At 40.8% G+C, this 288,358-nt stretch overlaps 1 protein-coding gene and 1 long non-coding RNA gene across 2 annotated transcripts; one reads left to right on the top strand and one right to left on the bottom strand.

Annotated features, from left to right (window-relative positions):
- Window positions 1-59,566: 59,566 nt before the first annotated feature.
- Window positions 59,567-169,648, bottom strand: ATP10A (ATPase phospholipid transporting 10A (putative)). Its single transcript, XM_059839447.1, has 21 exons — window positions 168,894-169,648; window positions 126,886-127,090; window positions 109,363-109,448; window positions 102,885-102,991; window positions 102,652-102,783; window positions 100,193-100,326; window positions 98,357-98,609; window positions 87,135-87,352; window positions 85,481-85,675; window positions 83,508-84,069; window positions 78,111-78,214; window positions 77,788-77,914; window positions 75,527-75,711; window positions 73,852-74,173; window positions 71,475-71,551; window positions 68,039-68,164; window positions 64,583-64,783; window positions 62,291-62,371; window positions 62,096-62,200; window positions 61,554-61,741; window positions 59,567-60,867 (listed from the first exon to the last, which is right to left on the bottom strand). Exons 1-21 carry the CDS (start codon window positions 169,334-169,336, stop codon window positions 60,162-60,164), a joined length of 4,557 nt encoding a protein of 1,518 aa, XP_059695430.1. The 5' UTR covers window positions 169,337-169,648; the 3' UTR covers window positions 59,567-60,161.
- On the top strand, window positions 169,062-210,717 carry LOC132323794 (uncharacterized). Its single transcript, XR_009485433.1, has 2 exons — window positions 169,062-169,203; window positions 210,001-210,717. It is a non-coding gene; the product is annotated as an uncharacterized LOC132323794 (long non-coding RNA).
- The last annotated feature ends 77,641 nt before the right edge of the window (window positions 210,718-288,358 follow it).

Raw genomic sequence — 288,358 nt, 5'->3', positions numbered from 1 at the left:
TTTACTAGTTTAAAGTGCCACCTTCTGTGACTTATGTCTTGCAGTGTTCACCAGCAGCCTTTAAATATATCATAGCAATGATTTATCAACAATTTTCAACAATTCCCTATTGGAAGTGAGGTTTTGTGTGAAAAATTAGGAATTACAGCACGCTCTCTCACATCAGGCAATAGCTTTTGACTAATAAATTTTGCACCCAGACATTTACCACTTCTTTAGTTTGCAAATGATGATCATGATTCTTAATGGTGCAGTGTTAATAATAATTAGAAAAAAAAGAAAAGGAGATGGCTTTCCAGAATATGACTGAATAGGGCTGAGTGCTTTGTTCCAGTATCCAGGACTTTGTCAGCTATTACCAGGCAGTGAATGAATATTTATTCAGCTTTGAGAGGACCACAAAAGATACATGATTAGGATGAATTTTAATTATTAACTTCCAGTGTGTGAATATTGTACCAATGGATTGTGCCCTCGGTGCAGTGCCCTCAATTTGAGAGACTGCTTTGCCTCTGCCCATCCACGTGTAATTTCTTTGCTCCACACAGAGCCCAGTGTTAGCCAAGTTCAAAGGAGACTAGCCATAATTTATGACTCTTATGCTATCACTTGTTAGTCATCAAGATGAAATTAGGTCCGAGAGAAAAAATGCTCAGAGGATTGGCTCCAGCTCTGCATGCCATAAAATTAGAGTGCCAGAGTGAGACAGACTCCATGGGTAGCTCTGCTGCCCTGCTGGACCATTTCCATCACCGATGGAGAGTGACAGGCAAACCCAAAGGGAAATCAGCCAATGAGATGTTTGAATGGCTTTCAGAAGTGCCTCTCTGGTGGGACCTGGGCATGCTGTGTGCTCAGCATGATGGTGCTAAGTGAGGTCAAACCATGCCTTGCTCACCCTGTTCATCTCTTTTTTTTGTTTGTTGTTGGTACTCCACCTGGCTTCAGCTAGACATTGCTATTTAGAAACTAGAGCCAGTCTTTGCTAAGTTTATACTAAGACCAAGCTCCCCCATGCTCAATATATCTAAAAGGAGATTTTCTTTTTCCCTCTTTCCATGGGAAGGTGCTGGATTTTGTCCCACCTACATCTTCCTAGTTCAAAATCACATCTGAGCATGCAGAGCAGAGTTAGTGCTCCTGAGGTTTCATTGAGAGCCAATGCCCAGCATCCGATGGCCTTTAAAGCTCATCCAGCTCTGCAGGGACTCATGATTTCAGAGTGGAAAAGGAATCAGAGACAGTCTGTAGGGTTCAAAGCTTTTCATATCCTTTCTCCAACTGAACATCCTTTGCAAAATGAAAGAATCATCATCTCATAATTCTTGTGGCATAAGGAAATTACATGAAAACAATCCACCTGTTTTTTGAATGTATTACCTGAGCCTAGAAGAACCATCATCCCAGAGACAAATAAAATATCTTTTTGAACTTCCATACATGCATGACAGAGGATGTCTAAATCCAAGTTATGGAGCTTGTTCTTCTTTGCTACAAGTGAACTACTTGGTGCTGGAAGTGTAGCCACCTATGAAGTTGTAGAACTATAGTTGTCTGTAGTAGGCTTGTCTATAGAAGAAGCAGGATTTGGTTTGTTTTATTGGGTTGGTTTTTTTTTTTTTTTCCTTTTTCTTTCATAATATAGGCATTTAGATTCTTTCAGGGTCTGACTGGGATGCAGTTAGCCTTCTTCATACCAGCCTGTGTGGTGCTGGGCTTTGCATTTGTGGCTAAAACAGTACTGAGGAGACATCAGTGCTCTGGCTGCTGCTGAGCAGTGACTGCACAGCATCAAGGCTGTCTTGCCAATCCCCTCACCCCAAAAAAGACCATTCTGGAAGTGGGCAGGAGGCTGGGAGAGAGAAGTGGCCAAAGGAATATCCCACACTACAGGATGTTGTACTCAGTAATAAAGGCAGAAATAAAGGGAAGAATGAGGAGACATCATGGTTGTGATGTTTGTACTCCCAAGCAATTGCTATATGTACTGAGGCTCTACTTCCTAGGAAGTGCCTGCTGATGGGAAATAGGTAATAAATTTCTCTTTTCATTTTGCTTCTCTGCACAGTTTTTGGTTTTCTTACTCAATCCATGAGTTTTTCCATCTCATTTTCTCCCCCCATTCTGCTGAGGAGAGAGAGTGAAAGTGTCTGGGTGGGTGTCTGGCAGCCAGCCAAGGTGAACCCACCACATCCTGCCAGCACAGCATTCTGCCAACAACTTCATAAGCATTCAGCCTTTGTGTGACTTCACAGTTGAGTGTTTGAGATTTTAATTTCTGTATTGCCAGTGACAAATTGAAAGGTTGAGTTTAACCGTGAACTGTGCTGAGCCTCAGAGGGGACCATTGTGACAGTTAAAGTAGGATAGGCCTTAAAATGGTATAAGGCAGGGAAAGCAAAAACAAAGGCATATGCTGTTTGTGATTAAAAAAAAAACAGGGAACCAATTCAGAATAACTTTTTCTCCTTTTAACCAGTGTTAGTTATTCTGCATACCTGTGCCAGACCCCCAGCTGAAGCTGCACAGCTCAAGGGCTCTTGGCTTGCCCAGCTGCCCATGCCAGAATTTGGTCAGCTGGTGGGTGCCACTGTGTCAGCACTATCCTCGACCAAAATGTATACTCCTTACACAAAAACCAGAAATCTGAGGAGATCCTCCAGGAGGGGGCTGAGGAACAGAGCCTCAAGCTGGGGTTTTAATGACCGTCTATGAATAGCCTGAGAAACAAGATCATTAAACCTATTCTAGCAGGGATTTGCTGTAACATTTTTTCCCCCCTTTCTTAGTTTTCACAGAATCTCAGTGACTCACCTGAAAATTTTCCTCCTCCAACATCACTTGTATCTGACATCAGAAACCTGATTCTCCTTGTCCCTTTCCAGGACAAGACCAGAGGTAGCTGGAATTGGGTGGGTGAACCTGCATTTGTCAGGTTTTCCTGTTGGGCATTTCAGATGTTAGGACAAAGAACACTCAGTAATGCTTAGCATGGTAACAGACACCATTCTTTTATATTCCTTGAACAGACAGCAAGCCACCCTTACTCATTGATCTGACTAATAACATTGTTTAGGCATCTCAAGATACCCCCAGGTGCCTTTTGGGATTTATTAAAGTTCCTGAACAGGACAAGAATCGTAGGTACCCTACATCCAGACCACTGCTTCAATGGGCTGCACTCCAGGAGCGGATCCTACAGGATCCCAGGGAGCCAGAGGAGCTGACAGCCGTCACTGCTTAGGTGGGAGCAGCACCTGGCTGGGAGGTGAGGCTGTTCAGCACTGCAGGCAGAAGCCCCACATCCAGGCAGCTGACTGAGAGCACTGTGGGTTGGAGGCCCTGCCCTTAGCATGGGGACCTGTGTTTTCCCGTGTCCTTCTTTCAGTGCTGTAGGTTTGGGGGTCCTGCCTGCCTCAGACACCCACCATAAACCCAGTCAGGCTCAACAGCTTAGGGCAAGGGATTCAGTGCAATGCAAGGCAAGGCACTTCTGCTCACTGTATTTTAATGAACTTTATGCATTTTAAGCTTTTAAACAATGAGTGTCTAAAAACACACATACAGGTCTGCAGCAGTGTCACGTAGGTAGAAGGTATGGTTTACAGTAACTCAGTCACTCCCATAGTCATAATGATCATAGAACAATAGACCTGTAGAATGGTTTGTTTGGAAGGAACCTTAAAGATCATATTGTTGCAAACCCCTGCCATGGGCAGGGACACCTTCCACTAGACCAGGCTGCTCAGCCCATCATCCAGCCTGCATTTAACACTTCCACGGATGAGACAACCACAAGTTCTCTGGGCAATCTGTTCCAGTGCCTCACCACCCTTGCAGTGAAGGATTTCTTTCTAATATCTAATCTAAATCTGCCTCTTTCAGTCTGATTATGCACTGTCAGACTTAGTGGTAAGCCAGGCTTCTACAGCCTCTAAAGCCTAAGTGCTCAGGTGCTTATCTGGATTGCTTAAGTTGGCAAAAAAGAATTCCTATGTTAACTGCAGTATCTTATTTCAACTGAGATTGTCATAATTTCTTTTGGACTCTGCAGTTTTATCCATCATTGTATCTGATAAATCTGACTCTGCTAAACCGCAGAGGTTATAAGCCTGTAAAACAGTGTGGCCTCAGCAAAAGCACAGTAGTGAAGTCTGGGAGAACTGGATGTTTCAGAAACAAAATGGAATTTTACCGTGTATGCTAAAAATAATGTAAGTGCATTGGCTGGGACAAAGACTCCCAGATAAGCTGAAGCAGCAAAGCAGAAATCCTTCATTTGGTGATCAGAGACACAGAAGGGTTTGCAGGGAAACTTCTGGTGAGGGCAGTTGCTGGTAGCGATTTCTCCGGCCCCAAAGCTCCCTGAACTTTTCCGAAGTTTCACAGCCTATAACTGAACTTCCCATAGGCAGAGGATCCCACAGGATGGCCTAAAGCCTTCACCTCTCTGCTTCTCAGCATCCTTCTCATCATAAACTCTTTCATTTTGTCCCCTTGGGTTCCCCAGCTTTCAAGTGAGAGACCTGGGGATCAATTTTCCAGCGGTGCAGAACCAACGTGTGCCAGCCAGCCCAGCTCAGTGCTGATCCCCTCTGTGAGAGCAGGCTCCTTCTGCTCTCATTATGTAGGACTCGGCCTTGGGTTTTCCTTGAGTCACTTGGGGTACTCCTGTGGCTGTGGCTGTGCTTATGTGGGGTTATGAGAGTGTCCATCTTGCTTTGCAGTTTCCAGGGAAGCAGAAGCCATGCTAAAGGCCACCAGGGTGATGCTTTGGGAGTGTGAAATTGGTGTCTGTGCTGAAGGCTCTGGGGAACAGCACAGGAGCTTGCAGACACAAAAGCAGTTTGGGTAGTACAAGGGTTGTGTGTGCTGGAGAGAAACAGACCTGGGATTGCTTTGTGCTTTATATCTTTTTTCAGCAAAATGTGATGTGCAGTATTCCTATGAAGCTCCTGTAGTGAGGATGTATGTGGTATTACCTGGCAGGCTTTTACAGATTCACTCTCTGTGGCTCAGGGGTTTTCCTCAGTAAGAAGCTGCAGACAGACCATCATGTTAATAGCCTTTGGTGGTGTTTCATGAACTGTTCTAATACCCTTTTGAAATGATTACCATTTCTTCACTTTCCATTATCCTGTGCCACTGAGTTCAGTGATACAGTTCTGTGCCGGGTGAAAAAGTTCTTCTTAATCTTTGTTTTAAACCTGCTACCAGACCATGCTGCTTTTCCCAGAAAAGCAGCAAGTAGGGAACAACTTTCCCTATTTGTTTTAGCAACAGTGTGTTGACTTTGGAGCCCTGTGCTATGAGCCCTTTCAATCAGACAATTTCCAAAGTGAACTCCTAGTCTCTTTAATCATTGTTTCATTTGGAAGTCAATCCATCCTGCTGTCCACCAGCACTGCTTCCAACTCTATTGTATTCCTTCTGAAATGGCATGACCAGAGTGATACTCAGTATTCCATGAGTATATACTCTGGGGATTTTTACAATGGCATGACAGTATTGTCTGTTTTTTTCTCTATTCTTTTGCTAGTAATTCCTTCAGTGCCTTTTTAACCATTGATGCACATGGAGTTACTCCCATAGAATTAACACATGACTTCAAGATTTCTTTCCTGATTGATTAAACCTTCTTCATACTCCATTAGATATAGTTTAAGGTTTTGGGTTTTTTCCCCATGTGCATTTTTTTGCAGTTACAGATACCGAAATTTGCCTGCCATTATTTCCATGTTGTGTAATCCCTCTGCAGCTCTGCAGCATCAGCTTGTCTCCAGCTTTTCCTCAGTTGGTCCTGGCTGCTCTGAATCACTCTGCAACCCCTGTGAACTTGTCACTTCACTTATCCCCCTTTTCCTTTCCAGGTCATACACAGATATGCTGTTTAATACAGGTCTCAAATCCTCACCAGATCCTGCTGTGAAATTTGCTTCACTGTAAGCTTGGACCATATCTGTGTCCATTGTACTACATCTTCTCACTAGTCACTGATTCAGAAGAGTGTGTTCTCACATGTATCATGACAACTCAGGTGCTTAACAGTCTTTGGTGAGGAGCTTGTTCAAAGCCTTTTGAAAATCAAACTGTGTACACCTCCAAGACACCAACCATTTGCTTGCATACTAATGTCTCATTTCTTTGGTTTGAAGTCAGTATTTCTCATTTTATGTGAACACTAAAATGATATTCTTGCATGTCTGCATAGGGTTTGAGGACTGTTACTCGTGTATAAATGCCAGAGAAGATCGTTGGCAAAGAGTTGCTGCAGCTACATGTCTGTTTACTGAATAAGTTTAAGTTAACCCACATCAGCTGGCTTTGAATTTAGTTGGTTATATCGTTGCAGTTTATTTGACTGAGAGGAGAGAGACATTTCTTCATTCTTTGATAATATGTGTTTGATGAAGAGATCAGGCCAAGGATATTTCCAGTCCATTCTGGACATATTACCACTGAACAATTCACTTAGTGACAAAGACTGCACCCAGAGAAGTGGTACCTGGACCTTGGACTCTCCATCTGTCAAAACAGAAAAATAATCACATCCAGTTCATGCCAAAGATGCCATTATCAGCAGACAAGACACAGTCCTTTCTTTTTATAAAAGGGCAGATTGCAGGCTTTGGCAAACCTTGTAACAAAAGGCAATTGTATAAATATTTCAGTTTTGTCTTTGTCATGCATGCGTAATTTAGAGTCCATATTAAGGACTATATTTTCATCTCCATGCCTTAGAATGATTTTTGCTTTGGAAAAACGTCTGTGCCTTACCTATAAAACACAAATAACCTTTGGTCTGCCAAGACCCAACCATGAAGGCAATTGTGGATGACTGCTATTATAAAACCTTACATAATAAAGCTGGTTATGAAAAGAGGAAGAAGACAAAATGTTAATGCTTATCACAATAACACTTGTAAGTTTTATCATTGTTTCCTTGAGATATTGTAACAGACACACAGCCTGAAGCAAAAACCACGAGATTCAACTTTGGCTGTTGAAAAGTTTGTAAAGACATCTGTAGAAGAAAAGGAAAAAAAGAGACTTTTTCATCTCTTTACTGGACATGGAGCACCAAATGGTGTCTAGTGCCAGACATAGGCAACAAAAAGGGAGGTTTCACAGGGAAGATGCAAGCAAGCTTTGAACATCTTGGCTGGGGTTGGCATGAAGGAACGATCTCTCTGTTTCCAGAGACACGGCACGCAGATGATTGAGGAAAAGGTGCAAGAAGAATCAGAAATAATCTCACAAGAAAAAAGAACATGATTATTGTTTGACCTAGATTAAAAAAAAGGTAGACACCAGCTGCTATGGAGGTGGATCTCTATTGTTAAACATGCCCTTGTTCAGGAAACTTATTTTATCTTTAAGAATGTCATTCTATGACTGCCTATCATTTTAAGGTAAACATTTTATTCTCAAACCCTGATTAGTGCTAAACCTGATCCTGAGTGACTTGGCTGGCAGCAGATCACTCCTCTGGAGGTCTAATGAAGGCAAACCCAGGGACCAGGAGCCCTAAATAAGCATCCAGATCTTTCTACATTTCTCCAAAACAAGGGTTGTTCCTACTGCTCTTCAAATAGAATGGGTCTGGGTAAAAAGATGAAATCAGTGAGATGGAAAAGAAGGAATGTGTCTTACAAGGGCAAACTAAGAAGTTCCGTGCTAAAGAGGAAGATGCTTCAACCCTACAGGGTGTTAGTAATATACTAGCAGAATTTAATGGACTTCCAAGATTATGATCTGGTCAAAAGCCCTTTGCATGCTAATTTCCAGAACATTTAAAAACAGAATACCCATGCCAGACCTTTGAGTCTCAGGAACAAGAAGAAAAAACTTTCTATGTCTGCAGTAAGAATATAAAAAATAATGTAAAATACCAGCAAACCTCTCCTTCTCTTGAGAATTTTAATAATGGAGAAACTTGTTTTATATATTAGTTCACTATTACATGTATTTTGGGCCAACAGGCATCGCCTATATTAAGTAATTAATTTCTACCTGAATCTTTAAAGTTTTAGTCTGGGGCAGTGCAGTGGGTTGACCCTTGGCTGAATTCCAGGCACTCACCAAAGCTGCTCTCTCACTCTTTCCAGGACTGGACAGAGAAGAGAAAATATAACAAAAGGATCAGGAGTTGGGATAAAGACCATGAGAAATCACTCACCAGATACTGTCATGGTCATAACAACCTCAGCTTGGGGATATTTATTGAATTTATTACTAAAAAAATCAGAGTAGGATAATAAGAAGTAAAACAAATCTTAAAAACATCTTCCACCCATCCCTCCTTCCTGGGCTCTACCTCCTCCCCCACAGCAGTGCAGGGAGATGGGAAATGGGGGTTACAGACAGTTCATCACATGTTGTTGCTTCCACTGCTCAGGGAGAGGAGTCTCTCCTGCTCCACTGTGGGTTCCCTCCCACAGGAGACAGCTCTTCATGAACTTCTCCAATGTGAATCCATGCCACAGACAGCAGTTCTCCCCAAACTGCTCTGGTGTGGGTCTGTTCCATACAGTGCAGTCCTTCAAGCACAGCCTTCTCCAGTGTGGGTCCCCTGCAGGGCTGGTCACGAGTCCTACTAGGAAACATCCAGCCTGGGCTCCTCGCTTCACAGGTTTACAGGTCTCTGCCAGGACTCTGCTCCAGCATGGGTTTCCTATGGGTTCACAGCCTTCTTTCAGGCATCCGCCTGCTCCAGGGTGGGTCCCCTCCATGGGCTGCAGGTGGATCTCTGCATCCCCTGTGGATTCCCATGGTCTGCACCACAGGCTGCAGAGGAATCTCAGCTCTGGCACCTGGAGCACCTTCTCCCCTCCTTCTCCACCAACCTTGTGTCTGCAGAGTTGTTCCTCTCACATCTTCTCACTGTGCTCTATTCTGGTCCCAATTTCCTTTGCACAATATTTTTTTCCTTTTTAAATGCATTATCAAATAGGCATTACTATCATTCCTTATGGGCTCAGCCTTGGCTGGTGGTGGGTCCATCCTGGAGCTGGGTGGCATTGGCTGTGCTGGACATGGGGTAAGCTTTCAGCAGCTTCTGACAGAAGTCACCCCTGATGACCCTCACACCAAAACCTGGCCTTGCCAACCCAATACAGTTCATGGTGGAATTTTGTACTTGCCAGCTGCAAAATATACCACTCCTTTTGGCAGAGTCAACTTCCACCTGTACCTGTTCCTGTGATTCTTGCTGCTCTTCATGTTTAAATATGATTTTTATCTTTAGGATATGTTTATTTCAAAGCATTTGAAGAGGTTGGTTTTATGGAGATTAGCATCATTATTAGAATGGTGCTTATTTTACTAATCTCTATTATGCAACTGGTCATTCTTGATTATTAATAAGCATTTCCTTTTGATAGAAACACTTCCACAGCAACCAATTATAGTGCTTTGTGCAAACACAGGATTATGAATTCCAGTGGGGAATAAACAACAAGTGCAGTGGAATTTTAAAAACAAAGAGCTTGTTTTCATGCAAATGCCTCAGTGCTAAAAAATGGGGAAAATTACATGCTGGAGAAGCAGAAGTTCCCTCCAATTAGAATGTTTTTCAACAATTTCCACAAAATGTCTAAATTAAGAACTTAGCACTTGCTGGAGCAGTACATCTCATCTGGTATTCTCTCTCCAGCAGAAGCCAATGTCAGAAATGTGTAATCACAACTCCTCCCAGATCCATTTTCCCTGAAAAGACTCACTGGATATCATAGCTGGTCCAGTCTGCCTAATTAGGCAGGACTACAGCCATTTCCAAGCAGAGCTTTTTACTGAGCAGATCCAGCTGAAAGAGGATGCCCTGACTTTGTGATTTGTTTCCTGGCTCTAATACCACCTATCTTGGGCAGTGCAGCTGGAGGAAATGGTGTCTCTGTTCTGCAAATACTTTTGTGTATGATTAATGCTGTACCCTTGATGAGAGTTTTTGTATCTAATGATAAGCAGAGGACAAGGAATTTGCAGAACCTGGTACACATTTGCTCTTTGCTCTGCAAAGGGTGGTCTGTCTGTGAGAGGTGAGCTTTGCAGTTTCTTTTAAACAGTCGATAATACTTAGGCTTAAATCAGAATACCATATATTACACATGTCCAAGTATTAAGACTAGAATAAGATACATGCCAAAAATATTTCAAAACTGCTTATTTAATTTTGGTTTTATCAATCAGGAGATTTCCTCTGTATTCATTGCTTCAATTTACTGTTTATAGCTCCACAGTGTTATTTTTTTCTCCTAACAAATACAGCCGTATACCCCTTACCTACAATAACGATTGCTTCAAATAAAATTTACTTTCTGCCTGTGAAAACAATTCCAAGGGTAAATAGCAATTTGCTAGTGTGTGCTTTAAATAAGCTTTATTTTGTTGATGTCGTATGTGATTATTTAGAAAAGAGATTTTATTCCCTAAGAATTGTCTTGTGCTGTGAGAGAACTTGATCACTTGACAAAAGCAGACATACAGTTCCCTCACTGTAGGAAGAAAAAGAGTATAAATGTCCCATGGGCCGGTTTCAAAGACACAGACAGCAAAATCAGAGAGCCTCTATCCTACAAAGGTCAGCTGTGCTCCTGATGCCTGGAGAGTGAACAGACACTTCTCTCCTGAGATGAATTTCCCTCAATTTCAAAAAAACCCAGGATGGTGAGACAAAGCGAGGATGGCACAGCATATAATGAGTTCTTCTTTGAGCTGGAGATGTGCATTTCTGGTGTGGTGCAAGGCAAATGACTCAAAAAACCAGACTGACCAGAAGCCTGCTATGACAGGAGTTGTGTGTTATGGGCTGTATGGGGTGCACGTACAAGGTACCAGGAAGGATATGCCATAAATCTCTCTGCCAGTCCCACAAGGGCTATGTTACAGGAAGAGATGGCCCTAAGGTGTGGTGGAGGTTGGCAGGGATGTGCCTGGGACCTGGGCAGTGCTGCTGGAGCCCTTTGCCAGGATATGACACAGCCCAGCGTACCCCTGGATGAGCCTGGAAAGACAAGCCTGAGGCAGTGCCCAGATGCTGCTGGTCCTCAAAGCACTGGTGCAGGATTGAAAGCAGTGCAGAAGTGTGTTCACGTGGAGAAGGTACCAAGCCTAAGAGACCCTGAGCTTTTAATGGTTTTGCAGTTGTGACTGGAGCAAAATTCTCATGGGTCCCATTTAGCCCAAGTGCAACATGGCTGAAATCAGCATGAGTGACCTCTTGGTTTGGTGCCCCACAAATAGCAATGTCAGAGCTACCTTAACTGCTGGGATTTTATTAACCCTGTCAGTTTTTCTCAGCCATCCAAAGGAATTCAGGGAGCTTAAAAACCAGAACAACCACTCTGGCTATAAAGTACCTGGGTCTCAACCTGCCAGCCCTGTCCTTACAGGGGAAGAGTTGGAATTTCACAGCCACCCATGTCTCATTAAAGGATTCCAGTGGCAATAACAGAAATATAGGGGTTTTCCCCCAAAAAAAATCCCCCTGAAAAATTCCTTTACAAATTCTGTAATTATTCTATTTGATATGGTCTGATTTTCTCTGTCAGAATGCCTCTGGTTTTGTCCTGAGAGAGAACCTGATCCTGCTGATCCTGCTGTAGCTGAAGTCAAGGGCATCCTCATTTCCATTTGTTGCAATGGAGCAGAGGCAGAGTTGCAGAAAATTCTGTTTGTGGTGCTTTTGCCTTGGTGGAGTTGCTTTAGAGACACAAGTGGCCCCTTGTATTTCTTTTAGAGCAGCAGTGTCAGTAAGGGCAGCTCTTGTTGTTCTGGGACATTGGGTGAGAAAACGCTGACTTAGGAGCAGGACTGGTTCCCAGGCACAGATGCTTTAGTGTGATTTGCAAGCCTGGCACACATCTGCAGGTTGCGCCTTAGCAGCAAGCAGACAGTGTGGCACAAGTATAAAGCCAAGGGTTTTATTTTAATTTTTTTTTCTGTTTCTTTTGTTTCCTTCTTCTTTCCAGGAGTCTTTAAAGTCTTTAAAACTGGCAACTGTTTTTAAGCACAAAATGGTTTGTGCTTCTTCACAGGAAGGCATTAGACTGTGAATGTCTGTAACTAGTGGGCTGACCAAAGCCTTTTTCCACCTCTGCTTAGTGTTCTGCAGTGGCTCTAGCAGTCCTGTGTCAGGCTCTTCATGAAGTTCTTTTGCTTATCCTCAAAGCTGCAGTTTTAAACTTTTGTCTTTTATTCACTCACTGGGATAAACCTTGACTGCCCTAAAGCTCTGCTACCTCTTGCTGTTTCTGGAGGTTCCTGGCACCTTGGTTGTGGTTCTTGGTTCTGGCTTGAAGAGTGTGCTCACAGGATTAAAAGCCACCATATTTTCTTCTTCACACCAGTGTTCTGTGGGAGCAGGGAAATATCTCATGTGCCACATAAGAACCAGGCTCTCAGAAAACCCATAACAGAATGAGAAGAGGATTCTATGAGTACAGTTTGACCATCTTCAGCTACACACACAGAGTCTAGTGGTCACTGTTGTCTAGTGATGAGTAAATTTGCCACCATCAGCCACAAAGACACTAAATATGTGTCTTTACTCAGGGTTGTGGAACGGGGGAATATTGTACCACAAATTGTTTTTTGTTTTTTATTAAGAAGCAGTTTGTACTGGTTTTTAACACTTTCAAAAAAAATTAATAATTATGCTGCACTCTGAGTGATGATAATTTGAACTTAAAGTTTTAACAGCATGAAAGGGATCTCACATTGGAGTTGGACAGAAAAGCTGAAAATACAAACAAAGAGCTTGATCTTTTCCCACTGTAGCCTTTTTTCCCTGATTTTGCATAGTTCCTGCCCTTCCGCCCTCGCCAGGGATAAACCTACTGACCTCATCAGCAGTTGTATTTTTAGATGTATTGTTTCTAGCTAGAAGGTTGCAACAGAGAGGGCTGTTAACATGTGTTACTTTGAGTTTGTGCTTTTTGTGTTTCAGAATACAAATAACTGCAGCCTTCAGCACCTTTGAAGGGGATGGCCTTGCTGCTCTTTCCTTGCTCTTTTATGGACTCACTTGGCAGATGAAAGTTCTCTCTGTCAATGGAATAGTCTTGGGTTTGGCCACTTTTGATTTGGAATGTATTTGAGATTGTTTATAACACTGCTAAATAAACAGAACGATTGCCCTGGATTTGACTGCCTCTAAAACAGTCAAGTACTAATTACTAAACATGTGTAACATGGAAATAAGTGTTTAGTAATTAGTACTTAATTTGCAGCATCACAGAGACACTCATTGTCAGAGGACACACCAACACTGCTCACCTGCTTCATAGTTTACCTGTACATTTTCTTACTTGAGTGATAATGTTACAATACAAGATGTGCCTGGAAAGCTGTGACTCCAACTCCTTCATGGATCTCATTCTTCAAATCAAAATTTATTTTGAGTTACATTTGTACAGGAAAAATAAAGTGGAAAGAACTGAGAAGCTTTTATAGAGGGCCTGTTTCATTAATATTCTTCTGCAACCTGGTGGGACAGAGCTCTGATTGTCATCTGTATACAACTCCCTCCCCTGTTCTGCTGGGTTTGTTGAGCATAAAAGTGTGCTCCAAATTTCCTAATTTCAATAGTAAAATAGAGAATTTTTTGTGGAATAGGGACCAATTCAAAATAATGAGGGACAGCCGTCAAATATTTAAATTGAATGACAAATGAAAAAATACGCTAACTGATGGTTATGTTGACACATGTGTCCCAACACCTCCCTCTCTTCCTCTGCAGGGCATAGTCCCCCTGTGCTGGGTGACCCCATCATGTTCTAGATGAGTAAAGCAATGAAAATAGACGTGCTTTTGGGCTGTGCAGTTGGACATGCCTTTCCCAAGGTGTGCAAGGTTTAACGGCAAGGGGATGGTGGATGTCTCAGCAGATGCAGGGCTGCCTCCTGCCTCCAGCCCCAAGCCCTGGGTGCATCCCAGCACCATCTCTGTGGGAAACAACCTGCTCCTGGGGCACAGTGTGGGTGAAATTGTGTCTAGATCAAGAAGGGAGGCTTGTGCTACGCATCTGGCCCAAGTACCAGAGCCAAGTACTTAAAAGGGAGGGAGGAAGCTCTCTGGGCCACCTCTGCCATGACAAAGATGACCAGACAGATGGTCTGGCCAGTGAGGACAATCATGGGGACACTGGAAAAAGCAGCATAATTTTCCATGAAACTTCATTTCCTTCTCATTGCCTCTATGGAAAGAATTCTGTTGGCTGCTTTGTAGATGGTGTTACATATAGCCCAAACACTTACTGCCTCTACCTATATGGATACCTATTGTGTAGCAAAGAAAAACAGTGGAAGATAATTAATCCTGGAGGCCCACTCCTCTCACAAAAAATCAATAAAGAGTTTTCCTTGCTATGTTTCCAGGTAGGAGAAGAGAAGACAATTTTTATTACAATTGACAGTTCCCTTCCCTGGAGCAGAAAGGTTTTCCCTTACATCTAGCAGAGAGAATAGTGTTTTGCACCTGCCAGATGCTGTTGCCATGGCAATTGAACTTCACACTTACATTGGAGAAGCAAAGCCCCAGGAGTAGGTATAGAGCAAACACAGCAGAGAGGGTGCTCTGCTGGGGGCTGCCAGGTGGCCCAGGACTTTGCCTCCCTGTTTTCCCCATTCAATAGATGGGTAATTTAACTTTTCAAACAATTTTGGAAGGAGTTTCAATTAAGCAAATGATGCTGGCTGGGAATTTTCTTGCCAGCAGATTGTGTTTGGGCTGCTTGTCTGTGGCTCTGGATGCATCAGTCTGCAGGAGCAGAGCCTGCCTTCAGGGCTCTGCCAGCCCAGGCTGCCCTGACACCTTGTGCCCTACTGGGGCTGTCCCCTCCTGTGCCCAAACATACATGTTGTGGTTAGACAGCTGTAGGCTTTTTAAAGCACTCATAATTTCCCTGAATTACTTCACTGGTGCCTAAATATTCACAAGGTACCCTTGCAGGTGGCTCAAACCCAGTCCAAAGTGCACAGGGGCCACGAGACTGTCACCAGGCAATTTATTCTCAACACCTCATTTCCCAAATGTCCCGAGCACATGCACATTTTGGCTGAGGACTTGCACACCAAACTTCATTCCTGAAGGATTTTCCACTGTTCAAACACAATTAAAAATCAAGTTAGGGAGTGTGTGGTGCAATGAGCACCCAGAGCTCTTTCTTGGCTCAGCTGCTGCTTTGTATTGAAAGCACCACACACGAGGATATGACACATTGACCTTAATCATGGGTTGGTGCCCCATCCTGCCAGGCATTGCATACATCCAGAGAGACCTGGCCTCAAGAGAAATCCCTGTTTATCACTGCACTTCTGGCAACAAGACAGGGTTATGATGTGGTGAGAGGTGCAGCTGACAACTGCAGAGTGCTGCGCACTCACTGGAGGAAAGGAACTTCAGTTGCACTGCGCTATTTTTTTAAAAGAGAATTTTCTATGGAAAATAAACCCCAAAGCTCAGAGAAATGTTACAGGTGAGACATTTCATTAGGACAAATGACTGGTAGAATTAAATACTAATCAAGCAAGCTCTGAAGAAACATGTTACAATTGTTACCCTCTAGGACCTTCAAGAATTGGCTTTCTTACAATTTCTACTTTTAAAAAAGGCCAAAATGCATGATGGAAAAAGACTTCTGCTTTAAACAACATACTCCTAACTCTGTTAACCTCTAGTTACCTTGGCTGAGAGTCATGCCAGTCTCTACATCTCACTTAACATGTTCATTTAAGCTACTACATGCTCATATTCAGGTTCCTTCTGTAGTTAGTGAAGGAACAGAGTCATTGCTCTCAGGCAGATATCCAACCCCAATCTGATGGGGGTTGCTCCCCTCTCTGTTTCCCAGATGGAGCTGGGGCCACAAATGGGGATGGGCACCATCTGCACTTGGCATTTCTAAGCTTAGGTGACAGGTCTCACTGTCCAGGTCAGCAGAGAAGCAGCACTGTAGACAGGCAGGAAAGAACAAAGTCCAGCTACACTCACTGTGTTTCCTTGGAGGAAGTTGTGCTTGAATCTTTGTGGTAGTAAAGCATGAGATAAACAAAAGGAGTAAGTGAGGACAGAGGGTGCTGAGCTCTGACAACCCCAGTGAGCTATCCCAGCTCCCCCTTAACACAGGAGAAAATGTTTCTTAGTTCTTTTTCTGCTTGTTGGGCCTGTCTAATAACAGAGTACTTCATAGAACACTGTCTGTTTCTCTGGGTCTCCACAACAAGAATTCCTCTAGTCTTTCATGGAGACTGTCACAGAGCAAATAATAAACTGATCTGTCTGGGTAATTACAACAAAATCCATCACCTGAATGGCAGGAAGAAGGTAATGTGCAGTGGCTAAAGGAAGGGTCTTCCCTTCTCATCTTTAGCTCTGTTTCAACCAGTCAGCCACTCAGCTTTGAATTATCTTCCAGAAAATGCCGAGGAGCAGGGCTGAAGCAGAGGTTAGTCTTAAAAAAAGGATGAGTGAAGAGTTTGGGTGGGGCTCAGTGTGGCTGCTACTTGTGACCATTTGGTTCCCTGGTATCAGCACATGCAGCAGGTGAGGATGGACAGCTGGACTTTTCACCAGGGCATACTGAAGGGGTCAGACAGGCCAGTGAGGGATGTGCAAGGGCATTGATAGAGGGACATGGCTTTTTGAAAAACTTTTGCCCCCCAAGTACCACTCCGTGCCACCCCGAGGTAAGAGTGGCTTATGCTTCATTTCCCATCCATACACCAGTTTCCCTGGAAAATGAACATATTGTACTCTGCAGAGGCGGACAATTTGCTGAATTTCATTTCACTCCTTCAATCTGCTTAATGAATAACAATAGGCTTGAAGGTTTCACTGGATTCCAGCACTGAGCTGAAATTTTCATTAACAACTGGTTTTCAGACCCCACTTGAATTTGGTTCTGCCTGGATCACCTGCCTCTTGCCTGTCCTTGCACGGCTAAATTTTATGTTGCCAAACTAAATCAGTCACTTTGTGTTCACCTAAAAGGCAGAAAGAAATTGTCTAATAGGAAATTCTTGAAAGAGATTTGTAATGCCAAAAGTTCCTGCATGGACAGATTTCACTCTTCTGGTAGTTAATATGACTCATTTTGAAATTGGATAATTGCTATATGATGGTGAGTTCATCACTTCAAAACAAAATGAGGTGTGGGCGTGTTTATGTGTGTGTGCAGGGCATTAGCATTTACCAGCCATTAAAGAAAGTATATCTTCAGTCTACTAGTTCAACTGTTTCCCAAATTGTAGTAGAAACCCTGTGTTAAATAAATAGTTAAAGCCCAGTCAAATGTTGGTGGTCTTCTGGATTCTGATCACCATTCATCCTGGGCATGTGAGCTCTGTCAGCTCTGTCCAGGAAAGGGTCAAGGTCCTTGCAGGAAGGACCCAAATACACATGGCTGGATGCATGACTAAAGTGAAGACATAGGACTTGCAGTGGTACAGCCCAGACTCTGGTAAGACTTGATGTGGTCATCTGGGCTGAACCTGCAGTGAAGAGAGATGACCAGGTTAGAGGTAGAAAAGGATTCTAAAATAATCCTTTTGCCCTCATAAGCAATTAATATGATTTATGGTTATATTTTAATTTAAATATGCTTAGATTATGCAAGAAGTAAAAATACAGGTAATTATATACTTTTTTCTCCTAGAGATTCTAGCAAATATATCCTTAGAACCCAATTCTTGAGCCATTCTTTTCAATGACATGGACTGGCTACAAGAGCAAATTAACTACTCTTAAAGTGGAGACAGAATGGAAGAATTCCGTCCCATGTATTATTCCATTGTGTGAGGACATGCAAATGTCTGAAGATTATGGGGATGTTGTTGCTCTGTCTTCACTGAAGACCCAGCTTCTCCTAATATTTAATCTAATTCCTACAAATCACGAACGAATGCCCTGAACTTGAGTCCTTCAGAGATAAAATCCCATTTCTTAAGTCTTTCTCATATTCCAGAGAGACAGCAGAAGTGGAAATTTTCAAAAGTGATCTGGGAAAGACCTTGAACAATGTTTTAAAGTTAACCTTATTTGGAGCATAAATTTGGACTAGATGACCTGCACAAGTCCCCTTCGAGCTCAATTTCCCAGTTAATCTATCTTTCTCTGCAGGGGAATTCTCCCCAGACAGTTTCCATCCTTCTTGAAACACAGTATACACACACAGATATTGAACTACATCTTGGATTTGAACAAAAGTTATTTTGGATGCTTTATAATCCTGTTCATACACCTCAGTATGATCTTCACATAACTGTTCTCACTTGTGTTAAGCCTACGATGGATGCATCACAACCCCAACATCCTTTCCTGCATAACTCTCATTGAGTTTTTCCCAATCCAGTTGGTCTCTAGTTTAATATTTTTGTATACCTGAATATACTTGCACTTATCTTACTGAGTGTTTTAGGTTTTTTTTCAGCCTACATCTCCTGCTTGTTGAGATAATTTTGAATTCCAACCCTATCTTTTGATGTACTTTCACATCAAAGTCCCCTCAAAGCTTGGTATTTACAGATTAAATAACCAGGAGGTTATTAAACACTTCCTGATCTCTCCCTCTGTTCCACCTACTTCTTACAAGTGAGCCACAGAGGAAACATGAAAGACCAAAGGAAGATATTATTTTGCTATTGGATACTACTTTTGAGCTACATTTTCACTGAGAAAAATGAAATCCTCTGTTATGGCCACCCCTAAATAAAGGCAGTGCCATGCCCCAGAGCACGAAACAGTAGAAGTCCTACCAGGATGAAGGGTCATATCCTGAACTAAGCCAGCTAACACACTTGGACACACATTCCCCTCCTAAAGGGCAAGGTGCAGAAGGAGCAGTGGGGGAATAAGCCAGGCCCTTGCAGCACAGTGCTGAGAAGTGTGCATTAATATCTTCTGTCGAGCTGCTGCCTTCCTTCAGAGAGCTGTGCTGTTACCTCCTCCCACTGCAGGGTGTCTCAGCAGTCTCTGTGTCTCAGGCCCATGGCTTGTGAGCCAAATGCTTTTATTTCACCCATGCAGAAGAGCATCTACACAGCTGTTTCATATTAACCATGTGGCTCACAGTTGTAGGAGCCATCTGTGCTGAGTACCATTTTGACTGCTGTCCTGATGCTTCTAAGAGTAGCCTTGCTCTCCATCTTTCTCAAATGTTATAGAGCCCCCAAGACTACACAGCACATTTATTAAGAGAACAGAATTTGTTCCACACTGATAGCACTCTCTGGGAACATAGCTCTGAAGCTAAATGCTTTTGCCATGCACAGATGTCAAGCCCCATAAGGCGACCAAGAGCCAGACATGGAAATGTCAGCAGTCTGTTAAACAGGGGGTGGAGGGAAGCTTTTATGATTATCTCCAATTAGCTGAAAATGTGAGAAAAAAAAATCTTGCTAAAGAACTTTCAGACTTTTAATCACCACTTGTTGATGGCTACAGCTCTTCCCATCTAAATGTAACAAGGGTACAAAGTCCCGAAAGCAGATCTGTAACCTTGACTTTGCAAGGAGCCAAAGGCTGGACTGTCTCTGCACAAAGCACTCCTTTGGAGCATGCAAACAAACCTGCCACAGACTTGCTTCACATTGGTGCTGTAAACAGCTTTATTTTGTCCATGAAGTCAGCTCATCGCCATCAGGAATGATGGGCCAGGAAGTAGCAGTATACATCCAGGATGCTACTGCTGGCCCTCAGCTGTTTCTCTCAGTGCTGGTCAGGGGGTTCTGCACCAAGCTCCCAGATTTGGGATACATCCTTGTTGGACAGGTGCAGCATAAAAATAAGAATATATTGCCAGACATGGGAGTGACTGTTGAGGGCAGCAGAATGGGTATTCCTTGGTGTTGTTACCCCGTAAGTGAGATAAGCTACCTGGGATTAGGGAAACCTAGCTGTGCAAATAATGTTTTGTAGTTAATAAAATTAGAGAGAAAATTTTACAGTATTTTGGTGCCTATTCTCCTGCCACTTCTCCCTGCAGGCTATGGAAGCAGTTTCTTCCAAAACACCCTATCTGCAGAGGTCAGAAAGGGCAGCTCACATCAGAGGAGGTCCTGGTACAGATACAGACACAACTTTTTCTCTGCAGTGATGGCTCTGCTGCTTGCCCCAGTGTCTTGCCTTCCCTCTGATCCTCTGCCAGGTTCTAGCTTTTCCAGCTCCACTCTTCCACTAAGCACATTCCACTAGAGAATACCAGTTGGATCATTCCTGTTCTCACAAACTCTGTTGTATTACCAGTAACAGACCACATTTCGAATATGTTTGTAACAGAAAGAGCTAGCACTCCTACTTCTGCATTAGCTCAGTTCAGTGTAGAAATCCAGTTTGTGTATCCAAGTTCAGACACAGATGTCCAAAAAGGAGACCCCACAAAGCCTTAAGGAGAAACCGTGATCCATAATCCTACATGACTAATGTCAGGAGCATTTTTTTACTCAAAAATCACGTTTCCTCTCAGAGATGAAAGCCCATCCAATAATTGCTAAGGTAGGTTTAAGACTCAGCATTTAAATGCTGTCTATCACAGCCTGTGTCCATGCTTGTACCCTTATTGAGAACCATTTTGGGGAGATTCAGCTCATCTAACATATTCATAATTGTAGGTGTCTTCATCTGAACTAATCACTCTGGACTCCCTTTTATAATCAATAGAGAGAAATAAGCAATTTTATGCTGTGACTCATCTGACATATCTTAACATCTGTTTTAGGATAAAGTGAATCATGCTCTAGAGCTGCTCCTTTTCTTTCTTATTTTTTTTCCTCAAGGCAGCTAGGTTTACTAAATTGAGCAGCAATATCTACACACCTCTCTCCCTTTCTGCCCTAGAATCCATCCAGATCACAACATCTCCTCTTAGGCTCTGAATATATCATTTTTGCTTCACCTTTTTCACATATGGAGTTTGTGTTCTGGTCAGTGCTGTGCCATGGCTTACAATATGTTTACTGGTGAAGTCCTTTGGGAGATACCCCTCAACACTTTCTTCCTACATCTCCTCTTCATTCTGCAGCTGTTTCCACATGTACTGCCAGGGAATGAGCAGGACATCATAACGTCTCTGTGCCTTGTGAAAGTCTGCAGGCTGAGTAAAACATTTGTATTTTCCTAGGGCTGGCTGACTTATACTCCTCCTTTGCTTCTGCATCCAGGTTTTCATGCTGTCCAGCTGAAGCCCAGCTAGGGGGTAGTTGAACACCCTCCCATCCTCAAGTTAAAGAGGAAGAATACAACAAATCTAAGTTTAGTGAGAAGGAGCTATATTTCAAAATCACATTCTGCATGAGAGCAGTCTCAAGTGAGCTCTGCAGAATGCAATAGGAGCATTCTTGTGGAGAGCTCTACTGGCACCTGCAAGAGAGCATGAGAGAGATCTGTGTGTGCCATTAGTGTTCTCAGCACAAGCTGAGAATCCCATTTTCTTGAACCTTGCTAGAATATCAAATATACCTGTATTGCTGATTATCCATAGATGTATTAGTTCCATAGCAGCATTGCCAAATTCTAGCATGGCCTCAAATTGTACCTTGCATCACTACACCATTTACCTAGGTACCAGAGGCAAGCTGTGTGCTCCAGGCAGCACTAATCTCTTGGTTTTGCATTGATACAGTATTGGGGTGAGAGCTGCCTGTGGCAAGCTTATGATAGAGATCCATAGGAATTCACTCACCCCTGCAGAAATTCCAGAGCCAGACCCAGACTCCGTTGGGGTGTGTGAGTTTACTTGCTGCTGAAGAGCTGCTTTGCAGGTGGGGTAAAAAGGCAATCACAATATGCATCATGCTGTGCAAAGATGTGATCATCTCTACTCCTGGAGATCCGTGGGGATCCCTGCAAGTCCCAAAATGTTTCTTTTCCCTTCAGCAGCAACTGGGAAGCTGGGTTGTTTCACCCTGTTATGAGACGTCTGAGGGGTGCAGAAGGCTGTCAAACCATCATTCTAATGTGAGGGAACAATTTCCATCTTTCAGAGGCGCAGAGAGGAGAAGGCAGAATGCATTGCTGCTGTGCAAACTGAGCAAAGAGATCATTGCTCATGCCTAGAAAGGCTCTGCTTAAATATCCACTGTGGTAGCTTGTTGGGCTGCACAGAGAGCCCACAAACTGAGCAATAAATTAACTCACTCTGGATGGAAAGGGACAGTCACATAGACTGATCCAGAGACGTCCTGTGCTGACACCCTCTCTTCCTCAATTGTCAAAATTAGAAGCCCAGGAAAGCATGGGGTGGGATGCCCCTTCCAAGGGTATTTCATATCACAAGGCTCATTTACCTTACAGGGCTTTTTTCACTATAATATCATGTATGAGCTTTTGACATATGACCTAGTTTTCTAATCCTCCAGTCACTTCCCATATTTCTTAGTACTTGTTGTTGCTTTGTATTGGGCTCTCTCTCTCTCTCTTTTTTTTTTTTAATAGAAATTATAGAAGACACTGTGATCTAAAAAACTTTTGGACAAAAGGGAAAAAAAAACAATAAGCAGAGGGATAGATTGCAACCTATTTCTAGTTTCAGAAAAAACTTGAGCAATGCTATTACAGAAAAGGAATCTGTAGTGCAATATTAAAAGATAAATTTCTTTAAGAATGAAATTACTCTAAGAAGGATGAATATTCTATTGCATATGTAAGGCTGGTGTTCATCCAGGAGAAAAAAGGACCTTTTATAAGGTCATATGAAGCATTTGCAGCAGTAGAAAATGTTACTCATTTACATTCCACAGTTTTTCCTTCTTTTAAATATTTTCTGGCAAAGAAAATGGTTTCAAGCTAAGAGAACCCATTCACCAGATTTACTTTTCTCTTTGGTTGGCCCACTATGTATAGGCAAAAGTGTAGTTTTGCTATCTGCTAAATCTGAGCCGTATTTGACAACAAGAGCAGCCCAGCTGAAACAAATAGTCTCCTTTGTGGAGGAAGAGATAACTCAATGAAAAAGTGGCAGAACTCCAACAAAAGGCTCAGCCCTGAGAGATACTTAGTAGTCTGGCACTGATCCATCATGGGCCCCAGTTTGAAAACTGCAAATCTACCTGTGTCTGCATTGTCAAGCATTTCCTTAGGCACAATGCAAGAGCAAAACACCCCAAATCCTGCAGGACACAAGCACAAATGAGAAGAGAAGAAATAACCTGAGCACATCTTCTGGGTATAATAGAGGTCTATGAAATGCTAGGACAGCTGATGAGGTTAAACAGGTTGATCCAAAGAAGCACCTGATTCATGTACAACTGTTGTGTGAGCCAGTTTTTTAATAGATAATGACTGGTGAGGTAGCTCTGTTACTACCAGCTGGTATCCTGTTCTTCATCTTTGGATATAGGCTGGAAGCAATTAATATTAATCCTATTATACATGCTACATGGAAGATTTGAAAGCCAAAGTGATTTCTTGGCATTTGCTTTAATTATTTTTTTTGGGGGGGGGAGGGCAGGAAGGGCATGTGGAGAGAGTTGGTATATTTCTTATCTTCTTTTAAACATTAGCTCCTCAAAGTTTTCATATTCTTACAGAATCTGGTGGGTTTTTTTGTTCTAAATTGGTGTATTAGACACTATGTCTCAAATTCCCTACCAGATTTGAAAATTATGGTGTTTGAAAACCAATAGTTTAGTTTTTCAAGGATACTTTTACATTCTATTTCTGAAGCTTTAAAGTTCTCCGATTTTTAAACATGTTTTCTTACCTCAATAAGACTGGCATGATAAATGCAAAAAAAATTGAAAGGCTATTCCATATTCACAGAGGTTTATCTGAATTTTTAAATTCTATTGTCCATTTAAGTAAGCCACTTTAGTGACCACTGACCACTTACTACTTTATAAACATTTAAAAAATGACTATTTTGTGTCAGACCATCATGGACTGCAATTATTCCCCAACAGTGGTTAATCCTGGATGACTTGAGAGGAGAACCAGGATATATTGGATATTTTATCTGATCTTTAGGCTTTCATAACTGTTTTCCTACAGAGATGCTTCCTAGCATTCCTTCTTGGTCACCAGCTTTCTGAGGAGGACATAGCTCAGGACTGCCCTAGGCTGAACAATCCTCTAAAAAATTCATACCTGAAGTCTTCTGGGGGACACTTCCATCTAATTTATCTTTGAAAGGTAGCATCCTTTCCAAAATGAATTCAAGAATCATTGCATGGTGTGGATCAGAACAGATGCATACTTCTTGATTTCTCAGGTGCAGTCGCACTGGAAAAAAATTGAGAGAATTAAATTGGGGGGCTGTTTCTTTCTACACATCTGCCTGTCAGCCACTGAGTCATGAGCTGGTCAAAAGCTGAGGGGATGTGGTGGCTGGAGATGTTTTTGAGATGCTCTTTTCCCATGCTCAGGATTGACAGAGGCAGCTAATGACTGTCCATGTGCTGAGCCATGTACAGGGTGTCCTGCACCCCTCTCCCCAGGAGCTGGGGCGACGGCTCCTGGTCTGCTCCACTCCTGGCTCTGCATGTGCAAGGGGATGTGTTGGCTGCTGAGGCATTGCTTTCCTCCTGAACATTGTCAGGCTCTTGGGGGAAGGCTGGGGCCACATGGAAATATCCCATGTCTGTGGGCTGCCAGCTGGACCACTATGAATAGAGGCTGATATTGCCCCATGAGCACAGACAGAAAGAGGCCATCCTTCCTTCTGTGGAAAACAGCAGAACGATAATTCTCTTGTTTCCTAATAAGGAGATTTCACAGAGAACTTTAGTTTAGCCAATTTTTGTCACACATTGCTGGTTAATTGTTTTTGTCTCTTAATTAAGTTCATCTGCCAGGATTTACCCAGAGAACTGTAGCTAAGAGCTCTTTTGCTGACTGCAAATGTCTGTGGAACATTTTTCCTAAATTATTTGGTTTGCTGTGTTTGAATTTGTTGATCAGAGTTATCAAAAGTTTAGGACAGCGCTTTTTGGTTCATTTAAGGAAGGCTTCAAAATATATAATTGGCAAAGTTTACGTTTTGATAATGATGTTAGAAGTTCCCACATATCCCTTCCCCTCTAAAACCTGAAGAGTACAACAACAACAGATCAGAGGTGGATATAGATTTGCTGAGCTTCATAATAGCTACCTTAGAGAACCTAAACTCCAATCCCATAACTTGAGATGATTCATCGTCTCGCAACAGAGTCATCCAAAACTTGGCATTGTGTGGCTGTAAGGGAAAATTCCACAGCTTTGACATATCTCTGATTTTGTTGTGCTTGCACAGTTAATTTTTAAAAGGCAAAACAGATGCCACTTTGAGAAATCTAGTAAAGAAATTAAAAGGAAAAAAAAGAGATAATTGCTGGTTGAACTGGAACAAAAGGAACAGAAACAATTTTTTTAAAACTTTATGCACTGCAAATATGTAACTGCTAATATTGTGCTTATCTGAGGAAATATAGAAATAGGAATGGTCCCTCATACCAGTAAATTTTTTCCCTTTTTCAGAATAATTTTGAGGTACCAAAATTTAAATTTACCAAATTTTGGTAAATTTACCAAATTTTGTGGTAAATTTACCACATTGGTAAATTTAATTTCAAATGATTGTTCTTTCCTAGATTTTGAAATGGAGAGTCTTCTGTGTAAATAAATACAAACCCAAGTTTGTCTCAAAATTTTAGTTAGTGTTTAAATATGTACTGTTGTGAGATACAGCACATGTCCTCTTGCCCTTGTGGTTTAGTATTCATACTGATCAACTCCCGTTTTCTTTATCATGGGTCAAGAAGAATTATCTGTACTTGTCTGGCTTCAGAAGAACTGCTGTCATTATTTATAGAATGCCTGCATCTTCCTTATATTTACCTCTACAAGTTATAGGTAATGGAAAGCAAATGTGATGGACAACAAGGCAATTGCTGCAATGCCATTTCTCAGCCTGTGTCTTTTAGGACCTCCCTATTCCTGGAACACTGAGTCCATATTTCCATTTAATGCTTCCAAGAAACTCATAAATGCTTCCAGACATATGGGGTAGTGAAACATCTCTAATCCTGAACAACTGGGACACAACCTCCCAGCAATCCTGAATAAACCTTCCCCAAATCACATGAAACAGTCCATCTCCCACTGCAGTCAGGACTTGAAGAACCTAACCAGGAAACTGAAGCTGAAGCTCTCCAAAGTTCACTTTGGCTGTGCAGCAAGAGGACAAGGGAGCAAGGGCCAGAAGATGCATCATGCATGCATTTTCAGGCCATGTTGTGCTGGAGAAGCTTCTTCACCCCTCTGTGCATCTTCTTTGCCTTATAAGTCCTATGGAAATAGTGCACATTAAGGACTTTCTATCTATTTGTAGAGTGCTTGGTGAAATGGGAAGTAATTTTTGATGTTAAATGCAGTGGGCAACAAAGTTGAGAGAAAATTTAAAAAAAGAAGCTGCCAGTAGGTGATGGGTAAGGAGGAGATTCATTCCCATCTGGACATTTCCAGCTAACCCATATAAAATTAAATGTTTTTTTTTAACATGTACAGAAATTCCTAGTCCATCAGTCAAGAAGTGCTCTCATAAAGACAAAGCATGAAGTGTAATCCTGCAGTAAGCAGGCATGTTGGCACCAGGAAAAGAAAAGGAGATAAATATATTTACACAGACTGAATTTGCTCTACAGAATAAAAGGGATTGCTACTTTGTGGCAAATGACACTGTCCTTGTACCTTAAGCAACCACAGTCTCAATAAGTCTCTGAAGAGAACTGCAGAAAATGAAAAAAGCAAGTGTCAGACATGGTCTTTTAAGAAGATTATTTTTTCCAATCGATCTTTTATGGAGAGGGAAACTGATTTTGTCCCATCTCAATCTTAGAGTTTGTTACAAGATTTGCCATTTTTCTAGTCTTCAGTGAACAGAATAATAGTTTGCTTTTTTCTTTCACCTTGGAGCAAAACACTGAAACCTAGAATTATTGCCACAAAACAGATGGGGATATTTCTCATGAAGATGAAAAAGCAAAGACCTAATAAATGAAGAACATTTGAAAAAAGAAGGTTAAAGCAGGCTCTGCTGCACTGTGTTTGGCATTACTATTTTAGCAATGTAGAGGGTTTTACAAACCAATGCTTTTTTATGTTTTAACTGCTGCAATGCGTCTGAAGGGAAGGGTGGATTGTGTTCAGTGTTCACTGCAAAGGTGGGTGCAGTCTGGTCACAAATCTGGCCATACTTCAGCACTTCAGATCTCTCACAGCTCTGTTCTGGCCAAAGGGGGGCAGTACTGCCAGGTTTTCTCTGTGGCTTCAGCATCCCCTTTCCCTGGGGTTTTTTTCCTGCTGGGACCAACCATTCTGACACCATGAGACAGGGACACAGCCAGGGCAGGGATCTGTTTTCTGGCTTGGCTTTCCCCCTTCTCTCTGTATGCTCATAGATGCTGGTGGATAATATCACCAGTGACCTTGTGGTTTTGGTCAAGGGCTGCAACTGATGCAACTGTGTGCAAATGAGGATAGGAGTTAGAGAGCTGGGGTCCCAAGACAGGCAGTGCAGTGTAGCTGCCCCCAGATACTCTGGATAATACCCCTGTGCCTGCCTAGCTCTCCCTATCAGCTTCCTTTCTTGAAGTATCTTCTCTTCCAGAAAGGAATAGTGTAACTCTCTGTGGTAGCACAGCCTTTGCTACATGAATAAGCCATTTTTTGTTCCTTATTTTTTGACTGAGCAGTGGTCTCAAGAGGGAAAACTGAATTGCTGTTTTGTGCGTATGGTGTTAGTTTTTTTTTTTTTTTTAATTTTTTTATTCCTTCAATTTCTAGTCAGCTGAAAGTTTTCTTTCAAAATTAATATATGGACAATGTTACCCCCTGAGACTAAACATGAAGAATTTGAGGCCCATCAGAGAGTTCATCATAAAGTTAGCAGCCTGTGAAAAGTAATGGTCCTAATAGAAATTTATACATTTTAAATCCAGAAAGGACATTGGGAATGCATCATATGACCTCTTGTATAACATAATTCATAGACTTTTACTTAAAATTTTCACCCACCTTAACTAAACCGAATAATATTGAAAAGATAGATGGCCTCATTTCAGCAATTCAAGATTAAAAAATATAGCACAGGATTTGTATGTGTTTTGTTTTGTTTTGTTTTGTGTGGGTAATTACTTTCACTGTCACAATATTTTGCCCACTTCTGTTATGAGTTTATCAAAACTGTAATACACATCTGTCTGCTCTGGAAAGAGACTTCTTACATGCAAGCTCTTCTCCCAAATGATCTGTTCATATGCAGAAACAAATAATTTCCTCCCCATATCCTGCCAACTAATCAGAAAGAACGCCTTCATGTTTGGTGAAAGAGCTAAAGTTTACATTCTTGTTGTTGTGCAGTGGGTTTTCTCTTGGGAGGGGTTGGTTTTTTTAGGGTTTTTTTTAGTATTTAGCTGGTATGTCAGGATCTTCACTTACAGAGCAAGTGTTCTTTGCTTTTAGTTCAAATGGTGGAAAAGCAAGTAGAGCATGTTTTGTGGGCCAATCTGTCCTTGAAATTACTGATGTTGGATAGCAGATCTGCTTCTTTACACCAAGGTCTTTTCTATTTTTGCCTGTACAGAAGTAAGTTCTTAAATCAGTGAAAATTTGAGGTGGGTAAATAATAAAGCAAAGATGTGCAGGGCCTCATGCAAGAAAGGGGCCTTTCCTTTATGGTCACCAGTGCTAGCAATAACCCCTATGTGTCACATGGATTTGTACTACAGTATTGAAAGCTTTATGGAAATCCAGAAAGATGACATCAGCTGGCTTCCCTGATCAACTGGATGTGTTACCTTGTCATAAAAAGTAATTAGGTTTGACGTGAACTCATGTTAGCTGTGATTGATGACTGAAGTGTCCTTCAGGTGTTTTTCAGTAACTGCCAGAATAATCTTCTCCATAATTTTACCAGGCACTGAAATAAGACTGAGAGGCCTGTAGTTTCCAGGGTCAGCTGTTTTGTCCTTCCTGAAAACTGGGACAATGTTAGCCGACTTCCAGTCAACTGGGACCTCTCCAGATTCCCAGGATCCCAATTCCCAAGACTGAAAAATCACTGAGAGAGGTCTCATGATAATATCAGCCTTCTACTTGCTCCTGGCAAAACAGTATTTAGAATGAATGAGGACCCTTTGATCTCCAGCATCTCACCCTTGGTAAAACAGCAATGCCACCAAAGATAGCAGGATGAGGGTTTGAACTTTTTTTGGAGTATTAAACAGGCCATTGTTTCCCATTTCCTACTTGGATCCTTAAAAAATTCCATTTGATCTAACTTCACTGCTAGTAGTCCAGAAATAAAGCAATTCCTTGGGGCATGAATGCTATTCAGACAAAATAATACCAAATTTTGTCTGCTTTCCCTTGCTGATATCCAGCATCTTTGCCAGCTCATTTTTCCTTAAAGAGGAAATAACCCACTTCTGGAATTTAGATTTTCCTGACTTCTTGGAAAAAGGGAATATCAAGTGTTCTGAATAATGTTCCCCTTTGAAACCTTCTCAAAATAGCCTCGAAAATATCTACTGCTTTGAAAGTTTGAAGCTCCCTGGGGGTGTAATTCTGCTGACATTGATGGCATCCGCCAGTAGAAACTCAGTTTCTGCAGTTTCTTCTGTGAGCTGCATTGCCTTTTGCTTGATAAGGAAAGCTGCATGAAGCAGGTCCAAGCCCAGCCATGAGTATCTTTTGCTGTGCTTCAGTCAGGCTATGCTCAGCCCTCAGGCAGATCTGATGCTGGTCTGACAGGGGCTGAACTACTCTGGCTAGTGGGGTCTCCCCTCACAGCTGAGGGAGAGGACACTTCTCCCTCAAAAATATTTGGTATGGAAATACACGAGTATTTGATCATTTTCCTAGGGAACAAATCCTCCCAAGATAATGAATATAAGTAAAAAAGCAAAGATGTCTCACATTAACCAGAACAGAAGAGTTTCATAATTCTTACTGAACAAATCACATGCAAGTGAGTCATTCATAATTGCTTTATAAAAATAGTGAATAAACGCTGTCTTATTCTATACTTGATTAAGCACCTGTATAACTTTAGTCAAAAGAACCTGTCTTGTGAACATAAAGTTGTGGGAATAAGGCTCAGTAAGAACAACACCTTGTGGAAAATATTAATCCCACAGCCCAAATGTCTTTGGGAGATGCAGTTCACTTTTAAAGCATTTTCTACTTAGGGAAGATTTGCTTCCGTGCATGGGAAGAGATTGTGCTTGTCTCTCCTTAGGTAAATGAAACTGTCTCCAAAGTTAGCATGGTAGAGGCAAGAATTTAATCTATCTAAAAATTAGTTCCTTCTTAAATTTATTGTCTATCTACCTAGATAATGGATAGGAAAGATAGTTCAATTGTTTTCTCTTTGCTTAGTTACATCTTTGATCACAGTACTTTTCTCTTCTTGGAGTGAAGGTATAGGTGAACTCTGGGTACAAAATAAAACCAAGCCAAACCCCTGGATTCAATACATCAGAAGGAGAAAAGCTATGCCATGCTGAAGTTAGGCAATCTCATTCTTTTAATGGAAATGCTATCAGTTTTCTGCCAGGGCTCTTCACCATCTCTAAAGCCAAATTCAATCCATGTAAAAGTCAACATGAATGTTTGATTTTGGCTTGAAAAATAGTTTGTTTGACAGGTATTGCCTCAGAGTGCCAAGCAGTCTTTAGTCCACCCACCTGCAGCTCTCCTACTGACAGGTGAGCAAATTCAGCACTCCCCCAATCAATGTTTTGAGAAGTTGCATGTGAAAAGAAGGCCCCAGAAAGCTCTTGCAAAGTGAAGCACAGGGCCTTAACATGGAAGTTTAACGAGTCTACAGGCACTGTCCAGATGAAGGCTGCCTTCCAGACTTGTGTTGGAAAAGCTGAGCAATTCTGTATCACGTATGTCTCATCCACTTGATGGGTTTGCCCCCTGGACCCCTGCAGTTGAAATGTCTGATGATTTATGCACTCCATCCCCATTGGCTGTTGGGGAAAGGTATTGAAGAGTACTGGTCCTAAAAGGGAGGATTCTGTGAGAGACACTATTGAAAGTTTTACTAAAATCCAAAAAGTTTATAGCAAGCGGCTTCCCTTGATCAATTAGGGAACCTTGTCATAAAAGGAAAATGAGTTTGTTATTCAGGACTTTTCCTTCATGAATGCCTGCTGGCTGTTTATGAGGGGAAAGTCCTGATTAACAAACAATTTTTGGCAAAAAGAGTTCTCCTCAAGGCAGTCTGAGGACTGTCCAGCACACCCTAAAAGAGATGCCTCCATCTGGTCAGTGCACCTGCTCTTCAAACCTATATGAACACCTCTAAATTTAGGTGTCTTTATCTGTGACGTAAGCAGCTGTGGTGGAAATGGGGTAGGGCGAGTTGCTGCCATCACTCCTGCTCACAGTTCACCTGGGACACCAGGACTGTTCCTTCACACAAGAACTGGTGCAGGTCCCTTTTTCCCCTGAAGGAAGAAAGTTTTTGAGCAGTCCATCCTCTATGCTGCTGGTGTCTCCCCACCTCAAAATGCCTCTGAGTACTTTTCCAGCATAATTATGGCAATACCCAAAGACATTTGAAGCAGAATGATGCAGCTGCCTTGTCATTGCTCTTAGGATGTGAAACAAAAGATAAGCAAATGCAATATTCAAAATACTAAGGGTACATACATTTAAGGGTATTAAATGCATTTTCCTGTAAATCCTTAGCTCAAAAAGTTTAGACCCAGAGTGACTTCACCAGGCCCTTGGTAATATCCCAAATGAGTGAGCCTAGTAGGCCAGATCTGTAAAACAAACTGCTCTTCCAGGCCTGGCAAGTGTTTTTAGGGCTATGACAGTTCCAGTCAGATAGACTATTAAGTTCCTGGCCAGTGCTGTCTTAACATGTTCTCCCTGGTATTCTATGTGTCCCTCGGCCATGTCCTAAAATGATCTGGGCAATCCCTGTCTGCTCCAAAGCTCAAAGACAACTCCAGCTGCTCTGACAGCTCCTCTTGGAGTGGAAGACTTGTGGGGACTAATTGGAGGAGTAATTAATGGTGTTTGCTGCCAAGGGAAGCATGCACAGCAGCTTCTGGAAGAGCTGTGCTGTGCTCATAGATGGGGATGGCACCCCTCTCCTGACTTGCTTCTGCTGACAGGATGAAGCCGAGATCTGGGCCCTCTCCTGACACTGGGCACAATGGCAGCTCTGATTAATGCTCTTGTCACTTCATGCATTGATCCTTCCAGCTCATCTCCTCCATTTCACCTGCTTGGCCTACTTCAGGAACCAGCTGCTCTGCAGTCGAGCCTCCATCTCTCTCACATGGAAAACGAGACCTGCCCAGCCACGGTCGGCCCCACAGAGCCACCGGCGCTAGCTGGAGTCTCATGGAGTGTTTTGCCACATGTGTCACCCCACAACTCTGGTTTAGTGCTCTGCTGGGCACCAGGGGGTGTCAGTGCTCACCTCCAGAAATGCTGCTGACTGCTTTCTGAAGATGGTTAATTGCTTAATTACCGTGGTCTGAGCAGGAGAGCCTCCATGCCCTTTGAGCACCGGGCCCAGGAGGGTACCCTGCCTTCCCAGTGCAGGACTGTACTGCTCTGACAAGGGGCACCAGAGAGCTGGAGGGTGTGAAAAGGCTGAGAGGAGGGGGGTCACCACACCTCCACCCCCGCCAGTGCCAGAAGCAGGGAAGGTCCCACTCTACCTTTTGTCATGGAGGTTACTACATGGGGATGCAATGGTATTGTAACTATTGGGATGTAATGGTATTATAACTATTAAACTGTAAGGTGGATTTGCATGCTGTTAAATGGCTCAAGACTGATTTCTGACATTGCCTGCTGTTGTAGCAAGGCTGTGAGTGTGGTCAGACAGATAATGGCCTAAGGCAGAGGTAGTGCAGGCCCAGCTTGTGTCCTCCTTCTTCCCTGTCTGGGGAGAAAACATTTCCATACCTGACACCTCTCTGTGCTGGGGCCTGTGGCTCACATGGTGACAGCACTATGACAGCCCAGGACCTGGCCTGCTCACACAAGGGCTGTAAAGGCATGGTACAGAAGTGTCCTGAGCTGTGCTGTGTAACAAGACACAACAAACCCAAGGTATCAACAAGGGTCTGCTTACATCCCCACCAGTGTTACCAGTGTGTGTGCACTGCCCTGTAAAATTGTTGTCTCAATCGTTTTGTTCTTCCAGGAAGGAAAGAAAAAGTTTTTACAGTTGCACAAACATGTTCATTTCATTAAAGGTAGAATATGTTTTTAGTAGAAACTGTGACCTTAAAAGAGCAATTTTTCACCACTGGATGGCAGAATCTTCCTCTGGTCTAACAATCTAATAGCAGAACAATTTGCTAAAATTAAAGAGAAATTGGATCTGTCATAATCAATCCAAAGTGGAAGGATCTACTGGAAATGTAATTCCAGAGGCAGAAATTATATATTTTAGAAACTCCTTTCTGACTGTAACACCTGACATTTCAATATCTGTCCTGTTCACACGAATAACTGGCCAGTTGCTCTTCTGAAGATTTGTCAGTGTCCCACAACATTAATCACTGCGTCAACATGGTGTTTGTATCTACACTGAATATTTTTTCTCTTCAACTCCATATTGTGCCACAATTAAATGCTTGAATTAGGGAAATCACTACATATTTGGGAGAAGTGTTTAGGAAGATGCTGCAGTTGTTAATATTATATCCTCTTTAAAACACAAACAATAAGTACAGGTGCTAAAGTTCAATTAATATAGTGACTGGACTACCAATGGAAATAATATAAAAGAAACAAATACATGTACGATATCTATAGGGAGGATGTGGTATTTTTAAATCTTACAGCTTTTCAGGAGTTACTTTTAAATAGGGAAAAAGAAATGTATTTATTCACCACTGCTTCTTTTACTTACAGTATACACTGAGCAGCTTCATTAGACCATGCCTGAGAAAAAGGAGAATATTGAAATGAATTAAGACTTCGCCCTTGCCAAGTGGGAAGACAAACTTCATCCTTAACCTCAGAGGGCTTGGAATTAGTTTCTATCAAGCAGAGACTATTAGTTTCTATTAGCAGAGACCATTAAGCAATTTTGAGCATTGTTAAGAATCTAAAATTTTGATTCTTTACTGAGCTTTTCTTCCATGGGCATATCCATGGGAAGGTTTTCACAGAGATTTGAATAACCTTCAAAATAAATCTCACAACACTTGGCAAACCTTCTTTTGAGAGAACTTTTTGAAATTTTTATATGACAAGATTTCCCCAAATGGTTAGGCTTTATAAATAAAACAAAAATATGTGGATAGATAATAAAGGAGAAAAACCAAGGTATGTCACAAACTTAGTTGTTTCAGTGTGTGAAGCATCCACTTCGTATCTTTGACTTCTGCAGCATTCTGTGGCAATGACTTCAATAGCATCATTATATACTTTGTACAGAGTATGTCTTTAGAAGTCTTTGTTCATGGCATTTTGCTCTTTTCTCTACTGGTCATTTATTAATTCTAAGCTTTTTGTTGAAGGGATTTTATCTTAAAAGAGACAAATTAATATTTAGACTGACAGGAACTGAAATATGCATTTGAGTCACTTTCTTAGCAACAAAATACATGTGATATCATAGAAAAAGTAAAAGAGAAAGTAAGCAGGGCATTATGAGTGCAAATCAAACAGAAGTCACCTGGACTTCTCTGGAGGGGTTGGGGATGCCACTGGCATTTCCGTGCACCACGAATCTCCCTGTGTATTGGCAGGTGCTGTGCTGGAGCTGCATTTTAGGAGACAGCAGTAGCTCACATGGCAAACCCCAGTGAGGGGCTGAGAAATTGCTTATTCTCCCCCTTCTGGTGACTACCTTTGGCTCAGGATTACAGTTTACCTTGATTAAAGTGACCCCCAGGCTGATCTAAGATCCACCCCACCCTTCCTCTGTGCAGAGCAGCTCTCTAGTGTGTTCTCCAAAGAGCATCTTAACCCTGAAAACTGCAGAACTGCATTTCCTCTGTGAAGCACTTGTCAAGTTGTGCCAGAAGGTAAGAGGGCCTTGAGAACATCCAGATTATAATTAAGCAGGAATTTCCAGTAACTAGACCTAAGTGGCTTGAACAACAAATTTACTGCTGATAAAGTGAGATGAATTTACCAGTGTAATCCTCTGTGTTTTCTTCTGTCCTGAATAAAATGTAACTTTGTAATTTATAGTGAGGGACCACTGAGAAAGGTTCATTTTCACTTGAGGGCTAATTGCAGGCCAAATAAAAGGCTTTATCAATGGCAATACCCAGCAGCATTACAGTTCACCAAAGTGCTAGGCTCATCAGAGAAATGTAGAATTTGAGCTGCCCAAAACAAGACTCAGGGCAAATAAATCATCACTCATGATGTTTGAAAATATCCTATTAAAGCTACAGTGAAAGTATAGCAAGAGTTTGCAGCATGGCCTGTAGTTTATTTTTCTAAGGACCTCCTCATTCAGCAGAGGCATGTCAGGATAAATTTCTGATAGTCAGAATCAACACGGCAAGTCACTGATATGCATAATGTAATATTCATAACATTGAAACATTGATGTTACACCTGAATTAAACACACCTGGGGCTGCTTTCTGGCATTGGGCCAGTAGGTCTAATCCAGCCTCAACATGTTTTCCAGTTTCTTCCTTTTGGAAGAGGGGACGAGAGGTGCAGCCAGACTGTGCACTCAGAGAGGCTGCCTGGAAGTAGCTTTCCCTGACCAGATGGACATGAAAGGGTCTTTGCTGCTCTCCCTGTGAGACCCTGCAAAGGGCAGGCCATGCCTCTTCTGTTGCCAGTTTTCTTACAAATACCACTGTCTACTTAGTCCTTGGCCTTTTATTTTTCTCTCAGCTACCATAGGGATGGTACAGAACATCATCTACACAGGTGGAAATTCCTTGAGGTTTCCTCCTACCATTCACATCTATAGTAATATTAATGCTGACACGCCACACTTGCCATATCTCTGCTGTGTTACAGTTGAATGTAATTTTTGATGAACAGTGGGCAAGTTTTTTCTCCCTTAATGCATGGGGAACTGCTAAAGAGGGGTTTCCCAATACACTGCTGAGAGAACATGAGGCTCTGAGTGGCTGATTTTTAGTGCTGCTCTAGTCTGACATCACACAGCCCTTAGCTGCTGTGTCCTCATCCCCTGCATGGCAGATTCTCTTTGGAAGGAGCCAATGGACCAATTCAGCACACCAAAGCTAATGTTGCGAAATCCTTGGGTATATCAACGTTTCCAAGCACAGTCATAAATGTCAGCAACTCCAGCGACAGAATGAATTACAGCGAAATTATGGCTTAACCTGTCACCAAGAGTAGGCTCTGAAATATTGGTAATCTTGCCTGTGTTTTGCAATGTATGTCTTTAACTGAGGTCACATTGAGAAGTAACTGATGGATGTTTAAGAGAATAAATGGTACACAGCCTGGCACTTCAAAACTCTTCCTTAATTTCTGCTTGTGCTTTGAACATTTATTTATTTTTCCCTTTTATTTTTTTTTTTGCAAGGCTATCCCTGCTGTAGGAATGTCTATAAAATGCTGCTGTCTTTCAGCATTAATATCACAGGTACAGGGTTTTGTCTCACTGGGACTGATCCTGTAGGTAAAACAACCCAGCTAACCTTGGAAGACGATGAAAAAGCTGTTGGTCCTCCCTTTATCAGTGTCACCCAATCCATTAAAGAGATGCTAATTGAAAGGTCTTCACTGATGGTCTAACTCTGCTCCGTAATGTCAGGATTAAATGTAAGTGCTTCCTTAACTGAACTCCCCAGGGTTCATTCCCTTCCTCTGGCAAAAGGACTTGTGAGATGGGATTCCAGCTTGATGTCTTTGATGTGAGGAAGAAGTCCCAGCACTTATTTGTGACAGCTTTTTCTTCCAACGCTTTGAGTCCTTCTTAAGGCCCTTCCGAAGGCTTAAGGGGCCCCTTTTTTCTTGTGCCAGCTCTGTGTGGATGCAAACCATCACCTCAGGACACTAAATTGTCTGATTTGCCAAGGTGGAAATCTGCTTCTGCTTCAGAAAATGGGGTCTGATTTGTGAGGGCATTTGGGAAAGAATGGGAGGTGCTATCTTTGTGACTCACTCTCTCAGGCAAAATGCAAAGTAGGGTAAAGACTGTATAGCAGCAACAGGGAATAAATAGGTTTCTGTTTTGCATAGCTGTTATCCAGGGATACAGGGCTAGAGCAAACATATTCAGTGATAAGGCTCCTTTTTTTGTCTCATCGCTGGGTGTAAAAATCACTGCTCTAGGAGTGAGCAGGAAGAATTTGATGTGAAGTGGCCAGAATAAATGAAGATACACGAACACCGACCAGGGTGGGTTTGTGCTGAGAGGAGAACCTGTAGTTCTTATGAAGAGAATGGCAGGGAAGTCTCTGCAAATCAAGGTACTTTATTTTTTATTGTAAGAAAATAGAAAACCTGTGTCACAGCAAAATGAAACTCCCCATGTCTCCCTAGAAATGGTGGTTCACACTCCTCCAGAGGTTCTTATTCCCTGGATGGTCTTTGAAGGGTAATGAGGTGATCAGTGGAGTACTCCTTCAGCTATTAGTCTTCCCTGGAATGAGTGATACTGCAGAGAATTAAAGCTCCCAGAAGACAACAGCCATTCCCACCATCCCAATACATTTTATTTCTGTAAGTGGAAGAAAGGCTGCAACAGAATCATTCACCCTTCCCCCACTGCCCATAACTTCCCTTATTGCTGCTGTGTAAATTAAAGCTTGCAAGGGTTTTTCTCCTAAGCAGACTCTTAGGGCAGGTGCAAAACTCATTAAATGAAAACAAAATGTTCAACCCTTCCCTGTTATTTCCCTCTCCATCTGGCCTGCTAAAAAAAAAAAATCCTACAACTGAAATAGAAAAAGGTAGGAGTTTCCTGTTTTGCTCCCTAAAGGGAAAGGCCAAGCTGAGCCCTTGTGCAAGCGGTGAGACCATCCACCCAGCCTTCAACTGGGACTGACCAAGAAAGGAGAAGCAGACTCAGAAGTGGGTGCAGGGATGCTGAGCCCTGTGAAGGTGCACAAGAGGAATGAGGCATGTATCTCCTCTTCAAAGCACAGCCCCAGGCCACTGCTGGGTGCAGACCTATGTGCAGGCAGTGTGTCCACCAGCAGCTTAAGCTGGCCATTTAGTGACAGCAGATGCACTGAGACTGGCACCAGCCACAGTGTGATGGAGCAATATGCCACAGAGATGTATTGACTTCATGGAAACATGCAGTAAGTTTCCCTCTGCAGTGATTAAATGGAGTTGTAAACAATGGAACTGCAGGGTGGCTTTGAAGGGGTAAAATGGCCATGCAATGCCTAACAGAGCCCTTTACCATTTCAAGTTGTGAAAACCCAGTACCAATGAAAAATACAGCAAAACCCACAATTGCCTAGAAACTTTAGGTGGACTATACTGGGGTCCATGGGTGCTGAAAACAACCATATTTCTGAATGGTAACTTGCCAGCAGTGTTGGTAGGGCTTTGGTAATAAGACCAGAGCCCACATGGCAGTTTTACTTTGCCCTGGTGTGAACTAATGTCTTCATAACTCTCTGTCAGTGAATTGTATTAGCTGCAGTTCAGAGCAATCAGTCTCTTGGGAAGTTACCATTTGACTTTCTCACTTGCCCTTACTAAGTAATACTATAAATCTTTGAATCATCTGGCTGCCTTTGATCTAGCTGCAAGTGTGTGGAATGCTTGGTGACTGGAGTGGAGGAAGGAGGGAGAGAAATGCCTCATTGCTGTGCTAAAGTCATTCAGAGTGCCAAAAAAAGAGAGATGGATATGGCTTATCTTCCTAATGAAATTATTTTAGTTTGCAATGTTGCAATTTGAGTTATCACACTTCAGAGCTGGGGAGGAATAATTATTTTTGTAAGCGTGTATTTTCTGGGGGAAAAAAAAAAGATGCTTAGTTGTATCTTAAAATAGCTTCAAAATAGGATCTTGTCAATAGCAGAACTCACAGGTTGTTTGTAAAAAGCACTTTGATACACAATTATACAAAATACTTAAACAAGGCAGATTTGAGGAGAGACATGCTGCTGGCAGGTGGAGCACCCATGGCAGAACATGGGGAACCAGATGATAGTGTAAGGTATGCTGCACTTGCTGCAAAAAACCACCAAGTCATGAGCCCGAGTGATTGCAGTACAGAAAAAGCACTGGATTTCCCAAGGGTGGGATTTATCTCATTAAGCTCAGATCTTGCACAGTCATCTAGAGTCCCTTCAGCAGATAACAAACAGACTCAGCTCATTGCATGTCTGCTGGAATGTGGAGCTGACCTTGCTTTTTGTTCCTAGTTATCTGGATGCTGCTGTTTGCCCTGCCCCTTCCCACAGGCCAAGGGGCATTTTCTCATCCCCTGAACATTTGTTACCTATGTGAAGTGGGAGAACAGACACAGGTCCTGGCTTGGCATGGGCTGTATTAGCATTTGTAACAGATATCATCTGGTGGGCAGCTCTCTTGGAGTGGATCAGTCATTACTAAGGAGAAGCACAGCAAGGTGTGCTGTGGGAGGTGCTTTACTGAGAGACAATGTGGTCTGTTGAGGCTACACTGGCCTTGCTACACCATGTCAATGTCACAGAGACCACATTGCCCTGAAACCTGTTCAGAAAAATGAGAGTGATAGCTGTGCCAAGCGATATATTAAAAAAAAAGGAAAAAAAGGGCATTGTACTCAATATTTGCAAGGCCATCAGCCACATCCATCAGCAATCGCATCTATTAACATGATTACTATTGATAACATACCCTTCACTTCTGAGCTTCCTTAATTTGAGCATTCATGGAACTCAGGTACCAGCTGAAATGCTTCTGATTTTTTTCCCCCTGAATATTACTAGATGAGATTATTATCAATGATGAATAATCTTTGAAAAATGGCTTCCTCTGAGAATTTAATTTTGGCATCCTTTTTTGGTAATATTTAATACTCTCTGACTGTCTGCAAACAAGAGCAGAAATGGGAGAGAAATGCATCCTTGAGCACACGTTCAGTGCTCAAATTCAGCTGCAGCACCAGATTTGAATGAGACAGCAAAGCAGGACAATCACCTTTTACTCCTGAATGCTCTTGAGGTCAAAAAGGAGAAAATGCATCATTCAGCTATAGAGACTTCCAGTTTCTGAGGCAATCACTTCTTTTTTGCTGTTATCAGCTACTTGTGTTACCGTCTGTTATAAAAAATTACTCCCACACCCTTTATATCCTTGTATTGTGCTTGTTTATGCAATTCTGCTGAGGCACTTATGAAACAGAGGAAGCTTGAAACTAATCTTCCTATAGTATTACACATAGACAACATTTGTATGTGTGAATATATCTATCTCTATCTATATCTATATATCTATATCTATATCTATATCTATATCTATATCTATATCTATATCTATATCTATATCTATCTGGAGGCTGGTATAGTCAGGCATCCCTAGATACATTTATTTATCTCCTAAGAGGAAAAGTGCATCTTACTATAAAAAAAAGTTTATCTATATCTATACCTGTACCTATGGCATGGAATCATAGAATGACCTTAGAGATCATCTTGTTCCAACCCGTGTTCCATGGGCAGGATCCCCTTCCACTAGACCAGGTTGATCAGAGCTCCATCCTACCTGGTCTTGAATACTTCCAGGGATGGGGCATCCCTGGAAGCTTCTCTGGGCAGCTGTTCCAGTGCCTCAGCACTCTCACAGTAAAGAATTTCTTCATAATATCTGATCTAATCCAACTCTCTTTCAGTTTGAAGCCTGGTGCAATCACTCTTGTAGAAAGTTCCTCTCTCTGTCTTTCTTGTAGGTTCCTTTCAGGTGCTAGAAGACTTCAATCTTCTCTTTCCCAGGCTGAACAATCCAAATCTCTCAGCCTTTCCTGTAGGAGGTGTGCCCCATCAACGTGAGAGGGATGTTCTAATCAACCTGGTAGCCCTTCTGGGCAACCCTAACAGACTGATGTCCTTTCTGTGCTGGGTCATATCCCAGATATTCCCAGAGCTGGATGATATCTATCTACTTCCACAAACACTGAAAAAATATAGAGAAAGAAATGTGTGAAATGGACATTCCCATGCAAAGCAGCAGTGGGATCCTTGCCTCAGACAGTCTTACATGGGCTCAAGCCTCCTGCAGCTCAAAAAGGCTCAGAGGGAAATTACGAGTCCAGTCTATCTCTGTTGTCACAGACATGTCCACAAATGTGAATTATGCAGTGTAGTTACCTGGTTACCTGTCCTAAAATGTATGTTGTACATAGGTCTGGGAATACCACAGAAGACAAAGGGAGGTATGCCTTGTGACAAGCTTTCCAGTCCTTATGGGAAATACTATTTTCTGCTTAAAATGTACCAGGGTTTTGTGGTCTTGAATTTCTTATGAAAAAGGAAGGCTTTTGATTTTCAGAAAGGAGGGTTGACTGGAAATCAAGTTTGATTTGCAATTTTTGAGGAAAAATATTGATATTTTATTACATGCCAGGACAAAACTATCCCCTTCCCATTTTTTGTGAGCAGTAGTGAAAGCATATTTTGTGAATCACACTTTAACTGCATTTATGCTTTGAGGCAGGTGAGACCCAGCACACTGAAAAAATGTGCTTGGTGAAAACAATAGGCAAGAAATCCAGGTGCCAGACTTGTGAGAATCGGGCAATGAAAGCACTTTTCTCTCCTGTAACAGAATCAGAGGTGTAAGGTGCAAAAACCACACTGCCTGCTTTCCTCCAATAAGTGGCACTCAGCTCTGGGACTGCTCATCTAGATGGAACACGGGACATTTGGAGAGGGGAAAGGTTGCTTTCCTTTGGGAACGCAGACAGCAGGTGCTGTGGTGCACTTTCTGCCCGCGTGCTTTGGTTAGTTCCTTCTGCCATTAGGAAGTGGTCCCCACTTCCCTCATTTGCAGCAGAGCTCTCCCACAGTGTAAAACAAGCCAGAGGATGCAACCTTCAGGCCAGCTAGCAGGATCAGCTCACCAGCCCAGTGCCAGTGTCTGAAGACAAAATGACAGGAGGAGGAGGTTGCATGAGAAATACTAATTGCCACTAATGGCTGGGAGCAGAGGCACGTGCAACAGTTTGATTGGATGCATTTTCTTTAGTGGCGAAGCAGGTCAGCTTGGATCTGCTCCAGACAGCTTATTCTTGTCTTGTAATAGAGTGAATAAATATCACTCCTTGCTTGTAAGGCCAGGTCCAAGCAGGTGACTTTCCCCTGGGGAAGATCCATCAACCCCTGTGCAGCTCTACCAAGTTCCTTTGATTAGGCTGAGTGCATTACATAGCAATAACCCTCTCCAGTACTTTGGAAAACCTGTATTAGAGCCAGCAAACAGGGCACCTGGCAGTCTGGAGGGATGGACAGCCTAGGTCTGACCACAGCAGCAACATCAAAAAGAGCAGCAGGATGTCATGCCTTGGCAAATGCAGTGGCAGGACAAGAGTAAGAGTGAGGGTCTTCAAGGAAGCTTAAATGTGTCCCCACAGATTGTTGCAGCTCAGGCCCTTACATGTGTAGGTACAGACCACATAACTGAGCAGTGGGAGGGATCAATGCCCAAGAGAGAGGCCACCCCCCTGCTTGCCTGGGGCAGCTGCTCCCTTGCAGCTGCCCTGGAGCTGCCTGTGCCTCGAAACCCCCTCCAGGGCATGGCAGCCACTACACTGGGGCACATGCAGCTATCTCAAAACACCAGGCATTTGTGAGCGTCCTTTTCCCAAGCTTACACAGAAGTTCAGCTGCCCCAGGATGGACATGCTGACCCCTTCAGTTCCCAAGCACAACCAGATTGCTCTGGTGGGCTGGCCTTCACATCACTAACTTTTTAAATGAAGAGAAAAATCCTCAGAAATACATTTTTTCCTTTAAGTTTCACTTCATCATTCTACAGGAACAGGGGAGATTTCCTCTACAATGACTAGAGAAGCAGGTATCTCTTTCCAGTACCTTCACTGACAACAGCAAACCACAGCTCTGCTGGAGCAGTTTTTCCAAAGCACTGGAGAGGGTTATTACTATATAATGCACTCAGCCTAATCAAAGGAACTTGGTAGAGCTGAAGACGGGTTGATAAATAGTTGCAAGGAGCAATTTGCACATCCAAGAGTAGGTGGGAGCCAAACCGCTGCTGCGGGGGTCTCTGGGGGTGCAGCATTTTCCTTGAATCCCTTCAAGCACTCTTGACACTCCTCTGAGGCAGATCCTGAAAGCACTTCACAACCAGCCCAAGGGATGTCCTCCAGCCTTGGCACAAAGCCTGTGACAATCTTGTTTCTCTAACAAGGAAACCCTTTCCAGGAAAGCCTCTGATCTGAGAGTGGGCCGTAATACTCATCATTTAGATCCTTTTAAAAAGGATGAAGAGCTTTGGGTCTGAGATGGGTGCACCTGAAATAAGAAACCTTGGTCCTATTGAGTGCTTACCTTGGGTGTGTTCTGGGTTGCTCATCTGGGAGGTCCAGCCAGCAGTGTCTTGGAGGCAGGACATTTCCAGCCCTTCAGGGAACTTAGGGCTGAGAACCACTGTGCTGACCAACAGCACTCATCCCCTTGACACTGGGCTTAAGGTGCCTTCTCCACCTTAAAGATAATGAAGTGGGTGAAAATCTATCTAATTGAGCTTGGTCTGCAAACAAGGCAGATTGGGGAAGTCTGGATGGTCCCCAGAGCACCAGATGATATTCAGGTCCAGTTTTCATTATTTTTAGAGCAAGTATCTTCAGTTTAACCATGTAAAAAGCCTCTGAATTGTGTCTACAAACCAAATAGGCACCAAAAGGAATTCCTGCTGCATTTTTACATGAAAGCTTTCTGCTGCAATCATTGCTAAAGACAATCATCTCTACATCTTTGCAGGACTTGTAGCCTCCAAGATCAAGAATCAAATCTCTTAGTCATATTTTTGTCCCAGAAATCCAGTACTCTGCTTTTTTACCTTTTACCAGTGAAAGTCTGTAGTTTCAGAATGCAGCTGGCAGCTCCTGTACCTCTCTAGGCTCAGCCCCTTTCTTCTCCTTCCTTTTGTGTCTTTCTTCCAGTTTACCAGCTCCACCAAGTAACTAGATGTTTTCTATGATTATGCTCCATGATGAGTAAAATGTTGCTAAAATTATTAAAGTATTGCTATAGAACAAAATGTCCCTCTGGGTGAAAATATAGCAGTTAAATGTGGAAAACCTGTGTCTCTCCATGCAGTCAAAATACAATTTAAAGCAGCAAGGTTTCAAAAGTGCTTTAGTTGGGCAAACATAGTGCATACTTTAGTTTTCAAAATATATATGGGTCACTATTGCCCTTTGAAATCACACAGGGTCTCTGCTGGAAGATGACTGGGATGAAAATTACTCTATCTGGGATTTCACACTGCACTTTGTTTTTGCTTCCAAACTGAGGGAGAGGTCAGGGAAATGCTGATGCTGAGGGTCCTGGGCTGCCTCTGAAAGTCCTTCAGCTTTTCTTTGGTGTTTTCTGGCTAAGGGATTTAAGGCAACGGAAGTCAGGCAAAGTATTTGCTTCAGGTCCTGATAAGTTTTAAAGATGTTATTGAGCCCTAAATTCAGGTTGTTTTCTGAAAATAACATTCATTAATCATGATTTTCTTCTCTCCTTGGGATACTTGTACTTGGATTTCTGTTACCATCAACTTCTCAAAAATTAAAAAAATTGAAGTGTTTAATGCTTTAACACTGTAAACTTTTAAGGCCCTAAATTTTTATTTTTAATTTTTTTTGGGGAAAGTTTCTTCTGAAAGATGTGCATGGTTTGCAAAAATCTAGTTGGAAGATGTGAATTTTGGAAAAACCCCACGTCATTTCCAACTGTTAATGTCCCATCTGCCTCCCTAAGACTCCAGGCCCTCTGCAGTTTCTTATCTCATCTCAGTCTTGATGCAGCTTTTTATATTATTGCCCCTGCAGGGATGAAAACAAGCCCCACTGACAAATAACTACATGCACCACAGACATGCAGCTTCTGGACCTAACTCCCCATCTGTACCTTGGGCCAAGGGCCAGGTCCTGAGAGCTGGGACCAAAAAAAAAAAAGGATAAAACCCTGATTTATTTCTTTTCTGTACACCTGCACGCAAGAGGGTGCAGAATATCCTTCCATGGTGATGCAAGTGCACAGGTTGCCAGATAATTTGAAGGCTGGATAATAACTGCCTAACAGCATTTTTTAAGGAAAGTGCATATGTTTCTCAATGCCTGCTAACAAGCTGTAGAGGAGTAGCATGGAAATCGGCATCCCCCTGCCCCCGCTGAGCCTAGAAAATGCTATTTAGAGCAGTTTGTTTTCATTTTAGTGGAGAGATTTGCTTTAAAAGCTTGTGCTCTCTATAGTATTATGCAACATATGCCCTGAAAGGCATGTTATTTAATCTGTTTTCTTGTTTGTGTTCTATTTAATGCTAAAGGGGGAAAAGGGAATACAGAGGTTTTCTGCTGTCCTCACCTCAGCAGCTTTTTGAGCAGGGTTGAGATGCAAAAGCAAGTTCTGCTCCAGGAAATATGGCATGGATGCATTTTGAACAAGCAGGAAAGAAACCTGAAGGTGTGGAGCCAATCTCTGCCCAGCCCTGCATGCAGGAGTGCAGATTGTGCTGCTGGTTAATGTAAACAACACAGGGGTTGTGTGGTTTGGCATTGCACAGGCACTGCAGCCATCTCAGGGCATGGCAGCCACCTCAGGGCAGCTGCTCTGTGGTACCACTGATAGCAGCAGCACAGGTTCAGCTCTGCCTCCTCACATCTCAGTGATGGCCTCAGTCCAAAACTTCAACCAGAAACTGGTGAAACTTGGAAAAAAAATCTGCTTTTTTAGCACAAGGAAAAGTGCAGGATTACTTCTGTTACTAACTTCAGAATTAATGGCCCTGTCTGTACTATTTCATGAAGAGAAACCCAGGACAATTCCTGCCATGAATTCCTGTACATTTTGGGGCAGTGAGGTGCTGCTCCAGAGAAAGCAGAGTTTTGTTTCTTGGTTAAGCTGCAGGATTTCTGCCTGGTGTTTGGTTTCTGGCCTCATCCTGCACTTCTCTCACGGACTGAACTGAAATAGTGACATTCTCAGAGGGCTCTGGGGAGCACCCTCAGCCCTGTGCTCAGACACAGCTGCTGAAACATCCCCAGGGTGGTGTTCTGGGGCTTAAAAACCTCTCAGTAAGGGCAGCTCCATTTCCCCACCTTTTGCTAGCAAGAAGAAAGTGATTCCTAGGAAAGAAAATACGTTAAAGCCCTGTTGGAGATATTTTCCCAAGGAGAGATTGGGAGGGCATGGGGTTGAGGGAAGGTGAAAAGGGAAAATACTGAATTCAGTTTCTGGACAAGTATTATACAGAAAAATTCTTATGCCACTATTGGTCTCCAAACCTTCAGGGCAGGAGCAGCATGGGTGAAGCCCAGAGATCCAGCAAGTTTCTCACCAGTGGCCATAACTTCCTGCAAGAGCAGTATTTCTTGCTGGTCACTGCAGGACTTCCCCTCAGGTGTGGAACAGACACCCTCCCAGGTTTCCTCATGCAGGTCATGCTTTTGCACTCCACAGCCTGGTGCATCCCCTGCCCTTACAGCAGCCCTGACACTCAGGGGGTGTAGATTTTTTTTTAAATTTTTTTTTTTTTTAGGTATTTCATGTTCAGGAGAAGGGCAGGAATTTTCAGCCTGGATGTGGGAGTCTTGGCACCCTGTATTTTGCATCTGCCCAGGGTGGGCTCAGACCCTGATCATTCCCCAGGAAGGAAATCTTTGCTGAGTTCTCTTTAACGCTGTGAAGCTCCTCTGATGTTATGGCCCATGGTGGCTTTGCAGCCTCACTCCCACAGTCCTGGTCCAAGCACATGTCACCCTCCTAGAAAGCAGAATTTTTTGCTGTACTGTCACAGCCATTCCTTAAAAAAAAAAAAAAAAGAAAAAAAAAGAAAGAAAAAAAGAAGCAGCAAAATGCAGGGTTTCCCACAGACTTCCTCAGTTGCATGATGCAGTTGTGATCTAAATACCCCAGGCAGCATTTTCAGAGCACACAGCTAATAAAGGGGTTTTTTTTGGCACAAAGGATCTTTTTCAGTCAGTAGCTGAAGGAAATAGGACAAACCTGGGCATAAGGAGGGGCAGTGCTTCAGCTCAAGCCCCCTAAATCCCTTATCTTTTGTCAGATGACCTGACTGCCAGAAGTGACCATACTTTGAAAAACCCTTCTTGTCAAAATTTCTGATAGCAAAATCCCTCTTTAACCTACCCTGAATCAGGCCCTGCTGGCCTTTTTTATGCTGCCAGGGTATCCCCAGCAGTGACACTGCCCAGGAGGATGACAGGCTCATAAGAGTAATGGCAGCTTTGGTGAGGGAATGCAAAAATGGTCCTAGATTTTGTTATATGCAGAGTGCTGCCCAGAAGGGCGGGGATTTTCTCATGGAGCAAGGCTCAGACTGTAGCTTCCTACAGTGAGAGGAGGGAATGAAACAGGGCTCTCATTTTTTAAGAGCATGAGGAAGGATCTCACTCCTCAGGCAGAAGTTTTCCTTCAATGACCAAATATGAATACAGGCCACCCAAAAAAAAAAAAATAGGAAAAACAAGGGAGTGGCCAGACTTAAAAGTAGGATTTGGGGTGGGATGCTTTGTAGCCATGCACTGCCGTGTTTTGGGTTCTGGATCTACCACAAGGGAGTGTTGTGGCCAGTAACTCTAGAGGTACCTCAGTCAGAAAAATCATAACTTAAAAAATACACAGAAATCAGCTGGCACCTTCCTAAATCAGTGCAGCTTACAGCAAAGGAAAGAAAAAGTACCCAATTTATTTTCTTTTGGATATTTTTAAAGGAAACAAGCATTTGAAAAAGCTGATGGTATTTTACTGAGTAGATGAATAAATGTGTGGTGGGCTGATCCTGACTGGATACCAGGTACCCACCAAAGCTGCTCTATCACTCCTCCTCTGCTGAACACAGGGGAGAAAAACATAAAAAACAGATTGTGGGTCAGACAGATTGTGGGTCAGGATAAGGGTAGGGAGAAATCACTCACCAGTTACCATCACAAGCAAAACAGACTCAGCTTGAGGAAATTAGTTTAGTTTATAATAATTTATTATCAGCCTAGTAAGAATAGGGTAATGAAGAACAAACCCAAATTTTAAAACAGCTTCCCCTCACCTCTTTCTTCTTCCCAGGCTCAACCTCAGTATTTCATGAGCTTCTCCAGCACAAGTCCCACTGTCACCAATGGGCTCAGCCTTGGACAGCAGCAGATCTTTACTGGAGCTGGATGGCACTGACCTCACTGGACACAAATGAAGTGCCTGGCACTTTCTCACAGAAGCCACCCCTGCAGTCCCCCACTGGCAAAACCTTACCATGCAAAACCCAATATAAAATTAAAAAGAAACCTGACATTTCTAGACAAGCCCAAATAAATCAATTAATTTGAGAGAAAGCAAATAAAATGCTGGTAGTTTAATAATAAAAAAAATCATACAAATTTTTATGTGTTGTGGAAAAAAATTCTAGTATGTCCCCAAGTCAAGGTATCTTGTGTAGTAACAGGAAAAAAAAGGATCAAGCTTTTCCCAGCTAACTATAGCTTCATTGTTCAATCAATGTGGCTTCTCAGGTTGGTGGGAAGAGATGGATGATTGTGAACAGGGGTGTAAAGAGAGGAGGGGTGTGTGTGTGTGTGTGTGTGTGTGTGTCCCCACAGATGCAGAGGCTGGATGCTGAGCATAAAAACACCACTTTTATGGTAGTCTCAGTCTGTGTGTCTAGTTTAGCCTTTATTGCCTTTTTTAGTTGTGCCACATCCCAAGTTGACAATCAATGGAAGGTGCTGCTTTGGTATCAAGCTTGTTACCTTCTTGGAGAAAGCACATGTGGAACAAACAAGAAGGGGTTGCTGTTGTTGCTGTTGGGTGCTTCCCAAAGGAGAATTTCTGTCTGCAAAGGTGGTTGGGACTTTTTGGCCATGAGATGGGAGATGGCATGAGACTCAGGAAGCTGCTCTGTGCCTGCTGGGTTTCATTTCATGGTTTGAGTGGGAATCATCAGTCAGTTTCCTCCTGGTCCAGTGGCTGAAGCCAGCAGGGAGCCTCCATCCTGGTGCTCTGACAGATGATCAGTTCAGTCTATAATTCTTACACAGGCCTTGAGGAAATTTGCTCTGGCCTGCAAATACAAGATGCAGCCTTGCTGGGTGCCAAAATGAGATGCCAAGTTGTGCTGCCCTTTCCACTGAGATGAGAAATATGCCTGGGACATGAATACATTCATCTTGGGCTGTCTGCACCCCTTCAGGGTTTTGTACAAGGGAGTGAGCCTGGCATCTGTGCTCAGAGGGGGCTCAAACAGGCCTGAGTGCCCAGCTCCTCTGCACCTGCACTGGGCTTTTATCCACACATCAGGAAGTTACACAGGAATGATGGCAGCTGCCTCTGCAGGGGTGGCATCCTGTCCCTGCCAGTAGCCTGGAGAGCCCATGGCAGCATCTGTGGCACAAACACATCTTGTCCTCCAGCAGGTTCTGCTGCGTCCTGTGGCACCCCACAGCATCCTGCAGCATCCTGCTGAATCCCATCATGTCTGTAGACAGCCTGCTGCCCTGTCACTGCAGCAGGATTCATTTCCTCTTTCTGGCTGTGCTGGTGCAGGGGAAAGGCGCTGCCTTCCCAACAGCCCTCCCTGGCTTGTGCAGAGATGGCAGCCAAAAGTGAGTGGAGTGGTTTATTGTTTATTCACTTGTGGCTTTTGACTGAATGTAGGTACTGGGGTAATTGAGTGCAGGGAGATGGCTCACTTGGGCAGTGTATAAATGTGCCTCCTCTTTGGTTACAAAGGACTGCAGAGAGGAATGCTGAGTGCCAAGATTTATGGTGCCACAGGTTTATCAAGGAGATGAAAAGAGAGAAAACACCTTACTAAAACTCAGCAGCATCATAGCATCTTTCTTCTTTTTTAATGATGGGGGGGGGAAATAAATCTCCCCACTATTTCTGTTTTTCTTCTGGCTTTTGTGTTATTTCTTTATTGGGTCTAAAGCCTGTCTGCTTGCCCTGCACTGCCAAGGATAAGCTCTAGAACATAGCAGCCCTGCATAGGAAACTCTGAGTGACTGGCGTGGGGCAGCAGACAAGCCTGCCTTTGTGTGCTGGTTTGTTTTGGAGGTTTGTCACAGCCTGACACAGACAGGCACTGGCTGTGCCCAGGCACCACCCAGCCCCTGGGTGTGCCCCGTGCACAGCCCAGGGACCCTCGGGACCCTCGGGCTGGGGACAGCTCTCCCAGAAAGCCGCACCCTTAAAATGGGGGTGGGGGGGGTACAAAAGTAACAATTAGGTACAGGATGAGTTTGCAGTGTGTGCTATTTTGGGAAGCTCAATTTTCAATGTAGTCTGGTCTTTTTCCAGGTTAACAGCGGTGTGAAAATATCCCGACCTTTTAAATAGCCTTCACAAACCTGGCTCAGACAGGTCTCTTAAGGATAAGTCTCCCTTAAATCTGAAGCAAACTCAATTAATATTACAGATTTTAGTTAACACTTTCTTTTTTGACTTTGTAAGTAGCAAAATGTGGTTTTCCTGCTTGGAGACCCTTGAAGCTGAGCTGTTGTCTCAAGACACCTAGTTACAGGTTTAAAATCTCCACATTGCTTTCAAATAAATATAGAGAATAAATACACAGGGTTTTTTTTTTGTTGTTGTTTTTTTGTGAACTTTTTTTCTCTCCCTCTATGCAGAAGCACTTTCTCTTTGAAGATAACAAGTGGCTGGAAATGAAAGGCAGGAGTGGGAATAGAAGGATACAAGGGCTTTTTGGACTTCAAGCAGGTGATTAAAAACAAAAGGCCACAGTGTGGTAATACAGTCACTTATATTTCTTGGGGTTTTTTTTTCCTGCTCCAAACAAACACCAGACAAAGAAAATGTAAATTGCTTCTCTCTTCAGACAACACTGAATTACCTCTAAGTAGTGTTCAAAAGTCTATTATTTAAACATGATGAAGCCTGCATGTTTCCTTCTGCTTTCTTTGAAAAATGAAAGTGTTCTCCTCTTCAAAACACAGCAGTGGGCTGTGGCAGCTCCTGAGCACAGTTACCCCTGGCCTGGCCCAGCCAGAGACAGTGACCTCCAGACTGTGCTGGAGGTGCCAGCTGTGGGCCCATCCTTGAGGATGGACGAGGATGATGAGCTGAAGAGCTGTCCCTGGCACAGAGCTGCCAGGCAGGAGAAATTCCACACTCAGAGCAGTGCTGGAGAAGAGAAGGGGATGGGATGAATCCTATTAAAATTTTAAGCAGGTTTTCTCTGCAGATTCCACAGAATGGAAAATACTGGTGGAGCACCTGTACCTGTAAAATTGTTCACTGGTAAAGCATCTCCTGGTGCACACAGATTTAAGACTTGTGTCCCAGAGCTGTCCCTTGTCAGCTGCCCTTCCCAAAAATAGGATATTTTGTATTTTATTTTTCTAAAGGGCCCCCAGGACAAAGAGCAAACCCTGGCAGGAGTACATGGGATGAAATGGTGGTAATGCTATGTGGAGAAGTAAAATTGGCAGGAGCAGGATCCCAGTGAATGTTTATATCAGACCAGGATGAGAACAGGGAGCTGTGGGAGGAGAATGGTCCATGGGTGCTTGTTTGGAAATGTATTTGGATATGGCTTTCCTCTGCTTCTGTTGCTGCCTCTAGAGAGGAATGTGTGGGGTGCTCCATGCAATGAAGAAGGCGCAGGTTTGCCAGGGGCTGGGAGAGGGCTGAGACAGTCCCCCACTCTTACTGTGACCTCTTCCTGAGGACAGATAGGGGCAGAGGTATCCACTGAGACCTCTCAGCATTTGCTGTGTCCCCAAAACCTCATGACAGGAGTCACTGCTCGACTTCAGTCCCGGATGAGCCGGAGCCATCTGGCAAGAGGGTGGTGGCTGGTGGGCTACAACAGCAGCCAACTGAACGCACTGAAACCACTTGGGGTATTTTTGGAAAAGCTGACATCTTTCTTTCTCTCTTTAGCACTGAATAATCCAAGAGCCTGGCGTCCTTGCGCTGTGGGCCTTGCTGAAAGCAGCACTCAATGGACAGGAAATGCTGCCACCTGTTTTTGGTGGTTGCAGAGACCACCAGTGCATTTGGATCTAATGAATTAATTCACTCTTGATCTTCAAAACTCAGAAAACTTCAGATGAACTGCAGGTCTTGGTACCTTATACTGACAGGTAATTTCCATGGGTCCCCAGGGGAGAGGAATCTTTGCCTGTAATGCCTCCCATGATGTCATCATTTGCCCTCAGTTTCCAGATGATGCCAACTCAAACTTTCTATTTCCATCACTTTACAAAGAGCTTTTAGCTGTAATGGTTTTGTTGAGTTCTTGAGTGTTAAGCAAAACAATCCAGCAATGAAGTTAATTGTGTCTGCAAAATGACAGGGATCTTACAAACTGCAAACACCCAGCCCACTCGGGATAAAAATGGTTCATGCAGCTCTAACAGTACACACGGTTGATTGAGAGTTTGTTGGTAATTTGAGTTTTTTGTAAATATAACCCCCACATTTTCATCAGCAATTTGATTTAAAAAAAAAAAAAAAAAAAAAGGAAGAGCTTTGCATTTTCAGGATTTTAAAGTGAAAAGCTCAATATCCCCCTTCTTGGTCTCAAGTTTTCCAGCATTTGCATGTAAAGAATAGGATAAGAAGCAGCATCAGGCCCTTCAGTGGGCAGTTGTGGGGGGTGTGAAGGACGTGTCAGCCAAAATGCCATCTAAACAAGAGGCATGTCTGCTGTTTTCATTAGCGAGTTTCTGCTTTGTTTCTAGGCGTGCTGAGGGTGAGCACTATCTCTGCTGTGGTTTGGGTTTCTGAAAGTCCAAGTAGATTTTTGTGGGCATTGTGTTTTGGGAAGGAAAGTGAGGAAGGGTGAAAAGGTAGGAATTGTATTCAAGCAAGTCTGGCTGCAGGGATAATTCAGTGCCTTCATGCATGTAAAATGGGTGGTCCAGGAATAAACTGGAGACTTAAAAATGTGCAGCTTTTGGGAAATGTGATGAACAAGCACCAGCAATATACCATGGGGAATTTTGTGCCAGGAAATGCTAACTTTAGCTACAGTAGTGCTGTGTTTAGGGGTTGTGGGGCCAGAGTGAGAGGCCCCTTGGTCCAGCTCTGAATCAACACTGCCTCTGGAAACCGGCACCCTGTCCTGGCTAGGGGAACTGCCCAGATAATGAAGAGGAATTTAGGTCCCAGCATGTCTCCCTACGGAGGGAATGGGCACTCCACCTGGTTTGAGCAGCTTTTATTGGCCTTGGCCAGCTCTTCACTGACACTTTTCCAAGTCTCTCAGAAGGCTCTTTCAAGCATTTTGTGTTCACTAACAGACTGTTTCCATGCGTTGTGTATTTCCATCCTGCAAAAGCCATGAGCAAGCTAAATGCTGATGCCTTTAACCTGCTTTTCGGAAGGTTCTTGTTTAGTTGTACCTTGCACAAGGCCACATCACAGACAGGCACTATGCAAGATGAGCTGATGAAGCAGGACTTTGAGAGCTGACCCAACTAAAGTCCTTCCAGCAGCAGAGCTGGCTGCAGGACCCGTCTGTCTTTGCCCACCCTGGCGAGGATATGCTAAATCTCATCTTGGAAGGATTTATGTAGCACTGCACTTCATGTATCAAGGGAGACATTACTGCACAGAGCAAATATCTGTACTTAAAGCCACATGGAAGCTGCTGTTCAAAATAGAGATAATTCCTTGTGCAGCTATATAGAAAAACCTTCCTTAAAAGTTAGTATTTTCTTTCAACTGCTCTTCTTCCATGTAGATAAAGCATGGTCCTCGTGGCACAGCTGCCATTTTCAACAGTGGCTTCTAATTCTAGATTTTGAGATTTAGAGGAGGTCAGGTTACCAGAAAACTGCAGGAAATTTTAAAGCACACAAAGCACCATGATCCCCTTGAGTGTGTGATACACTGCAGGGTTTCACAGCCCAGGACAGCTGGAAAACCCTTGTCTGGATATGGGTGCCCAGAGCCAGAGACATTTGTAAATCTTTACCTGTTGAATACCTCTTAAGCCAGGGCAAAACATTTTGCTGTTGCATCTTTCAGCTGAAGATACCACACAGAGCCTCCTTCCACAGAAAGGACCCTCAGTGAGAGGCACATGGGGTGAAGAATGGAGCTGTTCCTACTGGCAAAGGTGCCTCTCACCCCTGGGGCAGTGACCTCAGTGCAGGTGCTTCAGGGGCCCCTTCAGGAGGGGACTCCCCATAGCATCTCCCATTGCAGGAAGTGCAACCATCCCAGGGGTTTTCCCATGGCCAGGATTCATACTGGACAGTGTGGGAGAGAAACATGGAGGCTTCTCTGCAATGGCCCAGGAGATTCCTCATGGAGCAGGAAGTTTCTCTGCCATATTATCTGTTGCTTCCCTTCCTGGTGACTACCAGGACAATGCAGACAAAGCTGTGGTCTCAGCCTAATGAGCAGTGGAGGGCTGCTTGCCCTGGAAGGGCACCGGGATCCCTTTGCTGGGGCTCCTGCCCCAGTTTTCAACACAGGGAGGAACTGTGGGACCAGTAGTGGGACCTGCCCTGGTGCCTGGCCTGGGAGAGCTCCTGACCAGGGCACAGCCAGCACATTCCTGTTTGCAAAGCAAGTGCTGACCTCCCTGCATCTGAGTCAGCATTAGTTCAGTTCCAACCCCTTATCCATTCTCAGCTGCAAGTAACAAACCAAATTCGCTTGTGGTACAGCTCCAGTAAAATTTAAGCTTAATGGAGTCAAGTCCACCAGCCGGCTGAGAGGGCAATGTGCAGAATCTTTGCAAAGGCAAAAAAAGGCAGCTGGGAAGCTCTGAAGATCCCCTTATCTCCACCAGCCATGGGACTTGTGAATAGCATCCAGCAGTGCCTTTCCTTCCTCACTTTGCTACACCTGCATGCCCCTGCTTCTCATGGTTCCTGCAGTGCCTTTCATCACAGTGCATGGCTTTATCAGCAACATTTACAGAACTTCCATGTGTGCTCCCTTACAAAAGCACATGGCTGTATTTAATGCTGGACTGGAAAATGCCTAAGGCATAGAGCAGTCTGGATCAAGAACCAGCTGCTGCAAAAACATGAGACTTTAAAAAATACATTTATTTAGTTCAAGTTTTGATGCAGTTTTATGTTTATGTTTTATAAATTGTCACTCCCAGATGATTCAAGCACACACAGTTCTGACAGTTTATTTTAAGCTGAACATCTCCATTTACTGAAACCAGTGTTCATGCAGAACCCTTTTATGTGGCAACTTGAACGAGTGAACCTTCTCAAATCCTCCATATCTTGTGTGTGTGTGGACTGGGTAGTCAGTGATGTTTAGGAGGTATAAGCCTGAAGTGGAGCAAAAAGTGAGCATGACACTAGAAAGGTGGCTCAAAGCACAACAAAGCAGTGCTTGTTGATTAAGTGGGTAGAGCCTTCAGGAGATGTACTGGGAGCAAGCACAAACTACTGCCCTGAGCAGTGAATTGGGTGTGAATAAATGATAAGTCAAAGTTCAGTGCAAGGTCATTGAGGAAGTCATGTCATAGAAGCAAGAACAGTCTCTGAGTAATCTGAAAAGGTCTGAGGATATTTTATTCAGGGTGTATGGCTGTGATTTCGCAGCCAGAAAAGGAGGGTGGCAAGCAGATTCATGACTGAGCACACAGAACAGTGATATATAGCTGGAAAAGCCTGGAAAAAACACTGGAAGGTTGTTTTGTTCCTGTTTTGACATTTATATGCCCAGTTCCAGTGCCCTGGCTGTCACTGACATGTTCTATGAAAAATCCTTTCCTTAGGATTTTTCCCTCCTGAGAAGCTGAGAGGCCTCAGGAACAAACTGTAAACAATTCTTATCTGCTGCTGTGGAATGCAACAGGGGGAATCTGTGATTGGTCTCATCTGGTTGTTTCCAATTAATGGCCAATCACAGTCCACGTGTCCAGACTGTCTAGGTCAGAGACAAGCCTTTGTTATTAATTCCTTTTCTATTCTTAGCTTAGCCTTCTGATGAAATCCTTTCTTCTATTCTTTTAGTATAGTTTTAATATATTATCTATCATAAAATAATAAACCAAGCCTTCTGGAACATGGAGTCAACTTTCTTGTCTCTTCCCTCATCCTAAGATCCCTGTCAACAATGCCACATCCTGGCATTTGTGTGAGATATAATTTCTGAGATTAGAGAGCCATGCTGTTAGAACACTCCTGGCTGTTTCCAAAAGATCTTTATACATCCAGAAGGAATTTTGGAAATGGATAAATCACTGAGAAGTTGGTTTACATAAACAAGACTAAGAAGTATGGAACTCTGTGATGCTTAATTCACAACTCTCTTCTTCTTGGTCATTAATTTCATCTGGACTGCTTCAGCCAGCAACATCAAGCAGGCACAGAAGTGCTGGCAGAATTCAGTGCAAATATTTCAAACAGGGTACTGGGGGCTGCTGTTGGTAAAAGACCAAACTTGGGTACTGTTTTAATTGCTTTGTGGAATCTTTTCATAAATAGCTGCATGCTTTTTGTGGATTAACCTCACGCATTTAAAGCTTTGTTTTGCCTGATACAACAACTGCTCAACTGTACCAACAGGAATAACTTTACAAGTTTTTTCTATTTTATTAAAATCCATGTATACAGCTTCAAAAAGCAATTAGTGTTTATTTAGCTAAAATGTTTCAAATATTAATAGCAGCTTCAAAATGTTGACAAGTCCTAAAACCCAGCAAGTAACATGCTTTGATGTGTTTGTCTTCTGGCTGCTGAAGGGAGAACTGATTAAAAATGTAGATAATTAGTTTGCTTAATATTTTCTTTCCAAATGTGAAATGCTTAGGCTTTTTTCCCCTCCAAACTGTGGTTTAAATTACATTTTATTGATATTATTTATTGATGTTGTTTTATAATGTATCTCCCAAAAGAAAATGGAGACAACTTGCTTGCTAACATCCAGCTGACCTGGTTCTTGCCTTCAGGTAACTCTCTGTGCAGGTTTTGCACACGTTGGCCTCAGTGTGGCACATCCTCCTACCCATCTGTAGGCACACCAGCCACTCTGCTGAGGCCTCGGCTCCCTTCAGGTCAGCAGGATCATTTGGTTTATTTAAGATTAAATTAATGCATTTTTGAAGGATTGCTGCCACAATAAGCATATTTTTACTTTGTCTTTTAGTACGAAGGGATTAATTTACACCTTGGGTATTTCAAAATAAATCTCTAAAGATTTTTTAAAAATTTTTATTTTGCAACAAAATAGAGCAGTTCAGAGGCCTGATTCCCAGCTGGGGTAAGTCATCTTGCAGATACTGGAGATGCTATGATGTTACAGCAGCTGAGGATTGAGATCTACAGTTTCCCTAAATATATGATGCAGATGTACAACTCACACCCACAGTGGCAACTTAACACATCTATCTGGCAGTGCATGAGAACCTCTCAGTCCCAAAGGAATCCTTCCATGCCTTACATACAAAAATAATCTTTGAAACACTGAAGGCACAACAACAAAACCAAATCTTGTACTGCAAGGGCATGGCCAGAGAGGAAATTAGGTTCTTTCTGAAAAGAGTATAATGAAATACAGACTTGTGCCAAACCCCAGTGATGCTCCAGCCCTTTCTGCTGCCAGCAAATCCCATGAAGGCCTGTGGGACACCAGCCCTGCTGTGAAAAAGAAGGTGGCTCCTGATGCAGATGAGTCAATAAGCTCAGGAGATACTCACCTGGCTGTTAGGGCTGCTACAGTAACTGAGAGAGGCCACACACCTGCAGCATCCCTGGCAAGCTCCTGCTATGACCCTGTGATACTCTTAGACTGAATTTAACATCCTGCAAACCTATGAACCCTGCCCACCTGGTATCTGACACTGTGTCCTTCTGTGAGATCCTGTTTTACAAGCAGATGAAGGTTTCTAACCAGATGGCAACATTTACACATTTCAAAGTGTCATTTGACTTCTCCTCTGACATTAAAAGACACTGCACCTCCACACAGATGATTTATTTACAATGGCAATCTCTGCAGGATGTGTTGAATACAGCCAGCTAACCTTGCAAAAAGATTACTTGCAAAGTCATCCCAACAGTTTCTATCAAGACCGAGCAGGCTGGTAGATCAAGCAGAGATACCTGAACAGGGGCTGTCTCCCTCAGCTAGAGACCTTAGCAAAGGAGGTTTCTGCAGCTGAGCTGAGTCCTGCAGGCTCCTCACCAGTGAGTGGAGAGTGCTGTGACAGCACAGCATCTGCCCTGCTTCAGAGGGGTGTGCCAAGACCCACACTCCTGGCTCCTGTTGGCACTGACAGGGCAGATGCCTTTGTGGAAACTAAGTGGCCACTCAAACTGCCCCATTTCTATCACAGTTTAGGTAGCAGAAGAGTGCCAGCATGTTTTCAGCCAGTTATAAATGAGTCAATAGGTGTGCTTTCCTCCACTAAACCCATACATATAAACCAATGTTCCTCTTTATCTCAAGGGTAAAAGGAAGAAGTTCAGCTTCATTTTTTTCAAATCAATCATGCTCAAAGCAGTCCACAGGAGGCTGCAATAGCGAGTTCCTTAGTGCCTTTCCCCTGTCCCTAGTCAATTCTAATCCCAAAATGCAGTTTAGTTACATGAGGATGTGTCATGTTTCATGAGGGTAACATATTTACAGGCTGACTGCTCTTATTTACATTGCTTTCATCTCTTCCTTTCATTGGCACTTTACAGTATCATATTATCAATTCAGCCTTTGGGAAAGAGGCCAGTGTATATAAATCTTTGAAAAAAAAAAAGACCCTGAGTGAATTAGCAAGTGACAGATGGTAGGTACTGAGTCTTACCACGCTGAGGCAATCCACATGGCAGGCAGGTTGCCAGGCACAGAGCATGGCACGAACAAGTTGTGGCCTTAGAAAAACTGATGGCAAGCAATAAAAAGTTCATGAAAGCCTGCAATGAGGAAAAGAAGTGCAGCAGATAGTTCACATGTGGTCATGCTGACCAGGTATGAAAGAACCAAGCAGCATTCCAGGCTAAAGCCCCTGGGATCCATCAGCCTGGCACAGGGCAGCTGCACACCCATGTACCACTGGCAGTCTGGGGTTTACAACCACGTGAAGTGGGCTCAGAGATAACCTCAAAAAGCAGTGCAGCTTCCTGCTTTTGGGACTGGACATAGCCTGCTTTGCACCAGGCTCAAATTGCTCTGCTTAGCATGCACCCTCACAGCTGGTCATTCGGCTTCACCACCCCCAAGCACTCGATTTAAGCTGACTGAAACCACAGCACCGGTTTCTCACAAAATTCCACTCTGCCAATCCTTCACCCCACCTGCAATCAGAACAGACCTCTTCAGTAGCAGTGGCTGTGGTAGTGCTCCAGCACCCAAGGTCACAGGCTTCCCAGCACAAACTCTACAGCAGATATGAGGCACAAGTTCTCTGCCACCAAATCCTTCCTTACAAACAAGCAGCAAGCTTTTTGTACAGCAAGATATAAGGCCATGCCCAGCCAAACACCAGCAACTCCAAGGGAAGGGCTGAGTTACAATTAATGCCAGACTGGGAAGTCACTTTGCAATATGGATGGTCATTTATTTATTGTTTTATCATGACACATCAAATGCTATGGCTGCAATATCAGAACATGGTGTCATTTATAAAATATCAGTATTATTAATGTGGTGGTAAGATATTGTTAACATTTACAGAGAGGTGTATAATAATCCAAAGCTTTGCCTCAGTGACAAAATACACTGGCAAGCAGATGATGGATGGAATATAGTGACTCTTTATTACCATGGTTTTTGCTCCTTGATTACTGAATGGCCTATAATGATATCAATAATTGTTGCTGAATCTAATCCTTTGATATATGGTAGATAGATCCTTTGCTTTTACAGTATGTGTCAGAATAAAAGAGAAGCATCTGAAAAATAAAGAAAAGGCATTTCTTTACAAAATGAGATGAAAAAATAAAACAATATAAATGGAACTTTCAAGTGTTTCTTTTTATATTTAAAGCTCTTAATAAACTGTATTTAAACATTCTTAAATAATCATTCTGTACCTTTGATTTTCCGTTTCACCTTTGGAAACAAAATAGAGTAATCTCACTATAAATGTGTGCAAATAGAAAATATATAAATATATTTATGGCCCACGTCATAAAAAGGTGGTCTCAGAATTGTCATTTTTACAACAATCGGTTGGGGTTCCTTTCATTTTGTCCTGCAAGTTATTTGAGCTCTCTTCTTTTAAGCCTTTGAAGTCCACATGCGAAGAAGAGCCAAGCACACACATACTGTCCTGTGCTTCATTTTGTAAACTGCTTGATGACACCTGTAAAACAGTCCCAATGTGACTGAACAGTGGAGTTGATGTGATCCACTTCAACAAACTGAAGTCTGCTTGGTCGACTGCTGAGCTCCATGGGAACGTTGTTCCCAGAGGCAACGACTCCACCTCTGAAGTGCCACACTGAACTTCATGAAACACCACGGACCTTTCCAGACCACTTGCTGATGAGGGGAGCTTGTTTTCCTCATACAACACAGCACCCTGCGGAGAGGCAGCCACAGTCTGATCTGTTTTATGGTCTGCCTTTGTGTCCTGTTGGAAAAGTGACTCCCCTGTTTGAGGAGAGGTTGGCAAAGGAATGCTTTGGTTATCAGCCTTGTAACAATCACTAGCATTTGAGCCAAGGCTTGGGGAGAAGCTGTCTGCAAAGAGTCGTGTCTGACACACTGTCTCCTTCACATTCAACTCGGTGAGAAGCTGGGCACGCGCCTCTGGGGACAGTTTACTCAACTGGCGTCCAAGCTGAAGCTGGGTTGGGAACAGTGTTCCCTGAAGGGTTCTGTACAGGAACCTGCAAGATGACAACAGGTATGTGAGAAAAAAATGAAAGAAGGAAATACCCAATACGTTATTAAGGGAAAACATCCAAAACAAAAGTACAACACAGAAAAATAAGACAGTTCTATGGGCTGTTCCTATGCTCCACACAAGAAAGCTTGCAGATGGACAGCTCTGGATGCTGTGCTAATATTTTGATTAATAACTTAATTAGGCAGCATAATAAATCTGTATCTTTAGCCAGTGATCCACCTTGTGATTACACACAGTCTTTCATCTTTCCTGATGAGGAAAGGCAATAGGGATAAGTCTGCAGACCAAGCTTCCTACATCTACAAATAAGCAAGTATGTTCACAACATAGTAGCAGAATTTGAGTACTCTGCATTTTATGTGAGGATGGACTGGATCCAGAAGCACCACAGAAAATGTGATGGGTAGCAAACCTCTGCATGGCCAGGAGGTTTGACCAGCAATCTACAATTATCCCATTCCTGTGGTCCTTGGCCAGGAGCTGTGGTCTGTTCCTGTGGTCAGGAGCACAGAATAGGTTAGAGAACCTGATTTCAAATAATGAGCTGCTGAAAGAAACTCTGTTAGGCAAAACAAAAGATGGGGAGTGGAAAATGTTCTTGCTCTCCCAATCATATGCATGAAGTGCCTTCACATACAAAAAAAGACACAAGAGAAGATACAATACCTGGGCAGCAATGCAACAACTGGTGATATAACGCAAGTGAAATAGAACATAGGGTCTCCCATCAGCCTTTCCATGGTCCAGTAGGGATTGGATGGAGGATGGCAGACTGGGCAAGAAGCATTGTAAACCAGAGCCACACAGAAAAATAAAATTATACTGAAGATGCAAGATGACCAGTGGAGAAAAGTCTAGAACAAAAACAAAAACAAAAACAAATCAACAACATAAGTATATGATTCTTAGTATTCTGAGAAGTTTGCTGTGACTTAAATTAAAACTTCTTAATTTCTGGAATCAAATCCATGCACAGCAAAGAGTTTAGAGCCTTGTATATTTAAAAATTCTTATAAATACAACACTACAAAGCTGTTTGCAGATCATATTTTAAAACCCTTTCTATGCTTTTTAAAAATGCCTGCTAAAAACAGAATTTGCTGAGGGAAAGGAGCAACCATCTTATGTTTTTGAAAGGTGGCACTAAGAGAAGAATTATGTCTATGCCAGTGGCTGGCATACATCTATGTAGGCTGTGGGTACCTTACCCAAGTTTTGGTTTCAATAGCCAAATGCAGGATGATGGTGAAAAGAGCTATTGTGGTGATGGGAGTTCCCCAGGAGAAGATATCCACCTCTGAATCATAGTAAGTCTGTAGGAAAGAAGACAGAATTTAGTCCAAGCTGTGTTGCCAGTTCTCCTCCAAATGCTTGAAATAGAATGGCTTAAACCAAACACTTACAAAATAGGGGATGAAGAAGCAAACCAGGCTTTGATACATAGCGTCAATCATGTTCATCCAAAACATGTGTGGTTGGTACTCCTGTGTCATTAAAAAAAACATTAAGAAAATCAGATCATAATGAAGATCCTCTCTGCCAGGACAGGTATTTTGAGGGGGATATTTCAAGGGCAGTTTTAAGGGCTTGGGAAAATAGCTTCATAACTTTGCCAATCATCTAGCTACCCTGGGGATGAAGCATGAACAGTCTACCTGCAAGTCACTCTGTTCTGGGATGAAAGTTTTGAAAGTTTGGGTTTTTTTGTTGTTTTTGTTTGTTTGGTTTTTTTTTTTCCTGGCAGAAGATGCAATTTTAATCTGATGCTCAGTCCAGGAAACATTTCTGAAGGTGCCCTTTTTTATGCACAACAGTCAGACCACTAATGAACATGAATAAATGGGTTCTACATCTCATGAGCACAAGCACAAGCACAGGGTATTTATTGGCAGAAAACAGAAAATGCACATGTACTTAGAGAACATCTACAACAAAGGTCTTTAGTGGCAATTCATGCAGCAATCTATGCTACAAATATTTATATAAAACATTTATATACACATATCTCTAAGTACGTGCATAAAATTGCTTGCTAAAAACCAATATTAAACTAACATTTTGGTTTACAGAAATATACAGTTGCAGGGATATGGATGATCATATAAGGGACCTAGATATAAGGAAAAATAATTTATAAGTGGAAAAATGTTTATATAATTTTGGTATATATTCTACATCTCCAACAACTGTGTTGATCAGGTCTTCTTCGTTTTGTGGAAAATATCATTGCAGACTGAAAATGGGAATGGAAAGATGCTTAGAAAGAATTATGGTGTTACTTGGCCTCCTGAACCAACATGGTTAATTACTTCATCAGGCTGCCCAGAGGGATTGTGGAATCTCCAGTGCTGGAGACATTCAGAACTGGACAAGTAAAAACCTGAGAAACGTCATCCTGGTTTGAAGCTGTTTTGACCAGGGGTCTGGTTCAGATGGCCTCCAGAGCCATCTAAACTATTCTATAATATTATAGGCCCTTTTTGAAAGAGATTCCACCTCAAACAAGATTTTAAAGTTTTTAAAATCCCTTTTTAGGTAACTATAAAGGGAATACGATCAATGGATTAAAAAAACCCCAAAAAACAAACAAACAAAAAAAAACCCCAAAGAAACAAACAAACAAAAAATCTTAGAATGATTTCTGGGCTTCTCTATGAGAAACAACTGTTCTGTGAACCTGGGAGACTTCTCAGTTTGCCAGCTGAAGACAGGCAGACATAACCTCCCAACAAACCTTAAGGCATTACAAGATTTCTATCATCCTAAAAACGTGCAAGAGAGGAAAGTATTAATAATACAGATCTTTCAAGTGTGATGCACTGAAACAGAAGAAATGTAGAAAACAGAAAACAACAGATGAAAAGGACAGAGTTTGGACTAATGGACTAAAATAAGTTATACCGAAATTCTCCTTTCATCTTTCCAGGACAGCATCCAGCAATGCCACTACATGTGTGGGGTACCAAATACAGGTGTACACTTGGAGGCAAAAACCACTTACTGTGTCCTCTCAGAGGACAGCTTTGTAAGACATTCTTAAGAAGGCTTTTACCTTCAAAACAAAGTCCCCATATAGATAGTTTTGCCAAACAGCAAGATTTTCCCACGGTACACTGTACCTGTAATTACCAGGAATGGTTTGGCTCAAATTCCTCCTGCAATTCCTTTTGTTTCCATTGTTTTCAATTCAAGCAGATGGGGACAAGGTGTTTTCAACAGACATTTCAGCTGAATCTGTCATCTGTGACTACCTCCCTCAGAGACTAAGTTTATCGTTCTTACTACCAAGGCCATCTTTCTTTTTTTGTAAAGGGCTGGGAACTGAAGTTTTGAATAAGTACTGTGAGGTTGTTCTGTAAAAGCCTGCACTAGCTACAAAGTGCAATCTGTTTTATTTTTTTGGTTATTTGTGAGCCTGGACCATGAAGGAGGTGTTCAGTTTAGGTTGAATTAAATCATCCAGCCTTCTCTCCTGACAGATATTAAAAATATGTCTGGTTGGGGCTTTTTTGTTAGTGTGTCTTTTGTTTAGGTGTTATTTTGGCATTTTGACTCAGATAAGAAGTATCACAGAGTAATAACACTGACTTCTCAGACTGTATTTACCACTCATCTACCCTTTGGGAGCAGGGCTGGTTTTCAGTTGAAACCAAAGATGTTCAAGAAAGAAACTGCAGCAATCAAGAAGTTTTTACCTCCATATTCTGTCCGCTTTTATAAAGCTGAGGTACAGCAATTAACACTTCAGCTGGCACATCCTTGTCCAGCACACCAGTAACCAGTTGTGGAAGAGAAGAGAAGAATAAATTAAAGAAGATCAGATACCACTGATCAATCATTGATGAGCCAGAGAACCCGCAGTAGAACTGGTACCAGAAGAGAAGGGCCACAAACATCTGAAACAGAACAAGCAATGCTGTAAATATAACAAGATAAGGAGGATCATCATCCCACTGTGTTCTGAAACCATTCTGATTCCAGCTCTGCAAGGACTTATCTATGAATGAGCAATCCTTGTGAGGATACCTGTTCTTTAACTCACTCCCTGTTGCATAGACCACTTGGCTAAGCTGCAAACACCTGGCACACCTGCAAGTCTTTGTGCTGCTGCAACCTTAGATCTTGGGCATCACACAAAATTAACTTTCAGTTCAAGTGAAACATTGAGGTGCAATTTAACTAACCATAAAAAGCTCTCCCAACCACCACTGACCTCTAGGTAAATGAGTACTGATGTCACAGCACTTACACTACTCCTGTGAAAACAAGAATTGCCACAATAATATCCTCTGCTGGCTGGAGATGTTTTGGGAGACTTCTGCAGTCTACAACAGATAAACGCAGAGCTTTTTCTCAAGATCAACATGAGACCAGTAGCAGTAAGGAAGGTGAAACTAAGGTCTAGAAAAGTTGTCTTAACTCTTCAGTCTTTGTGCTTTGACACTCAGCAAATTAGCAGTGCTGTACAGATTCCTCAATCTCCCTTCTTCTTCAGCTCGAGGAAGAAATCAGCTGCATACACGGATGCAGAGGGACTGTTCATCTACTTGGGATGGAATTACCCAAAAAGAAACAAATCACACAACTCATTTTTTCTACAATGTCTTCAGCATGGAGAATCCAGAGGGTTCAATAAAGGTGCTGATTTCAGATACTGATGAAGGATTTGAGGCAAAAATAGGTAGTTTGATGAAAATACAGTCAGCTGAAAATCTTCCTACCAGCTCTGCTATGGGTCTTAATAGTGCTGTTGAAGAAAGCTTTACAAATAAATGAGGCTTAAATCAGATTTTTTTTTTTCTCCTGAAATTCATTTTGTATTAAACAAGTTTTTTATTTTATTTCAGATGTTCTCTCTTGCCTCTGTGTATTACCTCTCTGAAAAAGACAAAACAAATTTACATAAAGATTTTAAGTAAAAAAGGTTTCCCTTCCTTCCCTGCCAGATGAGATTGTTTTATGAATGTGGTCCCAGAGGGAATTTCTCAATGAATGAAGTATATGTTAGAAAATTTTCCGTGCTGCCTTGCAGAGACAATGTATAAACAGGAAGAAGATGTGCAGGTAAAATTTTCTTAATGTGAAATCCCTTTTCATCAAGCTCAGATATTGCCAGTCATGCTATGTTTTAGTTTATATTTTACTTGTATTTTAATCATCTCCATGAAGCTAAACATCTTCTTGGATAAGTCATCTAAGTTTCAAAATGGCTTTTGCAGCAATGTGAAGTTTAAATTTTAAATTAGCTAGGTTCTAGTGGAGAATGGAAAATTTCATAGTATGAACAAATGGGGAAAAGAAACCACTTGAGCAAACAGAAAACTTGCAGAACATCTGCAGTGTAGCTATCTTGACTCTCTGTGGAGAATCATCCAGAATAGTCTCCTTGCAGAAGGTTCAGGTGCTCCTATCTTTCCATTTTTAACAATCCTTTCTTAAGGGCAGGCACTGTGTCAGGCAAATTCATGTCTATATGCTGGATATCCAACTACAGTTTTGAGTCAGAAGCAACAAGTATTTCTCAGGAAGCTTTGAAGGGTGCCAAAACACAGCCAGCACAAAGACATCTCTTCAGTTATTTTCTAGCCTTGAGGCAGTAGCTTCTGAAAATGTCTTATTAAAAATGGCATGAGAAGTAATACTTGTAATCAAGGGCAGTTGTACCACAGAAAATGGAAGATTTTACCCAAGCTGAGCAAAAGCATTGATGTACAAGCAACATCTCTGGCTGCTGATTACTGGAGTGTCGTATGTGCATTACTTCTGGGTTTATTTTTTAAATTTTTAATATAAGATGGCTATGCATACAGCTCTTGGAAGTTCAGATTTGATAGTGTCAATGGGTACCCTGGAAACACCCAGCACTGGGGGTGGGAGTACAGATGTTCAGCATCATTCAGGAGTAAGCCTTAAAACTGATGCATCTTAACACCACCACGTTTCACTGCTGTACTTCAACAGGTGGCTCTCCACTCAGTGCAGCATTACTTAAATCTGCTCGCTATTTCTGACTCAAGCAGCAGCTCAGATTACAAAGTCCCTTTATTCTTTTGTGTCTGAAAGGGCACTTGCATGCAGTCCCTGCTTTGACCACAGAATGTATTTTAACATGCTTGTTTTAACAAAAAGACACTTCCTTAATCCTTTAGTGCCCTTAGGTATTCTGGTGATGCTCAAAATTTTGAGCAAATAATGGTTTTCTTCTGATAAAAATTGAGGATTAGATTAAAATTGGAAAGCAGCTTTTAGAAAACTGAAAGCCACTTTTCTTCTGATACTGAGGACAAAATCGTCTCCTGCACACAATTAATGCATTGCCCTTGGAAGCAAAGAGAGATATGAGAGCTCTATCTTTCCTCTTTTTCTTGCTTCTTCATATGCCTTGCTCCCAAAGTGATTTGTAGCTGTTGCAAGTGAGCAAATATATGCGCCTGCCAGTGACTCCCACCCAGCTGGTGGTATTCTTGGTTTCCTTGTTAGGCTGTTTTCAATCAATCATCCTTGTACTCCAAGATCAATGCAAGGGGCCTTTGTTGAGGCCAAGGAGTTGAGCTGCTTCTGGCTGGATGCCCAGTACTGGATTGAGTCCGGTTTCATACACCAGGGAGGAAATACAGACCCGTCGTCTACTCTTTACCACCGTGTGCTTCCTTTCTAATGAACTCTTTTGATTAGCTGGAAATAAAATAAATCAAGGAAAAAAACCTTCCCAGTCTCTGCATCTGAGACACAGAGAGGACTCAAATTATCTCAAGTCACAAGGAAATATGTACAGTGATTCATAAACAATGATGAGATACAGTCAGGAAGAGAAAACACAATCAACTGCTACTTGGGACCAATGCTGGATGACTTTGGCATTGAAGACTCCTGTATCCAGCCAGCTAAATTCTGCAAAACTGCTCAGTAAAGAAACTTTTCTTCAGCAGTGCTTGTTATTTGTGTTACCTAATTTGCACATTCAGCAGCACACTGTAGCTGTTATGGAGTGGGTCCCGTATTTCTGCAAATGGCAGCCAGCTGTCTTTCAGCTCTGCAAATTTCTTTGCAGCTTATTTATAAACCATTTGAAGGCTGACCTAATGCTCACTTAGCACAAAATAAACCCTGGAAACATGTGGTGCCATAAAGCTGCCAAGTCAAACACTTACTGCATTTTTGTAGAAGAAATACAGCACCATGTTGGCGAGTCGGGAATAACACCAGTGGCCATGAACAAGCAAAAGCTTCTCCAAATGCCTGAACCTCGGGATTGCAAAGTCGCTTGCCATCACCGCCTTTAATGAAACAAAGGTTGGAATCATTATTGTAAAGCACCACCTTCAACACTAACAATGAATCTAGTCATCTTCTCGACTCCTACAGGCAGTGGAAGCTGTACTCATGAAGAATGAAATTCGTGACAGTGCTTATGAAGTGCAGCTGTTGCTGCATGGATCTGAAATACCCATGAGCAAACGCGGCAGCTCGGCAGGACACGCAAGGCAACCCGGAGGAGATTGCAGCCTACATTACAGATGGTGATAAGCAACAACAAAAAGCAGGAGGTGGGAGAATGGCTGGCAATTGCAGTTGCATGAGCATGAAGGCCCGGGGTTCAGGTGTGAAGACCTTCGTGGCTCTATCTTTCTCTGTAAAAACTACAGCGTACTTACAGGGCAAAATGAATTTTCAGAGAATAAGATAAGAACAGCACAATTAAGTGGTTGCATCATAATGATTTAACTTCAAAAGAAAAAAAACAATAAAAATATTAATTTTAATTTAATTTGCAGACCTGGTTTATACAGTTTACTTGGCTGTCCTGAGACATCAGGATTTTGAGGGATTTTTAAAATCACACATTTTCTGTAACTGTGTATGAGAAAAAAATCACACTAGATGAGAGTCCTCTGGGACTGTGCAGACTGTCAGATGACACTGACAAAATGAATCACAGTTTCTCTCTAATTCTGACTAAATTTCAGGGTACTGTACATCTAGATGAGACCTACTTGTGTTATCATGGGTGTTTCATGATTTTCCTTATCCTTAAGATCACACTAAGATTTAATTTAGTATTATTTTATATTTCATGTTCTGTTTTGGTATCACCTTTCTTCTCGCAATTCAGTTCAGCAAAAACAGGTGAAAACCTCCAAAGGAGCAGTATCTTCCTTACACTCTGCTGGGTATATTTTGGCTGTATTTTAAAACAAGAGACATATTTCCTTTTAAGTTTCCCTAATTCTCTTTCTGGGTAAAACATCAACAGGGCTCAGTTTTCCCAAGTAGGTGCTTGTAGAAGCTAATAAAATACACTCTAAAACAGTATGCAAGAGAAGGTGCAAAAACACATTGCAATTTAAGCAGTAGATATATATGAGGACTGAGACACTTTTTAATATGTTGACACATCCTAGGATTTCTCAGCTACTGAGAAACACTTGTTATAACCTCCCTGCACTGAAGTCTGATTTGTCTTGCAGACATACAGCTATCTGGCAGTTTGAGGAGAAAACAGCTATGCTATGTCTGCTTCCTTGTCCTCCACCCCATCTCAGCCCATTCCATGTCAAAACAAAACCGTTAGCTTTGTGCTTCTAACACAGTACTTCTCAGCAGGCTGTGAGAAGTGTCACGATTTTTTTCTTTTTTTATTCCATTTTTATTATGGTGAGGAACATAGAGAGAAAGATATGTTATCCAATTACATTTGCATGTTTACTTAGGCTCAAAATACCCACTTGATTTTCACATTTATTTTTTTTTTTCTTCCAGCTCCACATGCTTCCACAGAATGTGGAATGAAAATAAATCAGACAGTGTTGCTGTCTTAGGCATCTAAATGCTCAACACCTTCTGAGTACCTGCATGTGTACAATTCTGACAGTTGTTTATAGCAAAGAGGTCTGTGTGGCTCCTTAGGACTTGCAGTAAGGGATCTATAAACATTTTCCACTCTGCTGAACTTTCATTTAGAAATAAAACCGGGTAGTTTAATGAGTTAATGAGAAAATAGCTTTCAGACCTGGATACACTGCAAAAGCCAGGGGATTTGAGGACCAGTTCTAGTTCAGCTCATAAGTGTATGAGCTGAACTAGAAGTGGCATTAAGGGGCAAGGAATCAAAAAAATGCTATGAACAGTTTATGTCTGAATTAGGAAAAAAAGTATCTGAATTAATACATAGGTGATGGAGCTTATTGGTAAGTTCATAAGAGGTGTTTAGACCCAAGAAAAATGTTTGCAGCATAGTTTTTTGAATTTATAGGTTTGGAGGGGAGCCCACAAAACCAGACTTCTCTGTGCTCTCTGGAGCTTGGACTGCCTGCGGAATCTGATGATGCATACACATTGAAAAGTGTATGATAAATAAGAAAAATATCCACTGACTTTTCTCCAGTGACCTATCCTAGCTTCTGCTGATCTGGAGTCAGAAAATGCATAAAGCTGATACCCAAGTTCATAGCTCACTTAAATTTTTGTTTTATAAGTTTGTGTGTTGACCCAAATAAATTACAGCGTTCATGAAATCCCATGAAATAAAACTCTACAGCCAACTTGTGCACTGTGTGAGGGAGGCCTCTCTTCCCTTCTGAGCAAAACATCCAGCCAATGTTGCAAAAAATGCAATTTGGGTCAGAGAACCACCCACTGGTAACTAAGTTAAGGAGCATGCTCATCTGCTCAGGTCCCCAGGATGGAAACACTTCCCACTTTCCTGGTAGAACTATTTGACATATACACAGCTACTCTGTTTTCTCTTGCAATCAGCCTGCCCAAATACAAGGCAGGTTCTGGAAATACAATATCCTCCTCATTCTGTGTCTTACTGCCACATCTGGTCCTAACACTGCAACTGAGCTGCACTAGCAGTAGAGGAGGCTGAGATAATACATACATCCTATACATATACATCCTCTCTTCTGGGGATGAGAGAAGTGCCTCTCATACATTGCTAAATGCAGTAATCATAGGTGGAACACATTCAGAAGACTACAAGGCAAGCACCCTCATCCTGTGATTGGAAATGTGGCCAAACCAAGACTTGCTATAAGGTGTAAGGAGCAGTGGTACTGCAAAGGGCCACAATTTCTACTTTATTTACTGTTTTGCTCTCTGAATAAGCTGAGTGAGTGAGATGTGTGGGTGGCTGGGCTAAGGGTCACCACCACACCATACAAATAGCTACATCAGTTGTACTGGCTTGTGCAGCCACTCCATAGAAGTATACCCAAGCAATACAGGAGACAGGGAAATAAGATGAACCTTTATTTCCTAAATAATGCATAGCTGAGCTTTTTTCTCCTTTAAACAATTATTTAGCTAATTATTCCTTTAATCATATTACTTAGAGAGATCTGATAAGTTCAATTTTCTGAGAAGGCAGAGTGTTTGTAAACAATCATGGATCTCAGAACAAGTGTGAGATTAAACTCAAGCTGAGAGAGCCCTTATAAGACAAAACTGGCACTCCTCAGCACAACTTGCTGCTTTTCCTTCATTTGTGCTGACTATGCAGAGGCAGTTTGAACAATCAGACCTATAGGAAGTGGCTGTTTCATGCCCTCATGGGAGTGCTTTCCACTGGATGAGCAACATTACCTGCATGCCTTCTTGACCAGAGATCCCCACACCAACATCTGCCACTTGGATCATGCTGACATCATTAGCACCATCACCTAAAGATGACAAAATGCAGTTTTGCTGTCACTAGCAGACCAACAACAGCTTGCAGCAACAAAACAAAGGAAATACAGTTGTTATTGAGTGTTGGTTGAGTATAGTTAAGAGAGACATTTACTAAGTGTTGGTTGGGTCTAATAAGGGAGATGTGCAGTAGGAGAAGATACATCTTTAGAAAATAAGATTCAAAGCTTGCAAAGTTTCCAAGACATTCTGATCTTTTTAGACCTTTTTATCACAGGAAAGTAACAACAAAACAAACCCATCTCTTTTTAATAATACCTAAAATTCAGGTATCAGGCTTGAACTGCACCAATAGTAAACAGTAGAAAAATGAGAATAAGCATCCCCAATACTTCTGCTTCCTGATTAAGAGTCTGCCTGCAATCAGGTATGACTAAGAATTAAATGTGCAAGAAGACCTAAAGAAAATGAAAATGTCTACACTGCAAAAAATACCAAAAAAAGTTAAAAAGTAGATGAATGAAAGAAAAAGTCAAGAGAGTAGGGTTGACCAGTCTGAGATCTTCAGTACACACAAGACTGGTAGATTTATTGGAATGGTTGCAGAGCCACCACCCCCTACTCTGCTTCCAATCATGATCCCACAAGCGAGAGGTGCCGTAGGCAGGACACCAAAATGAGATATGTATCCAGTTCTTAACCTCTTACATTTACAGCCAGTGTACTAATGGAAAATTATCCTGTGTTAGCTGATGAGAAGACTACTTGCTTTTAAACTTCAGTGGCTGAGGTGCACACCACATGTCACCAGTGCAAGAGTCGTATCCACTCACCAGACAAAGCTGATGTCATTGTGACTGCGTGATACAGAATCACAGAATCACAAGTTTGGAAGAGATATTCAAGATCATCAATTCCAACCCGTGCCCTAATACCTCAACTAAACCTTGGCAACAAGTGCCATATCCAATCCTTTTTTAAACATATCCAGGGGTGATGACTCCATCACCTCCCTGGGCAGGCCTTTCCAGTACTTTATTACTCTTTGTGTAAAAACTTTATCCTAACATCCAAACTATATTTCCTTTGGTGCAGCTTAAGACTGTGTCCTCTTGTTCTGTCAGCTGCTGCCTGGAGAGAGAGAGACCAACTCCCACTTGACCACAAGGAAGTAGTCCTTCCTTAGGAAATTGTAGAGAGTGAAAAGGTCACCCCTGAGTCTCCTTTTCTCCAGGCTACAACCCAAGTTAACTCATGTTGGCTAAAAGGGAGGATGCATACAGCTAGGCTTTAAGCCAGAGCATGAGCTTAAGCTCAACTTGTAGGCTCAAGATGCTCAGAAAGAACATACAAGCTGCCCAGTCTCCACTCGTGTTTTTAAGCATTCTGGATAATTCAAGTTAATGAGCCAGATGTTTTTTACAACATATGCAAATGATTATGTCCACAGTCAGTTAGCCAAAAATATAAATTCAGTAGGAGGGAAGCATATTTGAGCAAGATATAGTAAGCATGAAGATTGTGATAATCAGCACATATTTGGTGATGTTGATGTCACACAAGTCTGGCAATTATTGTATGTACTTAGGGTTTCTCATGGGCAGGTCCCACCCATATGTGTTCCAGATATAATTAACCAATACATGCAGAAAAAAACTAGTGTATTTGCGACAGTTTATGCTGAAATCATATCTTCAAATGAAACATGAACCTAAACTTGAGATAAGGAAAGAAGAGCTGATTGACTTGTGTAAAAATCACAGAAACATGGAAGATCCTGTCAAATTTAAGAGAGATGGACTGCCAAAGTCTCCCCTTTGCCAATTGAGTGATTAGGTGGGAAGTATTGTTATCATACCAGTTGTAAATCCACTCTCTATAATGACAAGGCCAAGTCATAGCCTGTGCTGTATGGCTGACTTGTGATGATAAACACAGAACCTTGAGTTTAAGCATGATTGGATGAAACAGCACTGAGTACAAGTTTTTTGGGTGTAATACAGTGATTGCAAAATGGTGTTTTGCACAGCATAAGATAACCCAGTTCTTCACAGCTGTGTTCAGATATGTCAAAAGCTCTTAGCATAACTGGGTCCTGATTACCTAACTTCTGAAGGAAGAAATCCCAAATACTACTCCCAAGTTCTATCCTGGTTTTGAGTAAGTATGTTAGAATATATATATTAGAATTGTTCAGCATGTTTTCAGACAAAACTGAAAGACTACTTCAGTTGTGAGGCAGCTGGGAGGGTCCTGTTCAACATAAAAGAAAATCAAAATTTTTAAGACACAGTGTACATCAAGGCAGACTAGTATAAACTGAGGTATTTACCTATTGCCAAGGTCATTGCTTTGAGTTTGTCTCTGACTAGTTTCACTACCATGCTCTTTTGGAGTGGGGTAGAGCGACAACACAGGACTGAACGGCATCGCTTGGCTAGTGCAAGAAATTTATCTTCTAGCGTGGGTTCCAGGGCATAAGCTAGAGTCCTTCCATCAATGACTAGGCCCAAGCTGGAAAGCACAGGGGGAGAGGGTGGATAGAGAGGGGTGAACCCAACAGTCACGTTTCCAGTAGCTCCGTCTATTGTGTTGTTTGAAAATTTAGACTCTACGCATTGCAGGCACTGTTCCAGCAAGACAGCACATGTCTCCTGAAAAGAAATTCAAAATAAAAATGCTTGAGTGAAAAGAACATGTATTCAAAGGCTTCTGTTTGCTGTTTGTTTAGGCATAACTAATATGGTGGATGTATAATTTGCTGTGCTGTTAAAGTTTTAATTTCTAATAATCTTCTACTTGTTCTGAACACATTTAACTCTTGCAGAAGGTATGACAACAGTAAAGAGTAGAAAGGCTGAAAATCTAATTCTTCTTTAATGTGCACTTTTGTATGCTAAATTTCTTTTATCTCCTTCTCAGAATAATAGTGCTGAGAAATGATATATAATTGGTACCAAGTTAAGTATGGTGATGTACACCATTAGGGTGATGAACACCATGTATACGCCCACAAGTCAGATCAAAGAGTTATGCATTGTTAAAGGCCAATTAAAGGTTATTTAAGCTGAAATCTCTCTCCTAGCCATACTCAACTAGAAGATGTTATTGAGAATATAAGAACATTTAAAAGAAACGCTACTGGTCTTACAGCAAAGTATGACTAAAAAGAAAAACCATGGACAATTAATTTACCAGTTCATTGGTACACCCAAGAATGGAAATTGCTGTTATCTTTTCTTCCTTTTTGAAAGAAATTGGAACTGAATACTGATGGCCTACCTCTCCTCTGCTGATCTGAAATCCAATTTTATCACCCCATAAAAGGACTACAGCACTATCAGTTTGGTTCCTTGTATGTTAGACCATATCAGTAAACTCTTTGTGACTGCTTGCAACAAGTTGAGCACAGGAAAGATCAGTAATAATTCAGAAGGCTTAGAGAAGGTCTGTTAGGAAGCAAGGTATTACTGTTGATATGGTTTTCTGGCTCTCACTGTTAGCATCAAAATTTAAATATTGCTTCTATCTCCCGAGAAAAAGCCACCTGAGAAAACATGAATGACTGAGTTATCTAAATACTACATTTCAGTGGCATAAAATAAAGCACAATTTCTCAACAGGCTATTAATTGCTTTCATTCTCAACATGTACTTAATAACACGTTGCTTTTAGACCCACTAGTGCCAATACACAGAAATAGGGATGTTTTGAGAAAGAAAGTGATTTGTGCTGCCATGGCATATTTTCATTCATGGTGGAGGTCACTGCACACAGTTACATGCTTTCAGTAAGGTAATGATACATGAGGCTATGGTTTAGAAGGATGATTCACTGAAAAGTATTCAAAGACATGTCCTACCTGAAAATTATAGCTGAAGCAGGAAAAGAAGCCAAAAAAAAAAAAAAAAAAGGAAAAGGAAAAAAGCCATCAAACTTTTAATTGCACAAGTTGAAAATAAAGCAAAACTAGTTAATTAGTCAACTTGTATATTGGATCTGCTTACTGGTGATTCAGCATTCAAAGTGATGATTTCCTCATCGTGATCTAGTAGCTTGCAGGCATATGCAATATTAACAGCTGTTTCTTGCTTGTCTCCAGTAAGAACCCAAATCTGCAACCCAGCTTTGCGCAAGCTTGCAATGGTTTCTGGAACACCATCCTGCAAACGGTCCTCTATGCCTGTTACACCTAAGCACATAAAAAAAGCAAAATATTCCATTTTAAATGAACATCAAGGGTTGCCCTTGAATTTTAAGCTTAGACTACAAACCACCCCCCCCCCCAAAAAAAAAAAAAAAAACCACCAAAACCCAAAACAACCAGACCATCAGCCACTTTTACTGGGAGACAGCTAAACTACCAATGGTTGCAAGATTTGGGCAGGTTTTTGGGGGTATTGAGGAGGAAGAAAGGAAAGTAGCTGCGTCAAACAGTTGTAAATAACAAATACAGAATTCCAAATGTCAAAAGCCACCAGATGCCACTCCTAGTTCCAGAGGTTCACAAGGCTTATTGTCTCTAAGTTCTATATCTATATTATTTGTGCTGAATGTTGCTAGAGAACATTGGTTCTTGGAGATCCTTTAAGTTCCTAATGGTCTTAACTGCCTTTTCTCAGCAAGAAGAGAGTGGGTCACCAGAAATTCCTCTTTTGAAGGGGACTAACAGCAGGACTTCAGCTTGGCAACAGCAGCTTAGACTGCAAACATAAACCTTTTAGTGCCTTGTTTCTGCTCTTGACTCTTGCAGAAAGACGCTGGTGACCAAATGAGATATAGCAGAGAATAAATCACAAATCTGCTAACCATGATGTGACAGCAAAATGTGTATTTTCATGCTTTCAATGCATCTTTCTACCTGTTACAAGACATTGGGTATCTCTTTTAAGCTTACATAAATCAATTGACCAAGACAAGATTTTCATATATATGAAAAGTGGCAAAAAGCCACTCAGGACCAAGCTCAATGTCACCACTGTCACCATCAGTGTTCCACCAAGAGTCAGAGAGACTTCAATGCGAGGAAATGCACGCCCTGCCACTAGCAAATGAGGAAGTGACAGTCATGCAAGTTACCTGGAACAACAGGAAAAACAAAACAAACTTTTCTCAGCTAATTATTTCTTCTATGGTTCTTTCTTGAAAAAAAAACAATTAACAGAAGTCCCCTTAAGTCTGAGCACCAGTCATTCACATGAAAACACACTCTTAGGGCAGTGTTGGGACAGCTATTGCTATCCAAATAAAGAAAATATATTCCAGCTGAATTTTTATTCCCACAACTGAATGATGACTGATTATTGCAAGCTACAAACCACAGTATGAGGTTCTTGGGGAATGACTGAACTGATAGTTTACTACTGGCCAGAGCTCACTTTTTTTTTCTTTTTTTTTTTCTTTTTTTTTTTTTTCAGCTCAGACTGCAGCCAGAGGCAACAGGTACACCCATGGTGGGATCTTGATTACTCTGGTCTGAATTAGGCAACTCATGCCCCCCTTTAAGCCAGGGAAGAGAACCAGACACTTTGAGGGCATGATTCATCTAATCCTAAAGCAGATATCTAAGTCAGACCAAATGAACTACACTTTTTTTGTCTCCCCATTGGTTATATGTTGAGTCTTAGAGATCTGTAGTAGACGCATTAAAAGTTGGGTGTGGTGAATCTGTCTTCCAGATCCATGCTGGCAATTAGTGAAGGTCTTTCAACATCTCAGCTCAAAAGAGTATGATTTAGCTCTTGCAATACTTTTTTACATACACTGCTTTTAACTGCAACCCCTTGCCACAGAATTCACAGGCTGAGTGCATGTGCTGAACCTGATGTATATCAAAGTTGATGCCTCTTACAGATGCAGTTTGTGAGCTTTGCTTTGTGTGTCCCTGGTGCCCCTGGAGTCAGGGAAGTCTCTGACACCTTGAAGCAGCACTGAACTAATGAAATTCTGTAGACAGCATGGACCAAGTCCTCCTCTTCTTTAGACCAGCAGTTCCCTTTTAGGATATTGTGTCAAATTCATCCCTGGTATTACTCCGCTTACTTCACTAGTGATAAAATGTTGGCAGGAGCAAGGAAAACAGGGTATGTCTTTTATGTTAATTATATCCTATTCCTTTGTGGTGCTGCACATGACAGCCATGATAAAGTCCCATGAAAGCCAATTTCTATACTGTCAGAAACAATTTAAGGGAAAGAACGGATTTCATAGCCAAGCTTTCAGAATTTTTATCACATTTTAACTTCATGTCCAGCTCTAATTTCATTACCTAGCAGATGCAGATTCTTCTCTAGCCGCAGTGCTGACTGAAACAGAAGTTCTTCGCGATTTTCAATAGAGGATTCTGCTTCTAAATGAGTTTTTAACCAACAGCCATACTCTTCCTTGCTGAGAACCTATTACAAAGAGTATGTGAGGGCACAGTCAATATGACACAAAGGCATTCATACTTTACTGAATAAAATGAAAAAGAAGTTATAAATCAAGAACAATAAAATAATAAATACCTTCAGTCAATAAAATAATAAATAGCTTCAGTAATCTTTGTAAAGACTCTCCTTAAAAGCAAAGTAAAAGCCTGCATTTACTTACTCTTTTTGCAATACAGAGAGTTCGCAGCCCATCTACAGCATAAAGATTAAGGTAATTCTGGGTTTTGCTTCGGATTTTTTTTTGATGCTTGCCCCGAGGGTCATCTAGATAAGAATAAAACCATAAATTACTTGTTGAAAAATAACAGCAGCTGAATTGCCTCAGAGAATAAAAACTTGTATACAGTGCTCACTGTACCAGCACTTTATAACTGATACTTTTAAAGATGTGTTGATATTTCCTGGGAAACTCAAGTTGTTTTCGGTTTTTTTAAAAATCTTTTTGTTCTCTTTTCTGTTTTTCTTCTTCAAAAAAGTCACTGTGAACGTATGTGAGAAAGACCTTTTTTTTTTACTCAAGCATTTCTTTCACCTGAGTATTTTTAGAAATCATGGTAATCTTCACAGCAAACAATACTGTCAGAAATAGAAGTATGATTTCAAATACGCTACTAGCAAATGTTTTTTCTGCTTCTCCACAGCTCATCATGTGCAGAAAAACAATACTTAAAAATAGCACTCAGTCTTCCACCAAGGCTAATATCTGGAAAGAAGTGGAAACAGTGCTCTGTTTTGAATATCTAAGTGCATGAAGGTCCTTTTGTCTGTTATGCTGTACTGATACTTCCTATCAGCCTGAATCAAGGCAAGAAGTCCTGGGTGTGACTGCGATTTCATTTCGAGCAGAATTTGCACTTGGAGACCTCACAACTAGCTTCTACCTCAGATGCATCAGCAAAACTTCCACTTAGCTTTATCCTTCACTTAAAGCCATGTGCAACTACTCAAAATGAGGACTGAGCATCTGTTTCTTTTCTCTCTTTAGCTGGGACTGGTGCACTGTGCTCACTCTGTGATCAACATAGGGTACTAAATATGATGGCAACACATTTTGTTCCATCTTATTACATGAAATGATGTCTCCAAAAATTAAAACCAAGTGACAATGCATCTTTTTTATCATCTAGGATTGAGACAAGTTCATGAAAAAGGTACTGTGGTAGTAATCTTTAAAAATATGAATTTCAAGGTTGGCACTTCAGTAAACATACAAGGGGGGGAATTTTTAGATTGGAGCCATTGAGTGAGAATGACTGGTATCTTCTGGCAGGTTTTCCTACTCCCTGATTTGATACACTTTTTTTTACTAAAGTCTGAATATTTTTGGGGGATGTAGAATCATTTCGGGGTATAATTCTATAACTGGAGCTGTTCCTAAGTTCACTATTTGAGTTGCTGGTACCTGCACAGTAACCAGTCACTGAATCAGGTGACCTTTCCTCACCCAAATTCTGAGCAGCTCAAGAGACCTACTACAGACAGCACTGAATGTTCTCACTCTCATACTGAGAACCTGTGGGCACTATGCCATTACACTAAGCACTTAATACAGGTATATAAATTAGATGGCATAAGTATCTTACTGTTTATACTTTTCAGTGCCCATTTACCCAGTGTGCACTCATACTGAATTTGATCTTGCTATATGTTGACTGCATACGTATATCTGTCCATAAAGTTACATAGCATTCAGCACTTTCATATTTATACAGCAGCAGAGTGCATAATTGGGCCTTCAGATGCTCCAGCACAAACTCAGACATGTATTGATTTTGTAGAAATAAGGGAACTGTGAGTTGGGAATCCAAATATTTGGTTTTTGTTCCATTTATCTCAACCATGTATCAGAACATTTAACTCACTGTACAGCTACTTTCTCACCTTTAAAGAGTTTTCTGTCCTCTCTAGGTCTGCAAAGCTGAGAGTACAAGTACATAGTTGTTCCTAAGGGACTCTGTGAAGATTGTGGTATTTCCTGCATATGTTCATTTCAGCTCCATCTGATTAAGGTCATGTGGTGAATACTGACTGGTAAGAATATTCTCATGGGCCTGTCCATCTACCTATTAATGCTACCTATGCTATCACCCTTGATTGTCTCAAAGGGACCATACAGATATATTATTCCAGAAGGACATCCCTACAAGTATCACTTGCAATTGGAAAGCCCTTTCTTACACTATATATGGAAATATGCATATAAGGAGCCAGCAGCCTAATGCAGTTTCATTTTGCTACTTTTCTATTAGTACATTGTAACCTTTTTGGCACATATGACTTTGCTATATAACATAAGAATTTTCTTTTCTGGGAGAAGTACTGCAGCAAACCTTCTTTGAGTCTTCTTGTATTAGTGAGGGGCTTTTTTAACTTTAGAACAATAAAGCAGGCAAGTATTCTTCCCAATTTATTGTGATACATTATCATTTTGGAGAAAAATTACATATTTTTTGCATATCCCACATAAAATTATCTTATGGGAGTGGCTGTTTCAGTGGCTCACTGGCTTCAAATGATGCAAACTTCAATAGGTGCCTAAACACATCAAAAGCTGTTTCTATCCCTTTAAGGTTATCCCTTAAGTGATCCTTTAAGATCTCAGAATACCTCAGGTGCTACTGCAGTGATCATAATGTTAAATGCTCATACCTCCTTCAATGAACAAAGACAACAACTCTCTACAAGTTGAGATGTGTATACTATTTTCTGTGCAAGTTCTCATTTCCAGCATACCAATGACAGCTAAAGCCCTTTACAGCTGTTCACATGCCTTATCAGTCCTACCCTGAGATTTATCTTGTGCTCAGAAGTTACAAGGAGGGAAGGAATCTCTTGCAGACAAACCCCAGTTGTGGAGATATTTTTTTAGCTGGGATGCAGTGTCTGCTCTGAGCAGTGTGACCACATGCCCCATGTCAGTGAAAAACAGCCAGGCAGTCCCCTCCAGAAGAATGATAGAAAGCTAGTAGCCTTCTGCTTCTGTATTTTCTTCCATAATCTCGAGCTGCAGCAAGGCAGTGCAGTCATTGTTTTCTCAATGATTAATGTTCACAGCTCCTGTGTGAGCTGGGTATTGACTCAAACAGTAACTTTCTTATTTATGAACACGGTGACTGTTGAGATAAAGTAAAAACAATAAACTCTTGGGAATCATTTCAAGGCTTTTGGAAATATCTGTTTGCTATCAGAATACACTAGGTTCCACAGTCTCACCTAGATATACAGGCAGAGCAAATGGAGTTGATTCATAATCTTTTTAAATTTTGAGGCTCATGAAAATTTATACTTTTCTGTAAGACACAAGGAAGCTAAAGCGTAATTCTGCTTCTGATTTCAGGCCGCTTCTCTCATCATATTCCAAAATACTTATTCTTCCAAACAGGAATCTTTGTTTCATGCCATGTGATGTTTGAGCTGGGAGATTACAGACATGGTGCTGCCTTGGTCCTTCAGTCTAAGGGCAGAAGTCTCAAGATACACTTGCTTGACTAGTGTACAGTTCACATGTCCCTGAAGCACTAAGAGAGCAAAGACCAAGTTGTGGGATTAGCTGTCGTGTCCATTCACTTTTTAGTCATTTCCTTAAAATGATAAATGACTGAATTCTTGTAGCGTAACATCTCCTCTCCCACACATGTTCCACCATCACCAGTGAACTAGATAAAACCAATGACAGATCCCACAATACAGTTAAAAGCCACAGCATAAATCTTTTTAGGCTCCCTCAACATCCATTGACACTAGGATACTTCAGGCAGAGACAGCAAATTCAGTTCCAGGCGTGAAAGATACTCAAGAGAAATGTCAAATGCTTTACAGACGGATCTGCTGAAACATACAGAATTACTGAAGCCAGCAGGGGCTTAAGAGGACTAGAAAAAACAAGGGGAACTGCTTATGGTGTTCTAGTAGCTGCACTTTAAATTGCTTGCAAAAGCAAAGCACACCAGAACACATAGTTCAATTTGGGCTAAAGAAACCCCAAACAACCAAAAAACCAAATCAAAACAAAAAACTTCCCGCACAATTTCAGAACCACTTTCAATTTACTTTCCTGTAATGATGGTGGAATCTGTATTTGCCCAGCTACCGATGCTGCTCATTCCCACAGTGACCTTCAGGAACTCTGCTTCTTCTCTGGCATCTATCACCTTTGATAATGTCACCATTTTTTAATTTTCGAACTGGCCTTACTGTTTTTACCTAGGTGGGTCCTAGACCTGCCTGAAATTTCCCTGAAAATTCCTTAATCCATTGAGTCTACTGCGAATGGACATTTCAGCTTTGTACACAGTCTGTTATATGGTGGCAAAAAATTTAAGACATGGCATAAAATATTTTTTATTTTCTAAATGTTCAGTTCTCACTCTGAAAAACTCATTTCCAATCATTATCTTCTTGGTATTAGAAATTTTCAGTGCTAAAAATTCTCTATTAGTAGTTTGGAAGGAAAGAAGTTTCCATAGATGCTCTACACGTGGCTTCTGTGATATCAGATCTTTGCTAGAAAATTATTCATGAATACTTTGTTGTTAGTTAAGGACAAGTTGTTCTTAATTTTTTTGGCTCAGCTTTGATTTAAATGGCTGAAACCAGAAAACTAATGCCAACATTTTTTCTGTGTTTCGTTAAACTAAAATTACACAGTGTAAGCCTTTCACAATTGTTTACTCCAGCTAATGTCAAAATAACCACAAAGTCAATGCTTTAGGGAAACATGGGAAGTACCTTTAGCACTTTGGGGCTCTGTCCATTCATATTGGGGTAATCTTTAAACACTGCATGAAATTCAGTGTTGAAAATACAGTAAATTAGATGCAAACTGATTAACGCAAACTGAAACCCATGAGTTTCCTGTCACTTCTGAAAACTTACAGGATTCTTCTTGAAACCAACTGATTTCAGTTAGCTATTTAAAGTTGTCTCTGCTTCCTTGGGTGCTGAAGAATTCTCCATGCTTTAGGGAAATTCCATGTTCACAGCTACATGTCTGTTGCTTGCTAGTCAATTATGTATTTGAAGCAAAGATTTCTTGTCTGAACAGCATCTCTATGTCTTTTGCTACAACCTTTCTGTCTTGATGGCTGATTGATTCACAGTGCCCTTTAGCATTATAGTTAAACATGAAGAAATGTGCTTCTTAATGCAACATATTTCAGCAAAAGGATGTAAGGACTTACAAATGAAACAAAGGGAAGCAGCAATAAAAAGTACTTCAGTTTCAAATAAAACATTCAACTGTCCAAGCACTGCCAGGCAGGTTTTTCCAAATGAAGGTAAATTGCTTTGGCTAAATTGTAAGAAATTCCTTTAAAATAAAGCTTGCAAGTAGAAGATCTTCTACAGAAATTATCTTCACTCATTCTTGTGAGGTAAGGAGTAATTTGTTACAGAAAATTTGCAATAATTACAAAGTATTATAAAAGAAGGGTAATGGCTGCCATTTTACAAAATTAAAAGCATGCAAATCTACTTGCTAGACAAGGCAGTAAGATATTATGAGATCTTCAGCAATTAACAGCCTCCCAACCCCCCCGAAGGTAAGTAAGAGGCGTACCTGAAGAGCAGGGGAGAAGAAGATCCATAACAACTGAATCTGCTCCTTTAGTGTAAACATTTATTTCATCTGTGAGAGGATGCCTGACCACTACTGACATCCTCTTCCTGACGGAATCAAAGCCCAGCGTATGTAATACTTCAAAGCTTAAGGTTCCCAGGTGAGGTAGCTCCACTGATACCTGGTCAGACAGCCTTCCAACCAGAGAACAGTTATATGCCCTTGCTGCATAGACGAGAGCAGCTTCATCTGGACTCTCTGCTTCATAACGGAGTTCTCCTTCCTCAAGTGCACCCCCCACAGCTGTCCTGCCCTGCTGGGAGCTGTAGCCATTGTTATTCATCTGTGCAGAGTATGCCAGCTTCTCTTCCAGTTTTAATAAAGTGCTATCCGTAGATGTAGATGAAAGCGTGCTTAGACCAAATCTGTGCATTGATTTGCTTGTAGCTAGACTAGAGGAACTGCTGCTGTTAGATCCAGAGGTCAAGCGACTTGGAGTGAATCTTCGTATGAAGTCTTCAATGGTTTTTACTGGAGATTTTAGTTCAAACCGGTCTCTAACCTTGAGATGAAGAAAACCCACCAATGAACAAACGCCAAAGAAAAGCTGTACAAGAATTCTGACGCTGATAGTCAGTCTAAGCATCTCCAACTAAAGATGAAAATTTCTTTGAGGGTAAAAAGTAATGGTATTTGTATTTTGAGAAAGGAAAGTAAATGGACATCACTGACTTAACAACAACCAAAAAACTCACTAGAACTTCAGAGTTGTACCTGTGTATGAAAGCACATATGTTTGTATTAAAACAGTTTTTTCTTCTTTCACCTCTTCAGATATGACTAAGGGATAGCCTATCAATGTTGCACCATCACCATCAGCAGTGCATACTAGAAGCCACCATTAGTATGAACTTGTCATCCTTCATGCATATTCAGTGAAGGTAGTGATAAAAAAGTTAATGTAGTATTTTTCTACTGAGAAGGGTGGTATCTCATAGAAGTTAAGTTTAATGAGAATATGACAATGTTGAAAATATTCTCAAAAGACACGTGTTGCGACAAGTAATTTCCTCTGTCGCTTTCAGCATTGAAGCATTTTGCTTCAGACTTACCATTCATCTCAGTTCACACAAACCTGTTCTAAAGATACGGTAGCATTACTAGTAATAGCATATTCATAGTAATATATATTATATTATTGTATAACAGTGTAGCATTCCTGAAACAGCTGAACTGAGCATTCTCCAAATGTTTCCTTGGCACAAAACCACATCATTTTGCAGACTAGTTCACTTTTTATTCCAATCTGGAACAGAAGCAAAGTGCAGAATTTTCTCCAGAATGGAAATTCCAGCTGCTGGCGAGCTTTAATATTACATTCCATTATAGTTTTGTCTTACAGATCATCTTGGGAATGCATTCTTGAAATTCTCATTCATCAATTACACTAGTTAAAGGCCAATTCAAGCACTAACGATCATTATTTCTCATAATAAGCTTAAGATGCATCTTTTACATAATTTGAAAGTTTTAAATGATGTTTTTCAAGTGTATTTCTCTTTTTAAACTTTTAAAAAATGTCTCACCCTTTTTCTTAATTCAGTCCACATATATGAAATATTTATTCACTGACAGCTTATATCCCTTTCTGGTAAGTTTTGCACATTTACAAATTAGCTTCCACACATGCTTACATATTTATGCTTATTAAATGAATAAATTACAAGAAATCCGGAGCGTTTCAGAGGTATCTTGAAATTGTCAATGAAAGAACATCTTGTCATGGAGGCAAGCGAAATAGCTGACACACTCCATTCAGCCAATGCATTATTAAACTCACTCAGTTCTACAATCCATCACAATTCTAGCTCTTTCTCACTAGAACAGGAGGTTTTCATTTCCCTAGCTTACCAGATAATTTACTATCAAAGCAAAAGAAACCTGAACTCTCTTTTCCTTTTTCTTTAACTTACCTTCTGTCGGGGCTGATTAGGTGCAGTAACCACGACTGTGTTACATATAGTCAAAGCTATGAAGAAGTCAAAAACGTCACATAGTTCTGGACTCAGATGGGATAACGGCTGCTCGTGGCTCCTCATGACCTCCAGATGCTTTGCACATTCATTCACCTTTTCTAACAACCTGGGGTCAGGTGTGATGTCCTTCTCCTAGTAACAAATACCAGCAATTAATAGCTGTGCTTCTACATATCCAAAGCAGGGTCAATATCAAGAGGTGTGGGGTGGTCTTACACCACAGAGTAGAGGTGTAGAGAACTGTAACACACCCATTCTAGACAATAAACAGTTAACAATGAGCCTACTGGTAGAAATGATGTGAAATATTTATAGCAGGAATATTTATCTACTTTGGAGGTAGTGGAAAGGAAGAGAGTTACATCCTAACTTTCCTCCCTCTTTCCTGTTTAATTCAAGACATTTATTATTTAATACTAAAGTATGGTACACTGCAGAGACCAGAGGTGTGGAAAAAATAGACAGCAATGACATTTAAAGTTTGGCTTTACATCAGCACAAGAAAATGAAACCATCTTCAATTGTTTCTTAGAGATCAACCATCCACTCATTTGAAGTTAATTTATGAGGGTTTTTTACACTGAAACATTAAGCCCTTTCAAGTCTATTTCATCAGTATTTTCCACTTATTTAATATAATTCTTTTCAGAGCAAACTCCAGTATTTTGTAACACAGAGGGAGGCAAGGATACAAAAGATTAAAAGATAAACTGATCTAAGCCTCTTTTCTCAGTAGAATTTTATCTCTTGATGCTCAGCAGCTGATGAATACGAACAACCAAAGAACTCCATGTATAAAATCTGCAGCTTGGAATTTTATCAAAAGACCTTACTCTTTCTTGAGTGAAATCAAGAAATTCCACCAGTGCAAACAGCATCTTTCTTTGTCTATATTTGTAATTTGCTTTAAGGGTGAATTTTTGTCAACACTGCAACAATGCAAAACCCCATAATAGACACAACTTGGCTCCTCTCTCCTCTTATTACCATTTAGCTGATGTAAAACTTACACAGAGTCACAACAGTATAATATAAACCAAATGAAGTTGTAAGGACATAAAGTCACCAGCATTTTGAAATGTAAAGATGTTTAGTTTTTAAAATACAACACATGCGGTCGACTGATAACTACTGAAACACACTAAAAACTATGCTATGGTGTATGTCAACAGTGTCTAAGAATTGTAATACATGGTGTCCCACCCCAGGACTTGATAGTTTTAAAATCCTGTGACAAAAGAGAAGAAAATTTGCATATGCAGAACAATTCAAGTCCTTGACCCAATGCTATTCTCAGCTTCTGTAGATAAAAGGAAGACATATTTTCTTTCCAAACTCAAATTATAACTCAAACCAACGTTTCAGATTGTCTTTACCCTCAGCTTGTCTGCACAGACAAGGCATTTAGATAAGATCTATGCCAACACTTCATTGTTGTGGTACAAACAGCTGTGACTACAGAAGTAAAAACACCAAGATGAAATCTACAAAGAGTCACACAATGTGCTATGGATTTCTTTACCTTTTCCTTTCCAAGACATGGCTCTACTACAAGATACAGGACACTGTGCATTTAGTTCTCATGACTTACCATTGGGCTACTGAATGCAGTGTGCTTCGAGAGTATGCTTGCTCTTTTTGCTTCAGCTCTGCTCCCCGTGCGCCGGTGGGTTTTGGTGCTCTGGCTCCTGTGCATCACTTTGATGCTCTGATGGCTGCAGATACTGTCCCGCTGGGACAGAGTTCCTCCTTTTGGGGCTGCCTCTTCTTCTTCTGAATCAGGTTCTTGGTACATTGCTAAGCGTTTGGCTACCGGTAAAAAAAAAAAAAGAGGGACAAATGTTGAATATGTTAAAAGTGGCTTGTTAAAAGAGGGAGAGGGACATGGTGACTTTTTTTCAGGTGATCTGATTTTAATATTATGCTGTGCATTCTAAGTAATAATCCCCATTACCAGGAGATATAGTGTAGTCTTAATTGAATGGCAGTATCTAATGGAGGATGCAGATAACATAATTAGAAATGTAACACAATGCACTGCCTCCCTTATCATCACATGCTCTCTGAAAGGCAGTTAGACTCTGCAGTAATTCAGTGCATCCCTTAAAACTATTCTCCAGCTCTGCCTGATGAAATCAACCAAATAATTTGGTCTTCACTGGAAATCTGAGTAGGAAATAAACAATCCAGAAATTTTTCATGTCATTTCCAACACAAATTTCAAATTAAGTATTTTCCAGCCAGAATGTCACATCTACTGAGTACCAGTTACTGACACCTGAAATGTACCCAGAACAATACACCTACAGAGCACTACTGCCTTTGTTTTACACACAGATATGAGGTACAGACAGCATTAAAGCCTTGCTTAAGCTCAGGGCTATTTGCTGCAGAGTGGAGACATGAACCCAGATTCTTGACTGCTAGTCTAGTGTTAAAACCACTGTGGAGCCTGTCCCTTCTCTGCATGAAAGACAGGACAATGCAGCATGCAGTATGAAAAGCAGGGGACCCTCACCTACTGCAACACTTGTTCCTATCACCATCTGCTGCAGTGACCAATTCCTGGCTTACACAGAATCAGTTTTTCCAAATGATATATTTTAGATGATACTTCCTCAGTGAAGAATCCAACCAAGCCAATTAATGCTAGAAAACAATCCTGGCAGTTGGATAGAGAGAAATCAAAAAGGAAACAGAAAGCAGAGGTGTGAAACAGCTGTGGAATCCTGCCCCTCTAATGACAGGCTGTGCAACAGCCTGTTGTACAGGTTATATACAAAAATGTGTACAACATATTTTTTTCATTCCTAAAGACCATGAGCATTTAGTAATCTGGGTGATACATTAAGCAGGCAAATGCCACTCCAACAGGTATCTATTTATTCCTTCATTATGTATTCATTTAAAAGTTTTTTATTTTACTTTCAAAATAATCCACACCATACAGTAAAAGTTACATACTTGTGGCTCAGTTTGCTTCGGTTTTCCAGTGTAACAAATTAGATTTTCCTAATAGCAAATAATAAATCACTAGCATATAAGTTAATTATTCAAGCCTTTAACAAACAAAGAAATTATTTCAAAATACTTCCTGAGAATAATCTTGCATTATATAGGGTGAGTTTGGCACATGATCATTTTTAATGTAGCTAGCTTTGCAAACAAAGAAAAACCCACCCTCACTATCCACTGCAATTTCCAAACATGTTTTAGCTGTCAAAAAGCAGCTGGAGGAGTTGAAAGCAGACCACACACAGTACATGGTGATAGCTCTATCACTACAGTATCATGCATCAGAGTTTTTTTCCATCTCCATTAGAAACACGTATAGGCTTTATCTGAAATCCAGGAAACGGGAGTTTCTCAGTTCTAGCTGTGACTGCTCACCTGGTCACTGCTCTAACTCTGTGCCCAAGTATGCAACTCCTCCACTGCACTCTGGCTCCTCCTGGCAAAAAATTCAGACTACAGATGTAGAAAAGACCATAGCACATTTGGAGACACAAAGGACATAATGCAGTTCACTTCTGCCCCACAGCTTGAATAGCCCTGCAGCCCAGGTCCTGAGGCTGATGTAGACTAATGGTGAATGACTGGGGAGTTTCCTTCATTAGCATTACTTGGTGGGATACATGTTCCTCTGTGCCATGTGGTGGAAAAGAATTTGAGCAACATCACCTTCACTGCTGGGTAGGCAGCTGCTCCTTGAGCCACACAGCTTCCAAGAGAATAGCACAGCACTGCTGCCTTATCCTTTCCGGACCTGCCTAGTTCTCTGATTTGGGCTACAGAACCTACAGGACAGCTCAAAGAATAAGGGAGGCCACTGGTCTCCCTGGTCCTTCTGTTGCATGGTAATGAGCTGCAAGTAAATGAAGTTCATTCCACCTCCAAAGGCTGCTTCCAGCAATTTCATGCATGTGCTCTGGGCCAGTGCAGTTCTAACCTCTCCCATCACTCTTGCCCACTAATTCCCGCTTTCTTCTGCTCCGTAAGCTTCTGTGTATTTTCCCAGTGTAAACAGAGATCCCTATAGTGTGAATTTAATTCAACTGATTATAGGTTTGTCTACATCAGAAGCAGTCTACACTGAGGGCCCAAACTGAACTGCAGCACCTACTAAGCAGAGATCCAGGCCCTGGATCAAGAGGAGAGGCAGACTGTGCCAGACTGCTCACTGCTCAGGAAGGAAGCGGCGGAAGGAAATGGCGGAAGGAAGTGGCGGAAGGAAGGAAGTGGCGGAAGGAAGGAAGTGGCGGAAGGAAGGAAGGAAGTGGCAGAAGGAAGGAAGTGGCGGAAGGAAGTGGCGGAAGGAAGTGGCGGAAGGAAGTGGCGGAAGGAAGTGGCGGAAGGAAGTGGCGGAAGGAAGGAAGTGGCGGAAGGAAGTGGCGGAAGGAAGTGGCGGAAGGAAGTGGCGGAAGGAAGTGGCGGAAGGAAGGAAGGAAGGAAGGAAGTGGCGGAAGGAAGTGGCGGAAGGAAGTGGCGGAAGGAAGTGGCGGAAGGAAGTGGCGGAAGGAAGTGGCGGAAGGAAGTGGCGGAAGGAAGTGGCGGAAGGAAGGAAGGAAGGAAGGAAGGAAGGAAGGAAGGAAGGAAGGAAGGAAGGAAGGAAGGAAGGAAGGAAGGAAGGAAGTGGCGGAAGGAAATGGCGGAAGGAAGTGGCGGAAGGAAGGAAGTGGCGGAAGGAAGGAAGTGGCGGAAGGAAGGAAGGAAGTGGCAGAAGGAAGGAAGGAAGGAAGGAAGGAAGGAAGGAAGGAAGGAAGGAAGGAAGTGGCGGAAGGAAGGAAGTGGCGGAAGGAAGTGGCGGAAGGAAGTGGCGGAAGGAAGTGGCGGAAGGAAGTGGCGGAAGGAAGTGGCGGAAGGAAGGAAGGAAGGAAGGAAGGAAGGAAGGAAGGAAGGAAGGAAGTGGCGGAAGGAAGTGGCGGAAGGAAGTGGCGGAAGGAAGTGGCGGAAGGAAGTGGCGGAAGGAAGTGGCGGAAGGAAGGAAAGAAGGAAGGAAGGAAGGAAGGAAGGAAGGAAGGAAGGAAGGAAGGAAGGAAGGAAGGAAGGAAGGAAGGAAGGAAGGAAGGAAGGAAGGAAGGAAGGAAGGAAGGAAGGAAGGAAGGAAGGAAGGAAGGAAGGAAGGAAGGAAGGAAGGAAGGAAGGAAGGAAGGAAGGAAGGAGCCATGTGGCTATCACAGTATGTCAATTTAAGATGATGCCTCAAGAACCAGAATGGAGCATCACACTGAAGGGCTTTTGCCCTTCTCTCCACTGGGGAGGTACGATGGAGTGCACACCCCAGGGTGAGGCCTGTGTGAGGGCAGTGCCCAGTCAGACAGTGCAACCTCTGCCTTCATGATCTTCTGCAGGCTCCTTGCTACATGCTGCTAACCTCAGGCTGATAAAACATTGCTCAAGATGACACAGCAGCAAGGTTTTCCACAGTTTAGCAACATTTAAGATTTAAATCAATCGTAAGGAAAACATTTTTGTGGCTCATTTTCTCGAGAGCCCTCAGCAGCAAAACCAGACTTAAGAAGAGCTGGTGCCACGTATGGATATGGCTACTCTCAGGAAAAGCATAAGAAAAGTTTGGATGTGCCATAGGGATAATATTTTCACCATAGATGCTGGACATTGTTAGAATGTTAGACAGAAATCTGAGCTGCTTCTTCTCATAACAGATTACATCCTTTGACAGAGAAAGGGATGTTACAATTATTTCAGCTTTGCAAAATGTGCCACTTAGTTGGTCCAACTCCCTTCCAAGCAGAGGTTTTTTAAAAGGATACATTTTCTTTAATAATCACACCTACTTTAGGTTTCTGCTCTGAAAATATGTCTTGAGATATAAGACCTCAAAGATCTTGAACTGAATATAATTTTATTCCCTGTATAAAAACCCTATGGCTAAGCAGAGAATGCATTTCATGTACAATACACAGTTATGCCTGCAGACCATATCTCTGGATTCCTTACTGCTCTTTCTTCTTTCTTGCATTACATCTAAACATATTTTGTTTATTCAATACAGCAAAAGCTGTTTCCTAATGCAGCAGTTTATTTATTCGCATTACACTGATAGTGTGGTTCTTTTTAGTCTCTGTAATAATAGCTATCTCTTGCTCCCTATACAGGTTTTATTGTAACACATCCATTTAATTGTCCTTGCCCCTGAGAAAAAGGAGGAAAAGGGAAAGTAGGAACAAGACTAGAATCTCATTTAACCAAATCAAATGCAATTCTTTTGATACAAAGGGTGTTATTTCAGTTTATACCAAGGGAAACTTGATAGCAACAACAAAAAACAAGCCTGAGCACCTTACAACATTTTCTCAAGTGCAGTCTTACACATTATGCAGCAAAAATTAAAGAGTTTAAAGAAATAATGAAACCCGGTTCAATTGTTATGCTATGGCTAAGGTTCACGCTGCTTCAGCTGCACAGTGCGTGCCTCTCTGGGAACATGCTGTTCTCTCCACCCACTCAGCTCCCTCCAATTGAGAACCTTTTCCTGTGAACATTATAACCTGAGAGACATTGTTGTGGGATACTTTTCAGTTTCAGCACTAAAAATTGATGGCCTTGATCTTTTTTTCTATCCAGTTTCTTATTAAGGGCAAAGACACAAACAACTTTGGTAACACAGCAATGCAATTTATGAAAGTCAGATTTCACTATCCCGACTCCACTATATATTTATGACACAAAGAAGAAACAACAGTTAATACTTATTCCATTAACCTTCTTTTATCTTTCATAAGATGGCAGAAGCTATAAATAAAACTCCTGTAATAGCTGCCAAGTATAGAGAAGATAAATTCTTTATCTTCTTGAAGATCAATTCTTTTATTTTAAAAATCCTTTTCTTTAATTTCATTTTGATTTTGGTTTTTTTTTTCTGTTTTACCTTCCATGCCATATATGCTCTATGACAAGAAGTCCATTTTGCATGCTGACAGAGACACTGTTGCCACACAGCCAGATGTTCCACTAACTTGAAATGTGAGACTGGGAACCTGTTAAGAATTTCCCTTCAAGCAGCATGAAACTGCAGACCCCTCAAGCCAGAATACTTAGGCTGTCTCATTGTGTGGGCACTATTTCACGATGGAAAAATTCCATTTTGCCTCAAACCAGTCAATAAGGCTGCTACTGAACTGTCAGTAAGTAAATCTGTATGCGCAGCACTTACACCATCACAGCACCTTATTTCCTTATCATTTTATAAGTGCAAGTTTATTTCACTCTGAAGTGCACTCTGGTGTCTACATAAAGATTGAGACAAGCAGCTAGAATGCTATAAATTTGTACAAGTTGGCTAACATAATCTTAATTTACTTTGCAAGTACTTGCCCATAAGAGCAAGCCCTGACATAAGAAAGCACCAAGATTTCCCTTCCTCTAACCTTTTGACATCCCCAGGAGCTTAATAACCTTAAGTCCTATATTAAGAACCCTTTACTCAGAAACTGAGGTAATTCCTTTTTTTCTTGAGATTTTTCAGAGAAATTGTCAGTATAGGTATATGGTTAGAGAGAAGTAGTACTTGTCTCTAGGGATGAGTTATTCTGTCTTTTATAGGATTTAAAACGGGACACTCACTCCCTACGTACTGAGTTCTACATCTGCTCATACTGGCTCTCTCCTTAGTTACCAATTAGAAATTTTTAAAAAGCGGTAAAAAAGGTAAAGAGAAACTACAAAAAAACTACACAGAATGCCTGAAGCACCTAGTCCTGCTAAAGATTTGCAGCTTTCCAGGAAAGGCTAGATGGACTATCCTCATTTCTGAAGCTCATCAGATTTTAAAGGTGGCAGATGAGAAATCCCTTTGGAAGCAACCACTGCATTTTACGGAAAAGGTTTTTCAATTTCTGTATCTTAAAGAAAAAATAATTCCCTTATATGGCTGGACTATGCAGGCTATGTTCTCATGACTGCACACAAAAAGAGTGAGTAAATTCCACTACAAAACAGCCCCCGAAGTAGGAAAGATTTTTTTTTTTAACATAATGTATTTTCCTGTAAAAATTAGTTTCTAGCCAACCTTCATCAAGAAAAGCTAGACAGCAGTCAGAAACTCATTCTCTCTCAGATTTATTGATTAAGAAACTTTGTTAAACAAGAGAAAATCACTGAGGTTTTTATCATCTACCTTCACTTCCATAAACTTCTCTTATTCTTATGCTGTCTATAGATTTTTTCAGTCATTGGAAGGAAAGGGGAGGAATTCAAAGAATGCAAAATTCAGATTTTTCAGACTTGTGTGGTTGTATTCATGGAGATTCAATTTGTGTTTTGTCAACAGCTTCATACAATGGGGAGCTAAAACTAGAAAAACAGAGATCACATCCCATAGGCAAGAGGGTGATTAATGCAGCATTTGGAAAACAACTACGACAAATGTCAGGCCAAGACCATCTGGTTGTAGCTAAATCATGTAAGGACTTTCAGAAGCACAGTGGGCTTTTGGGCATCTACTGTCTCTGGGATTAGCAGGCAAACTTGGGGCATGGCCAGTTCTAAGAATTGTTAGGAGCTGTCTCCTAGCCTGAATGAAGAGCACTGACATATAGGGAAACAACACCGTTTTCTCTTTTTTTTTGGTGCTAACATTATTTTGGGCTAGAAGGTAGTCCTGATTGGAAGAATAATTCTGGGATTTAAGCAGAGTATAGTGCCAATGGGTATCTCGTAAATAGCCAAGACACTTATGAACGGGACAATCATTCTTCTACATGGAGTGGTCATATCCTGCTCCTGAATTAACACTCTGCCAGTTAAGAAGAACCTTTGGAGAAGATAATAGTCATACAGATGTGAGGTGGGAATTCTCTTTGTCTGTACAGAGAATTCTACACCACAGAGAAATAGGCATGTATTAGAGAACCATCATAGATGTCTAAAAAAAAATCTGATAAATTACATCCCACAAATGTTTTTCTCCAGTAACAGTAATCTTACCAGATTACTATCCATTCAAATATTAGCAATTAGGTAACTAGTATCCCATCCTTGTCAATACAGTCTCCACACGATCTAAATGTGCAGTGCAAATTCCCATGGTTTGATCCAAATCAGTGCATAATCCACCACCAAAATACTGTAAATGACTTCAACAAGGAGGAATATTTCACAGTGCTTCCATCATGGAACTATTATTACATATGCTACATTCCTGGATTCCTCTTCAGTGCTAAGCTTTTGCATAGCAGAACCTATGAGTAATACTTTGTACTACCTCCAGCTGATTCTGCCTCACACTAGTGCAATTTATTGCCCTCTTTTATTTATGCTTTTGTCACCTCTTGTCTAGACTATAACAATGCAATATTCCTAGGCAAAGTGCCATCCACCAGTCATAAGAAACTTGAAGCTTATAGAGAATTCTGGAGGTAAATGTTTTCTCTGGAACATTCATGAAAACTTGCTTCCCATACCTAAAAATGTATTAAGTCTCAATCGGGGTTTCTGTTTTTACTTAAAGCATGTAATAATTGCTTCAACATCCTGCACAAGGTCTGCATAAACCTCTGTGATGAAAATCATAATTAACACATCCATGTCTGATGCAAAACAGAACTCACCCTCATAATCATAAACCTCACCTTTCACATGGAGAATTTATACAGCTTTGTGGTACAAATTTACAAGGAAAAAAAGGATAATCCCACCACTCAAGAAACAGACATGCTGCCTCAAATACACCAAATTGAACACAGCCTACCACACACCTTTAAAGTAGCTCCCAAATCCCCAAAATTCTGTACTGCATGTATAGGGGAGAGGAAGAAGGGGAAAGATCAATCTACATGTCAGGGAACTCATATGCATTGCTTAATGCACTCCCTGAGTGCAAGAAACTGAGATATGACAATGTCAAATGCAGTATAGTAGCAAGTAGAACAGAAAAAAAATGGGATAATTTCTCATAACTTGAATAAATTTTAGGGAGAAGAGCTTATAAAGCAGCATAGAGAAAATTTATGATGGCTATTCACAATCTGTTGGTTGAGTAATTAACAGATATGCAGTAGTCCTAGATTATGCAGAAGAAAATGCTTTAAAAGAGAATAAGAGTTCAAAAGTTCAGAAATTTCAGACCTCAGTTTGCCAGAGTAGACATGACTCTCCTGCTCTGTGTGTGTGCATGGCTTAGACCAAGAATATAGGGCCTCCAACTGACTTTAGTGGAAAAAATCCAGAAAATCTTGCCACAGGAAAAAAAGTCTCCTACATCTTAGCCTTGTTCTTGGATATGGCTGAATGGTGCTGTTATAACTGAAATTTCTCTCCTAAAATTTATGCCTGAGGCGAACATCTGGCATGACAAATTTGAAAGAATAGTTAAAAGTTTTGTACAGCTATCCAAAACTGAAAACAGGATCTTATCATGAGCAGGGTCAAGCAACTGGAATGACAGGCACTGCTACCCCACCATAGCAGACAAACAAACTTAAATCAAAGAGCTCAGACCAAGGTTATTTCCATCCTTATACATCTACTTTTGCAGTGGAAAATGACATGTTATTGGCAGCTTTTGCATCCTGACCCATGTACAATAATTTTAAATTAATTTCTTCATATAAAATGCTACTCAAAGTTTGATTCCAAGAAATAAACCACTGTTCATGGAAAAAAAAAAAAAACTTGGATATGTGTCATCTTTGAAACAGATCAAAAAAGGCAAATGCATTTTACTTGATTTTCTAGCATATATGGCAAACTCAGATCAGCCCCTAAGTGAAAGATTTTCGAATTTTTTGTTTTGCTAAATCTTCAGCAAAACCTGAAGTGCAGAGCACGATGGCATCAGTTATAATGTATGCAGGAAATTCAGATGCTCTGGTGCAAGACACAGAAAAGTGGCTGACAAATAATTTGCAAGTAAGCAACAGCAATAAAATGCTGTTGATGCACACCCTAAAACCAGAAAGAGCTGTGATAGACATTTTATCATATCTAAATAAGAAGGCTGCAGCAGCAGAAAAGATAACAGATGGTTATAAAATCAAGCTGCAGAATAGACTTAACATAATACATGAATGAAGCATAGTATTTATTGTGGTATTTATACTGATTATCGAGATCAAAATAAATAGAAATTATCACAATTTATATAAAGACTTAAAGAGAAAGACCTATTTTCCTTAGAGGGAAAACAACAAAAGAATAAAATGCTGTGTAAATATTCTGTGTCAATTTAAAAATTATATTTGTCAGAAATTTTACACTGACTGGAGTTACAACGAAGCCCAAACAAAGCCATAGGTGAAAAGAAGGACTGAAAAAATCAATCAGTTTGTGTATCTGGCACTTTTGTTTGTAGTGACATTCACTCTGTTTTCTTTGACTTTTATATTGTAATATGAAATCATATGAGGAAAGCGTGCACAAACAGAGGTTTCTGTAAAATTCACTACATCTGAAGAAAAAAGATCTGAACATTCAACACTCAAACTTAAGGGCTTGAGTTCAGCTGACATATCAGATGATACCAAGCTCATAAAAATACCTTTTCTGAACTGTTTTTATTGGCTATAACATCATTCTTGGGAGGAACAGAATACACTCTAAAATTAGTATAAACAAGCAAACAATCAATGGCAGAGAAGAAGCAAAAAAGAATGAATAATCAGAATGTCACAAGCAGATTTAGGAATCCAGTAACATACTCTAAGTTCTAATTCTTTTCTCTTTCTTACATACTGTACAGAGGTAGAAAGTCACAGGTTCTCCCTAAGTCCTTTCCATAACGCTTGTAACACTACTCAAAGGTCTAGTTTCTTGGAAAAAAGTGCCTTAAATGTAAGGTCTCAGTACTACTTTAAAGTAGGAGAGAAAAAGAACAATACACTTTTTCCGGTTTAAGATGTTGTCATCTTTCTAAAGCATGCTTTAGAGTTCCCAGTCTATTTTGATTCTTTATCTTATTCTGTATCTTATTTGTAAGCTGAAATTCTCTAGTGTCCTTTGAGAAAACTTCCTAATCAGAGATCTTTATGTGTTGTGTAGAACAAGAAGCTTATTTTTTCCAAAAAAGAATATTGTAGTTGTCAATATTTTCCTGCATACAGAATATGATTTGAAGAGTTAAGATCTGTTCTTTCAAAAATGATAATGGTAGTGTGTTAGAGAAAAATAACACAAACATTGTAAAATTTTAAAAGGATGAAGAAATAACGCAGGGATGACAACTCTCACACTGCCTTGTGAAAAATAGTAATCTTTTACTGTTTTAAGAGGCTGATACTTGAATGTGGATATTCTCTCCACTGCAGTGTTCACAGAGCAAACATATCTGAGACAGACACTTTTCACACAGGAGCACTGAAAAGACTCTGACAAAAGTAACATAAAATATGCAATTCTATCCAATTATGTTTCTTGTTAATACAAAAACTGGTATCTTTGCATTTATTTCTCAGTACAAAAGGACAATCTCATTGCAGGTATTCAATCAGACACTAATCTGGCTGTATGCTTTAAAGCATTATTTTACATTGTATACTTCAAACACACCAAAGAAGTGGGATACCAGCAGCACCATTCAATTTTCTTACATCAGCCATGTACTCAAGTGCTTTATTACATCAGGAGCTAAAGCCAGAAGCTTTAAATGTCTCGAAAACATACTGTAGACATTACAGAACACTCTGGTAAGATTGTCATTGCTAGCTGAACACAGCCACCAAATTACACTGATCTGACAACAGCTGTTAAATTTCTTTTGTTTTCCTTTTTGATTTAAGATTACAGCAACTTTAATGACTACTTTAGTTTGCCCAAAGCACAGCTGTTAGATAGAAAACGTGACCATGAGCTCACCGTTATCATCATGGGAATACTCTATTCCAGAAACAGTACATCTTCGGAAAACCATCTTGTTTTCAGTCAGTGTCCCAGTCTTGTCTGAAAAGATAAACTGCACCTGACCCAAGTCTTCTGTGATATTTAAAGCTCGGCACTGCAGTTGAGAGTCTGTTTCTTCATCATATAAATCTTTATCTTGATGAATAAAGTATACTTGGCAGATTTTAACTATTTCAATAGATACATACAAAGAAATAGGAATCAGAACCTAGAGTACACAAAAGGAAAGAATTAGGAGAAAACAGAAGCAAGAACACAATCAATTATTAAAGCTAGTTAACTTGGTACTAGACTGAAACATAAAGAGGCTATGTAATTTAAACATCTACTCTGAAGTTATTATTATGTTTAAAGAGCTTATTTACTGTGTCAGATCAGGAAAACCTATGGTGAATTGCAGAGCGGGAATGCATTATTATGTCTAGAAAACTGATTATCAAAATATGGACAGAAGCAAATATTTCTTCAGCTAATAAGCTGAGCTTTAAACTAGTTGGGGAAGGAAAAGAAAAAAAAAACCCGACCCAAATCAGACCATACAATCAGAATACTGTAGATATGAAAGGATCTAATAAAATTGTTCTGCATAAATAGACTGTTTACAAATTAACTTCGCAGGAATACAAGAAACAAAATGAGAAATGTTAATCTCTCCATAGGAACAATATCTTTGGCCTTGACTTTTGTACTGCAAATTATTTGAATGAAGATCACATTTTATAAGTGCTGAAGAAGGAGACATGAAAAGATTTTCAACTGTTTCTTGAGGATTGTCAAAACTACATAAAATACCTAATTTATACATGAGTTTTTCTCTGCAGATTTTTTTTCAGGATAGAGATTCCTGACTGCATACATTGTTTAGTTTTCTGAATTAGATACGTGGGAGAAATTATAGCATGGCTGTGGGTGGTAAATATGGTCATTTAAACCAAAACTACAGTAAAATGTAGGTGTTTAAAGAAATCAGTGGTGAGTTTTCTTAAACAGTATCATAACCCAATCCCTCAGGGTAAAAATTATTTTTACAGTTTTTTTCATTCCCTTTTATAAACAAATTGCTGCCTCCAGTAAAGCAACCTCCTCCAGTGTCCCACTAGGAAAACTTCCATAAATCTCGGTGACATGAGGTTCCTTTACTTCTCTGAACTTAAACACTTTCACCATTCAAGATATTTCTCCTCAGGACCAAGAAACTGTTAACATAGTTTGTTACCTGGCTGACATACAGTTTTGCTAAGAGAAATACATCTGAAAAGCTGTAAAAAAGTATAAAACTTATTTTCATAGCAGAACACTGCACCCAAAGTGGCATCCTTTGAGGTGTTGCTCCATAGTGGGTAGATAGGAAGAGTTTCTAGTTCATGGGGTTGTTCCTCCCCAGGTGCAGGACCCTGCACTTGACTCTGTTGAATTTCAGGCAGTCCTCCTCTGAATATACTCTCCAACCTGCCAAGGTTCTTCTGAAGGGCTGCACAGCCCTCTGGGGTATTGGCCACTCCTCCCAGCTTGGTGACAGTGAACTTGCTAAGGAGGCATCTGCCCTTCATACAAGTTATTGGTGAATAAATTAAACAACACTGGGCCCAGTATTGAACCTTGGGGGACATCACTAGTGACAGGCCTCCAAATAGACCCTGTGCTACTGATTACAACCCTCTAGTATCTCTTAAGTGCTTGATTAGCTTCTTACATGCCTTAGTGGTGAAACGAGTGCTACATATATTGCACATATATAACTTTATTGCAGCCAACTAGGAACAGAGGTGACAGCATGTACAACTTGATTACCTGGAACACTATGATCATTGTCAGAAATAAATACACTGAAGCTAAAACAGGTGACAAATATTTGCCATCGGGCCCTGGAACATCAAAAATTGGTTTCTTCTTCTCACCATATTGCCATACCCATAGGCCATGACCTGCAGAAAAATTGGAAGAGAGAAAAAAGCAAATTAAAAAAAGCAAAAATGCTTATGGTATGACTTTGCTCTTAAGAGTTATGTGGGAAATTGTTATTTGTTTTCAAATATTCTGCATGACTTCTGAAAAATGCCCCAAACCCATGGATTTTTCTGCCTTGGGATTTGGGATTTGAGGAAGGGCTTTGGCTGTCCTTAATCCATGCAAGACTCATTTCACATAACTTTATCTAAATAAAGCAAGCTGACTAGTGTGAATTCATCACCAAAGAAAACTACACTTCTTCAGAAAATGATCAATTTCAATGATATGCTGTGTGTTAAAACAAAAGAACTCAACTGACTGTACTAGATATATCACCAGTCAGCTATCAGTAAACTAGCTTGAGAAGAAACTTTAATTTTACTGTGTGAATTATGTCCACCACATGAACAGAACTAATGAAATAACAGTATCAAAAGAGTCAACAGCATGGAAGCTGAGGAATGAAGAGCAAAAAACAAAATTCTAGGTCTTGCTCAAAATGCTTTATTTTTAATTTACCGTGTTGATAACTAAATAAAGCTAAGTTTTTTATTGTTTTAGGAAAATTACATTCTTGCAAAAGAGACAAAACATTGTCTTTTTAAGAACAGCACTAAGATTTAGAATCCTAAAATCCCTAAAACAGTATGACTGATGTTTTTAAGGTGTAAAAAACAAGGAAGAATTCTTCTGCAACAGAAAGCATTCAAACTATCACTATATAGTGAAAATATTTCTGATTCTGAAAAACAGAACTAAAGGACAAAGGTCTGCTTTAAAAGTAATCTTCTGTAAATCATCCTTTGACAAGATCCTTTACATATTGATGCATAAACCCAGTACTGAGTGCTTGAAAAATAAAAACACATGAGTGAGCACATTATTTTGTCCCTATACTACCAATATGAGATCACATACATGATGTCTTTATCGATGTATATATTTTTATTCTTGAGAGCTCCACACTGAGAATGACCTACATTAAGGGTTGTTTTATAAATGCCCTTAGATTTTCGAAAGAATTAAGTGTCATATCTCCAGTTATACTTTATTGACAGAAGGTGTGAAAATGGCCTGATTTCTACTGAGCACCTCGCAACTCAAAGGGCTCGAGCAAATTTCTTTCCAGATGTTTGTGGCTGTCAGCACCTCGAGCAGTTTGATCTGGCCCTCTGCTGGTGGCTTCCAGCCTTGTAGCAGACGGGGCAGAAGGGAAGGTGCACTCGTCTGGCACCTACTGAGTGCCACCTATGGGGAGCCCAGCAAGGCTGAAGCCACCACAAGGCACACCCGCTGCTGCTGCTCGGGGGACACCGCGGAGACACTGGCAGAGGGGACAGCTGCAGGCAGTAGCTCCCCGCTCTGAAGCCTCACCATGACACTTCAGCCCTGAGGACTGGGCGCCCCAGCGCTGTAAGACTACAATAGTGTGTCATGAACTCAGTGCAAACGAATAAGCTGGCTGGTTCACAACTGGAAATACTCATCTTTAAGCATTTAACAACACCTGGAAAAAGGCACAAAGATGTATTAAAGTGGCATAAGATTGTTATTAAACTACAACATGGTTGTTAAGAAACATTCTGGTGTTTATGCCATATGACTCACATGCAAACATTACAGAACACACAGATATTAAGGAAATGGAATTCACATGCCATATATTAAAAAAATCTTTTTTTGTGCCAAATGTAGAACTCAATTCTTTCTCACAAAAGAACAGAAAAAAGGCCTGAGGAGACATAACCTGAACTGCAGCATTTCCTTAAACACTCCCAGAAGTTTAGAGAGTATTCTGCTTGGATTTATGCAGACTTTAGCTTATTTCTTCTACATTATGACTAAGGAACAGTGAGTCCATGTTGTGCACTGTGCTCTCAATTTAATAAGTAGTACTGCAGAATACCACTGTGCTTACTTTGTTTACTCTCTGTTCATAAATTACTCTACTGCCTGATTAATGACAAGTTACACTCCACCACCTGTAATTTTGAGGGGACTACATATAAACTGGAGGTTTTTTTGGGCTTGACATTTTTGGATGCTATCAAGGGTAGTATAATCTAAGCCTTCAGATCTCTGGTACTAATAGCATATATTTCATTGAGATTAAGAAGGTATTTAGATCAGGTTGTGTGTCAAGACATTTTAATTTTTGACAAAAATAAGTATGGAGACAGCTTTATGGATTTTATTTTTTGGCAGACATGTATGTTTTTGATACAGCTAAGTGCATGAATCCCAAGACAGTGTAATACTTAACTTAAACAGCAGTGTTTCTACCAGTGAAGAGCACTTACCAATGGCAGAAAACAGACACATGATGAGAAGTATGAGGACACACCAAAGGACATCAGCGTTCATCTGCCTTTCCAGCTTACTGCGCTTGTAACGTGGTCCATTATTATTTAACAAGGCTTTGGTCTCATGCCCTGCAGAAAGAATTGCACCAAACATGTCCCATGAAACTTGGCTATTATTTTATAGCTATAAAAAGGTGGTATGCCCTGTAAGACAGAAAAGCAGCTCTTACCTGCATAGATTACTATTCCTGCAACTTCTTCTGTGTTTCTAATGGTACACCCACGTAACAAAAGATTCTCTTTGAACAGTCCATCCTTTTTTCCACTTTTATGAATGCTACAGAAAATGTAAAAACAGAACAAAACACAGCATGTCAAAACATCAAGCTTGTTACATTATACTTGAAATATAACAACCCCAGGGAACATCTTCAGTGTTTAAGAAGTTATTTTTGATTGACGGCAACATATTTCATTGGATCCTCCTCCTGGGAAGGTTCTCTGTTGGACTTTGAGATTACTTACCCAAGGATCCCTGACATGCATCAGCTCAGCTGGAGCAGCACCAGTTGCTGTTGGATATACAAATGTCCTGGACAAATGCTCACTAGAGATACGTGGGCCAAATTGACAGCATGTGTGCAGCCTAGAGAATGCTTGGAAAAGGCACTGGACTTCCTGTGCATGTGGAAACTGACTGAGCAATCACAGTTGATCCAGTCCACCTAAAGGCAGCTGTGTTCTGGACAGAATTAACCCACTTTTCACATGAGCTTACTAAAGAAATCCTAGAAAGCAATATGGTGAAATTGGGAAATGGCTGTGCTTCAGAAGTAGTGATACTAAGGAAGATGTGCCAGGGATAAGACACATCAGTTCAGTGAAAACAAAAGGAAAAATATTCTGTGTTTTTATTCCATGTATCAGTGAGAACAAGAGAAATTATTTTCAGAACTGTCTCACCAACTATCTAAAGATGGCCTGCGCCCTGAGGATTCTTGTTGACTAACACCAAAACACAGGAGAAAAATGAAATGAAGTCCCATTTCTACTACAACTTACTATCTGCTGGGCATGGACTGACTGAAATTTCAGCTGACAGAGAAATACATAAAATAGCCTTATGAGAATTAACAGAGAAATTCTAAAAAAATAATAGCAATTAAAAATCATATTGGAATTTTTACAATGTAAAAAAGACAAATCAAATAATAATTTAAAACCACTTTCAAATGAATAAAATTTCATTTTATCAACTGAGGTACCCCAATGCCTCAGAGAAGACTAAAGCAAGTCTGGATTGTTTAAATGTTGTCCTCACTTTCAGACCATCAAAGCCATCACACTTTCCATATGCTACACTAAAATTAACATTGTGCTGCTGCAACACCAAATCTTATGCCTACCTGGATTTGAGCACTTAAAATCCTCTGTCCCCTGAAACCTGTGAACTGGCTTTAAACTGTCCTTTTTATTAAGGTGGAGTTCTTTTTATTTGCTTCCTATTTTCTAAGCCTTCACATCTGGGTTATATATACATGCTTTTCCCTGTTAGGTTCTTCTCTTTCTAAATGAGGACCAAAACTGTAATTGAAGTACATACTTCTAGGATATCAGGCCTAGGAACTACACCAAATACTTTGATATTTGTAAGAAGAAAAGGGTGACATTAGTGAGTTCTCTGTACTTGTCCCAGTCTAGTAAGACTACTTGCAGAAAATTCTGCAATGCTGGTTATGCTACATAACCTCAATAGTCAATGTTTTTAGCAAGTAGAATATACCTGTGTGTATATAAACACACATATACAGCCTTTTTTAGCTCAGCACAACATACTATACAAACCCTCTGCTCAAAATACATACATATATATTAAAAATATTGGTGCTTCAACAAGTATGCTTAGCTTTTCTCTGCAGGGATGGAGAAGAAGCATTGAGTTTGGCTACTGAGGTAGCAGCTGCAGTGATAACATCTGACTGGAGGCCAGAAACAGAGAAAGAAAGAAGTGGATAACACCAAATTTGCAATTCTGACATGAAAGTCAAAGGTGGCTTTTTAGTCAGGAGACAACTTCCCCTGCTCAGCCCATCCTCCCTGCCAGTCTCAGACAGCAAACCAGAATTTTTACTTCTGTTCTTTTCAGCAAACCTCCTTAACCCACCGTCTCACCTTTGCCAAAGCAGCATCAGTTGGGGGGCTGCCCAACATCCCTCTGGCAGAATGTCAGTAGGTGTCAATTTGTCTGTGCTTGAACTATGCGAAATAATTTCCTAATGAATCCATACTGTCAAAATTACACTGCTGCCAGGATTCTGTCAGTCCTCTGATTTTTAAGGCTAAATTCTGCATTAGGCTTTCTTATAAATCATGAAAATGTCTGAATTTCCAATAAAATCTCCAAACGACAAGTATGATTCCTCTTAATAAATGTGACATTTTAGAGATAAACCTACTTAAGTGGTACTTGCTCTGGCTTATAGTTTTATAAGCTTTGTTAATTTTTTTACACTTCACAGTAACAGTGGACTATGCTAGGTATATTGCATATGGCAAACTTCACACACAATTGCTTGTACATTTGTGTATCTTACTAGCTTATCTTACAAAACCACTCCAAAACAACTGTGCAACATCTGAAGTTAACCTGTAGGTGTTAAAACCCCAATCTACTGCCCTCACCCACAGGCTGAGCCTTCTTAGCCACATCTCAATCTTACATGCATTTGGTACTGCTTTTTACTTTCCCATACCCAAATGAAGTCGGAGAACTCAACTGTTGCTCATCAGCCCTTTAGAAAACATGGATGAAATCAAAATCTGGAAGAAAGAAGCCAGCAGAGGCTGGAGGAAACTCATCATTTGCCTCTTGTCTACAGTCACTCCCAGTGACTCTAACACAACATACACATAAAACAGTTGGGAACTGATGATAAAAGGAAGGAAAAATTGCAGACATAAAGGTCTGGATTTAAAAATAATGAAAACTAGAGTTAGATAAAACTGCTCACTTTGATAACAAACCAGCCAATTGTAAACTTTGAGTCTGGGTTGAGAGACAGCCTAGTTCCCATTTCTAGCCCTGCAGAATTATAAACCTTAAGCTTGTTATAAAGGCAGAAGAGTCTGTTTTTCCCCCTTCTGGATTCTGGCCAGTGTTAAGTTACAGGCAAAGAAGGAAAATTTTCTCTGTCATTCTTTAGAACAGTGTCTGGCTGAAGCCACTCAGATGGCTGAAACGGAAAGGCTAAGCCATGAGGAAATGCACTGGCAAGCATGGGAGCAATGCTCCTTTTCTCTGCAATTTCTCACATGGATGACACTGCAAAAACGTGGTATCTTCACATCTAAAATACAAATGCACCACAAATTAGGAGAAGTGGGCAGATCATTTGCAGTTAACTACTATTATGCTACAGCACTCCAAAAGTCTTTATACAGAAGTAAGCCTCTGGTTTAATACAGCAAGGCAAAAACTACCCTGATGGCAGCTCACTTCTGCTTTCTATTATGTTTTGTTACTTATGTGTCTTGTTAACTTACTTGTTAACTTTATGTGTCTGCCTGCATTAAATAACAAGGTAACCAATGATAACTGTATTCAAAAGAGAGTATTTTCTTTCAAATTTTGGTTTATCAAGTGTCTTACAAAGGAAATGGTAGAGCTGGCATAACTTTCCAAGGCTTGACACTCCCAAAGAAAATATTCAACAATCTTAAACATGATATCAGTGAACGTTAGCAGTCAGAAACTTCCTGACTCTCAATTGATGCAAATCAGTCTAGGTTGCTTTGTTTTTTTTTTACTTTGGTTTAGAGCTGTTACTACAGCACATTAAAGAGACATCACTATAGATTTATGTTTGTTTTTTCTTAAAAAAGTTGTGACATGGTTTTCTATTAATTTGGGTTTGTCACCTTATGAAAACCTTTGAAACAGAAATACACACATGTATTCATCTCCTTCTTCTTCTTCTTCTTCCAATTCCAAGCTGTACTTATTTTGTAATGATCAGATAAAATTTTATGTTCTTGTCTAAGAATAAAATTATTATTTTCAAAAAGCTGAAAAGTCAGATTCCCAGTTACAACTTCTCTTTTTCCCTTGCCCATATACACACAAAAAGGTACAAACAAGATTTTAAAGCAAATATTGCTATTTTTGGAACCTGGAATTGGATTTTTGAATGTTTGCCATACATACTGTACATAATCTGGCTAGACACATACGGGCAGGGGGCATTTGTTCTATTCCTCTTACACAAAATATGTTTATAGGGGAAATAAAAGTGAGGGAATGTGCTTGGGTTATTTTGGGAGTGCAGAAACTGCAAAAGAGAATTAAAGCAAGCACCAGAATAAAACTGGTAGTCTGCCTGTGCATCTGCACACCCCAAGTGTGCTCAATGCAGATTGTGGCAACATCTGAAGAATTCAGATGCAGTAATGTGCATGTACACTTTTTTAGATATAAGATAGGGCTAGGCCCATCTCAATGCATTTTGAAGTGTCTTTTTATTTTTTATATCATGTCTCCTTTTATCCTTGCCTGCCTGTGCTACATTGTCTACCTGGAGTGATGTGGTTTCAGGAAAACTGTAGGGAACAGAATTTTTTACATGTTTACAGCAAACACACACAAAAATATTTCTATTTCCTGAAAGATTTGTCAGCGCAGACATTAAAACCAAAGAACACATTTCATACAGGAAAAAAAAATCTGAATCAAAACTGGAAACATACTAAGTGGTCAAAATGTCCAGGAAAATTTGATAGTAATGTTTCAGAACAGCTTTTTACATATTTAAAGTCTATTATTTCATGGGATTCCTACTTAAATATTTTGCCAGCATTTCAGCCGAGCTATTATTGCTGGTAGCTATCTGATCCACTATTTCAAGCAGCAGCTACTGGTAAAATTTTGAACAAGAAATAAGATCTGAGTTTGACATGACAATGCCATGTTTCAATTTAGATATGTTAATTGCTATTCATATTGTTAATGTATGATTTGAAATAGACTCCTGATTCCAATTATACTAATGAAGGATCTCTAAAAATGGGGCGAAAGCCTTCTTCTGTGATAAATTAGGGGACTGAGAATTTATTTGTTGAGGGGTTGCTCCCCACTCTTTAATTCTAATAGCACATGGGCCTTTAGCTGTAAATCGTTTGGAACACAGCTGCTGAGAGCTGGAAATCACCTGATGCTTTCAGATTCAACATTTGTGTCAAAACATATTCCCATCATTTGTGAAACTATTAAATACAAAGAAGATTAAATATCATCAATACTAAACAATAGTCATCAAAAACATAATACTATGTTTTCTGCTATGTAATTTAAATGGTTCTGTAAGTTACATGCCACAGGCCTTTTCCACATGTAAATAAGTAAATATATAATAGAAGAAAAATTTATGCATATTTTCTACAGTATTCTGCTCAATATTTTGGGGACTAAGATTCACACATAAAGTGTGCTAGAAGACCTGCCAAACTTTCCATTTCCATATCTGGAAATGGCATGTCTACAGTAGAGCAGGCTCTCTATTACAGACCCTCATGCAGTAATGTCTAATACTAAACTGTTTTCTTCACATGACCTGTAGAGCTTTGTGCTGCTAAATAAAGGAACACATTTTCCCACACTACAAGTTGATGTAGTTTAAAGAAACTGTCTTGATTTACACCAGTTGACAGTACATCCTACACAATCTGTGACATCTGAGAGTAGTAACTATGGTGGTAAAAGGCATCACTATAAAAAAACTCCCCGAGCTCCAGCAATTTACCTTGTGACATTTACACAATATAATACTGCTTATCACTCCTAATCAACATGGGTGGTAAATCATTGTATTTGAAATGGAATTAGTGTCAGTTTAACTCTCGTCATTAAAATTTGGGCATAAATTATGTATCCTGAGCTCTCACTCTCTACGTGGTTAACAGATTGTAGGAAAATAAGTCATGCAAGAGTGCATCTCCTAAGCCACCACAATCAACATACCTTTACACGACAGACCAGGCTACATAAGAAGCAAATCCTAAAACATTTGCACATCCTAAAACATTGGTTTCTGAGCAGGACTGATTGGCCAGAGATGAGCACCCTGTTAATGTAGTTCTGTTTGTTTAGAATTAAGTCAAGTGAGCACAGGTGATGGGGTAATGTACAGGCATACCCATCGTGTGAGCCAATGATTTCATTTTATCTGAATGAGAAGAAAGGAACAGTGCCATAGCTGGAGAAATATCAGTTTTGCCTTCTGATTTTCCTCAATGACACATGTATTAAAAGAAACATTTGATAGACCCGTCTTCATGAAAGTGTACAACAAATTGTTCTTGTTTGTTACCTCTCTTGGACTTGTTTTCTATTTCTTCCCATTTCCAGATCGGCTTTTTTAATCCATGGAGAAAAAGGAGAAGAGTGCCTGTTAATGCAGTGCTTCATACATTCATTTGTGTAGTGTAAGCTGATTGAAAGTAGCAAAAAAATCCATCCTAAGGAATGGAAATATGAGGTTCCCATCTCACCTTGAAGACAGTATCCTCCTCATAAAAGAGCCCAAAATATGCAGCCCTATTTAGATGTGATGATGATGCAACTTACAGAAGACAGTGCAAAGCAAACAAGCATTTATTTTATTTCATATTAGAAAAAAGGAGTGTATACTGAAGGATACTGTATGAAATACTCACATGTAACCTCGAAACCTACTTAAGTCATTGTTTGGCTTCTCACATTCAATCACACTGGTGAACTTCAAGGGGTCAAATTCTGAGTCCTAGAATAATAAGAGTGTTCATTATTTAGGGCAAAGACATGAAAATTATATCCAAAATCACTTTCTTTTCTAGTTTTTGTAATATGATAAAGTCCTTTTTTTTCCAAAGGCAATGAAAGCAAAGATGCAGACCACTGGCACTGAAAATCAAAGGAACCTGGGGGAAAAAAATCCAAAGATGCCTCCCAAAATCTCCCTTACAAGGATCACTTCTGTTTTGCAACTGGAATATGCCAAATGATTTTAGTCTGCAGTGGAAAAGTGAAATCTACCTGAAAAATCTCAAAATCTTAAACATTATCATTATCCTTCATGTTCAGTGAAGCCAGTGAAAATTTAGAACAATATAAATCAATTCACTGGCAATTATCAAAAAGCTAATACGAGCTTTTGAAATATTAGCAAGCCTTCTTAATTGCTTTATGCCAACAGAGATGAATTAGTCTACTATAGTAAATTACACATATGGCAGAATAACTTTTTCTTAATTATCACTTAAAAACCTTCTTGATTGTCTAACTCATTACTCTGAAACTGGTATTGTTGCTGACTATTTAAGTTTACCTGTAGTTAGCACCTTGTTGTGTTTGAGAAAAAACATCCTATCACAGCAGAATTACTTTGTTAAATAAAAATCAAGGTTCTTTTTTTGCTAGCTCAAACTACACATTGAAAACAGACATATCTGATCCTGGTGCTGCAGAGAAGACTGTTCATCTCCATCAGTGAGGACAACTTCTAGAAAACTGCTTTGCATAGCATTTGAGCAAAGAACTAATCATGAATTATCATATTATTAAGCTTTCAATAGTGACAGCACTTCATATGTTATGTTTTATAATGGTTTTGCTGAGCTGCTGGAGACCCCAACCACTACTTTTTAGAGTAAACTTATGAGAATGGTTGACTGAGAACCAGTAATCACAGGACAGACACAATCTTATTGCCACTTTCTCTGAAACACACAGGTGTCTCTGGGGTTTTTTGATATTGACTCTATTCAGGTGAAATAAACCAGATTTTGAGTAAGAGATTAAAGAAACTAGAGGATATGTCAGGATCAAAACCAACACCCTCCATTTTTCTGCTGGTTACACCTGGAAGAAAAACAGACTTACACTATATACGTGACAATTCAAACCATCCACACCTGAGACTTTTGAAAACCTTTTCTGTATTTCCAAGAAACACGAGATGATAAAGAGAACTGTGAAAATGGGCTGTCACTTAGAGACAGCTACAGCCCACTGGAGGAATGAAAAATTTTGATGTGCAGAATTCAGCTTGTAAACAAGGGGGAAAAAAAGTAGTAAAAACAAAAGACAGCTCTGAGTTGAGACTGCTTTGCTGAGAATCAGACTCCGCAAATTACATCAAGCTTGGCAGTCAAGAACCTGAGCCTTAGCAAGAAATAACACCTGCCTTTTGTCCCAGATGATCTTTTCCTTCCTTGCCCCAATATGTTCCTTGGTGGAAGAAAAAGAATAAAAGGTATAGGAAAAATAATCTACAAATATTCACCACTGTACCTTAAACTGCATTTATAAATTGGATGGAATGGGAAACACTTCCTTTCTCCTTATTATAACCTAACATATATAACACATTTAATTGAGCACAAATTTTCATTCAATGGTCTTAAAAAAGGAAAGAAATAAATCCTGACATCTTTGATGAATGTCTGTGAGGGAATCCTAGAGACACCTAATAATAAAGCCCAATGTAATCAAATGCAGGTTTTGTATGGCTGCTGAACTCAGGAGAGAGAGTGTGGTTGAACACATTACCTTCAGTTGGACAGCTGAATTCTCTTTTTGCTAAGAAAACCTGCCACTAAGGTTTATATGTCACAAATAAAGATTAAAAAAAGGTACTTTAATCTAGAGCCTCCTAAAGTCTTCACAAAAAAAGATAGATCTTGTCAGGATCAGGGAGGACTAAATGTACCCGACCTCCCCATCAGTACCATGCAATATTGTCTTTCTCCCTCCTTTGTTGATTTCTTCTCATTTATGACTCAGTTTTGGAACTAAAAGTCCTCTGTCATTAAATCTGCCTGTATATTTGTGTTCTGTTACAATTAACTTGAAATATGTTATTATGGTCTTTATCCAGATAATATCTGGGAGTGAAAATCCAATTAGAATAGTAGTTTCTGTAAGGAAAAAAAAGCTGATGAATTCTGATTTATGGCAAAAGCTCTTTGGTTTATTAACAAATCAAACTGCTCCATCTCTTCCCAGTGAAATGGAAGGGCAAATATACACTGTATATTACAGCTGATGACACTGTTTTGATATGAAAATACCTTTTGGTAAATGAAAGAACAAACATGTTAAACACAGCCTGTGTGTGACTGCTTTCAGTGGTTACAAAGAAGCACAAATTTAATGTAAGATTTCACAATGATCAAAGTTTAGCTCTTTTTAATGCTGATACTCACACTTCGGCAGCAATTGAAACACAAACTGTGATGATGTTCTCATGTATTAGCAGCTAAGAGAAGCTGCAGTTTGACAGAAGTTAATGCCAAAACTGTTGCTTTTACAGCACACAGATTTGCTCTTTTTTCTTTGTAAAAGTCCATAAAAAAAAAAAATCGCCACCACTACCTTTATTTTTCTCTTATACTGAATTTCTGCATCACTGTTAAGACACAAGAAACAAGATCAAAACGTGGTCAAACATCAAACTGGCCCAGACCTTTGTGCAGTAGTTGCCTGATGTGCCTGATTTTGTGTATCTTACTTACTTACTTAAAGCTGTCCCAGTACCAAGAAGGATGAAAAGCTCCATGCTAGACAGACTGTAGTCTGAGATGAGGCTTTCCAATGCCTCATCTCCCTGAAATCTTGACTTCTGTGGTGTTCTCATCATCCCCCTGTGCACATCAACAAGGCTGGCTCATACAGAAAAAGCAGCTGGGGGCATTTTTTTAATTTTCTGAAGGCATGTATCATTTTTTATCTGGTACCTCAGCAGCTGTCCCAAACTTTTGCCTTGTGCACCACTGGCCTGAACAACTGACTGGCTGATAAAAACTGGGAAGAGATTCACTCATTGCACATAAGTTCCCCAGCGTATTTTACAAAACTGTAGGGTAGCAAAGGCCAGGGCTAAATCCTGTTCACATCAGTCACATTATTTCTCTTGAACAACCAGTTCTACTTTTGCAACAATGTACATTTTACTTGCTATGATTGTTTCTAAGGATAAACCCCCATAAAATAAAGTAAAGCAAAACTTACTGCTTTCACTCAAGGCAGATGTTTTGCTACTAGGTAGTGCTTAATCTGAAGCCCAGACCCATGCTCTAATAATTTACTATGTTTCAGAAGAGTATTAAATTATGCTTGAGATACATTGGAGGAGTAAATCTACTTCTTGCTCAACTCTTCAGCCATATTATGTCATATCAAAATGAAAAAAAAAAGGAAAAAAAAAGAAAAAAAGAAAAAAAAAGAAGGGCTTTGATTCAATAAGAAACTGACTTCCTCAGATCCCTGACTTCACTTTTTTGATTTTGCTAAGATAGCTTTAGTCCACTGCTTTTCTTGGAAAAAAAATGCTGACTTCTTAGGAAGTCAGAATACCTTCTGAGGTATTTCTGAAAGTTTGAAGTTTGTCAAGAGGACACATGGTGATACTTACATTGGGTATTATATATACTCAGGGATTTCATGGAATGTATTTCATTTCTCCAGGACTCCTCTTGCTAAAAAAAGGTTTTACATCCTATACATTTATCCTATTTCTTCCACTTTCTTAAAGCCTCGGGAAATTCATTCTTAGTCTAAATGCAGCAATGGAAAAGCTTGTTTTCCTTACATAAGCAGACCTAGTCAAACTGCAAAAACCTGCTAAATATTGATTCCTTCGAAGCTGAATTTCAAATTAAAATCAAATTGCAGATGCAAAGGGTTTTGTGACTAGCCTTTTAACAATGAACTAGCTATTAAATCTGACAAAAGGTTCCATTTAAAACACTATCTTAGTTCTGCCATAATTGGGCTGTGTCTTACACCCTGAAAAGATGAAGCACTGAGGGGAAGAAAATGTTACAATGTCTTTATAGAGTGGGAAACCAACAGGTAGACAGATGAAGACAGTATAAAGATTTGTCACAAAAAAAGCAGACTGAATTTAGCTGTCTCCAATACGACTTTGTAGCTTCAGCTGTAAGATGATTCTGAATCTCCACAGTGAAATGCCAACCTTTTCAGTTCTGCTGGCAACCTCACGAAACTGTCATAGCTCAAGAAGCAAAGCATGCCAGATGAGTCAGTTTGACAATTACACAATGTTCAAACAACATATTTCCCTTCATTAAATGCCTGTTGTACGGGTGATTTAATAGCCCGCTAGTGATATTAATAATGCATAGTTATTAAAATGTTTTCCTTTATTCATCTGCCCTACTTTACTGCTGCAGAAACCTGACTTTGATGTTCAGTCCTTCCCTCCAATAGGACAGCAATGGGTACCCAGGGTGCCCTTGGGTGACGGTGACAGCTACCCGCTTATCACATTGTGTTTACTGGCTAGGCTGGGGATCTTATCCAGACTTGTCCCTGCAGTGCAGGGCTGATGAGGGCTCTGGGATTTGTTCTGGTGTGTATGTCTGGAGGAAACACAGAAAGGAGAAATGGAGTTATGGGGACAACTCAAAGAAAATATTTAATAGACAAAAATCTGCCTGAGCCAGAAAAATAGCTTTTCCAGTTTAAAAGCTTTTAAGTGCACTAAGAACTCAGCCTGTTAATGCATTGGTCCATCCTGTTACTGCTTTTATATAGCAGTACCCTGCCTTTATTATATAAAATTAATCTGACCTTTTATTAGTGTGCAACTGGAATTACATACTGATGCTATGTATCCGAAGCATATGAACTGTTTATATACTGAAAGAGTGAAATGTTTTCATGTCTGAACTGCATTAGTCTCTATGGTATAATTTATCTGTGCCACTAATTCACAAGAAATGGAGAAACAGTTGGATCTATGCTGTTTAGAAACTAAGAAAATCCAGCTGTACATCAGAATTTAACTATTCTGTTTTTCACACTTAAAATTACTACTATAATTGGATTTTTTTCAGTATTGTTTGTTTAAAAGTATCACATGTTCATTACTCAAAAACACTGGAACAACTGAGCAAGTCAAATACATTTTAGGAAGCTGATCTTCTGGCTGACCAAAGTTTTCCTCTTTGTAGAAAATAATATGAGGGAACAGTGCAATATCCAGGTTGCAGGAAAGAAAATGTATTGCTTGCAAGGCCTAGGAAGATCTCAATAATTCTGTAACAGCCAGCTGAAGAAACTGCTGTTAGTCACTCAAAGGACAAAAGTACCAAAAAAAAAATGTCAACAACACTGAAAATACAAACATGCAAGTTTTAGTGCCCTCAGGATGATGACCACTCTTAGAAATGCACTGAAAATTATGGTGGTGTGAATGAATTCATTTATGGACTATAGTAGTGCTGGAGAATGGTAAGGGAACAGTGCATGTCAAGGCTGAAATACACACCTTGATCTGGACAATTATGAAAGTGGTATCTGCCTGTTCCAAAGGCCAGTCACTGAAATAAATGAATGGGTGCATAGTCTTAAAGAGCCAACCTCAGTATTAGCTCAGTGCTTCAACTAAACCACAAACCAAGACTCTCAAGGACCCCCAAAACTCTGTGTACAACCCACACTGCTACTGCAGAGGCCTCTTGCTTCATGCTCACAGACAGATGTAACTCTCCCCACTCTCCATGCTTTCTCCTTTCTGGAAAGATTTCTAGCAGCCTTTCTGCTCCATTTCTTACATGCTGGAAGAAAACTGCCACTGATTAGTGGCAAAACCATTGCACAATCATTTTAAAGTACTAGCACAGGTCAGCTTCTGAATATACCTTGTCCTGTTCCTGCTCTAGTCCAGACTGCTGGACAGTCTGACTTCTTCTGGGATGAAGTTCTGCCAGAAGAAATGGCCATGGGAAGGACTAAGATCCTTCACCCAGAAGAGAGAAATGCCAAGCACTGCTCTTACATCATTCCACAAATAAAACCCAAAACATTGGAGTCCTGGTGGGAAAGAGTGGTTAGTAATGCAGGGGTTTTCTTGTGAACAGCAAAACCTAACAGTAGCAGCTGCAGTGTCAGGATGCAGTTAAACACACCAAAGCTTGATGACCCTACCTCAGCCTGGAGACAGGGAATCTGGATAAAAGCAGCTTCACCTTACACAGTATCATGTTTAAGAAATGCCTCTAGGATGTGAGGGAAACCTGTAACATACAGCAACTGCCTAAGGAACGGAGAGACTCCAGCCCCTGGAAACTGCAGGGGGACACAGAGGGAAGGAAGCAGTCCTAATGAAAAGACACCTTTTATTCCAACCACTACAGGGCAGCATTTATATCAGCACTATCACAGTCTTGCCAGCCTTCGCATGAGCATCTCCAGTGTGACAAGGTGTTACAATCAAGTGAAAACTCCCCAAGCTGGACACTGGCATGCTGTCATCTCTTGGATTCATATTTTTTATCAACATTTACCATCACATGCCTGTCCTACTGCAAACAAGGCATTCCAAAATGAACCTTTTCCACTTAATCCCAACTGCTTCTGTTCTTGTCTCTTAGCTCTGCAGAGAGGGTGGAGGTGCAGCTGTGAAGATTAACAGTCAGACTGAGGCCAGGAGGCTGTGGTTGGCATACACAGAAAAGGGGGGAAGTTGGGATGGCTGCAGAACACTTTGGTTTGCAGCTTCCCCTCTGGTCTATTTTCATCTGCTATCTATTCTACTGAACAAGCTTCTTTTCAATCAACACGTTAAAGTTGATTGAGAGCACTAGCAAAATGAAGAACACCTTCTCACTAGCAAAATGAAGAACACCTTCTCAAGGAATTCAAGGGTGTTTTATTTTTCAGACACCGGCTGATTGCATGAATCTTATGAAAGGAAACTCACAATGGCCTTGTCAGTTCCAAAACTAGCAAATGAGCTGAGGGGAACGAAAATTTATTGTTATGGCAGAGACTGAGGTTTGCTTCCCCTTTTAGCTCTCTAGACAGCCTCATACTTCAGGCAAGCACAATGACTAAAAGTTCCTGCATAGTCTTGTCTTCAGTAGTCTACATGCTTTGTTCAGATAAGTGTGGAAATGAAACATACATTAATATGTATATGTATATGAATATACCTGTTGAATTAGATCATAGCAGCACAGCAGAGTCTGTTACTCCTGTGCAGGCTTCCCTCACCACCTGTCTTACCCTCTGTGTAGAAATCAACTACTTGGACTTCTGCTTTGATACAGTCTTCTGCCTCAAATTGGCCTGTTAGATGGGTAAGGAATTGGCTGGATGGCCACGTCCAAAGAGTTATAGTCAATGGTTTGGTATCCAGATGGAAACCAGTAATGAATGGTGATCCTCAAGGGTTTGCACTGGGGACCAGTACCATTCATCAGTGACACAGACACTGGGATTAAATGCACTCAGAAGTGTGCAGATGACACCAAGCTGTGTGGTGTGTTTGGCATGCTGGAGGGAAGGGTCTATACAAACCTCATGAATAAGGCCACGGGCATGTGGGTTGGGGCAATTACCAATATCAATACAGATTGGGGGATGAATGGATTGACAGCAGCCCTGGGGAGTAGAGTTAGAGATACCAATGGATGAAAAATTGGACATGAGCTGGAACTGTGTGCTGGCAACCCAGAAAGCCAGCTGCGTCCGGGGTTGCATCAAAAAACTGTGGCCAGCAAGTTGAGAGAGGTGATTCTTCCCTTCTACTCCTTACTACTCTCATGAAATCCCACCCGGACTGCTGTGTCCAGCTCTGGTATAAGTAAGACGTAACAGGTAAGACTGGTTTCAGAAGAGAGCCATAAAAAGGATCCGAGGGCTGGAACACTTCTCCTATGAAGAAAGGTTGAGGGAGTTGTGGTTGAACCTGAAGAAGGCTCCAGAGAAACCTCACTGAGACCTTTCAATACATAAAAGCAGCTTTTAAGAAAGACCAAGAAAGACTTTTACCAAGGCTTGCAGTGACAGGACAAGGGGCAGCATTTTTAAACTGAGAGCAGATTTAGATAAGACAAAAATACACATTTTTTACTAAAAGGATGGTAAAATACTGAAACAGTTTGCCTAGAGAAGCTGTAGATATCCCATCACTGAGGTTTCAGATTCAAGTTAAACAGGGCTTTGAGAACATTGATCTAATGAAAGATGTCCCTGCCTTTGGCAGGAGTGTTGGATTAAATGGTCTTTAAAGGTTCCCTTAGAGCCCAAATTAATCCATGATTATAGGATTCTTATGCATATATTCATTATTATAAGCATTCAAAAAATGTGAGATGTTGAAGGGCAACCAATGAGAACAAATGTCACACAAAAGACCATAAAGGAGAACATCAATTGATGAAACAGTTTGTTTCATTTTTCTTCCATGTCATTATCAGTTATCTAACCTACAGTTCACAAACCCCCTATGAAGTACCAGGAGACAGCTTTTTGTTTCTTAGTAGCTGACATGACCCACTTCCATGCAGCTACCAGCAGGACAAAGTCATTTTCAGCCCTTTGTATTACACTGCAGCAGCCTGTAAGTCAGATCCCCATGATCTCAGCCATACAGGCCACATTGCTGTACAGGTATATGAGGCCATTTGGGGTATAGTTTTAAATCTGTTTTTAAAACAAGTCATGCCAAAAACATAGTATGTAGAGAAGCTTGGAAAAGTTAATGAGAAGAAGGGAAAATGCTTAAGACAACTAATATGCAATTTTGAACCATGTTGCATCTTAATCAAATTCTCTTTCTCTTGGAAGCCAAAAGGCTGTGTTCCCTGCTTTGATGTAAACCAGTCTATTTTCTGTACCATTAAGAAAGCTGAATTAGGGTACTAGCACTGCTGTCTATAAATCGCCATGCACTACTGATATTTTTAATTCAACACCAAACAGAAGTGTAAGCATTATAGCACTGTGTGGAGAAGAGTATCGTGTCCAGTCATGTACCTGCAGGACAACCACAGCTCTCTCTCTCTCCTGAGCATACACAAGTAATGGAAAGTATCTGACCATCACAGAGTCATAGCACGGCTTGAAAGTATGAACCCAAGTATAACCAATGAACAGAAATGTTCATGGTTTCATTGACATATCAGTTTTGAGACATACAGCCAGCCACTTCCCATGTAAGTAACATTTCAATGCAAATTTCTAATGTCCACCATGGCTTATCACCATTAGACTGTGTAAAAGACTTGGAGGTTAGCAGCAGGTGGAGAAAAGAGAAGTGGGATGAGAGTTCACAACCTTGATGCTGAAATAAATACAGGAGTTCCTCATACTGTTCCTCTCCCTTTTCTGGCAGAAAAGCAGACCCCTTCTCCACCTCAGTACTCTAAAAGGAAAGTGAGACCATACCAATGTAACTGGAGTTATATATGGCTCAATACTGAGAACCCCTCTGCTCTGGAAAAGGTCTTTCCATCCCTTCCTAACCACTGATACTGCCATCTGGGGTTGTGGTTTAAGAGACCAGTGGAACATGACGTATTTCTAGGTTGAAAATCCTGGCCCTAAAATCGTGAGTTCTCTATGCTACATTACAAAAACTCATTTCCAAGAACATATATTCCAGGTATTTCCTGTTCTCAGACCAGTGAATGGCTAAGGAATAAACAGTTCTAGAAATAAACATTTATTCAGTAAAATTGAATTAGGATATATCAGAAAAGTCAAGACAGAAAAAAAATGGAAAATCTCTTCTTACTTTAAATGTAAATGTTTACTTTTCTATAACAGGAAAGCAGCATCGCATTTTATTTTCTCTATGGACCTGAAATGCTCTTTTGCTTTCTAATACTTTTTCAGGGAAACAGCAAAATGTAGAAATCCTGGGTTATTGATACAGAGAATGAAATTTCCTGCCTCTATAGAGCTTTAATGGAGCACAAGCACTGGCATAATACATTTCCTTACATGGATTCACCACTGTTCCACCAGTGCTGGAAGGATTACCCTAAGGATGAGAAATCCTTCACAGTCATGACACTCAAACTTAGATTCACCAATTTGGCCCCTTTAACCTACATTTAAACACAAAACCAAACACCTAATGCTAATGGCAAAAGTCAACTACTTAGCACTCTTCAAACTCTCAGGACTCTTCATCTACTCTCCCCCTCCCTCTATTCCTTAGATTACTATAGCCAAAATTTCCTCTTACAGTTATTCAAATTCTCTGTCTCTCTAATGAAGCTCTCTCAAAATGAAAACTTGTGGCCTGGACACCTGTGCAGTGGAAACTAGAAAGAGGTGATAAGGGTGCCCAAAGCTGACCAAGGAGGAAGTGAACCATCATTCTTGAGGTTTTTTTTATTTCCCCATGCCTCCCAGTGTGGGACTGCTGACTAAGTGCCATGGTTAGGAGAGGAGTAAAAAAATTGTTCTCAGCCTTCCTTTAGCACGTTTGGCTCAGACAGAGCTTGCCACAGCACCAACTTGGGTCATTCTCTGCAGCAGGTTGTTCCGCACGCATCCGTTACATGTTTGTTTCTCTGTTAGAGAGACAGCAGTTGATTCCTCTTCAACTAGACATGTCCACAGTTTCCAGAGAAGTCATCTCTGTACAAGATGCTATCCAAAAAAAGATACAACAATATAGGTGTAGAGAGTTTCTTAACAATTCATCCCTATCAAAGAAATGTACTGAATGTTCAAGGCATTACCTCAGACAAAAGTCCTTCTCAGGGTGTAACATGCTTGAATCTTGCACTGACAAACACAAGTCTTTTTACAGGACTTTTTTCTCTAAAATCTTCAGCTAAACTGTAAAACTAAAAAAGAGTAGGTTTTAATTTAATATTCTGGTAGTGCATAGCAAAAACCATTGTTTACTTTTCCTTGTTTGGTTCATTTTTTAAACTTTTTTTTTTTTTCCCTTGGGAAAATTAATTTTTGGCAACACCTGTGGGATGGAGCACTAATCTGATGTTTTAACATGTGCATGTCTGGAATTTTCAAGCCAATTTTCATCACCTTCTGAACACCTTCTCAAAATACTGCAAAACAGAACTGCACAAGGGATAACTCCCAAAAGATGCTAGAGAGGCAGTTGCTATTATTGTGGCCTGATTCTACCTTATTAAAATACTCAGTCAAAACAACACTGAGTCAAACAACAGTGAGTATGCTGATTAATTCCTATCTACTAGATTATAATAGTGAACTATTCCCACTAATTGCAAGTGGATGGTTGCCTGAGGGCACTAGACAGACAAGAAGAAACAGGGAGAATATAGCTATACCTCTCTTGTCTTGCTGTAGAAGACTCATTCAGACTCTTTGAGATAAGAAGCTCATGTCAACAGGTAAGTTGAAAACTAGTCTGCCTAGAAGTTGAGCTGGTTTAACTTCAACTGTTCTCTCCAACTGGTCTAGTTTAGACAATGTAGATTGCCGCACAAGAAATCTTAGCTCAGTTTAGGCTAAACTAACATTTGAAAATTGCTTTATTTTCTCTTTTTTTTAAAATTTTTTCTTTGAGTGTGTAAAAAACTGAATGCAAAAGCAACATCTACACTGAGATACCAGGGCTGCCCTGTGAGTTGCTTACACACAATCAGTATGAGTTGCCCTTGCCAAAGTACCTCATACACAGCAGCAGCCTGGATCCACCAAGTCAGACTTACAGTGCAGCCCTTCTAGAAACCAATCTTCTCTTCTGGGCTAGCTTCTGCCTGGGACTCACAGGGGGAAAAAGAAATTGTATAAATGGCTTAATGCTTGGAACAGGGAGCTGTGGGACTGTTTCTCTAAGGCCAGCGGTAGCCAATGTATTTCCAGCACCATGCAGGACCAGGAAGGGCTGGAATGAAAGCTGGATCTGTCAATTTAGCCCAACTTCCAGGCTGGGACTGATGAAAAAATATGCCTGCAGTAAGGATAGGCTCTGCATTTATACATATTCCAGAAGTGTTCACAAACTGACTTGTGAGGAAATCAGATTCATCAGTTATTTTGGTGCTAGTCTGCATGCAAATGAACCTCCCAAACAGGCAGACACCAAATTCAGATGTGCTTTTCAGACAAAGTAAATAAGCAGTCACAAAGTAATTTGCAAGGCTTATCTAAACCTGTTTAATCATGCTAGTAATAAGTTTGTTTTGAATGAAGTTCTACTCTTAGGAGAAAATGAGAAGGAAAAAAATGCATCTCCTACCCCCTACCAGCCCCACAGGGACACACACACCTTCTCACAGGGGATGGCAGCTGCTACATTTACCTTAGCTTTCAGCTGAACTGAAGCTTTCCACACAAACATACAGACAGGGGCAGTGGTTAATAAACCATAAGCTGCTCCAGAATCCACAGTGAGTCTTTGTGGATTTTGTTAAAAGGCATACTGAGTAAAAACAGTGCAGCACGGAAATGTAAATGTTTTTCATGAGTCTAGATTCATACTATCAAAATATCCTAAATCAAGTTTATGAAATCTGAAAGGGAGTTTTGAGCCCGCGCAGCCCGAGCTGTATCTGCTTATCCACTCTCTGAAGAGCGAGCGGCTGACATGACGTCTCAGATGGATGGAAAACATTCCATAAGCAACTGCAGAGGGTGTGGTGGCACGGCAGCTTGCAGAGTAACACAGAAAACACATTGATTCCTCCTGCCTACTGCGTCTTCTGCTAGATCCAGTGAACCAGAAATGGCTGCTGTGACTTGGCAGCAGTGAGGGTGGGTTTGAAATTAGGAGGAAATGGGCAGAATACCCAGAATACCAATACAAAGAGGTGGTTTGGGTTTTGTTTTTTTTTTTTTTCCCAAGAGATGTTTACTGGTCATGGCTAACACTGTTAGACCACAAACAGTGGGGTTTAGCTCAGTGCTTTCTCCTAGCTGCACTTGCCAGTGAGTCATGCTGCACACATGAACTGATGTGTATTTCAGGGTGAAGACAGTCCACTATCCTGTTCGTTTTAAAAACACAGCATGCAGAAGTATGTCTATGGCTATTTTAAACATTTCTAACACATCCTGTTGCTGTAGTAGCAGAATAACAAGAACACAGTATTTAAAGTCTTGGAGGAAAAAATGTCAAGGCCTTTGTAAAATCTCCTGTTTTCTTTTTTTAATCTACTCACAGAGTGACTTTCTTTTCTCTTGTCTATTTTGAGTCTACAACAACAAGGTGTAATTCAAATTGGTGTCTTCAGACATGGAAGCCAGAGGAATGTATCAGTGACTCTTCTCACAGCTTGTGCAATGGTAAGGTGTAGAATCACGTACACAAAGTACAGGTTTACGTCTGACAGACTGCATTCATTAACAAACATGCAAAGCTAACAAGCAGTATGTTCCCAGTCTACTATAAATTACTCAGACAACTCAAAGCAGCACTAAAATAAGCAGTATTTATGGTCACTAGCACTATAAAGGAAAATAGTTTCCTGGAATTCACAAGTGGGGAGATGCAATCCAAGCCCACAAATGCTGATCCTGGACCTTCTGAGCATATGTTCAGAGTAAAGTAATGCCTGCAAAGCACCAGAGACAAGGATAGAGAAAAGCTTCTACAATTTCTTATTGCTTCTGCAAGAATCAGGCTAAAAAGGTTTCAGAATGCTACTTTTCTGAACAAAGGTTTGGAAGAGGGAAACTGTAAGGCCTTTTCCTCTCTGAGACTATGGCCCTTACATGCTGTTACTGCTGAAAAGAAACACACAAAGATCCTTCAGAGGATGCTGGAGGAACAGTGGCCTTTCCAGAGGACAGCTGTACCCAGCATAGCAGTGCTGGCCTTGCTGGCCTTTGGAGAAAACGTAGTGGCTGCAAGAGAACTGCCCAGTGCACACGCCACTTCAGCAACCCCAAATTGGCAACCAGGCTGTCTGAGAGCTCAGCACAGACCTGCGGGGCTGTAAATTGTGTGGGTGCACACAAGGCAGGAACAGAGTCAAGAAAGCTTTAAACATTAGCTTAAAACAACAGTTCCTGCTGCCACCCCCACTCCATTCCCATGCCCAGCTGAGTGACAGGTATAGAAATAGCTATCCTTCATTGACCTGCTTCACAGGCATGTGCTCCAAAGTTATCAGTTAGCTTAAATATGAAGCACAGACAAGCCAACCTTTGTAAAAGTTTTTTTTTTTAAAAACTTGAGATACTGATACAGAGACATTATTCAAAGACAGCTATTAAAAGCTGATAATTTGAAAAAAAAGCTTCCCAAAAATCTGGTTTTTATCCTGTGATAAGCGGCATGACAAGGCACGTCACTCTGTAAGAGAGGTGGGGAAAGTGTTTAGCAGTGTGGGAAAGACTACATAATTTATTTCTTTGTTTTCCTGCTTGAACAACAGGGCTGCAGAATGACACAGAACCAAACAGCTATTAACATAACTGAGAGTTGTTCTTCTGAGCACAGTGTAAATACAAACATGTAAAAGCATTCTCAGCCAATGCATGAACAGGTTGGGATGCAGGTCTTGTAAGAGACTTGGGAATAAGCTTCTCTGAGGCTGGACAAAAGGAGGGTTAGCATTAGGAACAAGAAAATCTCGGTAATCCAAAGTGTTTTACAAGATCTAGCACTAAGTTCTCTCCAGCTGTGACAACTTAAGACATATCCAGATAGGAACTGAACTTCAGCCCAACAGACAGGCATCACCTTCTTATTCCATGCCACTTGGCTGTCCTCCTGCTATTCATCCAACATTTTCCAAGCACCTCCCTCCATCCCACTGCTGAGTGTCTCTCAGCAAGGCAATAGCTTCAAGAATCAGTAAGAGCCTTACCAGTATGGAGTGTGAAAGCTAATGCTGCTGCATGAATTAAATTAACAGTATGCTTAGAGAGGTTTTGGCCAGGATTTTAATGAGGATGGCAAGTATTCTGCTGGATAACGTATGGGGTGCTGTTAGAGAGAGATTCTGTGATGCTGCAGCTGCTGAAGACTTCTTACTTGCAAGCGTGCACTTTGCCTACAACTTAGTTATGTAGGAACCCAGGCATGGATATTTCCTGCTTTCTCAGCTATTTTAAGAGAGGGGAGGTAATCACATGTGGTTTTCTTACAAGTTCTCTTTCAATACTTGCCTCCTTGAGGAGCAGTCCTGCTTTCATTGGAATGAATGAGCTTTTTGTCACTGACCTCAGTTTAACCCCTGACAACTTACTATGGACCTCACAGCTACTGTAGCTTGGCACCTTATGATCTAAAATTTATTTTTAAAAAATATTTATCCACATTTTTCTGAGCCCACTTCTGAGATAGAAAAGTTCCATAATCATGATACAAAGAACTAAGATATGGAAGGAGGATGGGCTGGACATGCAAGGTATGCTAGGGGTCTACAAAGCTGACTGCAAGTATCTACAAGACTACTAATTTCCTCAGTAAAGCATGGTAGCAGGTGAGCTAACCATGCCACATAAACTCTGATGTGCTTGGCACATAGAGATTGCTATGCCTCCCTAGGCAGGAAGTGTTTCCTCAGCCTTCTTCCTCAATGAGGCCCAGTTGAGTCTTTGATAATATTTAACCTGTTTGAGGAGGAAATGGCCACTCACTTCCACACAACAGCCTAAAGGTTGCAGGTCTTGCCAAAATGTACAAACTCCAGAGCTGAAGTCTTTAGGTGCCTGGTTTGGATCAGCAATTTAAACCTCATTGAGTATGCCAAAGATAATGTTGCTGGGGTACTCCCTGCTGGTTTTCCTGCTGTGTTAATGCCTGCATGGGATTGCTGGTTGAAGACACAGAAGTGACTCCACAACTGATGGGCTCAGGCACACGTCTAGGTGCTACAGCTCACGGGAGCAGGGCAGTCTGTAGGGCTAGCAGGTGTCCTCTCAGCCTGACAGCTTCCAGGAATACTGAATCAATACCTTGCTGCCATGGAGCTGGGGATCCCAAGACAGTATAAGGAACTTCTTCGGGCAGCAAGGGTCTTCAAAGTCAGTTTTCTGATAATTTGTAGTTGGACATATCGATTCCTTTCACTGTGTTTACCAGCACCTAATGATGTGTGTCTAGTGGTCTGAGATCACAGAAATCCAACAATCTGCTGTAGATGAGTGGAGGACTTGATGCCTTCCCTTTGAGACAGAGCTGGAATGTGGCCTTAGCTTATAACTACCCACAAATGCAAAAACACACCTGTGTTCAGTTACCTAAACGAAACCTACAGTTTTTGCCCTACATAATGTACCTGAAGTCACATAAGAAGTCTGCATTGGCAGAAAACTGTGATACATCATCTGAGCACCTCCCTGAAGCTCTATCCAATGGGAGAGATTTCCTCTCAGCAGGAACAGGATGGGAGGTTTGAGCAGCAATTCAATTAACTTTGAAACAATAAGAGTTTTTGAAACATTTGGCCTGTAGCTGATTGAGCTTGTTGCCACAGTGGTAGGTGCCATGTCATATTTTAATTCTGTGTGGAAATCACTGATCATTAAACAAGTCCTATCTCACATTTTTACAAGCTATTTAGAGAAAAGGTCTACCTACCATAAATAATTATTTGGAGGGCACATTGACTTTCATCCTGTTGGTTGGATAATAACTTCATTAATGCTGATCTTTCTCAATACAACCACAGGCTTATGTAGTTATCTTTGATGACAGTGGTAAGGACAACAGCTCCCATTGTTTGCAAAATCCCTCAAATCAGAAGTACTACTGGGAGAACCAATGTAGCTGAGTTCTAAAAAATATTTTTTTTTCCTGACAAATACAGGAAGCTGGAGTTAGCTGGCAAGAGGGATGGGAGAGGAGGGCATACAAATAAATACTATTTCAATAAGATCATTAAAGCAAGTAAAACTTCAGGTAATTTCCTCTAATTCTGCTGTCAGTAACTGATCTGGATTATGTTTTGTTTCAAAATAGTGCTGTTGGGGAGAGATAAGCACAGCGAGAGAGCAGTAAAACAGTTTTTGAGCACAGATACCTCCAGAATGAATGCCTGCTGTCTCTTTAAATCTTACAAGCTTTAATGCTCCAAGTGCTGGAGGGATATTCTCCAACACAGAGTTTGAGGCAGATTCCTAATTGAAACTGATCTGGTTTGCAGGCAGGAAAAGTACATGTTTATATTTAAGTATCTTCTCCTTGGGCAGTTAAAATGTGTTTTCAAGAATCAAGCTACAATAGAAGCCATTAAAATCCTCCAACATTTCCCAAACACGATTGCCCCAAATCACTCCTATTCAGATTCAGGGAAAAATGATGGTAAAACTTCTGATACTATGATGAGGTCAGTTGTTGGCAAGCCTAGCATTTTAATGACAACCATAACAGTAGATCATCAGCACTATTAATCAAGCAGATTTAGCTGGTGTGGAGCATATTGGGAACCAGCTACTTTCTTGAAAGGAATTCTTATCTTAAAAGTGATTTAGGAATGGAGACTTACCAGCTCTAAGAACCTCCTCACCACCTGTCTTTGTTTTAAGTTAGTTTCACCATCCAGGTTGGCTGTTTCTATGTGGCACAGCCCATCAGGATCACTTGAGGACAGTAGCAATATGTCAGCAGGTATAATTTCATTACAGCGAAGCTGCACAAAGTCTCCGACTTTCACTTCTTTCCAGTATCTGCTTATATATTTCTTCTCAGTTCTGGAAAAAAAAAAATCCATACAAGCCTTTTAATGAAAAAAATTGCACAGACTGAGATGCTTCTGATAAATCTGGTTTGATTTGTAACAGAAGTACCTGTTACAGGAGTGCCTTTGGAAGATCAGGAACTCTCAAGTTACCCTAGGAAAAGTCAATGCAGAGTGCCAAGAGGCCATTTCCCAGTGACTCAGAAACAGGTCTGGGTTACCAAGATCCTCTTTAAGATCTAGAGTAAAACATGTTGATGTCAGACTTGACTAAGCAGGGTAAACAGGAGCTTCACACATTCTCCTTTCTCTCCCTGTATGCTCTGAGTCACCCATATGACCCCAAGAAGGAGAGGCGTGCCCATACTGTTTTGTCGCAGCGAGGGAGGCTCGGTGACAGCTCAATATGAGAATCAGCAAGCTTCATTTATTGATTAGAGTATCAAACATTTAAACACAACACATAATAAGCTCATGCATATTTTGTAAGCTAAGCAATCTATTGGTTATTCTTACTTCTTCATTCTTTACAACTTATATCTCCCTTTTCTCATGCTCTGCTCTCGGCAACAGCATCTTTGTTATCATAATACAGCTATACTCAAAGCCACAACGTCTTCACAAGTGCGAAGCCTCAAATTAACTGAGTCTAGTACTTTTCTACTTCTCAACTATCTAAAACATATCTACGTGACCTTTGTCAGGTAACTAGTCCCTAACACTGTGTCAAAAGGAGTCACTTTTAGGAGACATGAGAACAGGCCTGGGCCCAGGACACCTGCTTGGAATAGCTCCTGAATGTTCTCCCTTCATGTGCAACCCTCTGATGCACCCTCACATAGCTTCCCCTTGTTCCCTTTTTCCAACAGGGAGAAACTCTGTATACTGCTGCACATCACAGCTGGACAAAGATCCCTAAATGAGAAGAATTTCATCACTAAATCTAGAACTACAAGGACATGTTGTGTGATAAAATGCAATCCTAACTACTCTACTGGTAAATGAGACTCTAATTTCTTTTAACTATTTCTATGCTATTCCCATTCTAGCCAGAGCTTTGTCTGTTACATCACTGATTCCTGCTTAGTTACTCTGAACCATTCATTTTGGAGTACAAACACTAAATCTCTCTAGTTTTAAAGGCCATGCTAGTTTGATGCTTTTTCAGGTTTTAGTTTTACAGCAGGCACAGACTCACGTGCTTTCTTGGCATTTGTGGAAGCATTTGTGGAAAGTGATTTATTCTGTTGTGATTTTGAAAGAAATCAATTTCAAAACAGCCCCAATATTGACTTGTTAAAATACCTCCTGAAAATGGGAAGCTAATATACTGACACTTTTCTAAGCCACTAGAAGGCTTTCTTCTGTGTGAAGACCAAGATAATTGTCAATGCTGGCACTGTCACCAGAGACTGTCTCCTGGGACAGGATTTTAACTGGCAGAATGGGATTCTGATGAGGGGTGAGGAGAGGTGGCAGCAGTTGTTTTATCTTGTTTAAAGTATACTATTTTTAAAAACATCACTTTCAGCAGTAACGTGAATAGATTTGTAACAAAGTGGAAACAGGGAAATCCTGACAATGTTGTTACTTTGGAGTTACTGACAGTTATGCCTTCATTGGTGTTAGAGGAATTAGTAACTAAATTGGCATTTATTCATTTATTTAGTCAAAATCCTGAACAATAAAGGGTCAGGTATCAGATCAGGTTATATCCCCCAGAATTTCTTCACTTCAACATCCAGTTTATAAGGGGAAGAATGAAAATTATAGCTGTGATTTCTATTTTGATAAAACCTGAAAAGGATTAGTACGTACCAAATGTAAAACATTATAATCTCTAACAAAGGCAAGTAATACACCTACTAGGTGTTGAAATTACACATTTTCTTCATAATCAGGCTGAAACAAACATTTAACTTTCTCTGCTAATGAGTATGAATTGCTTTGAAACCCAGTGTGCCATAATACAGTACAAATTACCGCACTGCAGATCTGAAGGGTTTGTTAGCTCTGCAATCTGTAACTCCAAATCCCTTTAAACGTGTCTGTTGTTCTTCATCCTTTTTAATTTAACTGTGAAACTGGGTGATGTACAAATGCATGTACAAGGAGTAGCAGCACAAAAGCACGATCAGGATAAAAATAGCAAGTAGTCCCATACTATGCTATAAGCACTACTATTTTTTATTTAATTTCTATTGTTTGAAATAGCATTGCTATTTTAGCATTTCCTCATCCCTCACATGGCAACTGCCACAACTATACACACAGTGGCAGGAAGGGTGGATATTAAGCAACACAAGGCCAAATGGCTCTGCTGGAATAAATGAAGTTGTTCAGCCTGGAAAACAGAAGGCTGCAGGGAGACCTTATTGTGGTCTTTCAATATATAAAGGGGACTTGTAAAAAAGACAATTATTACCAGTGCTGATAGCCACAGGACAAGGGGTAATGGTTTTAAACCAAAAAAGGATAGGTTTAGATGAAACATAAGGGAGAAATTTCTTATGGTGAGGCTGCTGGGACATTAGAACAGGTTGCCCACTGAAGCTGTGGATGCCCCGTCCCTCCAAGTGTTCAAAACGGGGCTTTGAGCAACCTGATATATTGAACAGTGTCCCTGCTCCTGGCAGGAGTATTGGACTAAGCGATTTTTAAAGGTCCTTACCAAGCCAAACCATTCTATGATTCAATAAATCTATGAATGTAAGACCTCTTGGATATGCACCAGGGCCCAGGGCACAGCCCCCTTCATTAGGCACACGGGAACAATTTGACCCCATATTCCACTTGATCAGCTCTTTGCTAACAAGGGTCAATAGTGGATGGAAAATTACTGTCTTCATGGAAAATTACTTCCTAATCCTCTTTACACTGGGTTGCTCTGTGTCCTCTAGCAGAGCTCTGAACTGAGATTTGTCTCACTGCAGCCAGTGAGTGGTCACTGCAAGCCATCTCTGCAGAGTATGGCATGACACTGTCTTCACATGGGCTGGTTCAGAAACGATCTGGACCATGACTACATCAGGCCCTATGAAACCTTCCTTTAACATTCTCAGCCTAGTCCTCTGAACATGCAGGTTAGCTCACCTTGAGACACCCATCATATTCTGCAGCCAGTACAAACACACCAAGTGACCCCATTGATAAGGTTAAGCTTTTTCCATTGATTCTGCAGAGACAGCACTTTGTTGTCCAAGTTTTATATTACCTACTAAATGTTTATTCTTGCTGTTATATTGTGCCAGTAAGATTATATAATAGAAAGAGTTAGAAAAGCCAGATTTTCTACAAGGAAAAGAGCCCAAAAGGATGGCAGTCCTCTGCAGTCTCAGTACAGGGGTTCTGTGGTGGTGCATTCCCTACCCTGCCGGGGTCTGCTCTACCTCCTCAAGCCTGTCATACCATTTCAGTAATTCTCATTAGGCCTTGGCTTTTGTGTAATGAGTTGGGCAGTGAAATGTCCCTTGACCACACCAGAAACCTTTGCACAGCTAAGGTGGAGTGGCACTGTTCATATCAGGGACATGTGCTGTCTGACCAAGGAGGGCAATGAGAAATAATCAGTCACTCCCTAATACCCTTGGAACATTACCCATCTGAATCATAACTCCAGTGAAAGTGGGCTTTTGAATAATTTCAGTAATTATTGACTTGGGTGACAGTCAGGATGGAAATGGACTAATGAAAAAAATGCCAGTCACCTTGTGACCTTACAGACAGTGGTCCTCTGTGAGGCCCTTTGAGTTCTACCAGACCACAGCAGGCTGTACCAGCATGTCCCTCAGAGTGGGATGCCACTCAGAGCTAGCAAACTATCAAGACTCAGAGGACTGTCACCAAAAGCTGATGAACTGGCATGGGCCAACACCCCCAGTCCTCGACACTCAAGCCTCTCCCATGGAGAAATGCCAAGACATTCAGTGTGACTAATTCACTGACACTGCAGTGAAACAAAGTGGAACTTTTAACAAGTTCCTTTGCGCCTATATATAAATATATACACACACATGCACACACACATCTTTGTGTCTGTGACCATGCATGTATGAATTGATTTAAACACCCTACAGATATCTGAGTTACTATTTTGATTAAAGTTAGTCCTATTTAATCACTTTGTAAATATTAAATTAGTCAATTATTGAGTACTGCTAAATCCTTCAGACATAAACCATTTCCCATGTCTGAGCCTTAGACTGAACTTAGCCACACCCAGGCTGCATCTGAAGTTTAGAAAGCAAGAGAGTCCATTCTGAATCTTGTGACCCAACAGCAGGATATCCCCACTAAATCCTTTAGGTATCCCACGGATGAAGACTGAGATGAAGTTTGGATTGAGCTGCACTTAAGCTCCTCAGAAGTTTAGAAAGCAAGAGAGCCCACTCCATAACTCAGGACTCAACAGGGAAATCTCCCTCATCCCCTGTACCCTTACCCTGGTCCTTGTGTAAAATATGAAAAATTCATTATAATTCTACTTTCTCTGTATGCTTCATCTCTGTAGTAATAGAGTGAACTCTGACATCAAACTCTTTTAAGTCACGCTTTCACAAATTTATATTAAAACCTGCTTTTGGTAATACCTTTGACTGCTACTCTTGAAGTGGCCTAAACCACTCCTTTGTGACAGCTGCAGGCACTGTTGGCAGGGACTTGTTAACAAAAGCTTTTGGCAAGTTTACTTCAACGTCATCAAACATCTTGGAATATTTTGTGGAAAGGCTCAAAGAATTCTGGCAGGAACACAGGAATGGGAAGCAGCATCTCAGTAAGTCCAGTCCCCTACAATGATCACAGGAAATTGTGACATGGATATCTAGGGCAGAAGCTGACACCCCACAACTCTAGCTCTATGTGCCCTCATTTATCATGAGCCTGAAGATACATTTTATTACCTACAATATACTTAAGGCTGATGCTACAAGAGATGAATGCTGCAAACCATGATGAACCACAGGTGGAGGTCAGAGATACTAAATCTTTCAAGCTTGGAGAGTTAGATAAAAGTCCTACAAATCAATATTCTGCCTTGAACTAATGCCATTCTGCAGAAGGAATAGATATTGTTGTTATTCTCTAGTTAAATCACAATGATGAGCTATTAATTTCAGACACACTATGCCCAGCTACTGTAATGTGTTCTGTTGAACTCAAATATTAAAAATGTGCATCCTCCTGCACACAACCTAATCTTTATCAATATACTTGCACGCAAAGAATGTATCTGTCAGCTGTGGTTTAAACCCACAGTCACGTAAATCTTCATGCTCGTCTCTGCCACAACTGGAAGTAGAACCTTCCAGTGCTTTCACATTTCTGAGCATGTTGTTACAGGTAAACATTGACAGAAATATAAAGATGAATAGCTCAAAAGTCAGCTGATACAGCTGCATTGACATCAACACTTTTGTTAGCCAACAGCAAACGTGGTCCTGACAGGAGACAAATTGTAATGATAAAGTGCCCTGATCCTAGCACATCTGCTCTTGAATATGCACACAAAAAGTCTGAAACATCCTTTCAAGTGTATGGACATAGAGAAAAATACTTTCTTTGCTATTAAAAATTTGTATTGGTCTGCCATTAGTCTATTGCATATATTTGGCCAATGCTCTGTTTTGAAGCAGAACAGCCTGCAGGTGAGTGCCAAATTTGAGACTTCGGTTAGCAGCAGAACTGCTACTCTGTTTGGCAAAAACTGAACAAACCAAAACTATTGGTTATTTTTTAAGAAAATGACAGTTTATAATTTAGAAACACAGAAACTCATAAATTAGATTTTCTTTCCATATTAGTTATGCTTTTTCTTCTTCTGGTCTCCTTTGCAACACGAGCTGATAAAGACCATGCTCATAATTTTGCTTTCTGGACATGCAGACTGTCCAGAAAACAGACTATCAAGTGATGACTTGATATCTACAAAAGGCTGGAGATTTTCAAACTGCCTCAATTCAGAAATCACAAAAATAATTATTTAATTCTTTTGAATGTATTTTAACATTTTTGGCACAATAAGGAATTTTTAAAAGTTACTTAAGATAACATATATATACATGTATATAATAATAACTTCAGATAAAATATGTCTTGCTTTTTCTCTAGAATTCCTTTTTTAAGTTTGGGAAAATTATCATAAGTAAAGCTTGGCAAAGAAATATGAAGACCATGCAGCTGTAATCTGTTCCACTTGTGTAAGGTCTGCATGGTAGAAATTTTAGAAATTAAATTGAGAGGATGGGGACTACTAGGTAATCATTTCTTTCTTCATGTACTTCTCCACTGACAAAAATTACAGTTAATGAGTGGGAATGGCTGATGCAGATTCGCTCCATCAGATCCAGTGCCTGGGACACCCGTCCTTCTAAGTAGTGCTGCCCTAGCTTAGTCCCAGCACAGGCTCCTAGATTCACCTCAGCAGCGCTTGTAAAACACGTGTACCAGAACTTTCCAAGATGTTCTCTTGTACTTTTTGGGGTGTTCAGCCTGTTTGACCTGGCTTATAGAGCATACCCCTTCCTGCATGCATTCCAGCTGCAACCCAGAGGTTTTCAAGCCTCTCAAAACATCCAGATAAAATGCCTTTTCCCAGTCCAAGCCCATCCGCTGACCTGCTTTTGAAGTAACAATTGTCTTTACTTCAAAAGAAATCAACTCCTTTGCCTTCCCTGCCAGCTGAGGTTGGCCAGTAGGATTTTAAAGAAACAGCAAGAAATTAAGTCTGTAGAAGAGGAAAAGCCCTCCACAAAACACAGTCAAAGAGCTGTTGTGCATGTACAAAGCATACTTTGTATCTGTTCTTGATGTCAGTCCTTCCTTTTCATTTCAGGACGTAGAAATAGATTGGGGTAGCACAAAGAATGATTCAGGTACATCTCTGCTTCCAGTGATTTAAAGCAAGTTCCAATCAATTGCCTACAAGTGCTGTGACAAATCTTCTGGTTAGGTACGAGCCAACTAAAAAAAACTTGGGAGATAATTAGCAGGGCCCAAACAGAGCAGCAACTTCTGCAGGAGAACCTCAAAGTAAGGCAAACACAGAAGTGTCACATCAGCCCAGACTATCTTTAAGGAGGCTCCAGCATCTAGCTGTTATGCCATAGGTCCTTTATGCTCATATGGTTTTCCCAAATCATCAGGTCTTTCTCTTGCCTAGTCTGGAGCCTTCACCTTCAGAAGGTGAAGGCTCCAGTCCCTAGACCTGCTGGTGAGGAGAGGGTTCCCACTAAGGGAGCCCATAACACTCTATGAACACTTCAGTGGCAAGCAGAGATGTTGCAAAATTCATCACAAGCTAAAAAAGAAGAGCTGGTGGACAGCACTGAAATATGTGAACAAAACTGCTGCGTTATAAGCAGTATAGATTATGATTTGAAAACTATGGGTGTAGAAGATCTCAGAGTTTAAAAACAAGTGCTATCTGTGAGACCAAGGCATACACTGCACAAAGTCTGAACATGTCAAGTATCTATGGAAACATGTTGAGAACCATTTGGGTACAATTACAATGTTATGGCAAAATGAAGGAAAAACATGTAGCATAAGTTAATGCCAAAGGAGGTTACATAATGCCCAGAATATGTCTCTATTCCACCACAAATGATAACATCTGTTTCTATGAAAATAAATCACTAAGAGACTCTGAATCTGATACTAATCAGACAAAACAGATTAGTAGAGTGTGTTTTTGAGAAACACTGAAGAGAATGAAATCTCTCCGTAACTGAAGTTTCCAAATAGACTCCATAATCTTCACGTTATTTTAGGGGCATTATTTTAATGCACTTCAAATATCCTTTTTTTCTTTTTAGGAGGGTGAGCATGTGCAAATGTATGTTACAGCTGCCAGAAGCAAATCTGCATGTATAGTGGTGATGAGGTATAAAGGTGACTTTTATCAATTCATACTTTCTGGAAACCACTAATTTTTTTGCTACTAGTGAAATTTGCTATGAAAAGGTACCTAGGAAACCTCAACAATTCAGACTTATAATGTGGAAGTAGTAACTTAACTTCTCTTGGTAGTGTTACCTCCATTATACCTCATGTTGAAAGAAACCTCACTATTGTTAACTATAATGAAATATTTACTACCCGGAATAAATGATTTTTCAGCCAAGAAACTTGTTGTGATAAAAGCAGAACATGTAATGAGATTTTACACAAACTGAAGAAAGGAAAGCTGTCTTCTAGAACGTGATTTTAAAACAAGACTGTTCCAGAGAGACATCTAGTATTAGGGTTTCTGTAAGTGGCATGACTCTCAACCTCAAGCACTTTTGCTGCCAAAAATGCTAAAAACGTCCAATCACTCTTCCAGTAAACACATATATTGGGAGAGAAGAATATCAGTTGCTTTATATATAGCAGGACAGATAGATCATGGTTAGTATTGAGGCTTTCTAAATGGTATCACACAAGGAGGTGGAAGGGGAAGAACAGCCTGGATGTGACCTGACTCACAGCCAGGTACGATTCTCATCCTGATTTTCAGAGCCATCACAGATATTAACATTGAATAATTCCATTAAAGTGCTGCTCCAAACCACTGTAAAAAGATTCAGCAGAGCTTGGGGTTCTGAAAACATAGAAGAAGAAATAACACCCTGCTGAAGGGAACTCACTGAAATAGTAGATGCCCAATGACACAAACCTCCTGAATCTGTGCCTGCTGCCTAAACAATTAAAGAAAGAGCAGGAACTCTTCCTAGGGAGAACTTAGGTGCCAAATTTTGGTAAGACTTGAGCTCCATGCAGGAGCTTTCCGGGGTCCTTATTCTCTAAACGAATAATTAATGGCTTGAGGAGACTTAGGAATACTGTCTGAGTGCCTAAAATTCAGGTGCAAGATAGATGAACAAATCTGGTGGATTACACACTCCTTTTGGTGCATTCCTACTACATTTAAGGCAGTGCAATCAGATGACCATTCCAAGGGAGCTCTTCAGGTCTTAAACGTGCATTTTGAAAGGTAAATTAAGCATGGCTCTGCCCAGTTAGTGAGGAAAATGCCAATCTCTAAAAGTTTCAGACACTTCAGTGGAAATTTTATTCCTTATCATTCCTCTTGTTCTGCACATCTGCCTCATTTGATCTCGGAACAGCTTGACCCAGGACATAAAATAAGCATTAATATATTCACTAAGTATACACAAAAAGATATTTACAAAGACCTTCTAAAGACAAGCACTTCTTAAGAAGTGCAGCTGGTTTTATTTGAAAAAAATTATTCCAGTTATTTTTAATAAGCATGTAAAAAATGAAAGAATTTTTATCAGCAAAGGTATTCCCTGTTAATTACATTCACTCCTGATGGAGTTGTTCAGCGATACTCAGCTTGGGAGACTATTTTTCTGTATGTAACTGTGCCATACATCTCCTTTAAAATTCTGAAGGCCACATTTTACCTAATCACTGCAGTAAAGCACTCTATAAATTAATACAGTTTGGCTATTTATTATTAACCAGAACATTAATAATTCATCACTTTCACATTTAACAGGCAAAACCAACATCTCAGACCAAATATAAGTGTTTAACCTTCTCCAGGTCCTCCTAAAAAGTTCTACATTTTCCTTCTTGTCTGGGCAACATCCATCCATGACATCCATCTCATTTGGATGTTCTCATCTGTGTTCACCGGGACAATCTAAAGTACAGGTTGAGGGTAGGAAAAATACTGAGTACCAGCTCAGATCTCAGTGGGTTCCAAGGTGCAATGGTACATTTAGCTCTACGAAGCCACTGTGCGAGAAGAAAGACACTGAGGTGCTGGAGTGTGTCCAGAGAAGTGCAGTGGAACTGGTGAGGGCTCTGGAGCACAGGTAGCATGAAAGGAGGCTGAGGGAGCTGGGGTTGTTGAGTCTCAATAAAACAAGGGTCAGAGGGAATTAACTGCTCTTCCCTGAAAGGAGGTTGTAGCCAGGTGGGGCTTGTCCTCTTCTCCCAGGCAGCCAGAGACAGGACAAGAGGAAATGGCCTCAAGTTGTGCCAGGGAAGTTTTAGTTTGGCTGTTCAATAAGATTGGTTCAGTGAAAGGGGGGTTAGGCATTGGAACAGCCTGCTCAGGGAACTGTGGAGTCACGGTCCCTGGAGGTATTTAAGACATGCAGGTGTGGCACTTGGGGACATGGTTTAGTGATAGACTTGGCAGACTTGGACTCAACAACCTTGTCCAATCTTGGACAAAGCTGGACTCAATGATTCTATGATGAATCTCTGATCTGATGCACAAACACTGTAACCCCCAGATGTGAAGCAGAAACACCTCCAGCATCAATACATTTACAAGAGTGAAGGAGTAGTAAAAGGCACTACAACTCAGAGGAATCCTAATTTGTTCATGAAGCTGGTAGAGAATAAGCCTTAACTTGTACTTCAGGCTGATCTGAGAAGGACAGTTGAAGTTTTAAATGTAGTGACTTATCTTAGGCTGTATCTGGCCAATTTTTCTGTGTTCAGCTGCTCTCATAGGTTATACAGCCTGTCTTTACATTTCTGGATCACTGCTTGCCCCAACAAGACAAGAATACAAATGCAAGGAAAAGCAAACAGCCTCAGGCTCTATCTTAGTACGAAGACATGTTTAAATTAGCATATTGTTCTCAAAACAAAATTTAAAAATATGAAAATCTCTAAAATTCTGGTATAAAATAATAATGACATATTTCCCAAAAATGCTTTCTTAATGACGATCATTACAGTCCCATCTAAACTGGGTCCTGGGAGCACTTCCCAACAGTCCTACCTGAGTACACAGACTGGGTTGGATCCTACATCAGATTGAAATCTGGGTGTGTGTAAGCCTCAATTTGCTATACTCTAAGTCCTAATGCAATTTGAATTCAGCCTTATATAAGGCCATCTTACAGAAATTCACAGAATATAAAAATGTTCCTCACTTCCATCAAAGAAGAATTAGAAGACCAAACTCCATGCAAATCATATGCAGTGATATGAATCTTTGAAGGTTTGAGTCAAAACAAGTATGCCTAGAGATGCAGATTTTATATTCAAAATTCTTGGTGAAAGTAAATAATAGAGATATTGAAGAAGTGAGAACCAGGAAATGTAAAACCCTACTATTTAAAGGAAATGTAGGTTGCCTTTAGTAACATTTGAGTAGTTCAGATTCAAAACTAGACTGATACTGCAGGTATCTAAATTTAAAAAAAAAAAATCAGGATAAAAATTCATTTAAAGCTTTTAATGTCAACTTGACTGTTTTCACACTACTTGCTGTTTCCTCTGAATTAAGGATGATGGTCTTCATCTCATTAATATTCCAAACATAGCGAGTCAATGAGTAGAGTTGAATATGAAATACTAAGCTAGAATAATACTTTTCACAATAATGTTTTCACAGAGAGAAATGTAGTCCTTTCCTGTCCCCCTGATTTACAATCAAAATGACTATGAATTATGTAGCTCATAATTCCAATGGCATTATGAGATACAGTCAGCTTACACAGACAGTACATCTCAACCTGTTAACACAGTTCTTCAGAGACCTTGTAATTATAGAGTTCTGCAGGGAAGCATGTAATCTTTTCCACTTGTCCACAACTACTGAACTATCATCAATAAAAAAGCTAATTTATAAAGAACAATACACCATCAGTACAAATTTTGATAGCCTGTTTCCATCACTTTACCAGACAATATATTTTCAAAATGAAGTGTATGTTACCATAATAATTCCCACAGCAATTATCCACACTTCTAGAAAATCACTGTCAGCTATAACCCAGATATTTTTAAGAGCTTGTTAGTTGACAGATTTGTACATATTTAAACAAAAAGCTTGTAAATATACTCTTCTTCCCTATTGCCCTATTACAAAGAAATAGTGTAATCTGTGAACACTGTTTCACAGGAGCTCTTTTTTTAATTAATTTTGAAGAATTTTAAATCTAAGCAGGCCAACTAATAGGAATGGATATTGTCCTTTGTTTCTTTTCACATGAAAGGTTACCTCATCAAGCTCAGTCTTTCTTGGAAATGACTGAATAATTTGTTGGCAAATATTATTCTCGCATTTAGAAAAACATTTAAAAAAAACAATTTCCATGCAAGATTTTCACTTATTGTTCATTGAACTCCAAAACCAGACTACAAATCTTGGCCAAATTCAGAAACACATCTAAACAGATGTCTAAACTCAGGCAGAAAAGCACTCTTTCTGGCCAAACTCCATAATGACAACTTCTCTGTAGTTCACATTCATACCTTCCTTGCGGGAAAAATGATAAAACACTGAAATTCAATATCCTAGGGGAAGAAAAAAAAAATCAAGGTCTTTTTTGTAGCCAGAAGAAGAAAGTGACTAGTTTTTGAAACACCCAGAAACTGAGCCTAGAGCAAGCAATTTCAAAGAGAATGTTTATTCAAAGGCTTTGAATCATGGAAGGGGAACAAGCAGCCTAAAAGGCTGCTAAAAGAGCTCCAGAGATCTGAAGCTCCTCAGCAAGTGGCAGCCACCCTGTTCATAGACAGAAAAAGCCAGTATTAAGCAGCCTGGCAGACAGACCGAAACGTTTGTGTCACAGCCTCTAAGCAGAAGCTAGTTTAAAGGTAAGAGTATTAGTTTTAAAGCTGAGCTTCCATCTGATCTCACAATAGGGTATTCCAAATTAAACCAGTCCAGTCATGCAGATAAAAGTTGTGGACCTAATGAAAGCAATTTTTACCTAGAACCCTTCCCCACAGGTCTGAAAGAAACTCAAAAGAAATAAAAAAATTTGAATCTCAGCTTTCTAGAGCTGGCACATGACCATTTTCAACTCTGTTACGCAAAGCTGTAACTGAGGGTTATTTTTCACTCCTAACCCCATCCTAAAAAACCCACACCTTAAATGTGTGTCCTTCTTTCTCTCCCTTAAGCAAACTCTTATCAAGACATTCACTTTCAGTCTTTTCTCCATCCATTTGCCATAATTGTTTTGCTTACATGTTCCTTCATCTGCAGTAATTAATGGGTTTGAACACTATGACTCCTCATTGCTACATCCAGTTGAGTGCTAAATCCTCTCCAAAACACCTTCCTCCTCCTTATCTAGTAGTTGCTATATCTCTGTAGACAGTGATCTTTCTTGCTAGCACCTCCTGATTGATTATGTGTCTGTTTTTAGGACTCTTCTAGTGGATAAAACGCTTTTCCAGACATTAAGTGGATTGCATTTAGCTCCATATCTGTGAGGTTAACTAAGGAGAAGCCTTTGTAAGGAAGACACCCCAGCTTGCTAAATTCCTAAAACTGAAAGTCATGGTTACAATCCCCTTGTGATGTGGATCTTACTCATCAGAGGAAAATAATTTTTCATCTGCAGGCATGAATTCAGACCAAGCTGCTTTGTAAACGCACAGCACAAATTCTGGAAATGCTTTCCCAACTACCCTCGACACAATCCACTTCTTGTGTAAACATATGTCAAGAGTTACTTCTGCCACCAGGACAGAAATCCAGTCTAGACATGTTCCAAAATACAGCAGGTCACTCTGTCAGCAGGCTACTGGCTTGTGTGCTGCCTACAGCTTGGTCTGTCTATGGAGACAAAAGCCATTCACCACTGGCACTTTCAGAAACCCAACTTACATATAAGCTGTGATATCAGAGTAAGAGTGTGGTATGAGAAAGATGTATAAATTCTTCAGGGTTAAGCTATCTAATTTTTTTTAATGTAATCAAAACAAGCATTTTTCCTAGACATTTTTATAGTATTTATTCTGCAGAAAAATACGTTGAATGTTTTACAAAGCACTCGAAAGAATCTTTAGTCATTTTTTGTTTAAGATGTGTAAAAAAAATTGCTGTCGGCTCAAAACCTTGTTTGAGATCTCTACATACAGAGCATCATTTTCCTTTATCTTTTCAAACAAGACACAGCAGAAACAGTGACACGATCTTAATCTGGGTGGAAAATGCTGTAGGCATCTCTAAATACCTCAGGTGACTACAGAGAATGCCTTCAAAAATTCAACCTGATAAATTCTAAAAACAAAGGCAAACCACTGAGTTCTGAAATGGTTAAAGGGCTTGTTGCATACATATTAATTTCTAACAGTTTTTGTTAGAACATATTAATGACAGGAATATTTAGATTCTGGAGACTATCAAATGGACCACTAGAAAGGGAGGCGTTCCCTAGCAAACAGGTTTTACAGCCTGTGCTACTGCCCATAAGCTGCTCCACTGCAGCTGGCAACCCACTGGAGGAGACCAGACCTTTGTTTATAATACTGAGTTAGTCTGAAGCATCACCAAATGGGAGTCCTGCAAGAAACTCCATTTGATACTTTGTGCAATGAAGCCATATTTGGGAAAGGTACCCATGGAATCAAACCAACAGTTAAAATGCAACTACTTTACAATTCAGATGAAAAGAGGGCTTCTAATCCTTCTAATCCTTAGCCCTTGACAAGGAAGAATGAAGAATTTCTCTCCTTTCTTACCATCTTTGCATCAATAAGCAGATCCCTCCCAGGATAGATCGATATTTTTCTAGGAGAACTCTGATTTTACACATATGTCAGACACCGATGAAGAGACTGACAGCAGAAGAGTCTGCTAGAAGGGAACAGAGAAATGAGAAGTGTATGAGAATTGAGAAAAGGTACATGAGATACACACAGAAAAGTGTGAGATATACATGGAGGGAAGTGTAAAGAAGGTTAAAAGCAGAGAAAGGGAAGTACTGGCCACTTGAAGACATAGAGAAAGGGTTTTTAGGAAATAATTTAACTGAAACAAGATCACAGAAGTTTGGTTTGGGAAAAATTCAGTCCAGTTTGAAAGTGGGGAGAAACTAAGGCTGGTTAGTAATAAAAGATTATCTCTGTGACTCTACTTTTGCTGGGGACTTCTGAACTTTATTGCTTAGCCTGCCAAACAGGGCAGTACTGTGCAGCTCTGTCTTCTGGATCTGTAGTTAGTTTTTGAGACCCTATAAGTTTGTGGGCCACAATGGTCTTTGGAGATATAGATTGTGAAATAAACTTACATGCTGAATATACGTTGAGGGCTGCACTTCTGAAGTGACTTCCATCCAAGCTGACAGGAGACATTAAAGATAATCTCAATGGACTATTCACATTCTGCTTCACATACATACAGGGCATATTAGTTTTCAGAGAGAGACTAAAGCAAAATGTACTTTACTGTCAATGCTGCAAAGATTCACCTCAGAGCAGAGAGACTTGTGCAGTTACTCCCAAGAAACACAAGAAGGTAAAAGAGATTTCCCTATTTGTGTCTTTCACAGCCAGCCTTAGTTCACTTGGTAAAGCATCTTTAGTTCTGTATGTTTAATGATATATAAAAGTAAAGGAAACAGGAATAATTGTATGCCCAATATGTACAATAAATCCTATTAGACTTTGTTATCAATCACACTTTACTTCCACATCAGTTCAATTGGGAAACATTACAGAAAATTTATAGATCCAGTTTTCCTGCTTTGATTTAGAATGAATTTGAATGTATTTTTAATCAATCTGGAAACTGAGAATGGTGAGACTAAAAAGTCTTACCAAAGGATAGAGGTAAAATGATATAACCCATAGACGAGGATTTTAAAATTAATATGGTTTATCAGCAGACTATTTCTTATGAGAGTGAATTTTATGTAATCAAAACCAAGATGAGGCTGTATCATTCTAGTTGGTCAGCCCAGATACAGCCCTCTCTGTGTCTCCTTCAATCCTAACAGAGAAACAAGTAAATCATGGTAACATATGGGAAAGCAGGAATCTAGTAGGATCCCATTTTTCTGTGAAAATATTTTGTCTTTTCACATGCACATACTGATAGCTATCTTTGAATTAGAAAGCCTCAAATGATTTAACCTTGTAGTGGAGTGAATGTTCTGTACTCAGCTTAACCACCTCAAACTTCAGTGCTGCACTCAGCAGAGCTCCATCAGCTGACCCAGAAAGTTACCCACTATTTAGCTGGACTCAAGTACCTGGCACTCATGCTGGACTCAGTAATTCCCCAGCAAAGCATTAGAAGACATTTCAAGCCACACAAGCCCAGACTGGACTGCAAAACCTATTTGTATCGTGATAATTTATTTGAGCTAGTATGTATTGTGAAATCAGGTGACCCCAACTCTGGGAATGACTGGCATCTGACTCCATGGCCTTGGAATGCTGAATGCTTGTTTTATTAAAACTATATTATATTACATTATAACTATATTAAAGAGAGATACTATACTATAATTATATTACATCATACTTACTTTTAACTAACTACTAACTGAAAACTAGTGACTCTTTGCTTGTGAGTCTCGACCTACACACGTGGATCCAACTAGTTACCTTTGGCAAACAATCTCTAGAATATATTCTACATGGGCACAAATACAGGAGTAGTAAATGAGGTAAGAATTGTTTTGATCTCTGTGCTTCTCCAGGAAAAAACTTGAGAGAGAGAATTATGTCTGTCTCTGTTCCGAGAATGTGAATGTCACAAACATGCACCTAACTGCTAAAAAATGGAAGGTTTTAAATATGGGTGTGGGACACTGGCAGTCTTATGTTTATCACAGGCTGTGAATCTGTCCAGTAAAGTACTAAAACTGAGAGAGCCTTAGCCAAACTCCAGCATCTACCAGCTACAGAAGTGTCAAAGTAGTGACAGGCTGTGCTTAGAACTGACTGGTTAGCCTAAACCAAAATAAATTATGTTTGGCACAAGGCTAAAACCATCATCATCTGAAATACAGAGAAAATGAACAAAGATGACACCTTATTTTCTAAACCAAGAAACATATGAAATAATAGAAAACAATCAAAGTTGCCGGATCATAAAACACTGGAACAAAGTATTTTTAAATCATGTAACCTCACTTTAAACAAATCTGCATAAGTAGGTTTGCATATTCCCCTCAGGTGGCAGATCTCCCTATCCAAAAAAACCTAGGACATTTTAATGATCTTGCTGTCATTTTGCTTTTAATGGAAACTTGCCTTAAAGGCTTCCTGATAGACAGAATGTCTGTATCTCAACAGAGGATGGAAGACCATCTCTAAGCATCACTAGATCTATTATTCCTAGTCTAACAAAACCTATTGCATGTAGCTCAGAAAATACAAAAAAGTGTTCCTCTGAGGTTAATCAATTACTTTGACCAAATCTAAGAAATTAGCCAAAGTTCAATATTAATGTCTACAATCTAGGGAGATAAATATAAATTCTCTGATTTCTTTACACTAAAAACCTATGGCTCCTATTCATACAAAGACATTCAATCCTTTCTTCAAGCAGAATCATATGCTATTTTTTTAAAATAGCTTAGTGGAAAAATGAGAACATATAATTGTTTGCAGACTGTTTACAGACTATTTCACTGTTAACACATCTCATTCAACTCTGTGCCTAAAGTAGGTGACTCAGCAAAGTTACCATGTATGTCCTTGGCTATACTAATAAATCCCTGTGAATAAAACTACTGCTTGTATTGTACTGATTATTATTTTATAGTGTCTGGCCAATTTTTAACTAAAAAAAAATATTTTTTGCAGTCTCTGAGAAACTGGAGTTTATGTAAAGATGTGAACTATTATGGTGGTCAAAATGACATCTGTTAACTGAAGTGGCATTATGAGAGATGTGAGTCTAGATTTTGTTACCAGTCATAGAGTATACAGATACACTTAAAATCTTCTTGGGTTTGGTTGGGCTTTTTTTTAGTTTAAAAAAAGACTATGAGTTTCAAAACTTGCAATCATATTTTTAGGGTGGTGGTATAACACATTAAATACATTAAATGTCAGAATGAATAACAGCATCAAAAGAATCACAGACTTCTCAAAGAGTTTTATGTCAAAATTCTCACTGATGACAACTGCAGATTTTTGGCTGACCTTTCTGGCATTAAACAACTGCAGAAAAACACCTACAAGGACGTAATTCTAAATGTGATTGCCTTTCCAAAAGCTTTAAAGTACAAAAAGAAAAGACAAGACATAAAAGTCTGACTAAGTGCTGTCATCAATATAGTATTTCACAAAAGCTTTCTGAAAATGTTACTTTCAATAGCATCAGGTGTGAAGAGCAGTGTAATATGGCTTATAAATTACTGGAAGGGCTGTTGACACAGGTTAATAATAAACGGCAGCATATGCAGTAGAAAGAAAGAGTCACAGAGGAATGCTTGCTAACTCCAGTTTTAGTCACCATTAAAGCTAATGATCTGTAGGCAGCGCATGCATCATGGTAAACTAGACCTATCAAATACAAAGTACAGGACCTACTGAGGTAAGTTATCTTCTGTCTGCTTTATTACACAGGCATAGCCATGTTAAATTATACTGATGGTTTTATTAGCACTAGGCTGTATTGAGTTCGGTTTTAAGACAGCTCCTTCATTTCAGCTCTCACATTTCAGAAAGGAGTTCTTAATTCAGTGCGTGCAGAAAGATGCAACTGCTCTTCTGAAAACCCTCTGAAAATCATGCAAACGAAGAAGAAATTAAATAAGCTCCTAAATACAACACTTAAGCATGGACTTGCAGACCATGTGGGGAAGAGGGCTGTGATATCCACTGGTTACGTCACAGGTGTCAATGACACAGAGGTTAGGACATGAGAACATGCCAAAGCACAGGTCCCACTCACACAAGATGAGGGTGTGGATGGCAATGCTACCATTAAACACAGCCATTGAAGGTCAGCAAAATTTGTAGCTAAACACAGAGATTATTCCATCATAGCAGGGATTTCTATTCCTCTGACTGCTCTGCAGTTTGAAATATTGCCAGGGACCTCAGCAGTCCCTGGAATGAAAGGGATGAGAATCTGGGCAGAGTTCAGAGAACACAAACACGGCAAGATCTTTATTAGGAAATACAAAAATAACTCAGTATGTTGCACAGAGCATTCAAATCATTTGCAGAGGTGTGATAACCTTACAAATACTGGAGCTGTCAAGTGAAAGAGGGAAGGCATTTTAAGTGTGGTACAAAGAGGCAAAGACAGAGCAAAAGAATGAAAATCCATTCAGAGGACCATCTGCTGCATTTGTGCATTTGCAGCAAATGCACAAATATTAACCATTAGACTGGGGCCAAAAGATCAGGACTGCTACTGTGCCCAAGCAGCACAACACCCACACATGTTGATAGAAACTTACTTTGTGTTACTTCATGTTTGCCCTGTGCTGCTTCAGAAGTACAGGGCTTTGCCTGCTCTGAGTACAGCTGGGGCAAGTTCAATGGTTACCTTCTGCAGCTCACCACAGACAGCTCACCACTGCCTTCCTGTAAGATGTGACTGATCATCACTTCAATTTCTGGAACAACTGCTGCTTCTTAGGTCAGGTCAGTTAGAAACAAAAACTAATTCCACTATTAGAAGTGTTGGAGTTCCCCTGGATCATTTTAACTGAACTATGCTAGGAAGAAACCTTAAGAGCAGCTAAATTGAGCAGCTGAAGGAGTGGAAGGGGGTCCTTGGGGCAACCAGACTTTCAGTGCTCAGCTGAAACTGGAACAGGATGTGTAACCACACTGCTGTCCTCTGCCTCCTGTCACAGAGGATGTTTCTACTGGAGGCAAGCAATTCTTTCTTCCAGACTGTGCAAGTCCTTTTGGCTGAGAAAGCATCACAGTTTCCAATAATTATGGTGGCCTGTCCACTGCTCACTAAGCTAGGACCACAAACTATCCAACACCTCAATTACTACCAGCAAATAAGGAATGCTCCTTATTGTTACCAGTCTGCATAGGATTAAAAAAGAACCCTACAAACAAAACCAGACAATCCACCTCAAATAAGAAACTCTAGCGTGTTTATGATACCCTGCCTGTATTATTTTACCTTAACTGAGTATGACATGAGGAAAACAAAAACAACCTTCCTGACCTCTCCACATTCTCCAAGAGTTATTTTTTCTGGAGGTTTACTTGGCACGTAGCTCAGAAATGAGCTGTTGAACAGAACTGCTAAAGGAAGATGTCTGTCGTGGACAAGCACCTCTGAAACTGTTAGTACAAACCCAACACTGACCAGAGTGACTTCCACTACACCCACTGGCTTTGAGAGCTGTGACCTTTCAGTGATCCAGCTTTGTCCCTCATGCACTATAACACACTCAGAATGCTCTGTTAGGAGGATAAATGAGTTTAATGAGTAGTTCCATTCTGGGAGACTGACCCTGCCAGTATATTCTGGGCTGTGTGGCTCATTTCTTAAACTAAAATATTCCCTAGAGAAAAAAAAAAAAAAAAAAAAAAAAAAAAAAAAAAAAAAAAAAAAGACAATTCTTGGCTGCAGGGCGGATACAGAAAGGTGGTTTTCCTAAATAATAAATTAGGTCAGTCTTTAAATAAGTCATCTCCTTCTGCCTGGATAAATATTTACTCCTTCCAAACTAATATTAGGTTTATGTGTCTCCCAAAAACTTCTTTCTTTTCTGGCTTTCATTAGGAGTTCTGGAGTCAGCCACAACAGAAATTAACTAAATAGCTTCAGGGTATTAAAAAAAGGAACACCAAAATAACAAAAAAATCCACTTGGGCTTCTAGTTTTCAATAAAACCAGCCACTGTTCATTCAGCACACAGATAAGTTATTTCCCCAACAAAAATGCCAACTGGATCAAATTAAACCCAAAATTTTCTAAATGGAACTTTTACAGTGGAAGGAAGGAATTTGCATTTTCAAAACCAACTGATAATTTACTACAAATTGAGTATTAGAGAGGCCTTACCCTTCCAAAGCCCAGTGCTCCAAAAGCTGCTGTGTCAAAGACAGGTGGAGAAGCAATATTTTGAGGATACAAGGGCCTGCTGTATATACACAGGGCCCAGAGAGTAGGGGGAGAAAGGAGGTCAGCAAAAAATTAGCATCAGAGAGTCTAGAGGAGAGGTATGAAATTATTAGAGAAGAAAAGCAGTGATTACCTTAGAACGAAAAATTCAAGAGAAGGCTATTTCACAGTCCACTCTGAATCTTAAAAGATGCCTGATGGCAGACAAATTGTCATTTTCACAAGTTGGATGCTTTTCTGGTTTGCAATAATTTTTGTTTCAAATTGCTGTTTCCTAATGATTTTAGTCCCTCATAGAAACACAGAATGATTGGGATTGGAAGGAACCTTGATTGAGGAAAGATCATCTCATTCCAAGCCCCCTGACACGGGCAGAGATGCCACTCATTAAATCAGGTTGCTCAGGGCCCCATCCAACCTGGCCTTGAATGAACCTGGCCTTCACCCAGAGCGAAGAACAACTTCAAATTTTTTAGTGATCCTTTTGTGTTCATTAGAAAGCTTCTGGTTTTAAAATGATCTAAAAGTAAACCAAAGAAACATTTCTTTTCCACTATGTTTGGTTTTTTGGGGAAGAAAACAAAGCCAAGTGAGTTGCCCCACTGCTCCCATCAGAGTAAGTTTGAGAGGAAGCGAATGGGTGTTTAACCACAAGGGGGTAAATCCTTGGATAAGAGCAAGTACAGACGTGTCCATGAAAAAACTACGGCTGGAAAGAATGGGATTTCTGAGGACTGGGAGATGGTACAGGAGGGCAGTGGGTGCACAGGCACTCCAAGGCAGAGTGTGGTGCACTCCTGAAGGAGGTTGTGTGACAGGTAGCATGGACAGAGTGCCATGAGCCACATGACATGTCATCTCAGCCACACAGTAACAGTTTCTGAAAATGAAGACCCTGACATTACAGGGAACCCTAGACAGCCCTGGGCTTCTACTGGCAGGCAAGCTTCTGTCCTTACTGAGCTCAGTAAGTCACTGACACCCATGTCTTTCCAGTACCTTATTTTTTGATATGCCGAGCACCAGCGGTTTTAAAATGCTCAGCTAAAAGAGCACACAGGAACTTATCATCAGGCATTGCTGCAATTCACAGCTCCTCCCTCTACAGAAAAAACCTAACAAAAACCTGAGGAATGTAAATTTGATCACTTACCCTTGAATTTTAGGAACAACAAAACATGGGAATTTATTAATCTCTATATATTCTTTCTTAAAACTGGGAATTATAAGAGCAAATAAGCCTGGCATCAGAAAGCCTTACATGAAAGAAAAGCCAAGCAAGAGCAACCTAAGACAGGTTAGGTTCTCAGTGGCTTTTATGAAAACAGTTTTGAATGCAGGTTTTCTTGTTCTGGAACAAGTACAAAGCTGTACTTGTTTATCCCTTCTGCTATAGACTGTGTGCATAGCTGAAGCAGAACAATCAGCTTGAAGAAACATTCCTAAAAAAAAAAAAAGGTCTGATTTTTTTTTTATTATTCAAAAGAGGGGAGAAAAACAAACATGTAATTTCAGTATACGCCCAAGAGCTTTTTTTTCCAAAAACATTTGTATTTGTTATTAGATCAGTAAGTATGCTTTGCTGGCCACATCAAAGCTCTTTAATTTATCTGTGATCAATCAGGAGTAAGCTTGTCAGATAATTTTTTTTTCCATCAACTAAAAAGAGTAAGCAGGAAAAAAAAATATCCTAGACATCAAACTAATCAAATTATACACGTTATTGGTCTCTAGCAGCTCCTTAAAAGTGATTTTGGAGAACAAAGTGGTCTGCTTTAAAATTACTTACAATTAGAAATATTTGCCATTTATTTTCCTTTCAGGAAATTCCAGTGCTTTATCCCAAACTCACTGATGTCACTGAGGTTTTCACTGTGATTTCTGTGTGCTTTGGAGCAGATCTCTGCTGCATTCAGACTTCTGTCAAGTAAAAGTCTCTGAACTAACCCCTATGCTAGGATGGGTGGGAATGTGCTCAGAATATCTCGCACAATGTCTGACACTGCAAATTTTCCCCTACATTAATAGATGACTAGCTATTAGGCAAAATATAGTAGTGAAAAACAGAACATGTGCAAAGTAATATGTAATCTATGGTCTTAAAATATGACAAAGAGAATAATTTACTTTAACTGTTTGCATTTCTCCGGATGCTTACAATTTTACAATGCAAAAAGAGGAAACTAATCCTGCATCCATTAGGAATACTGAGGCTTGTGCTATTCAGTCCAAGCAGGCAAGTCTCTAGATTCTTTTGGTATTATTCATAATTTGGGTTGTCAAGAATCAATTAACAGTTAAGTGAAGAACTTTGCTTTGTAATCTCAACAGATAATATGCAGCTATGGAGGAGGAAAACCTAACTACACCTTGACCTTGTGCATAATGGAGATAATGCCAAGTTTCTACACCATGGGTCAATTCAATTAATTAATTAAGGACAAGAATTGACCTAATCAAAACTTGTTAAGAGCTACTCAGCCCAGGGCTTTCTGAGGGAAGTGATGAGGCAAAGAAAGAACAAGATGTACTGGTTAAGACCTAAATCTAAACAAAGTTCAGACAGAAAACAATGTGCAAGTTTTTTATTGTACCACCAGGATAACTTCAAAAGGTTCTGCATTCAGTTGTAATCTTTAAGACAAAATTTTCCGCATCAAAACAGTAAATGATGCAGAAATCTTTTTAAAAAGTTGCATCCTATGTCTGGAAGACAACATAATTATCAGACAACAGTTATCTTGATATCACTAACTGTAATCTGTTTTCCATGGTGCACTGCCTTTCAATTTTTTTGGCTTTGATAAAACATAGGTTTTTGTACCCATCAAAAACCTGGTGTGCCCATCAATGCTAGCAACATGATATGCTCCAGTATGGAGGTCTTGAAACCATATGTAAATGACTTTATTTCTAGTGACAGATCAGAAATAGGAAACTGCTAATTTGTAGGAGAATGTCTTTAAAATTCAGGTTCCTTACACCATTTTCCTTCTTAATTAGGAAAACAGTGGTGAAATTAGGCATTTGTTGATTGTGATTCTTAGAATTACTGGGATGCCTCTGCAATCTGAAAGGTTAAAGCAACTTTCTTTCTAAACACCTGCTGTGTTATTACTGGAAATAGTGCTTTTCTACAGCAATTCGCACTCTAATCACTTCCCATCCAAGGAATGTCTGACTACCAATATTACTCCTCAAAAGTTGTAATGAGATTGAAGCACAATGTGAAAAACGAACCTTCTACAGATAGTTGGAACACTTCCAATTTCTGTTTATTTGTTAGGCAATTTTTTTTTTCCCCAACAGAAAGCAATTAAGTACTCTCTAGAGTAAAGAGGCTTAAGTCATCACCCTCACCTGTTGAGTAAAGATCCTCCTATTTGAGGCATGCCACACAGCCCTCCTTAAAGAAAATGTGCAAGTCAGCTTAAGTTGTATTTATAGAATAAACTTAGAGCTTCTCACCCGAAGAAACACCAAAAACCTCTTTTGTTCAACACTGCCCTATCTGGAAATAAACAATGGCATGGCAGCAGTAGGTGTGATAACAGAAATGATTGAATACAGGTTTTTTTTTCCAGTAGAATGCACTAAATTAGATTCTATCCACTTGTTATATTTGCAGTGTTCCAAAATTGCGCAAAAGGGTGCTGAGGCAGCAACTTAACTGAGATGAATCAAAATAGCTGAACTGGATAGGATCAAATAAGGCGACTGTCTCGTAGTCTTCGCAGTGTTCAGCCCCCAAACTGGAAGCAGTTACAGTCCCAAACGCAAGACAGCAGGAAATTTACTCTCGTACTTGGCATAAGTGATAGCAGAGGTTTTTGTGGTTTCTCTTATTTTTTACGTGCAAGCATTTTTCTCGTGAAGTACCGATCCAGCACTTCAAGCCTACTGATAACAAGCTTGTTTTTATCTTTCAGGGAACCTGTGTGTAATGCCTCCCGCATCTCCTGGATTTGCGTAGATGCAGGTGGAAAATTACTGCTGGGTGCATTTCAGGAGATGTCCAAGAGCACACAGGCCGACTGTCAGAGCTGAGAAAGGAACAGACTCTAACACTGCTGAGCCCCAGCATTCCAGTACTTCTATACCTGCACTGCTACAGTCCAAAGCCACTCTGCAGGAGTGGTAGGACTCAGATATGCTCACAGCTTTTGAAAGCCTCTGTTTCTTCAGTGAGAATGGTGGCAGAGGTACACAGGAAGAAAGGCTCCATCCACTAGTAACATGAGACTGACACTGAGGGCTCCCTTGGTACCATGCTGATGCAGGCTGGGTCTGGACTTGCTGCTCAGTTTGCTAGTGCCAATCACACTTGATAGGAAAAGTCAGGTCTCTCCAGTGAAAAATGAAGCATGACAACTGCTAGAAAAACACCAGGTACGCTAACAAAAGTACAAGAGTTTTGACAAAATTTGGCCTATAATGGAGCACAGGATGTAGCGCTACAAAGCATCTTAGTGATACTCGCAGCTACTTGAGAAGACATGTACATCCCAGCTTCAATAAAGTGACAGAACAGCACTAATTAGGCCTAAAACTTGCTAATATTAAGGTTAAAACTGGTAACAAAGTTTGATATTTAAAAAAAAGGGCATGGGTCTGTTAGTATGATTCAATATTCTAATCATCAGTATAAAGAGTACCTTTATGCACATCTACATCTACCCCCCTGGTGACACAAGGTTTTCATTCCACCTATTCAAGCTGTCCAGATGTGAGGAAGCTCATCTGTCCTACTTGCTTAGATGTCTCCATATCAGATGGCAAGAGGGGGGAGGACACCTTTGGTGGGGGATTCTTCTTAGCAGAAGATGGATAGGACCAACAGCTCTCTGGAGATGCCCATCTTTTTGTCCAGAACAGTGTGAAGGACTACAAGTTTAGTGGGACTGGATGCCTAATACCCAAATGGCTTAAGACTTGCAAGAGAAATCTCAGGTTGATCTAGGTGGTTTCAGTGAACACCAAGCAACTTCAACAGTATAAACAAAGTTTGGCTGGTGGAAACAGAGGCTAATTTATGCCCTAATCTCACGCTCTCTGTGAATCCCAGCTTTCCCTCTGAGCAGATATTCATGTTCAAGTCATTTATTTTGCTGCACATAATTAGAGAATGGTTTAGACTGGAAAGGATCTTCAAAGACAAGCTAGTCCAACCTCTCAGCTGTGGGCAGGGATGCCTTCAACTGAACCAGGCTGCTTAAAGCCCCATCCAGCCTGGCCTTGAACACTTCCAGGGATGGGGCACCCACAGCTTCTCTGGGCAACCTGTTCCAGTGACTCACCACCATTAAAGAATCTCTTCTTAATGTCCAATCTAATCTTGGAGTTTAAAACTGTTGCATAGTCCAACCCCAGGGAAGGTAAGTGAACACTGAATTTGGCTTAGTGTTTCCGTCACTGATCAGCACCTTCTTCAAACAAGTTTTCCAAAACCACTCCCCCCTGTTTTCAGGCTGATGGTGGATCCTCATGCCTGGGTGTTTGCAGAACTCCTCATTACCTAGAGTTAAAACCTGTAAGACTATTGCATGAGAAAAGTTTCTCAACTCCTGAAATATTTTCAGAATAAACATTCTAGAGACAGTTTCAGTATTACCCTTTTTGCTTTGAAGTCTTTTTTTATTTGACCTTTGGAACAAATATTTCACAGGATTATTTGTAGCTAAGGAACATGATGGAGAACTTGAAATATTCTCTCTTTCTGCCTGTAATTTTTTACTGTACATACGTTTTTATTCTGAATTGCACCTCCACTTCCAAAGTGTTCCATCTCTACCAGCTGGCAACTGTTATTGTGCAGTAACATTTCTTCAGTAAAGAGGCATTTCTGAAGTGCTTATTTCTGCACATGGCACCTCCAAATATTTTGCTTTGTCTTAACTAAATGCCCACCTTTTTTTTCTGGGGTGCCTGACAATGCCCTTCTAACTTTTTTTTTAATTTCAGAGTTTCCCTAAGGATTGTGGGAGAAGTACAATAATGATAATCCATTTACCACAGTAGTGTTGATACTCATCTGGCCCTTACAGATGGTAGATACAGATTTCTTTATAACTGAAACTGTAATTTTCCCATAACCTATTTGCTACTCCATTTGAAACGGTTGTGAAATCAAATCACAACCCAAAAATCTAAGGAAAAAAAAAACAACAAACCAGATATTTTCGCATAAGATAGCAGATTTGAATATTGCTGAAATGAGAAAATCAAAACTGTGAACTCTCGTTCAGCTTTAAGGGGAATCAAACCACAATAAAGACCTCTTTTAAAAGCTCTTCCTCAAACTGCAAAAACTCTGTGAAATAAATAATGGTTTTCCCATTTTGAGGACTATGACTTTGACTCACAGGAAGGGTCCTGCAACTTGCCTTTTGAAGACCAAGAGGAGACCTGGTGACTCCCTGTAAGTGTCTTTAAGATTCAACACTGTCCTCTTTCCAAAAACGATTGCCAAATCCTTTCAGCAATTCATCAAGACACTAGACCAAACAAGAAAAGGAAAAAAAGGGCAGGAGGGAACACGTTTCTTGCTCAACTGGGTTACTTAAAAGTGTTCTGGGTGAACAGGAAGGACACAGTAAGCACATCTTCATTCACTGATCCCCTTGAAGCTCTGACTTGGAGGGAGGATATAGCTTGCCTTGGGACTGCTGATTTCTGCATACAGGTGATGCTCCCACATTGCTGCCAGGAGAGTTAATGTGCTTGTGAGGTGAAATTAATTTGTCATGATATAGAAAAGTGTCCATCAAAAAAGAAATCAAGGGTTGGATGTAAATCAAAACCCCAGAGCCCTAGTTTACTCCCAGGGCTCATTTCAAGACCCAGATATAAAGCACTAAAAATTAATTTTACTGATATTAGAGGCTGGAACCACATTTGTCTTTTCCTTAGCTTTTAGTTTATCTTAACATCAGTCTTAAGGGGCCTTATCTTAACATCAGTCTTAAGGGGCCTAATCAAATTTTGCATATTTTTCTTCAACTTCCATAGCTGATCTCTACAGTGCTAACTAAAAAGCCACTGGTTTTTCAATCTTGCAGATACAATGTCTTGTTCTTCCCAAAGCAGCTGGGAAGAAGCATTCTGTTTGTGAAAACATGTAAACAGAAAACAAACTCAAGAATTCTGATGCAAAAAATAACTTGTTTTGGCAAGTTAAAGTATTTTGTGCGTGTGTATCTGCAAGGTGTTGGTAGCAAAGCTAATTTCTAGTTCATCCAAAATATTGTAGAAGAACAACCAAAACAGAATACAAAACCCCCCCCAAATACCAGTGCTTGCCAAGTGGTGGGAAAACAAAACAACACAAAACAAACCTACCGGTAGCAAAAAAATATTTACTTCCCAGCATCTAAAGTTATTATGGGCATTAGAGAGCATTTAGGAAAATGCCTTTTAAAAAATCACTGAAGTGTTATTTTAATAACTTGAAACAGGAGACAGACTCACTGCTACTGATGCATGAAGTTTGGCTCTGTTCTTCCTTCTCCTAGCAGGTTGAATTAAGGACTGCCCGTACCACCCTTGCAGACTGATCTCTTTGTCAACCATCAGCCCTCTCTGTGCCAAGAGAGTTCAAAACACAACTTTGAGAAGTGCCTCTCTTGGAAATGTAAAACCAGGACCAAATGTTTGAGCTGGCCAAAGAATAATCCCAGGATATGACAAAAATAGTGGATTTCCAATTTCTTGGCTGTTGTGTGTTGCCTATCTTCAATACCATGAAAACACTGGTTATTTTGACCATCAGCTTCTGGACACTAAGGCCTGTGGAAAAAAGACCTACCTCTGCTATTTTATCATGGCTCCCCAAAAGTGGCTGTTTGCTGTCTATTGCTCAGAGATTTCTTGATATAGTGCAGCTATGCAAAAAGACAGCTGTCCCAGCATGCAAACTGCTAACTTGCTATGTGTGAAGCCACACTTTCTCTTGACAACAAACTACTGTCACCTTGGCCATTTTCTCTCATACCTACCCTGTTGTAAAGCACCCTACTGATGTGTAAAAAACACCCTCTGCTTCCTTACAGAGAAAAAAACTATGACTACACTTATATGCATTTAAAGACTTATTAAACTCCCAATTATATTTTTTAATACTTTCTCAGTCCAAGGACTGTTGATTTCATGGTGCTATATACAGCTGTAAGCATGGCAACCTCAATATTTCTACTTGATTGGTGTATGCAAACCAGACCCAGAGAGTCTTCTGAGGTGCAAAATAATCCTGAAACTCCAGTTGGAGACTTTTGAACCAAGGGCTGTACAGTGAGCTTTCCTCTCCAAGCAGTGTGACTGTGCCAAGGCGTTCCGCATCTCACGCTGGCTGTCAATGCTTACTGAGCAGCTCAGCTGTGCTCATCAGAGGTATTCTGTGCAGGGCTGTGCCCACACCAACACAGCAGCCTGCTGCAGCACCCATGCAGACCTGCAGGGTGGAATGAATGTGCCTCTGAGTTCCCCACACAAATCACCAGGGACTGCCCCTACAATAGAGACAGATGCACACAGGCATCGAGTGTGAAAGCCAGTGATGTTTAAGGCCATGGGAGGTGATCCTGTAAATCATAAGGAAGGTCTGACTTGCAAAAAGTGTCTTATTTCTGAAAGCCAGGTAAAAACTCATGGTTCAAATAGAGTTCTCCTGCAGACTTCTTGCAGGGATAACATTACTCTGGAATATGAGCTGCCTACGCTGCTGTGACATGAACAGGTAACTTTTTTGAAGCTTCATAAAACTCCTAAGAATGTTGTGCTGTGTTCCTAAGAATTCAACAGCAGCTTTTCCACTTAAGTTCTCAGTAAAAATGAATTAAGATGGCAGAAATATGATATAAGGATAACAACTTGCAGTAGCACTTGCTTACATCTGCTTCACTTGAATATCTTAAGCTTATAGCCAGCTTGTTTCATTTGCTTTTCAACCCTGAATCATCAGTCTCCTGGTAATTTGGTATCTGCTGATGTAGCAAATCACACTTATTATCTGTGTGCGTCTTAAAAAGAAAAGGACTGTTTGACAGGATTTTATTTCATAAAATTGACTTTCTAATCCAAAGTTATTAGGGAAATAGTGCTGCATTAACTGCCAGATACATGGTTTGCTATCCATTTGGTCACAGTTAAATTGAAATAACCCCTCCAAACTAAGCAGAGTCATGTAATTTGTATATGCATTTACTGAACATTTTTTTCTTAATGGGTTTTATCAGTCTAAGGACAATAAATCAGAGGAGGGTGCAGGGTTGTCCTCACCAGCTGTGCCGCATCCAGACACAGAAAATGTTAGTCATGTGAATTTGGCCATGTTTGAGCTGAGAAACCCTGCTAAGAGACAGGACAGCAGTAATGACCCAAATTGCTTCCAGAGCAGCAAGCACCTCTGCATGGGGCTCTGAGGGTGTTGAGATACACCAGCTGGGACAGCCGTGATTCGTGCTCAATGTGTGCTGCATAAACACACCTTTCACAGCTGACAGTTTTAAGAACTGGCACTTGTAACCAGCTGTGTAAGAAGTCACACTTAAAAGAACTTGACAAACCTCTTCTTCTGTGTTTTGCCTCTTATTTGAGTTAGACTTGGGCAAAGAGATGCAGAGACTAAGGTTTCTAAATACCTGGTGCATATTGCACATCACCTTAGAGCTCCCATTAACCATGGACAGGTGTAAAGTAATTACAGCACAGTAATAAAAGTTACAGAAAACACTGACTGGGAACCTCTCCTGCACAGACTGTGTTTTCATATTGTCTATGCTCTCAGTGGAATATCTGCTGTGGAATCTAACTGGAGCTCATGAGTTACAAGCGCAGGTCAGAAAGGAGTTAGACATCAGTGAGGACATATCCCAAAGATTTCTTGGGCATAGGGGATGTATGCTCAGTAACTGGAAGAATAAAAACTGTGCTCCCAAGTGCTCACCAATCAGGTTTGCATCTAATTTGTACACTGCTAAACTACCAGGGACAAAGGATCACAGGTCTTGACCACTTCTGTGTCTACATTTGGTTGTCTTTCTATACTTCCTACCAGTGGTAAAGAGTATGCCTTGTAGTTTTCTTGCTGGAAACTTTTTGCTAGGGTGCCGCACCGTCAACTCAGGCATGCTTTCTGCAAATGCAAATAGTGGTTAAAAAACCAAACCAAAACAAAAAAAACACCCAAACTTGAAAACCTCTCTAGAAGTTGCCAGATAGGAGAGCTGAAGGGAATGTTATTATGACTAAGAGTCTGAATTCCATGCACAAAACAGCTATTTCTAGTGATAAAACATAAAGGTTAAACAACTAAGGACAAGACTGCCAGATGTAAAATGGAAAGTTTCCAATTTAGGAGCAGCAGAGGAAGAACATGAATTAATATGGAAAGACCAAATTAGCATTATAAAAATCCTCTGAGCCAAACCAAATGCCATTGAAAATAAACTCAGGAACTCTCCCCCTTTTCTGCTCCCTGCATTCCAAGGAGGATTGAATTTAGAACAACCATAGGGAATTTTAGGGAAATCTTACACTTAAATGTAGAGCAAAGGCTTTAAAACTTAGAGACTGTATATGCTTCAAAAACACTATTAATCATTCCAGATTCTTCTTCAGTACTGCTGTTTAAAAGGAAATAAGTATTTTGGACATAAATTTTTTTATTAGTTTTATCTTTAGTGAAATTGGTAAAGATCAGACTGATTCTTCAACAGTTTTGAAACTGGGGTATTAAATGATAATTTCTACTTTTTATTAACTGGAAGAAAAAACCAAATACACACACACACACACAAAAACCCCAATAAAATAAAAACCACATTAACAACCAAACACTTTGCAAATGAAAAAAATCCACTGGTTGTTGGGTTTCTGACCTAGATTACATTTCAGTGCTAGCTTTGTTAGCTCTACATGCAGAGATACACTGTCAGTCTGGGTGTCCTGCACTGCAATATTCTTTGCAGATGGCTCTTACTGGTTTCACACACACTTTTGGGGCATGAGCTGGCAGGTATCAGTCCACTGTGGTATTCCTCAAACTGAAGATATGTCGGGGATTGTTCAGTCCATATAAGTCTATTACAGACTTTAAATTGGACTCCTGGAACCTAGCAGACTGAACATCAGTACTGCTAGACTGATGGCTGGCTCAGCTGTGGTACACCTTTTCTGTTGAGCCTGAATTTAAGAAAGCTCCCACAGGATCTGACAGCAAGAAGAGCTTCCACACAGCCAGGATCCACAAAAAAGCAGAAACGCAGGAAACTACACTGAAGATAAATGAGGGATATATGTAAGAGAAAACTGATAGGATTCAGGATATTTAAGCCTAAAAGGATCAGGAAGAGCAGAGTGTCAAATGCTGCAATTAGATGAACAGATTTCAGGACTCTGAAGATAGCAAACAGTGGCATGATGTCTTATGCCACTGCACCTCTTTTATGGCTCCATGGTATATCTGCAAGAGCCTGGGTTCCTGTATTGATGGACCCTGAAATTTGAGCATAGAAATTGGTAACCACAGGTAAGTCAGCAGTACTCAAAATTAGGAGAACAATTTTGCCATTGATCCCTCTGATTCAATCCCTGATCACCCAGCAATATCACCTGCAAGTCTGAACACCTGAACCTATTGGGCAAAACCCAGAAGCCTTATCTGATATTTATGAGACACCTGACAATGAAGCCCCACTTTCATTCTAGTAGCATCCCTGATTATGTCAAACACACAACAGCCCTCTGAATTTTAGAAATTAAAAAACAAATAAGATCCCCAAAATACCAAGATACCCTACAATATGAGGACAGTCTGGAAAACTCCAAACATTGCAGAAATGCAGATATAATCAGTCATTCAAAGAAGAAAATTATTCATTGACAACATCTAATCTTATATTTTTTCTCAACACTGTGATACATTTCACGGGTATGAACAATAAGTTAATGGCTACTGCTGAAGGCAAAACGTGGCAGGAGATGAAACAGTGGATATTTGGTTAGTCCCTTCACCTGACAGGTGAACTTACTCACATCTATGACTCTCAAATAATAGTTCTTAAATAAATCATTAAGTATATTGATCAGGATAAGCTACTTACTCCTCTACAGCCAAAAAAATCATATGGAGTGTTAATTGAGAGAAAGTAAAATCTATCCCCTCTAAGTTTACTAATGGGATTCATCTCACCTTAGCTGTGTAAGTGACCATCTAGTTAGCTTCACCTGTATCACCACTGGAGAGTGGTAAGAACCTCTTGATTCAAACTTACCTAAGGCAAGTGTCTCAAATAAGCTGGAAAGATTTCCCCTTCCATCCTGAAACCATTCAATGCTCTCCATCCACAGATTTTGGCATAAGCATAGATGATATGGTCAGACTGGACATGTACCTTTTAGCTAAAAGACACGTGAAAAGAATCTCACCTCATGTTCCAGAAAGAATAATACAAATTCCTTTAGGAAAGGCCCTTTAGGAAAGGCCCTTGTCAGGTCAGAGAGAACCTAACTAGCATTTAAGAGAGCTTCTTGCAAGGGAGCTACAATCATTGGCTCACTGCTGTTTACAGGGGAAGCAACTACTGGCATTTGCAGAAGAGTCAAGATGCAAATCAGTGGCTCTCTTGGGAAATAGGTACGCCAGTCCATGCTTCTCTGATAAAACTGGAACGTAGGACTGTGAAGGAAGGAAGATCCACATGGTCTCAAACATGCAGATAAAATCAATATATGCCTTTATTCTGGTAAATGGTGTAAGATCAGGCTTTAGCTTCACAGCTCTGCAGTTATACAGCAGAGGGAAGTATAGCAAGGAGAAGCTGGCAATGAGAATCCTAAAAAGGGAGAAAAAGAAAATAAAAGAATCATCCAAAACTCCAAATGTAAGTGCAGGCCAATTCAAAAATAGGGCACTACAACTGCAGGATCAAACTTAGGAGGATTATACTTGATTTCTTATAATCTGCTTTCACCCAAAACAGGTTACATCTTCCTAACATAATTAATGAACTTTCTGCATCTCTAAGGGTTCGGCTGCTAATCTACCCACTAAAATTTCAAAATTTGTTCACTGGCAAATTTTCTGAGGCATCTTATTCCATGTCTAATATTGAGAACATACTCACAGATGTATTAAGGTGACTGCTGTTCTGACCTTCCTGTGTTAGCATCAATATTTTGGGAGATTTCACAAAAACTTTTTCCCAGTGACTTGCTAGTGAACGCATAAAATCAGCTAACATGACCCAAACAGGCATATTCAGGTTGCTACTGGAAGGTGGGAAGGTGAACAGACAGGAGCTGAGGATATAGGTATATGGCTGTGAGACCCAGAAAAAGTCCAGGAAGCATAAGATAATACACAAAGATAAAAGACCACTGCTTACAAAAGCTGTCACTTCATAGTGGACTTTCTCTTTTTATTCAAAAAGTCAGAACTAAAACCTCCATGAAAAATACAGAAATACCAAATATTCTGCAGTAGTGCTCACACACTTAGTGTTGATGTGGCAGCACAAACATGTAAGAACTGAAGTCAGTTATAACTCAAGGAGTTAAACTCTTCCTTGAGGTAGGTCACTATTTCCAGACAACCAGAACATAAAAACAAAACAAGTGACCTCCATGCCTGTTAAAATAAATCTCCAGTAGAGGCTGGGTTTATAAAATGACTGGGCATGATTCAAATGTTGGCCACTGAACTGAAGACTGAACTGAAGACTGAACTGAAGAGTGGCCTACTTGTCACTCTTGAGAAATTGTGGTCAGACAAAATAGCACTGGAGATGGAAGATGTTTCCTACCCTCAAAAACACGTGCCTTGCCAGTTCAGGACTGTCCTTCAACCAGTGTGGCCTGAAGGACGTGGGCTAACCATGGCAGAGATGTTCACCTGCAACTGCTCTGAAACAGAGTTAAAATATTGCTCCTGTTGGAGCAAAGAACTAGATGGTAGTTTGACAGCTCCAAAGGGGTCGATTATCCCCAGCAGCCCACAGGACAGAACACCCTCTTAGCTGGGTGGCTAGCCTGGCATGGACAGGCTATGTATCTGTATCCTTGAAAGAGCAAAAAAGAGAAAGATGTTCCTCTCAGCTCACATCTGACAGGCACTGTAAGCTCTTACTTTGAAGCCCCCTCACTCCCACTTCCTGTACAGAAAGCAAAGATTAAACCAATTCGCTCAGAAACACACAGGTCATTTCCAACTAAATCTGAGGTTTGCTTTATCTGATTTTTCAGAATCAAAGATATATTTGGAAATGTACATTTCCTCAGTTGATCCCAATGTTGGGGCTATTCAAGCTCCTCCTTTGCATTTCTTCTCCCCTGCATACCACCACTAGCTCCTGCTTAGGAGAATCTATAAGCTAGCATATTTCACAAGTATGCTTTCATTGTGGCTGAATTTTGGCAGTGAGTCAACTCTGTGCTTGATGTGCAACAGAGGAAGCTGCTGCCCATAACTACCAAATTTACACATGAGAGGCAACTGTCCTTGTTTTTAGCAGGCTCCTCACTTTATGCCATTCCCTGAAATGCACTCTGCCTGGTCCATTGCATAGAGACTCTGTCTTGCTTCTGCATTCTGGCAAGACAAAGTGAGGCAGTGCTGGTGGGCACAAATCCAGTTCCTGCTGTGGATCTCTTCTGGGTGCAAACATGACTGGCTGCTACCACAGCCACATTAGTGGCAACTCCCAAAGTAAGAACACTAAGGCTGAAGGTAAGCCATGGAAGCTGGTTCACCTCCACAACTATGTGAAGTGAAAGAAATTGTTCTGCTTTTCACGAACTTAATTGCTTTCAATATATGCAATTGCTAAAACCAAGACTGCACAGCATAAATCCTGCAAACTGGATGTAATCCTGAAGCTGTGCACTTGGCTTCTCAGTTGCATTGACCTTACTGTGTCCATACACAAAAGCACCACATTCCCAAAAGGCCTGGTGCTGCAGGGAAACAGAAGAGGTACCCCTGGGACTGCTCTTGCATAGAGTAACTACCCCACAAATTGGAAGCATGTTGGATTACATAGCAGAGAGATGTGTCACTTGAACTTCTCCTGGTGCTGAGTCAAGGTAAGCAACTTGCCCATCCATAAGGGTTGTATAAACCTGGAGCAGATACCTGTAAAAGTCTTGCCCAGTGACAGGGACCTTTCTTTCTCTAATTACAACTTCTGGAGGACTGATCTGCTTGTGAGAGGAATGTCCTGGCTAAGTTATGCCATACTAGCTAGTAAGCAGTTTCATAAATATTGATTTTTGCATGGCTGTCAAGGGTTTCAATTCTGGTTTTCAGTTCTCCTGACTACGTGACATATGGAGGGTGGAATCACAGTACCAGGCAAAGTTTAACAGTACATGCAATTCTTTTCTCTTGTGTATTTTCTTTGGAAATGCACTCTGACAGAATCAAATAGAGCTGTTATTCTTTGGCCACCTCTAACAATAATCATGGTCTCAAGTTAATAAAGACACACAACAGCAAGGAGATCTGCACACAAGGTGGCCACCTATAATTCTGGGCTGTGGTCTGCTTAGCACAAGAGATTATGGTGTCTCTCCAGAGGGGCAGCGTGTAACAACAGAAATTTATTTGAGGACATCACCAGGTCTTTCAGCAGAGATTAACAGCATCTTCTTTGGCAGTCAGCCAGAGGCATGTGAAACAGCCTACAACAGCTCTCATGACATCCAATACAAATGAAAGAGCTTAGCAACAAGAGTCAAGCATTTTTCTTTTCCAATAAAGAAGCTCAGGCACTTAGAAAATTTACCCTACACTGAACAGCAAATAAACTGCATACATACATTTGGACAGAGAGATGGGTTCTCCTGTGCATTCCAGCTGGCTACATCTCAGAAGATTAGCACAGACATCCCTTGCTACTTGGATAAACTCTACTGCAGAAAAAAACTGCTCCCTATCAGTCTAACAGAGGAGCCTCTACTACATCGCCCACTGAGTTTATTCACTGCCATCCTGGCTCAAACTGAAGTGAACACAAAGACACAGTAAGATGAACAGAGATGCATCTTTCTGATACTCAAGGCAGGAACACTGACTTCAACAGATTCAGGCCACTACTTCCTGCTTTCAGCTCTTTTGCATCAAATTCACTCAAAAAGGAAACTGAGTAATCCCAGGTAGTTTCCTTTTGAATCGTATCTAGTGACATGTGTATTCTGGAAGGGAGACAAGCTTGTTTCTTCTACTGTCTTCTTCTTCTTATCTGCCAGCACATTTTGGGACAAGAAGCTGCTCCTGACTATGGTAGTAGTGGGAGATAAAACCTAATTTGACTGGTGTTGCCAACAAAATAAGGCACCTAAGAGTGAAGGGCTTGCAAGCAAGTAATCATCTGGCAATTTTTGAGGCCATGAGTGGGATCTACTGTGCCTTTGTGAGGATTTAGTAATATTACTGTATCTTTTTCCTCCAAGGCTGATATTACTTTCACAGGTGGGCTGGCAAAGGGAAGAAGGGACTGTATTTTTAAGATTATAGGAAATGTTGCCCACATCAAACTCTCTGCTCTCCACCCCTTCAGTTTTGCAGAAAGAAATTAACATTTAATGTAAAACAGCCTGCTTTGATAGCTGTCTGAATGCCCCATTAAACTTTTTCCACACCTCAGGAGTGACAAGTATCCGGTCATAAATTGCAATTTTTCATGGATTTTCTAAGTCACAGGTTGATACAAGAAGCAGTTATCACTCTCTGATCAGTATGTAGAGGTATTACACTCTTTAGCAGTACTCTTCAATGGACACAGCAAGAGTTAAAGAATAGATTTAAAAAGCAAAGCCCTTTGGTTTTGAACATATGGCTCCTAGAAAAATGTTAGCAGAGATTATCTCACCAGCACAGCCCTGAGACAGCAATAAAATGTAATTCTGTGATGGACAAGTGCCATTATTTGTCATGATTGTAGTTATCACTATTCATCTTCTATTTACATGTCATGTAAACATATACCATATTTTGTAACAGCACACTGAAATCAAAGCTTCTGCCCCAGTGACAAATTCAGTTATATCAAATATTTAACAGCAGACATTTACATGTGCCATCCACAACTTCAATGGAGCCAGTGAGCACTGGAGGACATAACTGCAAAGAAAAACATCACCCTTCCATCCTCCCAAGTCCAAGGTAGTAACACAGATTTCACTCTTAGGATTACAAATTTGTAATCTCCAGTCTTCAACCTCAATCCATGGGTGATAGAAATGAGGAAGAGGAACAAAGAGAGGAGACTAAGGTAATCACAGGTTTGCAAAAACAATTTTCTGCAGGCTAGGCTCTAATGCTTTTGTAACTTCCATGCATTTAAATCAACTAAGAGTTTTGGCTGTCATCCAGCATTCCTAGCTTAAGCATCTGTACAGAATTGAAATTCTAGGTGACCTGTGAAGCCATTCTCCTAAAGTAAGTGCCTCATTTCCTCTGCATCGCCAAATGAGAGAGGTGCCCTAAAGGCCTCTGGAGAGAGGCCCTACTAGCTCCTCTTGGCTAAGAAATCTTCCTCAAAACTCTGCCTGCTCTTATAGACAGACCTGCAAAGTCCATCACAGAGCAACACAAGTCAGCAATTCTCCTGTGTGTTTCACTCCTCGACATAAGCTGCCAATTCAAACTCAATAGCTTCTTTCAATCTATTCAAATCAGGTCTTTTCCTTTTCCCTCTGACTCTAGAAAGCAATAATCTTCTGAGGTATTTTCCACTCTCCACAACATCCAGGATTCCTAAATGAAAACTGTCTTCTTTCTGTCAAAACAAGTTGCATTGCTCTTCAACTTCTTACTTTAGGTTGCATCATCCTTTGCTGTTTTGTTGTCTCATAAGTGTTGCCAACTCTGAGCCACGGAGTCATTGATTCTGAGTGGCTGTATGAGAACAGGTCATCTGAGTCCACTGGGCAGGCAGGAGGAAGAAGGCCAGCTGTCAAGCAGTCAGCAGAGCAGAGAACAGTATTTTCCCCCAGACCAGTTCTTGACATGATCTGCCTGTGCAGGCTGTGCCAGAGCACCAGGCAGTGGATACTGCTGGAGTTGTGTACAACCTCCTCCTGATGAGCTGCCCTTGGCTCTGCCTAGCCCTGCATTCTCTCTGTCCTGTAGCTTTTGCATCACTAAATGCTGCCTGTATCTAACAGAGGACAGGTACTTCAGCAGCCAGGAAAGCATGTATGGATTATACATAAAAAGGATACACAGCAGAACACACAGTATCCAACCTGAATCTTTACTTGGTGACTAAACAACATGGAACATGAAACAGAGGGCTTTTCTCTTCTACTGAAGCAAAAGTCCCCGTCTCCATTTGCTGACTTATTCAATTCAATGTTATGTTGTTGCAGAGTTTGAATGCTGCAGTCTGTATTTGAGGTGGCTGTAGCAGCTGTATGGAAGGCTGGCAGGAAAGGGAGCCCATCACAGCAGAGTCCTGGAACTCAGACACATCCCATCCTGCAGAAGGCCTCTTTCCAAGCTATGAATGACTAACCAGCAAGAGTTACTGCTCCCTGACAGTGCTAGGGCAACACAGGACTGCAGCAGTGTTCATCAACCTACAGCAGCATTTCTATCGAGGACACCATTTGCATCAAAGTCTGCCCCTATCACAAGGAAGTGGCAAGTAGGGGGAGGGAGAGACAGTCTGGTTTGCTCTAAAGGTAGTTAAACTGATAAGGGATCAGCATTAAATCCATCTGAAGAGAAAGCTGTCATTTATTACTTCCTTATGTGACACGATTCAACATTTTTACAGAAACAAAGAGACTAAGGAAACAAAGTAAAAGTCAGGATCAATCCCTTGTGTTTCTCCTGGCATGACACCTCTCTAGGAAAACAGCTTTTCTGAACTCACGCCCAGCAACTTCAATGACCTTGATACAAATCTCTCAATCTTGGTACCCTGTCACACGAGTTTGCAAGAATCTTAGCTCTTATCTGCAGAAGTAGCAAGTTTCTAGTCTCATCTCGCTCACTGGAGCTGGAGGGTATTTAAAAAGGTGACTTGGTGGAGTTTATAAAAAGCTACAAAAGAACAAAAAGTGGGCAGATTAAAAACATGTCAGCAAATTACTTTAACCACATGTTTTGATTGTATTTTTTAATTGTGGGAGGGAAGCCTTCCCTAGGGACTGCTGGAAGGTGAAAATAGTTGAGCTGCTGCTGGGGACCACGCTTCTGTTGCAGGCTGTAAGCACACAGCCTTCAGGTCTGCATCCAGCCAGAAAGCTGTGTCTGAATAGGTAACAGAGCTCTCACACTTCCATGTTTTCTGCCCCACAGGGATTTAGCTGACATGGGCCTTTGATGCCAATGCAAAGGAAAACCACTCCCAAATTAATCTGTGTAAGTGTCGCTCAGCAGCAATCTGAACTCTGCAGTAAAAGGAGCAATTCTGACTTACTCTGTAAAAGCACAAGCATGACAAAGGGTAGTGCACTTAGCTGGGACTCACAGTGATACTAACATCAAAGGTACACCTTTTCTCACAGTCACGTCTACTTTTTGGCAACAGAGATGGATTGGAAAATTGCGGGGGGAAAACATTCCAGAATTAATATCCCAGTACTGGTATTTGTTAATATTTTAAACATCTTCTGCACTGGACACTTTGTGCTTTTCAACCTAGGAGACACAAGAGCTTCTTTCTAAGCTGATTTAGTTTGGAAAAGGCTAGATTAACCATCCTTATTATCACTGTTTTACTTTCTGCATGAATAGCCCCTTACAAGACCTTCTGCAATCAATCTTCCTCAACATCAGGAGTGTTCAGAGTTCTACAGACAAGCAAGGCACTAGACACAGGCACAGGTTAGCAGTAACTACGTGTGTGACTTCACTGGGTGGATTTTGGTTTTGTTTACAGAAATAAGGCCATTTAACTTATGTTTTCATGCACACATATCTACTGGTGGAGGAAGATCCCTGGGTGAGATTTCTTATGTGATACCACCTGTGAAATAACAAGCTGAGCCTGCTGATGTTGGAAATGCAGCCTTTTCTGAGTTCTTTTTCAGTGTATTTTTTTTTCTCACGCCTTTCCTGCAATAGGAGAGTTGCTCTCTGTCTCATGCTTACGTCAGCCCAGAAGACCCTCCCAGACAGTCTGTGGAATCTGAGTGTAAGTTTCTTGGCACGTGTTTAATTTCTTTTAGACTTAGAAGCATCAGAAATGAAACTGAATCTGCTTTCTCAGAAAATATATTCTTCTCTCATTCCCCAGGATACCTTAGCCTTACACTACTAGGAGATGACTGGCACTTGGAGGAAAGCAAACCAAAAATTTTGTAAAACTGGCTTCTAAGCACATAAATGTTGATGCAAAAGTAATTTCAGTCTGATTTACAAACAGTAAGGCAGTGCTCTAAATGTATTGCCCAGATCATTAGAAAAACTTATTCTGAGAGACATAAGTGACCTAATGCTCCATCACGAGCACTGGGAAATAGCAGTCACAGGGAATGATGACACTTGGGATGATATATTAAAAACATTCGCTTAAAAGTAAATGTTCAGTGGAAAGACTGGCTCATTCTTTAGAAAAGCAAAGTCTGAGTTCACTAATTTCGTGTCATGAAATCTCACACACCTAACTGAAATTCAGAAGCTTCTGGCCTCTATCCTTCCTTCACTCATTGAAGATTTAATAGCAGACTGTGTGAGTTCTCGTGTTATTATAATGAAATTAATGCCTGAAAGTATACACGAGTGTAATTTACTGCACACACTGGGAAGCGTTTGCGTAAAGTGATTTACTGGCAGACCCCACCGGTCAGAGCGGATTCACTTTCACCTGTAGGTACAGGACTGTATGAACTCCCGCAGTTCTGAGCTAAGAGTTGGGAGACACCAGTTCCATGAGAACTGGAAGTTTCTTTGCACTTAAAGTGGAGACGAAAGCCCTGGTTCAGTGGACCTGCTCAGTGCCCTGCGTCCTGTGAGAGCTGGTGCCAGGCGGGACCCCAGCGCTGTCGGCCGCCAGGGCGCTGCCTTGCCGTGCCCTCACCCGCCCTGCCTCACCTGCTGTACACCAGGCACTCCATGTGGTTGATCTCCTTGTCGGAGCGGTAGCGGCTGTAATCCTCCCAGAGGTCCTTGATGGCGGTGACCGCCAAGATGAAGAGCACGGGGGCCAAGGCCAGCTCCGGCTGGAAGGCATTGACGGCTGGCACGAAGTTGAGGAGGGCGATGAACACAAAGTAGACGTTGGCCAGGCGGTGGAACTGCTCGAAGAGGTTCTTGGGCAGGAAGGACAGTGCCGTGTACTTGGTGGTCTTGAGCCGGTTGCAGGCCAGGACCGTCCCCTTGGACTTCTCCGGCTCGGCCTCAGGTAACAGCAGGCTGGAGCGCACCAGTCGCGTCTTACTCTCCTTCTTCTTCCTCCGCCTCCTCTTCCTCTGCCTCTCCTTCCCCTCCGGCAGCACCTGGGGTGCTCCCTCTCCTCCCGCCGTGCCCTGGGACATCGCTGCCGCCCCGGTGTCCGACCCGGGCTGGGCGGGCAGCTCCCACGGGCAGGCACGGCCCTAAGTTATCATCCTCCGCCGCCCGCCACGGCTCTCCTTTCCTCTTCCCCTCCGGGGGCGGGCGGGGGGAGGAGGGCTCTCTCGAACCCGCTCCTAGCCGCTCTGTCGGGACGTCTCTCGCTTTCTCCTCCTCCTCCTGGCCGGGGAGGGGACGTGGGCAGGCGGGGAGCCGAGCCCTCCTGCCGCGGGCCTCTCCCCGTCCCGGGCGCGGGGGATGTGGGGGCCGCCGTCCCGTGGCCGGGCGCGGGCAGGGCCGGGGGAGCGGGAAACGGGAGCGGCCCTTCCGCGCACAGCCTGCCCCGAGCGCCGGCCCGGCCCGCCGCACACACCCGGAGCACACTTCAGCGGCGGCTTTTGGCTTTGAGTTGCGTGTGGGACGGGGAAAGAGGTTCGAGCGGGGAAAGAGAAAATTCCCGCTGAAGCGTCGGCGCTGCGCGCTGGCCCTTATCCATGGTGCCCCAGCAGCAGCTGGTGGGAGTTTTTACCAGCTGACTCACGGCGAAACACTCCACTTTCTGCCCGAATCCGTGTGCCACGTTGATACCCATCCTCGTGCTAGAGAACAACATCTGCCTGCTCTTCACGTCTGTCTGGTACACCGGCGCTGTTGGTAGCGGCCATGGTGCCTGGGACAGCCCCGCAGGTGGGAACCAGAAAAATGAGGTTTCCGATGGAAAGCATTCGGCACCGCCACCTCCGCACACGCCCTGGCAGCGGTGTGCTGTAACGCACGTTTGCCTCTGTGGATTTTCCTATTCCCTCGTGGTAGGGTAGGTCTTACCAGCAAGGACTGGAACACTGGAAAATGCCAATCTCTTGCTCTGTGGTTTACGCTCTGTGCTTTCTGGAGAAAGATACAGTTATGGGTCATGATGGATAGACAAGAAATACAGAAGAGAAGATAATTTAGATTGAAAGATTTAGTCTAAAATCACAAGTGAACAGATGTAGTAAATAAATGCAGAGATTTAAAAAACACATAATAAGAGAATAATTAAATGTTTTCTACTAGGTGTGACATCAGTCTTTACTGCATGGCTTTAGGTTGGGATTTAAGAGCAAACCCTTTAGATATGGGATTCCGCAGGCAGCATGAAAGGCTGCCACAGATCACTCCAGGCTGTGTCTAACCTGTAGCACAGATGCATTTTATGGGGGGACCCTTGGTCCTGATCCTGTGATATCCCAAGGTGGGATCATACTGAGTACAAATGCAAGCCCTTCATAGCTGTCAGCATGTTTCTTGTTGTCACAGAAAATAGGCATAGAGTATAAACATCTAGTCTTGATATGAGATCAGGTCAGGACAGTACTGGGGCATTTTCTGGGAAAGTACCTAGTCCCACAACTCAGATGCTGCCATGGCAAATTCCATGAAGCTCAAGAAGTGAAAGCCATTACTGGAGCCTCACAGATTGTATGTGCTGCTGTATTTTCATCGTTCCTTCTCCCATTTGCACTATGTTTGCAATTGCTCTTTGAAGTGTCCAGTGAATTAGGAGCCCTTTTCAGCCCCTGAGGCACTATGTAAGTGCTAGTTCAGCCCATGACCTGGCACTGGTACTGTGTGAAGCCACAAACCCTTTATTAATCCTGCTGTCTACTCTTATAATGCTACTTCAAACTTAGCAGGGATTTCCTGGGTTTCTCAGCTCTTGGAATATAGACACAACAAGGTTTTAGTTAGTGCACAGGGAAAAGGGAAAATTGGCCTATTTTGGTTTTGTTTGTTTGTTTTTTGTTTGTTTTTTTTTTTTCCAAAGTCTGCTCCTTTGTTGATAAGGGAAAAGTACAAAATGTTAAGAGGAAAAAAAAAAGACAAATATAAAAATCCCTCCTAATTTCAATTTTCAGTGGGTTTTTTTTTTTTGTTTGTTTGTTTGTTTGCTTACACTTGGGTTAACTTAAAGGGGAAGCTGGAATGAACAAGCATCCTTTTTCGTGCTTTGGAAATGCTGCAATGGGATGAGGAGGACATTTTATCATTGTGCAATATTCCCATAAACTGAGCTTCATCCATCCAAGGGCTCCTTGCAGGCAGCAGCAGATACCCCAAAAAGTAAATTGCTGGGTTTTTTGCCACTGGCCTGCCAGCTACTGCAACCCACTATTTTGTAGGTCTCTGGTTCATCCCAGGCCTCCAGGAGATGAAACACTGTTCAGGCTTCATTTTTCCTCTAGATGGCCTTCCAACTTGTTTACGCAGGGTAGACGAGAAGCAACAGTAATATTTGTTCCTTTCTCTTACCAAAGCATCCCCTCCTAGAATAAACTGTTCATATCTTTATCAATGCCAGGTGACTCACCTGGCATTCCAGGTATACTCAAATGTCATGAGTATAGCACATCTGAGTGGAAAGATGGTGTGCACACAAGTGTTGTGGAGTAGTGAGAGCCTGTGCTGGGAGGAGAAGTAAGCCAGTTGCTCAGTCACTGAATCCACCACATAAAAATGATGGGTAGATCATCAAAAAATGGTGTCTAGATCAGGTTTAGCAGTGCATATTCAGCAAACTTTCAGTAACTGAAAGTAAATTAAGGGTTAGATATTCAGTAACATTAAACTTTCAAACAGAGTGCTCAAGTCAAGGTAAAAGACAATTCTCACATTTCCCTTAAGCTACTTGTTTAAGGAAGACACCTGTGCAAGTTTGGAGGGCCTAACCTGGGATGCTATTTAAGGATACCACTTACACCTAGTGGTATTGGCCAAACCTGTGACACCAGATATCCCAAAATTTTCAGTTACAATCCCACAATTATAAGAAATGGTCTATAAGTCAATGCGCTAGACTTTAAAACCTGTTTTTCTTGCATAGTTTTGGACTGCTCAGGATTCACATTTGCAAGATTTCTTTTGGAACAGAATAACAGGAGAGAAATTTAAAGATATTGAACAGATGCTGAAAGTTTTTATGTAATTCCCATGAGCTGAGTTTTACAAACAGATATAACAGCAGAAAGATAATAAACAGTTGGGTGGGAGCCTCTGAAAAATTATGCATTTGTTTGCCAAATTGTTTATTTAAAAACAATTTAAAGCCTTTTAATTTGAGTATGTATTGGCAGAGTTAAGTGCCACCCTTGGAAATTTTCACTATAAAATAAAAGTAGAAAGTATGCCACACCCCACTGGTCCAGAGCTAAAAAGCTCTTCTCCTGTCATTGACGAGGACTTTCTTTGTTGTTAATAAATTGCTTTTTAACTGATACAGGCAAGCTAAAGTATTGCAAGGCAGTGCCATGTGGAAAGGATGTGGCACCCCTCTGCTTTCTGTGTAGTCACATGAGGAAACCAATAATCTGGATATTTGTACTAAAACCTGACAAAATGTAATCTGTGATAAATAAAAACAAGAGTTAACCTTACTTCAAAAAGCCTTTAAAAGCTAATGTTTGTTAGTCTTTTCTAGCCAAAAATTTTGTCAATTTAGACACTCCCAAGAATTTAGTCTTTCCTTTCCATTTACAAATAAAACTTTGCAGAAACGGTTTGAGAAAGCACGAATATTTGTATCTAAACTCATTTCTGACCTCTCCCTGCCCACACAGTTCAAGTATGTGAGGTTGGAATAAGAGGCAGGCAGGCAGCAAATTCAGCTTTCAACTGGTACAAAATACACATGCACAAGTCTGGCTTTAGCTTTTGAGTACAAAAGGACAAGTATGTTGCTTTTGTTGTCACCTGCAGTACACCTGCATCTCCTTTTTATGGAGTCTTCTGGAGGAAAGAAGGTGAAAACAAATTTGCTATAAATCATTCTGGATGATTCATGGATCCTACAAAGTATCACCCTCAAGAAACAGAAGCAAACTGTTTTGAAAAGCCAGAGAAGCCAAGAGCCAAAGACTAGATTTACCAGATAACCTGAACTAAAATGTGGACTCTTTACTGTTTTTTCAGGGTCATTGGAGTGAAGCACTAAACCCAGGGGATGTCTGCAGATTGCTCTGTGCTCTATTTGCTCCCAGCACCTATTGATGTCTCCTTCCCATCCAGAACTCTTCCTTTGTTGTCACATGGCTTTTTCTCAGTGTCCTTCATCTCGCTACATTTTGCTTGGTATCTGCTCTCTTATTTCTCCTGCCATTAACCTGAATCCAGCCTCTGATGCTCAATATCTCTTGAAATTCAAGCTCTCTCCAAAGCCTTTCCCAGTGCCTAACTCCTTTTTTTCAACTGTGCACATTTTCTTCAGATCAAAGACTAAAATTGAAAAAGGAGAGATGTTCTAAGCATCACTTATGCCAGTAATATACCTAGTGAGCTCTTTGATAGCCTGGGCCACTAAAAGCTGAGCCTTGAGGTATGCCTTTAAGGCTCGAAGGAAGTGCAGGATTTTCTGGCCCAAGATACTGTATTAACTTGGCCAACTTTTAGATACCACACGTGCTAGAGCTTGAAATCATTATTGAACTGTTATGTGAACAGGCTGGTTGCTCAGAGACCAGTTTTATTCCTCTTCTCTGGGTCCTCAGCCCTGATTACATTTGAACTATTTTTTATGGCATGAGGTTTTGTCAGTATGCAAGAATCATTACATCAACCAAAAAATGCCTTTAGCCTGATGGTTGTGTGAAACAATTGGAAATTGGCATCCGCCTGAATGCTGAGGATGAAAACACCATAGACATAGAGATCACATATACAGTACTGATATAATAACTCCTGATTTGACTTGTCATGTTTTTTGAAAACTTGGAGTTACCATTATTCCATTTTAGCAATTAGCTTCTTCCTATTGTAAGAAAGTGAAGCAAACATAATTTTAACATAGTCTAATTTACTAGGCCACTTTTGTAATATTTATATGACCCTAAAATAAAGATATCCTGTGTTGGATATTGCCAGAAACATCTGTCAAATTACTTGTGATTCTCCTTTGGTCCAGAGAAGTTATTTTAATATTAACATGCTTAATATTATGGAACCACCCAGAGGCCTTAGTTGGAATCTAGGACTTTAAGAACTATAAAAATAACTGTAAAGACATAGTACCACACAGCAGACAAAATCTGTTCTGCCCTTTGCAGATGAGGCGTATCCCATCTGGCTTCCTGTAAAGGGGACAGGCATACATGTTTGGAACATGCAGGAAAAAGGCAAGAGGCTTTCAGTGTGAACAGCCTGCTGAAAATGCCAGAATTTGATGAGGCGAGACAGCAGCCAAAATGGCATTATTCCTCATTTCCTTCTAGTCTGTAGGAGATATGTAGGTACACACACACACACATGCACATGCAGAAGGTGTATGTGTGTGTGTGTGTGTTTATGTATATGTACACCACAGCCAGTCTCATAGAATCATGGAACGGCTTGGGCTGGAAGGGACCTTAAAGATCATCTAGTTCTAATCTCACCGTCATGGGCAGGGATGCCACCCACAAGAAGAGGTAGCTCAGGACCCCATTCAAACTGATCTTGAGCATCCTGCCAGGGATGGGGCATCCGCAGCTTCTCTGGGCAATCTGTCCCACCGCCTCTGTAAAGAATTTCTTTGTAACTTTGTACTCTCTTGTTTTTTAGTTTAGAACCATTACCCCATGTTCTGACAATATTTGCCCATGTAAAAAGTTACTGTCCCTCTTTTTTATAAACCCCCTTTAAGTACTGGAAGAATCCAATGAGATCTCCCTAGAGCATTCTCTTCTCCAGACCGATCAACCCCAACTGTCTCATCCTGACTTTTTAGAAGAGGTGCTCCAGCCCTCTGATCATCTTCATGCCCCTCAGGACATGTTTGAACAGGACCAGAGGGTCCTGTTCAAACAGGTCCCTGTCTTCCTTGTGCTGAGGACTCACTCCAGAGCTGGACACAATCCTCCAGGTAGAGTCTGACAAGAGTGGAGTAGAGGGGCAGAATCACCTCCCTTGAGCTGCTGGCCACACCTCCTTTGGTTCAGCCCAGAATGTGTTTGACTTGTGGCTGCAGGTGCATATTGACAGGTCATGTCCAGTTTTTCCTCCACCCCCTAGTCATTCTCTGTAGGGCTGCTTTCAATAAGTTCTCCCACTCCGTACTCATCTCTGGGATTGCTCTGACCCTGATCCAGCACCTTTCACTTGGTCTTGTTGAACCTCATGATGTTCTTGTGGGCTGACTTCTCAAGATTTTCCAGGTCTCTCAAGATAGCATTCCGTCCTTCAGTCGTATCAACTGTACCACACAACTTCGTGTCACCTTGGCGACTCAATCTCACTATCCATGTAATTTAAGAAGATATTGAAGAACACTGGTCACAAGACAGAGCCCTGGGGGACAATACCCATCACTGACCTCTACCTGGACACAGAGCCATTGAGCACAACTCTGTCTACATCCAGAGAAATCCCACTCCTTTGTTTCTCACTGGGCAGAGAGGGGAGATTTGTGTCTCAAGGTGAGCAGGAGCCATGTGACAAGGAGGTGTGTTCAGTTTTGCAGTCCTAAGGGAAGTCGATCTTGTTCAGGGCCTGAGCAGCCCTGCTGGGCCTTTTCAGTGCAATGGTAAGACATTATTGAGGAACAGCTTCTACCTTTTGGAAGCAAGAGCAGTCCTACCTAGCAAGCTTCTCACATTCTGCATACATTTCACTGAAATGAAATTTTTTCCCATCTATCATGACCCAAGGGCACCTGCATCTTACATCCTTCCAGGTACATGTTGCAGGATCTGCTTTACCACACCCAGCTCTTCCCAGCTGTTTCTGATGAGAGATTCATAAAGGCTGTCTGGTGTGCAAGGGGCTGAAGGGGGAAGGAGGCTACAGCACTATGGAATGCATATATTTGGTAGGTGTCTTGTGTGGAAAGAAGCTTGTTCAGGGAGTAGAAGGCTGCCATGTCCTTTCCTCCACCACCTGAACAGCCATGTCCATTTTATGACCCTGTTTGCATGCAGACCCCTGGCAAATGAGCCAACTGGTCTGTTAAGCCTCAGGAATGGCAGATTTGGAAATTGGTAATACTGTATAATAAACTAGATAAAAAACTAGTCAAGGAGTAGGACAGGTGTAAATTAAAAACATAAAGCATTCAGGCATCTGTAGTTAGCTTGTAGGCATGGTACTAGTGAAAAATACTACTTTTCAAACGCCTAATAACTAGTAATATTTGAGATGTAAGGAATAGCCATACAGAGCCGTTGATCAGCATTTAGAGCTTTCAGATCTGGAAGTTTCCTGTAGTAATCTCAACTGAAAAAGTGCTGCCACAATTGGTGGAGAAAGACTGCCACTTCTAGGACACCAAGAACATCCCAAAATGTGTCAGTAAGTAAATGGATCAGTGAAGCCCATGCTCAAAAAAGTACTTCATTTTCCACTGACTGCAGAAGTCATAAGTGATTAGTGCAGAGGAAGGTGTTTGCTTGGTGGTATCCAAAGCTAGGCAAAGTAAACTTCTTCCTTTATATCTTGCCCAAGCCAGTCCACAGCAGAGCAACCAACACTCCTCTGTAAAAGACAAGGCTGAATTGCGTGGGGCACTCACTATACAAGATGAGTGCAGGAGAAACCATGTGAGAAACCTGTGGTCACTCAGCTGTGCCTGGCACACCAGACAAAAATGATAATACACAGTGGCAAGTTGTCCCTTTAGCAGTGGGAAATCAGAGACAGCTCTTTACCTACTTAACCTCCCCACTTGCAGAAATGCTTTTTTTTAATATCCAAGGCAATTATGGGGGGAAATCCATAAGCATTGCTTCAGTCCATCAACTAACATACACGGCAACACTGCAGAAGAGGAAATGCAGGAAAACCTATGTAGTTAACTGCAGGAGTCAAAACAGACATGCTATTTATAGAAACTGCAGTTTGTGAGGAAATGAAAGTTAATATCCTTACTGTGGAGCTGCCAACTCTTGCTATTTCATGGTGAGTCTCACAGTATTTGTTGCTGTTCTTAAAGCTGAATATCCTTGCATAATGGGATCTTGCAACAAGCTGAGCTTGCTAAGGCAAAAAAAACATGGTTGGAAAAAAGCAGCAGAAAATAAAGAAGAGAATATAAAAAGACTTAAGTTAATGCTTTTAGAAACATTGTGATTCTTAAAGCAATTCTATGACTTTTTAAAATCCTGGTAATTTTTTAACACCAAGCACTTGAAGTGATTGTCTTTGTATAAGAGCTGCTGTGGGATTTCCTGTATTTGTGGAGTCAAAACATATTTCACATCTCTCTAGAAAGAAAATACTGACTCAGAATATTGTTCCTGAATGGCAAATTGTGTGTCTCTTCAAATTAAGAGAGATTTAATGACTTGTCATGCTTTTATTTTTCTATATCTAGATTTCTTAAAAAACTTTGCCCAAAAAAGCTAACTAAAGATACTTGAATGAGTTTTTACAAGAATTTGTCTGAGGAGAGCTTGCTATGCCTTCGCTGGAGAATTAACAAAGGGAAGCTGGGGCTCTTTTGCTATTTGGTTGTTAGTCAGGATTGCTTTAAGAGAAAGTTGTGCAAGCCAATATTTTCTTGCTGGCTAGTCACTAGAGTCTGATTTGCCTCTGGATTTTGTGGCTCTGCACGGTAAAACAAGACTTCCATTCAGCTCAGATGCAAAGTAGCTGCAGGCTCTTACTTCTTCTGGGCAGCCGGGTGCTGCTTTCAGTCTGCTGAGGGTCTAGGGCAGCACTGATTGATTGTCTCCTGCCTAGAGCTGGCTCAGAATGGCCAGGCTTAGTACAAAATGGTGTAAATGGGCTGTAAACAACCAGATTTGAAAAGAAAAGGAATAAAAAACCCCAACAGCAGGAGAGTGAAAGGGTGACTTTCCCGCCTTTGGGGAACTCATCTGTAAGTAGAACTGATTGGGAAAAAATCTGGTGCATTAAGCCTGACTGCTTTGTTGGAATCTAGTAGCCTGGAGAGCTTCTGCTGAAATTAAGGCAACATTTTCAGTGGTAACTGCTGGGTTTGTCAGGAGTCTTGTGATACTGCTTAAGGGGGGGTTTGCCCAGTCTGCTTTTCCACTTGCCCCGGCAGCAAGGGATGCCCTAATGTATGGGATCCCTGACTCTGCAGCGCTCATCTTGGTAGCTGGGGCCGTTCTAGCTAATCTGGAAGCTTGTAGGCTTCTTAATGTGTCTGCTAGTATCACCAGAGAAACTGGCAAATGCAGTATTTTAGTGATTTGTATCCTGAAAAATATTTCAAATGAAGGAGTGCTTTGGGACTAGTTCAGACTATCTATAAAATAATATAGTCCAGAGTAGAAAATTACTTGTAGTAGAGCAACACAAGCTTCTGACTAGTCCTGTTTTTAATCCTTGTGTCCAAATTCACGTCTGAATGCCAAGATCCAAACGTACATTTGTTTGCTACATACTTTTAGAACACTGTGGTGTATGTCAAACTTACTGTCTCTGTTTATATTATATGCCAATGACCATAAGAATAATTCATCCTTTTGGCCTCCTAAAACTAATGAACTTCAGTGGAGACTTGCTTTTAACAACTACTTAACCAGGTGTTTCTGCAGTGCTAGAATAGATATGATCTGACTTCTACTGAAGTGAGTAGAGAGACCAATTCTAACTTACAAATTCCCTATAATTTTCCAAAAGATTAAAAACCTATAACGATCCGGAGGGACTCATTATTTGGTTTTTGGTGGTTTTTGGGTCTTTTTCCTGGTGTAATCCTCTGTGTGTAGTGACTGTTCTGTAGACCTTTCCATGATGTAGTAGGTTGTATGACAGTAGTGTGTATGTAAGCATCAGTTATATCAGAGAATGTATATCACAGAAACAGCTGAAAGATGACTTCTAATTCAGCATTCACTAATGCACTAAATATTAAGACTGTATTAGACTTGTATATAAGATGGTATATTAAAATGGGAGGGGAGGTTTTTTATAATCAACTAGCTTTTACTGTGTTTGGAAAAACAGAGGATTAGTGCTGGCTCTCTTCTTGTCTGAAAGTAACTCTCAGTGGTGGAAAATACTGATATTCCTTCCACCCTGTTGTCCAGAAGATGAAAGTTCCAACCACTTGCCCACAACAGTGCTTCCATGGTGCTGTGCTGGTTTATTGACTTGGGAAATTGCTGCGTCTGCTTTGTCAGCTGTGTCAGTGATCCATGTTTCTTTCCTTTCCCTACTTACTCTTCCCTGCTGGCCTTAATTTAAACAGGTTTTTATTGTCTGTGTTTTTATATTATCAGGTAACACTACTAATCCCTACCTGAATGAGAGTGACCATAAATCAGCTCTATTTTATATATATATATATATATATATATATATATATATATATATATATATATAAAATATACAGCACCCACCATATATGCACAATATGAACACACACACATGCACCCATCCTATGCATACACAGTCTCTGTGGACACACACTGGACTGATCTCTGCAAAGTGTGACCTTTGATGTTGTTCAGCAATGTAGTAATCTGTTGTGTGTAGTAATGATATTGTAATCTGAGAGATTTCTGTAGGCCATTGCTTTCTTCTAGTTATTTAGTTACATTCATTAAGCAAAGGCAGTTATTTCATTCTGCAACTCAAGCTCCTGTATGCCTTGCTTGCAAGAAAAGCAGTGGACTTGAGATAACTAATGTTTTAAATAAACAAGGTGTGGGAAACCAGAAGGAATGCCAGTGAAAGGGTGGTGTATCAACAGTAGTTAGGAGAAATCTGAAGAGTAGCCAGCATAATAAATTTAAAGGGTGGAGGAGAATTACAATGGCAACACAATGTTTTGATCAAAATAAAGCAATTTTTATGTGTAATGAAGCACTAGCCTGCAATTTTTAAAGACTTGTGCATTCAACAGCCACAGGCTGCCTTTCAAGTTTACAGGCTACTATATTTCATATTAAGAAAGGATATAGTTTATAATTCTCTTTCAACAAAATACCAGATAGCTAACACAGTAATGAAAAACCAACTTTTTAAAAAAAAAACAAACCCTGGTGAGTACTGTTTATTCTGTTTATTCTTGATTTGTTGATTTTTTTATCCACCATTACTCACTCTCTGCTTGGTTACAGTATGAAAATCTCTCTTCTCTTCTGCTTTCTGACCCTCCTTTCCAGCTCCTCTAACTCCCTTTTTCCTAACACAGACCTTGGCCAGCAGCCTGACAAACTGTTGTAAGGTATGTGCATCAATCAGGGGAGTGCTGAAGTGTGATCTGCAGCCTGCACAGCTGTGCCAGCAGAACCCTCTAGTATGGATTAAGACATATCAGCAAAAGTGCTCTTTTACAGAAGGATTTTTTTTCCCATAAGGTCAGCAACAAGTTCTATCAGCAGAAGTGGAGTTTTGTCAGTCTAATGTGCAACTGGAGTATGAACACTGTGCCCAAATGTAGCCTATCAACACCAAGCTACCTCATACAACACGTGGCATAAATTTGGCTTTCTGCACTTCTGAGGTTAATAAGAATATCTCCTGAACTCATACCATGGCCATGGCTCTCTGCTCTCTTCCTCACTCACCCTTCTGCTTTGGCCTCTGTAATTTATCTCAAAATTATCCATATTTTTGAATTTCACCTCACCATCATTTGTTCTGTGTACTCTGATCTTTTTTGTCACATTCTCCACACCCTTTTTGGTACCTCCCGCCTTCCCTTAGAAAATTATTTTCCTATTTCCTAGATACGAGCATTTTTGTATCAGATTGCTAATGCAAGGCATATAAAAGTGAATCTTTTTATTCCCTAAGCTCCCATAATGTACAGAAGAAAAATAGCATATTTGGGTCTTTTTTTACTTGTCATCTAGTATTTGGAATGTTGGAACTTATTTTCATGCAATCAGTTCTAAATTCCTGCTTTAGTATTTATATGAAAACTGATATTCTCAAATAATAACACAATCTGAGTATTTGGGGGCTTAAGGATTATTAATTTTCATTACCTGTCATTTACAGAACAAACTGGTTCTAATCCTACAGCAATTATTTGTTCTCTGCTTAAAACCAGTGAAAACCACCTAATCCCTCTTCAGATTCCAAAACTATATCAATGAGGGGAGAGAGTGGCAAGAGGAGGCACCCAGACTCGGCTGCAGTTCCACTGCTGGTGCCTGTTTATACTGAAATGATCAACAATTTACACAATGCCACTGGAGCTGATGAGTTACCCTCCAGCTTCAGTGCTAAGAAACCATTCACCATAAGGGAGCTGATTTGGGATGGAAAAGATGTCTCACTCTGTCAGAGGGACAGAGGAGCTTCTGGTTCTGCTGTGCATGCAGGATAAGCCTGAGGGGTTACACTTGTGCTGGTATGCTGAGGATTTAACATCTGAGTGAGGCTCTAAGAACCCAGAAAGTAAAGAGTGCTTCATAAAAGGGGCTTCATCTATTGTCATGATGTAGTGGTCACTGACTGCCATGCCTGAAATCCCACTTTTACCAGGTATGTGTGAAGGTATGAGGTTTTTCTAGGAAACTGAACTTACATGAGAATATGTTTTGTAAATATCACATGACTCAGTTCGACTGATGCAATCCTTGGTGCAGAAATCTGTCTTCCTTGACTCCTCCATGCTTAAAAACAAAGCAGAAGTAAACCATGGGCATATGATCACCTGGAATGCTTATTTTTTAGCTCAGTTTTTGGTCCCAAATACTGTTTTGGTTGATGCCACCAAAACCGATTCCAGTCTTTCAGGCTATATTTGGCCAATTGTTTGGACCATAGTGTGTACCAGATTTTTGGGAGTGGATTATAAAAGAGACAGTTTAGCTCTTCAGAAGTGAATACCACTGTCCTAATGCAGAGATTGGGCCGTAGCATATTTTATTGATTATTATACAAGTAGCCTCTGAGGCTGAATTCCTGTCCTTTCACACTTCTGTTTAACCCATGAGTTTTATGTCTTTCATTTATATTCTCTTCTTCACCTAATTTTCTTTGTCCACACAGTGAACAAAGAAACTAATTTTTCTTGCCTGCAGAAAACTTTCACCCTAATTCTCACGTCCAATGTAACTCTCAGCAGAATTAGGTAGTGCACTAACTCCTGGCAGACACCTGCCTCTCAAAGAATAAAGAAAGCTCAGGAAGCATTTGCTGATCTTTTGCTGGACAAACTAGTCCTTGGGTCTCTTTGCAGACAGAATATTCTTTGCAGATTATTGACCATCACACAAAAAAGCTACTGCTGTACTTCATTTTCACATCCTCAACAAATTGTGGGACAGCTGGGAACTCATCCCCCTGCTACAGATGTTTCTCTCCACTTTCTTCCCACTGTATAAAATGATCTTTCTTTTTCTTTTTTTTTTTTCCCCCCTCTAGTGGTGCTTTTATTCACCTTACAGAAAACTTTAGGTGAGATTTGTTGTTTGCCCTGCAAATTAAGGAGTCCAAAAGACCCCAGGAGAAGGTCAAAAAAGAGCTTTGAGCTGGTATTTAATTAGCATTTATCAACAAACAGATTTTAAAGCAAATATTAGTACAGGCTTACTAATAAAAGGGAAGTGTTTGTGTAGTGCCACTCCCACTCATTTTCACCTTGAGGTATTTTAGGAATTGATGACCTGGAAAAGTGAGCAAGCGGTAAGTACTGTACAGACTGTGGGCAGCAGGAAAAACTGTTTGTCTAAATTCAGTGTTGTGACAAGTTTGTGATAGAGACATCAGGCCCTGGTGTCCTTGGAATGTAGGTGGGTGAGTGAGTCACTTATTGCTGTCCTGACATGCCATAAGTAGGTGGCTGTTCTCCGTTGTCTGAGTACGGTCCTTCAATTTTTATTCAGTGAGAGACATCACCATTTAAAAATGGATTTATTTTGGCTCACACTTGAATAACTGATGTCATTTTTCATCCTGAGCAAGAAGCTTCTTAAAAACAATATACTTTAGACCTGTCTACAGCTATTTACCAGTTCCATAGTCTTGAACCATTTTGTCTGCTTTAAAACAATGCCAGGTGTCTGAATGCAGATGATATGTTTGGAAGCAAAATTGCAGCCAAAAACTACCTTGGATAAATGCTGTGCTATAATTGTCTTTTATCACTGGTCATGCTTCCTATGACAGAAGCCATGCATAGGAAAAGATGCAGGAAAAATGAGTAAGTAGCACTATGGTTAATGTGGTTATCTTATCCCAGACATAATTTCCTCAAAAGACTAAAAAAATGTGCAGATGGAAGAAACCTGGCATTTCTGTTATCTAAATGGGAGTTTAACACTGGGTTCCCTGAAATGGTTTTAGTTAATTGGGAAAACCTGTCAGAATTATTAGCACATTATATTGAAAGAAACATCAGAGTTTGTAGTTGCCTCCAGTGAACTTCTGCAGAGCTTTTGCTGAGGAGAAAATGACTAAATGATTTCCAGGGGTCCCTTCCAACCCCAAACATTCTGTGACTCTGTGAAATACTACCCACTAACAAACATATGGCTGAGGGGGGCTGTTGCAGGGCTGTTCCAGAAGGGTTAGTTAACTGAAAGTCTTCTGTTACCTTTATTAAAAATGAAATACTCATCCACACTAACAGATATTTCTGCTAGAAACCCAAATTCCTAATTTTGTGACTGGCTGGAAAAAACTGCTGAAAATTTTGGACAAAGTCCTATAAATGTCTGAATCATTAGCATCCAAACCAGCCAGTCATAGTATGACAGATTGAAGGACCTGTAGTCAAGCTGAAAGATACTTGCTCAAAACCATCATTCCTCTTTCTGAGAGTCCTCCTTCCTGACTCTGCTGTTAGGAAGGTGGGTGCAGACCCCAAAATCAGCACCCATTCTGCAGCCCTAGCAAATTCAGATTGAGTAACTGGTTATCTGGCTTTGGGGTAATTTTTCTTCTAAGGGAAGAAGGTTATCTTAGTTTATCCTCCCTATTGTGTTCAATACGGAACTTTCCTTGGATATGCCCAGTTGCCGTTCCATTTCTGTATTTCAGCCATCACAGCCTGGACTAGGAGCTGCTTGGCCTTGTTCCAAAGTGGAAGGGCCTTTCCCTGTTCCTCAGATATGCATCTTTGCTGCATTGGCATCCTGGTCCTCAAGGGCTGCAGGCATGGCTGCTACCTCTGAACACAATCAGCCTTCCCTAAGCAGTCTTTTTTCTCTTCCATTTCTTCCTTCCAACTCCCATGTTTTACTTACCATGTACTGTAGTAACTTCCTTCACCCTCATCAATTCAACCCTAGCCATGGACAGTTTGCTTCTTGCTGAAGGCTGCAAGCATCTGGCCTCCTTTGTTTTCTCATGGTTCCTATTTTTCTTGCACTCCAGAGAGTTCACTTTGCTCCTCCTTTTCAAAAGAAAAAACCCCTGACAGCTTGTACATACACACCTATTCTTCCTAAGGCTGCTAGCTCAGCTTACAGTCTTAAAAACCATAGTTAAATAGTTCTGTCTTTGAAAGATATGGGCAAATTTGAGTTTGGTACAAGAAGTCAAAACACCATTAATGCTAATAGATTTATACCATGGGAAAATTAGTCTAAATTGTCTGTTTCCCATTTCAAATAACCATCCAGAATAGATGTGTACTCTGTCCAGCTACACAGCTCATTCATCCTCATTGTCCGTGTCTCATGTGGCAGACTGTTCTTTTTAAAGATTTCAGCAATCGAAAATGTTTCCATTTCTAGTAATACTCCATTGTTTGCAAGTTTGGACAATTCAGCATACTTTTTGTAGGCTTCTAAGGATTAGTTTCTACATTCTGTGTGCTTATTTTAGTACAAAAAGACTTATGCATATTTCCTAAGTTATAGTTGAATTAGCTGCTAGATATAAATACACCATTATTTTGAAAACTAGTAATGTAGAGAATAGTATGTGTAATGAATATTTAAAGTTTTGCTCCAGTTTTTTAACAAAAACTAAGAGTGAGCATAAATGGCATTTGGAATAGAATTAGCAAATGACATTATATTTAGAATTGAAAGTACAGCTTTCTTATCTTTCTAGGATCCAATGTGGCAAGTCTGATAGTAAAACTGTCTCATTTTCTGATACTTCTTTTTGAACATTTCCTTCACTTGAAAAAATGCATGCAATTTTTAGAAATCAGTTTAGTGACCCAGTGAGTTACATACATGCAGAATTTAAAAAGAGAAATCTTTGTTCAATTTATTGGCTGCCTCAGATATGGGATCAAGCCTTGCTCAAGACCTGCCTGTCTCGAGGACAGCTGGATATTGCATGGCCTTCACCAAAAAAGGGAGCATTTTGGATCGTGGTTGAATACTTCTGGTCAAGGAAGTTTCCAAGAAGTCTGCTTTTAACCTGTGCCTGCTCTCTAGGTGGTGCTCCCGTGATGGTACTCTGCCTTTCATGTTCTGAACATAATCCTACCCACACACCATAGTGGACAAGGCTTTGTAGAACAATTAATATGAGGTTTTTTCTTGTTTTCATTAGGGATCTCTCTGAGGATAGATGTCCTTAATCTGTCACTAGTGATGGGGTCTACCAGGACTGTGTCATCTTCCTGTCCCACCAGACCTTGACTTCATCTGTTTCCTAATTAGCTCCCCTGGCATGGGGACCACCTCTCACTGTGGATGAATGTAACAGCAAATTGCACAAAGGGTCCTTAATTTTCTTCAGTGTGTATTTGTATTCACCAGTTTGTGTTTGACTACCACCAGCATGAGAGTTTAAGACAGAAACACGGTTACTGCTGGAGCCTGTGGGTACTCATGTTTGTACATGGCACTCATCTGTGACATTTGTGCTGCTTCTTCCTTTGTTCCTTCCCAAGACCCTTGTCCCTGTTGCTTTGCTGTAGGTCTCCTGCCCCAAAACCGAGATGGCTGAGCAGTGTATGTGAGCTTCAGCAGAAGCCTGGTCATGTAACTCAGCTCCAGCAGCTGTAATGCAGCAGCTGCCTTTTTCTTCATATATCAGGGAAGATTTTGGTGCTTTCTTCTGCTAACCAGCCTCAGCAGAGAGGTGGTGACAAGCACTGGGAACAAGATGGGGTGGGAACACCTCAGGAAGCTGCATCTGTCTGCTACCTGAACTCTATGAAATAGCTTTCACCAGTGTTTCTTCTGCACTCAGTCTGCAGGCAGCACATGGAGCAGCAGAGCTTCAGAGCTTCACACAGCTACAGCAGCACATCTGCTTCTGGCTCATGCAAACCAGTGGTTTGTCACCTGTAAGCATAAGAAGAAAAGTGACAGAAGAGAACAGAGCCAGCTGAGAACCCAGGAGAAATCCAGGGAGAATCACAACTTACACAGTAATCCAGAGAAACCACTACAGATACTTAAGGAAAATGGTTCTGCTTTTTTCCTATTTTACACCTCTTGGGTGCACATGGATCACTGGCTTCAAAGTAGATCTTCTTGGTAATGCAGGAATATAGCTGGTTTTGTGCAAGTTGTTGGCTGCAATGTGGAAGAATACAAAGAAGAATAAAGCATTTAAAATTCAAAGCTGTCCATGTAAGAGGCAGTGTAGCATGAACGACCTCATTTGAAGCAGATTCCCGTTAATGAGATTTGGGTAGAAAAGCTGTCAGACTTGTGTTGGTTTGAATTCCTTTAGATAAACCACAGGGTATTGAACACATTGGTTTTAAGACAGGTCTGACAGGACATTATTAGATTTCCCACTTCATTCAAATATTTTAGTCCACATTTGAGACACTAGAAGGAAAAAGAGACATTCAAGGAACAAACTATTGCACTTGGGAAGCTCTCAAGCTCTCATAGTCTTGCAGGGAGTGACTAAGGTGAAGAAGTCTCTATTCTGTATCAGTATCTGTCTTTTTTTCTACCATGACTGTAATTTCTCCTGCCTGCACCTCCACTTTTGTCAGACAACTCTACCAAAGTGAATGGATGCTGGTTTTTTATCACTGAAGTTCATACATACATACATACATACGTACGTACGTACGTACTTACATACATACTTACATACATACTGCCATCTTGGCAGTAGTTTGTGATTTAGAACACAAAGTTGACCAGTGTGCCTTGATATTTATATCAGGAGCAATTTTTCTATGGCTACATTAAATGCCAGATGCTTCTTGTTACCTTCCAGTTTTGGTTCAGGTAATACCTTGACTAGCACATCTTGACTGAAACCCCCTTTTCTCTGTGCTCTTTCTTTTTACAGCTTAAGTATTTCCTTGCACTGGTCATCTCTTCACAATCCAGAACAATGCAAAACAAATAAATGGGAATGGAGGGACAGAGGGCATCAATATAAGGAGCATTAATTATATCCAAGGGACTTTTTTCATGGAAAAATTCCTACCCTTCTTGTAATAGCTGTCATCTGCTGGGAGGCAGGCACTCACTTCAGTACATTCACAGTCTTATCAAACTGTAGTTTTTTAAACTTTGGAGCATAGTTATAGTGAGCATGTGACCAGAGGTTAAAAGCAGGAGGGTAGGTCAGCTGCTGTGTTCTTCTTGCCCTTCTGTGCTTCTTGGTGGATGTTAAAGATTGTAAACACAGACTACTTAGATAACTTCTGGAAAACAAACAAACCTCAAATCCACCCCTAGAGCAACCAAACAACAAAAAAAAAAATACAACAGAAAGTATATACTCTAAGTCAGTGTGAACTAATTATGTCAACTCTGTGCCAAGCTGTCATAAGCCCCAAACTGAGCATGCATGGCTTTGGGGAGAAGGACCTGGGGTGAGTGTTTCTGTCCTGCAGCTATTTCCCTGGATCTCAGGCTGTAGCTGTGTGCTATTGTGATTGAAGCCATGAATAAAAATCTCTTTGCTCCCCAGGTTTTACATTATGTGAAGCTCAGTGGCAACCCAGAGCTAACCTTGTGGGCCCCTGGGGAGGTCAGGCTGACAAGGTCAGATAATGATGGGAATTCATGTTTCCTGTAATTGGGATTTATTTCTTGTGAAAAATTCACTCATCTTAAAAAAGATGCATGGCTGTTGTTGAACCTACATAAACTGTTTCATGCTCATCAATAAAATGGTTTGAGGGGCATGTGGTGAATGTAGCTTCTCTGGAACTAGTTCAGGATTTAATTCCTGCTAATGTACACCATGAGATTGTGTCTAATTCAATTTGCAAAAATGTAAAGTGCCATTTAAGGGGAACTAATATATGGTTAGAAAAATGTGTAACCCAGATGCCTCTGTAATTCCTTTCAATGTCATTAATTTGATATTCTGAATTGTTATTTACAGACTCTAGTTCCATACAAAAGAGAATAAACCTCATAAAAGTAACCACAGTAAGTGCTTTTAGGAGTTTGGTGTTTTTCTGTACAGTAGCACTGAGGAATGCTGATGTCTCTTCATGTCTTGTCTTCAGCATTTGTAACTTCATAAATATCATTACACAGAAATATCACACACTGACAAATAATATAAACACCACACCCAAAAATACCCTGAGAAATTACAGATATTTATTTTATTTTCTTAGTTATCCCTGTAGTTCTATGAGTGTTGGAATCAGTAATAGTGAAGTCAAGAGAATATAGGTCTCAACGTATCACAAGTGTAACAGTAGCATAGTGTACTGGTATTACAGCTTGGCCTCTGACAGTCCTTTTTAAATTATTTTGTGCAACTTGGTGCATGTGTGATCATCCAAGTTGCTGCAAGATCAAGCAGACTAAAAAACCCAGCTCAACCTTTTCTTCAGCCAGTCAGTTTGATGCAAGGGACAAGGGTGCCATTTTTACATTCCCAAGCCGCAGAACTAACCTCAGTTTTGAAATCTTTCTCTGTATTTTGCTTTCTATATTTAATTTCCCTGGAGGCAATATAGCTTTAACCCTCCCAGACTGACTGCATCCCTTTCAGCTGGATTAAAATCTGACTATTGTTAATGAACTTGAGCTTGGAGAGTGATGTAGTCACAAAATGGGCTCAGGAAGCAGCAAACTCGCCCTCATGTACAGCAAACAAATCAAATGAACAGTGAAAATATGCTGAGGGTATACCTGGGTTCATTATAAACACTCATGTTTTAAAATTGTATAAATGCTCCTTGGAAATTCTAGGATAATTTCTCCTCTTGCATCCAGTGGTGCGTATTATCACTGGAAGAGGTTGTGTTTAAATGCATTTATAGAACAAAGCAGTTGGTCCTCAGGAAACGACAGGATGCATTGCTGGGAATTTTTACTTTGGACTAGTTCTACCTTTGTCCCACAGTCTGGATGGCCATTAGAGGCCATAGTGATATGACAGGAAAAGCATGGATGGAGGAGATAGCCAGATCAGCACGAAAAGAGCAATTTGGATCTGAAATGCCTGTGTAGGTGTACTGCTGAGGCCCAATGAGCCAGGAGCTGCCCAGAAACGAAATCTTTGCATGGGAAGCTCAGCTGTGTCACTGGAGTTTCCCAGGAATTAGGAGCAGGACAGATTGGTTAGTTTGAAGTCAAAATGTAAATAACAGGCATGAAAAGCAGCCAAAGAATGTGAAAGAGAATAGAAGATAATAACAAAACAAGTCTTAGGTAAGGTACTCAGAAATAATGAAAAATGTATGGGGGAAAGCTAAAGGCAAAGAAAATACTTTCCTTAACATTTAATTATGTTATTATCCTCACGAGGGCATGCTCATTTAGAAAAATCCTATAAAAAAATCTGAGCTATTAAATGTTAAGGGCTCCACCTACCCATAAAAAACATATAACGCTTTTTCTTTACACAGGATATCTGAGTGCAGAACTTGTGAACATAGGTTCTGTTGAATATTTTTTGTCTGGTTTGTCCCTCTTTAAGTGGTAAGTGCTGGGGAAAGAAATGAGCCTTATCTGGTTTGCTACCCGCCTAACCATTATCAGCTGGCATCAGGTAAAGAAATGAGCCTGAAAGAGTGAAGGATAGGTGCAGATGCTGGAATTCAGTGAGGTCAAATGGATGGATGAAAGGAGTGAGAAATTTTCTTAATGCTTGTTTTCAAATGAGCAGCTCTAGCAGTAGGAGGAGCAGCAAAGCATGCTTTGCCAGAGGACTTGTGTCTCATGGCTGGATTCTCAGGTGTCTAATAAAGTAGAAGCAGTGATCTGAGGTTTTTTCTCTGAGGTGGGCTATTCATAATATTTATCAGGTGCAATTTCCTGTGATTGATGGGTTGAGCTAATGCCGGGGGCCTCTCTTTGGTTAGTGTATTTTTAACAATCTCTCCCTTTATTTTTCAGGCTAGTCCCATAAAAACTGGTTGTGTCTTAGTATTACTGTGGTTTTGATCTTCATATCAAATTTGATTGAAATAAATAAATGATTTAAGATTTAGTGTGTTGGAGGGTGGTATAGTGGAGGTGAGAAACAAGGGGATATACAGGACCAAACGGTGTAATACAATAAAATGCAGAATTCTTTTTTCCTTTAGAAACCAGGCTGAAAAAAAAAATAGATAGTAGCAAGCTCTGAAAGGACATGCTTTCTAGATTCTTAGCATTTTTGATTTTGATTAGAGACACTGAAAGAAAAATTAAGAGTACCACCCAAAAAATGTGCAGCTGCTGCAAGTCATTATTTGAGTGTTTTGCATTAGGTTTTTTTTCTGGAGTTAAAAAAGGAAGTGAGTTTAACTGCCTCCTCCTTTGGATTCCTCATAGAAATCTGAAAGTGCATCTTTAAGTGATATGTTTTGAACAAGGGGAGGAGGCTGCTGCCATGGCACTGGGAACTGAAGAAGAAAATACCTGCTTGACTGAGCTGCCCTTCTCATCCAGAGTAGTGTGAGACAAACTCACTGAATCAAAGCCTGAGCTCCAGATGCCTCGTACAGTTGGAGATGGCTTCCTGCCAATGAGTTTCCAAAGCAAACAAGGAAGAGCAAATTTGCGTAGCATGAAGTGCAGCCACACAGCGAGGCAGTGAACAGGGTGGTTCTCTTCAGCATGGAAGGGAATGTTAAGTGCTTTAATACAATGTTGTTTTAGAACAGAGCCTGAAAGAAAAAATATAATTTTCAAACGTGATCTTAAGCTCTGTGAACTTAACCAAGTTAGTCAATGATATTTTGACTGGGGGTGGTGTAATACAGTGTCTATGGCTTGCTTTAAAGCATGTCTCCATGACTTAGAGTGGTTTCTGATATAATAGAATCAGAGACTCTTAGAACAGTTTGGGTTGAAAGGGACTCTAAAGATCATCTAGTTCCAATGCCTCTGCCATGGGCAGGGACGCTTTCCACTTCAGAACCCTATCCAACCTAGCCTTGAACACTTCCAGGAGAGGGGCATTCAGAACTTCTCTGAGCAACCTGTTCCAGTGCCTCATCACCTTCACAGTAAAGGATGTTTTCCTCATATTTAATCTAAACCTAGTCTCAGTTTAAAAACATTCCCCCTTCTCCTCTCACTATTTACTCTTGTAAACAGGCTCTCATCAATAACCAACCTAGCACTGAAGTAGACTGGAAGTTAACTCCAGGTCAGACTAGCTGGGGCCAAACAGACTCAATTGCCTTTGTCAATAAACTTTGACTGGCAAAATCTGCAGATCCATGCAATTGGCCATATCAGCTAATAAGAAAATTTCTAATCTCCAGCTAAGTGTACAGAGATTCCATGCAAACAAACCCTGGATATCCCCATTGGTGTAAGATGCTTTCCATGTCTACTATAGTGAAGGAGTAATAGTGTTGAAAATAAGCATGATCTAAGAGAAGATTTTTTGTGTTGTACTGCCTTCTTGCCACGTGTGCTTATTGACTTCAGGAGTGCTCTTTTCTAAATGCTGAAAACAGTTCCTACTTTGTTGCCTTCTTTGATGATACCGTTGGATTCAATTATCTTAAAGGTCTTTTCCAACATAACAATTCTACAATTCTATGCTGAGAGAGCTGACTGACCTCTTAATCTGTCTGCCACAGAAGCACCTGGCTCCAGTTCACAGTTTAGAAACCTCAGTTCTTGTTATTTGTGAATTTACTGCTGAAGGGCCTGTTTAAAAAGAAAAATAAATGAATACATCAGTTTTACAGCAGCCCATCTGGGAATTTTATAATGGTATTCCATCTTCACAGGAATAACTGTGGAGGATTGCAGATTGAAAACAATGGCTTCAGTTTGTTACAGCTGAGGTCTGGGTAGCAGGAGACTTAGTACAGGATAACAATTTGATGTCTGAGACTGTGATTCATTCAGAGACTGCAGTTCCCTTCTGTACCCTCCTCCACCCGGTTATCCATTGAGCTAAGAAAAATAAACCACAGAAGCTTAATGAGAAACAAATGTTGTTGCTGAGTTGGTCTGCAGTGGAAAGCCAAACTATAGAAATTACTTTGTTACTGTTTCAGTCACTTTGTTTTTAAAGGTAGTTAAATAATTCTGAGTTGTCTGTGTCATGAACTTTGGGAACCTCATCACAGACTGACCTGTATCCTATATGCAGGCTTGGTCAAGAAAACATGAAATTGAAGGCAACAGTGTAGTCTGGGATCCAGGTGAGGGTCTACCAGTGGCAAACACAAGCACCTTTGAACAAGTAGGGGAAAGGATGTTTGTTACTCAGGCACACAGCAGCACCGCTCCTGCTAACAGGGTATGTGAGGCCCTTCTGTAACTGTTTACTGTGGTGCATGGGAGAAGGGGATTCCAGAAAAGTGCCAAAGCAGGGTGGTCTACCTCCCTGTATTGGATAGGTGTGCTACCTACAGAAGTGTGCTGGAATCTTGGGCATTGAAACAACTACGGCGTGAAATGAGGTGCCTCAAAATTAGGCAATAAGGTGCAATTTCTCTGGGATTTTTGCAGCTCTCTTGGATCCCTAAAGGGATTCAAGTGTCAGTTGCTGGGTGGAAGAGCAAATGCCATTTCAGAGGGACTTGCAGGAAGATTACTGAGCTGCCCAACATGGCTTTAAAGAAAAGGGTCTGAATTGTTTAAATTGTATTGCGCCCCAGCTTTCAGTTCATGTTCTTTTTATTATCTTAGATAATGCCAAAACAGCAAAACTGCTCCAGATTAATGTTTTCATTTTTTTTTCTTTAGTTTTGGCAAGACTTGCAATAGTGATTCTAATCACAGACATGGTAAAATCAGTGCCCACTAGTTTCTGTAGCATACAGATATATACATGCATTACCAGAACTTATATATTTAAGTCTTTAGTGCTCTTTGAAAAAATGATTATTTTGGACACAAAAGGCTAGTACATTAATTTGCCATTTTGTCCACGTGGGCACTACGTTTTTACCTTGTCAAAAATCAAAAATAACACACCATTATCTTTAAACTACAAATTTCTCTCACATTTTTATTCCTACTCTTCTCCTAATGCTGCATAGTACATAAAGTTTTAACTTGTGCACATTGGTACCACCTGATCCCAAAGTGTCTGTAGGTTTTTTTTCTACAGCTCTGTCTGCTTGGTGATTGCTTTTTTATGGTGCAGCATTTTAGAGCTGGTTGGATTAAAAAATCAGGGTTAACTCATTTTAGACAGGGTGTATATGTATATATTATTTGTATGTGTGTGTACATTCACACACAACCATTTTTAAAACAGTGTTGTTTCAAGAGTGGAAAAACCCCTTAACCACTGCAAGAATGGATTTGATGTATTTCTTGCAACACAATGTTATGAAGATGCAGGGACCTGTTATAGTAAAAAAAACCCAGCCACATTCCATTTTAGGAGCCTAGTATGTTAAAGTATATTTTGGAATAATTTGTTACTTAAACAGCCCTGATGGTTCAGTGTGAATTGGGATTTTAATAGCAGCTCCCAGCTGAAATGAATGGTGTTTGCTTGACTGAGCATCTTTGTCAACTTCAAAAATTCTAAATCTGGTTGTATTCCTCATGGCCTTTTGGGTTCTCTGAGGAACAAACCCAACTGTCCTTGCAAGGCATCCCTGCTCAGGGGAAGGCAGACAGGTGATGGCACCTGGTGATCAAAGATGCCAAAGTCATCAGGGAGCTCTACAGATACCACTTTGGGAGCTCATTCACAGATACAGCCTGGAGCAGATTGCAAGCCAGAGCCATCTGTGTAATCTCAGGGATGTAAGCAAAGCTGAAGCCAACTAAATGAGAACATCAAGCTTTTCTAATACATCACAGCCTTAACCACAATATGGAAGTTTGTGCAAGTCTGTCTTTGCCAGATTGTCAACCTCAAGTGACAGCTGTCCAAGCAAAGGCTTGCAGCACTGTCTGACGTGCTGCAAAGAATCCCATACTTCTTCATCCACCTTCATCAGCCAACAAAGCGGCAGAAGTCCAAAAACCTGATTTCTTTAAAAATGTGAAGTAAAATCCCAGCAGATCCAGAACCTCAATGTCTGGGTACAGAGTAACAGTAGGCAGAATGAGAGGGTAGGAGAAAAAAAATGGAACTGATGCTGTGGTTCTCCCAAACTCCACAGTCAGCTACTGCAGGTAGCAGTCCTCACTTGGTTGTCACTTGTCATTCAGCAGCTGCAGACTGCATTAGACTGAAGCCTTCCCAAAAATTCTTGTTCCATGCTGCAGTGGCATTGCTTCTGGGAAGAAATGGTTGTGGATGAGCTGTCTCAGAAGCAGCACTGAGACCCTTGTGTTGCTCTTCTTTGTGTACTGCCTTAGATATGGCACACAAAACCTAAACTGAGCAGTCTTTCCCAAAACCGGTAAGACACTTTCTAGAGTGATGTCTGTCCCAGAACAGAGGTATCACATTAATATATTGGTCTTGGAGAAGGCTCTTCACAAGTATGTAAAAAAGAGTTGTGCTAAAATTTATGAGCATCTGTGTTTCACTGACAGAAGTTACTGAGCAGAGAGAAGTTTGCACGTTACCTATGTGTTGCACACTGGCTAATAAAGCCATGGACAGAACCCAGACACCTTTAAGACCTGTGCTTCACCCTCTGAAGACCCCACTGTCTCCCATGTCGTTTTGGTCCACTCTGGGCAGTGGGGAACTGGTTATCCTGGAAAATATATGCATTTCTCAGTGTTTTGTGCTTCTAAAAAAATAGCACACGGTCTCTACAGTTGTGTAGTGTAAGTACTGTAGCTGATACTGCAAGTATTTGTAGTCTATTGCCCTCTGTGTTTCTCCAGCCTTTTCTTTGGATTCTGGGTGGTGAAGTTGCTGAGAGAAAGAAAATTACACAACCCAGAAATGTATAAAAAAATCAGTTCAAGCCTGTAGTGTGAGCATCTGGGGTAGGCAGAAATGTGAAGGCATGCCTGACAGCAAGTGTATACACTGTATAGTGCCACAAGGGGAAGAGCAGCCAAGATTACCCCAGGTGGTGTCTCCCTGACAGCACAGCACCATGAAAAAACCTTACTCCCTTCACACTGGCTGTGTTGTGTCTAAGGATCTCCGTCCCAAACTTCACCATGCATTATAAGTGTGCACAAAGCTACCAGCAGTCCCTGGCATGCCCACAGCACCATCCACATCCAGGCTTACCTGCAGCTAAGTATCATCAATTCATCTTAGCCAAAGTGTGGTGGCTCCAGGAGTGCATGCCTAAGTCCAGGCACTGCTTGCACTCGGAGCTGTGGTGAGGACAAAGGCAGCTCTTGGAGCATGACTAGTCTTTCTCAGAAAGAGAGGAAATTCACACTGCGTTCCACTGGGAAAAGGCATCTCTGCTGGTGCAGGAAAGGATGCAACCCCTTGAGTCTTAATAATTCCTTGGGAAATGAAGTGCCAGTGATGTCACAGACAATAAGGGAACGTTATAGTTTGCCAAGTAATTTCTGGGTTATTTCAGCACTCAATCTCACTTTCAAGTCATTGTCTCCAGAGCTCTGGGGTCCCCTAATCTTTAGTACAATTTAGTTGCAAGGCACCAAATCCTTTCTTCCTTCAAATGTTTATGAGCTGCAACCTCTTATGAATAAATAGTTTCTTCACAGAAGGGTTTCAGTGGAGAAGATGTTTTGCAGTCTTACTTTGATCAGTGCATGGCCCATCAGGATGACTGATTAAAAGCCTCAATGTTTCCTCAGGTTGCTGTCTGAGAAAACTTGGTGTTGAGAAAGTCACACCATATTTCTTCTTTGTTTACAGTGATGGTACTGGCTTTTCACAGAGGAGCAGTTAATTTGAGGAGAACTTTGCTTTTATGGGACAATAGGTCATAATGTCATACAACACTCTTCCTCTGCAGCCCCATGACAACAATTGGATAGAAGGAGATATCTCTGCCTGACGGCCTTCCAGCTCCCAAATGGTTAGATGGTGAAGTGTGATTCCTTTTCAGCCTCTGGGAGATTTGAATACAAATTTCAGGCATTTCCTTCTGCCCAAACTGAATGCAAATATCTGGACAACAAGCAGTGTTCTTCTGAAGAAGGAGCTGCAGAAGCAGTCAGACACCATGGTTAGGATGGCTCAGGGTGTCTTTGAAAGTCCTGTACCCTGAGCTGAGCTCTGTGTGCCCTGCTGGCAATTATCAGAACACTGAGACAAGGGTTTCCTGCTCCACTGGGGAAATGCCCAAGACACTTGCTGGCATGTGCAGCCATGAGGTGATGCCAGGGTGGCTGGCCTGTTCAAAGTGCTGCAGCTGAAATGCTGGCAGGAGCCACAGCCTTCCCTCCCAGTGCTCAGCCTGGCCTCTTTCTGTTGACACCTGGGTTGGGCTGATAGCATTTCTCAAGGACAGAGAAGACTCCTGAGTGTGCCAGTCCACTCCCCAGGCTGTTGGGGTCTAACCCGTGGGGTTGGAGAGGGGCAGCTTGGAGAAGCCTTACAGGCAGTTACCCAGCAGGCAGAGGGAGCTTGTTCTTTGCTTAGGGAATGTTTTAAGGCTGAGCTGCAGCTGAACTGTCCTCCAGGACATGGGCAGGCAATGTAGAGTTGACAGAATGCTGCTAAGCCCATGTCCCAGTGAGCAGGGTGGAGATGACCACCTCTGACAGGTGACCTCCACCTGTTTCACAGGGGACTGGGGGCATGTGGAGACCAGCAGTATGGCTGTGTGCCCACTGGCTTCCTTGAAGAGGGTCTTGAAGTGGGGTACAGACAATGTGGTTTTTGCAATCTGCATGGGTACAAAGGGCAGTGCTGCTGCATGCTGTTTTAATGCCCACCCTTCCTGCTCACTCTGTTCTTTTACTACCCTCTGAGGAGGATGGTTGGGCTTGTCCTACAAGCTCGTACATCAGGGACAGTGGAAGGGAGCCAGCATGACAAGAGAGATGCCCCCAGCTTTGTGTCCACAGTCAAACCCTGGACTTCCTAAAACAAGACTTCTTCTAAATCAGTGGGGGGAGATAAACATACTTAGGAGTGGGGAATCTTTCCACCATCTCACATGCTGATTGCAGAGGAATCCTTCTCCAGTTATGCCTTGTCTCTCCTTGTTGGCTGCAGACCGATGCCAGCTGACTGTTTTAGAGCAGGCAGAAACTTCTGAAAGGATAAATTTAGATGAAGCCAATTCCCTCCTGAGAGCATAAGCTTGCATAGCTGTTGTCTGGTCCTTATGTTTTAGTAATGTCCTATTCCTCCTATTCCTCTCTCTGAAGGCTAAAGAGGACATACTCCTACTCTTTTTCGGTTGTTGCTCAAAGACTTTCCTCACTCTGGGTGACTGCTTGAAAAAAAAAAATCAGCTGAGGGCAAAAGAGGAAGTGCAAGGCTGACTGAAGGGAGAGGGAAGGAGCTGGAACTTCGAAGAGTGCCACAGGAAAGTAGAACAAGAGTCACAGTCCACAGAAATATTTATTTATTCTAAGTCACTATGCAAACACAAGACAGATGTTGGCTTTAATTGTGGAGGCTGTGATTTGTAACAGTATCCATCTATAACCTGTGAAGGAATTCTTTGACAACTTTTTACCGTCTTTTTAAGGATTTTTAAACTTTATTCCAGGCAAACTGGCAGGCTTGAGTCACAGACACTTTTTACATTTTAAACTGAACAGAATCAGCACAAATATCCTACTAAGAAAAAAATGTGAGTCCCCAAAGTATTGATAAACAAGAGAAAATGAAATTAGTAATAAGTATAAGGTAGACTTTATCTGTGTCTAAAGACTGCATTTAATTCATTTCAGTAAATAACAGATTGGATAAAATTAGTTACAGGTCCATGAACAGTTTCAGTAGAAATGAAACAAAACCCCAATAAAATAATCACACGGTAGAGTGATTCAGTGTGAGCTGCATATTGTCAAGTGTTTTAGTTAGGATTTTAGAGCCTGAACTTTTGCAATTCTCAGGTCCCATTACAGCTTCTGCTTTTAATATTTTTTTAAAAAGCAACAAAGGAATTATTCTGGCCTACCAGGCACCTGATAGGAATTGTTTATATACAGCCACTGATGTTTTATTTAAAAGCACATGTGAAAAGCCTCTGCATATTGAAATAAAAGTTGAAGAGGAACTAGAAGGTGCCTGCTTAAGGGAAGGTTCAGTCAAGCAGAGCATTGCTTTTTGGAGAGGCCTGATCTAGGAGCATTGCTCAGAGATGCTCTTGTTCCTTTTTACACTGGGCTGGTGCAGCTTCGCTGCTTAACTGATGCCTTGAGGTCTCTTGGCAGATCTCAGCTTGCCTGTGCCCTGTGCTTTTCCATGGTGCACCTTAGAGCATGGAAACAGCCTGAGACTCCACTTATCACAAGTGGGGAGCAGAGAGTGCTCAGGAGTGAATGTGGTGGCTGAGCAGTTTCTCACATGGATGTAGCAGCATTAGTAGCCCCAACCCTCCCTGCCTCTCACTGCTGCACCTCTGCAGGAGTGAGGAACTGCTCTGCCTTTCTGCCCCACCACTTTCCCTACTTCACTGATTTTTTTGAGATTTCCACATAAAGCCTCTTTCCTTATAAAACCTCTTTGCCTAAATTAGGAGCAGTGCTACAAATAAAAAGGCAAGAAATAAAGAATCTTACAGAGAAACTGGGACCCAATGCAGAGCACAGCAGAAAAGCAAATCTTCTGCCAAATGTTTTCTTGGTACCGGCCAAGCTCTTGCAAACCCTGAGAAAATAAGCCTATGTCAGCTAGCTTATGGTTTGGTTTGTGAACAGGAGGAGGGCTCTGATGCTGCACATGTTCATGGATGTGAGCAACCCCTTGCATCTGTGGAATGATGCCGAAAACACCTGCAATTGTAAACTGCCTTTAATGTGTAGGAACTCTACCTTTTTATGGCCAGATTGCCTTTGTTATCTGCTGGGAAAATCTTCCCACATTAGTTTCTCCCTGTTGTCTCAGGAAAGGCTGCATAACTGTTCAAGCAATCTCTGCTGGCTTTCCGGCAGCTCTCCTTCCCTCTGCTTTCATGTGCTAATGTGCTGCGGGGGATCATGGCAGGGGCCGAGGAGGAGTAAAGTTACTCTTCATCACATTTCACATCTGAATTAAAATGAGCCTACAGGTCCTCACATGACATAGGTTCCAGCCTTCTGTGGCAGAAGGAGTGTGGAGAGCTTTCCCCTCTCTCTGGACAAGCATCCATATGCTTCTTTCCTCACCAAGCACCCTCCAGACCAAAGCCTGTCTCTCACCATCACTGAACCTCTCTATCCCTGCCATCCTCAGCTGTCCTTGTGGCACAGATCCACTTGCCTTACCCAGAGGTCTGTGGACATACAAAGGTAGCTTGGCTGCAGACAGGGCAGGTGCCCAGAGCATGGCAAAGATGATGGGAATGGAGAGAGACGTACTCAGTGCATTATTGGCAAGAGTTTATTGGTAAGACTGGTGTCACTACCTGAAAAAGAGAAAGTTTGCAGCTAGGGCAGAGCTGGGCTCCACTGTGGTTTTTACACGAGCAAACACAGACATTGCAAGTACCTTGCAAGGCTTATGGTGATAGAAAATGCTTTTGAGATGTGATTTGGCACTCCATAGAGTCTGACAACACATAAACCTCAAGTGCCTGTTGCCTGTAAAGTGTGCCTTAAGTGGGCGCAAGGGGACTGCTCAGACCCCACTTCTGACCTTGGGGCTGGAATGGCTCCTGCCAGGCCATATGCATCCACCAAAGCCCAGCCTGGGGATGGGGACTGCAGGGGCACCTCACCTTCCTGGAGAGGCATCAGTGTGGGTGGGAGGGATGTTGTTGCTGCTCTCTTGTCTTTCACACCTCTTGCTTTTTACTTTGCAAATGGATTTTTTGTTTTTACTTTTCAAAATGACTCTTGCATTCACCCCCAACTGCAGGCAACTGCAAGCCAGGCATTTTATTGCCATGGGCAGAACTGGGCTCTCCTGTGGTGCTAACCAGGCTATTCAAGTCTGCATGTAAGTCAGCTTTTATAGCTGGGCACACTCCAGATGTTCAGACCAAGCTGTGGTATTCACTCTGGGTGGTTGGATTAAATTAGTGGAAAATTTAATAGGTGTGCTAAATCCTTATGATAACAAGTATTGTGCAGCTTTATCTTGTGATACTTCTATGGGAAGTTTAGAGTTCCTAAAATTAGTTATTTCCACACCACGGCAATAAAATTCCTGTTCCCCATGACTCTTACCCGGCAGAATATTCAGGATTATTTTCCTAGGTTTACCTCTGGGTTTGTATGTTTCAGTAAGTTAGTTATAAGGGGTAGACTTACCAGAAAACCTATTGGCTGACCTGAGCATCTGGAGATGAACAAGGAAGCACTGCGTCCTGGGACCAGGAGAAGCATTGTACCACCTGTGGTGAAACATAAAATACCTGGAAATGGACAGTCATTCTTCTCTGAGGTGAAAGAAAAATCCACCACCCCCACTTTGAAACACCCTTCAAAGTGCCTCGAGGATGACAGAGAGAAATTGTTCTACAGACTTCTTTTCCTTCCCTGACAGCAGCTTCATTTAGGGGCTGCCCCTGAGATATCTGTCTATTCCAATCAGGCACTTAGAGGCTAAGTAGAGGAAAATTTTTACAAAATTTTCAGACTTCTAATGCATCCAGAAATGTAATAGAAAATTATTCCTTTTGATGACCTATCTCAGGTGGAAGTGGAGAAAACCTGAAATTAATTCTTAAACTCTAATTTTATGTCTTAGCTTAGCCCAGATGAACCATCCATCTCTGACAAGATTAAATAAAATCTTAGGTCTCCTGTTGCAACCTGCTCAAGTCCACACAACCTGTCAGTTGTCATGTGCAGAACAAATACTTTAAACTGAATCTTTCACTGATATTTGTGACATATATACCTCTACACATTGAACTCTGTGTGTGGGTGATGTCACATATTGATTCATAAATGCTAAAGTAACTATTCTCCAATTATCTCTTACCCTGGATAATTTTCATTGGCTCCTCTTTTGTGTAGAATCAGTGAAACTCATGTTTTTTCTGTGCTTTTTTCATGGCTGTAAGTGTGGAAGTTTACTTTCGTGTGTGTTTGTTTCTTACATTCATAGGAGAGCATAGTAAGACTGTGTGAAATCAACTACATGTCTACTTGTTCAAAATCCTTAACCTGAAGAGAACCATGTAGTCCTGGATATTTACATTTGTACTAGGTCATATCCTAATATTTTACCCAAGCAATGTCTTTAAGGCAGCACTGCCCTTATGGCTGGGATACAAGCAATTTGATCTGTTTGATCTAGAAATTGAGGATGTTTTGTGCAGGGAGGTGCTGTGTGCAAATCACTTTCTTTTTTTCCAGAGATGATAGATATTCTCTCATTGTCCATAGACACACTAACAACATAGAACTGAAACAATATGGATTGGTGCTTTCTCTCTAAAAACATGGAGGAGCCATTAGCAGCGATGTGGGTGTTTTATAACATGTACTCTCATATTTACTTCCAGCATTAGGCGTGGTCACTGCTTGGAAATCTGCATATCTTTATGCTCTGCTATTACATGATGACAAAGCACCAACATTTCCAGGAATCTAGGAGAACAACTAAATCCTGGGAAGAGGCTTACTTACTTCATGCATGCTTGCCTTGCTTACAAGAATTATATGGGTTATTTGCCTCATGCAGTGAGAACCAAATCTTCATTCTGCAACTGTCTCCTTCAGTGGGAGTCTTGGTTGGGGAAAGACTTCTGAATTTTTCTGGTCAGAAGGAAGTTACTTCTTTTACAGGATCAGAGAAGCATGCAATTCTGTGTGCAGCAGTTAAATATCTCTCCTGTGCAAGAAGCAAACCATCACTTTAGATTAGTTCTCTTTTAGACGTTTTTCCCTTCACCATTAGAGTAATTTAACCTTATACCTTCCTGAGAATCCTGATTTTCTTCATGCCATGGGGCAGATATGTGTGTGCTGGTTGAATATGTGTCACATGTTATCCTGCCACGGAGCATTAGTGAGCAATGCTTTTACACAGACTGCAGGGCCCATTTTGCTATCAAAAAGGTAAAAACTTGGAGGAGGAGGGAAAAGATATATGAATTACAAAAAATTTGTATCTCAGAAATGTGGCTTTACAGCTGTCAGAGTCCATGTAATGTCTGCAGCCTATTATTGCCATATACTTAGTCGTTCCATAGCCTGAGGAAGAACAGATTTGAGCTGAAGAAAAGGCACCCATTCATGCCCTTCCTACACCAGCCCTGCACTTCAGAGAGCAGAGAAATACATTTCAAGGATGGGTAGAAAAGGATGAAGACAACTTCCCAGCAAATTGTGGAAAAAAAGGTGAATACTGCCAGTCAAATTAACCACACCCAAACTACCTTAGACTCAGAAAAATCACATCCATATTTATCACTCTGTATTTTGAAAGCCTTCTAAAGGAGAGGGTCCACTAATCCATTGATCTTTTTGTGGATACTGACAATCACAATCTGCTTTTCCCTTGTTAGACATTCAAATGAAGGTGAGCTTGGATAGTGTGACTTGGAGAGAAGAGAATGTATCAATTTCAAAACAAATAATTTTTTGCCCAGCAGCTCTTCTGTCTAAATAAGGTTGTCTTTACCAAATGTCTTGAAAAATTTCGGGATATTCTCATCAGCTGTTCACCTGCTGACATCCTTACATATAAGGCTCTAGTGAACTTATGTTTCCCATTTTCTATTTTAAGTCACCATATATAAATCTGGAATTTTAAATTTCAGACTCACAGTTCCCATTGAGAATATTTGTCAAGAACTAAAGGTCATTTTGTCAGTGACCTAGACAAAAAAATAATCCTGTTTTGGAACACTTCTGGTTCCACTGGTTTTCCCATTTTGAGGCAGAATGATCTCATTACAACTGGAATTGATGGTAAGCCATAGAAAGTCTCTCAGACCAGCGGACAACTGCGCAGAAAAAAAAAAAAAAGGAGCCCTCTAGAAGCCTAACTGCTACATTTCAGTAAGTGCTAACCTCACATTGCATGTGCTGACAGTTCTTGACCACTTGAGGGTCAAGGAATAAATTGCTACAGAAAATTGTTGACAATTTGAGCTAATGAATACGTTTAGGGTCATGATCCCTTCAGTGGAACTACTTGGGAAATGAATTTTTTTGAATGCATAATTTTCTCAGCTTCACTGAAGAAGCAACATAGAAATTGAATTGTCATCTAGTCCCAGAAGAGAAGAGAAACAGAGGCTACATGAAACCACAGTCATTGGTGTCAAAGAGACCAAGAAAATTTTTATCCTAGTCTCTCAGCAAGATTCTGGTAAAGGAAAATGTGAAACAGAGTAATTACAGTATCAGCTTTAAAATACAGTTTATTCCAAGAACTTAGGGTTCATTTCAGTAGTGAATCTGACCCAAACTCCATCCTATCTGTGGAAAAAAGCTCCTCTCTTGAGTCAAATTATGCTTCAACCTTCAGCATTCATGTCTGTCAGGGAGAAACACTCAACTTCCAGTCTTGCAGCTAACCCAGCTGCCTTGCAATTGGGCATCTGGCAACTGGGGCTGGACTTTGCAGTGTGCAGTTTTGTCCCACTTGGACATAACGAAATCGTTCTGTAAAGTAAAAGTTTTCCATTTGTGGTCAAGATATCTCTGCAAACCTGCAAACAGCTCCTTAGAGGATCTACCAAGGCAGATTAAGCCAGCCTACTGCCAGTACATTTGCACTCAATTTACAAGACTCATAAGCCTCCAAGCTGAAATTATTTTCTCTTGGTGACCAGTGAAAGGGCCCAAGGAATGGCCTGAAGCTGTGTCAGGGGAGGTTTAGGTTAGATATTAGAAAAAGGCTGTTCACCCAGAGGGTGGTTGGGCACTGGAACAGCTCCCCAGGGCAGTGGTCACAGCACCGGCCTGACAGAGTTCAAGAAGTGTTTGGATAATGCTGTCAGGCACATGGTGTGACTTTTGGAGATGTTGCTGTGAAGGGCCAGGAGTTAGACTGCTGATCCTTGTGGGTCCCTTCCAATTCAGCTTATTCTGTGATTCCATGATTCATTTAAGTGTCCACAAATCAAACTTGAAAGTTTTCATTATAAGGAAATTGCCATATTTGTTCCCTTGTGTTCCTTCAGCCATTTTTAGTAGCTCCCTTAGCCACTCCACCTGCTCCTCATTTCCTCTATCCTAGAATGGCATGAACTCAAACTCAAACTGTAGTGCACACATTACGCATCAGGATCACAGCAAAAGGCAGAAGTGGACACAAAAATGTTTGTCAGTGCAAAAATAAGTGACACATCTACATGGAGGCAGAGAATCCTGGCAGATCAAATAAATCTTTTCCCCTAACAGTCTAGAAATCTGTCAAAATAGGTTGAATAAAATAAGGGTAAAATCAAACACTTTATTTCTTCCTGTTGTGGCTGCCTGTGTTTCTCCAGTTCAAAGTTAGCCTCCAAACTACAGAAAGTTGCTTTTGGTTCTCCAGGGCTGTAATTGCTAGTGCTCTCCACATTCCCTTACAGTAACTAGTTGAAAACCATGTATCTGGGGCTTTCTAATGAAGCCTCTAGGTATTTCATTGGAGCTTAAAATGCTTTCATAAAAAAAAAAAAAATCCTTTCAAATTGATTACTACAATTGCTCCTTTTCCTTACAGAGTGCAGGTTTGCTTTTTTTTTTTGCCTTGGGGCAGAATATTTCCATCTGCTGATGATAATTGCCAGACATTACTGGAGAGCTGCAATATCTGCCTTCACTGACTTCTGGACTGGGGACCCCCCTGTTTTATTATTTGTGTACATACATTCGTATGTATGAATGCATATTGCATGTTCTTCAATGTGAGGATGCAGACTGATGATGTGTTAAAGCTCAAACATGTCTAGTACTTGGTGAAAAAAGGCCTTGAACCTCTAATATGAAATGTCAGGTGTTTATAAACTCCTTCTGCCTATCTCAAATGTGTTCAAAGCAGTTTGATGGATTAACTTTCTGTCATATATATATGTTTATACTTGGTCAGTATTGCCTGTCCAAATCCAACCATCCACAGTTATTACAACAATTTTTGCTGTTCTTTCTCACTCCTGCTCATTGCTACCCAAGATCATGCCCTCCAGCTGCTGCAAGTTTTGAGCCCTTTGAATCCACTTTTTTTTTTGCTGTTTGCCTCCACTGGGCTTTCATTAACTATGCCTGCACTGAGCTTTCCTTTGCAGCTGATGTCTGCAATGCACCTTTCCTTGGTTACTTTTCTTTGAATGAGACCTCCTGTCTTGTATTACAATTCTGCACCACTGGAAGACTTTGGATTTTCCAAAATCCTCCTACAGCAGCCAATGCAATAACCATCCACACTGTGTATACAACATTCTTATCTTCCTGGCCCAGCCTTACCCAATGGAGTCCTGCCCAGACAGAGGCAGAGGTTGTAGTTCTGCTGGGCATCAGGCTAGGAAGGCTGTTTTGCAGCAGATGCCAATTTCTGAACCCTAGCTGCAGAGATGGTTCAGCAAAAGCAGTGAGGCAAAGGCATGGAGGCAAGGCCAGCTGTCCTTAGAGGACCTACAAGAGAACTGGGGTTGCCAGTGGCCAATCTGGCATCAGGGCAGGGAAGGCTTGCCTACACTACAGCATGGCTGACTGCAGCCTGGAAGGTGAGGAGCAGCTGTTTCCTGAGCTCAGGAACAGAACCAGTTCCCCTGATCCCCACAGAAGGGGAAAACAAAGATAAGGAACAGAGTCCTGAGGGAGAGAAGGAAAATGGTTGGGAATCTCCTTAGTTCTTAGGTGTCCACAGAAAGGTGACAGAGCCACCAGCCAAGGTAAGAGGCTTATTCCCCATATTTTCTCCTCTGTCTTTTGAACATTTTGTATCAGGAACAGCATAGCATGGATACCTCCTTAACTTCTCATGTCTACACATCTTCTGATCTCTGACTGGAGCCAGGAATTCACAACAATGCTTTTCTGATCCCGGACACATACACCTGTACCTCTACCTGTTTTAGGGGTTCTCCCAGGCCCATTACAGCAGCTGATCCACAACATCTCCTGGGAAAGTCTGCCTGGCCCTCTAGAGTCAGCTTTCTGTGAAAACCAGCTACTCTCTGGCCCCAGAGATGTTCCTTTGGCTGGTGCTGTGATACATAGTAGCCATAAAAACGCTTGAATGTGTGTGTACACAGATATATGTGTACATACAATGCAGAGCAATGAGGATGGTTTGGCTGGAAAAGGGCTTTGATGAAGTAAAACTACCCCGTGCCTCTACTTAGCCCTTCCTGATCCTCACCAATCATTCATCCAGCATCAGCTTGTGTAGCACAGCTCACACCATTGAACTGCAGCTCAGCACAGAGCTGCACTGGTCCCTGTACTGGCCCTGGGATGGAAAGATTTCACTGCTAAGGTCTCCTCCTGCCAGCTGTCCAGAGACTTGAGCCAGTCTAGAGACCAGCTCTGCCTCTGCTGGGAGCATGACTGCCCCAAACACATAGGGAGCTGTCACACGTGGTGTGTGCCATGCCTGCCTGTCTCCCTGGTGAATCAGTGGCACAGTGCAGTGAGACTTTTGCAGAAGGACAGCTGCCCATAGGGCTAGCCCAGGCAGCTGAGAGTTGCTGGCAGCAATCGTCCCAAAATAGTACAGGGTGGGAATACAGCTGGGGTGTGGATGGCAGCTGCTTTCATTTTTTTGCTTGAGAAGAATAGAAACCTGTGGTTGAAACCAGGCTGCAAAGCCCAGGTGTGCCCCTTATCCTGGAGACTGGCTGCTCTGGGGCCACCCAGCACTGAGTTTACTGTGGGAGGCAGGAGCTCCCTGGTTGTCCATGTTCTGGGTAAATGCTATTCACAGCTTGGAGCAGAGATTTCTGCTCTTGCTGCTGTGTTCCATACTTGTGAAGTGGGATCAGCATTGGGACATACCTCAGGTGATGGAGGCATAACAGTGTGCGCAAGAAACTTGGATTGTCTCTTCAGCACCCGGCATCCCTTGTGCTTTTATTCACCCTCTCCAACATTATATTCTAGACCAAATTAGTAGAGCAAGCACTGAGTCTGCCACAGCTCTCTTGGAGTTTTTGAGTTGAGATGATACTAAGAGTGCTGTTAAATAACCATAAGGATTTCTAGTCCTACCTGCTAAACTGCCTCCAACCCTTCTCCACCAGGGTTCTCTGTTCCCCATGTTTTCCAGGTGGAAAGCTCTTTTTTCCCCCCTCCATGGTTGCACTTTCCTTTGATGAAATCCTTTTGATCTCTGTACTCAAACAATGTTGAGATTATTATTTGTGAGGATGGGATATCAAGGACTGCTGAAAGCCTGGAACAAAAAAGGTGCATTTGAACATTGCAAGAAAAGCAGAATATGCAGAAAGATTGTCATTGATTCCTTCTTGTTTCTGCACAGTTCAGAGCTATAGCCAGCACGCCCAACAAGTGTCTGATCCAGCAGTAATTAGCCAGGACTTCCCCAAATCTCAGTGGTGTATGCTGGTGCAGAGACAGTTGGTCCCACCTGTCAAAGTCCCACCAGCTGTCTTCTCTTCCTGATGCCATAAATATTGCTCTGAATTATTACTTAGGTGAAGGGGAACCAGGTGCGACAATGGGGATTAATTCCTCTCTGACCCTCCTTTGTGTCAAATGCAAACCATTTTAATCTTGTCAGCATCAATAAAAGATACAAACAAACCAAAGGGTTTGCCTTCCTTTTTCTGAATGGCTCTGCTTTTTTATTGAGATCTGCTTGTTGTCTGTTGCAGTTTTTCTTTCAGATTGGGTTATAATACTAAATGGGCAATGACTTTCAGCTAGATCATAAGACAAGGATGTTTAATGGGTCATGCCCAGTGTCCAGTGTAGAAAACAGGCATTAAACCCAACTGAAAAAGAGATAATCTAGAAACAAAGTATAGTCATAGCTGGCATAGTTTGTTCATCAGGTTAAAAAAACTGGTCTATAATTTACCAAACATTCCTGAGAAGTTTCATGAAGATGAAAACAACATAGTTATAGAGGAAATACATACAAAATGTAATAAATGGGATTTTCCTACATAGAAGTTAAATGTAATGAGCTTGACAAATCTGGACAATTTGTATTCCAGCATGGCATCTAGATCTGCATCAGAATCCCATGGCCTGTCTTGTGAGGTGAACAGAAACTTATTTTTTGAACCTGTATCCCTTGGGCTTTGTCTGAAGTCTCCAGCTGAGCATGGCAGAACTGCCCCTCCTGGTCTGGAGGGTTTGTGCCACAGCATGATACATTTCAAATACACCTCAGCTGAATCCCCTTGGCTCAGAATTCCTCTCAGTAATATTTTTATTAAGAGGAAACAACAAAATGAAGCTCAAACCCCTTTACCTGTAGCTCAATTTCTTATTTTTCAAATCCGACTTGAGAGGGGACAGTTAACTATGTGACTTTTGTGAGGGTGGGGTGAAGGAGAAGGAGATAACTATGAAAATATTCAAAGCTACTCTGATGGGGATGTTAAACATTGGGGCAAAAGAGCCAGAGAAACACCAGGTTGAGAGGATGAGGATGATTTAATAGGCAAAAAAGCTTTTCTGTGGCAGCATGAAGTTTTATGAAAATGAAAAACTCAAACCCCTTACGACTCCCTTACCACCCTGACAGCTAGTCCTCATAAACTAGACCTTATAGATAAAGTGCTTGAAGTGTTCCTCTCCTCCTTCTACATATAGTCTGAAACCACAACAGGATGTTTCTATTTGTAGAAACCTAATATTACACACACAAAAAAAGAGTAAGTAAAAAACTGGAAGAAAGATGGACAGAGAAAAACAGTTCAGATTATTCAGAAGAGTAATCCAGGTTGCAGAGAAAAAGGAGTTATTTTTTACATTTTGCTCATATACCCTATCCTTTCTACACATTCTTATCCTGGCTATAACTTGGAGTTGTCTAGAGATCTCTTGGGATGTAGTCACATTATTATTTTGCTGTAATATACCCCTGGGATATGGAATGGATATGCAATACTTGCTTAGGTTGTGGTAGGATTTCTTTAAATAGTTCTTTAGAAATGGAGGTATATCCCACGTAACTGCAGCTATAAAATACTTTTAACCAGTCAAGGTTGCATTGATATTGGTCAGGTTGCTTTTTAAATCTCTTTTCTTGCTTTCACCCTTTAGAGAAGGAAAACTGGGTACTAGCTACCTTTATTTCCTTTCCTAAAATTATCTAGAGTAAAGTATCTTTGGATCCTCTGTGATTGATTCAATGGTAAATCAGTTTTTCTGGGTTTTATTTGTTTTTCTCCTCCAGGACCAAGCCCTTTGTTACTGCCTTTGCCCTTTTGCTGCTCCGTGAACCCTTCATGGTTATAGGTGTGCATGTTTTATTCATAGCCTGGGGTTACCTTTCTGCCAGTATCATTCCTCGCTTTTGTTTTTTTTTCCTCCTGCCCTCAAGTCAGTATACAATATCAAGTGCATCTGTTGTTTATTGATTTATGCAGTGCTCCGAGACTGTGCTCAAGAAGCCTCTTACAAGCAGAGAAGACTTCATTTATAACTGAAATCCTGGGACCTCTCGGCTGGAACGGAGCAGGCGGATAACAGCGCCAGTAACACAGCTCAGCAGCTCTCTGAGAGAAACTGAAGAATACCAGATCTAATGGAAGCAACAAGGGATAGTTAACTACTGCAGCAAGAACCTAATTGTTTATGCTGGAGACTGGCCAGGACGCTAGGGTTAACATTTCTTCTCTAACAAAGCACATGCTGGGACCTTTAAATGGCTACTGCTAGTTATAATTACCCCAAATAATACTGTCTAAACCAACTTTTACTATCACATCACAGTATCAACTTTTCTATTATTAATGCAGCCTTCAGAATGGTCTTTTTGCAGTTTGCCACACAACAAAGTAATTCACAGAATGCTAATAAAGCTGTACCCAAACTGCTTCAAATCAGTGGATTGAGCATGAAAAAAGTCCAAAATAAATATAACTCCTACTTTCAGATGAGTTTTATTTTTAGCAAAATCTAAAAATGTCACAAAATATAACTTGAGTAGAAAAATAGTGCAAATGGGTAGGTGGATTTGGCTGGTGAATTGAATTTAGCTCTACTGTCCTGAGTCTGTAAAGAAAGAAAACAGATTGAAATTTCTCCTCTACTGTGTTGTACAGTGGCTGGAAAGATTTCTATAAACTTTGGGGAATAAGGTAGCATAACTTGTGTCCATCTCACTTTTGTCCATCATTCCATCCTACTGACATTTGAAGAAATAGAACTGTGTTGGTGTCAGGAGCACTCACAGTCAAAGAAAACTTTGCAGTTTAACACTTGAGCTTCATGAATGCATCTAAAATTATATTACCAAAATGGTTGAAGTTCCATTAACTGCTAGTCAGGTTCAGCTGAGAAAAATTTCACTCATAATGTCTAGGCTTGAATAATAATCACTAATGGCACTCAGCAGATGCCTTTAAATGTGTTTTATTTTTCTATTTCACCATTAACTATCATTTAATGATGTATTCCACATCTTTATGTTTAAGTAAAAAAAAAATACAGCTCTTTAGGACTAAAACCTCTATTAGTTATTTTAAAAAACAGCCTATGCAGGAGATAGATGGCCAGAAGCATGAGAAATGCAGAGATACATGTTAAAGCTGTACCATCACCACAATGAAATCCACAGCTCCCACAGCTTTTCCCAATGGTTCAGTGGCTGATACCTTTGGTAGTGGGCTCTAGAGCTGTTGAAATCTGACTTCTGTCAGACTCAGAGATAGAAGGGCAAATCCCACCATCTCGTGTGTTACAGAGCCTTCACTGCCCTTTGCACGATGCATTTCTGGCTTTTAATGTTTTCCCAATGCCTGGGAAGGGAGCACCCCCAAGTAACACCATTCTGGCCAGGGGCAGTGCTTCAGAGCCTGCCAGTGGATCTCATGGCCATTGCCACTGAGCAGAGGGACAACAATAGATGTCCATATTAGTGACACTACTCAGGGTATGACCTTCTTAACTTGGATGTAATGCCTAGGCTGGTCTGGGGCTTCTTTGAAGAAGATGTTGAAGGTGAAGCATGCAGGTATGCACATTGGCTGTAATGGGACCACTCCCATGCCACACTTTAGTGACTGTAACTACTTGTTAGAATGAAGCTGTAAGTTTTAATTTTACAAGGGTATCAGTAAAGGCTTGTGTCTTTAAGTCTTTTCCCACCCAGCCTGGTCCCTGTCCATGGAAGCATAACAGAGGTTCACGCTCTCACACTTGGAAGCAATGCTTGGAAAGAGTTACCAGCTTGTTTTCCTGAGGACACTGCCACAGGGAATACAGTGATCTAATAGAAAGATTTTTAAATAATTAGATTTTCTCTCCCTGTCAAGAGCTGCCTCTCTCATGTCTTTAACTGATCATGGCTACAACAGCACTAGAAATACTGAAAGGAAACTGTCCTGAGATCCAAGGAAAATTTAGCCCCCATCCCATCCCCTTGCTCTGCTGTTCTCAACATACCAGAAATCAATAGCATCTTCCCTCTAAACAGATTTAAGTCCATGATATTTTCATAGATTCTCACAATCTTCTTAAGTTATGGGTTTGTGTGGGTTATGTGTGTGGTTTTATAAAATATTTCTTTCATTTCTGCAGAGCTAGGAGAGTTCTGTGATGAATAATAGTCCTGTATTTGCAGAATTCATATTACTAGTAGTTAGAAGGATGGATGTTCCAGTCTGCTGAAGATTTTTAAAACTGATTTTCTTTTGAAGAAGAATAAACTTGAATGTTTTAAGGCTTCACAAAGAAGGACTTTAAAAAATACTTTAGATAAATAAAGAGTTCAACAGAGTGCAGTGTTTTATATCAGTGCTTACTTGTTTTTCTATCGTGAAATAAAAGGTGACTATAATTGGAGAGGAAATTCATTTGCGCAGTTAATGAGGCATTTTTATTTATGAATACAATAAACAAATAGAATAAAATGTTGCATAGTCCGAGAATGTATGGGCCCATCAAAGTTTCTGTATCCAAGTTCTCTTGGGGAAGATGTTTAAGCCAATAGAGCTGAACTTGACTTAGAATTCCCTGAGGTGCCACAAACATGCAAACCCTATTTTTCAGGCTGGGTTTCAGGCCATGCAGAGAGCTGGTGACTTTCCCAGCACTGGCACACAGGCTGCAGGGGCGTGCAGGTTGGTGGGGGCAGGGGGGCAGCAGCAGTGTCTGGCTGAGAGTGACAGTGAGAGGTGCTCTTGGTGGGGCAGGGGGGCAGCAGCAGTGCCTGGCTGAGTGTGACAGTGGAAAGGTGCTCTTGGTGGGGCAGGGGGGCAGCAGCAGTGCCTGGCTGAGTGTGACAGTGGGAGGGTGCTCTTGGTGTCCCTGGAGGTTGTGGTCATGCCTACAGCAGAACACCCAAGTTCTGGTCCCGTGGCTGACATTTCAAAGTGCATGTAATGGATCCTGGAAAAGGGAGAGGTTTTGGAGGAATACAGGTGTGTGGCCACCAATTTGTCCTGCTGCATGCAAATAAAGTACTTGTGTAAGGAACTGCAAAATTTGGTCCTCTGCATGAGGTGGAGCTGTCCGGGGAAGAGCTGAAGTTCCTCTGGTGCTGACTCACACCACCCTGGCTGATGGAGCTTGTTCTTCCACTGACATGAGAGTAATTTAATATTGTTTTTCAGTTGGATTTGTTGGGTTATAGGAACTTGCACAAAAATTGTCTTTAAAAACATGCTGCAAAGCTACTTCTTACTCTGCCACTTGGGATTAGATTCCTTTAATGGCTGCTTACTGAGAAGAGTAGATTAGGAAATCTCATCTGGGTGCATGAAGTCCCTGGGAAGAAGATTTTTAGTTTAGTAAACATTAGCAAGTGCATGCTAAATTAATCCTGAGAGATTAATTCCCTACTGTTCAGTATACATTTTATGTTATCAAAATAATTATCTAGGAAATATCAGCAATAATTTTCCCCGTAATACAACATTAGAAGGTGATGGGCAATCCTGAAACACCTACTGCAACTAGAAAAAGGAATAAGAAACAAAATGAAGACAATCTATACAGTGTAAATCACACAATACCAAGAATACAATGTCTGTGTATATAAATTAAGGTATTTCATTACCGACTGAGTGGAATACACTTAGCTACAAAAATGATGAATAGTTGTGGAAATAAATCCTGGATTAGTTCTGTGCAATAATAGCTACAAAAAGAAGGGGATGAAAATTTTTCATCTGAGGTGACTTTTAATTATTCTAAATTAATCACTAAACCTTCCACTAACAGAAAATGTAAACTTTCAGAGGAATCTTATTTTAAAAAAGCTGTTAATGAAAATATTTTGGATCTCAGGGAAGGGTGTGGGGGGAATTTTATCATTATGGAGTGCTGATCAGAGGGTAGATACTAGGCACACAAGAAGTGTGCAGAGACAGGAACAACACCACAGATACCTTTCCTCCCAGAGAGATGTTGCTTCAAGCTGAGGAATCCCAATAACCAAATTAATGTAACTCAACTATTCCAAATCCACAAGATTTGCAGGAATTTCACCTCTGCTGCCACATTTTTATCTTTCAAGTGCTGCAGGCAAGATTATTACATATGCAGCTAATTTCTGGCTTGAAAGTACTTTGGGTAGTGGGATAAACGATTTGGTAGCATAAAAAGATGTGTGTCTTCCAATGACCTAACTATCTTCCCAGCAAAGGCTCACATGGAGGTAATTTCTTTGTTATAAAGGAAAATGGAATTTGAATAGATAGACTTGTTACTGCATATCTCTGAGGGGGACAAGGCATTGTAGATCTGTTTGATGTGTAGTGGAACTCAGCCCCAAGGGATGGGGAAGGAGCTCTTCTCCATCAACTCCCTGAAGTGAATTCTCATCTGTACCTTTGTCTCATGAATATGTTGATGTTTTAAGGAAATTCATTTGTCCGTGTCATCGGTTTCTAATCCGTGTAAGAATCTTATTTTCAATTCTGCTACGGTTGTGTTTACATAGCAATAATATGGATCATATTTGTATTTTTATAACTGAGGGTAAGGTAGAGCATGACAATTAGATCATGCTATGTTTGGGTTTGTTTGGAATATGTAAACATCTCTTTGGCAAAAATTCTGCTAAGTTCCTTAGCATGGAAATTCCGGTGCTCTCCGTGAAACATAGGGGCCAGTTGGAGTGGGTCTTGCTCTCTTCAGACAGCCAGAAAGGACAGACACAAACATTCAGATATCTAAGACCATTTAGTTTCAGCTATGTCAAGAATGACTTCTGTTTTTCACAGCAGTTTTAGTCTACAGAATAGCTGGTGTCTAGCTCCAATAAGGGACAGCAATTTTTGCCTTTATTTCTATGTCTCTAATTGCTAAAATGGTTACATATCTTTAATTACAACTGCACATGTAAGAATTTTTCCTTTTTTTCATAGATCTAGCAGGAAGTCTTCTCACTTACGCTTTAGAGATACTGACAGTGTCTTTTTCATCAAATCGTAGATTCAAGATCAGAAGGCACCAGTAAAATAGACTGGCTTTTTGTGTGAAAAAGTCAAAGAAACCCAGGTACTCTTTCCTTATGAGCCCCCAAGCGTCTGTTGTATTCACAAAATATTGAAAAAAAATTAAAGATCACACATGATGAAGAATCCACCAGAGCACTTGTTAATTTGCTCCATAGTAAATTCTCCTAATGCTTAAAAATGCTGTCCTTATTTACAGCTTGAATTTATCTAGATCCTGGATATCAGCATGTTTTTAACTCCTGGAGTATGGGGTAGTAAGCTGCAGGAAATCTTTTTTCTATATGGGTTCTTGTAGATCACTTTCACACCTTTTGATCCCTTAAATAACATTAATAAATACAGCTCTTTGAGCATCTCACTAAGTTTTATAGGCAACAAATCGCTTTTGTGGCCCTCTTCTGAGTCTTTTCCCATTTTTCACCATCGTCCTCTCAATGCATCTATCAAGCCCAGACACACTGGCTACATCTAGAATAGTAAATTAAACTGAGAACTGTTTAAGTGCTTGAACTTGACTGCCCCGGCGTTAAATTGTTAGCACAGGCCCTTGTGTGGTTTTTCCCTGGATCAATGAGACAGATCCACTCATCCCAGAGAATGTCAGAGCACAGTTTGGGCTTAGCACAAGCCAGCAGTTGTTCCCTGCAGTCACAGTGATTCAGAAATCAGGAGAGTTTACAGGCATGGATATGGACCATTTCATGCCAGCCTTCCTCAGTGTCAGCAGGTAGCACAGGGTGCTTGCAATTTACTGCAGAGGTGCAGGCAGTAGTCTGGGGTGGCCTCACAATGCTGCATTTGGAGAGGGGAACACTACCTTCTTGTTCCTTATTCTTATCTCTGGTTCATGCCTTCAGATCTACACTCTTGCCACTGGATTTTCCTTGGAGCTTGTAGTGATATTATCTACTGCATTCCCAAACATTGCCATTGTCCAAGAATCCTGGAATGTTTTTTTTTTCTTTTCCTTTCAATTTTTTTTTTACAATAGGAAGGTAACAGGGATAAAACTACTAAAAGAATATTTTTATATTTGATGGTGTGTATTATTTTTTCAAGTTATCCCTTTATGAGTGTGGGTGAGCTTTCACACATAAACATGCTGCTCTCATCATAATATATCACTTCACCATTTTTACTATAAATTATTTTACAATTCCTTCCAGAAAGTAGTACTAATAAAAAGATAATGAATAGCCTTGTGCCAAGAATGTCTGGGAACTAGGAATTCTAAAAGTTCAGTAGGGGAATGTTCTGCTCTTTGCCATTAATATTTGGGATGTATCAGATACCTTACTGGTAACTCATTCCTTTCTCTACACTGATTCCACACAGCCTCATTGTTTTAAACTGGGGCACTGTACACTTCCTCCCCAGAGGCCTCAAGAAAGTCTTTTTGGTCAGTGTAGCAGTGGGAATGAGAAAACATAAAACCTTTCCCAGAGGGCAGTAAGTAAGGCTGATAGGTAGAATCAAGTCAACTCTGGATTTCAGCCCTCTGGAGACTTACTCCATCTCTGGGAGAAAAGTATGTGAACTGAAAGTCCTCCTACATTTGTAAAAAGGCATTTTTAGTGATAATGCAAGAATATTTGGCTCCCTCCCAGCTGCAGAACAACTGAATCCCTAAACTGAAGTAGAACTACTCTTTTCGCTGGTAATATGAAGATCTAAGATACATTTTCATCATTCATCATCACGTGGAAGGTGCTTGTGTGTCAGCTTCACACTGTCACAAAACTGGTTAGTCAATGCATATTTCACATCATCTCCTGATAGTTTTCAAACAAGGAGTTAGAATATTCTGAGTTTCCTAAAATTCACCTCAGGGACGAATTAACTCAGCACTGTGTTTCTGCATCTCTGCTAAGGGCAGACCACAGAATGATCTGTGGCACCAAGATCAAAAGGGATATATTTGGGGATAAAGCTGGCAGCTTAAATTCAACTTTTTTGATTTCACATTTAGATTACTACAAGCTTCGATCACCTAACAGGTGGCAATTTTTTAAGATGCTCTAATTTGATTGATCACAAACTTGTTACTATATTATACCAGTGCAATGTCTCAGTCCATGACTAATCTGGATTGTTACCTACATCAGAAGATAGTCATGTCTTAATCAAGATTATGGTGAGGTTTAAAATAAATACATTTTTGCTTCAGCATTAATGCTATTGTTGTACTACTCAGTTGTTTCTCAGATATTGAATCTTTACCACTTGGGGTACATACAGGGGAGAAGGGCAAGGCAGCAAAGAGTTAAAAAGAGGATTGTTAAGTGGCAGTTGTGCAGAAGCTCCAGTGTAGGAGTTCGTAGATCCTTAAATTCCTTTTGCTGATTGTAAAAAGCCCCATTCCTCCAGGATGGGAAGAGGTTACACTTTATTCAGTGAGAAGGAATGTTCTGCTGAGCTGCAGTACACACCAGAGACATTGTAGGAAATATCAAGGAGTCCTCTAAAGTGGAGAGACTGTGATGCTAGACTGAGATGTCATGAGCTCAGCTGGCTTTGAGAAGTCTTGCCAGAGATACCAAATATGTCTTTCTGCTTAGAAAATTATTTCTTCCAGAGGCCCCAAAAAGAAAGAATGAAACCATGTCTGCAAATAAGATTACAAAGGTTAGAAAGCACTTTAAAATTTGACACTCCTTATCCAAACTCACCTCCAAGTTTCCTTATCTCACCACACAGAACTTTTGGACTTTTATGTCCTTTTCCTCTTTTCATTTCTTCCCCTCACTCTCCCCTGTCTACAGTCCTTTCTCAGCTAGGCAGGTTTTTGATACAAAAGGCTGCTGGGATTTTTCTGCTTTCTTCTCCCTTCCCTGGCTATTCTGTCTGCACTCTTCTCTTCCCTGCTCCCTAAAAGGCTGCAGAAAAGCACTGCAGAAGAGGTAGTGTGGTTTAAAGGTGCAGAACCTGAGTGAAAGAGGCTGAAAATTTATGCTGTGAAATTTGTGAGAATTCTTTGCACATTTACCCTTTGCAGCTCTGGTAAATGACAGGTGTTTTGTATGGCTGCATGGCCTGGTTGTGTCCCAAGCACAGAACAAGGAACCATTTTACAGTTCTTTAAGAGATCTTTTTTTGGCTGCTGGAGTTGTCTGCAGCAGGAATCAAAGGTCAGGTGTTAAAGTTGGTTTTGAGTGACTAGCAAGTCAGGCAGACTCTGGAAAATTTGGAGGAAGAAAATTTGTAAGTGTGCTGAGTTTTTACAAATCTGGAGGTTTTATCTAAACTAATTGATCTCAGGATCACAGGATAGTTTGTGTTGGGATGGACCTTAACCATCACCTAGTTCCAGATCCCTGCCATGAGCTCAGAAAACTTCCACTAGACCACGTTGCTCTTCTGCTGCTGTGGCCATATGTGTACGTGGTCTCCCGGTACTGCCTGCCAAGAGTGGAGTAACTCAAGATTTAGCGTGGGTATCTTCCAACATCCAGGGGCACCCAAAACCTTGTCTTCTAAAACATAGCCGTGTCTTCACTGTCTGCAAAGGGGCAACCCTCTCCCGCGGAATCAGAGGAAGCTGTGCTCACGCCGCGTCGGCTTTGTCTTGGTATCACTGGAGGATTTTGTTCCCCCTCAGAGGAAGCTGGACTGTCAGAGCGCGGGATGTTCTAGGGCTCCAGCAGCGAGCCGCCCCGCCGGGGGTCCCGGAGCGCTCCCGGAGCTGCCGCAGCTCCGCGGGGCCGGCGCTGCTCCGGCCCGGGCGCATCCTGCGGGACGTGAGGCGGGAGGAGGGGGAGCCTTTCCACAATTAAACAGCACCACCTGCAGGCCCCGCCGCGCCCGGTGCTGCTCTCCCGAAGGTGCTCCGGGGGAATGTGCCGGTGAGCTTGCATCTGCTCGGGGCACACATCAGCAGCGGCTGGCTCGGCTCGCTTTGCCCGCTAGCTCAGGGAGAGCAGGAGCACAGTGGTGTTGGCACAGAGTGAAGGACATCGCACCTGCCCCTTCCAGCGTAACTACCATCAGGAAAGATGTGGGAGCAGGGGTTGTTCACCCTGGAGAAAAGAAGTCATGAGGGAAACCTTATCGCAGCCTTTCAGTGTGTAAAGAAGAATTAAAAATGACGGGGAGGGATGTCTTACATGGGCAGAGTGATAGGACGAGAGGGAAGAATTTAAACTAAAAGAGGAGACATTTAAATCAGATGTTAGGAAGAAATTCCTATCTGTGAGGGTGTTGAGGCACTAGCACAGGCTGCCCAGAGAAGTTATGGATGGCCCATGCCTGGAAGTCTTCAAGGACAGGTGGGATGGGGCTTTGGCCAGCCTGATCTAGTGGAAGGTATCCCTGCCCATGGCAGGGGAGGTGGAACTAGATGACCTTTAAGGTCCCTTCCAACCCAAACCATTCTGTGTGTCTAGTGGGAAATCGAATTCAGCCTGACTGTGAATGTGCTTGCTCTTAGATGCACTTTGCTATTAAAAGAGAAAAAGTAAAAAGACAAAACACCCACCCTTACTCCTGCTCCTGAACTTCCCAGGTGAGAGACAGAGCCAGCAAAATAGACAGAAGGTGAGACACAAACTGATGTTTTAACATTGATAACTTCCCCTTTAAATCACAATTTTTTTTTTTTTTTGTAGTTTTAAGTCCCCTGCTGCTGGCACATTAAAATGTCTTCTGAATCCCTGACTACTCTTAAATCATCTGCACTAGGTTGTAAAAACTTTTCTGCTGATACTTATTTTTTACTAATATCTCTGCTGTTATATGAATTGTGCTGAAAGGATCATGACTGATTTTATTTCTTTCCTTCCTTTTTAATGCTGAGGGTCTTTGTCTTTATTTTCAGGAATGTCTCGAAGTCTACCTGGGGAATTTTTTCCTGCTGCCCAGCTGCACCTTTCCAACAAACTTGCAGAATGAAGGCAAGTGTACTACATCCTCTAGGTACACTATCAATAGTTCTTCGAAAAATAAACCCCACAAACCCAACAAATCCAAACATTTTAAAGAACTTGAGTACTTTAGAACAGATGAAACGAGCCTGTGTGGAAGAAGACAATCACCTGTTACTCAAGGTGGAAGATGGTTTACACTTGGTCGCTGCTGTGCTGTTGTACCTTTGCTGGTACCCAGAGCACTGACCAACTTCTCTCGTGTTTGGGGCTGTTTTGTCCCAGCCACAGCTGGAGCTCACTGCTGTTGCTGTGAGCCTTATCCAGATTTTCATGGCACACTGGCAGCAGAGGTGCAGTGTGATATTTGTCTCTTATAAGCTGGCCCAGGGGCCACTGTTATTCAGCCTGGCCTCCTGCCTGCTCCAGGCACCCAGGACTCCCACAGGGAACCCAGGATTACAATATTGCTGCTGCCTGCAGCTCTGATGTTCCCATCTCTGCACTGTCATTATCCCTGTGACCAGGATCACAGCAGTCTGGATCTACAAGGACTGCAACAATGCCTCCTTCAAGGGATGTATAAGTAGTGTGATGTATAGTGGCTGTTTTGTTGCCAGGAGAGACAAATGAACATTAGCTTCTGTCTTGGGAGTGCCTTGTGGCTTCAGGCACTCCCAGGATTTCCCAGCTCAGCTCTGTGTGTCTGCAACCCTTTTGTTCAGATCAATATCTAAGCCAGAAAATCATCCTTCTCTAGTACACTGGGAGTTGTATGCTCTGAGGATGCATTACCATCCAAGCTGTGATTTTGTACAGTCAGGGGCAGCAGAAGTACTATATATGTAATGAAAATATCTGAGAGCAAGCTCTGTCTCTGATGACCTTCTTGCTTGAAATCTAAATGAAGGATTTGTAGCAAAACCTGAAAAATAATTTAAACACACTGCTGGCATCCCAGTTTGGCTGAAGAGCAAGGGAAGTACTACAGCATTGTACAGGGCTCTGGGCCTTATGTGAGACAGAGGTTGCAGCTATGTTGCAGCTAAGGATCAAGAAAAAGGAACTGCAAGAGAAACAGAGGTACCATGCTGGTGCTGGAAAAGCTGTCATGCTGGTAAGGGGGGAGGTCTTAAAAGGACAGAGTAGATTCTTCTGTTCTGATGATGTGCCTCCACTGTACAAAAAGGAGGAGAGAAGACCAAAACCCCTAATCACTCCTACACTGAGTTGTGGCAGGAGTTGCATGAGAGGTATCTGAGAGAGCAGGAGTTAGATTTGATATTTGTCTATTCTGTGTCCAGTCATTGCACTGGCCAATGTGAAATGCAGCCAATGGTCTTTAGAAAGGATTGGACCAAATGCTGCATAACTAAATTGCTGGTGTCCAGGTGTAAATGCACTGATCCTGCTGGCCATGGGAAGCTGGTCACAAGTGTTTGAATGCCAAAAAGTGGCAAAGCTTGCCCACAACACAGTGCCCATGTCCTCCTCCAGGGATGGCTCTTTGCTTCAGAGCTGGTGGAAGCACAGCACTGTTTCTGGGAGCCCTGTGGGGCTGCAGGCAGCCCTCACCCTCTGCTGCCTGTGATCATGAGTGTGGTGGCAGGTGTAGATCAGCATGCTGGCTACAGTCACCTGGGAGCAGTCTCCTCCACAGGATTTATGGCTGAAGTGTACCAGGCAAGAGGGAATGACCTGGATTTTACTCGGCTGGATGTGGTGCAAATACACTGGGTTTTCAAATCTTTAGTTACTACCCAGCAGCTCCTGCAGAAATTGCAGTTCTCCCCTGGGCAGCTGCCTACCCTGACTGGCAGGCAGGCATTCCTCCAGCCTCATATCCCCCCTCACATCAAGCTCGCCAGCCTTTGCTGTTTGAAACCTGGATGGATTCATTGGAAACTGTCCTTCTGGAGACCATGACCAGCCTGGCAGGGCTGGAGGGGGTCACTGCAGCAATCTCTGAGCCAGCAAGGCTGTTTCCCTGGGAAAACAGCTGCAGCTCCTGCTGGATGCTGCAGCTCAGGCCAAATGTGGCCTTACCTGCTGGTACCCTGTCCCTTGCATTTGTGCTGCTAATAGGCAGCCATAGCAGGAGCATGGTGACCTGTTCCCTCCTTCTCCTGCCTGGGACTTCTGCATTCACCATGCTGGGCTAAAAACTTCCAACTCATTTCACAGGGCAATGCAAGCCTGCAAGATCTGCACTGGGAATTGTGAGGTGTGTTCTCACTGCGCAGTCTGGGTACACAAATAAGCCATTTCTGTTTCCTTATTTGTTTATCAGAATGAAGATTTGCCTTCTGCTCACAGCTTTGCATGAACTCTTCAACAGATTCTTTTAGTCCATAAAGAATTATCTTTTTATCCTAGAAGAAGTGAGACCTCTAAGTCTTGGACACTTCTGCTCATGAACTAGGGTAGGCAGACAGAACTGAATACCATTTCAGATCAGCATTTACCTGAAATGGTAAATGCTTTACCATTTCAGATCCCGAATGTGACAGAAATGGTAAAGCTCCCAGGAGGTTTTATTGGCTTGGATGTAGTTTAACCTGGCTTCCCAGGTTCTGGAGCAGAGCTGGCTCAGGCCCAAACAGTTTGCAGACCACACAGCCTAGGTCCATCTGCACAGTCTGTGTCTACATACAGCCGCAGAACAGAAACCTCGGTCAATGGGGAGTCACCACCCTCTCTGTAGTGAACATTTCTTATGGAAAGATCTCACCTGGGAAGAAGCCTCTCTAGTGAATCTACTCAACACTTCTGATCCAAGCCAACAAAGTACGCTTTGGTTATCAAAAATTTGCATAACACACTCACTCTGTTTATCGGTTAGGATCCTCCATGGCAGGTTCTAAATGGCTGAAAAGGCTTACTCATCAACAAAGCAATGTTTTGTTGCTTGAGACTTCATTAAATGTTGTTGGAAAAGATTACTGCCTGTTTTGAAGTAAAAAAAATTCATGAACAGAATGTGGTAGAAATGAGAAGAGTTCTGGGTTGCAGGAGGGTTAAACCAAGATGAGATACTAGTGCAATATGCTGTTGTTGAAAACTACCAAACTTTACTTTTAATTCTAGTTTGCCAAATGATTAGAAGTGGAATGGAGCAGAGATTTTTGTAAAATGGACCTCAATTTATGCTGAATTTTCAAAAGGCAGAGCTGTGAAATTTAAGCACCTCCAAAATGTGTTGTTGGCTTCTGCTTTCAGAAATGCCTAATAGCAAATTCTTTTTCTTTTCTAGTTTATGGGCTGTGATGGTGCTTTAGACCTTGCCAAATATAATATTGCAGGAGTGTAGAATTACATGTTCTATGACTTGAAAGACCGAGAAGGCTGAAAATATAGGCATTTATTTCCTGTTGCACCTGAAGGAATACAAGCCTCTGCATTCATGAGGCTGGAAAAGGAACAAGGAGGAGCTCAAACCCCTAAACCAAATAGAAGCCTTGGGAAGAAAAATAACTAAGAGGAGGCATCATTTCAGTGCCGTGCTTGTTCTTGCTACCCTTCAGAATTTCACATTAACTTTAAGTTGCTATTTCTTCTTAACTATGACAGAAAAAAGAGGATTAGGATACTTGAAACAAGGTCAATTTGCTTTAGCTGCTGCCCAGACATGGAAAAGTCTAAATTTTCGCTTTAGGTCTGCACATTCAATGGACACTTTTGAGTTCCTGGCTTAGGGTTCCCACATCCAGACTTCTGGATGCGGGAACCCTGAACTTCCCTGTTTCTTCCCTGGGAACGAGGTACCGAGAGTTAGAAATAACAGCTCTTGCTTAGTGGATGCAGGAGTCTTTACTGGGTCTGGCCTTCATATCTTGTTCTGGGCTGTGAAAATCAGAAGAAAAATATAATGGTAATAAACCAAATTGCACATACAGAGGAATTTAGCAGATGTGCAGGCAGGTACTGGAAAATTCAGCACGTGAGCCGAACAGTCTGTGGATAAATGTTGTCCGCATCCTTCTCTATTTGGCACATTTAGATGGTGCCAGAATATCAGGTATTCTTTTTTTTACAGAATGAGGACAAATAGACCTGAATATCTACTGGGGATTAGCTGAAGTTCATCATGCACAACAGGAAGGTTCGGTTGGATTTTAATGACAGGGTAATAGAAAAACCACATGGAAAAAGAGAAGGGACTGAATTACAGCTAAAATCCAAAGAAGGCAGACAGAAGGCAGGATACCTTGAGAAACTACGGTGCCAGATATCAAGACCTCAAAGACAGGTATAAGGTATCAACGTTATGAAGGTCCATAGTGATAAATCCATTGATGTAAGGCATGTATGTGTTGGAGAAGGGAGCATATAAATTGGACTCCTGCCACCTGTTTCCTTGTGAGTCATGAAAGGAGTGCAGTAATTAAAGTCTAGATTCACAGAAGTGTTTAAATTTGTAACTACTATTTGTTCAATGGTGATCTTAATGGGTTTAAGACTTCTTGCAGAAATCCATGTGCTTCTGAGGACACAGCCACAAGCCAGGCTATGTAATACACATCCAGTGAGCAATCATGAAAGCTGGACACCATGCATAAGTGAGAAGAAAGAAGGGACACCTTTTTGTGTCTATGAGTCTGAAAACCCACTGAAAACATGCAGTTTTAAGCAATCAGCAGGAGAGATAAAGTTCAGGTGTCACTGAGGTGCAGCTTGCAGAGAGGTCATGGTGCCATCAGTCCCCTTGTGACAGCTTTGCTTACACTGGTGCTCATGTGGCTGTACACTGTCCTCTCAGCCTGCAGGGCCAAGACTGATGGATCAGAAGGGGAGGCACATTCTGGCTCTCATTATGAACACTATGGTGTCTCTGGTGGGATGAAGGACAGCTTTTCCTTGCCTGCAAGGGCTCAGGTGCAAATTTTCACTCTTTCATTCAAAGAGCAAAATGGAAGTATTGGACTTGAAAGGTTCCTGTATGAGGAGGTTTGAGTTATGAGCACAACACAGAGAGAGACACTATTTTGGGGAAGGAAGCTAGAACTAATGGACTGTGGCTGCTGGGTGTTTCCAGCTGCTCCCTAAAGGAACATCGAAGAGGAGGATGAAGGACAGCAAGTGGGTAAAGATACCAAAATCTGAGAAACACCATCTGGAAGCTGGCAAAATAGCAACTTCTTCTGAAAGGTGACTCCAAATTGGGCAAGACTGACTGTATTTAAGAAAAAAGAAAAGGCATGGCAATCCAGATGGACAGCTAGGACAGACAGTTTGAATCCCACCTAGGAAAAGTTTCCTTTCTTTACCTGGCCCTGATAACACAATTAGCAGCCTCACAGGAAGAGTAAGACTGGACGGGAGGGCTGCAGCTGACTTTTTTACAAGTTTTGTAAATACTAAATGCAAAGAAAGACCAAACAGGATTTTGAAAACAAGCTTTTGGCAGAAGAAATGTTACATTCAGGTGATGTGAGATGTCCCTGGAAGAGGAGCTGGTGTGCACTGGAGACAGTCCATCCAGACTTCTGCTATCAGGGTCAGAGGGAAGGGCTTTAAAGAGGAGGAAGATTTATCCTCAAAGGACAAAGGAGAAGAGAATAATAGAATACCAGAGCTGGTGTTACATACAGAAGTAGAGGAATGCTGTTCTTGTATAGAATCTGTTTAGGGTCTCAGCTGTCCTCCTTCCAGAGATGGTCAAGGGGATGCAGAATCTGATAAGCAAATTACTTCACAGAACCAAGCCTTTTGGGTCCAAAAATGGTTCTGGTGTTTCCCAGGGTGGTACTGATATAAAGTTTTTTTCACCCACTAAGTGAAATTTAGAAATCATTCCTATAAATGTCTTGTAACACAGTTTAATTGGTTTACTTGCTCCCTGTTTGCAGCAAAGAATACAGCAACTTGGGAGCTGTGGATACACATTTCATGCCAAGGTTTAGGCGCTCCCTAGTCAGACCTCTGGAACAGTGTTAGGTTCAGCTTGAGAGCATGGACTTCTGCAGCATGGACCTTAGACAGGGGACCTTGGTTTCTTGGAACATTTTGTTTTCAGAAAATTTTCTGCAAATCTGAATTTCTCAAACAAACTTTTATTTTCTACCAACATTTTTTTAAGGTGCAGACATCTGCCTTACTGAAGAGAGACTGAAAAATATCTCACAAAGAGCTGAATGATAATACTTCAAATCAGATTGAAATAAGTCCCAGCTAGATCTCCAGCTTCCCTCAATTTCTCAGGGGGTTCCTCCTGCATTGCTGCACCTGCTGCTCGTGGATGGTCTTTGGAAAAGAAGCTCTTACCCACTCAGTGTAGGGCGTTTCCTGTCCCATGTTGTGATCCAGGAGACAGTTCTGATATCCTCCAAGATATCAAGTATGCTGGAGATGTTGTTTGAAGCCCAGATCAGTCTCATTTGCCCCATCAGATGAAGTCAATTTATTTGATACAGAGTCATTCATGGTTTGCTCTGTTTCATAATAAGGAACTCTGTGGAATAACAGATCTTAGGGCAGGTATATCAAACTGGGTTTGTTCTGGCAATGCTGTTGTCATCAAGAAGAGGAGAAAACAGGAAAATATTTGGGTAGTGTTGGCATGCTACTCTGAGTCTGTTTCTGTAGCTCTTGTGCTACATTTAGCACAATTTGAAAAGCAGATCACCAAAGGAATGTGAAACAAGTTCCCTGCACACCGAAGCCATGAATAGTTAATGCAGCTGGATGGCAATGATGTTTCTGATTCATGGAGGACTTCAATATTTGCTTTCTCTCCCATTTGTAATCAAAACTAAACATCTTGCAGTTCTCCATACAGTGTTGCAAGGAGATTGGGTTCTGGGTGGATTGAATGGCAAGTTATTTGGGAAACACCAATCCTGATGATCCTGCTGCCAGGAGCTTCAAGACTTCATGTTCTGAAGACAGTCAACTTTCTTTTTGCCTGGCTTCTTGCACATTAAAAAATCCCACAAGAGTGGCCCATCTAACTCAATACTCTGCCTTTTCTTGTAGTCCACAGCAGATGCCTAGAAAAATAAGAACGAGGCAAATCCTCAGCACTCTGCTGGTTTCCAATGATATAAGAGTTAGGAAGCCTTTGAGCCAGAAGTGTTATTTTTTGCTCCAAGTAGTCCTCAGTGAATTTGTCCTGAAGGATTTAGCATCTGTGGCATGACTTGCTGTAGCTGGTGTGACCAACCATTCATTGCCTCTGCCCATCTTGAACCTGATACTGCCAGAAATGCAGGGATAGCAGCTGTGCTGATGGGAGAGAAAAAGATCTTTTGGTATCTGAAATTCATGCTGCCTATGCCACCTCTGAGTGTGAGGCATGTGTCTTCTCCTATTGACATAGCTCAGGATACCTATAGTTTGTTTCTGAACAGGAAAAGAATGCTTTCCTTTCAATCTAAAAGCTATTGTTTGATTAAAATTCAGAACATGTATTGTTTCTACTGTTTTTACAGTTGTATGGTTCAAGCAACAAAAGTAAAACCATACTAAGGTGGAAGAAAAGAAAGGAATTAAAAAGGAGAGTAAATAAAGGAAAAGAGAAAGGGAAGAGAAGGAGAAAGAAGAGAAAAAAACAGCTTACAGCAATCTAAATCAAAAGTATTGAAACAACACTTTACACAAATATCCTGTTTACAGTATACATAGAGCATTGAAGAGTTATCTGAATTTTCAATTGATTTTCTATTTTTTTCCAAGCATGTCACTAGTCAGTTCCTATGCTACTAAAAGCTACACCAAAGATTTATTTTCCTTAGATGTGAACTCATGCCCTTTAGTTAATACACAGAGAAGATGCCAGAGGGAAACTCATGGGGAGGTGGGTGAAATCCTGTCTCCAGTGGAAGCACAGGAATAGTCCAGGCCGTGCTAGTGCAGGGTCAAGAGACCGTTTCTTCCCTGAACAGGAATTCACTGTTTTTCTCTTGAAGCATTCCGAAATCATGATCTGCCCCTTCCAAAATAATGGGAGTGGCTCAATAAGGCTTTAAAAATGATTTTTGGTCAGATTTTTTTCTCGTGAGCAAGTGCTTTCTGGATTTTGGGGCTTACTTGCTTCGCATTTTTGAGCTTTAATCTGCAGGTCCAAAACCTAGAAGAGGACATCCTGCCAAAACAGCACCCAAGAGCCTCCACCTCCCTCTGGCAGATCAGACCTTAAGATAAGCAGAGGTTGCTAGAATCTCCATGATAAGGCTGAATTTTATCTCTGCTGTGGGCTCTGTGTGCTGTGGGAGCAGATTTACATTCCCTTGAGCACATGGTCCATAAGGGATGTTGTTTGTCCTCTGATTCACCGAACCCAGTGTCCTGCAGCCAGGACTGTGCCATAGGCAGAGGGGAGAGGAGGCTCCAATGCACACAGGGATCAGATATATGGAGGTCTCTTTTGTGCGACGTGCAGAATCTGGCTTTTGGGCAGAGCGCATGCATGACTTCAGAACAATTACACTTCACCAGCAGATCTGCACAAATGAGATGCTGCAGCAATTTCTAATCCCCATTGTGCTCTTTTGAGAAATATCAGGAAGCAATTTTAACCACATGGAAAATGAGTGTCTTACTGCAAAGTCCCATTACAAATCAGTAATCTACATCAGGAACTCCGGGGATGTGCCAAAACCTTTCTCAATAACACAAACAGAAAATTAGAACTAATGTTCTACCATGTTTTATCTTGCTTCTTTCCAACTGGTCCCTTTTCCCACAATGACTGGGTGAAGAAAAATAAAAAGTTTGATTGCAGGAAAAGCTTAGTGGAACAGGGAGAGAGGTTGTTGAGCTGCTTGTTAGTTGTTATTTTTTTTGCTGAAGTGGATGTAAAAGTTAATCTGCAGCAAAAGGTCTCACAGCAGGAGCACATTTGTGAAAATCACTTGTACCATTTAATTACTGAAATTCCTGTTGCAGCATAATTTTTTTCTGCTCTAAGTGAAGGATGGAAAACTGTTCCTACATTTACCACACTCATACATATTTGGGAATGGGCTAGGTTTTGTTGTTGTTTAAAATTAAAACTAAAATCAGCTCACTGCTGCAAAATAGAACAAATGCAATTTAAAAAAAGAGGAAATAATGCAGGAAAATGTATTCCAGATAGTGAAGTTGAGGGCTTGCTGACAACTATTACAAGGAAAAACACACCAAAAAATGGTTCTTCTGAGCTGACAGGAAAATTTTGGTTAAAAGGCAATTTCCTATTTAAACAAGGAAAGGAATAAATCTATTCCATTGACTAAAATACAGTTTCTTTAACAGAAAAAAAAATTGTGTCAGATGTTATCTTTAAGTACACTGCATACAATGCCCATGCAGGCAGAGCAATAACCACAGCAGAAAAGGAGACATCTCCTTTCCAATGAGTTATTTTTCTGGGTGCTGATTGCTGTCTTTTTGAAGAGGCTAGATGGTTACATACGCTGATTTAGGAGAGTTCATTAATGTACTGCCCTCTTCTTTTCCTCTTGTTGGATTCTCCCCATCATCACTCTCCTTAAGCTGAATGATGTTCAAATGAACTCTGTGTGCTGTAGTAGATATCTGTAATCTGAGTACATAGCCAAGGGGAATATCCTGGTGGGCTGAAAAGCCCTGCCGTGCTATCCTTTTGATGGATGTTTCAGTGGTGTTGGCTCAAGATGCAGATATGAAAGTGTAACTCATTACCACTTGTGAAGCTGGGGAAAACATATTTTCAAGGACAGTTTTAGAGCTCCAAAATCTGGGGATTTGCTTTTGCTTTGTCTTGGTTTTGGATATGAAAACTGATGATGTAACTGCTTTTGTGTGAAAAAGAAAAAAAAAAAAAAGAAGGAAAATAAGACTTAGCTACAATAGCTCTGCCCTGTAGGCTGACTGAGAGATGGAAACCAGGGAGGCCCCAGCAGGCAAGTGCCCAGATGGGTCACCCAGACAGGGAGCTCTGGTTCCTCATCATGGCAAGATGGGCAGGAGACAAAAGGACAAGCAAATCATCTGCCAGAACTCAGCTCTGTGCCTTTCTGCTTGGCAAGAAATGTGCCAACAGAGTCATTGCTGGACTTTCTTAGACTTCAGCCACCTTTGTGAAATGCTTTGGGCGTTCAGCAGCCTCAGGTGTTCCCTGCTCACAGGTGGGAGTCTAGGTTTCCTTCAGCTATGGGACATCAGCCATGAGCTGCTCTACATAAGGAGCAGGAATAATGCAGCTGAGGAGGCACATACTAGAGATACATTAATGACATTGTGTAAAATTAATCAGAAGTGGAAAAGATGGTTTGCTGTATGTAGTAGAAAAATTACTGGGGGTACACCTGAGATTTAAAAATAAAATAATCTGAAAGAAAGCAATTAATAGATGATTTAACAATGGCCTCTCACCCAAGAAACTATAACTAGAAATACTGAAAGGAGAATGGCATCAGGAGGTGGTGGAGCTAGCAAAAGTTCAACAATCAGTGGTGCTGTGGAAGGGCAAATATTCTTCAGAAAAGCTCTCAGGTAATACCTGTGGGCTCCGTGAAAGACAATAGGATTTGGAAAGTGTCAATGAGATTAAAGAGAAATGTTCAGCCACTTTCCTAAGGAGAAGAGGGTGCTCAAGGTTAAGGGTACACTAGCAAGGTTTTGCTCATCTGAGGTTTTAAATCTCTCCCCTGAGTTGTTCCCTCTCAAAAGCCTATAAATGTTAGAGATTAGGAGTGTGTTCACCAATTCCTTTAGATGGATTAACTCAGGCTAGACTCCTTCATGGTGACACAGGGATCTCTAGAGACCCTTGAATGCTTACAAGGTAGCAAACCAGCAATGACTATACATTTTTTTGTTATCCCCTTTTAATTTAGCAAATCAAAGCCTTGCCTCTTCTCCCCATCTCTTCCCTGACAGGGTGATCCCCAAATGAAGAGGCAGTTAGAGAAGAAAGAGAGACAGTTAATTATCAGGGGTCATTTGACCTTCTGTTGGGTCCTTGCCTTAGCTTTGTGTCTGTATGTTGTCTATAAATTCAGTATTTTAATAAAACAATTAAAATAAATTATTGGTTACTGTATTGAAATTTTTGTTAGTATTTTTTCTCTGATAGTCCCATAGCCAAGATGCTTTAGGTGGAAAATGATCCTGCTTCCATGGAAATCAGTGGCAAACCCACAGAGAGTTGCTAGTCTGGTTTATGGAAACTGGATCTTACATCTTTTAGGAGCAAGTGCAGCACTGTTATCAGGGCACCTTCTGCAGACAGGAAAGCCTGATTCAAGTGTCAGGTCTCTTCCAAGAACGTAGGTAAACTTCTGGTTTTTGTCTGTTGGCAGATGAGTGAATGAGGAAATATTTGTCCCAGCTCCTTGTGTTATGCATCCTCCTGGTTTTACTGCTTAGATTCTAGGTGGGCAGAACCAGCTTGCTACGTCTCACTCATCTGTTGAGGTGAGGCTGGGGAAAATTCCTGCTTCCAATAGGAAAAACTGCCTAAATAAGAAATGAGCTCCAGAGGTACATATGCAGCACAGCGCTGCAAATCCTGCCTTTTTTGGAAACCTGTGTCAATTTATGCTCCTTCCTCTTCTTCTGCTGTGTGTGGTGCTTCTGCTGAAAGAAAAACCTTTCAGGGAGGAGCAGCACAGTGACCAGTATTAGCTGATATGTTGAATTGAATTCATATATACTGAATGAGCAGAGGTGACAAGAGTTAAGATCATACACTCTCCATCTCTAAAATCTTTGCTTCGTGGGGTGGTTTGGTTTGGAAATGCATTTTTCATACAACTAATAGAAAGAACTGTTCTATTAATTTCTGTTTTAAGGTGGAGAGGTTTGCATTGCCCAAGATTACCAGGGGAAAAGACAGCTATAGCAGCTTAGAAAGGTATGCATCATACTTACCAAAAATATGAATTAAATAGATAATATCTTGTTTTTCCTCACATCATGATTAATTACTTAAATATGAGAAATATGAATGAATATTAATATTATTTATTTATTGTTGGTACACAATTTTTAGCTTGGAAATAGGTTTTTTTTTCCTGTGGAAGAATATGTCTACATTTTTAGGAAAAGTAATCTCTGTTTCTGAGGTAAAAACCCACTAGCTTTCCTCACTTTAATAATAATATTGAGAAAATAAACAACTCTGAAAGCAGCACACTGTAGCAACTTACAAGTTTACTTAAAGGCTAATTTTTGTTTAAAAAGCAAATAAGTTATAAAAGGGCTTGACAGTGCCCCCTTTTTCTTATTTTTCCAGAAAAGCTGATCAGCCTTTTCATCTCTGTAAACAAAAAAGAGGTCTCTTGGAAGCCTTTTTAGGCTTTTGAAATTCATTAGGCAGTCCCCTAATAGCAGTACTGACATGCTATGAGCCAGTGTTGAGGCACATAATTTGAAAGGCGTGAAAGGAGAAAAAAATAAAAGCAAAGGTAAATTACATTAAAATTTATCAAGCAAATTTCTAGGGAGGAGGTAGTAGACTCACACTGACTGGAGCTCTAAGGTGCAGCCTTTATGGATTCTTCCCTGTGTCAGGCTTGCAGGCCACAAGGAAGGGAGATGGTGACAAACCACCTGAGTGGACTCTGCTGGGGTGGCAACTTGAGCCTCTAAACACCTGCTTTTCTGAGAGCATCTGATGTGGCTGACTGGGATTTAGATCGTTAGGAACAAACACCCCTCACCTGGAAGAGGGCTTGCCCTGGAGCTGATCTAATTGAGTATTTTCCCATCTTATTCCAAAGGTGTGAGAGCAAGATTGAAGCTGGCAAACACCAGAAAAAACCTCAGCGGGGTGGCAGGGAAAGTGAACATTCTGGAAGTTGGGTCTGTACCTCAGAACCCTCATGATGAGCTGAGCAGTGCAATAAACTGGAGTGAAATTCATGGGGTGCTACTTGGTAAGGAAGATTGAAAAGTTCTGCACATCCACAGGCAAAATCAACTCACTCCTGAAACAGAAGAACAGGGAAGTTGTGGATCCCATCCCTGGGGGTGTTCAAGATCAGGATGACTGGGTCTTCTAGCAACATTGTCTAGAGGAAGGTGTCCCTGCACTTGGCTGGGGGGGTTGGAAGAATAAGATGACCTTTAAGGTCTCTTCCAAGCCAAACCATTCTGTGGTTCTGTGAAAAAGCACAACTGGCTACAGAAAAGAAAATGAGAGAGGGTTAAACACCATCAGAGGAGACTGATTTTTTGTCCCAAAGTATTGTAACAGTCAGACTAAATAGGATGCTTTTTTAGAGAGACATATTGTCCATCAAGGGATGCCTTGAAAATAATATCAAATAAAAATCTGTCAGGAGTAGAATGGGATCTCAGCATGAGATTAGGACAATGTTAGCATTAACATATTAGATGTGAGCAACTAGGTCATCAGCTTCCATGGCTTTTTTGTATGGTCTGCAGTAAGATATAGGTTTTTCAGGACATCTCATTTGTACCTATAGTTCTCTATTTACTCTCTAATCCACTGAGACTGTGCTCCTTTCTCAGTTGTATCAGTATTTAAATTTAGGCACCAAAGTACCCCCTACAATAGCATAAACAATAGCATATAACCAAGAGAAATTTTCAGATATTATTTTGCACTCTAGGCTTGGTACTGCCTTCATGGTTGTATCAGGAAATCCTGCAGCATTAGCCTATTTCTTTAATCTGGTGTAATAAGCAGAAGAAACTTTAAAGAGTGATGTGCAGGAAAGGGAATAAAAGTCAGATTCCCACAGCTTGAGAGGACACTGGTGCTGGGAAGCAAAGGGCACATGAAACCAGGCTGACATGCTGCATCCCTTGCAAAAGGGAATCCAAGATAACCTCTGAATTTGTAGAAGAATCAGATTAAGTTTAACTGAAGCCACCAAAAATATTTCCAGTGCAGCAGTTCTGCAGCCTAACAGAACCCAGTCACCTGTAAACCTTGATGCTTGATTGCTTTCTCACATGAAATTAAATTCAGTTTATCTTAATTTTTTACAAAAGGGAGAAATGATGATCTGCTTTTAAGAAAGTCTTACCTGTATTTAGACATCAAAGCATTTTCTACCAAGGGCATCCCCTTCAGCTCCACTAGCCTTAGGCCACCAGTGAATGGAGCCTCATGAACACAAATCTGATGGTAGAAATCAGCAGTTTACCTTGATGGGGCTCCTTCCTTGCTCAGCAGGAAGAACATGCAGCAGAGTAAATCAGGTTCTCCCAACCTCTTCCCTGATAAAATCCTGGTGAGGTCAAAGAATGATTTCTTGTTCAAAGACCACTTTTTTTTTTTTTCATGAACTTTTCTCATGACCAAGTCAGGATACAGCCAAGGGAGGACACAGTGGGAATGCATTTTAAATATGTTGGGCTGTGGACCGAACTTAGGTGTGTTTAGTTCAGCTCACCCTTGTGCATGGCTGTCTCTCCCCTACGTCAGCAGTTTCCCTCCACTGTGTTCACTGGCTGCTAAAGCCAATGATCTCCACCCCAGCCCTGTTAGCACTCACCATAGGAGCCAGTATTTTATTAAAGATTTCCTTTCTGGATAGTCTTTCTGCAGTTGCTTTTGCTATTGATCCAGGGCAAGAGATGATGTCAAAAAGGAATGAAAAGACACACAGTGTTTCAGTTTTGAAGAAATTTTATTTTTGTAACTTCAAAAATTAATTTTATCAATCATCTGCTGAATTTGATGTGAGAGCTCTTTCTCCTTTCTTTGACCTGAAAATTCAATTTGAAGTGAGAAAGGAGGGGAAAATGTACTAATTTTTCTTTGTAAACGTTATAATATTCTTTGGGAAAAGTGCCTGCCACAGGGGTCTGTGTGTCGTGACAGTGTGAAGTATGTGCAGCAGCATGTTTTAAATTGGTGATTTTGGGGGGCCACCTGTATCACCTGTGGCCAGAGATGGTCCCAACTTGGCACCTGACCCACCCAAAGCAGTGCACTGTGGCTGTGGGGTGTCACGGGCACTGAGGGGTGTTGTCAGAACACAGGACATCCCTCTGGCTGCCCTGAATGGCTGGAGCCCCTGCCAGGGGCTCAGAGACATTGGCACAGAGCCCAAGACCCCTGAGCCTTTGATTTTGACCCATGGAAAAAATTATCAACCTTATATGAGGATTTACAAGCCGCGAAAGTTTATGTAGAATGATAATTAGTTTGTCACAGGGTGAAAAGTAGAATTTTGGGGTTTTTAGAATGGGGGCTCGGGGTCCCAAGATGGAGGAATTTGGGAATGACTTGTCCTTCTTTCTCCTTCTTCCTAGCCTCCATCTTCTGCTGTGATGGCAGCACTTTTGGATTGGTTTAGAGTAGAGACAGACTGTCTAATACAGGTGATAGGTATTGGAAAATTATTGGCAAATAAAGTACACGAAGTTCTTAGCATAAAAAGACAACACTACCTTCAGGGCAGGCAGTGTGCCACGGACTGACCTGCTGAACAGACCTCAGCAGGTCAGAGGAAGAATGTATTAGGCAAGAGAAAATAAACAACCTTGAAAACAAGAACAGAAGAATCCTGACTCCTTCTTGGGTTGCTGGGCTGGGAAAAGAGACTCTCAAACATGTCTTGGGGTCATCCTCACCACAGAGACTCCCGAGGGGTGTCACGGGCACTGTGGGGTGTCACAGGCACTGTGGTGAGGCACAGCACTGTGAGCTCAGGCTGGCAGCTCCTGCCCTCCACACCTCCACCTGAACATAGCAGAGCTGTTTGTCTCCTGACTGGGCTGAAAAGCCTTGGGACTTAATTTGTGCCCCTGAGCCAGCCCTCCTGATGTGACATGATTTCTGTTGCAAAACACTTCTTAGAGCCTGGCTGATGTGTTTCCAAGGACCACTTGGTCTTGACAAGGCTCAGATTGGCTCAGATTTGACCAATGTTTCCTTAAAAACAAGGTGTGACATCTCTGACAAATGACCACAGGCTGGATAAACAAGAAAGATGTGATCAGGTGGTTTCTTACCTAAGAAGTGCTATAGATTATTTTAGCATTGACATTCACCATAGTATACATATTATTCCCTGCTTTTTTTGGTGGGGGGAAAAGGCAAGGGAGGGTGACTAATAAGGGCATCTGTTCCTTCAGGAGAGATCTTAACGTGCAGGGTTTTCCTGCAGTTTGTTATTTCTGAATGATGAGAAAATGTGCAGTAATCTTATGCTTGTTATGAGAACTTAATTTCCTTTTCCATTTTAATTTCTACCATTTTCTGCTATTTAATTCTGCTTCTTCTAGTCAGGTCAGTCTAACAATGTGTAATGCAACAGTAGCTCACTAATTTGCAGTAATGATTAGAAACTCTTTGGAAAATAATTAAATTTGCAAAGTAACAAGTAGATAAGCAAATGGAAATGTGCAATTAGTCAAAAGGTGTGTTCAGCTCATTTATGTTGTCGTCCCTGATTTGCTGTTTATGACAATGGCATGTTTTCAAGCTGCTGTACTGAGGCAATTCCTCATGTTATGCTCAGTAGCCCATGCGCTGTAGCTAGGAGAAATGATGCTATTAATAGGAGACTGCAGTACCTTCCATTAAATCTTAGATGAGAGGTGGAGAGGCTGCCAACTTCTGTTGCAGATTATAAAGTGTGCAGTCTAGCAAGTGCATATTAGCTAGATGCAAGTGCAAATATATTGCCATCTATGCCAGGTACATTAAAATGTCCAGACATCTACTTTTTGCCATTTCTGCTGCCATAAGGGAGAAATAAACATGAGTCATTTGGTGAAACCATAACAATGGTAAGGACTTCTATCCACTTTCACCATGATCTGTGGTAAAATTTGCTCCTAAAGAAACATAATTGTAGATTTCTGTCTTTGAGAATAGTGGCATCTTAAATATGCTTCAGCTACCGTTACAAATGGAGGTGGAGCATGGCCAAAATGGGCTGTCCATAGAGAGGGAAATCTCCTCTCATGCAGAGAAATGGGTGGCACTGACAGGTGACCAAGTAGTGACAGGGCCTGCCAGACACAGCTGTTCAGGAGGTCACAGCCTGGGGGGTGGTGCAGCATCTCCACCACCTCTCTGCCACCAGCCACAGGTACTCTCCTGCCCTGTGGGCTGCACAAGCTGCCTTCATCTGTGCTGGTGTTCCTGGAGTCAGTTTTTCCAGAACCATTTGTCTGGCTGTGGGGGTATTGCACCAAATGGAACATGAATGGCAGCAGCTGCAGGGCTGGTCTTGTTCATCACAGCTGTTCCTGGAAATGCCCAAAGACTCAGAGGTGTCCTGGCAACTCACCTTTCCATTATCTCCTTAGTGATAGCCTAGAGTAGCTATTTTTTCCCGAAACTCTAAGTTGAAAGAGTACACGGGACAAAAGGTTTACAAAACCACCAGAATAAATAACTTAATATAATAAATAACCTTGTATTTCTGGATTTTTTTTTTTAGCATCTCTGATGTGCTGGGTACTGCACAAGCTCATGGAAGACCCAAAGCCTCTTTTGCGAACAGCTTCTATTTTCATGTCAAAAAGGTTGATTTGGGTAATCCATAAAACACGGGTGCATATTATCTATATTTTTTTTTACCTGACTAAAATGTTAGCTCTATCATTCAAAACACAACCACAGTATTAGTTTCTGGGTTAATCCACTATCAGGGTTGAAATAATTTGTTGTTTTTAAATTCGTCCCTTAGCAACCTGGCATGTTCTACTCCTGAAATAGCGAAGCTGACCTCCCATGGCAATATGCCAAAAAAGTTTGCTTGTGTTTAAAGAAAATACAAATAAATTATTGCTAGCTTTCTTCTAGGGTTGGAAGATAGGAACAGACTGCCAAACAGTGGAGCACACAGAAATTTAGGACCATGCATCATGGCTATCATCTGCTCTTAGTGTCACATTCCTACTGTCACACTACTCATCTCTGTGTGCCATTCCCTGCCAAGTTGTCACAGAAGCTACAAGTACTGGGCAACCTGCTCTGGTTTTGAACTTCTGTCTTATTTGAGCAGGGGTTAGATTTGATGACCTCCAGAAACCCATTTTAACCAAAATTATTCTATGACCCCATGGTTAATGGCCTCCCCTCTGCCTGGAAGTAGTACCTCTATAATCATACATGCAGACATCCAAGCTACTGCCCTCAGCACTGGAGCTGGATTTTGCAGAGCACCTGTTGACTGCATTTTTTTTTCATTGAGATCTTGCAGAGTTGAAAAGTCCACACCAGTGCAACTCTCCAGAGTTCCTCCACTGGGAAGCAGATAAGTCCCACTAATGAGAAGACATCAGTGTTGGGAAACTTCTAGCTGCTAAGGTCATAAAACCTGGCATGACCACTCCTCCCTTAGGACCAGGCAAGAGAGGATCTCTCTGCTACTGGCACTGCTGGCAGGTTCAGTCACAGCTGTAGGATGAATCTCACCTGTGTTCTTGGTGAAAGGGTTTGCCAAAGAGCCCACTCAGAGGAACTTCTCAACCCCTCTTCACTCTTGTAGTCAGGATAGGACTCCAATCAAGTCAACATAAATGAAAAAACTTGTTTTTTTAATTGAGTTTGCTTCATTGAACTGCTGATTGCAGCATGGCTTTAACACATTAAAAAAAACCTGTGAGACTTTGGGCTTGATCACTTTGCAGAGGAAGCTTTAAACTTTTGCACCTATTAAAAAAAAAAAAAAAAAGTTGGGTACTCACAGCTCTGCAATTTTAAATAAGGTTAGTATTTTGCTAGCTACTTATGCCTAATCCTTGCATATGAGAAAGGTTAATGGGATCATTGCAAGATCAAATGTTTATATGGCAGTGGATTAACCTTTATTTCTAACTCAGTTCTTTGCAAACATAAACTCTGTTCAGTATGGATACCTGCTAGCTACACTATGGCAATATGGGCAACAGTTCAAGCCTTCATTAACTGAGTGTTAAATTACAGTGATAATCATGTAATTTTTACGCATATCAATCCTTCTATATTGCCCATTACAACACAAGCACAAATGGCATATTCAAACTTCAAAAAACTTGAGCGAGAAATAAAACTACCTTTTCAACCCCTCTGAGAAGCTGCCCTTGATATATTTTTATTCTGCTTTGTGGTAGAATTTCATATCTCCCTGGGGAGGCAGAGATTTTCAGTTTAAAAATACGATTTAGATGTGGCATCTTTCTCATCTAAACCGATATTTTTCTTCAAATTATCTCCAAAATGTAAGCTACAAGAACAACTTGTAATTGATGGGGATTTTTCTACCTTTTTCATGTTTCTGAAGGATATTCTGAAGGAGTGTTGCACGATCCTGAAAGACAAAGTGGAGGCTTTGTGCTTTATCCTCTAAAATGCAGCTTTAGATTGGGCTCAGCCACAAAGAGAAACATCACCTGACATCTGAAGAGTACTCAGCACGGATGGGAAGCCTCTGGTGCTGCACTGGCCTTTGCAGGGTCACACAAACAGAGAACTCGGATGCAGTCAGCTCTCATCTGTGCTTTGCTAAACTCCAATGACTGTGCTCACATCCTGCAGTCTCTGGGATCCAAGAAGCCTGTGTGTGCTGATCAAGGCTTGAAGCTCCTCTTAGCTATGTCAGGTTTCTGAGATTACAGTCTTTTCATTCCTTGCACGCATGCAAAATCATCATGGATTATTCTTTCACAGAAAGAGTCCCAAAGTCAATGGTTTTCTACAGCTTTGCCTTATTCTGGAATGTCAGCCCATTGCTTTTCTTTACACTTTCATTGTCACGTACAATTGCTGTAAAGCTGGGGTGGAGAAGAGGCCAGGCTCACATGAGAAATATTTAAATAATGACCTTGCCAAGGGTTTTTTTCCACAGTGCTTCCACCCAGGTTCCATTTTGTGCAGCCATGCTCAAAGTATCACCTCAAAATATCAACTGGAGACACATTGCTGAAGATGAGGTGGAACTAGACAGGAGGAATCTGTCCATTTATCTGTTTGAAAGGAGTATCTGGTGAGGCCAAATTGAAATGTACAGGTCACAAACCAACCTACAAACAACTTTGCAATAATTGCTAAATAACACAATGTTGGGGTGAGGGTGGTTTTATTGGTTAATGTCTGTTTACAGACTTTGGATTATCAGTGCTAGGATTCTAACTGTTTCATATGGCAGTAAAAATAGTTTTTCTTCCTTTGCATGTGGAGCATGAAGGAGAATACAAGAACAAAACCAAATACCAGAACAGGTATTTGTTCAGTTCTGAAAAAATTACATGAGAAAGAACACAATGGAGTAACAGTACTGAAATAAGATGCTCATGAACGTCAGGAACAGCATGTGTATTAACTCTGTCAATCTCTTTGGCAAAAGTATAGATAAATAAGTACAACATGCACTTTTTAGAAGTTTTTTATGCAACTTCAGTCAGGTACTATATTCTACCACTTCCAAACTTATTAAAGAAGTCGTATTTGAACTACATTTCTTAATTTCCAAGTGTTAGGACAGATCTTTACCAGATGAAAACTGACACAGCATGAAGCACCTAGGGAGCATACTCAGGAGGGTAAAGTGAAGAAACTACATGTATATTTATACAGTTCATTATTTTCAGCTCTGCATCTGATATTTTTTACTGTAGACTAGTGACAACCTTGAAAAGGTTGAATTTTCACAGCAGAAGGTTGAGGTTTTTTCATGCTGTTTAGGGGTAACACATGCCTCATTAGCCCATAATAAACCAAGAAATGTTGCAAATGGTCTAAAGAACATATTTTAAGTCCTTCAAGAAGCTGGTAAGAAAGGTCATATTCCTCAGTTCTTAAAATTGTTTCCACTGTTTTGATCCCTGCAAAAGTATTGTCCTCTGTATGGCCTTCATCATTATGTGAGTTCCATCAAACAAAAAAAAAAAGAGCTGGTTAAGGATATGATTTTATAATTCTGTGGCTTGAATTAGCCTTGAACATAACTTAAGCCTAAGTTATGGATTGTGTCCAAGGTGCTGCTACTCCTTTTCCCAATGGCTCCATGCCCTTCGAGAAGCTCTGAGGTACTTGGGGTTTCTGAGGAGATGCACTTGCTGTGTGTCCAACTCCCTGGTGAGCAAAGCTGTACACCTAAACGTGTTTCACTGCTGGCAGGGGCCAGGTCATTGCCTGCTGTCCCCTCAGCCAACATGTGGTGATGGGCAAGGTCACAGCATGGTGGAGAAGAAATAAGGGACTGCTCCAGGCCTCAGCAGATGTCAGGGGACATTGCTGTGGGAGCATCCATCAGTGGGGAACCACCTGGGACACTAAAGGAGTACATATAACACGACCTTGCTACAGGTTGTGTGCACTTAAGAGAAGAAGCCTGCACTGGACTTGGGAGATTTCTTCAATAAATATTCTTCCAGGCACCAGTCTTACTCAGGCGTGGCTCAGGCAGCTACTCTTTATCCATCCTTCATGTTGTCTAGATACATAATTAGCTGTAAACTGTTGTATTTGTATCATTTGATAAAGATAAACCTCCAAATCATCATCATATTAGAGGGAGACCAATCCATATTATTGCTATTGTTGCTTTTAAGAATTCAAGAATAATCAGAGAGATAACAAGTCTAGCTATTCCCTATCATCTACTGAAAAAGGTTTACAATCCTTCATTTAATATTGTTCTAGAATGGGAAGGCTACACAAAAAAAAAAAAAAAAATCTTGAGTGGTTTCCAAAGGATAGCCATGGGCACTTGAGCACAGAATAAAGTCTTGGACTGCAAGATATTCCCTCACCTTGGTTTAAAAACTTACATCAAATATCACTTCAGATTTCATTAACTGTTGCAGATATTAAATTACTGTGTAGATAAGGAGATCTGTATCTATCATAGCTGACTTTCTGATGTTGGAACATTGATTTTAGAATTCCATCTTTCTTAATATGACCTCAAAAGAAAGCTGGAAAAAACAGAAGATAGCAATACTGTAAGAAGAAATATTCCTACCATATCCCTGTTCTTCTCTCCCCATACCTACAACACCCTCTCACTAATTATGATGAATCCAAAAAAGAGATATACTTGATTTTTCTCTCGTCCGAGATGGGTGAAATCTGGTTTAGTGTGTCCTCTTTCATAATTCCTGTCACCCTTTGATTTGGAAGAAGCAGTTTGCAATGGTCGCAAGCATCCTGCAAGACAGATAAGAGGATTTATAACTATTAAGATACCAGCTGAGAATTTATTCCAATATTTCCCTGCTCTTTTTATTATCTACATCTTGAGCTTGACCTTTTTGCAGGAAAATTGCTGAAGATCCTTCTCTAGCATTTTTTCCAGAAAGATATTTTATTTATTCATTTATTTTTAATTTTTGTTTTATTTTTGCAAAAGAATGTGTTCCTTCCCCAATTTCTTCTGCAAACGTTTTTGGTGGACTTATGGCTAGATATAGAAGGCATAAGTATTTAAGAGGATGTAAATCCCCAGTGACTTTGTAAGTAAGAACAGCCACTTCAGAGCTGCTGAATCTCATTGGATGTCTCTGTCTTTCACTTCAAAGTCAAAGTCCCCCAGGTCTGAGTGCTTTGGGTTTGAATGTACTCCTGTAGCTGGAGTTCATGTGCTCATCTCTCCTACCTGAACCCTAGTGGGGGCCAGGCACTGGGCAGCACAGAAGTTCTCAGTGGGATCTTGGTACATGTACACACCAAACCTGGTCCCTCACAGAAAGGCAGAGTAAGAGAAGTCATTGCTTGCCTTGCATGTGAGATATTACCATTTCCCATTATATCCCTTGTCCACTCCCAGACTACAGGAATCAAATTCCTGACACAGTGCCCCAGCCAGGATGGATATAAGGTTTGATAACCATGACCATCTCTAGTTCCTAGGCAGACCCTTACAGAGATGCTCATGCCTGCAAACGGTTCTGATACATGAGACTTTAAAGTGGGATTTTCTTAGAATTACCATGGAGCTCAGACATAAGTGAGACCTTTGTGCATTAAGTTTTTTGGTAACTGAAAATAGCCTATGTTTGTGCATCCAGTGTAAAGAGGGGCCATATGAAATGAAAAGACTTTCCAGATTAATATACAGTGATTTCCTTCACTTTCTTACAAATGTGCTGGTGCACGTTCCTGCCAGAGTATTCATCAATATAAAAGTATGTGTTAGAGGTCACACACAGTTTCATATGGTGATGTGTATAATCGTTTTATCATGGTATTTTACTGGGAAAACTAAAAAAAGTGAGATAACTAAAAAAATGAGATGGTTGATGAAGTAAGCTGGATCTATTCTTAGACAGAAAGATCTGTTGAATAAGTTTCTGTTGTTTCACTGTTGATGTGATATACCAGGAGTATAGTATAGACTGACTGAAAAAATGATACCAGTAACTCATGGTAAGTGCTTGTGATTATGGAAGGATCATGGCTGCCTGGTAGTATGAGGATTTATGGAACTTCATTAGAAGGATAAAACATTACAGTTTTTTGGGAAATGTGGGAATAAAGAAATCATTTCTTCCCTAATTAGAGCCAATTCAACATTTACATGGTTTAAGCTACAGTAGGTGATTTGTGGGATCAATTAAAATGAGCTAGGGGAAGTGACCTGGTTCACTGCTCAGGGATTTGTCCAGTTGGATCTTGAAAACTTCGAAGGAGGGGTACTGTGCAACCACTCTGTATAACCTGCCCCATTTTCAGACTGTCCTCATGGGGAAAAAGCTTTGTCTCAAATCAAGTCTGCAACTCTCTAGTTCTATGTATGGACTTTCGTGTCTCACTCTCCCATCCTGTACCACTATGAGGAATCGAGTTCTGTCTCCCTGATAACACCTTGTAGGCACTGATGGGCTGTTAGGTGCCCCTAAAGTGATTTCTTCTCCAGGCTGAAGCAGCCCAGCTCCTCCTGCTTCTGCTCATACACCAAGGACTCCAGCCCCTACTGCCTTGGAGCCTTGTAAAGCTCCTTCCAATTTCCCCACGTGTTTCCTGCATCCCAGAGCCCTGAACTCAATGGCCTGTCTAGAGGGGTGAGTGCCACGGGGAGAGGGACGATCCTTCTTCCTTGGTCTGTGTGCCATGCCCCTGTTCACACACACAGAAGCTGTTGGTTGCCTTTCCTGCCGGGCACACCACGTGCTCATGTTCAGCTTGCTGCCTCCCACCTCCCAGGGCCTTTCCCACCGAGCTGCTCCCCAATACTTTCATTTTTCTCTGGAGGAAAGCTTAGATGATGCCTTTATTTTAGGTCTCTACCTTGCAGATGTTTATCTTTTCCACTGTGTTGGGTGGAATACAAACTGTCATCCTAACATGCATTCCTCATTAAAGGTTAATTTAGTACCCTTGACTTTTCTGGGATGAGTCATGAGTCACGAGTTACTCATGTGCATAAATGTTTTCAAGATCACGCCTGGAGCATGTACCTGGGTTTGGAGGTCTTTTGATTGACAAATTCATTCTGTTCTTTTTTCTTTAAATATTCATTTGTTAACTTAAAAATCCACTTATTCATACATTACTCATTAAAATATGAATAAAGTTAGTTATAAAAGGTCTAACCTATAAAAAACCCACTCGCTTTTTTCTCAATTCTTTTGCAAGCTCTTAGGAAAAGTGTTATTCCCATTATATTTGAGGGATGCTAATGATTAACAAGGTTCATTATTACTGGTGTATGCTGATATTTCAGCACTTTGAAGATGAAAAATCTTGGCTTTTCATCATAATGATTAAACTGTTATCTCTGTCCACTTCAAAATCCTTTAAATAAAAGATCATTTATTAGTAATAAAGGATTAAACTGCCTGGGAATCTTAATGCAAGGACATCTTAATTTTCATTGCTTAATAAAGCAAATGTGATTTCTCAGATTTCTATCTTTTCTATCTTTCTCTTTCTTTTTTTTTTTTTTTTCTAGAATTTCTCTCAAGGTCTCTTTATATCTAATTTCAGCTGGTAGCTAATTCACCTTATTATTGCACCTTCACAAACACTGCAAAAACTTAATGTGCTGGGTCATCTTTGTGAAAAACATTCCAAGTTTGATGATTTCTTGATTTATTGAAGCAAAATTTGCTTACAGAGAAAGATTTCAGGTTTGAGATGAATTTACCCAGGAATCTTTTGCATTAGCAAAGAAAAGTGATGGTACTTGGTTTCTTTTTTGCCAGGTAGCTGCCTTTGACTGAAGATATATTTTACCTCTGAGAATGAAGTGCAAAGATGGGAGGAACCTCATTTGTGTTTGATAGCAAAAAAAAGAGAACCATTTTCTTACTCTTCTCCAAGAGTTTAACTTGTAATCTGGTCTATGAGTTTGAGACATAGATACCTTAGTGGACAAGTATGTTTCTTCTGCTCTGCATGAGCTAAAGACAGTGGGATGTGGCACCATGGCTGTGAAAGCACCAGAAAACAGGTTTTGCCCTCCTGTAGAAAAGCAAACCCTTGGGGTTTACAACTTGAGGACAGTAACAGTGCTATGTATTATTTGAGGCTCCCTCCTTCCCCTTGGACTCCTTGCTTCTGCTTGGCACGGTGGAAGGGAAGCTGAAACATATGTGGAATTTCACATGGACTTTGCTGCTATTTGAGGTCTTCCTATTGGAATTAAAAGCATGGTGATTAAAAATTCATGATGCACTTCCAAGAAAAATGCTCCCTGTTTAGTAAAATAATTAAAAGCCTGCATGGTCTCTGCAGTAAGTGGCTATGGAGGGATGAATGGGAGTGCTGTAGGAGAAGTGTACTTGCTTTAATCAGCATTACATTAACCAAGTGGGATCCAGGCAGGAGAACTGCTAAAATCTATCATTCAGTAAGGCTGCACCATTTCCAGACTCCTCGGGAGTGCTCCATGATAATTTTGCATTTCAGACACACTGTGGTTGGGTCACATCAGAGTAAATCTAAGCCATATTCCTCCCCAGGATGCTTATATAATTCAAAATAAATAAAAACTTCCTACATCAGAGTATACTACATCAGAATACCACCCCTCTGTCAGCCTTCAAGGTATTTCTGTCAGCCTCTGTGCTACTTTAAGCTCCTATATAGGTGGCAAATGCTCATCTTGGCACTGAACTCTGTGACACAAATGCTGCATATCAGCAGCAAATGATGCTGAAAGGGAGAGCAAGGGAGCTATGGCACTCACTCCTCTGCACAGAGTGTATTTTCAGATTTTTTTTTTTTTATCCATCCACCCCTAAAGCCCTCTCTGCTCCTTCAAATGCATACAGACTACTCTGAGTATTTGTATGTGATGGCCACTAAAATTACACTGATGTCTTCTAGGAGACTCAAGTCAGCAACAGGTGCCACCATGAGCAGCAACTTAAAGTGCCTAAAAATGCATGGAAGTGGGAGAGGTTTGTCATTCAACTCAAAGGCTCCCAGTAGCTCCTGCATATTGTGCTGAGGCTACCTAGATTATACCTTGCCAAACTGCAATATTCAGCAGCCTGTTTTCTATCTTTTCATATTGCTGTATCCAAATTAATGGCACACAGCATGTTCCAGGGCTTGTGCACCGAACTGCTTGTAGCTGCAGTTGTTCACCACAAAAGCTTCTTCCCCACTAGAGCTGCTTCCAAACATCCTACAGCTGCTACTGGGACAGCAAATAGAACAATGAATTTCTTGTGCACAAACCTTATGACATGGATCTCTACAAGAGAAATACAGAAGGACCCAAATTCCAACAATGGCTCCTGGAACCTGCTGTAAGATGCACTCAATTTACTTGTAGAAACTCTACACATTCTTTCTGCAGCTGAAAAACCTTCAGCTGTTTTTATAAGCATACCCTGCTTGGCTTACAAACTGGACACAAAGCTTCAAAGATCTCTGCATTTGATCCAGCAATTTCTCTTAAGCAATCTAATGATTTAATTTTGGTTGCATGTATGAGGAGTCACACTGAAATAATCTCTAAAAAGTAAAACAAATCCTTAAGTGCAGCAATGTACAACAGTGTCAGAAGCAGGCCAAGGAAGGTGATATTTCAGATGCCAGGTCTGAAACCTCTGGGGAGGGTTTTGGTGTGTGTTTTCTTGTGTGGTGGCATCTTCCTATTTATTATTTTGGGTGACAAGGCATGCTCTCCTCTGCACTCTCCTCAGTGCTTGGCAAGGTTTACATTTCCTCAGGGTCTTTTTCCTAGCCATGTTCTCCTGTCACAACCTACAATTTTTGTTTTGAGCTTAGTAGCAAAATGCACAGTAATTGGACTGCAGCAGCATATGATGAAGATTTTAGGTCTGCTTCACCTCTCTGTCACCAAGACCTCTGCATGACCCTGCTTCCACAATCTCTGCCTTCCCTGCTTTTACTGGCTCTTGTGGGCTGTTAATCACATATTGTTTCCCTGACTCTAATTAGGGGGAGTCTAAACCGGGTTATTTATTCCAATAGTTTCTGGAAACTGTGGGTATAATATGCCCTGAACAATAACAGAAATATTACTCTGAAAGCAAGGTCCATAGACAGATTTGGGGAGGGGATTTTCCTTAGGGATTTTAGAGCAAGGTCTGTGATATTTATTGCAGGAATATTTTTGTGCAGTTTGACTGAAAGGGGAGGACATTTTCCAGAAAGAACATTTGTGTAATATATGGAACACTTTTTTATTATTAGGTAGGGAGATTCGACAACTATTTTCCCTGCTGCCCCTGGCTAAGTTCCCACTACTGGCATAAGTCATGATAGCAAAATGCCACCTCTCTTAGCTATAGAGGAGAGTTGCTTGCTTGCTTGGGAAGAATTCAACAGCTTTGGATGGAAAGTTCTTTATCTTTTCTTTCAATAGTGCCACTTCTAATGGCTTTGCAGGTCTCCAAATAAATGAAGCTGTAAGTCTCATTTCTAAGCTCAACAGTACACATGCATTTTTCAAAACTTAGGTCTTAAGCAGGAATTTTGCAATTTTGTAGAACACCCCAAATTCATCTTGGTAGTCTCGTACCTGTGACCTGGGGTAGGTGCTTTTTTTCCTCCCCTAAGGCATCTCCAGGCCAGGCTGTGTGTCTTTATTGCACCTGGGATATTCACATGATGTTTCTTTGAGCTGCAGAGCAGTGCAGGCATGGGCCATGCTCACCCAGAAGGTGAGCAACTGGAGAGAGAAGGATTTAAGATGGTGATTAGCTGTACGATGGTATGTATATGACACTAGAGAAATGATAAACATCCAAAGATTTCACAAACATCGGTTAACTTTCTGGAGCATGACCAAGTATCTTTCTTCACCCAGTTTGTCTGAAAAATTTCCTTTACCTTTCAACCTTTACTGCTCATAGTAGAGCTCCTTCCCTTACAGTGAATTTGCAAAATTTGGTATTTCTGGAGAAAGTGTTACTGTAGCCTGTTCTTTGAAGAAGCAAAAACTTTAAAGTCAATGACTTGAAAGCCCAAAACCATTCACTTATGTCTTACTTCTAGCCATTCTCCTTATCTCACTTCTTGTTTCTCCTGACAACCCTCTCGTACTTTTGCAGAGAACACTTATTTATGCAGATCAAAATACAGTATTCATAAATTACTCCAGAACAGCCCCATTTCAGTATGTGTTTTCTGTCTAATGCAGCCAAAAGCTTTGAGATACACTCAAGACTGTCGTTCATGGCAGGAGCCTGGCTTAGTATTCAGCCAGTGCACTCTAGTCACAAGGTATTTATTCAGTCAGTGCTCTTAATCAGTCCAAAGTCTGAAATAGATTAACAGATCTAAAGTTATTAAAGACAACAGTACCAACCTTAAGAATATTTATGAATTCTTCAGATCATCTTCTTAACTCCAGATTAAATATTTGTTATTTTCAAGCACTTTCTAAAATTATCTTCATCGTAGGTATTTGGGTTGCTTTTGATATGACCCCCACTTTCTTTTGCCATCAAAGATAATCATGCAGAGAAAGAAATATGTTCACTAATCATAGCTTGTTTTTCCTTTTTATTGCTAATCAAATTTTTTTACTTTTTTGAGGAGTATCCCAGTGTAGAGTCAATGAGGGAGTTATACCATGCTGTCTCCATTTCAGTGTGTGGGGAAAGAATAAGGTGAACAGTGTGCAAAGACACCACATGCTGATTGGTTTTGCATAAATAATTTGGTGAATGTTTGTGGAAATGGAGCTGATCAGCAAAAATCAGCCTAATTTGCCAGGTCCTATCACTGCAGAACAGGGCTGTGCTTACTGGGAAAAAATATTCACAAAATTTCTCACTACCTAAATTCTGTTTCTCACACTCACACTTAAAATAGATTTACATTGGAAGATGTCTGTGCTAGAATCAAATTGCCTCCGGTTCTTCACAGAAAATACAAAAGGCCATGAAATTTTTATGTCAAATTTGTCATCTTTCAGCTGTCCTGCCCCATTGACATGGCACATCAAAAATTCTCATCGCTGAGAGATTTCAGTGGCAAAGCATTTTATAATTGCTAATGAATACAAAACAAAAAGTGCATGGAGGCTGATCATTCTTGCTTGCTCTGACCCTTCAAACTTTCATATTTCTAATAATTCCTTATCAGAAAACTAGTAAACACCCATAGTGTTTTCAAAACATAACTGGTCTTTTTTTAGATCATATAAGTCAGATTAAACACGGAGTTTTCTATTCTGTCTTTCTGTACCTCAGAATCTTCCCACTGAGCACTTTTCAAATTAGGATCTCTCTACAAAAGTTTGTTTACCTGAGACAAGCACTTTTTAAGAAATGTCCTATGTGTTTGCTAAAATACCTGTGTAAAAGGTTTGTAGGTGAGACAGACACAATGTTGTATCTATGTTAAGAAATGAAAATGAAAATTCAGAAGTCAGTGGGTTTTCTTTCTATAACTTATCTTGGGGTACACTTTAATAGTACTTTTAAAATACAATATTTTTTACAGGAAATGTTACAGGAAGCTAAGAAAATTTCCCTTTTTCTGTGTGTCCATTGTTAATATGTATGACAAATTGCAACCTTCTCTTTCTCCCTCTCCTAGAAAAAATCCCTCTGCTTCAGAAATCCATTTATACTTGGACAAGAAGAGTAGTTTAAAGCTTAGGAGAAAATGAATTAGGTGATCTGAAACATTTAGAGTAAAAAGGTATTTCCAGAGGACACATGCATTTTTAAGAAGTTTCTTTAGGTATTATGGAGAAGAATATTTTGCTTTGTTTTCCTTCAGAATGCAGATAATTTTAATGCTGCCATTCTTTACTGACACAAACAAAAATCCATTATGTGCAAGTAAAGTAAGTGTATGATTAGAGTCAAATAGTTCACTGGTCTGAACATTAGAAATATCTACAACTGATTGGGGTGTAACCCTGGCACACAGCTCCCTCAGCTCCAGGTAGTGCATAGCCATAGCTTTATCTCATTGACTCCAACTGCATTATTACATGAATGCATTACTACCATCCAGGTGAATTATTGATCCACATCATATCTGTCCTTTGTAACTCATTCTTAAACTAGGTCATTGAAGTGTTGTGATTACAGAATATTATTGTTCTAGACTGATCTGTTGTTGCTCCTATAAATTACTGGTCTGATTTTCTGAAGTTGATTTTTTTCCCCTTTTTTGGTGAATTCCATTTTTGACCTTATTTTGTTTCAAGTTATTGGGTTTATGTAACTTTGTCATCATAGCAACATCGTACGTGATTAAAGAGATGTAGTGTTTCTAAAGGACCAAGAAAAAAAACACTTTAAAAAAGAACCACTTTCCCTTTGATCAGCAACCCATAGAAACCTGCTGGCTTCTTTCAGGCTTTATAGCTCTTTTAATTAACTTAGTACTGGCTTTGCTATTACACAGAACTAAACCACTGTAAGAATGTTGAGGCGATAATAAACATCTCATTTAAATCCACTAAAGAGAGAAAAAAGTAATTTACAGCAAGATCTCTGTCCTTAGTTTACCCTTTTGTGTCAAACATTTGGAGAACATCTGGGAACTGACACAGTTTTTCTTAGGACATAAAGGAGTCCCTCTGGAGGAAGCAGGCTCACTTAGTGAGTGAGATGAGAAACATCCATTCTTTGCTGCCTAAAATATGTCTAAGAAGCTGAGATCAGTATCAGCTTGCAAAATTTTTTTAATTTCCATTTCCTTCTTTCAGTGACTGCAACCCACAGTTTTGGAATTATAGCAACCTTCTAATTTTTTATTATTTTTTATCTTTTTCAGCTGAGGCCTCAATGCACTGATGGCTTTTAATCCATGGATTTCCACAAAGAAGGAAAATTTGACTCAATAAAAATTCATTCTGACTGAAAAAATGGTATTATGTCTATGCTATGGAAAAAAAAAGATCTCATTATTTTAACAAGTTTCATGGTTACCTTAAGGCAAAGAAGGGAGGAGTTTAGAGAGGGCTTAGGAAAGAATATTGGAAACAATCCAGAAATCTAGAAAGCCTGTTTCCCACAGCAAGAGATTTAAGAAATTCAATTTATTTATTTTTTAAATAGTAGTTTGAGAGATGATTTGATCAACTGTGGCAAGTATCTCCATGAATAAACAATTGCAGGTGCTGTAGAGATTGCTCATCTACTGATGATCAGCAAGAGGTGAAAATGATCATGTTGCAAATGGAAAAAAAATGGGAATTTCTGGCCACGATTGTACCAAAACTCAAATGGAGGGGATAGAATCTGGGTTCCTTAATACCCATAAATCCTGAATAGGTATACTTATCAAAATTATTCTCTAACTTTGTCAGATTTTGCAGACATAATGCAGGAAAGTGGACTGTTTGGTAAGCCCTTCATGTCCTGGTAATGACTGCTACTACAGAACTGGCCTGAACTAAATTTTTCATCTCAGATGATAATACTTAAATTTAAAATGCACATTCCAAATGAATTTGATAGGCAATGATCTTTAAAGTACATTAGATGCTTTTTCCATTAATAACTTAATTTTGATTTTTCAGCGGCTAAGTTAAGCTTACTATTCAATCTTTATGCCCAGATTTGTAACAAGGAAGTTGTACAGGGTGCACACCTAGGCCTAGCTGCAGGTCTGCACATTCAGCAGTGTCCATCCCAAATCCTGCATTCATTCATCCCAATCTGGGACCATTTCATTTCTCTGGCTAGTCTTGTCCTAGGAGCTTGGAAGCACTCTGAATGTTCTAGCTAGGGCATAGTCCTTGTAATTAGAGAGTGGAAAATTGCTCTGCAATTGCGCAGGAACACTTACATGATATCTGCTGTGGGAAGCTGAGAACTTGCTGAAAAGGATGTGTTTTCCACTGAGGGACAAAGATCCTTTGGGGATTGACCCTGCTGGTTGCTGACTACAGAGACATGCCATTGGCGGGGACTAGGCAGTGCCCCTTTGGGGAAGCAGCACGAGGGATAAGAAAGCACCTTAGGATGTGGCATTTATTGCACAGATCCTTGAAAGCCTGAACCCCTTCAAGATTTTCAGTGAATCCTGTGAAACCTTCTCTTAATTATGAGTTGTGCTAATCTACCTGGGAACAGCAGAAATACTGTATGATTTGTCACTATTATCAGCTAACCAAAGCAGTTCCAATATTGGACTGAATCAATCCAGAGGACTGAAAATACTTGCAAAAAGATGTGTAAATTTCAACAATGGATAAATTAGACGTAATTGTGAGCTGTTTCTGGATATTCTTTGAACGGGAGAAATAGCTAAATTCATTAAGACCAAAATTCCTTGCAAAATAACTTTTTCAGTCTTAGTCATGAAACACCATACACAGACAAATTGTCTGCTCTCAAACCCAGTCCCTGATGCAAGCAGTTTTTCAGGAATGGGGCAGGTTGTTGCTTTACCCTCACCCCTCTGTCACTAGCCCCAGAAGTCTCATTGCAGAAATGTTGTGCTTTTCTGTGCTGTGTTAATAGCTGTCACTGTTGCTAACCTAAAAGTACTGCTGTACTTGGCACTTTCATCTCTTCCATCTTGCTTGCCAATAGCCCCAAACTGCTTGCTGAGGTGGAGAAAGAATTGAATTAATCCAAGCTCCATGATGGGACACATACCTGGATTCTACTACAAAATTGATTTGGAGTTCTTTCTCTTGCTGCTTGCTGTTGTTTCAAGAAAGGTTGAAATTCTGATGCTTATGGTGCTTATGGGCTGTTGTCTGAATGTTTTACTGTTCAGAACTAAAAAGGAAAATAGCTCTTTTCAAAATGCGATGTGGGTGCCATGATTATTTCACTCCAGCAGCTTCATTCCATTGAAACAATGATGAAATTATCAAAACATTGGCTCGGAGTTCTTGCTTGTATATGTTGTCTCACAAAATGTAGGAATTCAATACATAAGAGAATAAAATAAGGAGATTAACTGCATGTCTTTCTGTGTCTTTAGCTGTTTACAATTATGAGGAAAATAGAGCAAAAATAGATTAAATTCTGTGTACTTTGTAGGAGTTTGGTATCTCATAGGACCCCTTTTAATGTCTTCAGTTCTGTGGCTTTGGACTAATACAGTGACTTTCAAATTCAAGTCCACCCTGTGCTTCCAAACTGTCATTGACTGAATTGGCAGTCTTCATCTTTTTTATTTCAATGGATCATTTGATCAAAACAAGCAAGTTGCAAACCCAAAAGTTTTTAGCTTGTGTATTTGTTAGGAGGTAAAAATTTTACATGTCCTATTTCTGCATTGGCAACATGATTTGTACAAGTCTTCAGAATGCTTCATTGACTCCAACCCACTTCATAGTCCTCTGGGTATGAAATAAAACCAGAAGAAAATTGGCATTTACTCTCACCTTTTCACTTCAAGGGCCTATTGTGCATCCCAAATATCTCTGAAGACATGGTAATGCATTACGAGGACATCCATCACAAGCATGAAATCACTGAGTGTTACACAGAAGATTTTAATATCATAGAGATTGCCTCTAAAGTATGAACTTTGTGCTCCTGGTGATAAGAGAGAGCAATGGAATGACCATGGATTTTATCCGAGGAAAACAGAAATGGAAAGGAGTGGTAGGCTGCCACTCCTGCAACATTTGATGTTTGGTCTTGGTGGCTCAGCCATGTGGGTTCATGGGAGAAGTTTCCAGAGCTGGGACTGTTTTGACATCCTAAGAATGACTGGAATATTCAAGAATATTCACTCGCAGTTCACACAGGTTAAAGCATTAGAGGAAGAAAAAGTTTCACTGAGAAGATGCAGCCAACAACAGGGAGGCCATTTCCACTCCATACACCTTGTTAGTTAGAGCTTTACATGCAACTTGCTTTTGGCAACTACAAAATACATAATAAAATTAATAACAGTTCATTGCCTCCAGCTGCTCACAAGAAACAGATGCAGTTGTGGACCTATTTAGTCAGCATTTCTTCCTTCCCAGTTATACCTCATCTTGAGCAGGGAATATTTGAATCATGAATTGTGTATTTGACTATGAAGTAGGGCAGATATAAATAAAATTATTCTCCTTAACTGCTGCATTTTACAAAGAAGCAGTTTTACAGCTAAGCACGGGATTGGGAGGAATGTGCAGTTTTGGCTTCGTTCATTTGGGACATTTCCTCTCAGTTGCATCCAGTGTGAGATAAACGTGCAGAGTAAGGAGAGTTCTTTGCCCTGACATGAAATGGCTGATCTTACCCTCCATCTTGGGCCTTCTCTTGGATTTTGTCACCTGCTTGAATCTTTCTTTTTCCTTTACAGATGAGAGAAAATAGCATACCTATACCTGTGACCCCTCTGCCAAGGCCTCACTAGAAATTCTTGTTTGAAATGTTGCAGATCCCCTTTTCTGAAATGTTTTGTGACCCAGGCATACATCCACTGCAGAAAGATTTCAAGAGAAATCACATGAGTTTCCAAGACTATTAGAAACATGATTTACATGTCCTATATAATTCAGGGTAAAGTATTTCCCCTTGCTCAAAAGTATCTAATTCTGTCTGAAAGGAGGAGCCAGCAAAAGAGGAAATTTTCCATTTACCATTGACTTTCGTATAAGGATAGCCAAATCAGCTTGGAAAATGAAGCCTTGGATAAACACTTTGCAAGACTTTAGAACTCCTGTATAACACAACTGACAGAAAATTGAGAGGTTATTCAGATAGTCAATTACAGCTTAAATGAAAAACAGGCTGGACGCATTCATAATTTAGAAGAAACTTGTAAGTCCCAAAAGAAAGAAAAGAGAAACTATTTTAGGTACATTTCTACTTCAAATTAAACAGTCATAGAATGGCTAGAGCTATGCCTGCAGCTTACATCACGAAAAAAATTAAATGAAATAATAATAGCAAAAAATGACAGTAATACATTTAGACAGCCTTATTTAAAGAACCAGGGACTGGAAACAAATGGTTACAGCAAGAGATATAAATAGTCCAGGTAAAAGATAAAGATAATAATGAAATATGAAACACCAGGTTAGGAAGAACTGTAAGTGGCAGCACCAAAGGCTTTTATTCTGCAGCCCTCCATGTCTGTCCAAAGAGGTGCCTGAGAAGGTTGGCATCACGGTGCTCTCACAAAGGAATCCCCTGAAGTTAAGCACGTTAAGTGTCTGGGTCCTCCCCTGCCCTGCCACTTTCTGCAATCCTTCTCCTTCAGGAAGCACCTCAGGGAATCCATCTTGGCTATTGTCTTTCATGGAGATTTTGGGAATTTTTAATCAGATGTGATTTCTTTGAAACCGACCAAAAGGTTCCGACAATGTTTTGGAGGCAGGAGAGACACAGGCACTCAGGTAGTGATTAAATACATCCAATTACCTTGGGAATGCAGGTAAAAAGTAATGCCCCAATGAAGAATTTCATTTAAAAGCTGCTTTTCTTTCATATGCTCTGTGATTCTTTGAGCTTCTCAGTCTTGGTTATGAGAAGGAACCTCATCAGTGTACACAAATATCCAGAGAGGAGGTGCCAAAAGGAGGGATACAGGCTCTACTCAGTGGTGCTGAGCAATAGGACAAGAGGCAATGGGCAGAAACTGAACTTCCCCAGGAAGTGGATGGGCACAGGAAGTTCCAGCTGAACATGAGGAAGAACTTTAATGTGTGGTTGATTGCACATGAGAAGAGATTGCACAGAGAAATTGTGGAGTCTCCCTCACTGGAGATATTCAAGAACCATCTGGAAACAATCCTGAAGAATGTGCTCTGGGATGACCCTGCTTGAGCAGGAGGTTGGATCAGGTGCCCCACTGACATCCCTTCCAACCTGAGTGGTTCTGTGATTCTGTGAGTTTTAGAAACAATCCAGAGCTAGGAAAGTAAGAATTGTGAGGCTGCAGAGATTCACAGATTCATCTTACAGTCACTCATACATTTAATTCTTTCATTACCTTGCCTTTTTCTTAAGACACTAAAGCTGACTTCTGCTGAGAAGGACACTTTTTCCAAATTTGCTAGCATCTACATTTCAGGGTTGGCAACACTGCATGTTTTTGAGAATCTTGCCATTTAGTATGGCAGAGAGAATGTTTTCCACACTGGAAGAATGATTCCAAAAATGGGGAGAGCATGTTACATCAAGCCAGTGTTATACTAGTCACAGATTTAGCATTGAGCAAGATTGAGAGATAAAATAACTTGCTAATAAGAAAACACAAGTTTGCTACTATGAAATAAAGTTTTAAAAATATAGCAAAATGATTGAGTTAATGCTTAATATAAGAAACTTTCTGTGGTACTCCAGTGTTGTCATGGCTTTGCATGTCAGCCTGCACTGGCCTCTGCACCCTGCCCTGGCTTGCGAGGTGCTGGGAAGCTTCCAGAACTGTGTCTTTCCTGCTCCCAGCTGAGGCTGAAAAGTCAGGCTAGAATGCAATTTCCCGCTGAGGTTTTTTTCTTTTCTCATGACCAGCCATACTCCTGAGTTCATGCTATCCCTCGTTTTGAGGGCTGCAGTTTGGAGTCAGATTTCCATTTTAAACTAGAAGCAACAGAGACCTGGCTTTAGGTATCAGTCTGTTCTGTTTACTGTGCCCTTAGAGCAATCCACAGATAGATCAATCTGTTTGGTCATGACATATGAAATGTATAAGATTTATTACACTTTTTTTGCTGTAGTCATGACTCTACATATGACAGTAAATCTAAAGGATGACAGATATGTTGTTTGGATGGCACAGCACTCTGATATGTTTTGTGTAATAGAATAACAGAGGTTTACCACCCTGCAGCTGAAGTTGTTTTAGGTCTTTCCTTAGAATGTAAATACTCAATCTTTTAAGGGCTACAGATCCTTTTCTACCATGAGCTTTAGCAGGTACAGACCTCTGATCCTCTACATAATAATATGAAATCTACTTGAACATTAATTCTGCTCTCAACTGTGGTTTGAACAAGAAGTATGGCCAGGCTGTTATTTAATTGGATTTTAGACACAGTAGATGACATTTTCTTGGAAATTTCTCCAGAGTGGTTTAAACTGTAAAACCTTTGAAAAACATAGATTTTACAAATTGCATCCCTTGTACAACCATATAAGGAATATTTATAAATGCAGGTCATTGCTAAATCCCTTCAGGAAATATAAACAATGGCCACTGAGTATGTTTGGACAGGATTGGGTAGTTTGGGTGAAATAGCTTTCTGGGACAGGGTATGCTGAGGCATGTCTTATTAGCTGTTGACTCCCTTGGTTGATTACAGCAGCTTTCATGCCACTGCTGAGCTTTTCTGAAGGAGAAGATGTTGGGTGCATGCATAAATATTAGGATGTTGCTGTATAAGTCATTTAAATAATCAGTCAGCTAGCTGATAGCTGACTGATGATATATTTGAATTAGAGGGAAACAGTTTCAGGGTAACTCCTGGCTTGTTAGCTGGAGCGCTCACCAGTTAATGTGTCTGTCACATTATTGAAATGGTGTCTGCTGGACTGGGTCTCTCAGGGCACCAGGAGGGTAAAGCATGTATCCCACATAGGCTTCAGTTTCAAGCAGTCTTGAGACTGATACTCTGTTCTGATACCATCTCAAGCTATGTCCCTCATCTTTAAATTATGTGAATACTTGAGTAGTTTCTCTTGTAAATGACACTCTTAAATATAGTGTCCTAGATTTGGATCACTGTAGATGCTAATTACTTTGTGTCTTACTCTTAGAACCTAAATCAAAAAGTACAGGACATACATGGCATTAAATTCAAACATTTCATTGAAAGAAATGAAAAGGGTGGGCTGAAATGAGTGGACCCACAGGAATATGGAGTTACAGAATATCAAGGAGTCTACAGTGAAATACTGAGCTCTCTGAATGATGAGTAATTGTACCATTATAAATACCCACTGGCCAACGCATTGGCCTGGAGAAGTGTTGCTGCATGATGAAATGTGCAAGCAGATCGAAACCCTGCTGCTTGCAGGGACATCATGCAGAGAGAGATGGGGACAGAACACAGCTTTCTTTGTCATGATGGAGCAGTTTCAACTGCTCTAGCAGCCTATCATTAGGCTGGTGGAAACAAAAGCTTGAGACACACCTGGGTCTTACTTACAGTGCTCTGTAAAAGACACAGCACCAACTGGGTGCCCAGCTCCTTTGTCCCCCCCTCACAGCACATATCCTCAACTTGATGCCTGACCCCAAGCACCTCCGAAGAAGCACTGTGAGCCAGCACAGCTGTTTGTTAGTGCTCAGCTGGAGCTAACAGACCCAAATCAGCAGTTACTTTCTAAAAATGACAATTTCAGCCCCCTGCCTTTTGAAAGAAGGCAGCCAGGTAAACTCTTACCGTGAAATGTGCTATAGCTATGCTTAGCACGGTGCGCTACAGTGAATATTTTGATTTAGCTTTCACAGCCCTGAAAACACAGGCAGCGTCTGGCGGTGCAGGAGCCATGCAAATTTCATGAGTAGGGAAACAGCAGATTCCTGCACTTCTCACTGACACTGGCTTAGTGCAGGCTCTAGCTTGAAAAACAGCCTGAGAGAGTGGGGTCAGAAATCCAGATGCAGCACAAAAAAGAAGCAGCAAGACTAAGCAGACCAGAAACTGGCATTTTCTGAAGGATAGGAAATGAAAAGATCCTCTTAAACCTTTTCTGGTGACACATGGCACGTAGGACATAGAGTGCTCTGTGGTGTATCACCCCCAGTAGTTTATCTGGGTGAGCTCCAGGGGATGCTCCAGGGATGCCTGCAGGTCCCTGAGGTTGGTGCTTTGGGTCCACATGCATGAGCCCCCCTTGTATCTAGATCTGTCTCTAAACAGTTGCAGATCTGTCTTTCTCCAGCTGATTCTGGAAGTAATGGTGGTGTGGCAGAGGGATTTACTTAGCCAAATTCATTAAAAAATAAAACAGCCTGTGAGAATGTGGTAATACATAGTATAGCATATCTGTAAATATGAGCCATGACCAAGGAGTATATTGCTGCAATTGTCTTGTTATGGTAATATTTTTTCCTTCTTTACTTATTATTTAAGCTGTGGGAAATTTGCAAGGACCTTTATCTAAGTGCTCATAATACCCTTCTTAAAACTTCAGATGAGGTAAGAAAAGAGAAACTGACTATTGCCAGAGCAAAATTATTCCATCTATTTTACAGCTGAGCAGGTGAGGGGAGAATTGATCAGGCAGCCTACTGAAGACACCAATCATATGTCTGTGAGTTTTTCTAACAGAGGTCTTATGAAATCCTATCTGATGCAGCCACATCCTAGACAGTCAGAAATAATGTACAGATATATATAGCAATTCCAAATATCTCCTGGGGCAGACTGTACACACAGGAATAGCAACACTATGCAGCCTGTGGAGATACCAATGAGAAAACCAAATTTAGAAAAAAGAGAATCCTTTGCTTTTTGTTTGGTCAGGTTTTATTTGCTTTCTTATTTTTCTTAGTTTCTGTTTCCCCTGGAGTACTGTCTTTTCATCTTTTATATTTGTAACAGAACATTTAGTTTTCAGTAGTCCCCAGCATGCAGTTCCATCAATAAATATTTTTACACTTGATGACTGAAAAGTGTCCAATATCAACCTGTTGATCCTGTTTGTACATGAGAAACATCAGAATCCTGATCTTCCAGGGCACATGTAGTTACTGTGAAAATTAAATATGGCTCCTAATTTGGCCTTACCTTTTGCAGTATCTAAGCCCAATTACAATTTCTGCAAAAATATTGGTACTTACAGATTAAAACATAATGATCTCAGGGAAATTTAGACAGGAAGCTGATACATTTCTTAAAAGCTTAAGCACTGTATAGAGTCAGCAGCTTTTAGCTCCACATTTCCATTGTTATGTCTGTCATAGAAATACAATTTTCCATTTTTCTTCTCTTACCTCTCATTCATTTCCCAACATTTTTAGTGATGCAGGACTTGTTGATAGATGTGAGAGAAAAATGAAATGAATACTGGTGCAGAAAGTATAGTTGTAAATGATGTTCATGCTTTCCATTAGGTTGCTTTTAGTTCTGTCAATAAGGCTCAGTAATGGAGGAAGATAGCAAGCTTTCCAAAACACACAAAAAATCTGCAACAAGGTTACACCCTACTGTGCTGTTCAAGCAGCAGAGACTATTGTCAGTAGGGACTGCTAGCTATGCAGATGGATTTAGCTCCTTAGAAGCATCAGAAATTATGTTCTGCAAAACTGTAGGACTGTGTGCTTCCTTCTGTTTATGCTGTCTCTGGGGCCTTAGTGCATACTACAAAACAGTTATAATAATAAGTAACTTGAGTCCCAGTGTGCCTCGTAGAGAAGCATAAGGAAGCTGCCTGTTTAAAAGCTTCTCTGGCCTTTAATTAGCTCCTCCACAGAGCCAAGCAGCACACCCTGCACTATGCAGGAAGGAACAGTCCTGTGCATGTTTGGACCACACGGCTTCCCACCCCTCTGGCTGCTGGTCTGGGGGCTGCATGCTTACGCATCCCCCTGTACCTCCTCCTCGATGTGGCTTAGCTCTCCAGGGAAACACAGGAGGGCTGCACTGAAGTGGGCATCAAGAACAGCACAGCTCCCCTTGGGAGTATGGTCAGGATCTTCTCCCACCACCTCTGTCTCAGCAGCTGAACCCTGGGCACATCTTTTACTTAAGAGTTTCAGGGAATGATTTCCAAAGGTCTTTGGACTGAGAAAACCAAACACCTGTAGAGGTCTCTCTTCCCTTGGTCAGAGGAGATTTATCTCCTTTCCACCAAGGCTCTCCCCTTGTGCTCTGCAAATCCTCTTCAGCAAAAGCTGATAACATGATAAAGCTTTCAGAAATTATAATTTCACAGGTTGAGGTAATTCATACAGAATCCTTACTATTCAATTTATTCTGCCACTTTTGGAGCGATGAATTCACAACGCACAGCAGTAATCGTCAGGCATGTATATCTAAACCGTGTAATAGCTGGATGTTCTAATGGGAATTGACAGCTGATATGTACAAAAGTGCTACTTACCATGGCCTAAAATTGAGGGAATTATGTGACAAAATTAACTACTTGCATGCTTCCAGTCAGCAGCTCTGATTTTAGTAAGGAACAAAGAAATAAAATTGCTGCACAAAAACTTCCTGTCTGTTAAATTTGATCAGAGTTTTATATCTACAATATACCACTTCAAACTACGCCACCAGGTATGCATGTAAACACATTCATCTTGATGGACGTCCCAACTTGCTTTACACAAGAAGCAACACAATTTCCTGCAACAGCAGTATCTTTGAGGAGGAAAAAAACCCCAGAACAACTACTCAGCTTTCTTATTCTTTTAATAGGCAGCCATTTAAAAATACTTCTTGTTAAATTTAGTTTAGCATATGGAAGTTATTTGATGGGATTTTTCTTCCATCATAAAGATTTTGAAGGTAATTTTATCACCTTAATTTGGTAGCTCTGATTTTTACCTTTTTTACCCTGTAAAGATTTAAGTTTGTCAAATCCTACCAAAAAAAAAAAAAAAACAAAACCAAAACAAAAAACTCCCCCCAAAAAACCTCTACAGCAATCCTGTGCTCTGCTTTTAGGCAAGTGTATTTTGTAAGTAAAAATGGCAAGTTTCTCCAAAAGGGATTCCCATGGGTAGATTCTGCAGGGGAGAAAGTGGAGGAATTCAATAGGTATCAGCCTGTTTTGATTTCCAAACTGCCAGGTTAGCAAGGATCAGGCGGTGGTGTAATGCCTTACACATACTCAAAATAACTTTCCAGCAGGGGGATGTAGAATTCCAGTTTTTTATGTGTTGCAGGACTGGTGGGATGATTATTTTTCTATGTCACGAATACCGGAATGGATCTATTTCAACAGAGTACAAAATAAGAGCAAAAAACCCATGCAAATTTGTTTGAAGAATTCCCAAGTCTGAGCAAATGTTAAATTGTTTCTTTTTTAGTAATCTGAATAAAGGATGAACAAGAAGGCATTTTAATTGCTTACGCGAACACTGCCTGGGAAATGATTGGGCCAAATATTCCTGGCTCTGGTCAGAAGAAATGATGGATGAAAAGTGAGATACCATATTGATGATTTAGAAACTCTTTGGCCAGTATGCAGTTTGCTTAAGACAATGTAAACTGGATCTCACATTGCTCTGAAGCATGTTTTTCCATGGTAAAATCAAGTTTAAATAAGGTAGTATTTCATAAAATAAATAAAAATTTGCTAGACACACTAGAATCTTTTGGCCAACAAATAGAATTTCCCTTGCTAACATAGCTCAATGCTAGGGAAAAACCCGACCCCAGGAGCCCAGTCCAAAGCAGTTTATTTGAATTTTGACAGGTGGATTAAACATTAGCACCTGCCACTGACCCTCATGTGGTCATTGACAGCCTGTTCCTGAGGAACCAGTCTGGATCCTCTCTTTCCAAGACAGACCCTTCCTCCTTGGGAAGTTGCAATTATGTCATAGTAAGGGCAATCTCCTGCCTCTTCCTCAGTTCTCATGAGAAAGGCGACACCTGGCTTGATTTTTAGGGCAGTGCACCTAAATCTGATTAACTTAATGATCAGCCAGAGCTACTCAAGGCAGGTGGGAGCTGAGCCAAGTGCTATCCCAAAAACTGAGTGGAAGTGTCTCACCTGCTGCCTTATGAAGGACCTGAACTTCAGCTCAGGCAGTAAATGTCTGGGAATCAGAGTATATTCTGAGTTGGAAGGCACCCACCAGGATCATCAAGTCCAACTCCTGGCCCCTCCTGTGAAGGGCACCCCAAGGATTGCACTCTGAGAGTGCTGTCCAAATGCTTCTTGAGCTCTCAGGCTTGGTGCTGTGACCACTTCCCTGGAGAGCCTGTTCCAGTGCCCACCCACCCTCTGGGTGAAAAGCTTTTTCCTGACATCCAGCCTAAACCTCCCCCACCTCAGCTCCATGCTGTCTTCTGTTCGCCAGCCTTCCTTTGTCCACCCCTGGCTGGTGTAAACCAACAGCATTACATTGAACCACACAGGGTACAAGAGGACACACCTGTGAAGCTGGCATCTACCCAGAGCAGGGTGCAGCCTTTGGAATCTTTTTTGTCTCTGCCTGAGACATAAACCTGAAGGAGAAATAGACTGGGTTAATTCTTCTTGCTCTCGCAGTTGCCAGACCAAATTCCTTCTTCCTCACACTAACCCTGTTCCCTTTTTCACCCAAAGATTGCTGGTGCATGAAGAAATGCAAGTTGGAATTTATACTTTTGACTGAAAGCTACTTACTGTTCTTATTGATGTCAATTGAAGAAGGAAACATTTCTTATTTAATCATAGCAAATTGCATCCAGAGATATAAAATCATTACACAAAAGAAAGTGACTGGTTAATCCAATTAAGATATACTAAACTAAAAAATCAAGCTGTTGTCAATATAGCGTGTCAATTCTCACCAGAGCTTTGAATTATCCAAAAATATGGCTCTTTCAGGGGGTATAGTCCTGCTTTTATTGAAGACAATGGCAGAATTCCCAATGACACCAGGAGGAGCAGAATCCACTTAATAATCTGCAAGCTGCTGGTTCAGTAAGAGTCATAGTAATTACACATATGGCCATATAAAGAAGTTCAGCTGAAAGTAATTTGTAAAAAAAATTTGAAAGAGAAATTCTGTTGTAATAGAAAATTACTGAAGACTTAGATTGAAGAGATAGAAGGCAATAAATCATTTGACATTATAAAATGTGGACAAATTGTAAGAGACATATCAGGGATATCAAGATGGGCAAAGAACAGGTCTGTATGAATGAAATCTTTGAAACCTTTTTTCTCAGCATTAAGATAGAATTTTGCAGCTTTAATTACATGCTGAGTTTTGCACTGTTGGAAGAATAATTTCAGCAGGGCTGTGAAGAGTATAAATTAGTATATTACTGACTTAATCAGATTTGTGTTCCTTGAAATAGGGAGCTGGCTTCAAAAGAAGGGGAATAAAAAGAGGGAAATGTGTGTAGATGTTACGGCTAGAAGGAACCATTTAAAATTGCTTCAGGGGAATTTCAAGTTAAATTTGGAAACAGTTTGTCTCCAGAGGTTGAGAAATCTTTATTAGTAGCAGTCTTTGAGAGTAGGTGTTAGACAAACTTTTTTTTAGGAATGTTAAAGAAAAGAGCAGATCCTGACTTGGGAAGGGAAGGTAGGCTAGAGAATGTCTTGAAACACTTCCAGGCATATTTTCTTTCATTTCTATTTTTATTTTTTCAAAGTGATGATTTCTTCTAATTTATAGGTCTCATAATTTTACTCACTGCTGCTTTACAGAATGTAAAGACTCCTATTTGGCATCTGGTCTGGCTTTAAGTGCATTATAAACTAAAGATTCCCTTCATCACATTTATGACAGCAGTGTCTAATGACCAATGAAGAATGGTGCCACTGCACTGGGTGTTGTACTCAGCATGCATTAGAGGGCCAGCTCCTCTGAGGCTTTTGGGCTAAAACCCCTTAGGTCCTTTGTGCACGTGGTGAATCACCCACATGGTTCATGCGGTGTCATTCCATTCCATTTGGAGAACTCTGCTGCACTTCCCATTTTCTTCCTCTGAGAGTACTCACACTTGTAATAAAATCATTCTTTTTGTCAGTGATGCAGATTTGACTCTGTTCCCTGATCATATCCCAGTAGAACTGAGATGCCTATGTTGAAAGGCTCCTTACCTCTCCTCCAGATAAGATGAAAGGGGCAGGTACCTTCCAGGCATGGGAGGTCAGTGCTGCCTTGCAGTGATGATTCTCCTCCCCTGACCACACTGAGTCCTAACACAGACCACACAACTCCCTAACCTAGGAATTTCACCCTAGTTAAAGGCTTCTAGATAGATTTAGTCTTTAAATTTTGTCAGTAGGATGCTTTCTCCATTTTTCTCAACAGATTCAGTGGCTTCTTTCTTCACAGCTAATGTTTCTATACTTAGTCTTTTACCAGCAGCATCAAGTGCAGGCCTTGTTTTTACTATATCTGTCATGAAGGTCCTATCAACACACGCTTCTGAAGCAACTATTTTGAATTATAATTTTTCCACTCACTGCCCTTTACCTTCACTCTTTGTTGAGTGTGGTAAAACGACCCTGCAGACAGGAGCATGGACACTACCACCATGCAGTTATAAGATGTCAAGAAGAGATTTTGGGCCATTGGGCCTTATACCCATGTTAATGCCAGCCATCTGCCATCATTTAGGCATTTTCCCAGACTTCAAACAGTTGTGTTGGTCTTTCACTATTATTTTGATATTCAGAATTTGCTTTTAAGGACTGATCTCACTGTGGGAGGTATTTCAGTACTAGCCAAGTACCTCTATCAAATTTGATTCTGTGCTTTAATGTTTCCTTTCAACATCCAATGTTTTGATGTAGGATTCCCAGTCTAGGTTGACTTTTTTTCTGAAATGATACAATTTTCCTCTTGTGGTATACTATAGTGACACTCACTGCCCAGACTCACAAAAATTAGTCTGCCATGAAACATGACAGAATCTATTTCAACTTATTATTTTGTCAGGTTCTTACTAGTTCTGTTTGGAGGCATGGGCTGGGGGAAAAGTGGTAACCACTGTGAAGAAAATTAACTCTAGCCCAGCTGAAACAAGCACACTAGTAGACACACTGAGCAGTACAGCACTAGTCAGGCACCTGAGAGTGCCTGAATCAATCTGAAAAATTCTGGATAAGTGCTTGGAAACCATAGTGTTCACTATTAGCCACAGCATTTGTAAGATGGAACTGTGAAACACCCTGGCCTCAAAGAAAATAAAATGAAACCCAAACTGTGAGGGAGATGATGGAGAAAAATACAGCAGATCAGCTAGTTTTGATCAATACCAGCAAAAGTGTGGTGGGCTTCTGGTTGTTACTAATGGACATCCAGTCAAAGCTCAGCAAATGCAGCCCGTGTCAAGATGGTTTCACTGCTCTTAATGCCTGATCTTGCAGTAAAGGTGTTGCAGCAGTACCTGTCCATGCTGAAATCACACCCTCGAGTGCACCATAGAGCCTTCTAATGATAAAGATAATGAACCATTGAAATGAAGTGGCTGGAAATTGTGAAATATCTTTGTTGAAGGTCTTTAAATGGAAGCAGAATAAAAAGCTATCTGGAATGATGTAGTTAGAGATGATCCTGCCTTTGGGCAAATAGACAAAGTAATTGACCTCTTGATGTTCTGGCCAGGTGCATTTTTTAACTTTATAACCTTACATTTTCATTGGATAGCAAGCCTTGCTAATCTATTTTTCTGAGGTTCTTGTGCTGCCTCAGTGCAATGTTGATGCATCAATTTTCAGAGTGACATCTGAGCACTAGTAATGCTTGCTATTGAGTTTGCTTGCAAAATTACATTCCAAAATGACATTATTCTAAGATTGCTCTGAATGTAATGAGTCACCTCCCTTCCTGCTGCTAGGTTTTTCAGGTCTTTGAGTCTCCTTTCACCCAGAGAAAGCCTTCAAATGTGATGAGCTCTTTACTGTCAAGGATGGCAGCTCCATACTTTTTGAATTTAATGAGGGAAAATATATCTCTAATGTATAGAAGTTTGCAGGTTGGTTAGTTTTGTGGAGCACATGTAAAGAATTCCTTGCCTTTTAAATTCTGCATATCCCTCTCTCCAGCTTACCTAAAGAATTTGCCTGGTGGCATAATTTGGTTTTGTAACAGGAATGGGTCTTAAAATTATCATTAGGATATGTGTCTACCAGATTTATCTCTACCAAGTTCCAAAACACTTGTTCAACTGGGTTTCTGATTCCTATTATAATTATTTAAAATATTTTGTTGGTAGCCTGGAAGATGCTTTGGTAGAACAATCCAGATAGAATAGATCCACACTTTCTTCCTGGACTCTGCTTTGTTTGGGTGTAATGATCCACTCACTGATTATGACATGACAGCAGATTCCTATGGATTTCCTTGAGGAGAGAGACAAGCCTGAGAATATTTTGTTGTGATGTCTTTGAAATGAGTTTCCTGTAAATAAACAGGGTTTAACTGCATGGCTTCCTGCTCTAGATAATAAGATCCAGGACCCTCCAAGGCATTTTTTTCTGTGACAGTGTATATCTCCTGTTTAGCCAAACAAGTATGAATTCACCTTCATTATATTTTTTTAGTACACAAGTTATTGATTATATTATATGATTTAGATGTGGCCTCTGAAAAGAGAGAATATATTCCTATCTGATATTTAGTCTTTCCTTGGGCTTTTAAAAACCTGTAAATATACAGATTTAAAATTTAGTTAATATAGTATTTAAGCTGTAACACTCCTTTGTTGTTTAACCTGTCATTATGTCTGATTATTCTACTACTTTATGACCTTATTCAGAGTAGAAGAGAAAAACATTTTGTCTTCCTGACAAGGCAAAGCAGCAGAGGAAAATGGTAACACAAAGAGATCATGGGTCCCATTCTGCCCTATTAGATTGTATTTGCATCGCTGTTTTTCCAGGCATTTTAGCAAACCTATTCTGAATTTACATCTGTGTCACCATGGACAGGATTTGGCCCACTCTGTGTAAAGGCTACATCCAGTTGTTATGGCAACAAGATTTCTAAAAATTGGGAGAGAAGAATACCAGGTTGTTGTGATAAATGATGCATTAAAAGTGACTGCTTTCTTGCGGATTGATTGTTTTAATTGATGCTTTTTTTGTGTAGAATCCATCTTTATTGATGGATGCAATTAGTCAAGATGCTGTTATAACAGCTTTATCATTCCAATGACCAGATATTACGCAGAAGATGACCGGGTTAGGTTTTATAGCAAGACGAGAGATTGGTTAGCTTAAATTTATATGACAAACTTATGTTCTGTGCAATCCAACTGATGTCTGCAACAGCTGTCACACCGCAGCAGGAAGCAACCTAAAGCTAATGTTATCACAGTGACAAGAAAGAAACGACATTTTTAACATCTGAAGCATTCTATATTCTGAAATGGGCTTGTGGGAGGAAAAAAGCCCTGGTTTCTGTGAGTTCCTTTACGTGTTTCTTTCAGAAGCCTTGCCTGGAGATGTAACGTGTATAATGCTGCCTGATTAATTTCTCTCTGGTCTGTGCTGAGTTGAGGTTTGAAGACCATAAATCTATTTTTCCAGCCCTCTGAATTTACAAAATATTGGGCTGAACTTGCTTGAGTGGCTCCACCAGCCTCCCCTCTTACAAATCAGCCTGCAGCAGTTGTGTCCTTGGGAGGAGAGACCTGACTCACACCCTCCTCCTCCAGAGTTACGGGCAGCACCGGTTAAGAAGCAAATGCAGAAATGAAACCTTGGGAGGCTGAGAGCAGAAGCCAAATAAAGGTGAATTTAAGTTTTAATGATGCAGCATACTACTGTGCATGTGCAAACAGATGCAGATCTGTTCCAGCTTGCAGACATGGAAGTTCAGATGTTTGCATGTGGGCGTCCATACATGCCTAAGCTTGCAGCACAGCCACCGGTGCCCAAGTCAATGGCACGTGGTTTCTTTACCTCAGTGTGCCACCTGTTGCCATATGAGATGTTTTGGGGTGTCAGAGACATCAAGGACTTCTGGGAGGTCCAACCATATTTGAAGCAGAAACTGGATATAGTTAAAATGGCATCAATATTTAGGCAATTGAATCCTCCCATTATTTAGGCTGGACAATTGCATAGCTTGGATATTCAGCTGACACCAAAGCTAGCCATGCTTTGCTTAATCTGTATTAATCTGAAGTCTAACTGCAACAAAGTCTTAAATACCACCTCACATGTAGATACCTATATTATAGACTCCTTATTGTCTAAAACTGAGTAATGAATTTTGCACTTGATTGCTGTTTTCCAGCCATAACCCTAACAACGAATGAAACAAAGAGAGAAAAGTGCTTGGGGCTTTTTGTTTTTAGGTAATTTCCCATTAGCTCAATTGAACTCAGAGCAAAATTTCTCCTGTTTTCAGAAGGGGGAAGACTGAATGAATGATTTAGAGATATAGAAACTTAGTGATTTAGAAATATTGCTCACAAATAATACCATCTGGGGGAGTGGGGTTCTAAGTGTTCATAGTCTTGTTTGTTTAAGATGTTTAAACATCAAGTATCTATAGTGGTATTTGGACCCTTTCCACTGTCATTGTAGGGAGAGACACTTCCACAGGGTTTCCTTTCCACTGCTGACTAGTGAGCCTGACTCATGGGGCATTATGTTCAGAATAGCTTCTAGCTGACCCAAGTTTGATGAGATAAATTACCTTGAATGATTGCAAATACCTGGCACAGCAGCAATTTTGTTGCTCCAGTCTGTAGGTAAATGGGAGTGCATGAGATTAAATCCGTGTTTTCACTTCAACCAACAGATTTAAAATATTGACAATAGCTTTTTTTGAGAACTTTTTTTTTACAGATGTATAAATCTGGAAATTAATTGATAAACTACGTTTTCAGATAAAATCACTGCTATGGCACTGACACACAGTGATTAGGAAGGGAACACCAACCTTCTGTGAGCTGGATTAGGTTCTGTGTTTGCATTTGGTAGTGTGACCAGAAAATTTCAGGATACATATCAATCAATAGAAAGAAAATAGTCACCAAGACTCAAGTTCAGCAGGGTACTTAAGCATACAGACTGTTTTTTGCTGGAATTTCTCCTGTGCTTGAAATTCGGCACTTGCTAATAATCAGAGCTTAGGTTGCTACAAGTTGTAATTTGCAGCATTATCCAAAATATTGTTCTGGCTTTCAATTGCTCCACTTGCCTCATTCCTGGGAGGTCAGAGCAAAACTTTGCTGAGATAAAAGGAAAATTAGGTCCAGTAAATTCTCATCGCACCTCAAGCACTGTTTTGATGAAAGTTTCTTCTCAGAAGCCAGGATTTAAACACCCCTTAAGAGGCTACTGTGTCTCCATGGCCAAGTTCTGGGCGTTAATGGGTGAAGCTGTCACCCTCCTGTGGCCTTGCTCTTTGCCAGAAATTACTGCCCCACTGCAAGACCTGCAAAATCCAGCATGCCTTGACTCCTCAGCTCCTGCAGCCCCCTGCTGTGGTCAGGGAAAGCAGCCTGCACCTTGCCTCCTCCCATCACAGCATGGTCTCTAAATGGCCAGGAAGAAACCCAGCATCTCAGGTGGGAACATGAGGGTGATCAATGCTTGGGACTGGGGCCACAGAAACTGGTTGTTAATAAATCAGCCAACAGCTTTTAGTTAAACTGTTGGATCTGAGCAGTTGGTTGAGTTTTTTCCTTCCTCTGAGACAACGTGTGCGTGCACATATATTCAGTGAAAAAGCTCATATCTTAGAAGGCAGCAAAAATGAAAACCACGTTCCACTGCAAATAATAATGGCTAGAGGCTGCTATAGCATTGTCATTTTTAGCTCTTAGGCACTGACAGTGCTTTCTGTGCTGTAGAAAAGTGAAGGTAAAATATAAGTCCTGTTCAGACACTGTTGCTGGGAAGAAAGTACATAAATATGCAGCTTTAATGAACAGGAAAAGCAGCAGTGGTTACAGTCAGAAAAACACAACATCTTTTTTATTTATTCTGGAGATACTATAGGGACGCAGATTGAAAAATATGTTAAATATTGCAGGATATTTATACATTATAGCCCTGACCTTGAGTATGCTAAAGCTGCTTTCAGATGTGCACAGCAAGTTCAGCTTATTTTTAACCCATGGAACTCCAAAATAGGATAAAATTAACAGAGAACATACATAAAGCAGCTCTGGCAGATTCCTCTTGCTCTCACACTCAGTTGTGCACATTCTGATAAAATCTAAGGCAGTGTATTTGACTTCTGATTTATTAGTGGGAAGCTGCAGGTGTAGCTCAAGAGAGGAGAGAGAGAAAAATGAGCAAGATGGGACTTATCTAGAGCTGTGACTTGTGAGCCTCTCAGCAGCAGCAGTTCAGCTGACGTTTTGATTTTCAAGGATCTTTTCCTTAAGGCAACAAGGAATCCAGGTAGTTTGGAGTAGTTAGAGAAGTTATAATGTTCCTTTCTCCTCTGGCAAACAGTCAGAAAGGAAAAATTGATCTGGAACAGAGAGCAGACATCAACCTTTATTCTGTTCTCTGTGAGGCATTGACCAGGGCAGGAGCATGAAATACTGTCTTGGCACACAGAGCGAGTGTCTGAGCTGATGTAAGATTCCTCTGTTGGGAGCACAGGGACAACTTCCCTTGTCCAACTGCTTAGAAAGTAATGAAATGAATATACATTATTTTCCCTCATATTTGCAGAGTTGTTAAAAATTCATGGCTCCATTCTTCAAGAAATTCATCAGGTATGAATTGAATGAACTGAAAAGTGTGGTTTATGTTGCCCCAGTATATTTGGAATGGGATTGGAAAGTGAACAAAACACGTGAAGGAAAACTGACTCTGGTGTGACCATCATACACAGCGCTGCATTCCCTTAGAAGTTCCTGTGAAGATGAAACAGGCAGAAGAGTCTTTTTAAAAGCCCTTGATTTTCCCTGAGGGTTGTTTTTGACGAAGATCAGGTAAAACTGACCTGTTGCTGCACAAGCTGGGTTGGCACCACAGATCACTCTTGGGGTTAGAGGATGAGAGATGGGGTGCACCTATTTATTGTTCTTTGTCTGCAGTCTCCAAAAACAGAAAATAGGAATTTGAGCTGGATAATTACGAAGACCCTCAAAGCATGTCCAGTTATACCAGCTGACAGATTTTCTGTCTCTGCAATGAAGAGAGTTGAGTCAGAACGCAGTGGCATGAGGATAGAAGGTGATGCAACTTCCTGGTTTTTTGCTGAGAATATGTATTATGGTACAAAAGCAGGGAATTAACAGCACATTAAAAAGTACTTTCCACATGGCCATTTAGCAAAGTTAATAACTGAAACAAGTAAAATACATAAAAGTGCACCATGATCTGTATTAAATTGGTGCTGTTTCAAATCAGATTTCTAGTTCAAGAGGACATAATGACACCAAATATTTTGCTAAAAAATATAAAAAGGATACCAATTATTATTAAAACAGCTGGAAATTTGCATATTTTACTATGTTATGACTTCTTCAGTAATCTTTGTCAATTAAAATATTATGAGCATTATATATTAAAAGTGTCAAGCTCCATAAAAGCATGAAATTGATACTATGATTTAAATATGGAAGCACAAAATATTTTGAAAATTAATAAGTAGTAAGATGCTACTTTCAGTTATCCAATGAAAATTGACATTTAATCTAATAACCTAAATAATTTTGCTGTTTGTTAATAATAATAATAATAATCATCATCATCATCATCATCATCAAAACTTGTTTGGAGTTTGATTGCTCCTTTTTCAACTTCTGACTATACTTTTTATTTGTGTTATATATATGGTCTCTTTAGAATTATTCTCATTGTGTTCTTTCATTTATAGTACAGGGCTTCCTGCATCAGAAGCTACTTCATGATAGATATATTTTATAATTTCCCTTAACTGTCTTTTTATTCCACACTGATAACCAACCTCCTCTTAATAGTTCTCTTAATCCGTGTAGTAGTTGATTTACTAATCTGAAAAGACATCCAATTCCAGTCTTCTAGAAAATAATCTTAAAACCTGATTTCATCTAGAGGAAAGGGGAGTTTTGAAGCAATCATGACTAACCCTTCTTTGCTCAGAACTCATGTTGCTGCAAGATTTTAATCATCAGCTGTTTGGCCCCAGGTATCAGGACGAGAACCCTGATAGTTGGCAATATCATCTCTTCTTGGAGGAGAAAACACATCATTTCTGACAACAGTTGTGTAGACACTGGAAGCCCAGAAAGGCAGTACTCTGTACTAACATGATCTGGAGTCATATGAAAAGTTAAGAAATTCTCTGAATAAAATGCTGATTACCAGGTAATATGAAAAGGATTCCTCTTCCTTGGCGTCTTCCTTTTTTTTTTTTTTTTTTTTTAAATTTACTTGTATGTTTAAACAGGACAATTACAGAATTAGACTCCACATTTTCACCAGGAAAGTCCATCCCCCTGTAGCATAGCAGTGGCCTTAATCTGCATCATCTTATTTCTTTCTTCACTGCAAATTGTCTCTGCTTTTTCTCCCACATAACTGATTTCACCATTCCCAAATGGCAGATATTGACCAATGGATCCATCATGTCCTGAAAAATGAAATCCTGAAACAGGATTTCAATAATCCAGTTTGTTTAATTTAATTTATTCAGAAAGATTTTTAGAGAGTTCCATTCAGGTTTTACAGCTTTGTCGTTTTTCCTTCAGACGTGATGGAAAACATTATCCCTCTCGGGCCCTGGATTAGACAAAAATATCCAGGGAGAAAATGTTTTTAGATAGACAGGTAGGAGAGGCTGCAGACAGGTATCCCCATTGCTTAATAGGAAAAATAATAGCTGCTTTCTGTCAAGCAGTGGGATTTCTGGAAGAGAAAAACATGGGGTTCTAGGAATGAAAACTGCTGGGAGGAGCTGGTCCAGGTGTCCAAGGGCATCTCAGATCCCTGGTGTCACTGCCAGGGTTGTGAGAAACCAAGACCTCTGGGCAGCCTTATTGAGAGGGTCCTCTGCAGAGAGGTAAATTGTGCTCCTCGTCCCGTTTCCATGGGGATGGGAAATGTGCCTCTGCAGAGACAGCAGCACAAGGGGAACCGCGGGAAGAAAGATCTGAGGCCGGTCCTGTTTCCCAGATACAGCACATGATCCTCCAAAAGGAAATAAGAAATTTGTTTTCTGCCTATTCTGTAAACACTAGGAAAAAAAAAAACATCCTGAGAGCTGTTTCTCCTCCCAGATACTGTCCTGCTAATCAATAAATTTTACAGCTGGGGATGGGAGGATGATTTATGGAACAGTGAAGTATCATACTTACACTCCTTTGTTGATGTATTGATGCAGTATATTACGGAGGCAATATCCTGCAGTGAAACATTGATTCAAAACATGGTTTTAACCAGCAGCAGTATCATGGAATAACCCTGTCTACCTTAATACATTTTCTTTTTCTCTGTTCATGGGATTAAAACGTTTGGGGTGGTGCTATTATGACATTGATGGCCTCCTCAAAAAGATCCTCATTTCTGTGAGAGTCACAATTGGACAAGCTGCCCCATACAGGTGGTGCACGGAAGGTGTTGGATGTTGTCTTCCCTGAGAAGACAACAAATGCTACCTGGCCCATCCAGCTGTGTCTACACCAACTAAATGGTGTAGACACAGCTGGATGGACCAGGTAGCATTTGCAGCCTGGCCAATGGGGGTTGCCAACGCCTCTGAAAGAGAAGAGGCTACCTGATCCCTCCTGTCACACTGCCAGCACAGTCTTTGTTTACTTTCCTTCCTCTCCCCATCAAGGATGAGCAGTGTTTGTTTTCAAGTGGCTTTGCTTTGCCACCTCCCCAGTGAGCTACGAGCAATGCAGCCACCAGAGGATATCGAGCAGTAAGACTGCATTAAGAAGCCTCCTAGGGAAGCCAGCGTACCACAGTGTTGAAATTAGACAACATATTGTACAACACAGCCTCAGATATTCAGATGCACATTTTCCTTGAGGTCCCGTAGGCACATTCAAGTCTGAGCAGTGAAGAGCACAAACAGCTGCAGTCCTTGGGAGCCGGTGGGCACGCTGCTTTCACCAGCCACTGAAGTGCAAGTCAGTGACTTTGGCACACCTTGAGGAAAAAAAGTCTGCTATCCAAACAAAATGTAATTTCTCATCAGGGAGTAGAGCAGGGGCTTGAAGGAGAAGCAGAATCTGACTGCAGAGCTCCACAGGGAGCTTTGTAGAAGGGAATAAAGTGCTCGGGTATTATTCTTTGAAATTTTTTTGTCTGACTAGAATCACATATCAACACAGATGTGCTGGTGTGCTCTGATGTAGAGTATTGCCTGCTAAAAAATTATAACAACTTCTTTTTGGGAAGAAAATAGCAATGGGTTATATGCAATAATGGTGTAAATCTTGTCATAAATTCAGTGATCCAACAGACTACTCATACATCTAAATCTTCAGTGTACCTCAGATACAGTGGCTGTTTTGGAGCAGATGGAGAACTGAGAAGACACCCAAAGCTCAAGGGAGCACCTGGAATCCTTTTTGAGGCCTTCATAACAATACATCATTGCAACCTGTACTTATTAGCTTGTCAGGGAGCCTTACAGGATGCAGCTGATGGCATTGATGAATTTCTTCGCTCATAGGGATCATTCAAAAGGAGAAGCCAAGAAGAAGGATCTGTTGAAAATTTATTTCTTGAGTAAGATAAAAAGACAAAAATGAAATCTGTGGTCTAGAACATGGCATGCTCAGGCTGCTTAGCATGTGCACTTTCACAATGCACCCAGTTTTGAGGGAGTGGTAAGAAAGTTATGTGGGTCTCAATTGAGGCATCTCCACACACACACAAAGAAAAAATAAAAGCACCCATTGCCTTTTCTCCATAAAGTATATCAAGGAGCTGAATTCTTCTCTGGAGAGTGATACAAACATCCTTAGTAGCATGGATTGCTAAGGAAACACAAAAGAGAGCAAAGGAGATGAATTAGTTGTTCTTAAGCACCTGAAATTTTCTTTAGGCAAAAGTAGTCTTGCATTCAGCTACCAAGCAGGGAACCACTTACAGTACTAAGCACTTGTTAGAAATTTTCAAACTAGCTGAGAAATTCTGGTGCAGATGTCACTGTCTCAGTCTATTTCTGGCTGTGTTGCTGTGCAATTAAACTAGAACTCCTTTCTGCTCATCTGAAGGGTAGGGTAGCAATAAGTGAAGATAACTTTACAGCATTTCTTCCATGAGGGCATTAGCATTTACAAAATATTTCCTCGCAGGGGTCTCAAAACATTTGATGTTAGTTATCATCCTCTCAAAGAAGACAAAGTTTAACATCAAGAAACTGATTTGTGGCAGAAATTTTCATTCAGTAGTGATAGGATTTAAAAAAAAAAGTGATAGAATCTGGCACCTAATAGTGTATATCCTTTGCAGTATGTCTTGATAAAAGTTTCATGTTGATTAGTTACTTGGGCAGCTGGCCAGTGTTCTCTGCTAATTGTAGAAGACAGAACATTTATTTTGTAATAGACTTTGGAAAAAAACTACCTCCAACTTAAATTAGAAGATGCTAAATGAGAGTAGGTTTGACTTGTGTTTTGAAAGAAGAGGAAAAAAAGAGGAAGCAATACTGACACTTCAACTTCAGCAGATGTGTCTCTTCCAATGAAGCTTTCTTGGATTTCTTCAGATTTTCAAATCAGAGATCAGGGAAGAGTTTATCACTTTTCTGAGTTATTCCATTTTGAGGAGCAGCCTTTAGAGTCAGAGCACAGAAAGGAAATAATGTGCTGCCAATATATGCTGAAAATGATTTCTAACTGGACAAGAAACCCTTTGAAGTTTTTTTGTGTGCCAAAAAAGCACTGAAGGTACAGCTTCTCATGCTGCATCTGTGTGAATTAAGCTTTTGCTTGTACATTAGTGCTTGTTTTGAATTGCAGCTCTCTGGAGGCCTCCATACTGTTCTTTTTCCACAGTAAATCCTGCCTAAAGTGGAGCAAAAAGATCTTCAGCTGTTGGAATTCAAGGATCTTTGTGTGCTAGAGATTATTCCTCGAGTTTTTTCTTCCTTCAAACAAAACTTGAAGAACAGAATCTAAGAGCGCATGAACCATTGTAAGCCCTTTCAAAAATTTCACCGAGCAAGACGATTGGGGCCTTACATGACTCCATTAAACATTGGTATAGGGAAAACTGCTCACATTCTTCATGAAGTGCTGTGCTGGAATGTGGAAGAGCAGCATCTTCTGCTGGGAAGGCAGAAAACTCACCAAGGAGGATTTTTCCTTGACTATGGCTGCTTCCACCAAGAGAATCAGTTTAAAGAGGACATAAGAGAATCCTGATTATGCTTCAATCACTGACAGACACAACAACTTGTATACACTATTAATCAGTTTGTCACACATCACAGTATGCACTGAAAATATTGTGATAGATGTAGCTCCTACTGTACACGGAGCTGACAGTAAATGGGAGATGCAGGAATTTTGCCTTCAAAAATACAGAAGCTCCCTGGCCTATTCATCCAGCATGTCACTTTTCCATTGAGAAGAAGTGTAACTCTTACAAAATTATCCTGTATTCTACATCTTGTGGATACTTTCACCTGGGTTTTCTTCTATCTTAAGAACAGTAGGATAACCTGGGTCAATAAATTCATGTCAGGTGTAATTGAAATAGATCACTTGTGGGCAAGTGGTCTTCACAAAATGAGGATTTAAGTTAGGAAAAAAATAGTAAGGAGCAGAACCCTGTTAAAGAAAGCTTGGGATGTTGCAGAGGACAACCAGTGAGAAGTGGAGTACAAGATACAGCTTGGATTCAGAACAGCAGTCCTCAGTGACAGAATGGATGATCAATTGACAGGCCCTAGACCAAATAATTTGTGTCTCTAAGTTGACAAAGATATTGGAAAAATAGTATAGCAATCAGGGGTAGGTTGTAAGGAAGAATTGAAATATGAGCAAATGAAGAGCAGTTAGATAGTGAGAAGCACAATATGAGGATACTTATTCCCCTGCAGCAAATACCTGTGCTGAAACGTAATACACTTTTGGAAAAGCCATACTGAGAAAAAAGAAAACTTGCTGCAGCTCACGGAATTCAAATGGATGTAAGCAGAAAGGTAGAGGACAATACCATAAAATGATTTGCTGAGGGATATATTCTTTGTCTTTTGGAGATAGTTTCTAATTCCAACATGGATTCTTGGGCTCTGCATGGGACCTGTGGGATTCTTTCGGCAGTGTAATGAGGGGCATCAGATTTGGTGTCCTGAAACTATCCTCTTCAGTGGCCCCATTTTAATTGATTTGCCTTCATTTTTTGCCTGGCTGGTGAAAATAAGCTGTGAGAATAACCTAATTTTCAGGTCTAGAGCAGTAATATTTCTGAATGGTCTTTCTTGCAGAGACTATCATTCTATCAGTGTCCGTTTCACTCTAAGATTTACAAGACTTAATAGGAAAGATGAGTTATAAGGACAAGTATTCCCACTGTGAAATTGATTTGTCCTAAATGCTCAGCAGAGTCAGGAATAATTATGAAAAACAGCAGAAGAAAGTATATTTCAGACTTTTTCTAAGTCATAAGCAGAAGATAGACAGGTGGTGTATGACTGCCAGAGGAAACACGAATGGTCATGTAAACGATTGCGCAGTAGCTAACAGGAATATAGGACAGGAATTAAACAGGTGAGAGAAGCAGGAGAGGATAAGGTCCCCCAGGCACTGGTGCAGAGATTTTCTTGCAGCCCATGGAGAGCCATGCTGGGGCAGATGTACTCAGTGCAGCCTGTGCAGGACCCCACGCTGCAGCAGATGTGTGGGTGCCCTTCATGTCACCCCTGGGCTCTGGACAGGAGGATTGGAAGAGTGGCTGTGTGAGCATCCAGCAGCCAGCCAAGGTTCACCCAAGACATTGATCTACAACTTTCAAGTTCTGCATACTGGTGCCTTCTTTGCAACATATATAACTTACACAAGTATAGCCAAAAATAATTGCAATTATTAGTTCTTTTTGTGCATTTTTAAACTGCTGTTAGTTCAGTGCACTAAGACAAATAACAACAGGGAGACCTTTAGGAAAAGGCTTAGAAGGATAAATTCCTTCTTGCAGTCTATCTCTAAATTTTAGTCAACTTCCCAATTCCCTCACATTGTGCTAGACAGTTGTTGTGTTTAATTACAAACATTAATAAGTTTCTCAGTATGAAGTACACTTGTGACTTCTACCTTAGACACTAATAAGTTGAGTTTAATAGCAGGAAAAATAAAACTTCAAACATTGACACCATTAAGGTTAATAACACAGTGGTTTACCAAAGAAGCTCCATGCCCTAATTTGAATTGATTATCTAAATAGTTTCATTACAGGATGCTAACTAAATCAAGCCCATTGTTTCACAGAGAAATAACTGTGCTATCCTAATTATTAAGGTAAAACATCTGTGCACTTTGAATCTTGCTTGTGACTCCTATCACTTTGTTAGGTAAATTATAAACGTAAAAACTATTTCAAATAAAGTTGGATGCAGAGTGAAAGAGTGAGAGATATCAATGAATCTTTACAATTAAGAGGAACAGAGCTGACAGTTAGCTAATTCCTTCAAATGAATTCAATTTAGACTTAAGTATAGCCCCTCCCTTTTAAAGCAAAACTCTTGTAACCTTGCATTCAATGCAGAATTAATTTTGTAGTGGCATAGGAAAGCAAGTAAATGTAGGTATTTTTTGAAAGTTGAGATACTCATACAGAAGAGTTACAATAAATGTTTCAAATACCTTTATGATTTTTTTACTTTCTCTTTTTTTCATTGAAATACACACAGACCTGTCCCACACACTGCTGTCAGGTGAGAGTCCGTGCTCAGCACTCAGTGTGCAATCCCCAGCCCAGGGTAAGGCAGCAGAGAACAGGGGCACCCAAAAAGCACAGAAGGAAAGGTGAGGCTCATGGCACGAGGGGCTTCAAGGTGAGAATGTTTGTATCCAGCAGCCTTTCTAAACTTCAGGATTAGCACATGGGGGGACATTACTTTCCTGTAGTGGTCAGACCAAATGCAGATTTGCATGGGGGAGAAGTCAGTGAGACGGTTTTGGGGAAGATAGGAAGGGCAAAAGAAGATGGAAATAGCATGGGCTGAGATGTGGGGACACAGCAATCTCTTTGTGAAAGTTAGGTAAGTCCTGTGCAAGGGAAACATCTGGTGGGAGTGAGGTTAGCAGAGAAAGGGAGGAAGTGACACCCCCAGCAGGACAAAATTTTCATCAGGGTGCTGCCCAGGTGCTTCTAGAGATGATGCAAGGAATGTCCTTCTGCTTTCTTGTTATTGTGCCTTGTCCTTTCCCTTAGAAACCAGTTCTCAGGTGGCTCAAACAGATGTTACATACTGACTGGAGTCTCAGTGTCTCTGAAAGTGCAAAGCCTCATGTGTTAAAATTCAGTGCTGGAGTTACTGTCAGAAAACCCCCAGCACTTAAGCTCACCAGCTCTCAAATATGCAGTAACACAGTCTCCTTAAACCATCCTTGCACACAATAGGTCTTAATTATGCTCCTTTCACACAATTTTTACAACAGACTCCTCCAGTAGTCCTTGTACCATACTGCAACAGCTTCAACTGTGTTTATGGAAACATTTCCTGCTGGTGGGGTATATGAAAACAAAGGCATTTAATGAAGGGTCTGCAGCAACCTTGGAAGAGCAGCACTTTTGTCTGCTTTAGATCACATTACACAATCTTCTTTAAATCGTTTTAATTTGCATCAGGGATACACAGCCTGAAGAATGACCTACTTTTCCTGCAATATTTGCCTTGCTTTTAATTATAGCAATTATCATGCCCTGATCGCTGGCATAGTCCCCAGAATGTTGACTTTTTTTCTTAATGTTATTGTTATATAGATTACACAGACTCCTTGCCAGCATGTTGCCCTCTAATTATCCAGCTGAAGATGTTGCCTATGCCTCAGACAAGCAGGAGGGGTTTGTGTGGAGGATCTTTGAATATTTTTCAGGAGGCTGCTGTACAGCAATCGTTATACATAGGCTCCTTTGGGGGGATAGGTACAGCTCTATGTTTCTCCTAAATACCCTTTTATTTTTCATATTTCTTTTTTTTTTTCATATTGCTCTTCCCTCACTTTCAGTGCATCCTTTTTAACAAAGTGTATAATACAGAAAGAACAGCCTGGAAACCATTGAATGGCTGGCACAACTCTCACTCTACATATAGCAGTATACTTCTTATATTTTTAGACAAATGCATTAGGAAGTTTTTACTTCACAAAGGTATTTCATGGCTTTTTATTAACTAGATTATTATATTTTTATTTTTTCTATCTTTATTAAATAATTTAACCTGAAAATTAATCTAGGTTATTTATATTGCCATTCAGCAACAGAAAAATTTGTATGTGGCTCAAGTGATTAGAAGAGTGAACCGAATTGGTTGTCACACCAGAGAGGACAGGAGTAATATTCCTCTGCTTCTTGAGGCAACCTGGTTTCAGTGTAACAAATATTTGGGCTTAAAAAACAGGTACTAGTAAAGATTGCTTTTGCCAAAAACATAGTAAAGAGGGGAAATATTGCATTATGAATATTATAGGAGTGATTGCATGACTTGAATAATGGAAAAATGTTTCAAGAACTTCCCACTGTTAGAAAATGCCATTGTTACTGCCTCAGAGTCCTCCCTCCTCCCCAGTCTCAATCCTTGCTTGCAGCTGTTCAGTTCTGAGTCCCTATTAAAGAATCTCAATTAAAGAATGAAGTTCTTTTGCTGAATGAGATCTATGTTGTGTCCTGATCTGGACAATTAGAAAGTCATTGACTAGCCTAGACAAGGAGGGCACAGCTGGTCGTCATCTGATTTTACCAGTATCTTTCCTTATTGTCCTTCTTTGAAGGAGACTCTACATTTATGTGTGAAAAGCCTTGGTCTCATACTCCAACAATATTACTGGGCAAGGAGCAGTTAACTGACAATGTTTTTATATTTATGAAAATAACTGAAAGATGTAGTAGATGTATTATTGAAGCCATACCAGAATTGCTGCTATTTCTACACTGTCTAATAATTTAGTTTCCCATTTCATCCCTCGGTGAACTGATCATATATTTGCTCATGCTGCAGAAATGTTAATTTTCTTATGGTGACTTTCTTTTGGAACAAGCTGATGTGCTCTGATTAATAAAAACAAATGAAAACAAAAACCTGGGTTTGCTTCTGAGGGAAGTCCAGCTTAGGAACTATTCCCAGTGGGCAGCATGGTGAGTTTGGTCTGTCTGTACAACCTACTTCAACTCTATAGCAATTTTTGCACCTCCTGGTCTGCAGCTGCCCCCACACCACGTCCCAGGACAAACACTGCATACCCAGGTCTCATGCCAAAACAAAGCCCACATCACTTGAGAAGTTTGCATCTGCAATAAACTTTACACAAAAACCACTGGTTTGTGATGGCTAAACAGGTACCCCACACATCCTGGCTGTGTGCTTTATAAAGTGGAGCTAGCTGCTCTGCTCTGCTCTGGAGGGGTCTCCAAGGCACTCTGCTCTCAGTTGCTCCACGCCATTTAGTGAAGAGCTGAAGACCATTTCTGAGAGCAAACAAAATTTTGTAGTGTAGGTGCAGCCAACAAGAAGTCCCAGCTGTAACCCTGCCCCAGTGTCAGCTCTAATTCTTATGCCCGATGAGCAGGCCCTGTTCCTACACTGTTATTCTTGTTCTGGCAGCCTCTGGGACAGATCTCAGGTGCACCAAAATATCTTGCCTGGGGAAGGCAGGTGGCCTAAATCTGCCAGTTCAAGTGGGGCTTGGTACCTCCTGACAAAACCCTTCAGGTCCTTGCTTAAGGCAGGTCCATAGCCACGCTCATTCCTTGCCCACCAGGGACATGAAGGGACAACTGTAGACAGAAAGAGCTGTCCCACCAAAAATTTGGTTTTGTGGCTTGAAAGACTTCTGCCTCTTCTCCCTTCCTTTCATATTATGCATGTCATGCTACATGTTTCAACTCGTTTCTTCATTGGCCAAGCCAGTCCTTTGGTTTTTAAGTAGTGATGTTCTATAATAAATATCAAACCCCATGGACACAGCAGGAGGCTTTTGACAGTTTAATTTTATTCCACAATGTATGAAATTCTCATTGTGCTCCATTTCTAAATTTTTTTTAAACCTGGAAAGGCAATTTTTTTTTGTTGATTTCATCTGCTTACAAACCAAGGAGTTGTATTCCTTTGGGGTGCTGTGAAAGGCTGACCACTTATGCAGGCATAGACAAGGTGTGGGAGTTAACAGGGGATTGAGAGGACATGGCTTTCTGTAAATATAGTAGGAAAACATCCATTTTAAATAATGCTTTTCTTCCCAAGGTGCTTGAGTAGGGTCATGGCACATTTGTACAAAATGGAGATAAACTCTACCACATCTTTCCTGCCAGGAGGGAAAATAGAGCCTTTGCAGACATAGACCCCGCTGTTAGCTCTGCACAATAACTAACTGCAAAAATGCAATGAAGGCAATCAGCATAGAAATGGCTTTTCCCAGAGTTAAATGTTAAAATGTGTCAGAAATCTGAATTATTAAATCTTCATCTATACCCAAAATTTGGTCTAATTCAAATAGTGTGAATATGTGTATCATCTTTCAGTTTAATGATGATTTGCCTTTCCTTATTAACCTGTTTGAGAGATAGTTAAGTATCACTGAAGTAACTAAGTCTAAAATCAATTCAAATACCTTACTTGAGTCTCATTAATCCATTCAAAATTTAGCCAAGATTTGAAATACCACAGTGCTCATTTTGGACAAATTGTATGTATTTCAATGAGATACACCAATCTCTCCATTATTTATGGCTATGATTTCATTTGGTACTCAAATAGTTTATTTTTACACAAGCATAGACAACCAGACACACTTGACAATGTTATTTAAGATGGGAACATTTTGAAGGACTTTTCAATTGGAAAAGTCTGAATTATGATTCTGACCCTTTTAGTCCATGAGTACTCTTTTGTGGAAGATCTTGTTATTTCTTGTTTCTTGTTATTTCGGTGTCTTCACTGCTGCTGGAACCTTCACTCATCTGCCTTACCCCTATGGGCTCACCTGGGCTCAAAAGGTCTAAGTTCTCATCATGGGGAGCCAAAACAACTGATTTTGAAGCAGTGCATTATTTATTCAAAGGCAGAGGGAAGGAGTTCAACAGTGTCACTTCTGTATTTCTTTGCGGGTCAGGGAGATCTGCTGAGTTCAAATCCAAGTTCTGTAACCCCAGATGGGAACAGGTAGAAAAGCCCTGAAGTGCTTCTTCTTCAGTGACACCTCTGACTGCTGCTTCCTACACACTGCTCTTGTTTAACAGACAAGAAAATCTGATAGACTGGTTGCACTCTGACTTCAGGCACTTGAGTAGAGAGAAGAACACTTTTCTAGCCCTGGCTGATTAGCTGATGACCTTCCATTAAAAAGCTATATTGTAAAGAATTATTGATAACATTCTCCCTGATTGTACTTCACTCTTGATATTATTTTAATTAATTTTTTTCCTCTCTCTCAAACTCGAAAAGCTTTTTTTCATTTCACTTTATCTCTTATAAAAGTAGTAAGGTGCTCTCAGTCAGCAACAGAGTTCCAGAAGAAGTAGGAGATAAAAGAGAAAAAGACTAGATCTGGGAGAGTCCCAAGCACAGCCTACCAGTTCTGGGAAGTTCTTGATCATCATGTAGTTCAGAAAATACAGAACTTGAATGATATGGCACTCAAAAAACAGAGAATAGCGTAGGTTCTGAAGTGTCTTTCAAAGGAAAAATGGTATTCTATTGAAAAGCTTTGGAGAGTCAGCCCTTAGAGTTCCTTTCCACACGTTTGTTTAACTTAATTTTAACAACAGGGCAGCTCAAGACAATTCAAAGAGGTTTATAACATCTTGTTCCTTCCTCGCTTCCTCTGAAGTTTAATGGGTTCTCTGAAAGAGAATGAAACTATGGAAAGGAGACACAGAAGGTTAGTTTCCAAATTACCTAGGTAGCATGTTCTCATCCACATATTTCTTTGCTCTCTCCTGTCTTGTGGCTGTTCTACAGGAAATGCCCTGAGAGCTATTAGACACTCATGGGCTCTGTTAGTTCTGTGTTGAAAACCATCCTCAAGTGTGCTTTCCAACCTGAATGAAAGATGAACTTCCTCTGCAGCAAGTTTCCATTTCAATGGAGCAGTAATTTGCATTTGGCATCTAAAGATCCTGCTGCTCTTCCTGCAAGGCAGAGCCATTGAAAAGAGAGGTTAAGAGTTCTGCCAGGGATGGTGGTGATTTGAGTTGAACCTCTCAAGTTCCAGTGTTTTCTAAGAGAGCAATCCATATATCAAAGCAGGATTTTGCCTAGTTGCCTCCCCACTGAGTGCAATATTTTTTTCCATTCAGTAGCTGCTGGCATAAGATTGCTAAATGGCACCCAATTTCCATAAGGCCACTTTTTCTAAAGCCTCAGTGTTAGCAGATGGTTGAAGTACTACAGGTAATATGTAGCCAAAAAAACCTATAATGGTATAGGTTACTACGAAAAAATTATTACAAGTCTGAGATGGCTGCATTAGTCATCACTAACATTTCCTAGGCTAGTAGCAAGAAAACTTTTACAGCCCTTCACATTGTCATATAATACCTGTCCCCACAGGTTTTAAAAACAGGCATAAAAATCCAGTAAGGCCAGAATTTTTGTAATTCTTTTCTGTCATTCATTTCTTAAATATTTAGTACCCCTTTCTAACACTAGGCAAGAGATGGCCACCGCTGTAATATGAAGTTACTTCTGAAAATGATGAATGCAATGGCCATTTTCTGGGAAATAAAGACATTCCTCATGTTTTTGATAGGAATATAGAGTCTAACACAAATAAATCTTGACTAAAAAAAGAACTTCTCTGTTCCTGTGCAAAGTCTGAAATAAGTCAAGAAAAGTACCTTTTTGTGTGTGCCTTTCTTCTCCCCTTTCAAATGAATGGCAAGACCATCAACAATGGTCAATTTTTACACTCTTCATACTGCCTCACCACCTCTCATAGTAAATAAGGGGGCAGTATGGCTGTTCAGGGAAAACATTAACAATTCAAAAGATTTGCAGTGCAGATATCATGAAAGGAGGAGACTTCTCTCTAGCAGAGTGATAAATATTAAGATTAGATTAGGAAGGCAGAGTGGTAGCCTTTCAGTTCACACCTCCTGCAGCCCACGACACTCTATCTAATTTGCTCTCATCACCAACCCCGTTTATAAATGAAGAAGCTACATACCTCAGTATTTATAGGTCAGAGCTGCAGATCTATTTAGTAGCATTATGAATTCTGTAAATCAAGCCACATCATAAACTATGAAAGGGTTCAATGGCATCACAATAAAAGAAGAGAGAATTTATTGCCAGGTAGCAAAAAATATTATAGATTAGTTTTTTTCTCTTGCCTAAAATGGATGTGTTGAGAGGGCAGGAGAGCTACGATTAACATCCTCATATGAAGCAGAACCTTCTGTGGGCAGCCAGGAGTGATGAGATGAACCATTGGTATGATTCATTTTGATCATTTTCTTCCCCCCTGCCTGTCTGGTAAGCCTGCCCTGGAAATAGACAGTGCAATTCCATCCAGTTCTGCTAGAGGACATGGAAGGGAAAACAGAGACAAAAGAACAGAGCATCCAGCATTCATATGCTGCAGTGCCCCACTTTTGGAACAGCTTCTTACAAGTCCCTTAGCAGCTGATGATGGGCTCCTGTTTTAGGACATTCGGTTTGGCTCCAGCACTCCTCTGGTTCACCCCCCCATCTGCAGCACCAGGGATAGAGTAATAAATACTGTGTTTCCCTGCCTCTGAACTGGGTGTATCCACATGCTCTGAGACGCTGTTACTGACAGGAGCATGAAGTGCTGGATTTAAAGGAAACCTAAAAAGCCAAAATGGTCTGATTGACATTTCGCTTTCCAGATAGAAGTTTCTGGAGAAAAGGGAACCAGCTGACTTCAGGCATCTCCTGAAAATTCATTTTTATACTCTTAAGAAGGAAACAACTCCATGCAGAAACAAGTTCAATGCTTGAAGCACCATTTGCTGTTGATTTTTTGCCTTGCAGCAGCTTTTGTCAAGTTGACACAAGCATGTGTAGGGCAGGCACTTGGCTCAAATGTTTTCATTTGAGATAAAATACTGCTGTAATGATGTTGTTTATAATTTGTGCTGCCTGGATTTCTGGGTGACTTTTATTGCTGGGGGTCCTTTGGATTCAGTACAGCTCTTTACCCTGATTCCATGTTTGGCTTCTTGTGTCAGCATTCCCTGTTGGTAACAGGTATGAAATACAAGCAGGAGCAGCCATAAGATCCAGACATGTATTTATTCCAGACATAGCATTATCCTCAGACCTTTCTATCTATCCTTGAGCCTTCATGGATAGCCATGTATCACCATACCTGGGTTTGCTGGCAAATGCACAAAAAATGAGTGCCTTGGAAATCCCACTGTTGTTTTTACATGAGTATTTTATATTTTTAGAACTGAGCCTGCTTCTAATTTTTTGTATTCCATTAATAGAATGGGATTTAATTGCCAAGAGCAAGGTAGTCCTTATATCACCACAGAGAATGATATTTCTTTTAGTCAGAAATCTACCATGCCTGGAAAGTGTAAAACCAGAAACTTTGCTTCTGCATCATTTGTCCAGTTTTGGTGGGTTTGGACTCGACATTTTTTAATACAAATATAGTAGTCCTGGCCATGGTTAGTTTCAGGGAATGTTTATGTCTGGGAATGCTTCAACACCAGATTCTTATTGAATGACAAAGCCAAACTGGAGGTTGTCATTCAAATTTGTCACAGTGGAATCACGAGACACTGGTTTTCAGAAGGAACCTCAAAGATGATGAAATTTAGCTAAATGTGTGCAAGTAGTGTGTGTTATGTCTTTTTTAAAATATGCAACATACTGAGCATTGAAGTACTGAGTAGCCTTTAAGGAAATGAGCCTTCTGTTTCCAATGTGGAGCATAAATTTTATAGCCAATTAATTCTTATTTAAAGAATGATTCTTTAAATTTAAATTCATGTCTGTCTAAAAGTGGAAATTGTTTGAGAAATAAAACTCTGCAGTAAGAGCTGCTGTGTGGTTATACCAGAACTTTGAGTGCTCAGCTAGCACATTTGAAAGATCCTTGAACTTTGTTGCAGACCTTGTCAGCAATGAGAGAAAAAATATCTCAGAAGCTATTGAAAGTGTCATTCTCTTTCTTAGTTTATTCTTGTGTTCCCTGGGCACAGAGATGTAATTTGAATACATTAAGCTTTGAGGATCTATGTTGCTGAATGGAAACTTGAAGATGCAAACAAAAGGGAAAACTAAATGTTCAGGATAAGAGGAGGTGAAACAAACAAGCATTAAGCAAAAGAAGAGGCAAGAAAATAATTATTTTCAACAGTGAGTTCTCCTAAATCACAGAAAAACCCCCTAAATGAACTTGAGGAGACAAACACACTGCTGGAAGCATCCAAAGCCGGTCTGGACCTACATATATCAATGCCCTGGTGTTTCAAATGTACCTCAATGAGCAGTGTAGGTATTTGTCATATGTGCACACCATTAATTTTCAAAGAAGGAATTGTCTGAATATTAGAAGTCTGATATCAAACCTGTAAGACATTTCTGGCAGGAACTGGAAGACAAT

This window comes from Haemorhous mexicanus, chromosome 2 (genome assembly GCF_027477595.1).
Source record: "Haemorhous mexicanus isolate bHaeMex1 chromosome 2, bHaeMex1.pri, whole genome shotgun sequence".
In the NCBI taxonomy this organism is placed as follows: domain Eukaryota; kingdom Metazoa; phylum Chordata; class Aves; order Passeriformes; family Fringillidae; genus Haemorhous; species Haemorhous mexicanus.
The sequence above is the reverse complement of the archived record's forward strand: the minus strand, read 5'-3'. Positions and strand labels throughout refer to the sequence as shown.

Coding starts and splice junctions, on each gene's coding strand:
- ATP10A (XM_059839447.1), bottom strand. CDS start 169,336: ATGTCCCAGGGCACGGCGGGAGGAGAGGGAGCACCCCAGGTGCTGCCG. Junction 100,327..102,651: donor GTGTCTGTTTTCTGCCATTG/GTAAGTGCTCTT, acceptor ATTTTTCTGCAG/GTCATGGCCTATGGGTATGG. Junction 62,372..64,582: donor AAAGCGGACAGAATATGGAG/GTAAAAACTTCT, acceptor TTAATGACACAG/GAGTACCAACCACACATGTT.